Source organism: Pezoporus wallicus, unplaced genomic scaffold (assembly GCF_028554395.1).
Source record: "Pezoporus wallicus isolate ANWC-B61680 ecotype Strahan unplaced genomic scaffold, APGP_CSIRO_Pwel_v1 contig_608, whole genome shotgun sequence".
Taxonomy (NCBI): Eukaryota; Metazoa; Chordata; class Aves; order Psittaciformes; family Psittacidae; genus Pezoporus; species Pezoporus wallicus.
The window spans coordinates 840,704-1,081,075 of NW_026639059.1; the positions used below are offsets into that span (position 1 = coordinate 840,704).

Sequence of the window (240,372 nt, forward strand, 5' to 3'; positions counted from 1 at the left end):
GCTCTGCTTAGTAGAAGAGGTTTGAAAGGCTGCACCTTACATACACAAGGTTGATGTTCACAAGAGCAAGAGAATAACTATAGTGAAATTTTCTGATAAGTGAAGTGTGTGTGAGAACCAGTAAACATTTTTCCAGAGATAATGTATCTTATGTAGTTAATTGAATTAGTTGAATCCAAACATGTTGCCTGTTTAAGCTAATTCCAGGTACTACTCTGTTATACTTTGTGTGGGAGAGCATAAGGGCTGGTCCCAGTGGAAAGATGCTTACCTTGAGCAGCAGTCAGAAAGACTGTTGAATGTCTAATAAATATCACTAAAGAGTTAATGGACACTTACTGCATTAAGCCCAGGTTTCCGGTAGTAAGCTGGCATGTGCTTTGCACTAAGGCTGGCTATGTGGGTACAAAAGAGGAAAGCCTTTTGGAAAGGAAGTGGGGTTTGGTTTAGGAGGCTTTTTCAAATGAGAGTTGGGACCAATTTCCCTGGCAATTAGCATTTTTCTGTATACCAAACACCTACATAAGGGTAAGGATATTTGGATTAAAATCCTTCAATTTTATTGTGATTGTGAATGGAAAATCCATTTTACTTTGATGGGACAGCTGGAAGTGCCAGGCCCTGGATGCTTTGTGAAGATACTTGGACTACTTGTGTCTAAAATCAGTCTTACGCCACAGGGGCTTGGCATGGAGCTTGTGCAGGCAAAATTCACCACAAGGGAGCATCAGTAAGGAATGCTACAAACGAATTCAACCTTTTGTTGTTGTTATTGTTTGGGGTTTTTTTTTGTTTTTGTTATCAATTCTATGGGATAAAAGTGTTTTACAGTAGTTACCTCCCAGGAACACAGAGTCTCTGAAGAGTTTAATAAGTGATTGTTACCAATTACAGTGATCTTCAGGGCAAACCAGCCTTGCATAGTGTTTCACATCGTTCATTGAATAAGCTTCTTTCAAGAGTTCTCAGTTCATCTGTATTAATGCCTATCAATATTTCTCCAAGAAAAGGAGAGGTTCTGCCTCTATTCTTTCCCTAGGGAAAGAACAAAACTATGCTTGCAGGAAAGAAACCACACCTACGCAGTAAAGTCACCTTCCATTTTTAAGAAAGGCAATTTTAATAGGCATCTCTGTTCCTATTTTGTCTTTATTCAGCCCAGTGACAAAACTTTGCCAGCAGTAGAGACTGACATACACTACACTATGAGAATATTAGAAATGTGTTAAAACTAGCAGACAGATTATCTCAGTTAATCAACTGAGAATCACTTAAAAATGGGCTAAGGTGTCTAAATATTGCTTTCACTAAGGCAAAAGTGGTCCTGCATTTCATTTAGTTGTCTGGAGTACAGTCACAAAAAGCTGATTGCAGAAGCACACCCTTAAGTAACTGTCCTTCAACTCAACACCAGAGTAAGAACCTCGAAGAAAGAGTCAAAATGGTGACAGTTCTCCAAAGCAACTAGTTTGCAATATCCCAGCTAGTTCTCGAATTGCCAGCAACAATCCTGCCTCTTTCCCATAGAATCATAGAATCATAGAATTGTTAGGGTTGGAAAGGACCTTAAGATCATCAAGTTCCAACCTCCCTGCCATGGGCAGGGACACCTTACGCTAAATCATATCACCCAAGGCCTCGTCCAACCTGGCCTTGAACACTTCCAGGGTTGGAGCATTCACAACCTCCCTGGGCAACCCATTCCAGTGCCTCACCACCCTAACAGGAAAGAATTTCCTTCTTATATCCAACCTAAACTTCCTCTGTTTAAGTTTTAACCCATTACCCCTTGTCCTGTCACTACAGTCTCTAATGAAGAGTGCCTCTCCAGCATCCCTATAGGCCCCATACTGCTAGGCTAGCAGAAGCATCTTTTAACTCACACCTATTTCACTCGTCATCTGGTGCTGCTATAGTTACATGAAATGTTGGATGCTGCAGGATAGCAGTATTGTAGACTATAAAGTACGTATGCTCAAAGTTACACCTTTTATTTGTCAATACTGAAAAGCAAGCAGCAAATGCAATGGAGGCAGGTGTCCCCCTCTCTGCGAAGCAGACGTGCAAGGCTAGTGGCTGAAAACTGAAGGAATGATTGGTTTTGGGGCTGTAGAAAGAAGTTGTTCTATGGTAGTGACATTTTCACGGAATATGTTTTCTTGAATATTTTTATTAAACAGCTCCATGTTCCACCACACCTGTTTGCATAAACATGTGAGCACAATTTCCACATAGTTATTATATATAGAAAGGAACATTTGTGTATGCACTACTAATACCAAAAACAGTGGTTTGACACTTCCTTGTGAAGTTTTCCTTCCTAAAAGATGCTAAGTGTGTGCAGAGATCACCCAGCTTGAAGGTGCACACCATAAGGCTGATATGTAAATAATTTCTGTGAAAAAAGCACTGTTTAAAATTGCAGGGTACGTTCTGCTTCACCACCACTGCCACCTGATTTTTTGATTACTAAGTTCAATAAGCTAAAAATGGGGTCAGGTCAAACTATGACTGAATTTTGAGCTAAGAGTACAAACATCAAGACTACCTATTTTTAGTAGCAGCTAAGTTGTAATTTCAAAACACTAGGGCAGGGTAAAATTCTAACATCCCTGCACAGAGCATCTGTTGGTAAAGTTGACATTTTTGTTTCAGGAGCAGCTGGATTTCAAGTAGATAAGGTCCTTCTAGGCCACATCTGGTAATAGCAAGATCCTCAAGAATAGCCTAAAGGCTTGCCTCATGAATCCTGTTCATGATGCCAACAGCTAGTACAATATGCCCTTTCTGCTTTGGAGCTAAAAAAAACCCTGAAGTACAACTGAAGCTGGTTTATTTCTGCCACATAGCCACTATGCCTAGGCTGCTAGGGGTGTAGTCTGCAATGCCGCATTATGTAGCTTTCCCCAGGCTGCTGGCTTGTGGCATGAGCAGGTTTTGGGAAGAGGGTGTTCCCATACTGTCTTCCTTCTGCAGTAGAAGGGTGTCTGAACTCTTATAGTTAAAATAACTGCACACCAGTGCCGACTGCCTTCATCTAGAGAACCTCAAGTCTGCAGGAGACAGTTATGTTTTGGCAACACAAAACCCAGCCTCAGACAGGATCGATAGCTCCAGACTCTGCCTCATTCTGGCAGAGACATGTTTCTCTGTCGTTACTTAAATGATGACAGGCTTGGGCCGTTAGATGAGGGGACTCTTATGTGTGTATTCTCACTAAAAGATGCTTATATCTTTCACTGTTACAAAACATGAGCTGATTATACAGTGGCTACACTTATGAGGCTCCTGCTGAATTATATGCAGCACAAAGGATGTAAACTGAAAAGTGAGACCTCATCTCCAGATGTTTCTTATCCTGCTGTAGAGGGTTAGACCAACCAGGAATGTCTACTAAATGTCATTAGTTAAACAGATAGGGCTGCGTGCATTGCACAGCCAGGACATATATTGCAAAGAGATGACACTGGAGTTCCTTGAGAAGGACTGGGAGTACTGGAGACAACTATCCATCAGAACCTGGAAGTGCAGCCTCCAGCCCTGCTTCTTCCTGCTACTCAGAATACATGTGAAGTCATCCAGGTTGGGTAGGAGGAGCTGCCCTACTGTGATGCTGTTGCTGCTCCTGTGGCCTCCTCTTCCAGCAGCTACATTACCTGCTCAGCTCAAGAGCTAATTTACCTTCCTTCTTAGGCAGCACCTCAGACCAGAAAGTCTTCTGGTGAGTGGATGCTCATGTCTGTTCATTCTCGTGTTATTTTTGAATGCAGATGATCATCCTTCAATAACACACTCCTGCCCGGCCAGTCTAATTCCGTAAAGTGATTCCCCATAAGTTACACTGGTCAAGCATGCCGCATTCCAGCCTTCTAGTCACAAATTCCTTATGGAGACAAGCAGAAACATCATACCCACAGTGGGGCTCTTTGATTGATAACCTCTGGTCACTTCCTGAATTATTTTTTTTTTTCACAGTACTGTGAAGCAAATACTTGTCCTTGACAGGATTTCTCTTCCACTCACTATCCAGCACAGATGTGGTTTTCCATTTGATTTTACAGCTTTTGGGTTGTATTTTTTTTTAGAGCCCTCTCACATGACGCAAGTTTCAAGACACAGATTGGAAGAGTATGCTTAAAAAAACCTACTGCACACTTGAGCAGGTCTTTCTTATACATCTCAATTGCCTTTTGCCTCCTTAGACTTCACCACCACACTCTCCTTATCATGCCTTCCCTGTCAGCCACTATTACTGAAGGTAATCCCCTTTACAAAATGGATAGCTATTACATTCATAGCTAGGCTTTGCCCCTCTGTCCTCTCTTAACTATCTTCATGTCTCCACGTGCTTGGCTTTCCAGTGAAGATCTGGAGAATCTGTACACCCTTAGGAAAGCCACACTTAAACTGAAGCTGCATTTTAATTTTATTATGTGCATGTGTAGTTTCTGTACATAGTACAAATGCAAAAATGCTGAAGTCAGAGCTCCAGTGAGTATAATTATAACCAATATTTTAACTATGTTTAAAATGATTTCTCTGTATATCTCACTTTTTTTATTCCTAAATCACATACTGAGTTAACACTGCACCAAAAGTGCTTTCTGTGTTCACTCTTAATCCTACCTTTAGCTCACACATAAAGGATGAAAGCTGGAAGCAGCTAGAAATACCTAATATGCCAGACTATTACACTAAACTGACATTACTTGATTAAGTATGAAGAGTATGCTATTCAGAAAAATCTGACCACAGAATAAGGATCTTCTTCTAATTGTAACCTACAATAGGTATCTGGTACTCCTCCAAAGCAGTACAAAAGACTGAAAACTAATTTTGGGGAAAAAAGAAAATCAAGCCTCTCCTTTTCCATTTTTCGGTAGTAGTAACCTCCTACTCCTAAAGCACCATTAAAAAAGCCCACAGGACCCTACCTTCACAACTCTCAATTTATAGACATTAAAGGAGACTGCAAACAAAAAAACCAACCCCAAACTGTTCTTGAACCACAATGCATCAGGAAAAAAAATGTATTTTTATAAATAAGCTCTCCAAATCTAAATGAAAGAATTTTGTAGTATGGAGAAGGTAGATGGAAAATCTACTGTTCTTGTCTGAGGAGATCACCTGGAAAAGAACTCTTGATATAAGGAGCTTCTACTATGATTCTTTTTTTAATTTATGAAATGCATTGGCTGGCTGTGGAGCAAAACAAGATACAACAGTTGTATTCCTCAGCCAATGAAGTCATGAAGTTGAAAGTCCAGTGCAATATTCATAAGGCTATTTAAGCTGTACACTTGCTCCCCTTTTTGAATTGTTTGTAGCAGCAAGACAGGACAGTTACAGAATAGCCCTAGGATAGCTTTCAGTTTTGGCAGCTTCATTTTGGCAGCAACAAAGAATTAAAAGCTGAAACTCCTTATATTGAACACAGTCTGAAAGATCGTGTTTTTGCAGCAGCTATTCAAAACTTGGCTTCAAAGTCATGTATGCTCTTCTTCAGAAGTAACTTCTGAGTCAAACAGATTTTAATACAGCACTGCACTCGAAGGATAGTTCTTCACCTGCTTGGACTGAGTACCTCTACATTTTTGGCAAGCAGTAAGAGATGCTGATTAACAAGTGATTTTCTATTTTTCCCATTTCTTCTTTTTTTGTAGCTTCTCTGTATGAATAGCCTGTATGATCTGTGCTCTATTATCAGGTATTAGACTCTTCCATCTGCAAAGTTATTTCACTGGAATAGCATTGCTTTGGCAGAGAACAACAGTCAGTGCATGTATAGTCATTTTAAAGAATCACAGAATCATAGAAGCATAGATGGTTAGGCTTAGAAAGGACCTTAAGATCTAGTTCCAACCTCCAAAAGATTTCCCTTACAGCTGTACTTACTCTCCCTTATGTTTGCAGAATATGCAAACAAAAGAGTTTACACACTGATCACAAAAATTATTTCAAATGATAGAGTATGGGTTGGTCCCATTTGTTCTTATGAACTGGAATAGACTTGGGAACAATACCATGTTTTTTTCATACTATACCATGTGAGCATGAACGTCTGAATAACAATTCAAAGGCATGAGCTGGTAAATGTGATGGATAATCAATTATAATACCTACCCCTGCCCTACAGACTGGCAAGACAGTTTTTAGGACAACTGACCTTTGAAGGAAAACAGAACTATGAGTGTTTAGTAGAAAGTAGGATGCTGTCATCTAGAGCACCGAAACAATAAAAGTGTGCCTGAATGACACAGAAAAATATTTGAAAGAGTTGTAAAAGAGAGAGGAAAAAATAATTCCAGCCCAACTATTCCAGACTTATTTATAATGTAGGCAAAAGAGTCTCCTTCCAGTATTTCATATCATTTTATTTTATGAAGACAAAAATCATCAGACAGAAAAACCACAGTAAGCAATGTTTGCCTTTGCCAAATAAAGAGTTTACATAAACGTCTGCAACTAAAAAAAAAACAACCCCAAAAAGCTTACTTCAACCTCTAAATCTGATGCACACTACTGGTTTTTGTTTAATTTTGGGTGGTTTCACTGCTTCAAGATGAGATCTCATATACTGGAGGGACCAGAATATACTACCTCACTGTCATATAATTTAGGCTCAGTCATACCTCAGACAATATTTTTACAAGGTCACTTTGCAAAAGTATGTCTAGCCTATCCAAATGACAATATTATTTATGCCAAAGGTTTCACTTTAGGGATGGAAGTATTCCAACTACTGTTTAATAGGCTATATGGAGAGGCTAAGAAAACATCATTTGTTGCACACACAGAGCTTGTGTATATAATATAGAGCTGAAGAGTACAGACTGATCATTGGCAATTCGGCCTAAAACTGGCCTCAGTGAGAAAAGCCACAAAAGCAATGAGCTTTTGAGTTTTCCTCTCTGATATTATTTTTTGAATTCCTGAGCTTAACCAGAATATGAATGCATAAGTGAGAAATACATCCGAATTCAGTAGCAACCTGGATATTCAAAATGCAAAGGATAGTTGTCCCTGCCCATGGTAGGGAGAATGGAACTAGATAATCTTAAGGTCCTGTCCAGCCCTAACCATTCTATGAGAGTTTTTACAAGCAGGCATGACAGCATATTCTCAGCTACAGTTGTACAATGGAATGAACAGGAGAAGAGTGGCAGGAACTCTGATAAAAAGCTTTTTAGAAATACTAGGTAAACACAATACACTCTTCATAGCCAAAGTAATTAGCACCAGACAAAGTGTTTCAGAAGGTGATTAGAAGGTAAAGTAAAACAAGCACGTTTCTTTCTTCTCAAGCTTTGTTCTTAGGTGGCAGGCTTCCTCCATGGACTTTATTTCTAGTCAATATCTAACACTTTTTCGGGTGAATTTCTGCAGGGACTGAAACCTACACTGCAAATTCATCATTATTGACTCGAATTTTTATGAGAATGCAATATATATTTATAGCGTGAAATCTGTGTAGATACTAGTACTGTTTCTTGTAAAATGTGCTGTTTAAAAGGCTAATTTATCCAGAAAGCAATATGTTTTATTGCGATAACAGGAGATCTCATTGAATAGTTCACTGTTCATGAACTTCAGCACTCAAAAATTGGAAAAGGTGTTTGTTCCCATGTCTCTATCATTCTTACCAAGGACACTGGCATTATTCCTTAAAGAAAGCCTGTTGCCCACTGTCAGAATCTCTTCTGTGCATCAAGCAGGAAGCTGATTCTCGTGCTGAATGACTAAGATTACAAAATCAAGCAAACAAGTACTGTCATATGCACCAGAATATTACAGCATTTGAAAATCATCTGGCATCCAATTTCAGTGCAATGGATTCATTAGGATAGAGTAAGTAAAGTTTGAACACAGAAGCACAAGCAGAGACTCCACAGGCCGAGTGAGGAGCTGGAAAAATACTGCACTATATAAGGATCTTAGCCAGGGAACCGTGCTTCATGGGCATAGGAAATCCCAGTCTGTCATTTTGAGTAAAAGTTCATGGCATAAGAGGCTTCACAACACATAATACATTCACTGCATAATATTTTATGATACCTTTCTTTTCAATACAGAAAATTAAAGAGTTAATTTACAGAATGGCGATATTAAGTTCACACTTTCTGACAGCACCAAAATACGCAGAAATGTGGAGGGTTTTACCTTAAGAGAAAAACTACAGAAGGGTAAGCAGCTTTGTTTGTTTGGTTTTTCTGAATGCTTTTTGTGAAATGTTTGTTGAAGCAGCTACATTACTGAGACAGGCAGCAGAGAGTGGACTGTTGCTCTCCCGCATGTGACCATTCTAGTGTCTAGGTCTGATCTGTGTTTCGCAAATATCAGTTGGCCTTTCAGTTGCCCTATAGCAGGTTTAGTTCATATTCCAAACAGAAGGGAGAGAGGCCAGGAAAGAGCCTTCATAGTGACAAACTATTTGTTATTTCCACAATAATACCATGTGGCTTTTGGAGTAGTGGCCCCCTGTGTCCACAGAAAATCACAAGCATTCACATCTACTTGGCCAAGGCACTATAATGTCACACAGTTATGGACAGACAGCATGTGGCTCCGGGTCACCCTGCATGGAATGTAGTTTTAGAAGAAAAATACACTAAACCACTTTTCTGAAGGTCAAGTCCAAAGACATCTCACACAAAGATTCAGTGCATTGACTTATCAATTGATTTCCACCTTAAACATCTAAAGTACACCTTTTCTGAACAATATGATTGCATCTAAAAAAAAGAGACTTTTACGGTGATGGATTATACACCTCAGAAATATAGGCAATGTTAGCAAGGAAACAACAGGCAGCAACTCTTATCATGGAAAAGATGATATTGTACAATGGTCAAACCTGACTGAACAAAAGTTAAGTCTAGACTCATTTAACAGTGATGAATTAATCAAAAACCTTTAGTACCAGAGCTACAGTAATAGTGAGTGGGGCTTTGTAGGACAAATACTCCTGAAGATTCTCTCTTCATGCTTTCTTGGCTGTGCTTACATAGATTACCCTGTTTTCACTGAGTTTTTGAAATAACAACTACATAGCCACCAAACATGATTTCAGGTCAAAACAGACAAGACTTAAGCAAACATACCTACAAAATTGAAGAGATAGCTTCATCTAAGCTCTTGACCTCAGTACTACCTATTTCCCCAAACACATTTTCCAGTGCATGAGTATTCTTGTCTTCAGAAGCACTTCCCTAAAAACTTACCTAAATGTCCCTTGCTGTAGTTAAGCCTATAACTTCTCATACTACTGAATGAAGAACCTTTTCTTCCCTGTAACAAAATACTGTGTAATGGAAGATTTATCATATCTTCTCTCAACCCTTTCTTGTCTGGAATAAACAACCCAAAATTTTTAGTTAACAATCATGTTCTGTATATCTCTGAATTGTTTCTTCTTCTTGCTTTTCTCCCAGCTGGCCTGCATTCTTATTTACCTGTGGTACCTGAAGAAGGCTGGACACAGCTAAACCTTTACTCTAGTGCTAAGAAGAGAGAAATGAGTTTTAACTTACATTTCTATTCATCCAAGCATGGGCTTTGCTTCCCCCTTTTCCATTGACACATTTTTTTAAATGATGTTCAGCTTGTGAAAGTCCTTTGCTAGTAACTTACTGGTTAGCTGTTCATTTTTCTTTTAGCAACTGAGTATTCCCAGGAGTGGTAGGTTGTATTCACCTGTATTGAACTGTACCCTATTCTGGGGGTATGTTTTCTTCAGTTAGTTGCAGTCATTATGAATTCTAGTCTTATTCTCCAGCATGCTTGCCAGCGTTTCTAGCTGCAGTTTCACCTAGCAGTACTTCCTGGATTGCTTATCATAATGCCGTACAATACAGGTCAAACTATCTATTTAAACTATGTTTAAACTTAGGTTAGTTCTCTGCTATCTGCAATCCCTGTTAACATATATTAGAATGAAATTAGATAAACTAAGTACATTCATGATATCAAAGCTAAGTGCAATTTCACCATTTTCTGAAGAATAATAAAAAGTGAAAAAATTTATTCCTTGTAATGAAAGCATTTGCTGAAATGCAATTTATCCTTAATATGATTTAGTCTGTGTAAGGTAAAGAATGCTTTTTATAGTTCACTAAGTCCAGCAGCATGAACCAAGTTAACACAGAGTTGGGGCTTAAAGCCTGATCAGCCGTTCAGTCACGGGCCTTTCTTTTCCCCAGGTGTGTCGTGAACAGTACCAATACAATCTCTGACTGCAAACTGCAAGAATATGCAGCCCCAAACCACAAGTCCTTTTAACTGTCTGGATGAAAGTGTGAATCCAACTGAATAAAAATCCAGCTCTGAGTCTGAAAAGGTGATATGATGGAGATAAACGCTACTAAGCATTCTCAATCCTTCACGTTAGCAAGGGCACAGACACCCTTCTGAAAAAAAGGAAAATGTATAGGCTCATTCCTCGTGTTGACGTGGCAAATTTTGTCACCTAGACACAATAACTGAAACAATTTAATTTCCTATATGTCCTTATATGAATGGCTATAATTCTTCTTACAAAAAGAAAGGATGAAAAAGAAAAGAATTAAAGTGTCAGAACAACTGTTCTCATCTGTCATTTTAAAACTGATCTGCTATGTCTGCACAAAGGCATTTAAACACCTCCAGCATTTGTTTTAAACTGATTTCTACATGGTTCTGTACACTTTAGTCAAGTGTACTGCCGATGAGAGAAAGCCCACATGCTACAGAGAAGATAAGGGAGATGCTAAGTGTGTGAAATACTTAGTAGTGGCTGTGAATGTAAAACAGCATTTCACATTTGTGAAAGTCAACTGGACTTAGGGTGAGATAGCAGGATGTTCTCTAAGAAGACCCCCCAGACTTGCATGTGAAAACAGATCAGTCAGTGATCAGACTGAAGGTGAATCTCTTGTCTTTATCTTCTGAAACATTGGACACATAATCAGAATGCATCTTCTATTTGAATTGCTGTAATTAAGCAGGTCCAAATATATCTGTCCTGTGCAATGCAGTCTTTGCTATCATCTAACCCTTGATTCTGGCACATTGATTTTATTCTTCACATTAGCAAGACTACAGATACCTTGGTTTGGCTATCTTGTCAGGATCAAAATACTTATTTTTGTGAATAGGGCCTGGTAGTTCATTAAACAGAATCCAAGAAAAACAATACATATTGTCTTGATAAGTCTGTTGAACTGGGAAGCGATTGCCTTTTCTTGCTCCTGCTGGCATGTAAGTACAGTTTAGGGCAGTAGTGTTTCCATATACTGCTCTAACCTGGGGAATTAGTGGAGTGATACATGACAAGGTACATGTAAAAAAGTGTGACAGTTGTTTCCTGGGAAATGTTGGTAGAATGTGGTCATTTGTTGGTGTCAACATAGTCTTTAATGCTCTATTGATGCTTTTTGTAGGACTATTCCATCCCATGCCTGAAATTTTGAGCATTCTTAAATCAGACACTTCTTGAACAGAGTCATTGCTTTCCTCAGCCCTAAATACAATATCATCTGACTAAATGAACATTTCTATATTTCTTTAACTCCTTTTCAGTAGGCATTACCTAATAGAACAGATGTGGCTATTATAAGAGTAGTTTGTGCTTTAGGTCTCGAAACTTTTGTTCCCAGAACTGTAAGAAACAGCTGGTAGAAGAACAGACAGGGATGCATCCTCTAGAAAAGGCATACACAAGACTCATTTTTCTGAAATGAGAAGATTATTAACATGACAAGCAAGGCTGAAACACTCCACAGTAAGATCCACAGAAAATAACCTTTTTCACATCTAAAGATCTAAAAGAATGGTAGTAGTTCTGCATCAGGTTTGAATTGGAGTCAGACTGTACTACCAGTCTCTTGCCTCCCAAGTATAGCTTAGAACCTGCCCAGCAAAAAATGGCCATGACCAAGCACTTCAGTCTGGGCTGGGCTTCTGAAAAACCCATTACAGACTGTCTTAGCTGGAAACACTTTCATACTGCTTCAAACACAGTACTAACTTATCTACTGTGTCTCCTTGCACCTCATTTCTGCTTTGATTCTGTGCATTGAAAAAAGGAATTGTTTTCTTAGAGCAAAGCGCTAGGTGTCACAAATAAGGAGCTACTTCTTTATACACTGGTTGCACCAGAACAGTTGCTTCTTTTTTGCCCAATAAGATATTATTTTCTTTTAGTCAATATTAGAATTTATCATTACCAAGTAGCTACATTTGTTTTGGTGTTTCTTTTTCTGGCCAAAAACTGTCTTGGAGGAAGACCAAACAGAAGAGCATATTTTAAACCTTATTTGGTTTAAATACATCTTATTGATGGATTTGGTTTAAATACATCTTATTGAATGGATTTTACTAATGGGACGTTTTTCTCTTTCCAAGTGTTTTTTCCATAGCTCCTATACCAAACTTACTCTTAGGCTGCAGGGAAGCAGAAGATAGACAGGGACCGTGCTATTTGAAAGCAGTTCAACTCATGTCCAAATTAATGCAGCTGTAGTCTTAAAATACACTGGCCTATGCTCACGAAAAAAAAAATAAATTAAGTGCTTGAAGACAGCACTTCATTCACCTGGAATCCAAAGAAAACCTGTCCTTGCTCAGTACTTGGATCCTGGTTGTTTTTTCACACCCATGTAGAACTGTGGAAATGTTCAGGTGTTGACTACGGACCTGGTATTTCAAGGAAACCAGTTCTCAATCTCAGAGCTTCAATTTTACACATTTAGAGACATAAAAGACATTCTGAAGTGCTTGGTAGGTTCAAAACTGACAATCTTGAAAACTGTAAACATTAAACTTGACTTCTGTATCTTGAGAACAGAAAAAAATATATAATTATGCATTAGCATGATGTTTAGAGGGTTTCTTTCTGAATTACCTTTCAACAGAGCTCTGTGAAGATTTTTATGGGGCAAATTGATTTGATTAATAGAATGGATTTAATGCAAATGCCATAAAAATAGGTTTAGAAGGATTTGCTTGTTCATGAATGACTTGAAAATTATCATCAAACAGCAAGCATAGAGGTTGCTGAAGAAACAGTCACTGGGCAGATTACTGAAAGCTTTTTCTTCTTCTCCACAATCAACCTATCGAGGCAAGATCACAGAGTTAGTACTCAGTATTGCACGGAAATTAATTTTGAACTGCAAGGTATATGAATGTTTTTTCTCTGAAGTGAAATAAAAGCATATTTAATAAAATAAAAACAGTTTTAAAAGCTAATGGTAGAGAAAAATCCCACCAAGAGCTCACACAATGTGTCCTGTTGTAAATCAAACCTCCAGCTGTATTTGTACTAGAAAAAAAGATATTGCTCATGTAGAAAAAAAGTCATTCTCTCTATTGATCTTATTAGAAACTGTTGAGTGAAAAATCAGCTCCTCTCCGAGGAGTCACTGAAGGAAAAAACTTCATTCCTAGCCTTTAAACATAATTACTGCATGAAATTAAAAAATATATATATTAAATAAGCCTTTGTCAGTCTTTCAAAATAATTTTCATCATACTTTTAATACTTGAATTCTTGGCATCTTAACTGCCATCATGCAGAACGTACAGGATCACCAGGTGATCAGGCCCAGTCAGCATGGGTTTATGAAAGGCAGGTCCTGCTTGACCAACCTGATCTCCTTCTGTGACAAAGTGATGCACTTAATGGCTGAGGGAAAGGCTGTGGATGTTGTCTGCCTAGACTTTAGCAAAGCTTTTGACAGTTTCCTACAGCATTCTGCTGGAGAAACTGACTTCTCATGGGTTGGAGGGATTACATTTTTCTTGCTGGCTGGCCAGGCCTGATGAGTGGTGGTGAGTGGAGTTAAATCCAGTTGGCAGCCAGTCACAAGTGGTGTTGCCAGGGCTCAGTAATGGGGCCAGTGTCATACAGTATCTTCATTGATGATCTGGAAGAGGGGTTTGAGTGCACCCTCAGCAAGTTTGCGGACGACATCAAGTTGGGCAGGAGTGTTGATCTGCTTGAGGGTATGAAGGTTCTGCAGAGGGATCTGGACAGGCTGGATCGATGGGCCAAGGGCAGTGGTATGAGGTTCAACAAGCCAAAGTGCTGGGTCCTGCGCTTGAGCCACAACAACCCCAATCTAAACTTCCCCTGGCACACTTGAGTTTCTGTAGTAGCTGGTGGTCAGTAACCCATACCAAACACACCTAATTAAATGGAAGAGAGGCCATCCTACCACCACCACCACAGAATAATCTTAACACACAACCAGATCATCAACCCGACTAAGAGGAAACAGCCAGTGTCACCATCATCCATGCTAGCTGCAGTGGAAGGGCAGAGACATAGGTGTTCACTTTGAAATGCTTTCCTTCCCTCCCTATCAGATGACAAGGGATTTTTCTGTTAGTACCGTATTAACCAAAGAAGAAGCATCTGCATTATGTCTGTGCTACTAACAAGGTGTGTTATGAAGTGCCAGCAACACAACATGTGAGTAAGCTAGTGTAACCAGCACATGATGTACCCCAAACTGCATGCGGGTAGACTCACTACGCATATCCTGCTTGACAAGGCTTCATCCTTGCTCCATCCAAGCATGTAAGTGCTCTCACAGTGTCCTTTGTTGGGACAGGATAAACAGAAAGATTAAACCTCTGGGAGGCCATGTCAGTGGCCTCACAGGACAGTTCATGCGTCAAACTTCAGTCTCTCTTGAGGAAGAGGATTGGAATCTTAGGATGTCAGTCCAAACAAGAGTACAATTAAAAAAAATCCAATAAAGACTGAAAAAGTGAACTGTGAAAGGGTGCAGAATATACGTAGACGCTCATGAATGGGGATAAATTACTGAAAGTGGAAATTACATATTTTTTTTTCATCTGCAAGTAACAGATTACTATTCCTCATTTCCTTGAACATTTGCTGTCCAAGGCCAGGCCAGACAGAGCCTTGGGTGATATGGTTTAGTGGGAGGTGTCCCTGCCCATGGCAGGGGGGTTGGAAGTTGATGATCTTAAGGTCCTTTCCAACCCTAACCTATGATTCTATAATTTGATAGATCTCAGAGGGAAAGGGCAAGTATAACTAAATCTTCTACAATTCATGGTTTTACCTGTAGTTATTTTTCAAATGCCTAAGTCAAATCCGATCATTTAGACTTATTTTGCATTACTCAGTCTGCTGTGGGATTCATTTGCACTCAGCCAATTTTCATGCCATCCTCCTTCCCAGAACAGGTAATGTGCTACCATGCATGCAAAAAAAAAGCACCAAGGCCATTGTAAAATTAAAAAACAAGTGAAAAAAAACAAAACACCCTAAAACAAAATACACCACACACCAATTTTAAAGCATGCAATAAGAACTTTGAAAATTGCAAGAAATGCAATTGTCTTTTTGTTTGGATAGTGATAGGAACAGTAGGTATTTGGCTAAGCCCTAAAATTCTAGGCAATTAGTAAAAAGGGGCATTAGAACATAGCAACAATATCGACTTAGCAAGGAAATACATATTTAGAATTACTGAAATTGATACAAGTGACATTTCATAGATCTCCATTTAGTTGCATGAGGAGAAGTTGCCTTTATGATGCTATTTTGCAAGAAAACAGCAACAGTGAAACATAAAATTCCAGGGGAGAGGCAGAATCTGCAGGATGAGTAAGGATGAGTAAGGATGAAGAGGAGCAGCTTGTCAGAAATTCAGACTTTCCAGAGAAGGGAATTAATAAAGAGACACAGGACAAAACCAGAACAATTAAACATGTAGATAAAGACAGCTTCTAAAAGGAAAAACAACAGAGAAACAAGGCAGGGGGTGGGGAAGGCACAGCATGCTATCAAATCAAAAAGAAAAGATACAGGAGGAATCCCAGAGGATTAAAGAAGAAAACTAGTGATTCTAGTTTGAATCTAACATCTGTGAACTAGATGGTTAATATGCTGCAGGTCTAAATTACTTTTTCAGGACAGTACACACAAAAGGAAAGAAGATAACATCCTAGGGATTGAGGCATGTTTTCCTAGGCCTGAGGGAGTGAATCGTTGAAAGCCTTTACACTCATCATAAAACAGATAAGAAGGCAATTAGAACTACTGAAAGCCAACAAAGCCCTAGGCTCAGATGACTTAAATCCCCAGCAGAAGAAAAGGGAACTGAAACCAGTATAGAGACAGCTTGCTGAGAACAAGGTATTCTCAGTAAAGGCTGGAGAAAGAACTGATAGTTACAACATGTAATAGAGGAAAGAAGGAGCCAGGGAAAAAATCTGTTCAACCGTAGGAACAGATACAGGAAATACTCACTAGGAAAGAAAAAAAAAATTGCTTGAGGTTGAGCTGAGATATGGAAATAATTAGGAGAAAAGAAGGGCATGGAACACACATTTGCAAAACTCATTACTTTTTTTTTTTTTCCTTTGGATATCTGTTTGCCATTATTATTGATCACCTAACCCTAGGAAAGGACATATGTTGTAATTGTCATTTATCTGGGTTTGAGGCAAGAATGTAGTGCGCGGTCTCCCCCAGATCTGCATTCATGGCTGTTAGTCAAAGACAGCAGTTCTTCCTGATAAAGGATCCAGCAGGCATGCTGCATCAGTCAGTGGAACATAAACATGCTCACTCCAGTAGCAGACTCCAACCTCACAGAAGCAGAAGTTAATTGAATAACCTGGCTGACACATCTGACCACTTAAGAGCAATTTCAAAAGTGCCACAAGGCATGAAGATATGTAAATAATCCTTCAGAGGCTATAGAGCAGCAGCAGAACACCACTGAAAGACTTATGAGTCACAACTCAACACTGAAGGGACACTTTCAGCAGTGCCCTTAATAAGTGCAGACATGCAGTTTGAAATTATTTGCATGGTCAAGGCAAGATATAGAGAAAACATTAAAGAGATTGATTTTATTTCAGGTCAAAACAAAAAACAGGAAAGGGATGCTTGTAATCCCTTTCATTTCTTCCCCAAAACACTCTCAGAATTCATTCCTCTAAATTATGTTGTTAATTTACTCTGAACATTAATTTGTATGTTTAATTTGTATTTGCTATTTCTAAAGAGTTAATAGCTTCAGAAAAAACAAAACCTCTAGGATCAGAAGGTCAAAAATGCTTACATGCATCTTTCTATTTGTACACTCAGATTCTTCAGGATGAAATTAGAGCTGCCAAATTTAAAACTACTCCAAACACTAATTTTCTTACCATAATGTGATTTGGCACATGGAGCTGAGAGTCAGGTACTCAATTACCCCACTAACTCCTTTAAAGATCTTCACACATACCACTTCATATTACAAGTTGCGAAAAGTACTATACAATAAATACACTAAGAATATTTGTCAAACCCAAAGTATTTTCAACAAAATAAAGCTTATAAAAGCATAACATCAGTTATGGGAAAAGACAGAGCCAAGAGATAGCCTTTATACTTAAATAAATGTACAATCTTCAAAGGCCTTTGTCTTTCTTATCAGGAAGCCTGTGCACACACTTGTCCAGAGTTTGTCACACGATTTATCTTTTCTAAGGTGGGAAGGAGTTTCTGTGGGAAGTGCTGTTAAAAGTCTGGCACACCTCATTGGTGTGAAACAACTTGAAGAAATAATACAAAATTTAGTTTCAGTGAGATGTTTAGTTCATTAAGTGCCACTTCTAGCTGTCCTAATCACTATGTCTACCTGTTCTTATGGCCAGCATTTCTGATCATCAGAAAACTAGAATAAGCTTGCATTACAGAAATTTACAAAAAAACCAAGCAAACAAAAAAAAACCAACCAACCCCCCCCCCCCCCCCAAAAAAAAAAAAACAACACCAGCATTGGGCAAAGGATTAAATGCACCAAATTAGGGAAGTTGGGGCATGTGGATAAGAAGAATGTTGGAAGTTCAAAACCGCTAACTTTTAAATGTAAAGACTTTGAGAAGATAAAAAAATATAACTGTATTATCATCCCAAGTACTTTATAAGGACAGCTCCATTCTGAATAGCTATCTGTCATTTAATATCTGTATATTCACAACCACACAGTTACCCTTACTAGATGCTGAGAATATAAAAGCTGGCTCACTACTCTTTAGCCATACCATTTTCTCACTGCCTTTCAAAACATTGATTGGATGAAGAAACTAACAGAGATGCCATTAAAAGTGCTACACAACAATCAGGAGCACACTTGCTGGTTGTTTGCAATAAGATCAAAAACAAATTAGAGGTGTGATGGTTTTTGTCTCAAAGGTTAGCTGCTAATTCAACTTCTGACACACCTGTTTTTACCTGATATTTTGACTTTTCATTTTACAGGTCAGACCATATCAACTTGGACAGCCTCAGGGGCCTCTGAGCAATCAATGGCACAGAATACAAAAGTTGAAAAAGTGGCTGCAGGTGCAAACTCTGCTATCTCTGATCCCTTTTGGTGCACTGTAATCATCCATTGCTTAGGGCTTCGGAAACTCCAAAGCTGACCTTGTGCTTTATAAATCATGCTACTTTTACAGAATTATCCCCTTCAGCTATTAAATGAATTGTTTTGTATAAGCATGCATCAAAACTTATTGTTCCTTTCCAAGCTTCCAAAGCACATAGCTTAGCTTACCCCAGAGGGGAGAGAGGCTGAGAGAGATTTGGAATATCATAACAACAACAAAAAAAGGAAACAAAAGGAAAAAAACCTTGCTACTATATTCTGCTTATACTCAGGATTTATTCCTGTTAAAATGGTTTCTGGCATTACTGGAATGCTACTTAAGTTTCCCAAGAACATTCAGCTCTCCAACACAGTAAACCAGATTTTTTTTTTTTTCCATTCATGATCTCATTGAATTAGCATAAATACTGAAGGCTGACCTTCAGGCAAACAAACCAAAGTATTTTATGGCTACTATTAGTTCAGGGGAAGTCAGTATATTAGGCTCATACGGAAGCTCAAGACTTGCATCCATCTAGATGCCCATCAAAATGTAGTCCCTGAAACTCTCCACCTATGCCTTTCAATAAGTACTTAGCAGAGTTACTAAGAAACTACACTTAGTTTCAGGCACATACCTAAACGCATAACACTTAAGATGGAATAGGCAGAGAGGGGCTAAGTCATTCCTTTTTCATAGATGTTGACTCTCACTTGGGGGTGTATGTGCTCAGACCACATATATGTCCAAACAACATGTAAAGGAAATATTGTCATTAACTCCTATCTTGTGATTAAGACTATCCAGGATGCAGGAGACCTGGGTTCAATGCTCTTATCTGCTTTGGGGAGATTCCTCACCTATGTTTTTAATTTACCTTTTCTTGCCAATCACCAAGCTACATATTTTAAGCAAGTCATGAAGACATATGCCACTAAAGGGGGATATCCCATTACACTGACACACATCCTGTTGTGCATCTAGCAGTTACACACTCTTAGAAATTCCCGCCACAGCGTTTATTTACATGGCATTTTGCAGGCAGGCACATGAAAATTCCACCCAAACTGAGCCAGCAGGACATGTGCCAGCTCTGGCTGAAAAGCCATATTGTTGCATTTAGCACATCATTGAGCCTCAAATGATAAACTCCTCTCAGCAGTAAGCATCTTTAAATCCTGGCATTTCTTAACTTTTCAATGTTTAATTTTATTAAAACCAAAAATGCCTGCTTGCAATATATTAAGTAGCAGGATTAGGAGTATTCCTCTGTAGCACTTCCCTAGGACTTGAGCTAATTGTAGTAATAAGAGTCTGGCTTTCATTCTGTGGCCCTATCTGTAGGGGGAAAAGACACACACCTTACAGATTTGTTTTATAGCATTTTGCAAGATACTAATGCAATCTGAGATCTGGGAGGAGCAGCTCCACAGGCCGGTACTTACTGTGTCAGTTAAAATGACCTAGCTGCTTCTGAGGAAAATGTTAAAGGTTAAAAAATTTTGTGATATTAATGCAAATATTTATCATCTTTGACTTCCTTGTTCCCTTGCTAACAACAAGGTCTATGAAAACCACTGCTAAAATGTACAAGATTCACACAGAGGACAGAAACCTACTGTAGCTTCCAACACGTCAAAGGATTTGCTTTGATAGACCAAAGATATCAGTCTATTTAGAGCCAAAAAAGCACCTTAAAGGAAACAGCGCTAATTTTAAAATCAAGCCCTCAAGAGTAACAAAGAAAGGAAACTAAGACTGGTTATGCAACATTAATTCAACTACATGTGTTTAGGTCAGATCTAACAGGGAATGGACCTAAAAGTACACCAACCTTTTACAAATACACTTCGCAAAGCCAGGGCTAGTAATAGTCACTGCAGAATTACTATCATAGAGAAAATTACTTACAACAGTCCTGTATAGATTCAGTTAAGAAGTAGCAATTGTTTGTGCATGCTTTTGGAATTTTCAGTTTGCCTGCATGAAAAGTAGATTTTAGTGTGTAAAGAACTTACATGTGCACTGAGAGTCAGATCCCAAGCCACCAGCCCAACATTCCCCTCACAACAGGTTAACAATTTGTATATGTTTCAGCAGAAGGGCAGCCACTAAAAATTGCTGCTTACTGTTAGGATTTTGAGCCTTGCTCAAGGGTTCTACTAGTTTAAGGCAGGTAGGGGTTGTGAAAAATCTGCGTCAGAAATGTGAAGCCTAACATTAAATTCTGAATGTGCTTGTATTAGTAAGAGGCGGAGCTGAATCTGAACAAAACTTCATAAGTTAAATGTGACATTTATTATTTCATATCCAAGACAGATTTTGCAGGAGTATTAATCCTTAGTTCTGATGTGAAGTATGAAAGTCCTCACCAGATGAAAGAGGAAAAAGGCCTTCAGGGGTTCATCTAAGTTAACCTTGTAACTATGGAGTTAATACCAAGTTAATACTGAGGTTGGGTAAATAGCTATTTACTTACTTGTTTAACATTTTCTTGTGTAAATGTTGATTCCAGTCTAAGAGACCAAATACCACTGCATTCCTTTCCTGTGAACGTGGCAATTCCTAAAACTGAGGGAAGTGCAGCATTTCAGCAGGGAGAGCCTGAACCTCAGGACACTCCCAATGAGTCTGCAAAACTCCCTCACTCCCTTCATCTGTCCATGATGTTATATTGCATACTTTAATGATCACAAAGCTGTTTTTCTTGAATAACCTCTGCCCCATTCTGTATGTTCCAGACTTGAAGGGTGAATCAAGGCTGCATATGCAGTTAAAAAGGCTGTCTTCTGCAAGTATTCAGTTTGGCCAAAAAGCTGGAAGAAAGGTGTGAATGAAGCCAGAACTGGAGAAAGAAGAGTCTGGTTTCATAGTCAAGGCTGATAAGTGATAATATGGAGCATTTTCCTCTGTCCCTCCATAACACTTTTAATTTTAGTTAGTGTTGTACAATGGCAAGTGCATGGGGGAGGGGGAGAAAATAACCTAGGAAAAACATCATTCCGAGGCTTCTGAAGCTGGATACCCGAAGTGGGTTAAAGCATTGAATTGTATGATTAAATTCTAATCTATTAAATTGTAAAATATAGCATACTTTTAACCTACTAAAAGTGGTTTTAGATATTAGTCATACCTGACTAATATTTGAGAATGTTTACATACCATTGTCACATAAGAAACTATCAGAAGATTAATAGAACAGTTTACTTAGCATAGTTTTAAGAAGGCAGAGTAAAGAGGGACAAATTTAAATACTATTGCTTGTTATTTCATCATCAGTTAGGATATGCAGAAGTAGAACAGCAAATAAAGGCGGCATAATATATTTGGCCTAATATGCAAAATGCTACACATTTCATTAAGAACCTGTTTAAAAATCATGAGTTTTGTTAACAACAATTCAGAATTCTGAACTGTTGCCACAGTCGCTCTGGTTAGGCAGGATTAAATTGCAGACACCAGATCTGGGGAGGAAGTCCTTATTTTTTATACTGTCATTAGCAAAGTGTTAGAGGAAGATGAGAAAGAGCCCACTTCCTCTTATTCTGTCCAAAGCTTCTGAAACTCTAAGATCATCTAAGGTGACCTTTATCTTAAGCACAGAAAACTACATTTAAATTTTACAGGTTGTTCTAGAACTTCATTAATGAAGTTGCTCACCCTAAGAAAATACTACTTAGAGGCTTGTTTCTTTTCCAGCGACTCAACTGTCTTCAGCTGATACTGGTTTGACCACAGAACTTCAGGCCTCAACTGAATTAACTTGTGATTTTTCTCCTTTTCACAGAAAAACTGTGAGCTTCCTGTTGCTCATATTTTTATTTTCTTTTTTTAACTAGATCTGAGGGAAAGTTTTCCTCTCTAACACTAAACTCCAGGCTGCCCAAAATTCTGAAAATTCTCCCTAAAAATTTGAGAGAAATTGAAGTGTGTCTTGTTTGATTTTGTTACTATGCTTGCTAGTTAAAAAATGCCTAAGATGCGGAGAAGCTTCTTACTGAGTCTAGACTGAAGTACATCATAATTACTGTAACTGTATCAAGCAGTAAAAAAATCAAGCCCCCATGCAATTCTTCAAGAGGAACAATTTGGTACATTTAAGGTACATAAATTATTTTTTCGGGCGAATTGCTATGGCTTAGATTAAAAGTTCTTTTAGACTGCACATAATGGCATATATGTTACAAGGTTCACGCAATTATTTACTGTCTAGAGTATTTCTTCATTGCTCAGAACTTATTATATACTCAGAAGTCTTGAGCATATGCTTAAATAGGACATTTAGCATGATAGTATTTAACTGGAATATATCCATATTTCATACTTGAAAGTATCTTATTTGCCTTCTTTTGAAGATCTCAGGTTAGGTCTGACTTTCTAGGCAAATGATAATGCACACCATTATATATATATGCATTTTATTTTAATTCAAGAAAAATCCATTACTAATTCCATGTTACATATAAATTTGCTTTGAAAAAGTAAATCCATTGTGTTTGTACAGATAAACTATGCACAGATCTTTAATACTGTTCCATGCCGGCAAAAGTAGACATTTTAACCATAGCATGGAAATATTTTGCAGGTGCTGAAAATCAAGTATAATGGAATAGTTAAACTGTTGGGAAGATCCCATTAAAAATTCAATCAAATTAATATTAAGAAAAGTAACCTTCAGTCACATTTAAGATTTTGAACAACCCTTTTAGCTTTGTTCAAATGTGTTGCCAGGAGAGGATTCCTGACATTACACAAAAAGACATTATCAGCTTCTTCAAACTTCTTTCCATTTGCTGTGTAGCATGTATAGTCAGGAATTCAAGAAGGTAGCCTGTGTGGCATATTTTGACAGACATACCCTGAGGCTGCAATTCTACAAGTGATTAACAGGAAGGAAATAAACGTCTCATTGTCATCTATTGACTGAAGTAATCACCATCATGGATGTCAAAGAAAGCAGCAGAAGTTACTGAAAGGAAGAAATTAACATCTCTCTGGGCATGAAGTTTATAGTGCTAAGCTATTTCTCTGCAACATACAGAGTAATTCAAAGACAGATAATTTTTCAGAGCACAAATAACTGTAAAGAATAACTTTGCACACTAAAAGGACATTAATATTTTCCATAAAGTGTTATTTAATCATTTATTTTTTCTAAATAAACTGTTGAGGAGAGTCTATCATTAACTAGCAGGTGATCACACACATGTTCTTTTGTGAATGTTGACAATTGAAAGGAAATGCAATTTTTAATGTATTCATCAAAATATTGTCCTAGTTATTGCCATTGATCCCTTAAAAAATATTGAACAATCAAATGAAACAGCAAAAGAAAAACAGTCTGGAAGGGTTCACTTTGTGAAGGAAGATTAGAAGAGCTACAGATTGCAACCTCTCTTCCCACATCTCTCAGATAGATGAGCTGCAAGATGGGGACTGGGGAAGGAAAGTCACTCCACTCTGGTGAGACCCCACTTGCAGTACTGTGTCCAGCTCTGGAGTCCCCAGTGCAAGAAAGACATGGACCTGTTGGACCTGGTCCAGAGGAGGGCCACAAAAATGATCAGAGAAATAGGACATCTCCTCTGTGAGGAAAGGCTGAGAGAGTTGGGCTTGTTCAGCATAGAGAAGAGAAAGCTCTGGAGAGACCTTATAGCAGCCTGCTGCTACCTAAAGGGAGCTTATAAGAATGGTTAGGGCAGACTTTTTAGTTGGGTACGTTGTGATAGGGCAAGGTGGTTTTAAACTAAAGAGGATAGATTTAGATTCGATATAAGGAAGAACTTTTTTTCCTGATAAGGGTGGTGAAATATTAGAACAGAGAGATGGTGGATGTCCCATCCCTGGAAACAGTCAAGGTCATGTTAGACTGAGATCTGAGCAACCTGATCTAGTTGAATCATGGTATCCTAGAATCAACTAGGTTGGAGAGAATATCTGTTCCTGTTCATTGCAGGGGGTCTGGACTAGATGATCTTTAAAGACCCCTTTTAATCCAAACTATTCTATGATTCTATGTCCCAAGCAGCAGAGTCAAATCATTGTTAAAGAAAGAAAGACTGTAAATACTTCGTAATTATTTGTGGTACAAAATTATAACCATTTACTTTAGCTAGACCATAAGCATTCATATTCTTGCTTTTTCCTTCTTTCACATCCTTTTCTTCAGAAATCCTCACATGAGCATTTATCCAATATGGGTCCTAAATATCTGTATTAGTCTAGCCCCACAGCTTGGATAATGTAAATAGCTTCTGTATCAATGAAATCCCAATTAAATAGAATTATAGGAGTAACAAAACATAAAGGCTGGCCATGTTGCTTTAGGAGCTGGAAGGTCCTTCTTACAGATGTTAGTTCATAATCTTTGAGTTGTTGGGTACCTCCAGCCAAAATCAGGGAAGACTTTCATGGAGTATCAGTTGTAACCAAGATCTTTCAGGTCTTCACGGGATCTTTGGAGACTTTTTCCACATGATGGAATACAGTGAGATTTCTAAACATTCCACAGCAATAATGAATGTTTTTCTAACTTCCTGCCCCCAAGACTCTACATATCAAAGATTAGATACAAACCACAAGACGCAATTAAGTGGAACAGACAGGCTCACCAAATGGAGGAGGAACTGTAAGCGATCATCTGTTACTGTTTTACAACTATTTCCACTCCCACTCCTCCTTTCCAACTTTCTCAATTAATAGCTGAAGTAGAATAGGAAAAGTTTGTCATAAACTCAGTTATTTCCAGTGGCTTACACAGGACAGCATCTAGCAAACGAACAGGTAAACTTTTTTGCCTGTATCCTCAAGCTCTCTGAAGGTAATAATAAGAAAGTTTGTTCTTAACTTTCTCTTCTTTTTTATTTAGCTTAATTATTACCTAAATCCTCTTACTGAAAAGACATGACTATCTAATTATCTCAGAGGTGACACTAAGGGTCAAGCTGATATACCAATAAACAAATCTGGATTCAGGATTTTTTCTTCTTTTTAAAAATAGCAACTGATTGATTATTCAAATTAGACCTGGAATTCAGGTTTCATTTAAACAAAAGGTAAAATAAATTTTGTCTTTAAAATATGAAAGTTTGGCCACACAACTATAGCATCATTTGCTAATTCGGGAACAAGAGGGTAGATCTGTTAAAAAGTGAAAATTGATAAGTCTCAAAGTATGGAATACAGTTTGGATCTAGACTTTGAGCAAAAATAATAAATCAAATAGTAAGTTTGTTCTTGTTTTGAGCTGCTTACAGCTCAAATTTTGTGTAACCATTGAAAGTGCAACTTGATTCATGCTTAATGCACGTATTTCCAAAAATATCATTTTTATATGGCTCCACTTTACAGAGCTTTAAAAGCTGTTTAATTACAAAGACCCTTCCTGACTCACTGTAATCTCATTGACAGTCACAGAGTATTATTTTCTCTATTAGGCAAAACTTCAAATTGCAAGAATGTTTACATATGATCAAAAATATGTCAATAGGAAGTATATATTTCACCTGTGCCAAGCTAAGATGGAGGATGAAACGCACCTTGCAGTCTAGACTTCAGTGAGATGCTGAAAAGAGGACTCTGTGATAAAGCCCTTATTTTGAATAACAATAGAACCTTCTTGTGCTAGTCAATTTCTACCCATTAGCTTAATTTGAGATACCAAAGCCAGAGCAAAGAAAGATAAGAGATGGGTCAAGACTGTTTAAAGAGGAACAGAGGAATCTCCAGTGTTGTTTAATCAGACCAGGTGGGATATACGGAAGATTTTTAAGGTCATTCGGGAGAGGGAGAGGAGTGTTCTTGGCCATTTTAGGTGCTGGTATTTTTTTTCCACCAACAAGATGATTGAGGTTCTTTAGCTAGAGTACTGAATAGTTTCAGTAAAGAGCTAAATAAATGTAATATGCCTTGATTACACCTGAAGAGCTAAGAGCCATCTAATCTGCAATTCCAAATGCTTTCTAATCTGCATAGAGTTTAGAAGTAATTGGGTATTGATTTTTTTAGTCTTGATCTTTATATCAAAAGACAGGTAAAAACTGAGATGTTTTACTGGGATGGGCTTGGGTGCCCTAAGCCTCTGAGTTAAAGTACAGGTTAGTTCTTCAATTTTGGTGGTATCAGAAACTTGTACAAAGCATCCCTAAGACATGTCTTTTCATCTCTCAATTTTGCATTCTTTGGTAATCGGTTTTAATCACAGGACTGTGTTTTATCTGCAGATGTCACTTCATAGCATAGAGCTAAACATCTGGCTAATAAGGTTGTACTGGACTCCTTTTTTGTTCCCTCCCATTCCTCAGAACCTACGTATCTATGTTTGACAATGGGCTGCATCCCTTCCTCAAGGCATATGAAGGAAATACAGTAAACCAATACAAAAAAATCCAGGTAGCTAGTTCTGAACATAGAAAACTGTATTTCAGCAAATGCTCCTTAAATGTAAGCTTTCTCCATGTTGCAACAACAGCATTATCACTGCTTTAACTTACGGAGAACAGTTCAAAGATATATGTTAGACAAATCATTTATAGATGTTCAGTCCCAAAATTTGTCTTGATTTATAACACAGTGTAGTATGTTACAGAAGTATTCATCTTGGTCCAAGGAAAACAAGAAATATGAAAGAGGTGCAATAATTATCACCAGAGTATCTGCATATATTAATCACATGGTAAAGAGAAATAAAAATAATTTTGACTAGATTTTGGTCTCTCATTTAAAAGTGAAGTAATAATATTGCTACTTCATTGTCCTTTTTCTGGGCATATCTGCACAGCTTCTTTCTCCCAAAACTAGAAGTCAAATACCAAGAGACAATGCTAGACCTGGATTTACAGAGATTAAATCCCAGTTAAATTTTTGTGAAATATTTCTTACTGGCTAGGTGACTACCAAGGCCACAGCAGTTGATCAAAGGCTGTACAAGCACCAGGTACAGGCATCTAGATGGAACCCTTAAGCAGAACACTGGGTAGACATGTAGGCTTTTAGCTAGATGACAGATGAATCTACGACCAAGGATCATATTCAGACAGATCTCATATTTCAAGGTAGCCAACTTTTTTTTGAGACAGCTGCTGGAAGCACACCTTTATCTAATTTTCACAGATCTGAAAAAAAACCTTTCCCTCCAATTTAAAGCAATGTAAGAGAATTTCAGTTTAGCACAATCTGATTAAGAGTGCATATTTCCACTTCATCAGAAATAATCCAGTAAAGTCCTGTTTTTCTGCCTGCCATGTCTGAACATAGAAAGCTGTATCAAGCCAAACCACACTGTGAGACTATTCCTTACGTAGTTCTGGTCCTCGCCTTCCTCTTAATTATTTCCATTTTTTGGGAGGGGACCGGACAAGGTGGTCATTCCTCAGGAGTCCTAGATTTGGGCTCCTGCCTGTGATTGATTGTGTGTCACTGACCTCCTCTGCAGATTGGCCTTGAGTGAGCTACTGGCTCTTGTGATGGGCTTGGCAGGACAGTATTTGGCTTCTCCCTTGCGTTATTTTCTCTGTGAGCTCCTTTGTGATTCTTTTATCACATTACTGATCATTTAGATTTAAAAATAAAGAAATAGGCAAATAATTTGGGGAAAAAAAGAGAAAAAATATTTTTAAGGATTGTATTCAGAGTGATAAGACATCAAGAAAATGGTTATTTATGATTTAAGCTTTCCATTTATCCTTACAGTCTCAAGCGGTAATGACTGACAGTTACAAAGCACTGGTGGAACCAAAGCAAGTAAACTGGAGGAAAAGCAGTACTTAAAAACTAAAGTTGCATCTGGCTTTCTTTCTCTCTTTTTGTTTTTTTTTTTGGTCTCATCCATAGTTCTACCTTGCTCAGCAGATTTTAAAAGACATTTTCAACACACTCTGAGCTATATTTCTCATGAGTTTATCTTATGTTTAGCGTCATCTTTTCATAAAACTTCTGCCTCTTTCGAGACACTTTCATAGCAAGTGACGGATACATGGTGATAAGTACTAGTATTAGGTTGAATAAATACACATTCTGACTGCGGGTTTCAAATACTGCCATTGTGAAACCACACTTGGACATGAAGTGTCTGATTAGAGCCAATTGTTTAATTTTTTTTCTAGAGCTCACAAGTTCTGGCACAACCAACCAGGTACTCAGTTTCTTCTACTGCTTTTAGAATAAGACAGAGTTCAGTAACACAGCATAAATATAATATCAAAGAATTTTTGGCTTCATATAAATATGGAGGCCAATGTACAGAATAACAGGTAAGGAGGCCTAAGACGCCCTGAAATAGGGAAAAGATATAATAATTTCTTTTTTTTCCAACCAACAAAGCATAAGCTTGACTGGTACAATGCTTGTTATCAAGATTACTAGATTTTCTCGTTTATAAAATCCTGCTCCTCAAGCAATTAGCTACTCAGCAAGACCGCAGCTTTAAATACTTCTCAGTTTCTTTTTACCACCTGGACTTATAGCATCTATAATTCTTTGATCACTAGGGATTCAACAATTGAGATTAAATCTAGCAAAATTCAAGCTGCTGCAGTTTCAGTTTATTACCAGCTGCTGAAAACCCTCCCTCCCAATATAATATCTATGTGAAAGCAAATTTTTAATAGAGTTTCTTTCTATATATCCCTGCTAACAGGGCTCAAAATAGCTAATTGCATGAATGCAAGATCTCCTAGACTGTAAAAAATCTCAGTGATGATCATTTGAATTGCCTCTTAATGTGCACACATGCCAGAGCACTGCTTGATTTCAAAGCAAAAACAGTCAGATTGACACTCTATGTTCTGAAAGCAGGCATGCACCATCAGACCTCGTCAGTCAGGCCAAGAGATCAGATCTCTACTTATTCTTACCCTGCTAGTGTCTGTATGAGCTACAGCCTCTGAAAGGTACATTTACAAATTACCAGACACCAAATACTTGCTGCCTCTCACAACAGTGAAGTGACCTCCCTTGCTACCCTGCAAAGCAACATAGGTAAACCTGCACTGACTACCTGAGAAACAAAAGTATCTCAGCTCTAATCATTGTAGTGCCAAAGGAGTTGTTGGCTCCATTTAAGTGTCATCTGAACTGAAGGTCTTCTGACTGCTGGCAGGCATAGTCATGAGTTCCCAGTACTAGGGCATTATCAGAACAGACATGTTTTCCTACCTCTTTGTCCTAAACAGAGATCTAAGAAACAATTAACTTGCTAGGGAAAAGAGTGTTACTCTCCAACAGTGATAAAAAACCTTTTCTTCTAACCTTTGAAAGGGATTATAAACAGCAACTATCTCCTGTATCTTAACCTTTTACTAAATGCCCCACAGGGCATATATATATATACGTATGTGTAAATCATAGTTTATAAGAATCTGTGACACCATGGCCAGCCTGGCATCTGCCTATGTGCTTTCCTATTTGCCCTCATGCAACTTTATGAGTAAGACAGAGTGTCTAGAATTGATTAAACACGGTCACTTGCTCCACACAAATCCCCCCAGCTCCATAGATTTGCCGCTCTTCACAGTTCTAGATACCGGACATGCCTTGGGAAATCCAAACATCCCTATGGACCACTCTATCACTTCAAGAAATCAGCTGGTAAGAGCAGCGCCAAGACTTTCTAAATAAGGTTTGCAGCACAATTTCCTATTCACTAGAATTGTATGCTCCAGTCCTAAGTCACAGGAACACCATCAGTAACTTCAGCTTTCATTCAGACAGAATTGCCCTAGCAGCAATTCCAAAAACTCCATTCCAAACCATGAAGGAAGCATCAAAACCCCTACCAACAACCCTCCTTAACCTTCTCTTCAGAATCCTCCCAATGGGGATAGCCACCTAAAAGCAGTTTTGAGAGAAACTATAAGAGCCATGGATCAACTCACTTCACAGCCTGACAGCTACTTCTATCAGATTTAGAAAGTGCCTGTGGTTGCCTAGGACTAATGGTTTCTCAAAACTCTCAGCAAAAGGTCCACAGACAATTCCCAAACTCTATCAAACTTTTCTGTGTTTCCAGTGCCTATCTGGAGGACGAGTGATAATGAAGAAATCCGTTCCCTAATACACCCAAAGTAGCAGAAGTAGTCACCTACAGGACCTCAAGGGGAAGGAATTCTAACTTGCACAAGCATTTTGGAGTGTCGTATTTCCAAATGTACAAGTACTTGACTTTGTTTGTATATAGTCCAAGATCTATCTGTATATGGCATTTCTCACAGCTGCGATGACAGAACCAAACCAGACAGAGTAAAACATCAGAGAGACTATTTCAGTGCAACATTTTACGTGTTTGTAAATTAAACAAACACAGTACCGCATCTCACAAATATTATCCATTTACTTCCCATAAGCCTTTAGAGTTTGTCACACAGAATTACTGTCTCAGGTCTTTATGAAACAGGAAAAAGTTTTTTGTGCTGAAACCCCTCTGCTACAAGCCAATATAGAAAGTTCATTCTCTCCTTCTGTGGCAACACTGCCCCTTGTGTCTGCCTCTGCTGACTTCCATGCATAGGGAGCATGGCACAAATACGTGAGTTACGCCTCACAGGTTCTCCATAACGTTAATAGGTGAGTTGCTGTGGATTAGGAACAGGAAGGTAAGATCAGTATTGACAGAGACATTCTAAAGCTGCATCAGGAGTGGGATTTGTCTCTTTTGGGGAGAAGGGATGATCCAAAGTCGAACTTGAAAGCAGAAAGCAAACAACTCGCTGAATGTAAGAACAGGTAGTCAAGTGTGTTGACCCAGTCTGAACATATTTATTTGAGTACCTTGAGATACATTATGGGCATAAAGCCAAGAATAGGTAAAGGACTACCTTAAAATTAGCTCATTGTGTGACAAATGAGTTATCTTAGAAAATACTAGTAAAAAAAAATAAAATCACATTAAATAAAAAGCAATGTAAACACACCTTATGCCACTGTAGTGGTTCTTGCTAATAACCAGAAAACTTGTAACTACTCTGAAGAACAGAGAATGTTAAATAAATGTCATTATGTTTAAGGACAATGTAATCACAGCCTGGTTGATGCCTGGGAGAGGCACGCTTGGAGGAGCTATCCCCCGTGTCTCCCGGCGCCGCAATAAAGAATACCTGCTTGTCAACTTAAAACTTTGTTGGCAAGTTCCTGGAGTTTTCTCCAAATCAATAGCATGCAACTAATATAATTTGGCACTTGATTGCAGGTTCCAATGCGATAAAATATTTGTAAATTTTAAGGTTTAAATATGACTACTGGTAGCCAGTTTTCAAAAAGGTAGTGACAGGTAACTTCTGGCACAGTCATTTCCAAGCTTCTTTTCAAGAAATACTCCTTTAAAAGAAAAATATGCATGTGGCAAGGTAGCATAAGATAGAGCTGAAAATTCCTTGAAGTTGCTTATTACATGGATGTAATGCCTATGATATTATTAGTGAATAAATACCTTGGCATGTGGTTTTAAAATCACATGTAAATGTGATCTTGGTGAACTTTTTGAAGCATTAACTGATTTCTGTAAAATTCATCAAGCTCCACTAAAGAACAGAGCTAGCTAAGAGCAGAATCAGTCAAGGAGGAAAGAAGAGGGGACTGAGGAGAGATCTTACATAGATTTTACATTTTTTTTGTTGTCAGTAAACTGCAAGTGCATGTTAGTTATGCAAATATACGGGTCATGGTGAAAGTTTTTTATTTCAAATTGTTTCTCCAAACAATATTTTGTGATTTTTTTTTTTCCTCCCCAGTGCATGTATATATTTCTAAAGGAGGCTGCTAACAGCTTTTAAAGACTTACTTGTAATTTTAGCTCTGAGTCAGAAGTGTTGTTTGTAGTCCCTTTTTTGAAATTTAAATTCCAAGGCATTTGTCAAGTCTCCTTAGCCCCATCATTTCTTCAACAGCTGCCTATCAGAAAAGTATATTCACTCTGCAATCACATGGTAGGTTGTAAAAGAATCTTAAGCAGAAGAAAAAGGAAACAAAATAATCTGGGAAAGATCTCCACCAGTTTGTAACTGACAACAAAATAAAGGAAACTCTGTCATTTATCTAACACATTCACATGTAAGATGAAGAGTTCAATATGTTTATATTCGTTAAAAGTAAATAAGCTTTCTAAGCATTTGTAAATCATCCTGGATAAATCACAGGAGCACACAGATACCATCATACCAGCAGAGTCCTGTGTCAAATACTTACGTATGAAAATAGGTCAGACTATCCACCCAGAAAAATCATACTCTTCCTTGTATGTTTATTTCAACATTGTTATGTACTTATATGGAATTGTTAAAGTAATTGTATTTTTGCCAGAGTGGCTATAACATAATCCACCTACAACTGACCAACTACAGAACAAAAATTAAACAAACATTTTGCTGTTGTTAAACATTTTTTATGTGGGTTTGAGCTTCTGAAGCCAGAAGATCACTTGGATTATGTATACAATGTTGGTAATTGCATTCCTTAAACCTACAGAATGCCACGAAGCTCACTATTTTCCAAAATAGCTTTGCAAACAATGACAATTACTGCCCAGACATTTTCAAACACAGCAGGTTATTGGCTTAGGCAGTGATGGAAACCCTGAAAGGAAGATAAATATTTTGAAACTCATTGTAAATCAAATTCGTGCACTGAAGTAAGAATGGATTATCTGCCTCTAAACAGCAAAAGATGTTTTAGTTTGAGGGGCTTTTTCCATGCTTATTTACTAGGAATTATTTTAAATTTTCTTAGTGACTTTTTTTTATTTTCTCAAGAATTTTAGTCATTGCACTGTCATAAATACTCTACTATAATTAGTTATACATACTTTACTCATCACATTTTACTAATGTCCAAGAATTTACTGTTTCTCAATCTTTTAATAAAAAGTACATTTTTCAGATTAAAAATTCATAGGGAACAATGCTATGTTGGCTTCATGCTGATGTGCAAGTATTTATAGCAGATGTATCTACAGTCTCAGCTGGGCAAATTTCTACAATGTAATTAACTGAGCCCTTGACTAAAGATGTGATTAGGATTATTATATTGTGATGTTCTATATCCTGGTACTGTGGTACCAAGACAAAGGCAGCCATCTATTTCATCCTTTGTTTCAGAAAGTAAGTATCTGGAAAAGTTAAAAAGGCAGCCCAAAGAGGAATTCATACACTTGACTGTACAAGCAGCTTTGGCCAGAATCAACAGAGAGGCAATATCAGGACGCCAAAGGCACTGGTTTTATGTATGTGAACTCAAAGCTGGTTATGAATTACAAGGTTTCTGACTTAGCACCAGATTCACATTCTCTGGCAGATCAAGACTGTTGTAGGATGAAGACATTACCTTTGAACTCTCCAAGGAGTTCTTTGGCAGATCACAAGTTCTGGTTTACTGGGCAGCTTCATGAAAGAAGTAACATAAGTAAGACAGGATGTTGCTAGACTGTTGTTGAGGGTTTATTAATTAGTATAGAGCTGGTATTGCATTCTTCTATTTCTCAGCAGATCACAGATAGTAGAGACAAATTAAATGCGGGCAGAATATCCCTGGGCTCTGGCAGTTTCCAGCTGGAAGACGATACATTTAAATGACCCAGAAGGAAGCAGCATTTCACTAAGTCAGGTCATTATTTCTATAAAATGAGGATCAAAGTTTAAAATTTTCTAAAGCAGTTGCTTTCATTGTGAAAGTTAACTGATATTTTCTAAAAAGTGTAGTGAGTATACTTAATGAGAACGGGATATTTATGGCACTAGCCTTTGTAATTTTATAAGGTTTGCAAGTGTTTGTTGTTTTCCACTGGAAGACTCCTGCAATGATATGAGTCACCTGTTGAGTTTCCTACCCTTCCTCTCAATCTTAAAAATAATCTTCTAGCTTTCTGCAGCATAGAGAGGGGGAAAATTGTGAAACAAACCATAAAGCCTAAAGAAAGGGTAATAAGAGGACAGTAACTCACAACTTTGGAGTTGGTTTGATGTTTTTTTTCCCCTAAAGACAGTTTAATGATTTTTTTTCAAATCTTGACTCAAGATTTTTGAGCAGTAGAGCTAACTGTTTATCTGTGCATCCTTTTTGAAACTTCCAGAGATTAAGTTTAGGTAAGTATAGGCCATTAAAAACAACCTCAAAGAAGAGCATGAACTTGATTGAAATAAAAATAAGCATGTACTGTTGAATGATACACATAGGATAATAAAGAAAACACAAGCAAAACAGAGCTGACATTTTACATTTAACCACAGCACTCCATTGCACAATTCTGGACACCCTATGCAAGGTGACTGCTTTTGTAATCAAGTTGCTCAAGCCACAGAGGAATGATCAAAATTTCAGTCCAAAGGTTACCAAAACATGTTAGCACTCTCTTACCCTTTTATTTTGAAAGGCTATTCAAGGTTTATTGTTTTGAAGGATGTAAGTCTCAGACTGTTAACAAGCAACATACCTCTTGGCAGCTCTTCACTATCCTGATGACCAGCTGAGAGTCAACACACGCTGTAAGCATTTGCTCATTAGCTCAGCAAAATTACACAGGACTCAGCGAGCATCTGGCATTCAAGAACGCTGCTGTCTTTGTGGAAAGCAGATTTATGGGCATAATTTTTGCAACTGCTACTTTTCGTGATCATTTGCAGTTCACTCATGTGCTGAATGCAGCATAGCCAATTAAATCAGGCTATCCAAAGATGTATAGAGTTCAGCTCACTGCTGCGAGTCACTGAGAGTCGCGGCTTCTTTCTTTTTAGCGTATATATAGCATTTCAGGAGCTCACTGAAGGGACCAAAGGTCTCTCTATCTCCAAAGCCCTCCATGGGCCCAGCATTTTTCCTCCTGTGGACTGAACTTCTACAAGAACTGAACTTCCCTTTGACTTCTCTGACTCCAGGATTTTATACAAGTTTCTCATACCTTCTGCCTACCCACAGGAGCCACCATCTCTCTGCTGTAGGGGCACCTGTGGCTGGGACCTGTGATCTCCACCAGTTCTTCCAACCCTTGTCTTGGAATCCCCTTGCTAGCTAAGATTTCCTCAGCCCCTCATGTCCTCCCAGCCTTCCTATGCCATCTCATGGCCCATTTTTCCTCTACTCCCCCTGGACCCTCTGCAGCTTCCCCCAGCCCCACGGCATCTCTCCTCACTGAGCAGCTCTGCCCATGTGCTTGCCCCAGAGCCGTGGCCTCACTATGGCTCCCCAACCCCACCCTCAGGCTTCTTCTTCAGCTTCAGCCCTCCTGCTGTCATGCAATGACTTGTCTTTTTGGAGCTGCTCACTGTGGCATCCCCTTCACCTCTCCAGGTGGGGAGGGGGCTGCCATGAGCATGAGGCTGGGTGGTGGCTGCTGCTCAGCGTGGCTCAGGCAGCCACTGAAGGCCATGGGCGCTTCTCACCCATGGTGCTCCCCAGACCTGAAGTGAAGCCAACCCACACCCAGCTCTCGGCCTCGTTTCAGGTGCCAGGTGCCATTAGAGACTGGCAGCAGCTCAGAGCTCAGCAGCTCTCCACACCACACAAAAGTGACCAGGGCAACCCCCAGCCCCAGCCAGGCCTCAGCCAGGCCTCAGGCAGGCTTGCACACACACACCAGCACCTTGTCCTGGCCGGGGCTTTGAGCTGCCACAGGCTACAGCTGGGTTCCTGGAATGGGTGGAGGGACACCGGGTACTGGAGGCAGGGAGCTAAGAGGAGGCTGCTGGCCAGATGTGAAAGATGCCCGGAAAGAACAGGTTTCCCAAATGCAGCCTGTCCTCGCCATGTGTGCCAGGTGACTGAAAGACCATGTCCCACTGGAAACTGGTTTGATGCAAGGCACCACAGGGAGAGGCACCGGCAGTGTCTGAAACCACATCCACCCATTTTACTGAGTGTACCACTGCCGTGGTAATAGAATTCAGGTCATCTGCCTTCAGCTTTACAAATATTTTACCGAGGTTTGCAGTTAGCAACCGAAGCTGAGCCAACTTCTTAAAACCCACTGCAAAGCCTGAGATAGACAGAGTATTCCTCCCTTGCATCTTCCTTTTGCTTCTGGTGCAAAATGTAACTGAAATTATTTTGCCTCTTATTTAAATACACTGTTCTCTATTTCACAAGGATTTTGAGCAAGATACAGTTAATTGATATGTATAATTATAGCCGTCATACCTCCTTTTGTCCTAGAAACTCAGTTACCGGCCCTATCCTTGTCAAAATGCTTGTGAAGAATATTGTGGCAGAAGTGAAGTGTTATCTGCTAATTGACAGGATTGTTTCAACAGTGTAACCTTATCTTAGGTAAATAAACTTCTAAGGAAACTTTGAGCCAGAAAGGCTGAAAAAGAAGTTTGAGATCCCTTTTTGTTGCAGAAGGTCTTGTTTTGATACTGCATTTCAAAAGCAAAGGCTAAATGTGAAAGAGGATCTGAGAGACCAAAAGAGAGTCTCAGTTCACTCTGTTTATATTTGCTACCAAGTCAGTAGTTTTCCTAATACCAAAGAGCATCTTGAGGAGTCTTCAATGATTGTGGTAAAAAAAAAAAAAAAAGAAAAATTATGTTTATCTGGTATCTTATTTGAAAAAAAAAGAAATTATGTATCTCTAGCATGTTTTTAAAGTCTTATACAGATTTTATAAAGTTTTTACACTTCAATAAATAATTAAAAAAAACCCTAGAATTAGCATTTTTAACATGTAACAGTGTTAAGCTACAGATGTGAAAACTCTTAACAGTCACATTAAAACATTAGATCAAAGACAGCAGTACTATACACAAAGTAAATAGGAGATCCACAGATGCATCAAAGCAGTGAGAAAGAGAAGCAGTCACTCAGGGGAAGGAGCTCATGGAGGGCACTGAAATCCTGTCCCAGTGTGTGGATATTGAGGAATGAAAGTGAGAGTCCTGGAAATGACTGCAAACTTCCAACACACATTGCTTGCATATGCGAGACCCTAACTCTGTCTCTGATCAGCATTCAAAGATGTTAGAAGGCAGTGAACCTAATTAAGTGCACTGCACTCCTGTAAAATTATTTGCTTTATAAAAGCATAGCTGACCTCAGAACAAATGAGGCAATAACCTAAAATGCACTCAGAACTGAAGTTTGCCCTCAGAAATTCCAGTTAAATTGAGGGTCCGTGTCTTTCCATGAAGATATAACTGGAAGACATGCCCACATGTGCAGAACTGTTACCTCAGCTTTCTTGCACGCAAAGCTTTACTCAGCTGCTTCTAAGCTTTACCAAGCTGCTTCTAAGGGAAAAGAGATCTTGAATCCTCACAGAGGACTGATCTTCATTGCAAGACATAAATCATATTGGAAGATGGGCTTTCAAACAGTATGAATGATAATTTTGTTATGTTATAAACATTGCAAGAGCATGTACAGTTATGAAGACTTTGATGGGGGTGTGGGGAGAAGAGTAAACAAACACAGATTTTGATGTGCTTAGCATTGACAATATCTAATTTCCAAAAGCCATGGCTTATCCCTTATCAGTCAGGCCAAATCTGATCCCTCTGGGTGGTCATAACAACTAAAGCCTGGAACAATCTCTGGCTGAGCCTTCACTTCTAGCGTCCAAAACACTTCCTTTTCTATCTCAAGCTGTGATCCGATGAATTTGTTCCAAACAGGACTACTAAAGAAGTGAGATTATTTGTCTAGCGATCTTGCTAGGTCTTCTCTGAAAAGGCTTTTTTGTTTATTGGAATGGCATCCTCCCACTCTTAAAGCAGAAATACATACTTACATGCTTTCCAGGTCAGATTTCAGTCATTTTCTTGCTGGCAGCTATATGACCTCTGAGCTTAAACTATGTGTCCTGTAGACTGTCTAGCTCAATGAAAATGTCAGAAATAGAGGAAAACAAATGACATGTGGTGCTTAGGTGATATGCCAATTTAAGGGATGCAGTATCCTTAAATGCACACCATAATGTATTCTGAGTGGCTCGGTTTCCTAAACTGGGCATGAACTCCCCCTTTAGCTGGGCCAGATATACTTGGGAGACTACCAAGTTGCTAGTGCTGTAGTAAACCTTGTTCTGTGGCTGACTGAGCCCTTATAAATCTATTTGGGATTCCATCCTGGTTACTGCATGCAAATGTTTTTACACCATTCTGTCTAGGAGAAAGATTGGAGGGACCACACAGAAGCAATGATCCACCCCTTCCACCTAATTGTTGCTTGTGGTGAAGGGAAGACAGCCAGATAGGGTGTCACATCTCGCAGAATGATGGCCTCAGCTTAGTAATGGTCTTGTCTTAAGACTCTTAGATTGATGACTGGCTGACTCCAGATGAGGCTCACAGGACTCATGAAATAAACCTCCACAGAACAGTCCTGGATCTTAGTTCCTAGTAATAATAAATAACTGATAAAAAAGTCAGCAAAATAACCAAGGCCTATTCAACATTCTACAGAAGGTATTTAAAAATGCTACTTGTAGATCAGATAATTTCAGAGACAACAGGGAGTTTGCTGATGAAGGAGCAATTGTGGGGTATAGCAAGGCAAAACACAGAAAGGAAAACCAAGTATCTCGGGTTAAAATTTTTGTGGCCATTTCCTGAAGAAATAAACTGAAAAAGTGTAACAGAGAGTTGTAATAGCGGGGTTGGCTCCAGAAGGAAGTTCAGGTGCAGGCAGAGTGCATTTTAAGAAGACTGAAGGAAATTTCTGTGCCAAGAGATCTATAGTCAACACATACAGTATCAGGTTTAAGGTAGCAGGGGGAGGGAAACAGAGGGAAACAACACCACCCATTTCAGTTTACCTGATTTGTCATCATAATCTAAAACAGAAATGCTCCAGGGGGAAGAATAATACTTAAAACTGAACAATAGTGGGAAACTTATTGGGTAAAACCTGTAGTGTGAGTGTATGGGAGAAAAGTGAACACAGTTTTGAAATGACAGAGAAACTGTTATTAGAATGCATTATTTACTAAGACTACTCCATCTTTAGCTTCTGAGCTGTAGCGTAATAAAAGCCTGTGATAGAGTACAGGCAGAAACACCCATACCTTTAAAACAGGTACTTGCTTTTTGAATAATTTGTAAATAGAATGAGAATAACCATTTAAAAATATTTAAGGTTCTCTGTACTTTCCTTTGCATTTTACCACAATAATAGAATAATTATTTTAATTAAACCAGAACTGAGATTTTAACTGGGAAGCAAGAAAAAATTCATAGGACTTAATCAGAGATTTCCATACAAGATATTTTTATTATACCAGCTAAGAAAAGAAGCACTTTGGCTTGCAGCCCAGAAAGCCAATCGTATCCTGGGCTGCATTAAAAGGAGCGTGACCAGCAGGTCAAAGGAGGTGATCCTGCCCCTCTACTCCGCCCCAGTGAGAACCCACTTGGAGCACTGTGTACAGTTCTGGTGTCCTCAACATAAAAAGGACATGGAACTGTTGGAACAAGTCCAGAGGAGGGCCACGAGGATGATCGGGGCTTGAGCATGTCCTGTGTGAAGACAGGCTGAGAAAGTTGGGGCTGTTCAGCCTGGAGAAGAGGAGAGGAGAGGAGAGGAGAGAGGAGAGGAGAGGAGAGGAGAGGAGAGGAGAGGAGAGGAGAGGAGAGGAGAGGAGAGGAGAGGAGAGGAGAGGAGAGGAGAGGAGAGGAGAGGAGAGGAGAGGAGAGGAGAGGAGAGGAGAGAGAGGAGAAAAAAAGAGAAGAGAAGAGAAGAGAAGAGAAGAGAAGAGAAGAGAAGAGAAGAGAAGAGAAGAGAAGAGAAGAGAAGAGAAGAGAAGAGAGAAGAGATGAGATGAGATGAGAGGAGAGGAGAAGAGGAAGAGAAGAGAAGAGAAGAGAAGAGAAGAGAAGAGAAGAGAAGAGAAGAGAAGAGAAGAGAAGAGAAGAGAAGAGAAGAGAAGAGAAGAGAAGAAGAGAAGGGGCAATCCCAGGAACAGCTACAAGTTGGTTGGAGAAGTGATTCAGAGTAGCCCTGCGGAGAAGGACTTGGGGGTGTTGGTCAATGAGAAACTGGATATGATGATCTTACAGTCCTTTCCAACCCTGACCATTCTATGATTCCATAATGCTACGATTTTATCTCTTAGCAACAGTGACCTAAGCACCATATCTTCTGAAATTACTTTCCTCTTTATACATAAAACCATCATGGCTTCAGATGAACTTCAGATAAAACTTTAAGAGCTCAGTGCAAGAAGGACAATTTATTTTTATTATTGACTGGCTGTTAATGAAATCATTCCAAGAAGTACAGGATATTTTTGCTGTCATTAATTTCATTCTTGAGCTACATTACTGCTTAGGCTAAGATATTATCTAATAATGTACATGACCGTCTTCTTGACTTTTTTTTCTTATTGTTTTTCTTATATATGAGAAACATCACTGATACCAAGAAGTATTCTAGCATAACGTATAGATGTTACTTGAAAAAAAAAATCTTACATCTGTTTTGATGTATCTGATGAAGTGAATGTTAAGCATATAGAATTCTAGTAAGCAGGGAATAAACAATCGTACCATGGGTATCATTCTTAAAAGCTGCAGTTTTATTTTACTAAATTATCTATGTTAAAAACAAATCTGTGCCTGGTGTGGAATTTCACTGCATCATGTGTTACAATATTTTTGTTTTCATTACAAGCAGAAGAATGCATGTAGAACAAGTGTTAACAAACATGACAATAAATTAGAATATAATTTACAAAAGCAAAAATATAATAAAGTAACAGTGTACCACATTAATACTGAGTATAAAATAATAAGCAACTAATCACAATAATACAAAGGTAATTTCAGTCTGTATTATTAAGGATATCTATGTGACATTCACTCCATTACAAAGTTCCTAATGAAATGGACTATTTTTGGGTGAATATACCTTGACAGGTTAATCTCTAGATTTTTATTTCTGTTTCGATCTTCTTCAGCTGATAGTATTGCTCAGTGGAACTACTGGCACCAGATTGATTTCTGCATGTCATATTCTATTTGATTCTAGGCTTGTTATATTTATAGCCTATACAAATAGCCCTTTTGTCACTATTTAGGAATATAACATTATTTATCTTAGTTTACATAGATTGCTACAGTGTCGCAGCAGCAGTGAACTGTGCTGTCAAAACCAATTATTTTTCTTTGAATTAGGTTTAATTTTCCGGTCTTAGTCTGAAGCGTTGCTTAGTTTGTAAATCCACATACATTCTGTGTTTTGTTCCCTTTAACAATACAATTCAATGTTGCTCTAGGGAGTTCTTTAAATTCCAACCTCAGTGCTGTTATGTTGCAGAGTAAACATCAGACTCCCTAGTGTTCTAGCACCAGTAAGAGAGCAAAATGTGTCTTTGGAAACACTCCTTACAATTTTAATGTCCTAAGTGAGGTAAAAAAAAAAGGTTTACTTTGAATACATAGAAAAACCTTTTTCTTATTAGATGAAAAGACACACTAGCTGATAAACAAAATCATGCCCTGGAGAAAACTAGACTCTGATACAAAGAGGCCTCTTGCTTAGGGAATGCTGTAGCAACCCCTCTCCCTTTCATCGTATTTTTGACCTAGCCAGGGCATGCTAGCACCAAGGTGTTTTGTTAAAAGGACATAGCAAGTCAATTCACTTAACTGAAAAGGACTGCATAATCCCTATGTGCAACTCCCAAAGACCGGGGGGGTTTTATCTACTGGTGTCAGTTTTTAACAGGAATTGTTTACATGGTGATAAGAGCAGCAGAGAAGCATATGTGAATACACACAAGCCAACTGAAAATTAATTCCCCTGGTCACAGGCATACGGAAGTAGAAATACTGCAAGAGGTAGCAGATGACAGGAATTCAATGGTCATGACACGTGGGCTGCACAAAATCCCACAGATAGATTGTCAATATGTTGGGGGGGTCATAGTATGAGTTCTGTTAACAGTATGTATTGTTCCATGTTAATTCACATTAGGAAACTGTACAACACATTTTGTTTGTTATTGGTAAAATACACTGGTACGCTTCAAAACCATTGTATTTTGAAATTATTTTTCACTGAAAAGAGGTGGGTTTTTTTTTGAAAGTGCTATTTGAGCTAGAATTTGTAACACATTGTTCACTTAATTTTAATTGCAGTACAACAAAGGAGGCATAGTTGGACATAAAAGCACATTCATCAAGTACCTGTTGCAAAATGCAAGTGTTCAAGTACAATATATTAAAATAAACAAGTACCTATTTTCCTTATCTCCTTGTTGAGTCTCTTACTGAAAAGTGAAGGGCAACAGAAGCACAAAACAGTTAACTTCTTTACGGTAGATTCTTGAATGTGATTTGCCTAACTAGTTTGGTTTCACATTTGAAAATGGAAAGTATTTGGTGAATATTAAAAATATGGTCATATGAAATAAATGGAGTATGGCAGCAGCATAGTTAAGGCATCTAACTACTAACCTAGAGGCATGACTTTGTTCCAGTCTCATCCTGGAAGCTGCCCCTAGTTTTAAATATGGTCCAGCTTTAAATACGTACCTGCCCATTTAGGTGAAGGTAGCTAGACTTCATTCTATCCCCTTTTTTACAGTGTGCTTTACTCCTGATAGTCCAAGAGGCCTCTTGGCTCAAGCACACTTTTGACTTCTCATTTGAACAGAACCTAGATACCTCCATGAGCCATTTAATTCTTTGGTCGTAATCCTTGCCCACTCAGATGTGGTCTCCTGAACTGCACGTTCACATATTCTTTCTCATAAACAAATGCCCTTCTGCTATGGTATCAAAGAAGGGAACATCTGGAATCCATTTTAACTTCCAGCTTTGCAAAGGATTGTTGCTGTTACACAGTAGGCTTTCATTTTGCTCTGGAATTCCCTAGTTTTGGAGAATCCAAAGTAACATGTAAACCAGATCTAGATGCTCACAAAGTTGTTTCTTCTTTGTGGCTGGTGTTGTAAACGGAAGTGAGCTGGAGTCCACGTCTAAGTAACCTGTATGGTAGTAGTGAAGAAGCTGGTAATACAGTCTTCACCACTGTTGAGAGTCTGCCTCTTTCATGGGACTAAAATACGCTCCCTTTCAGTGGAAATCCCAGCCTCACTTGTACAATCATAAGATGGCTATAAACCTGCAACACAGATTGCATTTCATAGCACACTTGTATTTCATGCACCACTGCAATAACTATTGGACCTCTTAAAACCAAGTCCCTCATGGTTGTTCTCTTTAGTGTACCTTTATATATGGCTCACAGCAGTGCTCAGGAAATACAGATTACTCCAAAGGGAATTAGGTGGAATGAAGGAAAAGTACCTTTTTTTTTTTTTTTTTTTTTTTAATTTCTGATCCTTAAATAACATTTCCAAGCTCACTTTATAATTTAAATTGTGGTGCTGTGTCGTGAGATAAAATAGTTAACATTTTTAAGCTATGACTTCACGTTTTTTTGATTCTTCTTTACTTCCATTGTAGACCAAGTCATAACAGCTACATTTTAAACAGTTTTAAATACAAATGGATTCAGTGTCATTGCTAAGTCCATAATAAAAATTAATTTAATGGTCCAAGGAGGTAAACAGACTATTTGATTTAGTCAAAGGAACACAAATGTTCCACTGTAAGCTATTCTATATGTGTTGTGTGGATCTTTCCAATTTGGCATGCCCTCCTTATACTGTGTCCAGCACTTTGGATTAATAAATCCCACTTCACAGAAGTTAAAATAATATTGAAATCCTGTCAGCTGGGGCTGACCAGTGGTTACGTTTTCCACAGGGTAATGCATTAGCAAGGACGTCAATCTTATTCCGCTGTGTGGCGGCTCTCTTCGATGGACACTCTTCCACAATGATAATAACAAGGCACATTCTTGTGCTTTCTGTGGGTCAGTGTCCTTGGCAGGTCTTGCAGCACATCTGTCTGAAGTATGCTCGACTGCAGAACTTGAACTTCAGCACCAGTGGGCAATATGCCACTTTGTTCACATCTTTGCATTCTAATAATTAAGAGCATTGAAGAGAAAAAAATCAGAAATAAAAATCAAAGTACAAAGAAAATTCAACATTTAACATGCTTCTCTATCCATAACCTTGCCCTCTTTCTAACTACTCTTTTTAGTCCAGCCTAGTGCATACAATATATTTAAAAAGTCATAAAAATATTTGTAGGGCTTCTCTCCCAGACATTTAGAAGTGTGCCCACTTTGTCTTGGAAGAGTTATCATTTATTGGGATAAATGATCACTCTATACAGTTAGGAAATGTGAGTCATTTTTCTCACAACACTTTTATAGGTTCTTTCTCAGGAGTTATTTTATCCATCCATGAAAGGTTATCCAAAATCTAACACGATTCACACTATTTGGCACCATGCCTCTGTATTTGTAAGAATCCTTGAAATAGAATGTGCACTTCAACTAACAGGGATCTAGAAAACAATGGGTGTTATGAATAAAGGCACCAGCAGAAGGAGTTCACTGACTGGACTGAATGGTGGATCATATTATAGGCTTAGTTCCACACATCCACTTAGTTCCACAGTTTCTTTTATGCAGGAGGAAAAGCCAAATTTTATGCCTGTAGCAGACATGTAAGAGCTTTCTTTCCTAGTTCTCCCTATATGCTGGGCTTTGTGTCTCAGCAGCCCTTGTTGGCAGGTATCTCTCTCTGGAAGGGAGAACAAGAGCACTACCACATGGAGAAAGGATTTCTTCTCTTCCATCCCCCACAGGTTGCTTCTAAAATGACTGTGCGGGTACACTACAGGAGAACTGCTAGAATATGCTGTCGTAGAAAAAAAGTGGGAATAGGGAATGGAACACTTTGGTCCATGCCCAGTTCTTATTCTGATACAGTTCTGATACAGCTGTATCTGAGAACACACAGGTACACTCAGGTTCTAGATCTCAGATGTTGCTGCTGCAGATTTCCTTTGCATTGGAGTGAATACTGTGATACATGCCTGATAGAGGATTTGTAGTCAAAAGCATTTGCACAGTTCCTTCCAGACTGGTATTAAAATAGGACTTTGGCAAGGAGCTTTGATTCATGTGTAGGAAGATGGAAGAGATGTATACACAGAAAAAGTAAAACACACAAGATTGAAATACAAAAATTAAGTGATGAGAAGAATGAAACTAGATTTAATTTCTCAGAAAATTATTAGTCTCACAAGAATACTGTAAGTTTTTACTCTTTTAAGGTTGTATTTTAAGGCATATCTAGTGTGAGGTGTTGCTGCTCACAGCAGGGGAGTTGGCACTTTATGATCTTAAAGTCCTTTCCAACCCTAACCATTCTATGATTCTACAATTCTATGATTTGATACTGTCTTTCTCCTATAATCTTTCTCAAATTACAACAGCTAAAAAGAAAAAGTGAATTAAAAGGAGATGAACTAGCAGTACTTTGACTACTATCTTTTTTTTTGGTATTGATTTGGTATCTGTAAGTGGAGACAAGGCCAGGATGCTGCTGCTCCAAGGCCTGGCAGAACAACAGTCTTCCACTCTCAGCTGTCTGCAAGCCAAATATGAAAAGACAACAGACACACCAGTTAATAAAAAGTAATAGTGAAAAGAACATAAGCAGCATGTATGATCAATGAGCTACTCCTATTTGTCTTCCTTCTACATACAATCACCTAGTACATTATTTTTGATCAGGAACAGGTAATTATGGACAGTGCAGTCATGCTGCAAGCATAATGTAGTAGCAAGTTAAGTGCAGATGAGAATTTTTAGTATCCGAACCTAGGAACACATTAGCAAGGCTGAACTTCAGGATCTGTACTGAACAGGATCTCTGATAATGGCAGTATGCATGGTTTTAGCTAGATAAGTAGAGGTAATGAAATTAATAAAACTTTTATTAACATGGATAAAGTGCTTTCATTGTAATTTTTTATTCCATCTACCCAATGTTTTGTGTACTACTTTTCTAAATTTTTAATTCTCAAGTTGAAATAAAGTTGGATACCAGGAGAAAAGGCATTGGGGGTAGCTGGTTTAAACAGACATGTTTCTCTATCAGCAACCACACATGGTCACTGTGTCTTACTGAGTTTCAGAAACTCTTCCCAAAAGAGGTCAAATACCTTTCAGACATATTTCAGGTCTTTGTGAAGACTGGGAATATCGGAGAGACAGATGGTGAATTATAAATGAAGTGAGGAATAAGAAGGATCCCTTGATCTTGAGTAGAAGCAAAAAGTTCACTCAACCCCAAAAATAACCCTTATACACACTGCATTCAGTTAAATAAAGGTAAAAGCCACTAATTGCATTTTTGCTTAAAGTTGGATTTGAAATGACTGTATTTCATATTTCTTTACATTATTATTTCTCTTGACTAAAACTGGACCCTGTTCAGGCAATGCCATTTGGATAGCAGTGAGACAATATTCTGGAAGTTGCCCACAACTTCTGTTTTAAAAATCAGTTTTGAAACAGATATGGTGGCTGATGAAGTAACCTGTTCTTCACAGGACTGTGGCTGAATGGAAGAGGTTTAGCAGAGCCTTTTTTGTTCCTAGTAACTACTGTTAATAAGTTTCAGTAAGCTACATGTATCAAACTCTCCCTTCCTGAACTTTGTGGCTTAGACAATATTATTATATGAGACAATTGTTATTAGACAATATTATGTTATTAATTATCACCTTACAGTAATAAAATCACAGAATGTCACTGCGCCTTCAGCTGAAGACACTGCAAAGAAATATCTCACAAAACACAAGGAAAACTAAAATGACATAAAAATAGAATAGTTTTTCAGGTGAAATTTCAGATGGCCTTTAGCAGTCTAGATTCAGCAGACATACATATACTTAAGAGAATAAAATAATTCTGAATACATTTGAAATCATGTGGTACATGCTGCCTATAGTTCACGTCCAGGAAATGCAATGTTATCCTCATCAGAGGCAGCCCATCAAAACCCCATTTGCAATATTCTTAATCACCAATGAAGAGTTTAAAGAAAACAAAGACCTAGATGTCAAATGTGAGAAGATACATCAGAACTTTCTCCATACTTCAGCAACATGATCATTGTGCAGAAGTTGTTGAAAGGGTTCTATAGGTTGCTAGCACCGGAGCTGAACACATGAAGGCAGCTGGGAGGTTTGCTGGGATTTGAAATAGGAGAGGAATACCCTCAGCTAGACTCACTGTTGCTGATGCTGCTTTTGCCCCACAGTGGGGCCCAAAGCACAAGGCAATGTGAGCAGGCATCATGTGGGCAAAGTCTCCACATGAGAACAGGCATGCTCTGCTCCACACGTGCACTCTTAAGGTGTAGAACCCTCTCTGAGAAACCTGGTTCATTCACTTAAACCCAAACACTGATACACACTTCACATCCCACTGCACCTGGAAAGAGACAGAAGCAAGCGTACAGGCACAATATGCCCCTCTCACAAATACATTCACGAGGAAATACCAGAACACAAGTACTTCTTTCTCAGAAAGTATTACCTTTCCAAAAATAGTTGTGTTCTTTTAGGATTAGTTAGTTCTTGAAATCTGACAAGCTTTTTATCATCTATGGTATGCTTAAAAAGACAGGCCTCTGTTTAAAAGCCAACACTTTACTAACACATGAGATGCCAGCTCCTCTTGCATCTAATAAGATTTTAAGGCAGAAAATGTGCAATATATACACATTATTCTGCAAATCATCAGTCTGAGCTTCTTGTATTCAGTATTTAATAGCAGCTCTGAAATATGTATAAATTAGAGTATATATTTCAGAAATACCTGCAGAAGTATTGACAAAATACCCTGAAATAAAAATTTTTGTCTAATTTTGGAATAGTATTGCATGAACTGCAGCAAGATTCTTCTGAAAGGATGTAGGTATTTTAAATTGTTAAATGAACTTTGAGATTGCATTTACTTTTGAGCTGAGTCATTTAATCCCTTACAAGTAATTACGGGTTTCCAGTAAATACCTTCTATGTGGGACACAGGCAAAAATGGGACACTAAGTGTCAACATGTTGGGAACTGTTTCGATTGGAAGAGATTATGCTCCTTTTCTCCTCAATTCTTTCTAACGACACCAAGGAGGCTGCACAGCTGTCAGTAAGGCGCTGGCTCAGCCTAACCCACTTGGAGTGCAGGCCAAAGAGCTGATAGAATACTATCAAGTGATTTTCAACATTTTCTATTTGTGGATCCCAAAAATTCTCCAGTGAAAGTATAAGTTCCTGGAAAACACTATTACCAAACGGATTACTCTTCATAACTACTCTGCATGGTTATACCATAAGGAAGTCCATGGCCACCAAGTGTACACAGATGACACACATAGTATTCATTTATAGGAGATTAGCATATTTTTCTGATAATATTGAAGAATTACTAACGTAATGTGAATATAAAAAGCCAACATGACCACGTCATCTTGAAACTAAGAGGAACCTGGGACTAAATCATGCCTACTTTATTACCATCCCCACTTTTGGAGAAGTCAACATCTGTGTTTGCAAATAAAATATTTAAGCTTTAAAGGGCAGAATGTTTGCCAGATTCATAATCTTCACGTAAAGATACTTAAGAGCACTAAACATAAAAAATAAGAATTAAAATAACCAATAATAACCAAGGAAATTTGTATTATTAAGATGTTTTTCAAATGACAACATGGGATTATAAGCCTCTATTAAAAATTAACATTTCCAAGCCATAAATTATGGTGCTTGTACACTGAATCATTAGTGTACTTCTGGGATGATTTTAGTATGCTCCCAGTTTATCACAGACATCTCCATTTGATAGTTTTATGACAACTCTGAATCTCTGGTGAGGACCTGAATGGATACAGTAGATACTGAAGGAACACCAAATCTAGGTACACTGCAGCACAAATTAGCCTTCTGTTTTTTTGTTTGTTTTTTTTAAATTTTTTTTATTTAAAAACACAGTATTTGTTCACTATAAACAGGTTACTGAACTCCAGTGTAGTTTGGGGCACCTGTGTAAAAGACACTCCCATTATATACTGTGCAGATATTTGTTATGTTAAAAGGTGCACTGTTACTGACCTTGCGGTCAAGTACTCACAATTCAGAAAATAACTATTCCAAAAGAACTGCTGTGCAATCTTTCTTGTGTTTTGGACATGTGTGTTTGGTTAATTTTTTCTTTCTTTTCCTCTTCCACACAAAATCAAATGTACCCATCTGGTGAGAAACTATTCTAAATTTTCACAATCAACGAGGAAACTTTTTTGTTTTTACTGCCTGCCACTCCAATTCTACTTTGAAGACAGCATTTCCTAATAGGTTGGCTTTGACAATTTATGATATGGAGCATTTCATAAACATTAGTAAGCTTATATTGACATTATTATTTAATATATCCTCTAGCAAAAATATGTTATGATTAAGCTAACTAATAGTCTAACTGATTAGACTATTATGTAAAAATTTTGTTTCAAATGGGCATTATAAATCCAAGAAATTAAAAGTTAATTAGAAGAAGCTGATGAATAAATCAAAGTAGATTCACAAAAACAGGCCTGTAGCACTGTGTGGCATGAAGTCTGCGGTCCCAGACTTTCAATGAACTTGTAATCAATTATTTTTGCCACTACATTGTTATGTTAACCACTGATGGAAATGGTAGAAGGTCAGTGGATGAGAATTATATCATGCTGCCCCTACTATAATTGACTTTTCTATTGAACCACTAAAGAGACTGGAAAATAATGACACAAAACAATAGTATTTTGTCCATGACCTAGGCTATATATTTTTAAGGGTGGTTTTCTAAACAAAGAACCTGTATTTAGGTTTTTATTGACTTCACCTTTGAACTACAATGATTAATTAGAAAATAATTGTAAAAAAGTTGACAGTCTCAGAGATGATGTCATGTAGACTTTTAGCAATAAATTAATGCAATAATACTGGCCATATCACTTTAAGATGGCAAACTTACCTTCTGTATTGGTAATGGGAGAACTGTCACATTTACTTTCACACTGCTGCATGGATGGAGGTCTAAGTGTTTCTGAACACTCGCTGGATGCTTGTCCGGTGTATGAGAGGCACTGTACTGTTCTCATCTGTTGCCCAAGACCACACTGTGCAGAACACTAGAGATAAGGAAGATAGAAGGTAGAAAAACTCTGGATCCAATTTTTAAATATAAAACAAGGTAACAGGAAAGCAGTCAGGAGCAATACACATGAACAAATTCTAAGGACAACAGGCATCGGAAGATAACTGGTTAATAGAGAAAATATTTTTATAAAATAGTTTAGCACTTATCTTTCAAAGAAAACAAACCACAATGTAATGCTGGCTCCCTGCATAGTTCAGATTGGGGGTGTAAGAATATAATTTACACTATTTCATGTACCACGTCTGAGTGTAAATTCTTGTTTTTCAAGACAGAAATAATGACCTTAGAAATACAGAATAAAAAACTGTATTAATCTCTCAGATTCTAGAGAATTTGAATCTGCCAAAGTACCTTTTTTAAGGAAATAACAATCTTTCAAAAAAAAAAAAATCCCCAACTTCACTGTTTCAAAACACTTTTTAATTTCAAAAAATAAACCGTGATTTTAGTTCAACATCAATGTAAGATAAATGTGCATCTGAACAACTTCCATCAAAGAAAAGATTAGGCTGTAATACCACAAATGATTGTGCCCTGGTTGGTTAAACTAAAATGGTTTATTTTCATGAGTGGAAGATTACTCTGCAAACTTAAAAACTGAAACATCCATTTATTATTTTAAAAACAGGCCGTTGATCTTAACTGAGATCCAGAACAAAAAGAATGAAGAAATCTCAGTATATTTAAAACACTGCATAATGGCAGCACTATTCAGCCTGTCCTGTAACAGTTTACCTAGCCCTGTCTGGTAATTCAGTGTATTTTACATAAATTTATATAAATCTCAAAGGGGTTTTGGCATATATATATATAAAAATATTACTAAAATAAGAATTGGCTTTGTAGCTCCATTATGTTTCTCAAGGAATTTAAACATGTTTTAAACATACTAAACCTTGTAATGTTGTTGTATCCCAAAATGCCCTTCCAAAAAACCCGTAACAGGACACTTTTTTCCAAAATGCATACAGAAGCTCATCCAGTAGAAACTAGACTGCTGTCAGCAAACCCTTTCTAGCGCAGCAGACACTATGATTCAGAATTACATTTCAACCTGAGACAAATAGGGAAGAAGCTTTTGTTTCAGTCATGGGAACCCTCTCTTACCTATTTCCAGCCACGTCTTATTCTTGGAAGGATACCCTTATCTTTCCATATCCTTCTGAGGTGTAAGAGAATAACAGCAATAAATACCTGTATGAACTATCTCACCTGTCCCCAGTCTCCAGTAACCCAGCGAGGAGGAGGACATCGGCCTAAACTACAGCGTATGCGGACTGGTGGCTTGCTTTCTTCTTGGCACTGTGCAGCTGGAAAAGTTTTCAGAAGATCGCTGCTTTTGCACAGAACAATTCGGTGTCTAAATCCCGGGCCACACTTTGGTGTGCACTGAAAAAGTATTAATGTAAGTAATGAAAACCTCAGTGCAAAGCCAGTAAAATGTGTCACAAACGTTATTATGGAATTCAGGAGAATATATTTATGGTCTTATTACCATACAATTTTACCAAGATGAAACTGATAATTTTTTAAATGCTTAGAAACAAAACCAAGCTGACTGATGATTGCTGTATCAAGTTTTTGTAAGTTTTAATTTAATAAAAGTAGATTTGCTGCTTATATTTAGGACATGGTGTTACTATTTACTTTTATATATAACAGCTTTTAGGTTAGGTTTAAGAAAAGCCCTTTACTGAAAAGCAGAATCGTCTGCCACATGTACATTACCGTAAAACAAACTTGAGTGGGCATTTCAGAGATGAGAAGTAGAACTCTCTGTTCTTAATATGACCTTAGTACAGTCTTTCTCCACCTCACATACAGACTGCTGAGCTACAATAAACACATTTTTCCTGAACCAACAAGTGGAAGATAAATGCTTTACTGGACTCCATAGAAACCAGACTATTCAGATAGAAATATTGTACCCTTTCTCCTACAATGCATGCTTTTCTCTTGTTTCTTTTTGAATATAAATTGTTTTCACACAGTTCTTCTTTTTCCTCTTTTTATCACCCCTCTGCTCATTTTAACAGCAAGTAGCTAGTAAAACAGTAATTTGAAAAGAAGCTGGTCCAATGACCTCTACTTTTCCTTCTCTTTCTTTGCATTGGTTTCCCTCCCTTTCTCCTTCCTTTTTGCTACTGACAATTAACTGTCAGTTAATTAGTCTAACTGCAGAATGGGCAAGAGACAAGCGCTAACAAAATTAAAACTCAACACCTTCTTCAAATGAGTCCCTCCAACAGCTGACCAGGAGATTTTGCAAGTACAGTTTTAGAATTTAATATTCGCATATTAACCTTTATCCCACAAGTATATCTGCAGTATTTGGATTAGAATCAGTTTCTGATAGCATAAACCTTACATACAAATTACACTAAACCTGTCAACAGTGGAACTCCCTTTCATATGAAAGTAGCTGTAAAGACAAAATATTTTCTGGGAAATAATACTACGTGGAACTGAAGCAATATGTGATCACATACCAAAGGCTTTCTGTATATCCAGGATAGGTCAGCATAAAGCCCCTAGGATTCATTTAAAAAAAAAAAAAAAAAAAGACTGCAGCAATCCAAAGTACTGTCGTATGCTTAATTCAAAATCATCTCTTCCTAGCTTAAAGAAATTTTAAAGCAGTTCCACAGTGCTATGTATCAACATTCCCCATACACACATACATAAAGGTGTCTGTATATATATATATATATATATGTATATGTATATGACCTTCGACACTTGATTTTTCAAACATGACCTTTGAGAAAAATCTCTCAGCGGGAGCCACCTAAACTAGTCAATACAGAATGAAGTGGTTTAGATTTATGATCTTAAACCAGACTGCAAAGTCCATTTTTGGACTTCATAATCCAGAACTACAAAATGGGCATACAATCAATGCCTGTTTTAAAAATTTAACCTTTCTTTTCCTAACCTATTCTATCCTTTCTTATCAAGGTACTGCCTACTTACCTACAGTAGTTCAGTGTTAATTCTGATACATAGCTAGGTTCAATCAGCCTTATATTGAAGGGGCTTTAACCCCAAATCCTGTGCATCCTAAGTACCTGCCTACTAGAAAACCAGGAGAAGGAGAGAAGTAGGAGAAGAAAGATTTCTGTCTCTCTGGCTAAACTTCAAAAAGAGTATTAATGCTAAATGGAGATCAAAAAAGAATGAGAATGAATATGTGAGGTCTTCATCATCATGATCATGCTTGTCAGTTACGATCTAAATTCCATAGAATGTTGCGTGCATTTTCTGCCACAAATATTTCACATAAAATGCATGACTTTTAAGCAGGAACTAGAAGCAAGATCTCCTTCCTAGCTGAGTGCTTAAAAATCACTTGCACTCAATCTCTTCCTCCCAGTGACTGAGCATTCTGTCAAAAGCAAACAGAAAAGAGACAAGGCTGAAAGGATCTTGTAAAAAATGTAAAAATCCAGTGTATTTATGCTCTTTTGTAACCTCTAGATTGCATTAGCAAATAAGCAAAAGCTTGAGCATCAAAATCTGAGTTTAGGTAATTCCATTTTCTAGTCCTGCTTGAAGACATGTTCTTTCATCTAAGCTGCCATCAGAAAAAAAATTCTTTCTGCTACCAGTTCTGTGGAAGAATACACCACCACTTAACAAATAAAAACCACTTTTTTTTGAGTCACAGTCAAAATTCCATCAAATAAGATGAACTACACTGGTCCCCAGAAATGAAAGCAATGTAAGGAAATAGTTTGCCTACAATAACACTGAATCACCCAAACCAAAAAGCATCAGTAGAATTTAACAAAAAAATCTGTCTCCAAAGCAAATTCAGGACAAAATACCCAAACAAAACCAGGAAAAGGTGTCTTCCATTATTAAGTAATTCTAGAATTTCTGACTTGGTGGAAGTCATGACTAATGGTAATGTGAATGCAAAGTAAATATGCTTGTCTGATAATGCTCTTCTTAAGAAATCCTTAGGGCTTTTTTGCTGGTTTAGTATATTATCTGGATAAGTATAAAAGAAGTAATTTAGAGTGGGCAAAATAATTCAAAGCTCAACTACTGCTAGGAGTGCGTAATTTGATGGCAAAACTGATTTAACCTGAGCATGATTACATTATACTGTTAGTTTTAATTACTATTTTTAGTTTCAATTGCTATTTTATAAAAGCAGTTTACACTATCCTGAGGACTTTATTTAATGTTTACAAAATGTTTTTTTAATTCTCACCAAAAAGACACAGAATTTCTTGTTAATTATGACTGAGGACTAAAAAAATGTGTGTGCTCAACGAGTATATTAGAATAGAAAAGATTTGTATAATTAATTTGTATCACATATTGCAAGTTTTGAGTATGAAAAAACTTTAGTATTTGCATTCAGGAGAAAAGTAGCAAGATTTGCCACTGGTTTCAGTGGAAGCAGCATTCAACTCTTCACTTTTTGAGTTCATTCTTGTTTTCATTTTCATGCTTCTATTAGAAAATTTAAAAAAAATGAATATATATATGAAAATATATATTAAAATGTTTATATGTATATTACTATAGGATTTTAATACATTATATTTCTGGAAGCTCTGAACAGAAAAAAAAAAAAAAGCTATTTTTCTCATTATATTAAAACTGTATCTCATCAGTCAAGTCAGGTTGCCAAGCTACACCTGGCAAAATTCATTCCAGAACAAAGCTGTTGCTTTTCCATAATCCTGATTAAATACCATGACAAGCAGAAGCTTAGTCAAAGCTGAATCTTTAGATTAGAATGATTTTGCTCAAAATCACAATTCCTGCTGTACAAAAGGCTGATATGAAGGCCTTAAGAAATTGTTCAAGCTTCTTATGAGGGTAGCAGTGCCAATAGCTTTGATGATGTATTAGTGAGCAATTAGTCTTGAGGAGGTAGCTAGAGGGCAATAGTATATAGACAGCATACTTCTATGGCTCTGTAACTTGCCATATGGGTACTATTTGATAGTACTGAGATGATGCCTAGATATTCCAATAAAAAATAAAGAAATAAAGTACTGTGATAATGGATGCAAAGTGCTTACGAACTATCAATGCTACAGAAGTAGTATGGTAAGAGTCTTCAACTGAACATCCCCTCCCACTCATCCATTCTTTCCTTCTCACTCCTTTCTGTTTTAAGTTAGATCCATTTTGAAAGGGATGGAATACACTGTACTTTTTCAGGTAGGGACAAGGACAATTTAATGTCTTTTCTGCCTTGATTTTGGTGCCCTACTTCTTGTGTGAAATGCTAACTAACAGTGGGGTAAAAAATACTGTTCTCATGTAGAACAACAAAAGAACTGACAATAGAGAAGAAAAAAAAAGAAGAAAATGCTCAAATACTAAATCTATGAGGTTCTGAATTCCTTATTAATCCTTTACTTAGCACAAAGTGACAGAAAATGTACTAATGTTCAGCAGCCAGAGCTCTTGTCTCTGTTATTACCAATGAGCTGAAACAGCAAAATGTCCTTACTTCTGACCAGTCCAAAGCAACCCACTGTGGGGGACAGGACTGATTATTACAGGGTTCTTTTTCAATAGGCCGGTGTGTTAAACAGTTGGTATTGTCCAGTGTCTCCTCCTCAGAAGGTCCAATCTTTCTGATACAGAGAACTGTTCGTGAACGCATTCCTCCATCACAGGTCTTACTGCATTCTGACCAATCCCCTATAAACCATCTGGATAGAAAAAGTTAGGAGATTCAGTTAATGCATTTCAGAAACAGAGTAGATAACTGCACAGACCCAGAATCCAAACAGTCTAAATTACTAAATCTACATCATTGTTAACAACACATGCATTCATAGTGAAATAAAGTAGAAGTTAAGAGTCTTTTTACTGCAACCAAATATTCCAATAATAATACTATGTTATATTTTTCTAGAGCAGCAATTTCCAGCCTAGGCTACAGTAGTTAGAAAGGAGTGTTGAGGCTGACAAAACTGCAGCTATTTAAGTGGATTTGTACTGGAGTTGCCTGAAGTTATTTCTCTGGAAAGGGTTTGTAACTGGAAATACCTGGGAACCACTACTGTAGGGTACAGCACAAGCTAAAAGCCAAGATGGTTGCCTCCCTGGTAGAAGTCAGGAGTTGTACATTTTATTTAGATCACTTTGTATTGCCATAGAGATTACAGTAGCTGTTAACCTGTCTGTAATTATTTTTTTTTTTTTTTCTACTGATGAATGGTTAATGTAGCTAGAAATATTTCATCACACTGTTGAGCATATTTGGTCTTCAGAATTTCCTATGTTGATTTACGCATTAAAAACTTAAACAGGGGAGGTTTAGATTGGATATAAGGAAGAAATTCTTTCCTATTAGGGTGGTGAGGCACTGGAATGGGTTGCCCAGGGAGGTTGTGAATGCTCCATCCTTGGCAGCGTTCAAGGCCAGGTTGGACGAGGCCTTCGGTGGCATGGTTTAGTGTGAGGTGTCCCTGACCATGGCAGGGGGGTTGGACCTAGATGATCTTAAGGTCCTTTCCAGCCCTAACTATTCTATGATTCTATGATTAGATACATTTGCCTGAATTACCCTTGCAAAGGATGAAGGTGAATTCTAGTATGCTATCACATGTTGCCAAGATGCCAAAAATGCCAGGCATGTCAGTCACTGTGGATGCTCCTGGAGCTATGGTTGGAGCTGCCCCGTAAGATTTGTCATTTTCTGAAAGCTGTGTCAAAAAACCCACGTGTCCTGCTATCTTGTTTTGTGTTACAGAATGTGTCATGTATGTTAAAGACAAACTAGATCAATGCAGAGATGCAAACAAATATGCGATATTCTGTCATTAATTTCCCAGCAAAAGAGCATTAATTCATGATTCTTTGCCACCAAACACACGTTTTACCACAGCAGGGAGAATTAGATACTCTTAAGAGCTTTGGGGAAGCTGAAGTGTTACTTTTTAGTTGGTATTATAATTTGCTCATGTATATTCTCAGATACCTTTTATGTTTATACTGTACAACAAGACAGTACTATCAGAACTATGAGTTACCTGTATCAGTTCTTAAAACCTAGAACTTTAAGAGTTTTTAATAACAAACAAAATATTATGAACAAACAGGCTTTGCTGCGGCTCAGGGACATCAAGTGTAAGATAACATCAAGTGTAAATTAGAAAGAGTGACATTTTCATAACTTTTTGTATGTACACCAGAAGGAAACTAGAATTGTGTTAATTAAAAAGGGAAATATTTGGCTACTCTGTGTAAAGAGTAAATCTTACTGTGTAATAAATGCTCCAGCCAAAGGGGTCAAACTTCTCTGAGTAACTATCTGTTACTTGAACAGATTTCTTCTAGACTACTTAGAGGATCAGGAATCAAGAACCCTTCCTTAGGAGTTTGGCACCTGTATTCACCTTGTGGGGAACATCAGAATGGAGGCAGATGTGGACTGAACTGCTCTGACATACTCAAGCAGATGCTGATTAATACACACTATCCACTTTCTCTTATCTTGATGACTTGAATTACACCATGTTCATCAATGTCCCTGCTGAGTACTGGATGGAGAATCCAGAAGCATCCTGCTTTGCAGGTTGGATCCCATCACTCTGTGTTTTGGGGTTTATTTTTCATTATTACAGTTTGTTGTTTTGTTTTTGCTAAATAATGTCAGTGCAAAAAATAAAAATTAACTAGTTTGGAATAACTATGTTAATGCTACTTATTAGAGTGCTAATTTGTTCATAGTTAAGCTGCACAAATTAAAGGATAGGGATGCGCTTAGTAAAAACAAACAGACCAAACATGTCTCCCAAGTTCCCAGACAAACCACCTCCCAAGTTCTGCTCTCAAGTAATGGTGAAGAGTTTAGTTAGTGCACTTATACCCATACTAAACAGTGTTATCCAAACAGAATCCAAGTGCATACCCTTGCAAGGTAAACATGTATTTACAGACAGACTGTGGGGACAATGACTTAGACCTGTATGTGAGACAGCACATTCATTCAAACACACTCAAGGTATGAAGAGTGTAATGGCTTCACTTCTCTTTATGTCAGATGAGTATGGTACATGACACACAGGAGTAAGTATAGAAGATATTGCTCTGCCATTCTGCAACCAGTCATGACACCAGGGAAGCAGGTGATACTCTAGGCAGAAACTGGCTTTATGAAGATCTGCTGGGATTTTAATGCATTATAATCTTGTCTCATTTCTGCTGGTGTCCCTCGAGCTACAATTTTACAATTTCTAAGAGACATTTAAGAGACCTCAGTATTTCTTTGTTGTGCATTTAATCAGTATTTATGATTTTTTATGCCTAATTTGAATATAGCTACAAGTTAACACCAAAGCTAAACTAACTAGCGCTTGTGAATCAAGAAACGTTTTATCTCAAAATATAAGGACTGTTGTGCGCATGCTGAAATTATTTTCTAGTGCAGAACATCACAACTGTTTCTAAACAGCTTTTGTAGTAAGATTAAGTTATGCTATAGGTCCTTGCCAAATCTCATTTTTGTACAAATGAGCTGCTGTGGTTTTAATTAACTTTTCAATATATAGCATACAGCTATCTTTAAAAATAAAACTAAAGTAGACATCTAATCCTAAAGGCACACAGCATTACTGTGCAACACTAAGTATCCTGGAGATGAAGTTGTCTGACGAAACTATTACCAGTAAATGGCTTGGTCTACAAAGCAGTTTCCATGTTTACCATTTCTCATGTGAAAATTTAAACCCAAATTTTAACGTAATATACTTTAAAATATGGCAATCATTTAGCACATGCATGTAAATATTTATGGCACTGGATAACATTTACGTCATGCATGACATTCTTCAGTCACTGTTGCCTTAAGAATGGTCTCCAGTTCTACTCTGAGCAGTATTTACCTCATCTGACACTCAGACCTTAAAAAGCTGCTTTGCTAGTATGTTTTTACTTACAATATTTGAGCTGCTTTGTGTAGTTTAAAAACCACTGCTCCTCAGTCAAATCAGACCTCCTCTAGGTCAAAGTATTTATCTTCCACAACTGATTTCAGAGAAATAAGAAACCGTAACTGAAACCCAAAACCAAATAATACCCTGTCTGATAAGACAGGATCCTAATAGTCGGTTAAAATTTTATACACATTTGGTCAACAGGATTTATTATAGATTATCAAGATTTTTTTATCTATGCAAAACACATCCATCTTAATGATTAAGACTTACTCGGGTGGGCAAGGCTCAGTGTTGCAGGCTCTTTGGTTTTCTGGAGGCTTACTGTCAGGGTCGCAGTAACTGTTTTGTACAATGGAGTTGTCATCCAGCCTTTTACACACTACCTCTTGTTTCTGCACACCTTGGGATGAAATGAAACACCTTGAATTAATCATTCCTGTTCTTCTACTTGTGTAAACTCAAAAGCAGATTTTACCTATTGAATATTAACCCTACTATCCCACTTTAAGGGGCTGAATGCTGTAGGCATGTGAGTTCCAATTGCTTGAATTGCCCCCGACCACAATAAATCTTTCAGTTTCCTTCAATTTTAGGCCACCCCTAAGATAGAGGATTTAAAATTGCTGTTGTTTTCCAAAACAAAAGGAATATATTTATAGATTTACTAACAGATTGTTTTTATTTGTATATTGCACAAAATCAATTTTCTGCCTACCCTCCTCTCCTAGTAAAACACACTTAAATTTCTGAAGAAAACATCAACAAATAGAATGTGGTCACACTTCAATGCAGAATTATTGTTTATGTGCTCTGGTTTAAAATAACCCAGCAATACTGGGAAACAGTGTTGCATTTTTATACATGTTATTCTATAAACATTTTCTTCATTAAAATAGTAGAATTATTCATTCTGAAAGATACAGCTTGTTTCTGTGAACACTCATTTTGTCTGGCGCTCACAGCTCCTCTTTCACTGATATCCACCAACAGGGAAGTTCAGACCTGATTACTATTCCGAAAACATAACAACCTACCAATGCCAAGGCTACATCATAAGGTAGAACACTGAGCATTTTCTGATTTAAAAAAAAAAAGGATCTGAAAAAAGGCACTAAAGTGACACTGATATGACAACAGTGCAGCTCAGAGTACTGCTGTAAAGAGTAGTACATATGACCTCCTCCTCTCCTGTTTAAACAAGCTGTTTGCTAGCATAAAACCACTGTGGATGCACAGTTTGTATGCAGGTCTTATTGAACATGAGTAGTCATAATACTGAAGTAATAGAATCATTTGTATGATAAAAGTTGCAAAAATCCTTGATCCTTTCTTAAAAAGAGAAGCAATTATTTAACTTTTCCAACATGTGAAATGCATACAATTAAATAGGGATTAAAGCATTGTGGCTTCAAATATCTGCCAACTTTACTTTACAGCCTTCTTTTCATTTTAAGACAAGTTTTTTATAGGAGATAGCTGTGCAGTAATAAAAATAATTACATAAGTATGTTTTTCAGACACTAAATATTCCACTAAAAACATGAGATTTCTTTCATCAGGTATTTGTAGTACTTTTGCTCATTTTAAGCAACTTTAAGCAACTAAACAACTTACCTTGCAATTGCTTCTTTTACTATTCATTATGGACAAGAATAAAATCTCCTACTTTGGTTCCTAAAACATGATCTATATGAAATTCAGGTATTTAATTCCAACAGTGAGTCAAGCCCAAACTTGAGATCCCTGAAGTTTGGCCCACAAAGCATCCTGCTTGGCTATGAACAGAAGTCTCCCAGTCTATAAACAAATTAAATGTCTTCATGATGTAATGTATGAAGGACATTGTTCCCGATGGTCACGAATTTTGAGGATGGCATGCACTCCCCCAGGGGGCTGCAGATGCAAGAGTAGGTTGCTAATTATCGCTAAGGCGATTCCAAATTCCCATGAGCACATCATAACTTCTGAGACTTGGTGGTAATTTAGCTAAGGTGGCAAGACTGTGTTTTCTAGCCCACAGATTATTTCTAGATTTTTATTTGCTTAGAGCCTGATATAAAATTCCTAAACCACCCTGAAGACAAGGATGAAAATTTATACCTGCCTGTGCTAGACCAGTGTCTTATTTTCTGGTTGCAGATCAAACCCCTTGTCTTCCTGCCATGAGTTCCTCCTGAATCTTGCCCTGGCTGCACTGTCACCCAGAATGCATATTAAAAATACCTTCTCTTTCCCTGCCCTCTTAGACCTCTCAACTTTCTATGATACACAGTTAAGAGTACTACTCTTCTGGAGATGTACTTCCAGTAGAAACCTCTTCTCTCTGCAACAGCAAATTGCTACTGTCATGGCATCCCACAAAACATGTTTATTATCCCTCATATAAAAACAGTCTTATTAATTAAAATACTCTCAGGCAAACCCATCATTCTGGATTTTAAGCACATAAAAATGTTCCATGTACCCTCAACTCTAATGTTGACATTTCTGACAAGCAGGAGGGAAATTAGAGTCATCACTCAACACAACATTTCTTACAGGATGCCTGTTTAGCAGGTGGGAACTTTGTATCGGCCCTCAAAATCACCTGGCTCATCACCTCACTTCAAAATCATTAACAATGCTGAGACCAAAAATGCTTAATGCTGGAGTCTTCACTCTACTGCAGCACCTAAAGCCAACGTCTGAAGCTTTGCTCCTGGGATATGCGCTTTTTGATTACAGCTACATGCAACCTTCACAAAGTAAGCACTCTAAATCAAGTTGTAAATAATTTCACACATCTGATATCTTAGGTTAACCATAAACATCACAGTCATTTTAAAGTAAGTTTTAGTTATGAAAAAGATACTAATATGAGACACATTTTGCAGGTGAGCCAGGTAAACCAATCAGGTTCTTCTTTCTACAGGTATCAAACAGCAGAGAAGGCTACCAGAGTATTTTCCAAGTGTATCCTACATACCAAATCTACATGAACAAGATAAAAAAAACAACCATTTTTGAATGCTATTCAACCTCCATTTTTTTTAATTTATGTGCTTTACATGTTGGAAAAAAATAATTTTGCTAGATAGGCTCCGTCGGAATTCAGAAACAACTCAAATCATTATCATGGGGGACCCTCAAGGGCCTGAAGTACAAGCCTACACAGCTGTTGGTTGATTATGTTAACATACAGGTGTTCTCTTTCAGGTATTCATGTATCAGATATCAAAGACTTGAGAGCTTCACATCAAGACATTCAATTTATAGCATTCTCAGCACCTAATATTTCAATTACATGAACTGATAGAAAGCTGAAATTCAGTGAGATCTTGCACTGTAAGGGCAATTAAATAACCTTGGAACAAAGGAGTTTGGAATATACATATAGAAGCAATGCCCTTCTATTGTTGGGAGTCACTCTATGTAACCCCTTTCAAAAACTGATCAAGGTCCACTTCAATTCCAAATACATTTTTCTTTTCTGAACTTCTCATTTGTGACTACTAAAAGCATTCCAATTTCCATTCTAGATGTATTAACTGCCAAGTTAGGTCTTTTTTAATTAAAAACATTCTTTCAGATTAAGTAACTTTATTGTGTTAACCAGCTGAACTCTTGCAGTCTCTGTGCTGTTAGGTAGACCATTCCTTTGATCAGCCTCCTTTGATCAGCCTCACAACACTTCCACAAACCTGCTCACACCTGAGTTTACTACAGCCACAACAGAGTTCAGTTTAAGTAACTTTATTGTGTTAACCAACTAACTCTTGCAGTATCTGTGCTGTTTGGTAGACCACTGCTTTGATCATGATCAGCCTCACAACACTTCACAAACCTCCACACACCCGAGTTTACTACAGCTACAATAGAAACTGTGCCTAGTACTCCAACGTGATTTTACTAGTGACTTATGCAGTGTCATTTATACTTCTAAACAAATATATCCTAAAATCAAACCTGCCTTTGTCAGGGTTACAACATATCCCAGTCTTCCCTATGTCTTCTAGCACTGCACTGTCAGCAAATTTCTCGTTTTTATGCTGCCCTGTCTGTCACTTATTTTTACATCTTTATACTTCTTCAAAACTTCAAAATGGCTAGTAGTTTTCTCTCTCTAAATATATATACGTACACTGATATGCAGAGTGACAAGTTCTTTTCTTTGATTCTATACTCCTTTAGTACTGTTTTAGTAGAGAAAAGACATCAATTGCAGCATGAGAGAGAAAAATGCTGGGTTTATCTCTTGAAGCTTTAAACTCCATAATCTATGCAACCACTGCCAACAGATGAATATTATTAAAATTAGCTATGACAACCTTAGTAGGAGTATTTCTTCTGCAATTTTCTACTCAAACATCACTACGACAAGAAACAGTATTATAAAGGCCTAGCCAAACAGCCATGCTACTAACATGGCGCTGTTAGCTGACACAGAATTAATGTTCAGCTCAACTGCTGAATAATCATTTATCCTTTCTATCACAAGCTGCCTTAGTTCTCTTGGTGGCTGATGAAATAGGCTGAATCCTGCCTTCATAATGGTATTTCTGTCAAAAATAATTATTCAAAAATAATTTATACATATTTTAGAATAAAGTATTTTAATAATGCGTACTATTCTTGCAAAGACATTTATGGGATAGCACAGATAGTAATGTTTTGACTGAATTTCCTACTGGCATCAGACACATTTCCTTCTAGGCTTTGGCTAAAAATTGGCAGCCTCAGTAAATTCATTTCTGAGGTGCTATGTAGTAAGAAAGTATTCTGAAGTACTACAAACACAAAGCATCATTGTGCTCATTTTTTAAAAAAATGTAAGCCAGATGTGTTATTTATTGAATCTGTCAGGTAGCATAACATCCATAAGACAGTATTCACCACTAATCACTCACACACTGAAGAACTTTTAATCCATGCTAGGAGACATATTCATACTGTTTTAAAATATTCTTCAGCATCTTCCCAGACAGTATGTATACTTTGCATCTTTCCATACTAATTGCAGTGTTATATAAAATAAAATCTCAAAAACAAAATTCATATTCTAACTTAGACAAGAAAAAGCAATGGAAAAAACTAGAAGTTCAGCTTTTACCCACACAACAGCTCTAACATGGTTAAGCCCCCTGGACCTTGAGAAAACTTTTTTAAGTAACCAACTCTTCCCTGACTATATGGTCGCTCTTAAAATAACCTAAAAAGCACCACTAAACAAATTCATTTAAACTCTTGGGGGACTAATTACAAGCAGCTAGACAAAAACATTCTCCTTTCAAATCTACAGATTTATAGTTTATGATAAAATGTCCTCATGACTGGTCAATGCAATTCCAATAGAAAACAAAACTCCAGTGGTTTAGTGACCATAATCTCCAGAGAACTGAGATGTTTTGCAGATTTCAATTCACAAATAGTCTGTATAACTTTCAGCAGCCAACTTTTAAATTACATGAAACACATTTTATTCTTAAATTAAAACTGCAGGCATGTAAATGTTGTATCTATTTTTAAAACCAATCCCAAAAATTGTGGTTTGCTATTGCAATAGTTAATTATAAAGATGCCAATACCAATACATGGTGAATCCTGTATCACTAAAACTAGTGCATGCTGGTTAACCCAGACATACTTTCTGAGCTCACTCATCGGATCACAAGATGTTCATCACAGAGCCAAACTTACATTTTTTTCTTGACGAGGACAAGTATGTTTTATTTGTCTAAAGACAGTTTCACAATTCATTTAAGGACATGAAGAAAAACATAGTAGACACAAAAGTGATGAGCAACAAAGAAAACTGAATGGCAATCAATTTACTTATAATAGTGTACTGACTATGTCATAAACCCCAATGAATATCTAAGACATTTAACTCATCTGGAGATGAACTCTAATAGGACAAATGATCAAAACCAATGCTTAGGATACCTGGTAAATTCCAGATTAACAAATGCTGTCATTTGTTCCCATTTACTGCTAGAATTATTAAGCATGGAAGAAATTTAGAAAAGGGGGGCATGCACTTATTGGAGTTATTTTTAAATGTATACAGAAGTAAAAACACAGAGAAGGATTTTTTTCTTTCAGTGGATTTTTTTTTTTTTTTGTACAATAGCACCAGCAGTCACTTCCTTATTAAGCATATTTATGGATACACTTGCTAGAAGATAACATATACAGCCAGACAGGCATGACAGTAAATAAACTACAACTCTATTACCTGTAAGCAATATACATCACCCTTTCCTATTTTAGTACTTCCTTCTTCTCTTTCCAGCCATCATTTTATTACTTCATATGCTGTTTCTATGTATTCTACTTTTCCCTTTCTCAGACTTTCTCATTAAATAATAGTCAGCTTCTTAAGGAAAATATGTTGTAATTATTTTTTCTGAATTCCAGTGAACTGTTCTACTGTTCCCACCTATCCATCCATTCATCCATCCATCCAACCATCCATCCATCCATCCATCCATCCATCCATCCATCCATCCATCCATCCATCCATCCATCCATCCATCCATCCTGTGCCTGCCCCATCCCTGGCAGTCTTCAAGACCAGGCTGGCCAGGGCTTTGAGCAACCCGCTTTAGTGGAAGGTGACTCTGACAACGGCAGGACAGTGAGGGCTGGAACCAGATGATCTTTAAGGGTCCTTCCAACTCAAACCATTCCATGACTCTAAGATTCTGAATAACCTGTTCTCTCCTCCGGCTGTATATTCTGGTGTTCTCTGGAATAGTTTTCCTGTAGTTTCTAAGTCTGACATACCTATAAAGACCTATATAAGATAGTAACAAATTTCCTTCTGAAAACTCTTGACTCAGAGTAGAACAGTTATCAGTAAACTTTCAGGAAAAAGGGAATTAATATTGAGAACACATGTAGCTCAGTTTTATGTAACGTTCCCAGACAGGAAGAACTAGCTCAGATACTCTAAATTTGTATTTTAAAGAAATGTTTTTCAACATGGAAAATACTGGTTCTAGCATCCAAAAAGAAGAGCTGCAGTTCTAGATTTCCAAGCCTATGAACAGACACTAAGACATGCTAAAATTGAATGAAATTGTATTCTCATCCTATATATGAGTACATGAATACAAAAAAAAAAAGTTGTCTGTTACCAGGCAAACTTATTTAACTACCCAGAAAATCTGAAAAACCTATTTTTAGAAAAACATAAGAAAATACCAAAGTAAACCTCAGACTTTAGAGACTTGATTCTGCTTGGTTCACTGTACAGAAGGTGACGTTCACTGGCAGAGAAAACTATGGAATATTTTGTTCTTTTCCCCTTTAACTTGAATGACACTACGAAATACACAGTTTACAATCTCTCATGAAAGAAATTCTAACTTCCTTCTGCTTTTTAGAGGCAATCTAAATATGTAACTGTTTCACAAACTTTATCTCCTAGACCACTTTATGAATACTACAGGGGAAGAGGAGGCACAATGTCTGCAGTGGAAAGAGTCCACCAATTTCACGAGCTTGGCTGAGTTTTCAGAATACTTTGCTTTATTCGCAGTTCATGCAGTGATGAACGATGAACTGATAATTAACAAGTAAGACTGTAATGTATGCTTTGAATTGCTCAGTATCACATGAGAACCACAGACGGGAGGCAGAAATAGAATCCAGAGCTCTGACACTGTTGTAATCAGGAAACCCTCCTTCTCCTCCCTACCATTCCATTTACCATGCTCTTTCTATTCTGCAAAACTGAGACAAGCATAGGTCCTGTTTGAAAAGTTAAAGCAGTTTTACTGTTCAGATGTGACTTGTCAGGACAGCAGAGATGAACAAAATAGAGAAGTCCAGTGCAAAAGGCAGCATGTTATCATCTAATGAAAGATTGTAGGCTGTTCTTAGCTTGCTGTTAGCTTGCTTCTTGGCTCCTGACAGCTCTAGAACCCTCTCCAAGACAAGGCCTACAAGCAACTCTAGGAACAGCTGAATGCAGTGAATTGCCCTCAAAATACTATGAAGAGACTGCACAAAATTGGACACTTCTGCAACATCAAATACTCCAAAACCACTTAAACTTTGCACTGTCAAAATACTGCTCTTGCTTTTATGCTCTGCTTCGGGACGTTCAGCACACACCCTCAAGTTCACAATACAGAAATATCAACTTGGTGGGCTGTAAAGCAGTTCTTACTATTTTTTAGATTCCTTGAATTAAAAAACATACATCAATTATGCTTTAAGCATCACAGACTTAGTCAAATAGTATGTAATGCAGACGCAGTCAGCTCAATTTAGAGAGCATTAGACTGGAGAAGTGAAAAGTGTATGTGAACTAGGCCTGTGACACAGCCTCAGAGAATGGTCCCTGCTCAACTGGATTCTGTTTCACGAACAGCCAGAACCTCAAAAAACATAACTGTCATTTCCTGGCTTCTAGATACTTGCTATTTTTATGTTCTTTTAAGGCACCTTTTGAAGTGTTACATATACCTACAATTGTGACATAATGTTAAAATACAGGCGTGTTCAGAGATAAACAAAAAAATGTGTTGACTAGAACTTAGGTCTGTCTACAACCTTGATATGAAGGCATATCTGGCTCTACATCATCTAGAGCTTTTGGATCAAGATATGATCAAGATATATCAGAAACCAGAGCCGATGGGGGTGAGTTATTAATGAACAAATTCCTGAGACATGCAGGAGGTATAGAAATAGGTGTGATGTTCCCACCAAGAGCATTGGATGTGATGGGGTAAATGTCAAAACAGTCTCCTTCAAAAAGAACAGCTACTCCATTGACTTCCGACCCCAAAACCCATGGTTTTGATCCCAAGAAATGGGCAGAAGAAATTACAAAAGCCAAAGTATAGGGTCAGATCATATGATCAGCCTTGATCAGTGTACGCCCTACAGGGAGCTACATCAACTACAATAACAGGCAGGAAGATGTTGATGCCCTAACTTGTTTACAGTTTGTCCCAAAGTCACTATATTTTTTAACTTCATGAGTAAAAAATAATTTCCATACTAATATTCCCTGCCTACTGTATTTTTTTTTTTCTACTTTCAGTCAGAAATCTTTTAACTGTTTAATATTTTGCTCTCCTCTGATACAGAGCGAAATGTCTCTCCTAAAGATAAGAGTTCAAAAAACCAGAACTTCAGTAACAGACTTGATAATGAACCTACATAAATAACCAAAGCTATGCAGTGGTTTCAATTCTAAGTTTTCTCAACACTCCCTATTTATATTAGCCAAATTTTTCAGTTATGGTCCCTGTCTCTATCACCTTTGTCTCCTTTTTCTTTTTCCCTGACTCAGTTCCTTTTTAGAATTTTGTCTTCTTTTGGCACATGGAGAAAGGTGTTTCATAAACTGCAGGGAATAGCAAGTACTCATATGGAGAAAGCAGATACAATTTTTAACAAGAATTACAGCTACAATGAAATACTTATTCCCTGAGCACAGATCTCAGTGAAAATACGTGACCATAGTATATATCCTCATACTAAGAGGAAGGAAAGACAAGCGCCTTACGGTTTATCCATTATAAGTTGCTGAAAATAATAAACCCCCCAACAAAATTTGAAATTAATAAACATATACAGTTTTCAGGGATGCACAGATCTTCCATTAAAAGTTAGTCAAAACATTTTGACCTAGAGAAGTGTCGCTTCCTTCAGAGCCAATTATTTGTTCCCATTGTATACTGTCAAATCTGTGAAATGACAATGACCTACATGACAGAAGACCCATGGCTAAAATTCTCTATCTAAACCAATGGGAGCTCTCCCATTTACTTCAAAAAGATCATTAACTCACTGCTATCATAGAAAAGTGATTTGGCAGTACTTGTAAGGTTCTGTTACTTGGAACTGTATTTTGCTATGAGCTAGGCACTTCCCATCTTTACACTACATCTTTAAAATGTTCCTTTGCCTACCAGGCTCACCATCACTAGAATAGTAGTTAAAAAAGCAATCTGTCAACCAGGATTCTGCAAATGAACAATAAAAAATATAGGAGAAAGTTAGTACCTTCCTCTATTTTGTTTTGAGACTTTCTCTAGTGGCACAGAAAATAATTAGTGATGTCCTCTGTGTATTACATACGGCAAAGCAAACAGCTGTATTTAAAAAAGTGAACAACTAGTAACAGCCACAGCTGGTTCCAGCAGAAAAAAAGTCACGATGGTTCCAAACACAAATACCTCCAGTAGCCACAAAAAAAAAAACAAGAAAAGGACAAATATGTGGTCCAAGGGTTCTTTAAAAAAACATGGTGCTTTTCTCTTGCTATGGGCAGTGAACAGTACAGCAGAAAAATGAAATTCTGAGGTGGACTTAGAGCACTCTCCCACATCTTCTGAATCAGAGTTATGCTGGGGAGATGATGCATTCAGTCTCCAGACAGAAGAAAGATACTATTCACACAGCACTTCTACTCACTAGCCCATGCAGCAGCAACGGTGCTGGCTTTGAAGGAAGCCAACTGTCCTGCTTTCCCACAGATAAAGAATTGCATTCGTGGCCACTAGAGGGAGGATTAGGAATACAGTAAATTGAGGGTAAAAGGCACCCATGATGAACCACATGGGACAATCTACAAATCCCCCCACCGCTGCCAAAGGGCAACAATTCTTAAGACACTGCTATGGGCTGGGAAGTATTATCCCATTGTTATCATCTGCTACAGGGGACCTGCCAGTATACATCCTAAACTTTGGTGGCTGGAGGATAGAGGGCTGACTAGGATCATGTGAAGCAATACCTACAAACACACAAAGACACAACCCTTTATTTACAGGTGCCTTATTTGCCTTCTGGTTTTCAATATCCTTACTTAAAACTTCTGATGTCCTTTATCAAGAGAGCTCCTGCTAAAAGCAAACACACCAGCTTCAAGACAAACTCAGAAGAAACATCACCAGAAAACCACACTGTGCCAAGATACTGTATTTAACAAAAAAATCTGAACATATTAGAAGTACTTGAAACCAACAAAAACCCACTGTGATAAAATAAATGTTCTTACACTAAATTCAGGTTTGAGGCATGTCTGAAAGAAATGTTTTCAACTAGTTACCTAGATAATTATGCAGTAAACTGTACCTTGCAATTCACTTTACCATGTAGCTCGACTGACTAGTGTCTTACCTCCAGCACAAGTAGCAGAACATTCTGACCAAGGCAGATGATTCCATGCAAAGCCAACTTCATTGTCTCCACTGCCAGTGCGAGAGATGGGAACATTGAATTTATACCTTATACCCAAATTTTGTTCCTGTAGCAGAATCTGTAGTTGAAAACAACTGGTTATACCATTAAAACAGGCAAGCAGAGGGCAACTACAGTGACATTTAATCTAGGTTTGTGTTATGTTCTAAGGAAGCGAAAAAAGTTATAAAGGAAGCCATAGGAGTTCTTTAACATATTCCCAAAAGAACCTGGACTAACTTGAAACATATACAAAAGTATTATTGTCTAAGGTGAGTTTTGTCTTTTTTCCTCCTTAACAACTTAGTAACTTCTGTTAGTTCTTTATTCTGAACATAATTGTTCTAAAAAAACCCCCAGTTTTCATTAAATTAATGTCTTAATGGAAATTGACAGCTGAATAATTATGTGAGGTCAAAGCTGGTTAAGGACATTACTGTGCAAACATACAGCAGTCCTCACTGAAATACTGGGAGGAGCTACTCACACAGCAGTTATGAACCTAGCTCTGCCCTTGTTTGCACTTCCACTGACTACAGTTAATAGTAAAAATAGTAACAGCAGCAGGCTGTGGCCGAGGTCATTGTTTTCCCCTAATTCAACAGCCAACAGCATTAGCTTGGTGGAATCACACCTTTTGAGTCCTTCAAAGGAGTATCAAAACTCTCACTGCAGCTGTATCACTGCAGGTGATACAGATGGAAGTGCAACAGTCGCTGTGAGTTTTCGGCTACCCTCACTGTTGACTATCCTCCGCATACCACGCATCCAAGACTAGTCTTTGACTTTATCAAACTTTTTCTTCTTTCTGTTGCTAGAAATATGTATCATGTTAGATGCAGAAATCTGATACTTTTTATCCCCTACTACCTCATTCATGTCTATCTTCTGTGATACTTTGCAGTCACATTTGGGCAAAAAAAAAAACAGAGAACTTTCAGTAAGAAAGTCAGTGGCACTGACTGAATGAGAAATGCATTATAATCATTGCATAACTCATTCTATATAGACTCTCTAGCTGATCCACACCTGCTGAAGAAGAAACAGGATTCATGTGTTTGAAAATGCTGCCTAAACTGTGAATATCCAGCCAACAATCATTCTATACAAGAAAATATCCTATATGGCTCAAGCAATCCCTGAACTGCACGTCTGGCAGACGACAGAATATACTGGGCAAGAGTCACCTTGTTCTTCTGCTTCTCGCCAATGTATAATGCAACAGTAGGCTAACTACTGCCTCCTGTCAGAGACAAGGTATCAGGATCCTGGTCACATCTGTTACTTTCTTGTATTTTGTACCATCTGTTCAGAACAATGTATGTCACAGCAACATAAACGGGATAAACGACAATACTCTTGCTGTGGTCAGACTACACCTCACACTCAGGCCAGGCTTAAAACCACTGACATCTACAGAAGTGTCAAGAACTGTCATGCTGTATCTCAACACTTACATGTATCAGCAATGTAGATATGTAGAGATGCAATATATGTCCCATTTAGAATTTCCAACTACCATTATTCTGAACTGCATTTAAAAGAGATGAGACATTTTCTGTGAGATTTCCTTAGGGTACAACCTATTTTGATTTTCTTCATGGCCTTGTCTTTTCTCAGAACACAAATACATTTTTTAGATTTCATAAATACATTGATTACAACTTTACCATGACTATGAGATTTTCTGAAGTAGGGCCTAGTGCTTCCAAAGACTCTGGTTCATCTGTTGGCCTCTTGTAATGGAAAGCTGTTCCAGCAACATCAAATTTTCTTGGCCAGTCAATAGTCCAGGCACCATTAATATAGTAGTCATCCTCTTCAGATTTTAAAGCTTAAAAAAAAATACAAGCCACCTAAAAATTGGAAGCAGCATTTATAATGGAGAAGCCATTTCAAATTTATCTACTAATCTGCTAAATTTGCTAGAAGCTTTTTTATTTTTAAAGCAATATAAAGCCATTGCTTTCACCCTGTCAAAACAATATTGCCTCTGCAATAATCTTCAGTTTGAAGGTATACTTTGCAGATTTCAACATGCACACGCTATATGGAACAAAACAGAATTCCTATTGCACCTTGCAATGTATCTTCAACTCTAAAACTGAACCTGTGTGCAATGCATGCAGTTTTATGTAAGATATATGTAGGTCTCAAATGTATCATCAATTACCAATCTCATCTTTAGGTTAAGAGGCTGGGGCACGGAATAGGTATTTCATGCAGTGTGCAGAGGAAAAAAAGAGAAATAGCATTGAGTCTGATGTATGGTGTCAATCAGCTCTTGTTTTGTTGCCTCTGTTCACTATGGGTTTTTTTCCCCATATCCAAATCCAAGATATTTCTATTACAAACCCAACTACTAGCTATTTAATCAGATAAAATACTTTATTATTCCTAATTTAAAACCTTAAACCATAAAAGTAATACAGATACAACATAAATTTTTTAGCTAAGCAACCAATTAGGCTGGACAAATGTATTATTCAGGAATTTGTACTTTATGTTTTATTAATAAAAATTAGGTTAAGTTTCTAAATATGAAACTGACTTTGTATCTTGAGGTGAATATTCTGTTAAGTAGATACTGACTTCTTGACTTAAGGTCATTTCCAAGTTATTCAGCATTCATATTTACTTTAAATAAAACATGTTCTTAAAGGCAAAATGATGGTTGGAAATACATGAACAAAAAGGCATGTCATTTTTCGTTGAGACTAGTAAGCGACTTCACTAGATAGAGGACAAAATCACATCACAATCATAAGGAATAGGACAGCTTATGATCCAGTTTTACAGACAGTTTACCTGAAACAGTTAGGGAAAATGTCTCAGTGATGCTTTGAGTAAAGAAACTAGCTCTGACATACTTATCCAAGATTCTCAAAATAATTCAGATGCCTTATTGTTTATACAGGCTTTGTAGCACAAGAAGGAAATGGTTAAAAGAAGCAAGTATAAGAATAAAAATGCAAGCAGTACTGTACTTAAAGAAAGGAACAATATTCACTATTTCACTTGCTATATGAAATAACTGTTACAGCTGAACATCAGTATTTTATCAGTAGCTCTATTTTTACACAGTCAAAATTTCTATCCATCCCACTTTTATAAAATGTAGCTTAATCAAAAGAAGAATCAATATGTATGCTGTATAGATTTAATGTATATCCAGATGCAAAGCAGTTCATTTTTTACCTGTCTTACTGCCAATGAAACATTCATTTGCATTCTGTAAATAGATTTACCCAATGTCAGTTGTTACACATATGTGAAGGCCACACAGTTGTGAATAGCATTCCAGTAACATAATTACATGACAATGATGACACGGTGGCATATTGCTATTAGCATATGAGATAGAAGGAACAAGTTAATATTATCAAATCATTTATGAGAACTTGAGAATGCAGAAAGCCCACAGAAAATTAGCACACAAGACCCTGTTGCATAAGAGGAATATAAGGGAAGACACCACCTTGGATCAAGCCATTTAAGGGAAGATAACTCCATTACTAAAACAACATTTTTGCATCAGCTCTGAAATCAGGCAGTTTTGTTGTTGCTGGGTTATTTGTTCAACAGATCAGTTTAAAATATTGAACTCTTTATGCAACTGTAGAAAAATGTTTTTGCTGTTACATCAGGCGCAATATCAGTGCAGAAATGATCAGGAGAGCAGGAAGAGAACTGATTAGAGAAGGGTGAGGACAGGTGCTGACTGAGCTAACTGAGCTCCCAAATGTCCAACTGTAGCCTAAATTTGAGGCCATGGCTAGCAAAAGAACTGGATCTTAAGTTAAGGAACCATGGGATGTTTGTTAGTTAAGTTTGAAAGCCTGCTAGCTGAAATGAACAAAGAAGAAACTTTGAAGCCAGCATGACAGCTACAGAGGAAGCGTTTAACTTTTTCCTTTTTTTGCATACTTCCAAATGAATAAATTGATTTCTTAGACTGTGGTCTTGTATTTGGCAGCAGTGCACATAAAAGAAAACACAGGAATACCCATTAATGGTTATTTACATCTGAGTCAGTTTTCTAATCTGGTCCACGATATGGCCACACAAACAGCTGTCATGCAACAACAGAGGGAACTCCATAAAGACAGGGAAGTAGCTGTGAAGTTGCCAATGTCATTAAAGAAATATCCCTACAACAATACCCTTGAGATATGTATTTTAACAGAATAAACCCATTTTTAACTACCTTTGTGCTCTCACAGTTCTTTTAAGGGAGCAGACAGATTTAAAACCTTCCTATCCCCAGAAATTTGTCTTCCTAAAATAGTGGTCTGGTTCACACTCACAGATCAAAACATCCCATCACTAAATGAAATGGCCCCTGAGACCTTGATTATCTTTCACTAGGGTATAATGGCAGTTTTTAAAGTTGGAAATACAAGAAACTAGTGTAGGAGAGGAATCCCCTATGTGTGCAGTCAGGGCTCAGGAAACCCCTTGAAATTGTGACAAGGACATAAAAAAGTGTTTATGTAATACCTTATGTTTTTAGATCTGTGGCCAGATTAAATGCCAATTAAGTTGTGTTTTTTTAATTTAAACGAAGAAAAAATACATTTTTGTTTCATTTTAGACAGATAGTGCCACGAATTGAAATGCTTTTCCAGGTCACCTTCCTCTGCTTATAAAACAGCAGAATTACAAGCTGAATTGTACTAGCTATGAGTTATCCTCTTTGTTCGGTTTTTCACCTCTCCATGAAATAGCTCTTAGCTGTATATGACCATGACCGGCAGTGTGCGCTCACAGCCCAGAAAGCCAACCATATCCTGGGCTGCGTCAAAAGGAGCGTGACCAGCAGGTTGAAGGAGGTGATCCTGCCACTCTACTCTGCTCTTGTGAGACCTCACCTGGAGTATTGTGTGCAGTTCTGGTGTCCTCAACATAAAAAGGATATGGAACTGTTGGAACAAGTCCAGAGAAGGGCCACGAGGATGATCAGGGGACTGGAGCACCTCCCGTATGAAGACAGGCTGAGAAAGTTGGGGCTGTTCAGCCTGGAGAAGAGAAGGCTGCGTGGAGACCTCATAGCAGCCTTCCAGTATTTGAAGGGGGCCTATAGGGATGCTGGAGAGGCACTCTTCATTAGAGACTGTAGTGACAGGACAAGGGGTAACGGGTTAAAACTTAAACAGGGGAAGTTTAGGTTGGATATAAGAAGGAAATTCTTTCCTGTTAGGGTGGTGAGGCACTGGAATAGGTTGCCCAGGGAGGTTGTGAATGCTCCATCCCTGGCAGTGTTCAAGACCAGGTTGGACGAGGCCTTGGGTGATATGATTTAGCGTAAGGTGTCCCTGCCCAAGGCAGGGAGGTTGGAACTAGATGATCTTAAGGTCCTTTCCAACCCTAATGATTCTACGATTCTACGACAGGATGCATGGTATACCTCTCCCTAGCCACCTCTGTTTGAATGTTGGTACAGGACATATGAACAACCTTACCCACGGTATATTCTGACATCGGGGAAGGGCCATGGGCAGTATGATGCTGGAAAGATAATAATTAGCACTGTACTGCTGGAGTACTGCTGTTATTACTGCTGCAGAATGGAGGGAGGTTGATTATCTGCTGCATAACAGAAGGAGGGAGGCAGGCAGAAAGAAACTCAGGCATCCAACAGTAAAAGGTACCATCATTATCAATAAATCAATTTAGGAATTCATGTACCTAAGGAGGATAACTGCCCTTACAACTCACACTTTAAGGCATCATAATCCTTTCCAACATGTTAGTGTTATACACAACAACTACATGGAGTGCAGATTGACAAAAGCGGCCTCTGACGTATTACCTGTAAATTGCTGTTTAGTCTAACATGTAATAACTTCGGGTTGTGTTAATCTGTTAGTCTGCTGTATAACTGATCAGCTCTCTAATCTATTCTTGACTAATAGGTATTCTTGCACTACTGTGAATGGACTGCCATGTAAATCAGGGTACAGAGAGTTTCAGAAATGTGTGCTGTTTTGAGTCTGATGAAGCCAGATTTGTATGTATCAGTATTAAAAAAAACAGAAAGCAAATTTAACACAGCCTTTAAAGAATTTAATAACAATTAGGGAATATGAATTTAATTCTATGCTTTACAACAGACTTCCTGAATTATCTCAAGCAAGCACCTAGTTTTTCTGCACCTCATTTTCCTTATCTATAAAACAGGGATGGCATCTACACAATACAGCACCTCAGTAACACTGTATAATTGATACTTTAAATTCCCTTAAGATAGAGAGACAGTATTGTTAGCATTTAAGTAACTACTGCTGTTGATGAGTAATCATTGCAAGAATAAAACCATGTTTTAAACCAGTTTAATCCCACAAGATCAGAGACTTCCCTGATGGAAGAAACTACCTCAGTGTGGGACAGTACATCATTTGGATACTCTTTGTGCACTTCAGCTGGAGTCTGACACTATAACTATAGTGAATTGATGTGATTTCGCTCCGAGTGGACAAGGAGGAATCACTCAATGTAACTCATTAGTTCCATTCAAGAAAATACATCCTAACCAACTTCTGCAACTGCCCGATCACAACCTAATATTAACAGCTAATAATTCCCTCTGCTGCTTCTGCTACGCCTATGGTTTAGCCAAACCAGAAAATGTACCTTCAATTCACAACATTAACTGACCTAATAACAGCCTGCCATTTAAACCATGTTCTTACCAATGTAGTTCTTTGACATTGCCACTTCTCTTACTTCAATGTGCACAGAACCTCTTGGAATTCGAATCACTTCCATATAGCCTGTAATACAAAGGTAAACTTTACTTATTTACACTAATCAACATTAGTCATGAAATCAACCATTATGAATTATTTACTACTAAAAATTAGTATGATATGGATTCAAATGTACTTGAAGATTTTTATTTCATGTGATAAAAAGGAAAACACTTTAAATGCAATACAAAAATTTGACAGTGATAGCAAGAACTTACCATGTAGTCAGGAACTCCTTTTTGTAAGTGCTAATAAAGTATTTTTAACAGTGTATTATGAATAACCAACATATAAAATGACCTTAGGATCACACAATAATTCAGTTTGGAGAGGACTTCAGCAATTCAGCCCAACTTTCTCCCATAAGCAGGGTCTGCTAGGAGATCAGACCAAGTTACTCAGTGCTTTATCCTGCAGGGTTGTGGAAAATCCCCAGTGATGGAACTATACAACCTTTCTGGACAACCTGATCTGCTGCTGGACTGTCTTCCTGGGGAAGAATTTTTTTCCTTACATTCAGTCAGTACCTCTCTTGTTTTAATTTATAGCCATTGTCTCCTCTCTCAGCAGGTACCCACCACTGTGAAAAGCCTAGCTCTGCCTTATTCATAACCTCTTCTTAGGTATCAGAAGGGTGACAGTGGGTCCCCACAAACCTCCTCTTCTCCAGGCTAAATAAACTCAGTTGTCTCAGCCTTTCCCAAAGACGGGCAAGGGCCCCAGAGCCCAATAATCTTAGTGGGCCCTCACTGAACGGAATGCACCCCAGTGCACCAATCCTTTTCCTGTATTTGGGAGGTCAAAACTGATAACACTGAGATTGCCACCCTATAACTGTCTTTTTTGAGTTAAGCTTTAAACTAATTGCCCATATATATTTTCTGAGTTCTAATAAGATAAACTTAAAGAGACATTTCTGGATTCTTCCCATTCTAAAATTTCATGTATGATTAAATATCAGATTCTACCATACACATGAAAATCATACACATTAGTCTTACTATACCACCTAACTAGGTAACAATTAAAAAAAAATAATAAAAAACCCACCCACTTTTTTTTAAGTGCATTGAAGACCATGAGAACTAAGTATTCAGTAATGAAACGTATGTGGCGTAAATCTAAACTAATACAGAAAAAGGCAACAACAAAGCAAAAGGAGTCAAAGGAAATGACTATCAGCAGTGCCATTCTGGAAATGAATGCAGCACTGTTATTTGCTAAAAGGACACCTAAATGCATTGTGCAATAGAATGGGCATATACGTACATACCTCCTCTTGGCAGTGAATCATTGAAGAAACCTTCAATGGCTTCACATGTACTGCCATCTCCGCCACAAACACGGCATCTATCTTCTTTAGCATCAGACCCCAAAATATTATCACAACCTACATGCTGAGAACAGATAAGAATAAATATTTTAACAGGATGATGGTCTTACACCACCATCTTCTTTCTGAAGTGTTTGTCTCAAGTTTGAGATACTCAGCTCTTCTTTTTATCTACCCTGTTTTTGATAGCTACTGTAAGTGGGTTTTCACTTACCAGGGAAAGAAAATAGACACATTTGGGTTGTTACCAAATCTTGATTAACAAGTACTTTGCACTTCTATGGTGACTTTCAGGAAGAGATCTCACAATGTTTTACAAACAATTTAATTATTACAGTTATCAATAAATTATTAGCTATATTTTTACTTCAACAGTTAACTGTGTTCCATCTATATTGCTTTGTTAAGGCAAACATTTGCTGTGTTCTTTAAACATTTATATAGCATAAAAATTAATCACAAAGGCATTTACAGCTTCATAAACCACATTTCCATATTATCCAGGCAAAACTTACGATTGTTTTTGTAATTTTGAATGTAAAGTGTAAATTACTGTAAGAATGAATGCAGAATGAAACTTAGTGAAAGGCTGAATTAAAAGCTGTATTAGATAGCATTAAACAGCCTTTGAAAAAAGAGGTGTCTATAACTGATCATAAAAAATAAATTACATTTCTGATTATCTACTTGAGAAATATAGTGAACAATGATTAACTCCTTACAACTTATTGATTCAATCCTATTACAAAGCAGATGAAAATAGAGACAGCTGGATCCTTAAAACACAACAAAAAGGAGAATGAACAAGTAGGATGTAAACAGAATGAACACAGAAGCTGCCAATTTTTTTGGGGATTTATACAAAAAAAGAAGCAGCTACACAACGTTGTTTACTGTCTAGCAATATCATCTTGTATCCCATAAATATGTAATTCATAGGCCATAAGAGAAATTAGACCACTTTAAATAACTGACAAAATGGTATTATTCTAGCCATTTACATTTCAACTTTCTGATTCACCAAGAAGACAGAGACCCGACTTTGTTACACAGCTCATTCTCAACTTGAAATTTTGTTTTAAAAGACTTTTTCAAAATTATCAAAATCTGCACAAAGAACACCAGAATTCCACACGTTATTTCTTAGGTCTTTTTTGATATCATCCTGCTATTCAATAAACATACATCTTCAGCCCTCAATTTAGCAAAGAATTTTAGCATTGGGTTAAGCTTTAGTTATGTTGGTAGTTTCCGTGAAATCAAATACTTTTTAGAGTCACCAGCACAGTTGAGATGTTTAGACTTAAGTACAGAATTAAACACTTTGCTAAACTGAAGCAGCGGTGGGATGTACATAACCAACAATACAGCACAGACCTTCAATTCTATTCAAATTTATGTAATGCAATTCTATAGGAATCTTACACGATAGAAATCAAGAGTTTCAGTAAATGGAAAATAATTTCATCATTATACACTTTTTCCTAGAGCTACAGAGCAATAATGACAACTTTGTTTCAATGATATTAATAGCAGAATTGTTTGCAACAGGATGAACTAGTTAAACAAATTAATATGTTCACATTTATTGTTTTTCAGTCAGAGTGGTGTTCTAATTGGAATGATGGAACAGGCCTTGGAACAGGGCAAGTATTCTGTTCATCTCCTGTTGCCCTTTCCACCAATTCTTCAACAGAAAACATAAAGCAAGAGAAAAAAAAGACAAAATGAAGGATTCTATGAATGTCTATAAGCAGCTACTGAAATTTAAGTGATTTGTTTAGTTTATGCAATACTTTTTTAATCTTTTTGTCTCAATCTTACTTTCTCATTAACAATTTGACCTGTCAACACTCACGTTCCATAAAAGTAAGTACCATAATTAAATGTAGGAGAGAGTAGACACAACAAATTAGTCCTTAAGTACTTTATAAAACATTTGTAACCTTGCATTCTCCATTGATACAGATATCCAGTGAATCAGCATTGCACTGAGTCCCATCTATTACTGCAGGAGCACGTTCAGTGTAAAAATTATAACCTTCAGCCAAGCAGTTTAATGCACATGGTTTAACCCCACCTGGACAACAAAAATGAATGAAAAAAAAAAAAACAACCAAACAGAAGTCTTGAAAAGTTAACAGCTGGTTAAAGGTATATATGCATAAACATCTGAAATTTATAATCTTATCTCATACCTGACACATATAATGTATACACTTTATTTAACTTCCCTTTATTGATTTCTCTACTTGACTCTTCTTTCTTGCAAAAAAGATTATTTCGCATAGTAAGATATGGCAAGGTTGGCTGGCTCCATAACGATTCCATTATGTTAATACAACCCTAATGATTATTGAACAATTTAAAACAATAAGGATACCACTTCACCATTTGAAAAACAAGAATAAGAAAAAGAATGTAGTGCTAGAAGTATATCAATGTAAATTTCAAAGCAAAGATCAGACTATTTTAGTTAAGAATTTAGTCCTACAGAATTACATTATAGCTCAGACTACATGATCACAATGATCCTTTTTAGGCATTTTATCTAAAAAACTAAGAGTAAAACTATCCACATCAGTAAAATACAAAAACACAAGCGGAAACACAGACTTGTTCCCTATAGAATTAGAACAGGAAAAACCAAAATAATACAAGGACAACCTACAAACTTAGAATGACAGAAACATAAACTTGATTAAACTGTCCCAAAAAGGGATTATATCCCTCTTCCCTGCAAAAGATCCTTTTATTGCACAATGCAATTATTTATAATTAAGTTACTGGATTAGTAATTGAATTAGAGAGTTTTATAAATTCTTTTTCCTTTTCCTATTACTCCTATCTTAAGAAAGGAAGAAAAACTGTGAGATTTTTTTACACTGAACTCATCACTGTGGCATAAAATACACTTACAGATCATCTATAGAATCTCTAATATATTACAACTGCAAGTGGAGAAGGGCTCCATATTTTTTAATTGGAGTCACTCTCTTTCATAGCAGAAACAAAACTGTATCAGAATAGAAATGGCTCTTCTGCAATATCTTCAGCAACTGACAAAAGTACTAGTAAACAGCTCATATTTTAATCAAAATAGTCTATTTACAAACATTACTCTTTGTATAACATTCATATAATTTTAAGACTTCACATACGGAAACATTTTTGTGAAGATGACCATTACCTCCAGTGTAGGGTTTCCAGTTATAATACTTTCCCCGGAAAGGCATATTGTCAAAATCTGCACATTGCTTTTCTCGAAAATCACGGGCCCCTGAAGGACATGGCTAAAATGATAAAGACAAAAAAAAGGTTAATTTCTTCCAAATATCAACATAAAAGGAAACACTCATGAGCTTACATTGCAAACCTAATCAGTCAAGAGACTAGGAGGTGGTTCCCTGCTTTGTCTTGGGGCTCTGCTTCTGGAACTTGCTTTATTGTCTTACAGCATTTATTTTGTAACCATAGCCTGGCATGAAGTAACTGAAGTAATTTAAGCAAAGGTACTGGTATATAACAGTTTCCATAAAAAAGGACAATCAGAATCACATCAAACTATGCCATCAGCTACCTCCTTATAAACAGCTGAAAAAAATTAAACCAAAATAATCTGGTAAGAGCTGGAGGCTCAGTTACACTGTACTGAGCAGCTCTACTGAGAAATGCTACTAAGAAAGACATCAAGAAAAAAAGACCCAAACACTTTCCAGAGTTGTATCACCTCTTGTTACTTGTAACCTTGACAAAAGCACTGTGTTAAGGCTGAGAACAGATACCATGTTTGGCTCTGATTTTTACCAGTCTCCAAGTGATGAAATAAAAACTGCTTTCATTTGAACTTTCATTACTTCACATTACCAATAACAAAACTGTAAAGTAGCCTTCTTACATGGAATAAGGGTAGATATAAGTGAAATTTATCTTAGAAAGAATTATGGGAGAGAGAATTCTTTGCTGTTTCTCACATTTTTCATCAGCAGGTTCACAATAATAATCATGACTAATCTTGGATACACCCAGAATTTAGATTTAAATAACAATTAAACATTGTTATCAATGTTTAAGTACCTGCTGAAAATGCAAGTTTCATCAAAGTATTTGAAATACAGGTTAAAATAACTTTTAGACTGAAAAAGAATTTGACAGAAAACAGAGGTGTCAATAAATATTATTATTTTATGAGCAACAGAAGTGTGCATTTTATGACTGTTTTACTTGTCTTCCTATGTATCTGAGTCACTAGCACAGTTCAGGAACGTGAAATGCACTGAAGTGAAAGGGTTTCTATAAACTCAGATGATAAAAATTTGCTGCACAATGCAAATATTAATAAAATAATTAAGATTCTCAGTATACATGAATCAAGCTCTTTTAACAGCCAGTCCATTGCAGTATAATTCAGAAGCTAGAATATGTTTTTGCAATTTTGAAGCTGTTGCCATATAAATTAAAATGCATTAGACAGTATGTAATATTTTTTCCCTATAAATCACTATTATCTCCCTCCACATAAAAGTTCATTTTTGAATATAATACATTTACTGATAAAAAAAAACAACTAAGGTGACTTACTTAAATTCAGTACTTCTTCAGATGATAACACTGAGAATAAAACATAGCTATGTGAATAAAGTAACAAGTTTTTTTAATGGCAACACAAATTCAATTTGCCTTTTTTGCCATGTTCTCCAACCAGTAGAGGGATCAGTCTTGACCAACCTCAAAGCTTGAGTCTAAATCCTTCTGATACTTACCTGGCAGGAGACACCATAATCAAGCAGCTGGTTTTCCCAGGGCGAGGCTCATACCTTGCACTCAGGGAGTGCTATTTTCTTTTTTTTCTAAAGAGCAGACCTTGGCCTCTTCAGGAACCTGCTCAGTAAGGTTCCATGGGATACAGCCCTAGAGAGCAGGGGGACCCAAGACTGTTGGTTGATATTCAAGGATCACCTGCTACAAGCTCAGGAGTGTTGCATCCCAACCAGAAGGAAGTGCAGCAGGAGGGCCAGGAGACCTCCTTGGATGGATAAGGAGCTGCCGAGGAAACTTAGAGGGAAAAAAGAGGCTTATAAAAGGTGAAAGCAAGGACAGGTGCCCTGGGAAGAATACACCCATGCTGTCCGGGAAGCTAGGGACCAGGTTAGGAAAGCGAAGGCCCAGTTAGAGTTAAACTTGGCTAGGGATGTGAAAGATAACAGGAAGGGATTCTATAGGTACGTAGCGAATAAAAGACAAGCTAGGGGACAATGTAGGCCCCCTCCAGAAGCTATCAGGAGAACTGGCTACCCCGCATTTGGAGAAGGCTGAGGTTCTGAATGACTTCTTTGCCTTGGTCTTCACTGGCAAAGGCCCTGACCACACCACGCAAACCTTGGAAGGCAGATGCAGGGACTGTGAGAATGAAGACCTTGGGCCCACTGTAGGAGAGGAACTGGTTCGAGACCATCTTAAATTTAGCTGGCGAATGAAGTTGCTAAGCCACTGTCCATCGTATTTGAAAAACCATGGCAGTCAGGTGAAGTTCCCGATGACTGGAAAAAGGGAAATATAACCCCCATTTTCAAGAAGGGGAAAATGGATGACCCAGGGAGCTACAGACCAGTCAGTCTCACCTCTCTGCCTGGCCAGAAGGGTTTATACATATGTATCAATCAGAAGAGGAAATTCAAAGAAACCATGCACCCCCGATGAGCAAGACTGGTAAACTGCTAACAACAGACAAAAACACTGAGGTACTCAACAACTTTCCTGCCTCAGTTTTCACTGGCAGGCTCTCTCCCCACATCTCTCAAGTGGATGAACTGCAAGTCATGAACTGGGGAAGCAAAGTCTCTCCCACTGTAAGTGAAGATCATTTGCAGAACCTGAACACAAATCTATGGGACATGACAAGGTACATCCCAGAGTCGAGAGGAACTGGCTGATGTAGCTGCCAAGCCACTCTCTGTAATACTGGACAAGTCCTGGCAGTCCAGTGAAGTTCCTGGTGAGTGGGAAAAAGGGAAACACTGCACCTAATTTTAAAAAGTTTAGAAAGGAGGATCCTGGGAACTACCAACCTTTCAGCCTCCCCTCTGTGCCTGGGGAGACCATGGAATAGATCCTCCTAGAAGCAATGACAAGACAAATGGTGGGCAGGGGGGTGATTCAAAACAATCAGCATAGCTTCACCAAGGGAAGGACTAGTCCTGCCTGACCAGCCTAGTGGCCTTCCATGATGAGGTGAGTACATCAGTGGACAAGGGAAGAACTACAGATGTCATCTGTCTGAGCTTCTGTAAGGCCTTTGCCACGGTCCCGCACAATATCCTTCTCTCTATAACAGAGAGACACATTAGATGGATGGCTTGTTCAGCAGATAATGAACTGACTGGATGGTCGCATCCAGACAGTAGTGGTCAATGGTTCAATGGTCTGGATGGAGATCTGTGGTGAGTGATGTCCCTCAGGGGTCCATATTGGACCCAGCGCTGTTTAATGTCTCTATCAATGGCATAGACAGTGGGATTGAGTGCGCTGTCAGCAAGTTTGCAGATAACATCAAGCTGAGTGGTGCAGTTGATATGCCTGAGGGATGGGATGCCATCCAGAGAAACTTGCACAGCTCAAAAAGTGGACCCATGTGAACCTCAGAAGGTTCAACAGGGCCAAGTGCAAGGTCCTGCCTGTTGATACCAGCAACCCTGGTATTAACACAGCCTGGGGGATGAGGGATTGAGAGTACCCCTGAGGTGATGGACTTGGAGGTACAGGTGGATCAAAGATTGAACATGAGCTGGCAGTGTGCACTTGCAGCCCAGAAGGCCAATCGTATCTTGGGCTGCATCCAAAGGAGCGTAGCCAGCAGGCAACTGGCACAAGTGGAAACACAGGTTCCATTTGAACATCATGAAACATTTTTACTGTGAGGGTGACCGAGCACTTGCACGTTTCCCAAAGAGGTGGTGGAATCTCCCTCCTTTGAGATATTCAAAAGCCATCTGGACACAGTCCTGGGTAACCTGTTTGAGGTTTTGAGCAAGAGGGGCCATACAAGATGATGTGCAGAAGTCCCCTTGTATGAGAAGTCTTTCTTTTACCTATTAAATACTAATTTAGTTTTTGCCAGTTTAAATTGTTAAAATCACTATCTGTATCCTCCTCTTGAACACAGCTCTTGGCAGTTCAACAGGAAACCAGCTACACGCAGCCTGTAATCTCACTGATAACAGGAGCAGCAGACAAGGCTGGGAATATCCAGAAGCTGCTAAAGGAACTGTATGAGCAAAGCATACAATGGTCCTACTCTCTTGCTATTTTATCTGGTATGGTAGTCACAGAATTTTAGAATGGTTTGGGTTTGAAGGAACCTTAAAGATCATCTAGTTCCAATCATCCTGCCATAGGCAGGGACATTTTCCACTAGACCAGGCTGCTCTAGACTCCCTCAAACCTGACCTTTTACGTTTCCAGAGATGGGGCATCCACAGCTTCTCTGGGCAACCTTCCCAGTGTCTTACCAAACTCCCAGCAAGGAAACTCTTCCCAATACCTAATCTAAATCTACCCTCTTCTAGTTTAAAACCATTACCCTTTATTCTATCCCCATATGCCTTTGTAAAAAGTTCCTCTCCAGCTTTCTTGTAGACCACCCATTAGACACTGGAAGTCTACTACAAGGTCTTCCCAGAGCCTTCTCTTCTCCAGGTTGAACAAGCCCCACTCTTTCAACCTTTCCTCACATGGCTGGCTTCTGAGGGCTTATGTGGGACCTTATCACAATGTTCCAGTATTTCAAGGGTGGCTACAAAGACGGATACAGATACTCAGGTTTTACAAGGAGTCACATGGAAAAGACATGGGGTAATGGGTACAAGTTATTGCAAGGGAAATTCCTGTGACTGGACACAGGAAAAATGTTTTTCACAATGAGAACAATCAGCCATTGTTAATAATCTTCCCAGGGAAGTGACGGATTCTCCAACATTGGGCATTTTTTTAAGATTCAACTGAAAATAGTGCTGAGAAGTCTAGTCTAGACCATGCTTTTATCAAGAAAGGTTAGACCAGATGATCCTCAAGGTCCTTTCCAACATGGTATTTTATGACTCTATGAAAATCATAGGTATAGAAATGCAAAAATATTACTGCAAAGTAAGTTATTATATGCATTTATAAAATGCCAGCTCTTTGGCACTGTCTCCTTGTTTTATACTATTTTCCCAAAGTAAATGTGCAGTCAGTCTTCTCTTTATTGTGTAAAATATTTCCTGTTTTTCATGGAGTTATAGTACATGGATAACTTTTGTCAAGCAACAGGCTTCTTGTGTTTTCAAACAGTGTTTCAGGAGACTGCAAATCATGAGGTAAGAATCTAATGAAGGTGTAAGAATTCTAAGACAGGTCTGACAAAGTCTTGATAAGAAAATGATGAAATAATTAAACTTTGGAGTTGAAAAAAGCATTGACTTTGATGAGAACATAAAAAAAATTAAGACTGAATAAAAAATAATTTGTCTAAAAAGTGCTGAAAAATCATTGAACCAACACAGACAAAACACCAAGCCTTTTATCTCACAGAAATGTGTTTATCTTGGAGCTTAAAGTCAGGCAGACTTCAGTAACTGAACTCCCTATATTTCCTGTTAAAAAAGGACTATAGTACACCTCACAGAAGATGCAAAACACAGCCTGGAGGGTGACAGTTAAAACTCAGGTACTGTTCCATGATTCCATGATGTAGCTCCTCTAATGAATGTGTTTTAGAAAAAAATTGGCTTAAAAATATTAAAATTATGAAAGCAATGAACAGTATCTGTGAATGTATGCACAAAGGAACCAACAAAATCCACTTCCTACATTCTAGTAAGAGCCTGAAGAATCTTTTAAAGGTATGTATGCACACTTACTTTCATATAGATAAACCCTTCACAGAACTCGTAAGCAAAATGAGTTTCTTAATGTATATAAAAAATTAGAAGGCTTTTACAGTTTTATATGTATACCAAATTACATTTCACATCCTATACTTATTTTAAATCAGAAAATGAGTTATTTTAACTGAGAAATTATGTGCCTTGCAAGTCTATCAGCCTTTTTTTTGGTTTGGTTTTTTATTAAAAGTACTTTGGTTGGAAAAAGACACTTTTAACTAGAAGTACTGTGGTTGGTGGTAGAAAATAAGTTTCTGATGAGTGTGTTTCTTTCTACCATCCTTTTGTTTCCAGAATTCATTAGCTAATGTTCTTTGCTGCTGATCTCAATGTTTCCATTAGCAGATGCTTTTTGAATTAAGAAGTCATATATGGCTTTAGAAATGTTTGATGAGAAACAAACCTACTAAGTGTGTGTGCTGTTTCCAAAGAATTAAAATAATTAACATGGTGAAAAGAAAGGGCAACTTTCTCATCTCTGACAGAAAAATGAATTCAAAAATAGTAGGAGCTTTAGCAAGTGCTACATCAAAAATTACAGATGGGCAATAAAGGTTGACATTGCAAGATAAACTTGAACAGAAAAGAGGTACAAACAACACATTTTTCATAAAAACTATGACAGAATTGCATGCTCTCAACTCTTACATTAATCAAATATTAAAAATGTCAGGCACTAAGGACTGTGATAAATCTTGAAACAAAATCTACTAATCTCAGCAATTATTAGTTATGTAGAACCCTAAATATTACTATAAATGAAATAGACTACAATCATCAAAACCATTAAGGCAGTAAATTTAAGCTTCTGTAAGTACCAAATGTTTATGCACTGGAAAACCATACCCTAAAAATACACTAAAAAAACTGTTTACAGTCACACTGTAAGAATGGCATTTCAAAATTGCCTGGCCTGAGTCTGCAACTGTTCAAGAATTCTTTTTAAGACCTAGACAACAAAATACAGTTTCCCTTCTAGTATCTTGTTTAAATTATTGACTGAAATATGAATATAGGTAGGGAATGAAAATTTTGGAATAGAGTTTTATAATTTTAAAAGATTTGACAAATTGGAGCAGTGGTTTAAAATAAAGCAATGGATGCAAATTACTACTTTTAAGTAGGAACAATCAACTGTGAAGGCACAATTTGAGGAATGACTTCATAAAGAGCAGCTTTTAGGAAAGGAATTTGGGCATTACACATCAACACAGACTAAATAAATATTGTCACTCCTGTAAGAAAAATAAACACAATACTCAAATGAATAAACAGAACCCCATCACTAAGATGAAAAGCTAAGTTACACTTGCGATACTAAGTTATCTTAGTATTCCTTATGACTGAGAGGTTTTAGCTAGAATCCTATGCAGAGGTTTGGGCACCATCTATCTAGGGTAAAGAAGACCAAAAAGAGACATGATATTAATCTGCAAAAACAGGAGGAATGATATCAGCTGTCTTCTTACTGGGAAAAGAGTAAGGGTCTTAAAGGATGGGAAAACATACACTGTAATTTATGAAAACTGTCCTGACTGTAAGGATATCGAAGAATCCTAATGGTATCTCCACGACAGAAGGCATTTCAAGACAGGTCAGCTGCCTTACCACCAGAGAAGAATGGCTTAATGGTTTAAATGACAGTTGATTTTGCCTTCAAGCCAGGGAATAGCCTGAATGGCCACCTCAGATACCTCCTAGATGCTCCTTCTGTGACCCTATAAGCTTCCTCTCAGTTATAATCAAAGAAAGAAAGAATAAAGGAAGCAAAATCAACTAAGACTAAAATGGCCTGAAAAGTGCCTGATAATAAGAAATAAAATATTATAAAACCACAACAAATCCTAGCAACATTTCAATGATATTACTAGGTAGCTGTAATTCTTAGTAATTAAAAAAGCATTTAGAAATTGTGTATTTCTGTGGCAGAATTACATAAATTACATAAACTTTCTTGCATACGAGTTATTGTGGCAGATGCTAAATAACATCTATTGGCGAAAAATATTTTTAATAAGAAGACCTGGAAAATTATCTCACAAAAGCCCTTAAAGAGTTAATGGAGGAAGGCTCCAGTGTGCTAATGTGAATTTATTAACATATCTTCGATTGTTTGTACAAACTGAAACAGGTCACTATTTGAAATAGACAAATAGAATATTTTAGTTACAGCTTGCCTGATACCAATCCCAAAGAAACAGAAAAGCTGGCAGAGACTTGACTGATACAGTTTTCAAGGAAAGGTAAATACAAATCATACAAATCAGCATTTTGCATAAGTTTTATCAACTAAAACCTTTTATAATCCCTGGCTAAATTAAAACAATAATAGAACATGTTTAGATTTTTATAAGGGACTTAACTTAGTAGCACACAACATCCTGACTGGAAAGAAACAAACAGATATTCATTCAGCAAAGAACAGAGAGTATGCTTTGGCCTCTTCAGGAACCTGCTTAGTAAGGTTTCATGGGATGAAGCCCTAGAGGACAGGGGGGCCCAAGACTGTTGGTTGATATTCAAGGATCACCTGCTACAAGCTCAGGAGTGTTGCATCCCAACCAGAAGGAAGTGCAGCAGCAGGAGGGCCAGGAGACCTCCTTGGATGGATAAGGAGCTGCTGAGGAAACTTAAGAGGGACAAAAGGAAGCAAGGACAGGCGGCCTGGGAAGAGTACACCCATGCTGTCTGGGAAGCTAGGGACCAGGTTAGGAAAGCTAAGGCCCAGTTAGAATTAAACTTGGCTAGGGATGTGAAAGATAACAGGAAGGGATTCTATAGGTACACTGCAAATACATGGGGGACAACACGGGCCCTTTCCGGAAGATATTGGGAGAACTGGCTACCCTGGATTTGGAGAAGGCTGAGGTTCTGAATGACTTCTTTGCCTCGGTCTTTACTGAGAAAGGCTCTGACCACACCACCCAAATCTTGGAAGACAGATGCAGGGACTGTGAGAATGAAGACCTTGGGCCCACTGTAACAGGGGAACTGATGGACAGGGGTAGAGCAGTTGATGCCGTCTGCCTGGACTTGTGCAAAGCATTTGACACTGACCCACAAGACAGTGGGTCACACAATTCAGTGTGCGCTCGCAGCCCAAAAAGCCAACTGTACCCTGGGCTGTATCAAAAGGAGCACGACCAGCAGGTCAAAGGAGGTGATCCTGCCCCTCTACTCTGCTCTGGTGAGACCTCACCTGGAGTATTGTGCGCAGTTCTGGTGTCCTCAACATAAAGGAACTGTTGGAACTTTCTTGATTTAAGAAGAAAATTAAGACAAATTTGAGGTTGAAATAATATGAAAGCCTGTTTACGTTTTATAGTGCTACTGACTTGGAAACTGACTACTGAAATTTCTCATTGGCAGGTACTCTATTTCTAGTTCAACTGTTAACTCAACTGAATTTGTAATTTAGTTTTACAATTTGATTTTATACCTTTAGCCTATACCCCATCCTCTCTATGGGGTTCATTACTTCATTAGCTCAGCTCTAAAATAAAACTACACGATCATTCTACTAATACAAGAAGCAGAAGATCTGAGTTTTAAATCAGCAGATAGGTGTGTTTTAAACCTTCAGTTTTGTCAAATAGCTTAAAACACAAAATATATTTTCACAGATTGTGTAAGATGATTTTGTAGCACATTGGCATGGGAAGTCATAAGGGTATAAAAAGAGTAAGAGGACATCTACCACTAAACCAGGTTGCTCAAAGCCCATCCTATCTGGCTTTGAATATTGCCAGGGATGGGGCATCCACAGCTTCTCTGGGCAATTTGTTCCAGTGTCTCACCACTCTGATAGTGAAGAATATTTTCCTAGTATCTAATCTAAATCTGCCCTCTTTCAGTTTAAAGCCACTCCCCCTTTTCCTACCCATTATTTGTGGCAGTTAATATAGTTCAGACACGATGTGGAACTCAAGAATTATATTTAGAGACACCCAGAGTTACTGGCCACTGCTGGGGGACAAGACACTGGGCTAGAGAGACGTTAGCTCTGACATGGAAGGCTCATTGTTGACTTTAAACATTGAGCCAAGGATCCTAACATTTAGCAGAACCCATAGGGTGCCTGCAATATGAAAGTGCCCTACAGGACTCTCTGCCAATAAAATGCAGAATTCAAGGCTTTTCTGAAGTGAAAGAAAGAATCCATTACTGCTAAAACGTAAAGCAAACAAGTTAATTATACTTTTACAGTGGAATAAAATTTACTTACATCAGTATTACAAGAGCGATACCGCTTCCTTTCCCCAAGACAGTATTTGCCTCCACCTGAAGGCCTGAAAAACACGTTTATGTGTTAGTATACACATTATTAGTCTAGACACAAGTCTAAGAGATATATATTAAATAAAAAAATTAATAGGACATGGAATTTTTAAAGTGAGATTCTGAAATATTTTATTTAATAAGAATTGTAGAATTGACTTGAATTGGAGCAGATAAAAAACAATAGTGGGTATTTGAAAATCATAACTTACATAATGACGATTCATCTGGTTTGCATATATGGTTTAACTGTATTTTGAACATACTAAAAAGGTATTGTTTATAAATTATTTGATTGCTTTGTAAAACTGAGAAATATGTAAAAAAGCCATATGAGAAGCATTTTTTTTTTAATCTTCTTATATTACACCTGAAAATATTACAAAATGAAGAGACACTGTCTGCTAAATACTGGAGCTAGAAAAGACTGTATTTTCTAGTTCAAAACTCTGATTCTTTGAATTAAGCAGTATTAAGGTTGAGGAAACTCCAGGGTAAGCAGGTTTCTATTAGTGTGAATAACATACTGGCTCTTAAATTCCCAAACTGTTCAAAAACCTCATCTATCTTTCAAAGATAAATTTGACACAGGTCAAATAATCAATTTACATTGACTTAAATGTAAGACTAATCAGACATCAGCTCTTTGGCTCATAAGTTGAAAGCAGAAATGAAAAAACTGTGTCTGTTTTATAATAAAGAAAAGGAAGAATTTACAATCAACTAGAAAAAAAAATCAATACTGCTTTTCACATTACACCTATTTAACCAAGCAACACTATCCTTGAACCAAAAGGAATTTTTTTCCTAATACAGACATCCTCCCCACCCATCACAAATGCATTTGCTTGATGTACTGTTAAACATTTAAAATTTAATCACCTTTCAACATACCAACCTATATACATGGTAACAGGAGTAGTTAAAATATCTTAGGAAATTACTTATGCTCAGAACAAATATTCCACTGGCATTTTTACATGCTGCTTTGAAAAATAATTAATTTATTATTATCTCAGTAACATAGTCTGACATGTTATCAATGCATATGGATAATTTTTGCCATTGAATTCATTCAGTAAGTAGTGCTATTTGCCAGATTTGATAGTTATCGCTAATGACAGGAGCTGAACAGAATACCTGAAGCAGTAGTAATATGACATTACAGCACCTTGGTGTCTTGCAGAGTGCACTGGAAAACTTATGTGCAGCCTGGCTTGCAAAACGTGGGTACAAGCAACAAAGAACTTAGGTGTACAGAGAGGAGATGATATGGAAGAAGTGATACATGCCACAGAATGCATTTCTATTAAAGAAGCACAAAACCTTAATGTCTTCAAGAAAAAGTGGTCTTAAAAATTAATGATGATGATGGAAATAGTGATTATGGGACATTATAAGAACAAAGTACAGAGTAATAAAACTATCCTTCTGCAAAGACCTATAGCTGTCATGAGGTAAGCAGAATAGAAAAAGCAGCAAAAGAAAAGAGCAATGATTCATTTAGCAAAGAACTGCAATGGAAACAAGCAAGCACTCCTCATTTGAGAAAGTAGTGACAGAGAGAGGAGCAGTTACCTGACAGACTATGGAACAGTGGTCAGGACACTGGAAAGCAGACAGATGACAGGACAAGTACAGATACACACAACAGATCAAACTATAGTAGAGAAGCTGGCCCCTCTGGAGAGAGAGTAGATGGACCAACTGGGAGTAGTGGCAGGGAGTGAAGCTGATGAATTAAGAGTCAGTGGGAAGTCACAACTAGGTGCTGGACATGACAGCATATAAATGTATTGTATGTAACCTAATATTACTAAGTATGGTTTATATGTAAGCAGTTGTATGCAAAAGCATGGAAATACTTTGTTGTGATTTTAATATGTAACTGGCAATAGTTATTTTTTATCCTAGGCAATCATTAGAGGTTGCATGCTTTAAGAAAGAAATCTATCTAAGACATAATTTAAATATATTCTTCATGAACAGCAAGATGCAGAAAGAAAACCATTCTGGTTATTGCTCAATAAAAATCCAACTATCTTTACAGTAGAAAAGATAGATTAAAAATGTTAAAAGTATGTCTAGGGAACTTCTCCTGTTTAAGTATTTCTGTCTGCAGTTTTGAAGACAAATGCTGGCAAACTAGCAAAACATTTTTACAGATAACATGTGAAACCACAGTTTTGAATAATTTCCAAATGTGTCTTTTTGTTGGCTTCGGCTTACTTTAGCTACTTACGCTGGACTGTCACAGTGTCTTATAGATGAGGAGACTCCTCCCCCGCAGGTCCTGCTGCACTCTCCCCATATTGACCACGGACCCCAACCCCCATCTATGCTCTGGGGCCAAGTGCCAAAAAGTACGCACTCTCCCTGATAACACCACTGAAAGATTTCACAAAAAAAAAAACACAGAATTAGCTTCCAGGCTGACAGAGTTATCAGGACAGAAAAATATAAGGGTCAAGCAATGACCAGTTATAGGCATTAGCATTCTCTGTATAGATAACATGAGTAATATTTTACTTTTTCTAGCCATGTTTAGACATTGGTGAGGGTGTGTGTGATTTGTTAATTGTCTTCACCAAGTCCTGAATTATAGGTTCCTATCACACACCAGAAGTTAAAGCAAGCTTAAAATCTTTTTTTTTCTTCATACATCCTCCTTAGTGTTTCTTACTAAAGGAACTGCAAGTTGCTTACCAAATTGCTTACATTCCTTTAAACAGTAAGATACATCTCCAAGATTAGTTTTGTAAAACACCCTCCGCTTAGGATTCATGCAGAGGCTCCATTATGCAAATGAAAAATTCCCCCCCCCCCCCAACAGTATTTTTAAGAAAGTATTTAGTTACATTTTAAAAAAGAAAACCTGGATGAGGTTACAATGGAAGAAGAATTTGTTGCAGTACTTCATTTACACTAGCCCTAGACATAACAAAAGTAGTGCCAAAGTATTAGACATAGTACAGAAAATTATTATATTATAGTGAGTGGCCACTTGTTCAGTGACAGAATGAACATGTGCACCTCACTCATGCAAAAACTTAAAACTTTGCAATATTGTCACTGGACGTATAAAAAGACACACAATTCACACAAATGGCTCATTGTTAAAATAAGTCTGTAATTCCCTTAGTCAGAAACCTTTTTTAAACCATTCAGAAACAACCCTGGAGCCTCTAGTTTGATCCACATTCTGGTGCATCACTGAGAATCTGGAGTAGCTCAGTTAGATAACCCTTTCCCACCACTACAGGCTTAGGTGAGAGAGTAAATTACAGGTTTACTGTGACCTGAATCTGCACATCTCATTTTCAAAGGTGCTGTTCAACTCCCTTGAATTTCCCAAACAGACACAATACTGACCCTTTCCAAAAAGAAACCCAGGTAATTTCTGCATCCAAAATCAGTCACGTGAATTTGACAAAAAGCACTGAGACTTGAACAGAAGACATGGACAGACACATTTCCCTGTCTATGGACTACTGGAAGACTCAGTGTCGACTTTATACATTACACCTATACAAGTGTATAACAAGCAAAGCGAAGTTTTCTCTTCTAAGTCCTAAGGCTCACCTAAAACCTCAGTCCCAGCAACGTGGGACATATACAAACAAGTAAATACAGCCATCTACAATGACCTGATTTACTCTAGATTTTTCTGAAGGAAAACGAAAAGAGAATTTAACCTACTGTCATTAGACAGGAAAAAAAAAAAACAAACAAAAAAACAAACCAAAACTAAAATCTGATGTGAACAAAGATTGTACAGAGTGTTAAATAAATAAAAAAATCCTTTTTTCATCAGAAATTCCATTTTTAATAAAAGGTACTTCTAGACTGTCAAACGTGTTAATGTTTAGCTCTTCGTGTACATTAAATGTACACATTAAAATGACAGGTTACTGTTAAAATCTGTAGCTTATCATAAGCAGACACACCTAGATACAACATTTCCGCATAGATATGAACACGTTACCATTTAATATAGTATTTCCTTGTTACACTATTTCCTTGTTATTTCCACATTAATAAATGAAAACTGTAGCATTATTCTTCCAGCCACATTCATTTTTGTTCCTTCTCCCAAAACACGTTTTATCCTTCATGACCTCTTTTTTCTCTGTATGTGCTGTACATGTTTTAAAACACACCTTTTACAATCCAGCACATTTCTGTTTCTAAACCTCTCCCTCTTATCAGTTAGAGAAACAAACAAACAAACAAACAAAATGCATTCCTGTGTCTATAGAAAAGGCATAATATTTTTAATCTCAAGTTCAACATACATTGCCTTTTCTACCATGTATGGCCAGGGCAGAGTCTTCCTCAGAGCAACCAGTACGGTTCTGTGTTTTTGGTTTGTGACCAGTGTGGATGACACACTGATGTCTTAGCTATTTCTCAACAATGATTGCATGCCATGAAGACTCTCCTGGTTTCTCAACCTGCCCCTCAGGTGAGTAGACTAGGAGTAGACAAGAGGTTAGGAGGGAACACAGCAGGGGCAGCTGATCCCAAATGACCACAGGGATATCATACCCCATAAAAATCAAACTCAGCAGTAAAACAGGCAGTTGGGATGCTTTCAAAGTAGCTGCTGCTCAGACTAGCTGGGCAACAGGCTCCTGGTGGGAGGTAGTGAGCAACTGCCTTTGATCTCCTGTTTGCTTTTTCTTTCACTTATGTCTATCTCAGCCCATTCATTTTCCTCACTTTTTCCCTCCTTATTCTCTCCTCCATCCCTGGGGGCAGTAGGCAAGCAACTGGGTGGACTTAGCTGCTGGATAGGGTCAACTCATCACAACCTTCTTCAGACAAAAAACCCAAAGACACAGAGTTTCATGGATTTGTACTGAGGAAAGAAGGGTTTAATCTAAATTTGCAAATCAGAGGTTTATGACAATGAGTAGGCATCCATCAGAAGAATGTACCTTTCATATAGAGCTTGTCTTCAATCCAGACTATCACTGCATGTCTGCATTAACACACAATGCAGTCCTGTAGTGAACCCACATTTTTAGCTACTATAGATAAATCCATTCAGCAGTGTTTTACAAAGCCTCTAATAGTGCCATTATGATGAAGAATGAAGTATTTATGTGAGCTACACAGAATTCAAAAGCTAAAAATTTAAATGCTTCTAAGAGTAAAAATGGCAGAATCGCAGAACAGGGCTGGAAAGGACTTTAAGATCATCTAGTTCCAAAACCCCTGCCATGGGCAGGGACACCTCACACTAAACCACGTCACCCAAGGCTCTGTCCAAATGTTATGTAAAAATTTATGTAAAAAAATGTATAATCCAGTTTAAAATACTTTTTATTTATGTTTATTAAATAAACATGTCAAAATCAGTTATGAAAGACACTTAAATCACAAGAATATCACCTATGTCAAGCAACATGCAAACCATCCTAACTGCACACTGTTAGGGCTGTATGTAAGTGGCAGGTGCATTCTACTCGTTTTATTTCTCCAAAGCTGTGTAAAATCACTATACCCTGCAATTTTCTTGGTCATGCAACATTGTCTTACACATTCCATATTTCCCTGCAGAAACTGCTTAAATGCTGTATTTCCTACTCTATCAAAGTTAAATCTGAGGACTCACTGCTCATTTTGATGTCTTTTCCTTGTTTTCTAGTGAAAATTATCTTTCACCAGAAACCAGGGATGGATAGAATCTCTGACAGAGTAATTAAAAATTACCAAAATCTTCATTATTTCTAATGGGACTATGGAAATATGCTTCCTCCACAAACTATAGCAACCTCATCTGTTATAGTGAGGTAATGAGTGCTGAGTAAATAAACATTCCAATCAATTTTGTCTTACTGTTTTATATGCACCATTTCCTCATCAGAGTATATTTTTTAAAATCTATCAGTTACTTTACCTTTACAAACACATCTCTGTGTATACTGGAGAGAAACTTCATGTATACTTAGAATTATTATTTCAAATTAGGAAAAAGTGTACCTTTTTGAACCCAGCCAATACATAAAACCCTTCACCAAAGCATGAACTATTAAAGCTTCGAAACAGATGTACAAGTTCCATCAGTAGCAAGAAACCACTCTATTCTCTTTCCCTGTACGCAGAAAACAGCTGAGTAACTTTCATGGAAAACATTCTAAAATCCTTCAGGAGTAGGCAGACATCTACTGTGGAAAATTTCAACCCAGACAGTTAAAATGTTTGGCAGGTTTATATAAGCAACTGAAAGAAGGTTTTATAATAGTGTGTTAGGCCATTTTAATTGTAGAAATCCCTCCCAACTCTGCCAATAAGATATTAGTGCACATTGCCTCATACTTGTTTTGAGTTGACAGTTACATGGTATTTACATTAGTGTAACTAAAAGCAGAAATTGACCCTTCAAATACGATCAAGTACTCTGAGATCTTGCTAGGTCTTTACAGAAGGGTACATCATTTATTATATATTTGGATAGAGCCCAGCAAAGTAGGGCCTAATTTGGTTGCGGCTTTTAGGCATGACTGCAATATAAATGTAGTAATAATAAAAATAATAATAATTGCACCCTGTTATTTTCTCCTTAGCACATGGCAAAGAGAACTAAGTATTTGGAAAAACCTTGTGTATTATGGGGTTTTTTTGCTATCAGGAATGATTAATTTAAGGGAATCTTTGCAGTTTACAGATACAATTCTCTGCTAACAGACATGAACAGTTTACCGCTGTAAAAAAATACGGATTCTCTCATTTCCCTCTTGGAAGGACCACGATACTGATGACTGGAAAAAGATGGTTTGTAGAGAGCAAATTGATTAAAGCCTCAGGCAAGTGGACAAGGCAACAGCATCATAAAGCATCTCAACTTGTTCAGTGTTGTATCATAGTTTAAAAATATAAACTGAGGTAAATTGCTCCTTGTCATTGACAAGGAGCGATGGTTCCAAAATAAACCTAGACTGTTGATTTAAGAGTAGGGCTTCCACTTTTTTCTATTACTCTTATAAAAGGTAACATTTTTGGTAGAATGTAAAGGTGTCTCTGTTTTCACTGGCTAACTCTAAGCAGTCTGGTTTTTAAAATGACTTCTTCAATGAATTTATTTAACATGGTTTACCAATATTTCCAAAATCAGCATGGAAAAGCCATCAAAAATGATGCTAGGTCATATGGCCTGAATGAAGCCATCAACTGGCATTAATAAACTGTGACAGCTGCTCAAAAGCTTTCATTCTTTTTGTTTAAACATCAGATTACAATCAAAATGCAGTGTAATCTTTGTTGAAACTAGTTGTGCTAGCGTGGTGAAAGTCAGAACAAGAATGGATTTTTTCCTAAAAATGACTACTGACACCTAATCTGGAGGAGTACTAGATCTTCTGGACAGATGCAGCAACTCTAAGACAGTACTGGAAATTATATAATCAGCATTCTTCACTTTGTACAAACTTCCATAAAATGTATTATCTTGAAAAAAGAAGCTTATGGAATTCATTTTTTCCCCCAGTATATGTCCTATAAATCAATAATTAAAATATTTTTCTCCCCTCTTTAAAATCTGTACAGATTTGGCTTTGCAATTGAGAAACTTTTTCTTACTATTAAGTTTCAGAACTTTCTCTGAAACTACTGATATACCAACATTATTTTAAAATAAAAATTCACATGTTCAGACAGACACAATAGAATTAGACTTCCTGTACTTTTCTGTTAGGTAGAAGAGTTTATTAAACTCCACATTGAAGGCCTTTAAAGCAAAACAGTTATGTAAGTGTAACTGAATACCAAAAGAATAATTCAAAGTCAAACCAGAAAGGTCACTTTGAAATACAAGCTTTTAGAAAACCCTTTTATTAAGGCAAGATTTTTCTTCTATATGCTTGTATGATTCAGCTGAAGGAATAAAGGTAACAACGCAGAGTTCAGGCTCTAAATCTGTGTTACGCATATCCAAAGTCTATGCCAGACCTAGAGTTGTAAGAGTCCTTTATGGAAGAGTGCTATAAATTTAATGAAGATTAAACTAAAGAGTTTTTACAAAAATTACACAAAAACCGATAGAGACTATCTAACAGGTTGGGGGTTTTTTTGATCCATGCTATAGAATTTTATAGTGAGGATAGATCTTTTATTAAATTACATGTATAAATAATTGGGAAATAATTTGCAATTTATAATTGAAACTTCCATTACAATTCAAATGTATTCTGAAATAATAATTTGTTTACATCTTATATTAGCATGTAAGTACTTTAATTTACTAGTTACTTCTTCCTGTGACAATAAATTGCTTTTTCAAACAATAGATTAATTGTACTCACCCCCTTTTCAATGCTCCCTGTTTGGCAAAGAGTACCTTCTGCTGCTGGAATGCTGTTGGTAACACAGCGATTACTTTTGCTGAGGCACCAGAGCTCTCTACACACTTCCTAGGAAAGAAGGTAGAAGTTGATCAGAATGGAAGCCTCAAATTGCTTTCACTCCTCCTACACAAACATATACACAAATTTGTTTTGAATAGAGACTATTAAGAAATGGACTGGAGAGATAAATCTACATTGGGATTGGGTTGGAGAATTTTCTGGAGCAATTCCAAAGCCACTGTATTTTACCTAAGAATATTCTGCCAGAAAGTATCTGGAAGAATGTGTAGCCCAGAAGAATGTGGTTTTCACACCTGCCATTCAAATGATGTTCTATAGTTGCTTTTTTCTTGATCAGTGCTAATACTGGGCTTAGTATATTTTAGCATGGCTGTAAAAGCGGTTTTCAGATGTGCTCTAGCATTTCCATTACTGTCATTATCTGGCTTAAAATTACACAGTAAAAGGATACTACTAACTCTGAAATATGAAACAAAACCAATTATTTTTGTTTTCTTCAGTTAAAACCAAAGTTTCCGAGCTCAGACTACTTGCACTACTCTTCTGTAACACTTGCTAAAACAGCGCATGTGTGTCTAGCACTGAGCTATACATTAAATTAATTCCTTTAGGCTTTTTAAGATTTGCAGCTGATGTTTCATAACTGATTTAGCCTATATTGTCAGTGTTAAACAAACACAGGTTTTCAAATCCTATTTTTTCCTACCATATTTTCTCATTTGTTTTTGCCCATTTACTCATTTAAATTAAGCTAGTTTTGTTGATATTGATATTCATTGTTAAAACTATCTAAGGGTTGAAATTCATAACGTGGGCATGACCAAAAGTTGGCTGAATACTCAAAATCTTAAAAGTTGCCTCAGTTGCCCTTGGATTACGTATGCATGTAGAAAGGAATCAGAAGTGTTTTGCTTTTACAGCAGATGACTTACATGATAATCTGATAATCTTTGTAGTAGTACTTTGAGATCCTTGAAAGAGTTCACAACCTATTTATAGATATGTCCTATTTTTTGGTATTTTTTTAAATTTAAAAGACAGTAGAATCTTTAAAATTATTTTATGATAGCCATTACTATTTAATTTTATTTAACTGCATCTTGAAATTATATACAACAAATAGCCCTTGTATAGATTCTGTGACTGAACCTAAGTACAAAGAGCAAAAAGGAAAAGACAGTATGAGTAAATTAAAGTTAACAGGTGGCCCCCCTGAAAATTCATTCTTTCTCAAAAGAAATGAATAAGTATCTTGCCCCAGGCTATCTTTTCTATACACACTAAAAGGAACAAACTTCCAGTTTTACCCTAAGATTCATGTTTCTCACATTGGACTGCATATATAAATTGATTTATTTATATATTATTCACTAGCAGCTGCATTAACAGTTCAAAAGTACAAGCTTTTCTTGAATAATGAAAAATTCTTTTGCAAGTTTAAAATCAGTTGGTGCCATTCTTTCAGGATTAATACAGTGTATTTTGTCTCATGCTTGGTAGAAACAAGGTATCTTTTTAGAAATCCATTAACAAAATACCAAATTAGGATGGTCTGAAATGATGAGGAATGAGTACAGATGATTGCTGGAGCTTCCATCCAATTTTTGAAAATTAGGCCTAAGCTATTGTGTCTTATTTGGTGAGTTGCTCTATGAAAACTTTAATAAATTGATGAGCCTCATTTTAGGAGAAATACTGACACATGTAAAAGCATACCTGTAGCCAACATAGAACTATCTTCATTTTCAGATTCAAATTTTTTGTTGAAGAAATGCAAACGGTATAAATATTTACTTACTTATATCTCTGAATAAACACTCGCTTTTGCCACTCATCTGATAACATTTTCAGATTAAGATATACACAAATAAATACACAGTTTAAAAAGATCAAACAGAACAGGGTAAGAATAGAAGATACACAACAAAGATTCTTGAAAAATATAACTAGATTACAAATTTCCCAGTCACTAAGGTGCCAAAATAAAGCATTAAATAAAATTCACATCTAAATCAACCATGCATCCAAACGTCAATACAGCATGGATTTTGAAAGTGAAAGCCTAAAATTGGTTCCTTACAGACACAGCATAGGGTGCTTCTACCATAATCCTGCCTTTTATACTTTTACAGTTATTTACTTCCTCATTTTGTTGAGCAGAATTGATGTATACACTTGTTCATGTTTCATGTGTGGTTTACATTATCAAATCATGATTAAAAGTGTTAGACTGTGATGATTCTACTTATGACCTGGTGTTTATTTTGCATCGGATTTAATTCAAACATTTAAATTAACAGCTGTACTGTAATTTGGTTCAATTTGGCTGAAAAACCAAAAACTCAATTGCATTAAGAAACAAAGACTTCAACCATTCCAATCTAGACAGAAAAAAAAAAAAAAAAAAAGAAAAAAAAAAAGGAAAGAAATCAGATCTGAGTAACACTCTGGAATTTGGAAACATCTATATTTCAGGGTAATTTGAACCCAGAATTCTGCTTTGTGCTCCAGAGTTTAGATGCTCAATTTCACTTCTGATAGGCCTACACAGGTATACCGTCTATATATTAACATATAGGGGGATGTAGTAATTAAAATGTGTATTTCGTTGCCAGGCTAACATATCCACAAATGAGAGTATTTAATAATTTGCTTCTAGTAAGATTCTTTCTGTATACTAAGGCTTCTTTATGGCACTAGACTCCTCCGAATTCACTGAACTAAGATCATCCAAATAATCAGCTGAACTATGTGAATTAATGGATACAGGACTCCAAAACTATTTTAGTCATTCACCTGTTTGCAGAATAATTCTAAGCATGTCAGCTCACATCCTTACTTCACAAAATGAGAAAAAAAAATTTCATTCTTCCTAAGCTGCTTTGGAAGATAGAAAGAAAAGCACTGTATCCAAACTAGGCATTATTACTGACATAGTCTTATTCAGACCTTAATTTCAGCAGGAGTTTGCCTCAGTAAATCCCTAAAGACAAAATCAAAGTAATGTAAAATTACTATAGGCTGTACCATACCATTAATGTTTGAACAAAAATCTCTGCTTAAATCAGAAAGGAGTTCTGTTTGACACAGACCTACAATATCCCCAAATCAACATAGTATTTCCTTATGGAAAACTAAGTGAAACACAGAGGATTTATTAATTAAAATAATACAATGTATCAATCTGTAAAAGTAATTTACATAAAACCTGTGAAATTATAAAGTATGTTGGCAATTTCTTTTAAAGACAGCCCAAACCTATTTAAGAAGATGTTTGCCTTCTGCTGTTCTGCATTTTAAAGAAAAAGTAGAATCTGAAGTACATTCTTCACCACCCTGTACATGAAATGAAAAATAACATTAACAGTAATTTGAAAACAAATAATATGCCTAGAAATGGAAATTGAAAATCCGTATGTGCTGTTATTTCATTAAACAAAACCAGAATTATACCAGGTACCATAATGGCTACGTCTTCTTTATTTTCAATTGATTTTGGAAAGTTAACAGTGAAATTCTGACTACGATGCAGAAAGCTTTCTGTTCTCCAGCTCAACCCTAATCCTGTTACTACCGTAGTTTCATAGTTATTTGAGCTATTTCTTTACTACCACCATCCTATCTGTAGTATCTCTAAGCAACTGATTTTAATAATCCAGCCTTAAAAACGTGCAAGGAACTGCCCTGGAAAGGACAGGCACAAATTCCCTAGTAGAAAGTACATTTTTTTTTCACACACTAGCACACACACACACACACACACACACACACACACAGAGCATAACATGACCCTTTAGGGGAGCCTTTTCTTCAGTGGCGGACACAGGATCACACTAATATATCTTTTGCCAACACTAAATTTGTGTGAGTAATTTACTGAAACTAAGAGAAAGAAGCATAATCTGAAATGTAATCAGTGACCTCAAAGCCTTCTAAAATGTGTGGATTTAGTAACTACTGATTTGTAAAGCAAACATGGGAAAATGTTTTAAGAATTCAGGAAACATAAACTGAAGCTGACGCCTTTCACAAGATCAAGACACGATAGATGACAACCTGCAACAGTGTATATGGGGGCTCCATGACTTTAGTTTGGATGCTTGTATTTGCAGTAAATTAAACAAAGCTGAACCCATCTAGAGAAAAACAGCAAATCTAATTTTCTTTCTTTTGCCTACGTGTTATCAATGATGGAGCTTCCTTCTGTTGTGTCATGCAGAGTTACATATAGCATTTCAAATTACGTAACATCTAAACATCCTATATCATAAATAGTAACAATTCAGCACAATGAAAACTCAGCAATATGAGTAAAGATCATATTGCTGTGCTGTTCTTAACATTTTCAACACTACTGAAAGCCTCCAATGAATATTAGCAATTTGGCCTATAATATTTAAAAAATTAAATGGGAAATACTAAACTATGATGATTTGGGAATTTCAATATTCGTTCATAGAAGTTTAAAATGTTTATTAGGACTTTATCTTACTTTAGCTTGCTTAATCTATAATATGCGGAAACTCTTGATGAGCATTTGATAAAATAAAGCATATACATAATTAACTTGAATTGTAACTTACAATTCAGACCTGAAAAGCATCAACCTAGAGTACTTTCAGCCTCACTGCTGAAATACTGCTGCAACAGAGTTAAAACTTGAAGACAGCAATTTTGGGTGAACTTCAGAAGGTTCACTGTTTAGTTCAAATAACCACCCAAAAGTTACCATTTTAGCGCTCTGCTACCAAATGCTCATTAAGTGGTGCACCATGCTATGAATAAAAACATGTGGAAAGAATGTGGAATAGAATCTGAACCCTTAAGTTGTACATTTGTATTATGTTACCAGCATCCTTCCCTAAACATTGGGTGCTTATGTGAACAGTATAGAAGCTACAGAAGCCCCAGAAGGTCAATCACCTCTAAATAGCATCTTCCCCTTCAAATCCATGTAACCTACCCGTTCCTTATTCAATTCACATTCTAGTATTTGGAATCTCATTATTGCTTCTACTACCATCTAATGCACTTCTGCTTTGATCACTAGCTTCTTCCCCTTTTCACTTTTTAAACAGCTCTTGTAAGATCCAGACACATTTATGTTAAGTTTGTGTTTCTTGTGAAAGAGAAAATGAAAGAGAGAGCTGAGGAGAGAGAGAAAAGGGGGTTGGTGACAAGATAGTCCTAGGAAAGAATAAAGGGGTCTATGGGAACTTGTTAGAAAAAGATTAAACGGATGTAAATCTACTTTAGGATTCAGAAAGGGGAAAACTTCTGGGATTTCCTGTAGCTACACACATCCTAATCTTAAAAAAAAAAAAGAGAACAAAATTTAAGTAGAAAGCCAAAGGTGTTTCAAATGTTCTTAATTAGAGCACAATCCTGCAAGTCCTTACACAAGAAAAGCTCGAAAGTTTAATTTTCTAAACACAAAAGGCCAGCACAATAGTGATGACAGGTTTCACACTTGATCAGCAAGACCTTGAATAATGTAAAGTTTGATAAAGACATAGTATAACACCAATACCTTCAGTTATTCTCTTTGCCTACACATACTTTGAACACCAGTTTGTGAGCAACATAATGTAAAAACATCTGATTGAATTACTTGTGCTCTGCTAACAAACGCAAAGTATAAAGTGACTTAGCCATGGTACAACATATGAAGCTGGGGAGAAAAAAAGTCACATTTCAGTGAGTTACTAACTACTGTGTATAATTCAACTGAATGCACAATCATAGTATCAACAGGTGAGGGAACTAAAGGGAACTGGTACTTGCAGTGCAGTGATACATAAATTGCTTCTCTGCCTTTCCTTCTGATAAAATAGCTTCCAGAACCTGCTTCCACATACATCAAATTTAATACCTCTCTTTATTAATTTGGAGTAAATAATATCCCTGTTTAATGAAAGAAGTGACAGTTTAATTCTCTAACATTACAGTTTGTATCACCTGACTACAAAGGTCAATTGTAATTCAGGCTATTTTAGAACCACTGTGTATAGCAATTTGTTTACTCTCCTGGATTTGAAATGATGTTTTGTTTTGGTCATTACTAATTCAGTTAAACTATTTTGCCTCTAAACTGGTATGTGGGAAACTAGGAAGCAGTGAAGGTATGATAACTGTGTCCTGTATTTCTGTATTCAAGCCTTTTCAGCAAACTTCCATCAACAGTAATTAACTTTATGGCCGCTCCCCATAACTCACTAAGACTTCCTCCCTTCCTAACACAAGGGAGCTCTGGGAGGCAGAAGGAGGTCTCCTTATTCTGAGAATATATCTTCATCCTGTTTACAAGCAGTAAGTTCCTAGCTTGAACTCTCTCTGTCCTCCAAAATGCACTAACAAAACGTGAATAAAAACTGGTATTTGAGTTCAAAGCTATTTTCATTGGCAAACTAACTGGAGAACTTAATTGCAAGCATAAGACCATGACAAAGAAAAGAGCTACCTGTCATCAGCTAAAATACATTACCCAATGTGTTAAACTCTAGTGTGAAGTAAGAAGAACGGTCTTGCTGTTTTCAGTGAAGCCATGTATGCAAAGGACAGGAGAGTCTGCCCCCCTATCCTCCTACTCAAAATATTTACTGAAACCAATGATGGTGGAAAAGCATCATATAAAAAAAATATTAAAAAAATTGTAAAACACTGTCTCTGAAACCCATGCTAGCAGCCAACAGCTTTGCAGATCATAAAATGCACCACATCAATATCAACCATATGTATAAAGTATTAACTGCTATTAAAATGCCTGAGGTTTTAGCCTCTGTCCTAAAAATGTAGAGACCAGCTCTAAAGCAAAGCATTATTTTGAACCACGAAATCCGTAAGTTACTGTTAGGCATATTCCAGGTATTATTTAAAGTCATAAAACAGAGAAATTCAAAGTCAAGAGTGGAATTCTTTTCTGAGTTTACCCAGAGACAGCCAACAGCCAACTGTAATTAGGCAGATGCTCAGAGGTTAAGGAGATACTGAGTCAATGAAAAAAGTTCTCCTTATACTCACCTAACAAAGGGACTGAAAAATGTTATGAACTGGCATACAGCCACAGCAAAGAACTGAGACACACTTGACAATCAGCAGAAGAGAATTCACACTGCATCACCATAGAAGATGTAGCATATACAGGAACTACACAAATTAACGGAAACTGCCTTGTTCCTAGTAACCTCAAGATCTTCCACGGCACTGAACCCAGTAAGATACCTGGAAGCATGTACTGCCTTTAGGGAAAAGCTATGCAGCAGTATTATATGGTGAAATTTCCACCATTACAATTTGACTCACTGTAAGTAATAAATTTAACATTCTCCTGAATCTGAACGTTTATGCTAAAAATGAAGTATTTTAAGTAGCTTGAGACATTGCCTCTCAATTCTTTATTCAAAGTATCTATTTCTTCACTTAAATTCTCTAAAATTGCCCTGGTGTCAGAAATGGTGGAAAGTATAGTAAGAACAACAATGCATACGTAACACAGAAAAATCACTGTCTACTTGCTAATCTGTAGGGTTTACTTGAACTCGAAGAGCTAAAGCACCGGGGAGGTTGTGAATGCTCCACCCCTGGCAGTGTTCAAGGCCAGGTTGGATGAGGCCTTGGGTGATATGATTTAGCGTAAGGTGTCCCTGCCCACGGCAGGGGGGTTGGAAGTAGATGATCTTAAGGTCCTTTCCAACCCTAACGATTCTATGATTCTATGAATTCTTGGATGACAATGTGCTGAACAATACAGGGAAATCTGACCAATAGCCACAAGGCTTTTGCTGAAACAGTTGTGTCTGTAAGTGACTAAACAGTTTAATTAGGTCTAGTACTTAAAATAGTATCAAAACAACTACCAAAGAACTCCTTTTAAGGTCAAACTGTCTTCTTGTCAGTAAACACACACACAGAAAGGCAGAAACTTGCAGCCCCTGATGCCTTAATTGTTCAAATACCTGGCCATGTATTTAACTTCAAATCTGTAAGCGAGAAAGGCTTCATGCACATAAATGTGCAACATTCTTTGCAGGATTAGAATGTGATCTATGATCAAAAGCAATAAACAGTTTAAAATATACATGCAAAGGGATGGTATGAGGTAATATGGGAGAAAAGACAATGAACACAGAGTAACATTAAAGCTAAAAGGATGAAGAAGGTATTTTTCTTAAATGTTAACAAGACATTACTAGATGATTCCAAAGCTGAAATAACATGAAGATTTTCCAAATTCCTTTAAAAGACAGATGCATCAGACCCCTTAGAATTTTTTGGCAACTTGATTTGAGACTTTCACTGTTTTGTCATGTCTTCCTATTACAATTCAGTAAAGAACATGAGCAAGAGAAAATAGCAAGCCACTTTCTTTAAGATTTTAAATTTGTTTAGAATTTATTTGTTTCTGGGTCACTGAACTCCATGTTGGAAAACCTGCTCTACTCCCTTTTTACCAGGCACTTCAAATAAAAATGGCTAAAAGAAGTGCTAGAAAGAAATCATGTGTAAACTAGGTCTACTTTTAATTAAGGATTTTCACTATGCTTTTCTGTCTGCAGTTGCACACGTCCGTTAGAATAAAATCAATGAAATGTTCATGGCATATTCATGGGAATAATACACCAACCAGAAACATTCAAAGCACTGACTGTTTACTTTTGATATGGAACAATTTGACCAGAGTACTCAGCTTTTTCTGGTATTTAGATATAATTCCACTACTCAGTTCTAGAAATCCTTTCATAAATGAATAGGTCCTTCTTCTGTGAATATTTTCCACCTGCACTTCCAAAGACTTTTTACCTTTCAAAATTATCACTCGAAATCTGCACAATCATAGTAACCATGATCACATTTTCAGAGCATTATGGCCATTACAGATAATACTCTGAAATGTAGATGCTATTTTAAATGCTAGTCTTTTCTTACAGCGGATTTTACCAGACTTCTACGATAACCTGTTATATTAATATTTGCAGTTTGAAGCCTATTACTAAAAATAGAGTTTTTTTCCTGAGACATTTATGCTTCTGAGACACTTATGCTCATATTGATGGCACACAATGCTCTGTATCAGTTCAGAGGATTGGTAATGTCACATGAAGACGTTCTTTTAACTACTGCCTCGCTTAAGTATCAACCTTTTTTTATAACTAAAAGGAATCAAACAAAAAGCTTTAAAATCAAAAGGAGAAGGCAGAAAGCCAAGATTACCTACACATCTTCACTATTTTCAATTGCTTGTGGTTTAGAAACTGGTTTAAGAAAAAAAAGTGTACCATGCAGCATGACCATCATAGCAATGATTACATAGTTTAATAGTTTGGAAAAAGAAAAAAAAAATACATGTGGAAAAGCCAGGTTTTGCACATCATTAACTTTCCAGTTTAATTTAAAATGCAATATATCTCCAAAGGCTGTGCTATAAATCATAGATTAAATACCTGTAGATTTCCTTAGTCTGAAAATAAAGAAGTGTGTGTGGTAACAATTTGTAAGAAAAAAGAAAAAAAAAAAGATATGACTTATACGTAGTGACAGGAAATGGGGCCCTTCAATAACAGTGGTGGGAAGTGAGAACTTAAAGAGGAACAATAAAGGCCAAAAGAGGTTTGATGAGGGATCAGCACTAGAAGACCCAGTGAGCTAGCCAGCCAGCTACATACAGCTTTTAAATCCTTTGCACTATGTGATCTGTCAAAGAGGCATCCCAAGAATAATATTGTATTTATCCCACCAGGGATATTAAAAATGGAGTTTCTTTGCAGCTAGCCTTTAGAGTGATTACATTGTTTTATCTGAATAATCTAAAAACTAAAATATTATTAAAATTATTGACTTTTAAACCACTATATACATTTTCAAGGTATATTTAATTTAGTCTCAGCTGATTATTTGATAACAAGCACAACAGAATGCATCCTTTTGCTACATAATTTGGGCTGCAAGATTTTATGTAAATATTTATAAATTTATTGCATGGCATAGTGGCCTAAGTGTGCAGGTTTTTATTTCTACTTTGAATTTATTTACCTTAATTATTATATACTGGTACTTGCAGCCAAAGCTTTGCTAGCACTTAGCTATTCAGTATTCTATTTAGCTATGTAGCTTCATGCTCCTCTCTTCCCAAAACCGTAAGTCATCTTTCCAAAAAGAGATCTGAAAAATGTGAGAAACAATAAACTCAATGTTGGGGAAGGGAGGAGGGAAGAGGGAAGCAAACCAGACCTGGCAATACAATGAATATAACATGAAACTGGTTTTACATAACCAAAATCAGGGAAAATTCTGTTGTGCACTTTCGAAGGAGCAAGGAACAAGTGTTCTAGGCTCCTTTTTTTCCCCCCTAAAATTAAAGAATGCTTTTCCCAGCTCATTGTTACCCACATATTTTGGTGTACAGAACCCACAATTGAGACGAGATGCAGCATAAGGACTAAAATGTACCCTTTGCCTACATATGATGGCAACAGACATGCTACTGGAAATCTGTAGTCCACTGCTGCATCTAACTAAAGATTTATGTTACAAAGGTCTATATACAAATGACTAAGCAGAACACTCAGCATAAGGATTAAGACTTCTTACCCCATATTTACATTGGCGGGATGTTGCTCCATACTGGAAGCGACACTGTTCATCAGCATCATACACCTGACCTGGGGCCACAGCTGGATAAAGAAAGTCACGCTTGGGAGGCTCATTATCAAGGCAAGTACCACGGCCCGAACTGTTCAACATAAAGGACCAAATCAATTAGGAATTCTCCTGACTGTAAATCACAGTAATGATATCATGTACCTAGTTCTTACTTTTAACAGCACTGGGTGTGAAACAAATATAACTGCAATAAACAAACAGTAAGATGGTACACCCATAGTAAAAAGAAAAAATAGAGGGAATTAAGATTTTAATATAATTTTTCATCATTATTATTAACAAAACTACTTATTTCAGATCGTGAAATGGATTTCATAAATCATTGTTTTTAAAAGTGTGATAATTTCTGAGCCACACAAGACTGATTTTCATTTTTGTTTTAAGATTCTTATTTGTTTTCACTGAAGAATAGCTATATTTGGTCATAGAATGGAAAATAAACAAATTAAGCAAATAAAGGAAATTCAGTTTGCAATTCTTAGTGACCCTTCTCATCCTTCAAAGAGCTAAGTGCAACTTTATAGATATAAGCAGCTTGACAGACAAAAGTAGAACACATTTAAATGTCAATATGACTAAATGTTTATTGGATTAGGATCTTAATATGCATGCTTTTCTTCCATTTGAGTGAACAAAACAGTTACTGTGGTAAAGGTTTTGAAGGATCTTCAAATTTATCTAATTTGTATGGATAAAACATATTTTTATTGTATTAATAATATTTAGTCTTAAAAAAATCATGTTAGAAAGAAGTTCACCTTCTTTGAAAATTGCAATATTTTCTTCTTTTATATTCACTCTTTTGGTTGGGGATTGGTGTTTTCTTTCCAAAATATGTCCATATTCAACCACAATATTTTAGTGTAGTGGAATAAATAACAAAGAAAGCCAAATGCAGACAGAACTCAGCTTAAAAAACTTTGTACTTTGCTAAATATAATTATTCAGTTTTATTAGTCAGGGCGCATAAAAGAGGACAGATGCTTTTTAACTTTCATTTCACATGTGAATAAGTGAGGATTTTTAAAGAAATCTTATGCCAATGCTCTAAATATTTTTCCAGCATTCCTACAAATTTTGCCAGCACTTATGGGTTTTTTTCTCAAATCTTTTCCATGCACCTTGCCAAAGGAACATAATTTCAGAAATGAATGTACTACACTGTGTTTTGGAGACCTCCAATTTTCTATACTTTTCATCTGCAGATTAAAAAAAAAGAGCAAACCCCCCCCCTTCAACTACACATTTTATGTTCTCATTTTAACACTATTCTATTCAATCCTTTGAAATACTGCAATAAACATTTTGGAAAAAACAAGCAACAAACAACAGAGGAAGGCAAACAGTAGCTAATGCAATAACCAGGTAAATATATGGAAAAAAAAAAAGATATTTGATTACTAATCCAAATTAATTTACTGTGATTTAACTACACAACACCACCTCAGCTGAAATCTGCCTTTAAAATACCAACTGGCATAAGAAATAATGCAGTTACCTGTTTTATTCCAGTTTACATTATTGCAAGCATATACATTTTCTAATAACAGAAGTTGGAAACTATCCTACATACTTTTGAAATATTTCGGTGTTGTATTCAGTGTATAAGGAGTACATGTTAATAATTTCAAGATGAAAATAACTCAAATACAATCTGATTTTTCTGCATTGTCTGGACAAAATTCCACATAAGAATGTTGCTAAAACAAGCAGTGGGAAGTTTAGCATTTTACATCAGCTTGAGCTAGTATTGTATATAATGGGAACATTTCCATAGATTTGGTAAACTGTAGTCCTGTAAAAAGACAGCCATGGGCACAGCATTTAAAAACCTTTAAAACCTTTGGTGACCCTTTCTGTGGGCATATGTATCCCTTCATGGATTAAAGAATCAGATCTAAATTTTTAAATTCACTGAACCTGAAAATTAGAGCACACTTACTCTACAGACACAGAGTTGCAGAAAGTCAAAATCCTTGTAGTAAATAGAAAAATATGCCTCTTCTGCTCTAATGCCAGAATATCCACCATAATGAAATAGTTGTAGCAAAAAAGCAAGAAAATGACTAAGCAGTCATTCACTTACTAGCTGCATTACATCACCACCTCTCGGACTGAAAATACCTGTCTTTGTTTCCTTCTGCTTCAGTTCTCTTATTTCTGTCAAGCGTTAAAGAAAATTGACATATTATACAAACTTCGTGTGAGAACCTGATACTGTATTCTTTAAACTGAAACGTTTAGGAAAAGAAATAGCATGTGTTGTAAAACACTCTGATAAAACAAGGGACTTTCCATTGGTAATGAAAGGTCTCACCAAAGCTCTGCAAGTGATGAATATAGGCTGGGGACCATGTATGCTTTTCACATAACTTCCACTGGACTCAGGAATGGTAATACTCTTGAGTCTATGTCCTTGTTCTCTCTCTTTGCTCCACCAAAATAAAAAACTCAACACACTTGAGAAAAGTAATCTGATAAATCTAGAGAAATAAACTAAACGGGTGCAAGAACAATGGCTTCAGAGCACTTTATAAACAGAGATCTTAGTTATTATCAATCTGGCCTATAAAGTGAAAACAGCCCTTTGTGTAGATGTGAGAAAAGATAATAGGATGGAAAAGAATGCTCAAATACCTTCATCTCTGCCATTTTAGAACATTACTACTCACAACCACTTTTGAGCTTTGTGATTTTATCTTCTATAAGAAACATATACAAAGTCAAAAAAACCTACAGAGCATTTACATTTTTGAACAGGTAGTGGATAAACCTTTAGTGTCTACAATAGAAATAAGATGATCTCAAACTCATCTTTTCATCTATTTACTCCACAAGATACTACTAGCACTCAAAAGACTTTCTGATTTTCTTAATTTTAGGCTGATTTCATGAGGTTTTGTGTAACATAGTGGGAGTGGTTTAAGTTATAAAATAGCTAAGCTTGATGTCATTCATTCAGTATTACAGTGTAGGGGCCAAGAGACTGTTGTAATGTAATTTAAACATTATTGTATATTTCAATATCACAGGATAGCAAATTAATCCTCTGTCTGGAAGAATACCAAGGGTTCTAGAGCACTCTGAAAGCCTAAGATCTCAGACATGCTATCACTGCTAATGGTTTGATCTAAATAACAAGAAGCAGGGATTCAATGATAAAAACTTTACAAACTGAACAATGCAAAACTGAGGATCATCATTTCTAGATAGCCATCACTACTGTATCCAAAGCCAATAAAGACAAAAAGAAAAAACCATGGATGTTGACCTTTCAGGATATATGCTCCTATTATAGTATCTATTCCAAAATATCTCAGCAATATACACAGTACAACACAACTCCTTCAATGTTGAAGAAAAGATCCCCAAACACTGGCACTGAAAGTAGGTTTTGAATGTTGGCTTATGGATAATAATGATGTAGACTATAATGCAAACTATGATTATCCATCATAAATTAAATGTATCATAAATATTTCATTATCTATGATAAACAATCACATACATAAATGTATCGATAGTATTTATTTATAATAGTTTAATCAACTCTGTTACCATATTATATGAGGAATATATTTTATTCACAATATAGTGAAAAAAGTAAAATTTACTAACTATCAACACGGTGCATTTTATACACATACATATAAACCCAAGAATTATTTATACGTCTACATATAACATTCGGCGCCTAACAGAATCCTTACTTCATATCTTAACATATGTTTTAGAGAGCACTGGAATGTATTTCTGTACAGGTTACAAAAACTGCTTAAATTGACATTAATGAATAAACTCTGCAAACTCAAGCTCAAGAGTCTATAGATACTAGCATAAATATTTGCAGAATCAGGGCATAAGTAATGGAAGTGTGATTTGGAGTGGTATGTTTAAAATGAACCAGAGCAGGATTACTAAATGAAAATATTCTTGAATGATAGGGAAATTAATATATTGATGTCAATTTATCAATCACTCTCATAACAAATTCTACTACTTGCCAATCTTTTATGCAAGGCTGAATCTATGTCTTATTATATATTTCATATGAAAGACTAATTTTGCACAATCTTTTCATAATACTTGATTTTTCTTTTGTTTGGTAGTAAAAAATTTGCAATTTCCTTAATGTATACTTTATTTCACAATATGGTCTGTGTTCAAAGTGTTCCTCTATTCATCTGAGTAATTACCAAGCTGCCATACCAGAAAAAAATCTACTGGTCCATCTATCAAAATCATCCACCTGCCAAAATCTATCTGGCCTTGAAAGTGTGGGATTATAGAATCACAGAATCATAGAATCGTTAGGGCTGGAAATGACCTTAAGATCATCTACTTCCAACACCCCTGCCATGGGCAGGGACACTTCATACTAAATCGTATCACCCAAGGCCTCGTCCAACCTGGCCTTGAACACTGCCAGGGATGGAGCATTCACAACCTCCCTGGGCAACCTATTCCAGTGCCACACCACCCTAACAGGAAAGAATTTCCTCCTTATATCCAATCTAAACTTCCCCTGTTTAAGTTCTAACCCATTAGCCCTTGTCCTATCACTACAGTCCTTAATGAAGAGTCCCTCCCCAGCATCAGTATAGGCCCCCCCTATAGTTCAGTTATACTGAACTACAAAATATAGGCCAATTTATTGTCCTGTATTTATTTCATCAAACAGTTAATGAGAATCTGCTGTTGATTTTGCCCTTCACAATTTCTTTAAATATTGTCTACCTGGATGTGCTTCGGCCAAGGTTCTTTTGGCTCCTTTCCAGAGTTAGAAAGGTGTAGTCTCAGACATAAATCCTGCTGCATGGCAATCTTAAAGACTCTCCCAAGAATTTCCTGTGATATGTATGACTTATTCAAATAGTCTGAAGACTCTTGGTTCTTCTCCAGTCATCTTCTAAAAACAATCCTGCCTTTGAAAGACAAAAGTTGGCCATCTGGCTTCTTCTAACAACTTCTCATATCTGATCCTGACATAATTAACAAACAACAATTCCAGAAAGCACCAGATTTTGTCATTACAAAGCATAAGAATAACTGAGTAAAAAATTCTAAGCAAAAAGTTCTCTTCTTTGTATCTCCATGGCTCTACAGACAACTGTACAAAACACGTCAGATAAAATGCAACTTGCACGTTATATAAATATTATATATATACGTATGTACACATGCTGCACAGAACGAAATTTATACTATTTGCTTGCCAGTCACAAACAGTATTTTTAGGCTTATTTTTTCTCCTATAAACAGACATTAAGGGCTTCTATTCCTCTCACAAGGGTATCTGTTTTCAGACACTGCTCTCAAACCCTTCAATCCTCTGTGAGTATTTTTACATTTAATTCCATAAAAGGTTAGTGAAATTTAAAGCCATTGTAAAGCACTTATGAACGACTCAGTTGATATACCAAATTCAGTCAATCTTTCACTCTAATATAAAGCTTAAGACAACAGCTATTATGTGCTAGAAGGAATGTTCACCCCAGAACAAAATTATTTTCTTTGGCCATTTCAGAACCTGGCTGGCCATCCTTCTTGAGGTCCTAATAGATCTATTTGCAATATATAGCTTTGCTTTGTCTCACTGTCATCCTTTGAGTCATATTTATCCTCTGCCCACAACTCTGCAAAATAAATTGCTTTCCCAACCAGTGCCTGACTGAACTGATACCTTGCAAGTGATCCTTAATGGCTATTCCTCAGTAGCCTCAGTCTGGAATATTTGTTTCTGGGTGTAGATATAAGAACGTTGTCAGGAAGAGAAGGATGAAGGTGAGGCTCTACTTTGACTGTCACCAGGATGACTTCTGCTTCAAAATACTTTTGTCTCATCATAAAGGACAAAGGGGTATCTACACTATAAAATGGCACACAGTGCAAAGCAGCTGTAACAAGTGGTGACCTAAACTGGTTAACTGGTAAATAATCCACATTAATCCACCTTACCATGTAACACTGTGAACATGCGATTTCTAGTGAAATTCATTCCAGCTGCATTATCCTCATGCCATGACAGCCCTGCCCAAACCTGTATCCAGACCCTAGCTGATAAACCTTGGTGTTGTGGAACGTCACACAGACTCACAGACTCAGTTTCCTGCTGTCATATCTGCATTTCATACCCTCATGTTCTTTATTGTTAGACACAGCTAAATGTATCCTAAACTAGCCATACTCATACAGCACAGAATAAAACCCCCGAACAAACAAAAAAACAAACACTTTTTCTTGTTTGTAGTCTATAGGGTCCTGTCCAAGCCGTTTTCCCATTCTTGAGGTAAAACAGAAAGAAAGGCAGAAGAGTCTAATCTATCTGGAGACACAGATGACAACATCTTGAGGCTTCGCCTCTACCGCATTTTCCTCATCTGTTACTAAGTTATGAAGAACCATTAAAAAAAATCTGAATCATTTTTCCTGCCTGCATGCAGACTGTTCTGTTTTTATAGGAGCAGTCAGGGAATTGCTACCACATGAAACTTGCGATTTTAATTTGCTTCTTCCTCACTGATAATTACCTGCAACAGAAAAGTATCTGCTCTTACAGCTGTTCTGCCTTGAGGAAAGGTGTGAATGAGCAAAGAGAAGTGATAAAGGCCTCTGACAGTTGTCCTGCAGGTACATGTGTAACTATCTCAACAGCTTCCTGCTGTCATTGAGGAGATGACACGAAAAGCTAGGGAGAAAACTAGAAACTGGAGAAAAAACCTACAATTTTACAGGCTACTCTACGAAATAATAAAAAAATCATTTTAAGGAAAAAATATCAACTCATTTATAGATTATTAAAACCATAGCATAGACTCATAATTGATACATCATGTTTGAGAAATTTGACATTTTAAAAAACAGATTACAAAGTAAGTAGATGAAGACATTATCTCTGGCTCTTAGTTATTTGACACAATATCCTATACAATGTGAAAAGATAATCTTAATTGCAATACATAAAATAATGTTTAGCCAAAGTGGCTTTGAAAAAAATAACATCTACAGCCAAGTTAAAAATATATAACTAAAATATTATAAAGAATTTATTATTGATGCTGCCACGTGTAATCATTGAGGCTGAAACTGTGCGGGAACTTTATGTACAAATATTCAGTTCTATTTTATCTGCAGCATAACACAAGCCACAGAATTTTACTGTTTCCTTCTCTAAACCCATAAATAAGAAATGACTTCTTAACTATCTGTTGAATTATGTCTTTATCAATAGACAACTTATTATGAGTACAATTATGAGATCAAAATGGACCTCAAAGGAAAGCAACAAATAGAAGTAAATGAGACAGAGAATGACAGAACTGTAACAGTAAGAAACAAACCCCCAAATGTTACAAGAAAATACCTGAACTGTTATATTACAGTCAGAACTACAAAGCTGTGAAATAATCTCTCAGAAGTGAAGTGAAAACCATATTCTTTGTCATAGTTAAAAACAGGCTACATGATATATTAGAAATACTACTAATGGGAAGTGTTGAATTAACACAGATAACTGGAAATCCCTGATGAATGATTGTGGTGAAAAGATAAAACAAAACTACCCTATCTTTATAATGGTAGTCTTTTAAATATATATATATATTTTTTATATATATATATATAAAAAATTATTGAATTAATACATATATAGACCTCCAGAGAAAATACATTTATATAGTGAGAAATGTGTATCATACATATATATAAGTATGACTTTACCCAGTATGCTTTATTTTATTCAACCCTCATTTTAAAACACTTTGATACAAAAACTGTGTGAGTGCACAGTTCAGCAGGGTGATATAAAATGCCTTTACCTGACACAGTAACTGAAGAGATGCTTTTTTCTCTCTGAACAGCACCAACATCAAACATTTGCCTCTGCCCACTGACTCTACAGGAGCTCCAACACCTCTTCAGAACAATTCAGAGACCCTCTGTATTGCATGGGAAACTACATTTGAACCAACCTAAAGAAAATGTATTGGTCTGGATGGCTCCATTTAGGTAAGATTCAGAATACAGCACCTTATTGTGAGGTTATATCCCTTAAAGAGAAAGAGAAACTAATTTTGCTCTTAGTAATCTCATAGTTAGACAACTTCAGTGATTTAAGTCCATCCCCTAAAACAGTTATGTGTCTTCATTAATGAGCAACCTTTATTTCTTGAAGGAATTATTACATTGATGACACTGAACCTACGAACCAACTGACATTTGCTCCCACAAAGCATGTATTACGCCATTTAAAAAAATCCTGTTATTAATCTGTTCTCAATGAACTCAGTTCTGTGTTTGTCTTCCACAAGTGAAAATACATATAAAGGCTTCCTTATGCATCATATATACCAATGCATACATTGGTATGAGCATGGTGTCAAGACCAACATATTTTGACTGTTTTTTTTCATACAGAAGTAAAATTACAGGTAGTAATGTACTTGATACAAATCGCCACAGAAGTATAGGTTAGCATAATTTTGAGGTATTAATATCAAGATCTATGACATCCTCCCATATAATCTTTTTATAGTCTCACTGATGGTACCAAAGGACATTGACAGATAAAACCCCACAAGACTGCATGAAAAAAATCTGGAGAATGAAATGTACAAGTAACAGGGCAACAGGGCTATGGCTCTGCTACCTTCTTTAGATTGCTTCACATTTGCATATTTAAAAACAATGCCCATCATTCACAGACAAATTCCACCTTCCTCTATTTCTCACCCTCGGATTAATGAAGTAATGGGATACAATCAGCACTTCAAAACGTTTTGCACAGATTAATAATGAGAACTGCAAAGTGGGAATGGAGCAGAAACTTTTGCCGTTACATAGAAAAGGTGGCTTACAGAATAAAAATCTCAAGTGACTTGCTGTATTTATGTGATTTCATTCTATAAATGTAAAACATAAGAACAGGTCACTGAATCTCAACTATTTATTCTGAAAAGTGTCAATTTTTTGAAAACTCAAGATTTTTCTTGAGAGATTACTTACTCTAAAAAGCTGGTAATGTAATCCCGACTACAGGTTGACCAAGAGAAAGGGTTGGTGTTTGCTGTAATATGAGCTGCCATTAGCTTTGCTGCTTCATGACCTTTCGTCCCACAGGAATTTCCAATTCCATCATGATTCATACCAAAACTGCCCAAAAGAAGAGAGAAATAACTTGTTACTTTTCTGTAGCCTCAGACACCTCTTAAAACTTAGTCACCTTTACAGAAACCACTTTAGATCAAAAAGAACACATTTAGTACAGGGGATGTCTTTAGCAGAGAATCAGAATCGGTTAAGTTCTGTTTAGTTTATTCAAATCTCAGAACACTGCACAATTACATAACTTCCGTTTTCCCACAGAGTTTTGGAAGCATTTTCCTTATTTTATAAAGCTTTTAAAGAAAATTAACAATATTCTTGCAAGATAAATACAGAGCACTCAGTCCTTATTTGGTATTGCACCTAGATAAGGAGTATACATTGTGGCACTGGCACACGGATTGGTAAACAAGCACAAATACAGAATAGGTGATATTGCTCTAACAGTACAGTATAGGCACACAGCAGCCAATGGTAATTCAAGCAGAACATGAGGTTTGCAATTTCCAGTGCCATGCCGTATGTGCACTCCCTCTCTGTATCCACTCACACAGTGACTTGGAGCACTTCTATTAGAGTTCCGCTTTGGCACGGTACATTGGAAACAAGATGACTAAAAATCAGCAAAAAAATACAGTTAGAAACCTCTGGGTGGCATTTGGCCAACAGAGATTTCCAGGCAACAAATTAGTTAACCTTCAGCAAAGATGATATGACTCCAGAAAATGACATAGGGTGAAAGAATCCTCACGTTAGAAATCCTGCGCTACTTATATACTTGGATATATAAACTACTTATATACTTACATACTTATATACTGCACTACTATATACATGGAGCTACAGCTTTAATAATATTTATTATTAGCTATTAGCTTTAATTACTCTTTAATTTGATCATCAACCACAAAATTAAAACTAGAAGTCACAGAGCATTTTCTTGGAAAGACTTTCACTACAGAGACTATCTTTACTTAAATTACTACTTTTATTCCTAAAAAAAAAACAACATATGCCTGATTAGTCTGACATAAACCAAGCAAATGAACGGAGTATTTCTTAATAGCATACACAGCCCTAAAAATCCACTTTCTTAGTCTGCCTTTTATTTCCATTCAACCACTTGCGGGGAAAAAACAGTGGGATTGAGTGCCCCCTCAGCAAGTTTGCCAATGACACCAAGCTGTGTGGTTCACTCACTACTCTGGAGGGAAGGAATGCCATCCAAAGGGGCCTTCACAGGCCCAAGAGGTGGCCAATGCCAACCTCATGAAGTTCATTCAACAATGTGAAGTGCAAGGTTCTGCAATCCCAGGCACAGTTACAGGTTGGGCAAAGAAGTAATTCGGAGCAGCCCTGCCTTCAGAAGGACTTGGGGGTCCAAGAAACTGAGCATGAGACAGCAGTGTGTGCTTACAGCCCAGAAACCAACCATATCCTGGGCTGTATCAAAAAGAGCGTGACCAGCAAGTCAAAGGAGGTGATCCTGTCCCCCTACTCTGATCTCATGAGACCTCATTTGGAGTATTGTGTACAGTTCTGGTGTCCTCAACATAAAAAGGACATGGAACTGTTGGAACAAGCCCAAAGGAGGGCACGAGGATGATCAGGGGACTGGAGCACCTCCTGTATGAAGATAGGCTGAGAAAGTTGGGGCTGTTCAGCCTGGAGAAGAGAAGGCTGCGTGGAGACGTCATAGCAGCCTTCCAGTATCTGAAGGGGGCCTATAGAGATGCTGGAGAGGGACTCTTCATTAGAGACTGTAGGGATAGGACAAGGGGCAATGGTTTAAACTCAAACAGGGGAAGATCAGGTTAGATATAAGGAAGAAGTTCTTTGCTGTGAGGGTGGTGAGTCCCTGGAACAGGTTGCCCAGGGAAGTTGTGAATGCTCCATCCCTGTCAGTGTTCAAGGCCAGGCTGGACAGAGCCTTGCATGACACGATCTAGTGTGAAGCACTCCTGCCCACGGCAGGGGTGTTGGAACTAGCTGATCTTAAGGTCCTTTCCAACCCAAACCATTCTTTAATTTTTTAATTATCAAAAAGGCACCATTTCATTGTGGGATATCTCACTATGGAATACCTAGTATGTAGCAAAGCCTGCATGTACCTAGCTCAACATACAATATTTCATAAATGCAGAAAGCCATATGCTACATTAGAGACACGGAAGGTCTGACTGAAACCTTGGATTATTATACAAAGTATTTTTTAATATCACATATAAAAATACAGCTTCACAGTATGCTAGAGATTGGAAGGGACCTCAAAAGATCATCTAGTCTGATCCCCCTGCCGGAGCAGGAACACCTAGATAAGGTTACACAGGAATGTGTCCAGGCGGGTTTTGAATGTCTCCAGGGAAGGAGACTCCACAACCTCCCTGGGCAGCCTGTTCCAGTGTTCCGTCACCCTCACTGAGAAGAGGTTTCTTCTCAAGTTTAAGTGGAACCTCTTGTGTTCCAGTTTGTACCCATTACCCCTTGTCCTATCATTGTTTGCCACTGAGTAGAGCCTGGCTCCATCCTCGTGACACTCCCCCTTTATACATTTATATACACTAATAAGGTCCCCCCTCAGTCTCCTCTTCTCCAAACTATAGAGACCCAGCTCCCTCAGTCTTTCCTCATAAGGGAGATGCTCCACTCCCTTAATCATCTTCGTTGCCCTGCGCTGGACTCTCTCCAGCAGCTCCCTGTCCTTCTTGAACTGAGGGGCCCAGAACTGGACACAATATTCCAGATGGGGTCTCACCAGGGCAGAGTAGAGGGGAAGGAGAACCTCTCTCGACCTACTAACCACCCACCTTCTAATGCACCCCAGGATGCCATTGGCCTTCTTGGCCACAAGGGCACAGTGTTGGCTCATGGTCATCCTGTCGTCCACTAGGACCCCCCAGGTCCCTCTCACCTACACTGCTCTCTAACAGGTCGTTCCCCAACCTATACTGGAACCTGGGGTTGTTCCTGCCCAGATGCAGGACTCTACACTTTCCCTTGTTATATTTCAAGTTATTCCCTGCCCAACTCTCCAGCCTGTCCAGGTCTCGCTGGATGGCAGCACAGCCTTCTGGCGTGTCAGCCACTCCTCCCAGCTTAGTGTCATCAGCAAACTTGCTGATAGTACACTCAATTCCCTCATCTAAATCGTTGATGAATATATTAAATAATACTGGTCCCAGTACTGACCCTTGAGGCACTCCACTAGTTACAGGCCTCCAACTAGACTCAGCCCCGTAGACTGCAACTCTCTGCCTTCTCTCCTTCAGCCAGTTCACAGTCCACCTCACTACCCGATCATCCAGATCACACTTCCTCAATTTAGCTGTGAGGATGCTGTGGGAGACTGTGTCAAATGCTTTGCTGAAGTCAAGGTAGACCACATCCACCGCTCTGCCATCATCCATCCACCGTGTTATTTCCTCATAAAAGGCTAAGAGATTGGTCAAGCATGATTTCCCCTTGGTGAAGCCATGTTGACTGCCCCTCATAACCCTCTTATCCTTGATATGCCTTAAGATGGCACCAAGGATAAGGTGTTCCATCACTTTCCCAGGGATGGAGGTGAGGCTGACCGGTCTATAGTTACCCGGGTCCTCCTTCTTGCCCTTTTTGAAGACTGGAGTGACATTTGCTTTCCTCCAGTCCCCAGGCACCTCTCCTGTTTCCCAAGACTTGGTAAAGATGATGGAGAGTGGTCTAGCAATGACTTCCACCAGTTCCCTCAGCACCCGCGGGTGCATCCCATCTGGACCCATGGATTTATGGATGTCCAGATTGCTCAACCGGTCTCTAACCCATTCCTCATCGACTAAGGCAAACCGCTCCGTTGACCTGACTTCATCTGAGGTCTCAGGGGTACAGGACTCTTCAGGACTGCCTGCAGCAGAGTAGACAGAGACAAAGAAGGCATTCAGTAACTCTGCCATCTCTGTATCTTCTGTCACCAGGGCACCCATCCCGTTCATCAGTGGGCCTACATTGCCTCTGGTGTTAGTTTTGTCTGCCATGTATTTGAAAAAGCTCTTTTTGCTGTCCTTGACCCTTCTCGCCGGGTTTAATTCTTAGGAGGCCTTAGTCATCCTAGCTGCCTTCCTACATCCTCTAGCAGGCATGTTTATGAAGCAAAGCAGCTTCATAAACAATGTCTAAGTAATGTATGAATTATAATGAAACATTCAGACCACTGTTAATTATTATGATCAGTGTTCAATATTGATAGATATTTTGGCAGTGAAGAACTTAGATGTGCAATGCAACAAACTAAAACAGAATTTTGTAGTGAAAGATACACTTTACCGACCTAGTTCTCAACTGCCATAAGTTCATAGAATTAGGGATATTTCAGATACAAACAGTTCTTTTAATTTCCTCTGTCCAATTTCTTAAAATAGAAACCCTTGGTTTTTTATAATATCTATTAATAACGCCTTTATAGAAATGGGCATTTGGGTATGTGGGAAAGAGGTGAATTGGGTCATTCTTTCTATATCTGATATCCAGGTTATCCCTAGTTAGTTCATTTGTCAAAGCAATGACTGACTTCAACTGTTTGGGAACTAAAATTTTTGCGTTTGGGGACTAAAAAAAGGGGGAAAAAGGAATAAATTTTGTAGTCAATAGATTTCCTTCTTCCACCAGTTCTCCTTGTGAAAAGGCTGATGTTGCTGATGGTGGCAGCAGTATACATGATACAAAGCATGTCAGTGCATACAAGCTGCAATTCCTGATGCACTCAGGAACTCAATGTCTTTTCATGAGCTGATGGTATTCTTATTTTTTAATGAATATTCATTCATCTAAATCATCTGTCCCTTTCCAAGAAGGTTCTTCTACTTGCCCCTGCTTCTGAATTAGGAGGAAACTGACCATTAGGTGCAGGTAATCCTTTTCTGATGCTTGAAAACAGATTTTGCAATTACTGTCATCTATTTCCAAAGACAGTAGTGGCAGCATGCCATTACGGCCCAGTAATTTGCACTCCTATGGCCAGGACTGCAGATGAAAATACATTTTTGTCCAAAGTATCAGTTTTATTTCCATCACAGCATGTTGGTTATATTTGGCATTCATTATATTAAAGCTATGTCTTTTATGAAAGCATGTTTGCAATTAGATTGGTATGGGAAGACAAGGAAAACAGGAAGAAACATAAAATACTTTTTGTGGAGCCACTCTTATAATTTACTTAATTTACTTTTTCAAACTCATTAAACAGATGCAGACTGTATTTCTTTCACTGGCTTAAAAAGCTTGTTAAAAGTTACCAGTATAATTTTGTCTCAGCCAGATTAGTGAAGGGAAAGTAAGAAGTCTTGACAGGTGACGCAACAGTTTTACTATGAAGTTACCTTTCCACATACTGTCTCAAAGAGAGATGTTTAACCCAGCAGCTCTTTTTTCCAACCACTATGGCTCCTCACTTCCCAAGAGAGCACCTACATTAAAGAACTGTGCAAACAGCAACACAAACAACTTTAAAATCATAACTGAAAATGTCCTGCAATTTCTTTCTAGTCTGTATACTTTTAAAAAAATAGTAAGAAGGCAGCACATCTGACTAGTTCTATGTGCCTGATTCATTTACTAACATCTGTAACGGAACAGATTCTTTTCTTCTTGGAAATCTGTTTTTCCTTATATCTGAAAAAAAACCAACCCAAAAACTATCTGATGGAATTATTTGTAATACACATCCAACTTCAGATTTGACCTCAAAAACGACAGAGGAGATAACTCGTTTCAGCTGCACTGAATAAAACACAATAGATAACCAGAAAATAGATAAGCATGGGAATCTAAACTTCTAGTCTGCCCTTCCTTTCTCTTGCAATAGGACAATACTGGAGGTCTCTACAATTTCATTTGTATTTAAGATGAGTTTACTGATTTGTTGGGTGGTTCTGAACTATGATGTTTATGGTTGCCAGAACACTTCTTGTTGATGTTTCTGAAATGTCACCTTATTTTTGTGAAACACCCAGGATGGCCCCATCCTGATTTATTTCACAAACACTTAAGGTGCAGAGAAGACAGAACCAAAACAATCTGAATGCTCTCAAGCACTGTTCTCCAAAGTTTATTTTGTAGATCATGTACTTTCACAGCACTGAAGTTACCTCAAATGTGCTACTCAAGGGAACTGCTTTTTCTCAGTAAGTCAGTTATCTCTGCTTTCCAGCTGTAGTCCAACAATTTCCTAGCTTTGCTAGGGTTTAGAACCTTCAGAACTACAGAGAATGCTAATGTTTCCTTTCTCTAAATACAACGGGGTATATGTTTAGTAACTTGCTGATTCATGAATTTTATGAATTTGACTTGATTCTTTTAAAACAGTGGCTCCTATTTGTTCTGCACTTGTTTAAACAGCATTAAGGAAGAAGCAGAGAATCTTGAGCCAGGTGAGGCAACAAAGTTACAGAACACCAGCAAGAAAAACACTGTAAATCAAGACTTGATCATCTTGTCCATCATCTAAGGCTGACTTACAGCTGCATAACTACTTGTAATTCTTTAGGAAAAAGAAACCTTTTTAAGAGAGAAAAGAAACTTTAACCTTAAGAAGTATTATTATACTAATTGTTTGTACTAGGAGAGACAGAATAAACACACATACCAGGAGTGAAATGGATGATTTTCAAGCTAAGTATCTTTGACCAAGGTTCATTGCTAGAATTTCCTCCAGCGCCTCAGTGTGTTGATTAGACACACTGCTCTCATAACATTTATGGAGAATGAAACAAAGGGCAGAGAAGAGTCATAAAGTGCACCAGAGAAATATACATTAAAAATGTCTAACAATAAATCCTTACTGCAGTGATGGAAGATGGAAGGCATGCTTGAACAAGTATTCTTGTATTAGAAGATTGTCATGGTTTAAGCACTGCACCAGCTACTAAGAAGGAGAAAAATGACTGCTACAGCTGAACCCAAAACAAAGACCTAAAGGGTGAATTATAATTTCCTTGTAAAACCTGACAGTTTATTAGATACCAGCTTTTTCATAAACTTTGTGTTATTTTTGTAGTATTTTGTACTTAAAATTATTAAAAATGTGTAAATTGTTATATGTATTTCATATAGTTTGAAATATCTGCTTACAGCCTGTTTTTCTTATTTATTGAAAATATTGAAAAAGTAAGAAAATTGTCAGCTTCTCTGTATCTGTAAATGTTACTATAGTTTTAAATTGCCTTTTCTTAGTGATACTGGAATGCATACAAGGAGTTAAGGCAGAAAATTATAATGTCTTAGCATTATTTTGTTCAACCAAAGTGAATACTATTTGAATACTTTTTGAATACTATTCAAAAGATTTGGTTTTTTCCTCTACAATATCAGAGCTATGAGCTACATGTAAAAAAGTGTCATTTCTGGTGGGCACAGGAATTTTCTTAATTATTCTCCCATCTACTAGCAATGAAATATTTGTCACTTTATATGATTTTATGGTGAATTTTTCAAGAAGATACAATCTTCATATTTTACTGTTTTACAGTGATAGAAGGTGGGCAACTTTTTCTGTACTTTTTTAAGCATATCCCCTGTACCACACCATAAGAGAAAACTCTCTTTCTATGTAGCCCTCCAAATATTTCTAAGCCAATGTTAAGAAAAAGTACTGGGTATAGCTTCACAACAGCAGGTAAATTGCAACTCACCCTTAAATGACATTAAAAATAAAAGATAATGCAGAATTTAAAACTTTGAACATACTACTTTCTGAAACTTGGGAAACAAATCAATCAAGTAATTGGAGCTTTAGAACAAGCGTATCTGCCATGAAATTAAATACAAGTCTTAGCATACTTTTATCATAACATTTTTCCTATTTAATTCCTAAGTATCAATCTTCTCCGAGTTACAGGTGATGAACAAACATCCTATTACATACAGTTTTTATGTATCAGCATAATTTTGTATTAAATAACACATGAAACTCTTACAAGCACAGCAATTTACTAAATAAAACACAGCCTATTGAGAAACCTGAACTTTCTTATGGGGAAATGACAGGCTTCTATGGGAATATTAGAAAACTTATCCTTCTGGCTTACACTACCATAGCTAGCCAGCTTTAATGCCACAAGAGTAACATCAAGTAAGGTTTGTGTGCTACACTAAGCCAGAGTATGAATGCATCAAGTATCTACACCATAACAGAAATGGGAAAATACTGGCTCTATACTAAGGAAGCCAACTTCTCAGCTCAGATTTCCTTTGGAAATTCACGATGCCCTGAAGGTTATGATAAACTTCCTATTCACCCCCATTTATTCTACTTACACTTCTGTTAAGATCTGTGAAGTGTTAGTACATTCTTTTTCCTTGATTAGAATGCTTTAATATTAGATAAATTATTTTAGTATTGTACACTCTAAACTTCAAACAGTATTTTATAGATATTTAGACATAAGCCTTTTTCATATTGTAAATATGTCACAGAAACCAGAACTGTTTTACTAGGCTTACGTTTACAACATTTCATTTTATATGCACAAAACACCATTAAACTTGAAGTCCCAAAGAAGACACTTTAATAGAATTTGCAAGCTTTTATACCTGTAATATTACAAAGGCAAACATAAAAGTGTTCCTTTAACATAGAAGACCAGAGCAGGAGGCAAGAATACGGTTTTGCAAGAGAGGAAGAATATGATCTTCCATGGCTTGTCCCGCCCAAAAACTGGACACATTTTGTTCTGTTTTAATTTTTTTTAACTAAAAAAAGTTACTCAAATTGCACCTAAAAATTGCAGGTGTTGCTCTCAATCCTAGGCATCTAGCAGGGACAAATTTTAACTTGTTCTGGCTCCTGCTGAGGTGATCATACACTGTAGATTGGAGACAGTCTGACAGCCCTGCTATAGTTCAGAATGGAACATGTCATCATCATAAACAATGCTGAGAGCATCAACTGGAGATCTGTTCATGGGAGAGCTGACAGGAAGAGGTGTGAGTACTATTCATCCTAGCTGTGCTTCAACTATTTTTGAAAGCTTAAGTTTTAAGTATCTGTCCCTATTACCTCAGATTGGAGTATTTTTCTTCCAGTTGTACAACACGTACATTCCTTCAGACACGTCTTCTAGAAAACATCTGCTCAAACTCAGGTCCTATAATGCAGATGAGGTCTGACTGATCGTAGTGGGTTGACCTGGCTGGACACCAGCTGTCTACCAAAGCTGCTCTATCACTCCTCCTCTTCAGGTAGACAGGGGAGAGAAAATATAACAAAAGGATTGTGGTCTAGATAAGGACAGGGACAGATCACTCACCAATTAGTGAGGCAAAACAGACTTGACCTGGGGAAATTATTACCAATCAAATCAGAGTAGGGTAATAAGAAATAAAGCCAAACCTTGAAATACCTTTTCCCCGCACCTCCCTTCTTCCTGGGCTCAACTTCACTCCCAATTTTCTTTACCTCCTCCCACCAAGCAGGGGAACAGGAAATGGGGGTTGTGGTCAGTTCATCACACATTGTCTCCGCTGCTCCCTCCTCCTCAGGGGAAGACTTCTCACACTCTTCCCCTGATACATGGTGGGATCCCTCCCACAGGAGATAATCCTCCATAAACCTCTGCATTGTGAGTCCTTCACGCAGACTGCAGTTCTTAATGAACTGCTTCAGTGTGGTCCCTTCCGTGGGTTGCAGCCCTTCAGAAACAGGCTGCTCCAGTGTGGGTCCCTTACATGGGGTGCAGCCCTTCAGGAACAGGCTGCTCCAGTCAGGTCACAAGTGTGGTCACAAGTCCTGCACCAAAACTGCTCCAGCATGCCCTCCTCCATAGGCTGCAGGTGGACATCTGCTCCTCCATGAACCTCCATGGGCTGCAGGAGCACAGCTGCCTCACCATGCTCTGCACCCACGGGCTGCAGGGGAATGTCTGCTCCTGTGCCTGGAGCATGCCCTCACTTCCTTCTGGCCCTGGGTTCTGCAGAACTTTTTTTCTTGGGTAGCCTTATTCCTCTCTTCAGCTGCAGTTGTTGTTGCACAGTCTTTATTCCTCTTCATAAATGTGCTCTTTCAGAGGCACTACCACCTTCATTGACAGGTGGTAGCGCCTTGGCCAACAGTGGGTCCATCTTAGAGCCAGCTGGCATTGGCTCTATTGGACACATGGGAAGCTTCTCACAGAAGCCACCCCTGTAGCTTCCCTGTACCCTTCCTCCCACTACCGAAACCTTGCCACACAAACCCAATACACTAGTCAAACACAAAGGTCAGTGATCACTGAGGAATGAGGAAAAAAGCTCCTGAAAGTAGCCCTAGGATTTTGTAGATTAGAAATTCATATTCCAGCACGGAAGACCAACTTTCTCATGTGGAGGAGAGGTATTTAAACTATTTTTTTTTATTTTGCATAGAGACTAAAAAAAAAAAAAAAAAACTTCAAAAAAAGTTCTAGAATTGCAGGCACATTTTAACTGACAACTAAGTATGTGTTTGAAAATACTGTGGTTCTTCAACTTGAAGCCAATTTACTCCGATAGTCTATAATCTTTTTATCATGTCTTACACCTTTTTTCCACCAAGATACAACTTCCAAACTCCTCTGAATTTCAAGTCATTACATCTTGTATAAGTCATGACAATTTTGACTTCAGCCACCAGCCCTTCTTCCTGCTCCTCATGTACAGCCCTCAAGAGCTGTCTCTCACTAGCAAACTCTTTTCTTACTCCAAGTTTTATGGGCAGCTCTCTGTCCAAAGCCTAGACCACTATCATAATTTCTTCTTTTCTACTTTGTTATTTAGTTTCTGGATCTCAACTAACTCCATCGGACTGCAATAATGAATGGCACAACACCTTCCTTTTAGGGATATACACCTTTCAATGGAACCTGGAATTCTCTGTCAGTTCCACTAAGCATCCTGTACAGCATGCATGTATTTTAGAAAGTATCCAAATGATAGATTTTAGAAAGTATCCAAATTAAAAATCACAGGGCAGAAAGCAACCCAACCCAGCTGATAGGGAAAGAGAAAATGGGGCTGGATCTTACATTTTACTTGTCTAAGAAAACCAGCATATTCAAGACTGCAAATGGTTTCTTTATTCACTAAGAAAAAGTCAAACTTTTCTTGACAATGCAGGGCAAACACATTCAATTCTCACTCCTGCCATGACAGATCACTGGCTGTGATTTTTGCTTACCAGAAACCGGAAGCATTTTTTGGTGTGAAATATGTAACAGTAGGAAAGTAAGCATTCTGTAACTCCAGCATCACAAATCAAATTTGCAGAAACACTATTCTGAAAGCTAAAGGACCCACTCTGAATTTTATCTGGTTCACAGAAGTATTAAGAGTAATACAAAGCTGTCCTCAGAACTGTAAGTCTAGCACAGTTCTTTATAAACCCAATAAAGAAACAAATGTATTATCGTCTTCAGTAAAAAACACTCGCTATGAGTCTTAACTGCACATGCCTTATCTGCATCAAAACTGGGTTATACACATAGAAAAATGATAAGTGGTACGGAATAGAAGCAAAAAAAGTTTGTTTTTTTTTAAATACTTACAAATATTTAAGAAAAATTATGACTGACCATAATAATCACACTCATGCTCCCTTTACATCTTCAGGACCAAATGCTTTCCTGGATAATATTCTTCAACCAAATGGAAGTTACTTGGATCAAAACAAGATTAAATGAACTAAATTTAATACACTATGATATACAGAAAGTCAAATTGAGTGATCTAATGATTTTTCATCACTCTAATTTAATAAATTACTAGAACCTAACTATAAGTTGAGCCATGCTTCCATCAGGGAATTTTACAAATCCAATTTTAGAGAAAATGTGAATAATCTATCAAAATATAGGCATTATAATTACCGTTCTCATTACTCACAAGAGAATCTTATTCCTCAGTTCAATATTTATTAAAAAAAAAAAATAGTATTCCATGGCAACTACATAATTAATAAAAACATGGTCTTTCAAAGTACAATCCTTCCATTCTAATTTAATTGAGAGGTTTTGGGGTTTTTCTGTGGTATGTTATATATTCAGTGTACACATATCCCTTAAATGCTTCTATTTTTCATTTGACAATTTCCTATTTCACATGTATGTCTGAAAAGAAAAGCAATCATCACAGTACAGACAGAGGAAAGAAGTCTAAAAGGCTCTCTGAAACTATTTTACTCACACATCTAAGTACTTCTAGTAGGTATACGAGGAAGCAAGAAGTTTAAGAGTAAATAACTTCTTTGACTTAGTTGTAGAAGTATTCAGTCACAGCTTGGGTGAATGGGAGGTGACAGCACGAAACATTATAAACTTCGAAGACTTTTTTGCCCGCTTTTGTCCAGCTCTTCCTAAAGTTAACTACATAGCACGCTTTTAGTGCAACTCTAGTGACTGTGCATTGGATAGAAGCTAAAGTATTATTGTTTCTATTTCCTTTTTCAAACCAGCATTTGACATATCATGCCAGCTATAAGATAAGGTGAAAGCCCCAAAGAGCTGAGATTTCAGAATTTTAAAAGGCCTTACATATAAGAAGCCAGAAGATATGGAATGCAGAAAACACATATGGTTTAAAAAAAAATCCTGCGATCACAGACTATATGCTATTGCTATATTGTTTTTCTTGGATTCTAACCGAAGTCTAAGCTCTTCAAATCAATTTTTGTCATTGTGCCAGCTTCGCATGATAAAATGACTGCATATATTTGAATTATTTTCATTGTCTATGGAATAACCTGCATAAAATACATAGTTGAATGACATACGGATTAGAATGAAGATGTGGTATTGGAAGATTGCTTTTCTTATTAAACGTGATGAATTCACAGCAAGGTCACCTATTACTGTATGAGATGTTATTAAAAAGAATGTCAAAATTTCTTGTTAGCCTGAAATATCTTCTTGTTTCAGAAAACAAACTATTTGTAGTAGGTCTTTCTTCAACAGTGGAAAGATATTTTCCTCCACCCTACCTTTTTCAAATCATGCAGGTAAGGAAGGAATAGAAGGAGAGAAATTACGAGGAGAATTGCATGTATTTTACTTTTGTTCAGATCCTATACAATTGCCTTTGGATTCTAAAATTCATCTACTTCAGTACAATTGAAGTGGGTTATGTGTTTTTCCACACATAATATAAATGAGATCATACTTGCCCAACGATTTATCTCTCACGATAGGTGGGCTGGAAATAATCACTTACTTCCAACTCCTTTTTTTGACCAGCAGATTGATAGCTTCCATTGCTGTCTGCATTGGAACTTTTAGTTGTATCAGCTAATGATTTGAAAAACACACTGTCCATAACTTAGTCTTGGTCAACCCATGTAAACAAAGAAGGAAACCTCTTGATACCAGAAGATGCCTAGTCTTCTGAGTCATCACAATGCACTAACAATGCTGTCTTTTGAAAGAAGACCTGAAATGTTTCCAGACCAAACTCAACTAAGATTTTACCAGTCTCATAACATCGTGCATTTTAAAACGATATGCTGATGCTTAAAATGTAACAAGTGATTCTATGATTCGTCTATGGCTGTTTGGTATACTTCATGCTTGAGTGACAGATTACTATTCAGCATATGAATATGGACAACTGAATCAGTATGTTTTAATAATATTTTGAATTATATATAAGACAAAATAACAACACAATATTTAAGAATACAAAACAGTACAAAGGTTGTAAGCCATATCTGCAAAGGAACAGATTTAACTGGAATCTGCAATCAAAGTATAAACCGTGAGTCTTCAGCTCTAAATTTAAAGCCCTTGGTAACATCCACTAAATTGCATATACTGCCATTCATGAATACTATATACACAAACATGGAGCACCAGAATAGAGATGGTACAGCCATGCATGGGAAAAAAAAAAAATCTATTATTAATCTAATATTAAAAAGGTGATACATTAAAACATATTCTTTTTTTAAACTCACTCACTTGTGACCAATCTCATGTGCAATGGTAAAAGCTGAACCTAGGCCAATGTCTTCATTAATGCTGCAGCTCCTTTCAGGCTCACACATTCCAGCCACAGAGGCCAAGCCTGAATAAACAGAAGGAGACACAAAGGGTCATGCCAAGGTGTTTCAGTCTTAAAAGTGCTAGTTATAAATGCCTGGATTCTTTTTAATAACCTCTATGCACAGAAGGAGCAGTTGGCAAAAGGTTAACTTTCTAGTCATTTGCAAAATCACTGGGGGGAATTTCACTTTGCCGGCTAGACATTAATATTTTTTGAACTGCAGTCAGTGCTGGAAAATGTCTAGACTAGGGGTTAGATTTATAAATTTTACTTCTGGTAACTTGGGACCACCTAGTAACTTGAGCCAGGAGAGGGAATTTAAGAAAGCATTTCTATTTTAACATTCTTGAGCCTGAAGAAAGCAAAATGTATCCACATTATTTTTCTAAAGAAATCTGTTTAAGTTTAGTGGGTTCATAAAAACATACAAGCAACTTTTTCAGCTACAAAAAGTCCCACACGGTAGGTTAAAAAAATTAAAGAAACAAAACTGAATGCATCAATGAAGAGAGAAGAGACATGTTAATAACAAGCATTCATTCGACCATGCAAGTCTTTTCTATTTATCACCCATCATCTTCTGGAATTAAAACCTTACTGTATTACATGTGCTTTTAAAAACTTTACTTAGCAAGAGAAACCCACTGGCATTTACAGAATATGGTTCTTCTGATCTTACATGTTCTTCAGCAACAGATGCTGAAGAATCATACAAACACACTGCAGTCATAACCCAGTGCCACTAGAGAAGGCTCTAAACATCAGATTTATTTAATTTATTTCTCCCTTGAGTTTCTTATCTGAAAGAAGCAGTAATCCTTTCTTCAAAGAAATTACATGCCTAGCTAACTACACTGTAATAAAAATTACCAGTAAAAGTGTAAGTTTGGTTGAGGGGTAGAGGGAATGGAGCAGAGAGAGTGGAAGAGATAAATCATACTCTTTATATGAGCTGGCACTTTAAATTATTCTGTTTGGATTAACAGTAAGCCAGTAGTAAAATGACAATTGGTTCCTGACTGTGTCCACATTAACAAATAATTTGGAGCCATAGGAGAGTGTCAGCTGAGCAAAGAACTGATACTGAGGCTCCTCACATATGTTTGTTATGTAGGTTGAACACTGTCCTCTGGTCTAGTCTACTCTCAGAGGGTAAACATATCCACTACACATGTCATTTAAAGCTTCTAAAAAGAAAAAATGTTACAGAATGTCATGAGAATACAGGCCTTGTGGTGATTTATATAGAGCATCTGGGAAATATGCATTCTGACTTAGTTTTCTCTGTAACAAAACTAGTTTGCACACACTAAAACTACTCTGATAACAAAAGTGACATGGGCAAAGGGTGACAATGTAGAAGCTGCATCAAAACAGCATATTACTGCTATAAAAACCCACAAAACATCAATGTAGACACACCCCTGAGGACAGGCTACAATATCAGAAGAAGACTACCCATAGAGAAAAATCTATGCATTTTTTGCAGCATGCAACTTGCAGAAAATACAGTAATAGCAGTTCACCTATGCTACTGTAATTGAGTAGGTCATTCTGGAAACACGATGGTAATACTAACATGCCAACTGCCATGTTCCCCTGGAAAGACCACCACATCTGAGCGATGAAGTAATCTCCACCTTCAGATCATACAACTGAGCACTTGCTTCAGTAACTAACAGGACCAGATTAACATAATTCTATACTATGCTTGCAGAAAGTGACAGATATCGAGTCAAGAACTCAATCTGTGGCTTTAAAAAAGAAGTTGTCCTTCACGGGAGCCACAGATGTGCTGCAAAAAAACATCCATCTTTTCTAAAGAGTTCCATGAAAGATTCTCTGGTTTAGAAACTGGAATAGTATCAAGCCTTCTCTGAGACTTCTCTTCATAGACTCCTTAAATATATACGTAACTTCAGTTACTAGAGGTCAGTGGGACCTAAGCATATTAAATGCCTAGCAAAAGAGGGCCACAGAGCCTTGTCTCTTCCCCAGTTCAATGCCTATAAGCAAAAAGAAATATCATGGTGGTGCTGCCAAGGGTTCTGTAACACCGAGTTGGAGCTGACAACACACGTGATTTTTATTTTGAAATAAAATAAAAATCAAGCCTTTTGTTTAACAGAACATCTGCCAAAGTCAGTTCTCTGTTATGCTGGATTCAAGTGAAGCAGAATTTGCCTTTATGCCAAAAGTCTGATACAGTAAGAAATAGTACACTAATGATCTGCGTTAAAAATATCACACAAAAATATCAAATAGTGCATGCGTGAATGTACGCTCTTCCAAATTTTACTCCTTTAACACCTGCAAAGACAACTGTATGACATGAATATGGGCAGCCTCTTCAGCATTGTCTCCTCCACACAGATGTTAAAGGAAATCAGTTACATTTAAAAATTCATCAGCATCATCTGTCTTACTAAAACATGCTGTGGATAGTGTTTATATTTACAGCAGGCAAAATTCTAGTACCTTTCTCTAACTACATCCCTGTGCCAGATGCACTGCGCTGACTTAAGCAGGACTTGTGGAAAAATTAACATGAGTTAAGGCTATCAAAGCATACCTAATAATACACAGAAAGACAAAGCAAGTTATGAGCTCTGAGAAAAGTATTAATAATCTGAACTAGTCAAATTAGAATTCTGTCTTCTGAGAAAGAGCCTTCTGCAAGGATGTGAATTGAAAAAAAATGGGTATGAATGTTACATTATTCTTTGAACAATGTTTCTTTCATGTATCAAAGCACTATCAAAGATAGTAACCATAGTATAGTAAATAACTTCTGGCGACAAATTAAGGTACGGAGAGAACGATAGCTCTCCATCCTGCACCTAAGGTTGCTATGTGATTCTTCATTGTCAAAGTATTGTTTTAAGGAGTTTCAATGTTACTGTAATTTGTATCACTGTAATTTATACATCATGGTATTTTTCTCTTAAGTCTGTGAAAGGAACAATCTGAAGATGTACTCCCTGTGTACAACAGAGCGATAGTGTAAACCTCTAAGACTGTTTCTTTTGTAAGGCTTTTTTTTCATTATTTGTTTGGTGTTTGAATTTTCTGAAGCCTTTTACCTGTATTTTTAACTAGTTTACAGAGAAAGGTCAAATGAAATAAACAGCAAGTTCTCTTCTGTAAGAAGTAAGTTTGAGTCATTTGCTATGTTTTACCAGAACTACAGCTGCCACAGAAGCAGCTTACTTAATTTAAAAATCCAGCAACATATCAAAGACCCACCTAGGTTACTTATCATTGTTCATATTTATACATCTGCAAAATTTTGAAAGCATGAATTTTAAAATATCTGATCAGTCAATAAACCAATAGCTGACTAAAAAGCAAGGAAACAGCAAATAGAAGCTGCAATTTCTCTTTATAATCTTACCCAGCGTTCCACAAGGCTTGTTTTTGTAAGTGCAGATATCGTATCTGTTAAGGAAAAAAAAAGTAGATAAAATATGTCAGAGAATCAAATTTTTAAGATATTTTGTATACTTATCACATATCTGTATCATAGTTCAAGTTGTCAGACCGCAATCAGCTTAATTTTGTGCAGGCAGCTGGTGTCGGCATTTTCTACACTCTGGTGTAAACCGCAAGTTGCAGTATACTCACAGCCGCTGGCCTCAGGCCAGTGGGACACCTGCCAGTAAGAAAAAAATGGTTAAAGTGGATCTTTGTAATCACCAGCTCCATAACGCAGTCTACCATGCTATTACAAAGTCACAGCAGCATCTGTATAGACTTCTAGTGATTCAAAACACTTCTACTGTGTGAACATAACTGGAATCACAGTCTCAGACTTACCAAGTAAACAATATTAATTGTAAGTCCTACTGCTTAAACTTTGATTCTAGTTAAAAACTGCAACTGTGAATTGTTACACCAACAATTAGATATTTAAAAAAATCATGTTAGGAAATGCCATTATATTTTCCTTCTCATTTTTTGTAATGATTATTTGAGTCTTAAAGAGTATACTATAGCAATCTAAAATGAAAAAAAAACTTTTGCCAAAAGATAAATACCGTCTTCAAAGGACAATTTTCATAATTTTAGATACAATCCTTCAAATGCAGAAGCTCAATGAGTTTGTGTGCAGTTAACAAACAAGTATCTGAAACTGAAAATGGAATTAAAATGTTTTTAACAAGGAAGTATCTGAAACTGAAAATGGAACTAAAATGTTTTCTGCAGCATAGCTAATACTAACAGCAATGGTCATGCAGCAGCCAATTCATTAATTACATCATCGTATTTTGAATGTACAATCTTGTGACAGGGCTAGTGATATGACAACATTCTTACAGCAACTTTGATTTTCAAAAACTTAATACTAATTTCCTTGCTCTGTATTTCAGAATAATTTCTACTCTTTTCAGAATATTTCCATTCTTTTGAATGGTGAGTGGAAACAAAGATGAAAAGATATTATCTTTACTCTTTAATTTTTTAACCCAAATAGTTACTAATTTCAGGCCACCAGACAGTTCTGCTAAAATGATCTAGGGATTGTTATCACATCAGAGTCTGATCACAAGACATGTATCTTTCAGTCCTAAAAGAGTTAAGGTCTGTCTGTAAGCCAAATCCATGGACAAAAAAGCAAAGCTTAAAACTTGGAACAAACTCAGCAAACTCTCTCTATGCATGTAGACCACTGTGACCACATGGAATTCCTGTGATTTTTAAAGGTTTTGAGTGTGGAGCAGTTTGTGGGATTCAGCTCCAGTTTTGAACTGAGTGTTCACATGCACTGATCTCATCAAGGTGGATCAAACTCTGCCATCCTATCTGTACATAAAGCTCTCAATTTCCATTTGCTGTTTGGAGAGGGGAGGTGATCAAACTAGCAAGTTTTGCATGTCATAAACAGATACAGACAGGCAGAAAGATTTTACTATTTCCCGCCTTTGACATATTTAAAAAAGCTAACTTATTTCTGCATTTAGGAAGAAGTGTGAATCTAAACCTACTGAAGTTCATGTAAAATTATCCCCCCAAAAAAGCAGACAGGGCTCAGGCTTATTTAGTGAGAAAATACAAAATAGGTCGAATTCTTTAAAATGTGGTTTAGAACTGAACACAAGGAAGTCTGTGCAGTATACAGGAAGTACTGGTTTTCTAATGTTTTTCAATATCCAGTGGGAATGGGAAGAAAACAATTGAAGGCACAGATCCTTACACAAAATGGATCTTTAAGAAGAAAGCCAGCTCCACTAAACTCAAGTAAAATGCTGTCATCGATTTAAGCAGAGCTGAAAAGCTGCCCTTATGTCCTCAACATGCTTACCCTTACACAGGTATGAACCTGAAGTCACTTCTCAGCTTCAGTTAATGAAAAAGATTTTAAGAAACAAAAGACATAATCACAGGAAACTGCTGAGAAAAAGCCTACAAAGATGGCTGGAATATAAATGTAAAATGTACATGAAGTAAGAAATTGGGGCTAGACAAAACCAACAGAAAGGTATGACTAGACATAAAGCTCTTCATATGTAGGAAATACTACAGGATTTGACAACTGACCTGCTTGAAAAGGTTGTCAGAAAACAAAATAAAGCCTAAAGAACTGGTTCTAGCCTATGAGGGAACACAGCTAACTAGTACGAATTATTAAGAGTTCATTTTTAAGGAACATTTCCAAATGTGTTACCTCTGAAATTAAGGTTTTATTTTTCATTTGCTGTAAACCAAATTATACTTTTTGACATTTACTTTTTATTACTGTAGGTTTCAACCATAACCTATTCAAATAAGGACTGTTCATTTCTTATACCCTTGCTCAACAATAAACACAACAGGTCCATTAGAATTTGATCTTTTTTATTTTCAATTCTTCATGCTATGCAACATGATTTACCTACATACCCCATCATGTATTTCATATTTGAAGAAGTATTAACAGACTAGGAAAAAATCCCAAAACAAATAAAACAGAAAAAAAAACAAAACAAAACCCCCCACTAAATAAATAATAAATAAAAATAAGTTAACTTAGTTGCAACACCTAGAACTATGAAGTACTGCTGAATTAAACTGAAACCTTTTAAAGGGATCAAAAACCTCAAGCTATCTGACAATTCCAACTCCTATTTTTAAGTCATGGAAAATAAAAATTAATTAAAAGAAATTAAAAAAACCCAAACAGTTAGTAGATTATAGTTTCATCCTATTCTTTTGCACGCATATACTTGGCTATGAGTAAAAGGAGGCTGTTCTGCAAGTGCAGACAATGCTGCTAATGCTAGAGAACCGTGTGGAAAGGTAAGTCATAAATGCCGACTTTAGGCCTGTTTTTATAAAAAGCTTTGTATCACAATTCTTTAACAGTTCACCATTCTTAAGACAATTTGCTAATTGATTAGATTTGCACAGGTTGCAAACGGCAATACTCTTTGTAACACAATAAATACCTGTTGATGTCTTTCTAAAAGCTTTACTGCAGTATATCCTTAGCCTTAGAGAAAGTGGTATACCACAACAGCATTCTGCCTTAAAATACAAGTCTTATTTAGTTTCTTCCTCAAAAACCACAAACCAAAAAGACTTATTCAAACCAAGGAAGTAAAAGAATAATATACATGTTACACATCACTCAACAGAAATAACTTTTTTCTATTATTATTAGTTTTCCATGTCTTTGAAACTGCCATAGACAACCAAAGTCTGGTTCTACTGGACTTTCTTCTGATACTTAGCTTGGGTAGATAAAATGAAATTCTGAGTTTCAGCTAGAAAAACTGTAGTGCTCTAAGTTCTACTTCTCCTCATTTATATGAAAAGATGTATTTTTAATAACTGCACTGTAGATAAAATATCTCCATACTACTTTTTCTAAACTGCAAATGTAGTCATGAAAGTGAAAATAAACTCCATTCTGAAACAGATTTTTTAATGCTGTCATTTGCCTTCATCAATTTTGGCAATGTTAACATTGGAATAGCAGTTGCAAATTTACTATGATCAGCAGTATTATCGGTGTACTTAGGACAGATATAAAAAGCTGTTTTTGAGATTATGATTTAATAAAAGATTCCCTCAATGTAAATTGCACTCCTCAAGTGTCTAAATGAATTCTTACTTATTAATAAAAAAAAACGTATCAACAGAGAGGTTTCTCTTCAACACCACTGATGTGTCATACAAGCATATAGCAGAGGTATTGCAAAAGATACTAATTACATGAAAATGGAACACTTCATAAGTGAGTTTGTAAACAAAAATATTTCTAAAGACAAGATGAGGACCCAGAGATGGTTCTCAGCTTGAGCGATACCCTACACCATTTCAAATCACGGGTAAAAAGTCATCAAAAATCAGAGAACTTTAAATTCTTATTATTTTGAAGAAATAATACATTCAGGTTTTTTAGTCATCTTCTGCTTTCTAAGCCTAGCTGTATCGATATACATGTTTGGTGCTTTTCAGGGTTTATTCTACAGCCACCCACACTAACAGCTTCCTTTTCCAGTGTTAGCCATGATCCTCACATACAAATATGTCCTTACCACCTACAGCAACGAGAAGACAATAAAGTAAGTACACAATAATAAGTGCTACAAACTGTTAGATCACAACCTAGTTTTCAGCCAGACACTTATAGAAACTTAAAAACACTAGTCAGTACTCTGCTAGTGTTAAAACAAAAACAAAAACAAAAAACCACCAAAAAAGCCACCAAACCAAAATCCAAACATCTCCCTCCCCACAAAAAAACCAAACCCAACACAACTCGAACAGCATCAATACTGTTGACTGACTCAGGTATTACAGCTATTGTAAAGCAATCTTTGCTCCTTTGAAAGTACTATTCAGTGGATTAAGATCAGCATAAACATAGAGGTAATTACTTGCTGTCTGCTGACATATCGGTAACATCATCTAGATAATCTGGAAAAGACAAAATACTTCCCTTCCCCACATTCTTCTAATCAGAATCTTCCTGTAGGTCATACATTACTATACAAATTAAGAAATTATCAGCTCAATCACAATATTGTGACATCAAATTAACATTGTACAAACTCATTAGACTATTTTAGTTGCCCAAGTAGACTCTAGAGCTACTCTGGAGACAGCTTTATAAGCAAATCCAGCACTGAAGAAACAGCCAGGAACTTGCAGGCCTTGGACTAGCAACATCACGCTCTGCTCTGCCTTGATTTCTCCACCATTAGACCTTTTCTCTTCCTTTTTCCTTTTTTGTGTCCAACATGTACAGGCTTGCTGCTCTATCTCATTCATCCCTTCTCCTTGTATTTTATTTTGTGATCTGCAGTCAACACAGGCTGCAGCAGAGTTCCCTCTCTACAGCATTAAGATTACCAGAGATCAACTGATGGCTCAAGCTGCTGTCAAGTAGTAAATAGGCTAATCCTGCTATAAACATAATTTTGAGGGATATCCTGATGGCAGTCATAGCAGCACCAATAGGCTCAGCCTAGGGCTGCTACTCAAAGCTCCATCTTGTTTCTTTCCATTTTATACCCTGCACCAAGTTCTGTGCTTCTGCATTTAACATCAGCATCCAAGCTCAAGAGGTTTGACAGTCTTCAGTATTTTGCTATCACTTTACTGACAACAGTACAGACAGCATAAGCCATCATACAAAAGGTGCTCCAGACCTTCTAGCAGTTATAGCCCAAAATTAAATGAATCCATACTTCTTCTCCAGAATATGTTAATTCAATTTCACACCAGGCTTTAGGTCCCCTTCAATACTGAGACTCTTCAACCAGGCATTTTTCAACAGAATCATTAAAAAAAAACAATTATCTGGATAAACCATATTTAGATTTCAAAACTGTATAAATTTGAAAATCAGTTATGATAGGCACAAAGTTTGCAAGCTGAAGACTGTGAACCCATTAAAAAAAAAAAAGGGTTTAAATCTAGCAGAACTACAAGAAGTGTTTCTAAACTTTTCTGTGGTGTATCTAATTTTCTTTCCATGGGACTCCTCCTGATCCATAGTAAAGGTTTTTATTCTAGTGCCCCAGAAATGTAGAGCTACCTATCTGGGCAATTGTGACTTCCTTACCAGAAACAACTGAGATTCAGCATTTTCATTATCACCAGAATGTAGGGTAATACTTAACTTGCACTATTCATTCCTCACAAGGGATTCCACAGTTTTACTGCATTGTCAGTACTGAGCCAAAATTTAGACACAGTTACATGGATGTGATTAGCTAAAACTGGCCTAGAGAACAGAACAGCAATTTCTGCATATCTACTCCAAGCACAATGCTAGTAATTTTTCTATCAGTGCATTTGGGAAAAGTCTGGCAACTAACACATAAAGCTTTTGTTCAAAGCACATCAACTCAGAGCAGCTCAAGCAGCTTGCAGGGCCATGCTTTTTAGAGCTTGCTACTGCAACAATGTCTTGGAAAAAGGAAGACTAGCAAAACTAATTACACAGGCGCGGTTGGGGGCATCCTGCCACACAGCAGAAAATATTATGCTAAACCATTTATAGGAAGCCACTAGTCTAGACCTTTGGCAGAAGGGAAACACAGCTAGCAGCTATGATTACTAACCAAATTTTAGTTCTGTACAACGTACAGAAATAAATGAGATAAATTATAGCAATAACATATTGAAGATATATTTATAAGCTTTTGCCTACCCTCCTTTTCTAACTTTCTGAATATTGTAAATGATTAGTTTACAAGTTCCTCTGAAGATGACATGTCTTTATACACAGAATGTCCACTATATCTGCCCTTACACTGTATTGTATGAGTACAAGATGAGTACTTGAGCAGCAGTTCGTTAGGGTACAAGGTATACAGACCACACCTGCTACAAAGATAATACAAGAATTGCAACATGGGCCAGACCAAAGATTCCACTATCCTGATATCCTGCCTACATGATGGTCTACAAGAATGTCGCAGAAAGAATAACACCAGGGCAAGTATAAAATGGCATCTACCCCAATACTCCCCCATCTTCAACTATTTTCAGCTCCAATTTTTTGAGACACACGTGCTTCTGGATATTAGTAACTCTCAATGGATTTTTCTTCTGTAAACTTTCCTAGGCAACCTTTCAACCTATGCATGTACCCAGCTTCCACAAAGTGACTTGCCAAGGAGTTTTAACATCAGCTAACTCTTGCACAAAGGGTTGCCTCCCTTCTTGTTTTAAGCCTTTCTTCTGCTAGGTTAACTGGTCAGCCTCTAGTTCTTGCACTGAAAGACACAATGAATAGTGTTCCTTGTTTATGCACTTCATACAATCTGTAACTTTGTAGATCACTGGAATAATCTCTCAAATTCTACTTTTCCAAAATTTGATTCCTCCAAGGAATCCTCAACTTAAGTCATTCCTTGTAAAGAAATTTCTGCATTTTTTTATCATCCTTCTCTCTTCCAATCCTCCTAAAACTTTTTGAGATTAGAAGGCCAGAATGACATGAACTATTCAAGACATAGGCATATCATGCCCAGTTTACACAATAGCATAATAAGGTTCTTTATTCTTTTTCCAAACAATTGTTAATACTTATTTTTCTGGATTAACAATGTATATTTTACAAGTAGCCCAAATCTTCTCTGCAAAATTGTATTATCAAATAATAGAATCAAAAGAGGAAAGACCACCAGTGATTCCCACCACACGCCCCCCAACTTCTGGTTGATACTTTTTACAAAATTTCTCTAAAAGGATTGAAACTCTTAAGCATATATTATTATGACTTGTTTTTCATGAACATGATGAGAACAATAAGCCCTGTTCCTGGGCCCAAATAAACAATCACAAGGAATTTGGGTAATGACAGAGTTGTGTTTACACAGAGAGCTAAATTTCAGTAGCTTAGTGCAGTAATTAAAAGCTTCAGTGAATGGAATAAAATCTATTTGCTGACTTCTTAAGGTCAGAAAGAAAGACAATGACTCCATTCAGATATTTAACTCTGACTAGCATCAAAAGAAATTTTTGTTCTAATGGCAAACTCAAAACAATCTATTGCAGAAGTTTAGTGTTTGTTTCTGTAAAACAATACAGGATTCTTGCTCATCAAGAAATGACAGCAACTAATTTGATTGCCAGTACTTAAAGAATAAAAAATCAATCAAGTGCTTGACATCTGTGACAGTTCTCCAGATTGCATGCGTAAATACCACCAAATAGGCTGCTGCTGAGTTCTACAGCTAACAAATTTTGAAGACTGCCTGTGAACTGAGAGAAATGCACAATGACAGAATGGTAGCAGAAGTAATGACTGTTTTACAAAGGTAAGTTTAAAAGAAGTGAACAAAGAATAGGTCTACAGTAATAATAACATGACTGAGAAACTGTCAAAGTTTGTGAGAAAGTATCTTTCCAAAGGGTAACCAAAAGTCGTATTAAAACCAAAAGGAACTTAATTTGGGTTGGATTTTTTTTTTTCCAGGGGTGGAAGGGAGAGGATGTTGTTTGGGGTGTTTTTTTTAATGTGCTGATAAATGGAAATTATGCACCTGAGACTGATCTCTGAAATCTTTCTGTATCAAAAAGATGAATCCATGCATCCTGTCCAGAACTTCATGTAAATCTTTGATTCATCTTCTTCTCCAAACTACACACAGCAGGAAGAAATACTTCTTCCAGTCAAGACAAAAGAAATCTGAGTTGCATATCTGCAACATATATCTGCAACTTCTCATTTTCTGTCTAGCTTATTTTTTACAAATCATTTCAATGACAACAGCAACTAACCATTGCAAATGAATGGCGGAGTACCATGAGAACAGTAACTTACTTTACAACAGTGGCTCTTCACAAAGAATGTTATTCTTACTGCATAAAAGTTGTGATCAGTCTACAGTGTCTATCAAGACATACATACATATCATACATACTTAGTGCCCCATACCTTAAAGAACGTAAGAGTGAAGCAGGTGCAATGTATTTTAGTACTTCTACCAATAAGGAATGACAAAAGGCTCAGTACTAAGCTAAGAAAGAAAATGGGCTGCAGCAACAGTGATCCATCTTGTAACGGGATGCACCTGGCAGATTCCTTTCCCTGTGTATAAATTCTTCAAACCAAGCTTCCATATTCAAACTACCAGTTGTCAAAAGGAATTCCTCACCAGTTCTTTAATTTTAACTTTTCGTACATTATTCAAGTCTTACGTTTGCAAACTAGACTTCCTAAGCTAACCTATCTTGAAGTGGAAAAATAAATACTTCTTCAGTAATTTTATTAAGCCCACTAAGCATTTACACACAAACCTCTTTTTTTTTTCTTTTGCACAAACACTTGCAGTTGTATTTCCGAAATTAGTTTAGTTTCCTCTACAGATGTCATTAAAAGAATAATCGATCTCATAGCTCACCCTGCTTAGAGGAAGACATTGGAGCAAAGACCTTCAAAAGTCCCTTCCAACCTGAATCCCACAGAATCAAAATAGCTGCTATCTGAAAATCTTTGAAATGTTTATTTAATAATTATGGAATAGTAAAAGTTACAAGTCTTCAGAATATTCATTGAAAATGAAAGCCAATTACATACTCAAAATGGAAATTTCTTTACAGCCATAGTCACTGTAGTTTAAATATTTTACTAACACAGAAAATGGGAAGGAGGAGGAAGTCAGTCTCCCTCCCATTCCACTTTGAGTTGGAACAATCCTACATCTTACTAACAACTACATATGAAACCCCTTGAACCACAGTCCCCCAATTAATTGACTGTTTTAAGCACCTGACATTGTCCTGTAAGACACTCTTCTGCAAACACAACTGCATAAAACACTAACTATAAGAAATCCAAGAAGTTCAAGCTGAAAGAAGATAAATATGCTTTACCTTTTCCAACTCAGTAACTTTTTTTCAATTAATGTAGTTAACCCATTATAAACAGATGCAAATAAGTACCATAAGGTCTGCAAACAAGAAAAGTTAATATCCAATGAAGTATTTATCTCCATTGTGGCTGAAAAATATGGAGAATTTCACTGTTTCAAAATGACAAAATTATCTTATCACTTTGATTTACATAAAATTAGTGAATTGAAACACTTCTATCCAAATTATACAAGAAATAAGGTTCAACACATAAGTTTAATAAATTAAGGATGCTGGGAAAGAGGTTGGATAACATGCAGAAAATACCAGTTTGTTTTGGGGTTTTTTTATTTATATTTATTTATATTACATATTAACTGTAATTTCTGGTGCACAAAATAGCCTTGTTCTTAATTTGTTAAGTCTTAATTACTTTAGTGTTGCTATTAACGTTAAGGGTGGCTTTACTCGAGAAATACAAGTCATTCATGAATATAAGTATTTTAATCAAAATTCCTACTTTTTCTTTGAAGAACTTATAATTGCCTAAACCAAAACATATGAAATAAATGTTATTAAAAATTTAAAAATTTAGAGATGAATAAATGTATTTAAGTTCTAAAGCTACTTAAAAGAATGTACAAAAGTAGTTTCAAAACCAGTCTTGATCAAAGACATATAAACACTTCCATGGCTTAACAGATTGCATTTTGCACATCCAAAGAATTCCTTCATTTTGCTAGTGTCTGGAGTACAATTTTTCTTTAGTGTTTCCAAACATCCTGTTCAGCATTGCATAGTGTATTCCACTCCACTTTGGCAGGTGGTTGAAAGAGCTCATAGGATAGACATGTCTTCCGAAAGAATCTGGACAATGAGTATTTGTCAGCACTACTTATGACCTTGCAAATTTTAAGCAGAACTAACTGTCCTAAAATTACAGTGTAAGCAAATACCTTTCATTACAGCTAAATTAATGTGCAAGCAAAGGAACTACTTGTACCTCTTCCTCCCTATTTATCCAATCACTTTAGCACTCCCTTTCTCAAGCTGCCGAGAATAATAAGTGAGAGATTTGCCATGGGTCTGGCTAAGGCAGTGTGAAGGCCATCCAAACGCAACTTCAGTGCTATCCAAAGAACCATCTGAAGAGGTCTGGAAAACAATCATGCTCATCTGGAAGCTGAATGCAATCAGCTCTATGAAACACCAAGTTCCACAGTTTTCAGAACACAACCTGAACAAAATGTTCAGAAATAACGAAAATAATGATAATACTAGATTTAATAATAAAAACCTGATGCCCTAACACAGTATTACAAATACTTACAACAAAGACTTTACTCCAGCAGCAGCACAGGATAGTCCATTAATCAGCCCTTGAGCAACTCAGTACAAAGCTAATTTTAAATTAGATTTGTAAGTGGCCATATGGGAAAGAAAGAATTAATTTTGGAAGTTTCTATCCTTCTAGTTCTGACATTAAAGCATTTTTTCCTTCAATATCATAACTCTAAGCTGATTGATAATGGAAGATTAACTGAGTGAGCTTAGTGTGTGACAAAATATAACTAAGCTAACTTCCTGTATTTCGTTGGTACTTTGTTGTAAGTTGCTCATACGTCTAAACTATTACACAGTCTCTCACATGTCCCTGGTATCAGTGTTACTTTATGTAGGTTAAGGTCTTTCCACAAAAATCAGTTAGGTCAACATTTCTTAAAACACCAAAACTTACCAACTGTAGGTCATTTAAGAACTACATCTCAACTTTGGAAAAAATCAAATCAATTAAACAGATGAAAAAATACTTTAGTTACATGACCCAAGTATTTTTCCTTCACTAACGCCATGATCTGACACTCCAGTTAGTGTTATACAGAATCTAAAGCCATTACCTACGAAGCTCTTAAGTCTCATCATTTTTGAGTAACTAGCAAGGTTCCAGACTACCAAAATTCCACTTCATTGTGAAACAGAAAACCTTACTGCCAAAGTTCTGGAACTAATTAAAGTGGCAACAGATCAGAATTTATTCCAATTTTTTGCAAATCACTTCTTGCTGCTTTTTTTTCAGAATTAAAAAAGAGGAGGAAAAAAATCAAAGAAGTATTTGATTTGAAACAATGTATTTTGGTTTCTACATTTTTAAGTTTTCTTAATGAATCAATTATTCATAAGAACTAATCAGAACCTGGTTTTACAGGGGAAAAAAGTCTCCCCATTTAAACACAGTCCAGTTTCAGTACTTTAATGCCAGAGCAAGTGTTTTCTTAACACCCCTCCAAAACTGGTATAAGACTTGGGTATCAAAGATCATTATGCCTGTTCAGCATAAACTACCATGCATTCCTGCGCTGAGGACGCCCTCACTAAACATTGTAAAATGCCTAAGATGGACTTCCCTGCTTTTTCTGTCTTCTCAAACGAAAAAGAAAATACTACTTAGGATGTGTCCAATAACACCACTTCAAATCTGTATCGCAAAATGGTATGAGATCCATGAGGGGCAAAAAGGACAGATTTCAAAACAGCAGGTAAGTCATGGCAGGAGATCCTGTTTTGATAATATGAGTGCAGAGTATCGGCATAATTACACACCTCACAGGTAACTGATGTTTTACACTGGGAATTTTCATTTTAGTATGAAAACAACTCTACTGAAGTCATAAGACATAGTTATGGGAGGAAAGATTTGATAACCAGGCTCTGTTAAGCTCAAGTTGGGAAGTGGGGGCTGGAGGAATCTATGTATTGGGGTGTGCTAAAACTACTTTAACATAATTTTAACACACAGCAGTTCAGAGAGAAAAAAAAAGGAAGCTATCCTGCAGCAACACTAATGAAGATTGAGACAAGCAAGAATGTAGTAATTAAACAGAAATTTTGTCATAATATGACAACTGATATTCTTGTTTTAATGAGCAGAAGTAGTCGGGATCAAGTCTATACTGTATTTAAAAAAGGAAACCTTGAATACAGATGACCTAGGCACCTTAGTGACTCAGAGGGAAGAGTGCCATCTACTGAGTCAATAACTTTATTATAATAAAACCAACAAATCATGTATTTTGTCATGAAACAGAAAAGGAAGTTTTAAGTGATATTTAAAGTTTTCTGCTCCTAACAAGAATTTCTTATTTTAGATATCTTTAAATAAAATTTGATAAATTTTGATTTCTTTTAGAATTCAATAAGTAAAAAAATTTGATTTTTTATTTTGAAATGTTACCTCAATTTATATGATAGTGATTCTCTTTCTATACACGTCAGCTACTGGTTTAGCCACATTAGTACTTACACCTGAAATACTTTGAAAGGCTTCTGATGCCTCTATTTATAAGTAATTTAAGAGTGTTAGCTTCCAAAGGGAAGATGTCACTTTCTGAATATTCTGTCTCTTTAAAATCCCTTACAGCTGAACACAGAAACATGATGATGATGAAAATCACACATCAAATTATATTTGGAAAAGTAGGCTTACCTTTTTTTCTTTTTCTTTTTAAAAGATTCTAGCATACAGGTTTAACTATGTTGGAGCACAAAATATTGAATAATATGAAGAATCTATTACAGAAGATATTCTTAATATATTTGACCTTTGGAATAACAAACTTATTGAGAATCAACCTGCAACATATGAAAGCATACTTCTGCAGAAAAATGAACTACTTCAAGAAGTATTACAGTTGTCAAAGAATGTACTCATTAACTGTGTTCCGTGTCTCACTCTTTGCCAAGTATAGAAAAACCTTTTTTATCTACAGATTCCAAATCCTTTAATTTAAATTGCAGAACACAAGTTATTAGTTCTGGATGTCTGTGAACCAACTCCTGCTGTGGCCTTTACGCATGTGCACAGTGTACAACATATAGCTGAAATCTAGTCAGTAAAAATTATTAGAAAAGGAGCATAACCTGCATTGCCAGAACCTTTCTGAAAGGCACAGGTAGAGCTTAAATTTTGTTTTCAATTTACCCTGAGAAATTACCTCCTCTTCAAAAAAAATACCTGTTTATACCCTACCACAGAAGCTCTAAATAAAGAACATCTCCATGATGTTTGTAAAGGCAATATATACAAAGAGTGAATCGATACTATGGTTCCTATTCTGAAATATTTAAGAGTATATACAGAAAATGTGATTTTGTCACTAAGTGCCCTAAGCTGCTATACTACACAAAAATCAAACTTTTATTTCCACCCAATACTCAGCAGTTAACAAGCAATACAAGGGGAAAAAAAACAAACAAACCCACACTACAAACTCATTCATAATTTAGATTCTGCAAGCTTCTAGACATTAAGAAATAGCTTTCATATGGACAGTCCTTCCTTGTAGACAGTTTGCCTTCCACAAAGAACTCACATTACAGTAACTGGAAGATCTGATCAATCAGCTGGGTATGGAGCTCTGATAACAGTACCTCTGCCAAAATCTTCTGTCAGATTTGACAATTTTAACTACTGCATATTTGACAGAATCTCAATCTTACTTATTTGCCAATAGTTTTTCTGAGAATAAGAACTCTTAAAACAAGAAAATTTTCCACACTGGAAATTTAAAAAGCAGAAGTAGTCTTCAAAAGCGTTAGCCCTAAGGGGCTTTTTCATCAAGTTCAATGGAGGTAGAAACATTGAAAAACTTTACAAAACAGCATGGTATAAAGATACTTTATTATTAAAAGCTCAGCAAGAAATTTTCATGTATTTACTACAAATACAGCATAGTAAAACAATAGGAAACTGCCTTACTGGAACCCCTGCAGAACCTAAAGGCTGTGCAAAGACTGTTACAGTACTTGCACCGTGTTTCCTTTACTGTCTTAGTAACTAAACACATTCAAATACATACAGATGACAGTTTACTGAAGTATAATCAAGGGCAGGTTTAACATAGGTATTTAAAAAAAAAGGCGGGAAAAAAAAAGAAAAAAAAACAGAAAAAAAAAGGAAAAAGAAAATCAGCTTTGTTTCCAAAGCTTCATCTGCGGAAAGCAAAACTTCAGACACCTCTGACCTCGTTTCTAAAGTTTGCTCCACAAAGCTCTACGTGAAAATATATAGCAATCATGAGCTGGCAGTCTTGGATTTGACCTCACCACATGTAACAGGAAATTACTTGGTAACTGTTTGGCAAAAATAGATGTGTGGAGTAGAAGACCATCAAGATTTTGAGAGCAACTATAAAATTATGTCTCATGTAGCATTAAGGGAGTCTGTACTATTGAAAAACCAGGGTCTTTCAGGCTTGGTTTCAGCATATAAACTGAAATAATCCCTAAGAACAATACATCCTGCGACAGCTTTAAAGGCAAAATGACAGTGAGAAAAGAGTAAGGAATTTTGGTTGATTGTACAAATGAAATTACTTGCCGACAGATTACATTCTCCAAGATACATTGCCCAAATGTACCTTTTCATAAAAATCATACAACCAAAACAATTATTGACATACAACCATTCTCCCTCTTCCTGCTCTGCACTGACATGTAATGATTTCCGCCCCACTCCAAACATACACACTCATACTGACCCACACCATTTTCTCATCTTCAAAACCCAGAGTATACGTACTGAAGAAGCAGAAAGAAGACTGGGAAAACACAGCACGTCAGTATGATGCCCAGTAGATAGCAGCAGTCATTTTGCTTCTGATTTGTAGTGCTGTCAATACACACCACCTTCAGCACTAACTTGCTGAAGACTGATCCTGGGATCCAGAGGAACAGTGATAGCATCCAGGGACGCATTCGTTCAATCTCACACAATCATCCAGTGCTCACTGTGAACGCTGATAACTGTCCTAAAGATGCCAAGCATGGAAATATTTTTCAACAAAGCTGCCACAGCAAGCATGGTAGAATTGGCTCTGAAGATTAAGGCAAGGCCTGCCTTCGCAGGCCATTATATTTTTGGTAATTTTTTACTAAACTGCTGCTACTTCACAGCTTTCAGCTATAAAGGCAAGTATCAGTGAAGCAGTTTGTTTTTAATGAGTTTAGTCATATGCAAGTGAAACTCTTTACACCGATTAAGTGAAGAAGGTTGTAAGAAAACAGGTAGCACACTAGAAGGAGAGAGGTTTGGCCTAGTGGAAGAAGGAAATGGTCCATCTCAACCTGTGGTAATTAAGGAGAAAGGAGAGCCTGTGTTCATGAATGGGGAGGTCTTAGTCATACAATACCGATACACCTAGGGCAAGACATCTTTAATTAGAGTCCTTAAGGTATCTATATGTTATGTAAACATGCACAGGCTAGAATAATTACCTAGGCCTGCCACTTTCAAATTATACTACTCTAGGAGCTGGTTACAGCAAATCAAGCACTCCTACTCGATAATAATTAAATCAGGAAAAGGCAGATTGTTCAAAATTTTCAAAGACACTTGGGTCATGATGACCTGGAGCTTTCTATGTTAACAGCATAGAAATCCGTATGAAACTAGAACCACTCTGTGCCAAGAAAGAGAACTGAAAAAAACCTTACATATTTTAGAATACTGTATTAGTACAATATTCAACAGAAAAGCAAAAGTGAACATATCCCAGACAAGTGATTTAAGAAGCATTCTCTCGTTAAGCATGTATACATGCTTAACAGCTGAGAAAAAACCTCACAAACACAGCATCTGTAAACTATAGTTTATATAAGCATTTCCACTGATGTCAAGGTTTCAATCCCATTTTCCTCCTGATTTTGCAGAGTTGCACCAGCCTTCACTGTACGAGACAGAAATGGCCTTTGCTCTGTTATGACTTCATAATCCCTTTTTCCTCCAATTACATTAAACTGCCACCTCACATACGCAAGAATCTTTGGTATTGTGGTATCAGACACAAAACAGTGGGGTTTTTTCCACTGTACTCTTTTCCTTAGCTTGTATCCAGTTTTTAATCTGGCATGTTACAAGGTACTTCATCTACAAAAATCACAGTATTTGTTACACTAGAAACACTAATTCCAGAAAGAAAGTATTTTGCTGTGAGTTAGAAGAAACTACACACTGACACAGTAATGCTAAAAGACAACTTGGGGATATAGCTCATCTGAACCTATTATCTAAAAATACTCAGAGATGAATTCTACCATATGCTTGCCATAAATATAGTACTGTGCGTAAAATACAAAATACGATGTACATATATAAAGAAGGTTTATGAGGACTGACTGTACATTGCCTTTCTATGTATGAAAGTGTTTTTCCTCTGAGCTTCTCAACCAACTTTACAGACTGCACACTTTCTAACTACATCCAATCAAGGGACACCAGCATTTCCAAAGGTGAAGACAATGGTCTAGAAACACAAAGGCTGGATTTCCTTAATGAAATACTCCATGGGGATGGAAAGAATTTTGAATGAGAAAAATCCTTAACAGTGGAGCACAAGTCCCCACTGCCAAGTCTTCCACAACACTAGAGTAGCACAGGAACTAAAGTCTCAGCCAAAGGGCCTGGATGAACTGTCAGCATTGTTAGCTTGATATATAAGTAAAGTAAGAGATATCTTTGGAATTAATTCAAGTAGTATTTATTATATAACTATTGTCTTAGAATTTAAAAAATAAAAGTTTCCAAAGTACACATTTATTTTACACTGATATCAGTCTGTTTAACAATGGAGCATTCTATTTCTACAGGCTAAGTGATTTTCGAAATAGGATACTAAAACACATCTGTATTACCAGTCGCACAAAACATTGTTCTAGACCACCTTACAGAAAATACTTTCATACAGCTGCACCAGACATTTGGGGAAGAAGTGATTCAAGACCTATAGAGAAGAAGAATCTCTTTAACATTCAACAGGGGAGCAGGGATAATGGAATAGCTTATGGCACACGTGATTTGCAACATAAATATATCAGCAACAGTGATCTTTACCAGCTCAAAGTTAGATCACTGAACTAGCAAAAATAATTTTGCAGGCTTAAGGAAAATGCAATTATCATTCTTACTTTTCTTCCTACTTTTACAAAGTTATATTACTTAAACCAAAGTCACAACATCAGCAAGGCAGGAAAAAACAGCAACTAGAGTCAGAAGAAATGCCTTTAAAAGAAAAAACCATAATGACATTGCAAAATAAATCCCAGGCAGGCACAAAAGTTTTAGAGTGACACTATGATGTTTCAATCACTGAGGAATCCACTGAGGTTGGTTTGTTTGTTTGTTTGCTTGCTTGCTTGCTTGCTTACTTTTAAGTGGGGATAGTAAAAGAGGTTTGGGTGTTGTTCCCCACTTACACATGCACACACACACAATGGTCTCTTGTTCCTTCCTCTCCCCCTCATACATTAAATCTAGTTGTTATCATCTGTAAGCAACAATAAGAAAGTACTTTGCCCTATGTATGGCCTAAATTCCTCAATATGATATACTCATGCAGAGTTAGGTTTTTTAATATATGTAATTGTGCATAGCCAAGTTAATATTTAAGGCACTTGGCACAGGCATGAGAGCTCGACTTATAGATCAAAATGCAGAACTGCAGCCACAGTAAATCCTCTTCCTGATAACTCACTAAGCAGAACCACTTCAAAAGAAATACAAAGGTCACAGACAAAGATAAAATTAGATGTTATTCTGATGGCAGAATGGTCTTTTGGATGAGGCGGAGGAAGATGAGAATTTTACAGCCAATGAAGCCCACTGTATAATACGTCTTATAACTAAAAGCTAACTGTTCTTAGATTTTGTTTTGGATTTTTTTCTAATGGTCAGAAGAGTAGTAACTTTTCCATTACACACAAAGAATCATCTAATTTATTGAAACGAAACTGCTTTATGGGGACCGGATTTGCAGGGCCAGGTCTACTGGAGGCTGGTGGAGCTGATCTAAAGGGGAAGAGCTGTTTAGGTAGGAGGCTTGCTAGGCTCATCAAGAAAGCTTTAAACTAGATGTGCTGGGGGAGGGGGGCATCCTTCCATCCCAACACACCCAGTCAGTTGCCAGCACCTATAATAAATGCTCAGAGCAATGTAGAGATATTCCACTTGCTCCAGCCAATGAGCTGGCTTCATTTGGAGCTCGGCTCAGATGCCTCTATACAAACACCCATTGTATGTGGAACAAACACAAGGAACTACAGATGTGTGCACGTCTACAGGGGTATGATATAACAGGCGTCACAGAAACATGGTGGGATGGCTCCTATGACTGGAGTGTTGGAATGGAAGATTACAGGCTCTTTAGGAAGGAGAGGCCTGGCAGGCAGGGAGGGGGAAGTTGCCCTTTATGTTAGGGATAGGCTGGAGAGTATGGAACTCTGTCTGGGACAGGTGAGCAGTCAACAGAGAGTTTGTGGGTCAGGGTTAAAGGGAATATAGCTATGGGGGACATTGCTGTGGGGATCTGTTACAGACCGCCTGATCAAGGAGAAACTGCAGATGAAGCAGTCTATAGACAGATAGGAAAAGCCTCATGCTCGCAGGCCCTTGTTCTCATGGGTGACTTCAACCACCCTGACATCTGTTGGAAGGACGGTACGGCCCGGCACAAGCAATCCAGGAGGTTCCTCAATTGTGTAGAAGACAACTTCCTTCTGCAAGTAATAGAGGAGCTGACAAGGAGAGGTGCCATGCTTGACCTCCTGCTCACCAACAGGGAAGGGCTCGTTGCAAATGTGATGCTCCAGGGCAGCCTTGGATGCAGCGATCATGAGATGGTCGAATTTGAGATCCTCAGGACAGTGAGAAGAGCGTGCAGCAAGCTCACTGCCCTGGACTTCAAAAGAGCAGACTTTGGCCTCTTCAGGAACCTGCTTAGTAAGGTTCCATGGGATACAGCCCTAGAGGGCAGGGGGGCCCAAGACTGTTGGTTGATATTCAAGGATCACCTGCTACAAGCTCAGGAGTGTTGCATCCCAGCTAGAAGGAAGTGCAGCAGGAGGGACTTCCTTGGATGGATAAGGAGCTGCTGAGGAGACTTAGGGGAAAAAAGGTGAAAGCAAGGACAGGCGGCCTGGGAAGAATACAGGGATGTTATCTGGGAAGCCAGGGACCAGGTTAGGAAAGCTAAGGCTCAGTTAGAATTAAACTTGGTAGGGATGTGAAAGATAACAGGAAGGGATTCTACAGGTACACTGCAAATAATAGACAGACTAGGGTCAACATGGGCCCTCCCTGGAAGCTCTCAGGAGAACTGGCTACACCGGATTTGGAGAAGGCTGAGGTTCTGAATGACTTCTTTGCCTCAGTCTTCACTGGCAAAGGCTCTGACCACACCACCCAAACCTTGGAAGGCAGATGCAGGGACTGTGAGAATGAAGACTTCAAGCCCACCATAGGAGGGCATGTGGATCTAGATCATCTTAAGAACCTGAACGTACACAAGTCCACGGGACCTGATGAAATCCATCCGTGGGTCCTGAAGGAGCTGGCAAATGAAGTTGCTAAGCCACTGGCCATCATATTCGAAAAATCATGGCAGTCAGGTGAAGTTCCCAATGACTGCAAAAAGGGAAATATAACCCCCATTTTTGAGAAGGGGAAAATGGATGACCCAGGGAGCTACAGACCAGTCAGTCTCACCTCTGGGCCTGGCAAAATCTTGGGAGCACATTCTCCCGGAAGGCATGCTAAGGCACATGAAAATCAACAAGGTGCTTGGTGACAGCCAGCATGGCTTCACTAAGGGGAAATCCTGCCTGACCAATTTGGTGGCCTTCTATTATGGGGCTACAGAACTGATGGACAGGGGTAGAGCAGTTGATGTCATCTACCTGGATTTGTGCAAAGCATTCAACACTGTCCCACATGACATCCTTGTCTCTAAACTGGGGAGACTTCAATTTGATAGGTGGACCACTCGGTGGATAAAGAACTGGCTGGATGGCCGCACATAAAGAGCTGTCGTCAATGGCTCAATGTCCGGCTGGAGGCCAGTAATGAGTGGTCCCTCAGGGACTAGTGTTGGGACCAGTCTTGTTCCACATCTTTGTTGGTGACATGGACAGTGGGATTGAGTGCACCCTCAGCAAGTTTGCCGATGACACCAAGCTGTGTGGTTCAGTGGATACCCTGGAGGGAAGGAATGCCATCCAGAGGGACCTTGACACGCTTGTGAGGTGGGTGATGCCAACCTTATGAAGTTTAACCATGCCAAGTGCAAGGTCCGACACCTAGGTTGGAGCAATCCCAGGCACAGATACAGGTTGGGCAGAGAAGAGATTCAGAGCAGCCCTGTAGAGAGGGACCTGGGAGTGTTGGTCGATGAGAAACTGAACATGAGCCATCTTCAATGTGTGCTCGCAGCCCAGAAATCAATCATATCCTGGGCTACATCAAAAGGAGCATGACCAGCAGGTGGAAGGAGGTGATCCTGCCCCTCTACTCTGCTCTTGTGAGATCTCACTTGGAGTATTGTGTGCAGTTCTGGTGTCCTCAACATAAAAAGGACATGGAACTGTTGGAACAAGCCCAGAGGAGACCATGAGGATGATCAGGGGACTGGAGCGCCTCCTGTATGAAGACAGGCTGAGAAAGTTGGGGCTGTTCAGCCTGGAGAAGAGAAGGCTGCGTGGAGACGTCATAGCAGCCTTCCAGTATCTGAAGGGGGCCTATAGGGATGCTGGAGAGGGACTCTTCATTAGAGACTGTAGCAATAGGACAAGGGGTAACAGCTTAAAACTTAAACAGACAAGTTTAGATTGGATATAAGGAAGAAGTTCTTCACTGTTAGGGTGGTGAGGCACTGGAATGGGTTGCCCAATGGGTTGTGAATGCTCTATCCCTGTCAGTGTTCAAGGCCAGGCTGGACAGAGCCTTTGGTGACATGGTTTAGTGTGAGGTGTCCCTGCCCATGATGATCTTAAGGTCCTTTCCAGCCCTAATGATTCTACGATTCTATGATTCTATATGTAACAAATAATGACTTTGCTGCAATTGTAATGCAGCATTGTGCTACCACTAAAAAAAAAAAAAAAAGAAGTCATACTGTGGTATAAATAGTATTAATGGAAATCTTGATTTTCAGGAAGCCAAGTGCATACTGAAAAATAATACTTCCCTCTCTAAAAGAATGCAGGTTCACAACTACATACTTCTATCTTAAAACACTTGGTATATTCAGTGCTTGCCTGGGCAAACTGTTTAAAGTTAAAGCTTCTATAAACCATTAATAATAGAGTATTTCAGTTGGAAGGGACCTACAATAATCATCTAGTCTAAAACAGAGAAGAAATAGAGAAGGAGGTAAAAAGAGGAGGTACAGAGGGACTTCTGGTCCAATTTAAAGAACACTTTCACCATGGACAATGAAAAGTAGATGAGAAGAGACAGATGAAAAGGTGACTGAAAAAAAAGGAAAAAGTTCTGTGGTTTTAGCTAGTTAGGAGTGGTCTTCGTAGGAGATCACCTGCTTTCTATACAAAACTACAGCATACCTGAGGACTTACTCTGAGGTTACAAGTCGGGTACTTAAAACATATAAAATAATTTTTAATCATGATTTTCAGCTTTCTTCCATTAAACAGACAAAAACAACCCTGAGATAAGATTATATTACAAAAATTCACTATTGTAACGTGTTCAAAACTTAGGGACTGCTGGTATGACTTTGCAAGTCAAATTATCAGCAACAGAATATGTGGCAGTGTGAGCTGACACCACCTAATAGCCCCTCTCACTGGGTCCAGTATTTTCTGTTGCTAATGTCATACTGCTAGAATTTACCACCCTATCTGTATATGATAATACACGTTAAAATAAAAGATCCATGGCCCTACGCATTTTCCAATTCATTGCACTTACATAAAACTACATGTTTATATGTAATATGCAAACCCTAAACATAAAAATTCATCTTTAACATATAAATATTTTTTACACAGAAAAATATTTTTCTGATTTTGATAAATAGATGAAACTGGTCTTGACCATTTGTCCAATTGAGTTCCACAGCATTTATAATTGAAAGTCATTTTTTTCTTGCTATATAACAGTTACAAAATGCAAGGGAGGAAGAGCATGTGAAATATTCAGTACGAAGAATCTACACACTGTAGTGCGCCAAATCATCAAACACTACAATACCTACCACTGTTGACAAACTAACAAATTGACTCACTGAATGATACAAAATTGCTTGAGCAAGAGTACTGCTTATTAAAGACACAACCAGCCATTACTCAAACTAAGACAACTGCAAATAAATTCGGGAGAGGAGAGGGAGAGGAAATCTTTATTACATTTATTAGCTTGAGGTACCACTACTGCTTGCATTCCATGGTGGTATGCCCTAGCCATGCACACACAACAGCTTTCGGCTATGTTCATGGGCTACTTTGGTATAGTCTGGAAATACTACAAAAAGTGGTATGTGTATCAAAGAGTTTAAACTAGGAGTGTCTAGGAATTCACGTAGTGCCTGTGTGGACAATTAAAGACCAGTGATCCAAGAGATATTTATTATGCAGTATTAGAAGAGATTATTTTTTTAATTTGCACTGTTACTGTTGTAATTGCTGGCTGTATTAACTTGGCCAGTAGAAATACAGCTAGTACAGGTGAAATCATTAGAAGTATGAAAAGTTTCAAGCATGGAAATAAGTACAAGATAAAGCATAAAAAAGTAGAAATTGTTACATTTGCTAAGTATATTCCCATTAGCAGTATTTCCACGTGCTACAGTTTTCACCTGCTAATTAACAGTTCAGCGTGACAGCAGAGAACAGAAACAAACAATAGTACAAAACTGCATATAAAAGAGCAAATTTACACAAGACTTGCTAGCTGAACTAGTTTTCAATTTCATGTTAAATTCTTTACAGTTGTTCAAACCACTGCTCCTTCATATGCTGTTGTGATACATGGTTTGACCAGAATTTCAGTTAGTTCTCAGTGTTACCTCCATGTTTGTATTTCAGCAACAGTATTTTCCAGTGTTTACTTCATAAAATAAGGACTGTGAAACACATCTTCAAAGAAGTAAAAGTGCTAGTTAAGAAAATAATTAAGAATACAACAGGGGTGGTAATCTGAATATGCCATATGTAAACCAATGTGATTTCTTAATTTTCTTCACCAAATTTCTTACGCTTCACAAAGTTTTCATTTTAGTTGAAAGCAAAGAGATTTATTTCATTTGAATTTAAATCAAAATTTTATCTGTTTAGCAGATCCAATTTCAAAATCAACTTTAGTACAAATTAACCAAGCACACGAGACCAAGCCAGCATGGCAACTACAAAACATTTAGGTACAGTGTTTTTAACTTGGGATTTTTACTTTACCTCCCTTCATCCAGTTCTGTCAGAATTTTAACAACCTTTTAAGCTACATTTCATCACATATTATGAAAGTGAAACTGAACAGCTACAGCTGCAGACATAAACTACAACATACTTTTTTTACTTGGGACAACTCTGTAACACTCTCTGCTCCTGCCTATTCACCTATTCACACCTGCTCTTTGACTGGAAGATTTCCAGAGAGTTCCTCTCAAGTGTCACATATTCGCTGTAAATTCACTAACAAAGCACAAAAGAAAAAAAAACTAAACAAAACCAAATCACTAACTTTAAGTGCTAATTACTTTGGAAAGTACTTTCAACATGCTGAATACGGTAAAAATTAGTTAGGAAGACATCTCTATGCAAAGTGGCTGTTTATAAAAGCAGTAAAATGAATACAGAAATAGGTACAAGTTCAGAGAAAATACCATCTCCAATTTCAAAAAGGTTAAGATTCTTGTGCACCTAACTTCATTAATCCGCATTTCAAAGCGGCAAGGTATTTCAAGAAGTTATTAAGCAGCATAGAACCAACAGTGCTCACTTTAGGTTTCACATAACTATTTGCATAATTAAAATGAACAAGCTATGAACTCAAATTTAAATATTCCCTAGATCCTACTGAAATAATGGGCATACTACCCTTGATCTCCAAGCATAAACAATCACGCCTTTCATTAGGACAGATTGGCAGAAACTGAAGAATACCGAATACTAAAATTAAACAGACATGACGCTGCACCACAAAAAAATTAATTTACAACCTATGTCCTAATTAAAAGCACATTTCATACATTCTTATATATAAGCAATCTAATAAAATATAACCATGAAGTTGAGCTAGTAGTCCAGATGGAAGTTTAAAATACGAAGAAAACATGAAAATGTAGTACATACTCATGTGTGGTGAGAGACAGAATTTACGTAACAGATCACAGACAAAACTCCAAATCCAAAATTGGTGAAAATCCAAGCTAAAAATCGGCCTAATATGCTTTTCTGGATTGTTAAGCATGAGGAGCACTGCTACTCCTTTGCATATGTATTATTCTGTTGGTCACTGCAGGTTGTGAAAGTAACAACAGCCCTGATACCATACTTAAACGGGGGGGGGGGGGGGGGGGGGGGCGCGATTCTACTCAGACTACTAAGAAAAACAGAAAAACAGAAAAAAATTAGAAATGAGAGATTTTTAAACAACTCTATGTTCTTTATAAAAAAGCCCTTCCTCAGATATCTGGCCAAGCAGTAACTGAGTGTTCTAACAGATATCCAAAAGTATTACCACCAAACATTTCCTGGAAAAACTATCATTTGAATGGTTTTATGACCCTTTGTGCTACTCAGAAGGTAAATGCTTGGAGAGTTAAAAAAATTAAAAAAAAAAAGTAGAAAAAAACAGAGCATACAGGAGTATTTTTCATCGATATATTTTTCTTCTCTAGTAAGTCTAGTGTGCAAAAGGAAGTGTCTTATTTGTAAACTATATGCATTAATATACCATTACTATCAACAGCAAATGTAGTTTTATATTTTATGGATTTATTAAAATGTATTTTTAATTACCGAAGGTTTCATTCTCCCATTTAAAGGAAACCTTTAACTGGGGCAGTAAGGAGTTGCACAGCCCACATTGTGTCCTGGTAGATTTAAGTTTTCCAGTCCAGGAAATCATTAGGTGGGTAACCAGTGAGCACATTTTAAGAGATGTTTCTGAGATTACCCTAAAAATTTCTGTGTTCAATTGAGACAGGAGAATGTTATTTGTCTTTTTACTCAGTATCAAGTACTTCAATCAATCTACAAAAAAATTAAAAAAAAAAAGAAAACAGCTTTCAGACTTGAAGTCTCTAGTCAGACCATGAAAATCTCAGCTTTAGTGCATGACATTGGTCACTCTTCTGGATTTGGTATTATATAAAACATTTCAAACACATTTTGTGCATCTGGAATGGATTAGTAACTCTGGGTATACCTTATACCTTTTCCACCCTTCCACTCTCACAGACTCCAGTTTTATAAACTGAATCAGAATACATATCTTCTAACCAACCAACTGTAAAATGAGAGTCAACTAATGGCATCAGAAAATTAAAATAACAGCCTTTTTACTGATTAGAAAATATTCCACTCACACAGTGTGCTTGTTAATTAGCTGCAAATCACCTGCTGGTTGACATTTGCCATGCAATAAGCAGTTTTTCAGATTCACATTCTAGCTACTTTACTGTTCCATGTGAGTTCCCTCAAATCCCACAGAGTCTATTTGATTCCTTTCAGCTACAAAATCTAGGTATAAATTTTAAAGATATAATTGACACTAACCACTTCCCCCCAGAACCCCAGAAAATTCACAGCCAAGAGTGGAAACCTGAACATTACTCTGTTAATGTGGAGTGGAGGAACAAAAAAACCCATCCAACCAGTAAGCGTCTGTCACATAACGGGGAATTATGCAATGTATCAACCGATTTTATATTTTTCTCTACTGGCTGTGTTATCTAATTTGATATTCCTACCAGCATTTCACAACTTACAGCCTGTCACCTCACAGAAAGACACACAGAAAATCAGTGAGGGAGAATCCTCCACTGAAGTCTTTGTATATGTTTTCCCCACCCCAAACATGCAGCGTTTGCAATCTCTGAACACAGCTCTATACTCATATGTACCCAAAACAAATCATCTACACAGAGACCCTCTACTGCTGTAATGGCTCACAGTTGTTACACTGAATTTCTCAGGCACGTCTTCTATCAGTCTTATTTCTCAGGCACAGCTTCTCTTTTATCAGTCTTAAGGCTGTCATTCCAAAGAATATACCTTAGGATAGTGAACACCCACAAACTGTTTTTGACACAACAGTAGCAATTGTGGTACCTGTGCCATATCTAGCAACATACGGATTTTGTCAGTGGTCTCTAAAAAGGAGTGTAAGGAACATGACATATAAAGGAACCCTGATGCAAACATCCCTATTATGCAAAGCACTGTGCAAAAATATTAAATACCTTACTTTCCTCAACCTGCTGAGGCAGAGTCCTAGTACATTTCAAGTTTTTTTGTTTGGGGTTTTTTCCACATACCTCCTTTTGGATATGCAGACAGATTTTTCACATATACCCCTTAAATTCCCTGAAAACAAAGAGCCATGGGGAATTTAGTGCTACTATTTGCTTAGGGGGTTCCTTGAATTTTATGTATCTGCAGAGACTGCAGAGAGTGTCTGCAGAGATTAAGAGCAACATATATATATCTCATCTTTTCAGCGCACCCTCTCAGAGAAGATATCCTATACATGGTCTCCAGAACAATAAGTCAATGGACAATCTTGCAATTTCTGCACAAAAATCAACTAAGGAAAACCAGCCTCCTGACAGGGGCTTAAATTCACTGCAAAGAACTCCAGCAGAAGAAGTTGAAGGGCTGTGTAAAAAAACACGGGTGAAAACTGCTTAAATGACTGAATATCAAGGAAGTAAGGAGCAAACAGATACAACTGGCATTGGAATTACTTCTTGAAATCAGAGCCCTTCTTATTAGGGAAAAAACACAGGATGAGGCTCAAAGACAGGGTTTTATGGGAATAGAAATGCTCTGGATGTCCAGATTTATTGGACAAGGCTGAAAATTGTCCTGACAGAGCAGCATTAGAGTGGCTTGTATAGAAAAGTAATCTTTGCAACAAGTTAAGAAGCCCAGAAAAAAGTGGAAAAGTGCCTCAAGAGAAGAGACATAACAATCTTGGAGCTGCAAGAGGAAAGGAATGTGCAGAGCTCTGGCTGGCCCTACCTCACTACCAAATGCCTTAACTACTACAGAACCTAATGGGCACTTGTTACTAGAGTAAGACTGTATTACTACACTATGACAGTATCACACAGTATCACAGTATGCTAGAGATTGGAAGGGACCTCGAAAGATCATCTAGTCCAATCCCCCTGCCAGAGCAGGAACACCTACATAAGGTTACACAAGAATGTGTCCAGGCGGGTTTTGAATGTCTTCAGGGAAGGAGACTCCACAACCTCCCTGGGCAGCCTGTTCCAGTGTTCCGTCACCCTCACTGAGAAGAGGTTTCTTCTCAAGTTTAAGTGGAACCTCTTGTGTTCCAGTTTGTACCCATTACCCCTTGTCCTATCATTGTTTGCCACTGAGTAGAGCCTGGCTCCATCCTCGTGACACTCCCCCTTTATATATTTATATACACTAATAAGGTCACCCCTCAGTCTCCTCTTCTCTAAACTATAGAGACCCAGCTCCCTCAGTCTTTCCTCATAAGGGAGATGCTTCACTCCCTTAATCATCTTCGTTGCCCTGCGCTGGACTCTCTCCAGCAGCTCCCTGTCCTTCTTGAACTGAGGGGCCCAGAACTGGACACAATATTCCAGATACGGTCTCACCAGGGCAGAGTAGAGGGGAAGGAGGACCTCTCTCGACCTACTAACCACCCCCCTTCTAATACACCCCAGGATGCCATTGGCCTTCTTGGCCACAAGGGCACAGTGTTGGCTCATGGTCATCCTGTCGTCCACTAGGACCCCCAGGACCCTCTCCCCTACACTGCTCTCTATCAGGTCATTCCCCAACCTATACTGGAACCTGGGGTTGTTCCTGCCCAGATGCAGGACTCTACACTTTCCCTTGTTATATTTCATCAAGTTACTCCCTGCCCAACTCTACAGCCTGTCCAGGTCTCGCTGGATGGCAGCACAGCCTTCTGGCGTGTCAGCCACTCCTCCCAGCTTAGTGTCATCAGCAAATTTGCTGATAGTACACTCAATTCCCTCATCTAAATCGTTGATGAATATATTAAATAATACTGGTCCCAGTACTGACCCTTGAGGCACTCCACTAGTTACAGGCCTCCAACTAGACTCAGCCCCGTAGACTGCAACTCTCTGCCTTCTCTCCTTCAGCCAGTTCACAGTCCACCTCACTACCCGATCATCCAGATCACACTTCCTCAATTTAGCTGTGAGGATGCTGTGGGAGACTGTGTCAAATGCTTTGCTGAAGTCAAGGTAGACCACATCCACCGCTCTGCCATCATCCATCCACCGTGTTATTTCCTCATAAAAGGCTAAGAGATTGGTCAAGCATGATTTCCCCTTGGTGAAGCCATGTTGACTGCCCCTCATAACCCTCTTATCCTTGATATGCCTTAAGATGGCACCAAGGATAAGGTGTTCCATCACTTTCCCAGGGATGGAGGTGAGGCTGACCGGTCTATAGTTACCCGGGTCCTCCTCCTTGCCCTTTTTGAAGACTGGAGTGACATTTGCTTTCCTCCAGTCCTCAGGCACCTCTCCCGTTTCCCAAGACTTGGTAAAGATGATGGAGAGTGGTCTAGCAATGACTTCCGCCAGTTCCCTCAGCACCCGCGGGTGCATCCCATCTGGACCCATGGATTTATGGATGTCCAGATTGCTCAACCGGTCTCTAACCCATTCCTCATCGACTAAGGCAAACCGCTCCATTGACCTGACTTCATCTGAGGTCTCAGGGGTACAGGACTCTTCAGGACTGCCTGCAGCAGAGTAGACAGAGACAAAGAAGGCATTCAGTAACTCTGCCATCTCTGTATCTTCTGTCACCAGGGCACCCATCCCGTTCATCAGTGGGCCTACATTGCCTCTGGTGTTACTTTTATCTGCCATGTATTTGAAAAAGCTCTTTCTGCTGTCCTTGACCCTTCTCGCCAGGTTTAATTCTAAGGAGGCCTTAGTCATCCTAGCTGCCTTCCTACATCCTCTAGCAGCAGCCTTATAGTCCTCCCAAGTGGCCAGCCCCTCCTTCCATGACCTGTAAACTCTCCTCTTCCACTTGAGCATACCCAGCAATTCCCTATTTAGCCACGCAGGTCTCCTGGCCCTCTTCCTTGACTTCCTACGTGTCGGGATGCTCTGATCTTGAGCTTGGAAAAAGCAACCCTTGAATGCCAACCAACTATCTTGGGACCCTTTACCTTCAAACAGCCTTGTCCATGGGATTTCCCCTAGCAATTGCTTGAAAAGGCCAAAGTTTGCCCTGCTAAAGTCCAGGGTTGCAATTCTACTTGCTATTCTACTGGTCCTACCACACAAGATCCTGAAGTCCCACCATCTCGTGGTCGCTGCAACCAAGGCAGCCCTCAACCCTTACTGCTTCGACCAGATCCTCCTTGTTAGTGAGGATGAGATCCAGCAGCGCTCCTCTCCTGGTTGGCTCATCCACCATTTGCATGAGGAAGTTATCATCCATACACTGGAGGAACCTCCTGGACTGTGGCTGGGTTGCTGAGTGGTCCTTCCAGCAAACATCAGGGAAGTTAAAATCCCCCACGACGACCACAGCCTGTGACTGTGAGGCCACTCTCAGCTGCCTGTAGAAGGCCTCGTCAACTTCCTCACCCTGATCTGGAGGTCTGTAACAGACACCCACAGCAGTATCACCCCTGCCAGCCTGCCCCTTAATTCTCACCCACAGACTCTCAACTCGCTCGTCATCTGTTCCTGGACAGAACTCAGTGCATTGTAGTTGCTCCCGTACATAGAGAGCACCCCCACCACCCCGCCTGGCTGGCCTGTCTTCCCTGAAAAGGACATAGCCCTCCATGACTATATTCCAGTCATGTGAGCTGTCCCACCACGTCTCTGTAATTGCCACCAGATCATAGTCTCCTGACTTAACACAGGTTTCTAACTCCTCCTGCTTATTTCCCATGCTGCGCGCATCGGTGTACAGACATTCCAGGGAGCGAGCTGAGCACACCGATTTCACCCTAGGATTATAGGAGGCCTCCCAGTCTTCACCAGTTCTGGAGTGCTGCCCCACTGGGGCAAGCCCAGCTACAACCCCATCCCCCTTCGAATCTAGTTTAAAGCTCTCCAAATGAGCCCTGCTAATTCGCAACTTACACAAAATAAGTAACTTACACAAAAAAGGGCAACTATGTCCAAAAAATATATTTCCTTTTAATACTGCTATCGGGACCATGCAACTACCAAATCATCCCTGGCTGCCTAAAACCCCCTTGTGTTATAAAAAAATGGAAGGCATGATTGCGGTCAGCTCTACACAGGTATGTAAAATGAAACAAGAAACTCTTTGCCCCTCTCAAGTATCTACAGCAATGCCAGAAACATTGCAGTTCTTTAGATTGCAAACCACAAGACTTACAGGAGTTTAGGATTGGTGCTACATACATATACCTTCTGCCCCCTTAGAAAAACTGGAGTACTGCCCTGCATAGGGGATACACACCTCACAGATACATGAAAGAGAGTATACCTTGCCCATGAGGGCACACATATGAGGAAAGGACTAACCAAAGTATTGTGAAGTTAATCTTGCATATATACAGTAAACACAAAGGACTTCTGTAAAATTTCTCTCCTTGAAAGATTTGAAAAATCCACCAATTTTGTAATAATGCTAATGCCTCCCATATGGGCTTCAGCAGTGTTGCTACAGATACGCTGCATACTAAGACCAGGGTTAATGCTAACAACAGCCATACCACACTGCTTAGCAATACACTTACTGAATTACAAGTATGGTGGTACCTGGCAAAAGTACAAGAGCCTGTATTAAGACAGAGCTCATTCACTGTCTCACAAAATTTAGTATGTACAAGCACATTTAAAACCCAGAGAAACAGCAATATAGTATCATCTGAGGTACTGAACATTTTTACTGACACCAGTCTAACCTACCAATAAAGGCTTAATTAGTAAAAACATCTTACAGTCCTGATTCTTTATTCAAGCACATAAAGACTCTTCCATAGTACATTAGTTCAGTGGGGCTGTGGAATAAATAGTTGCTAAAGCAGTAAAGCACTCATAAACTAGCTCAAGCAGTCTCCAATCCAAGTGGAACATCTTCAAATACAAGTATCTTTTAATTTCAGCTAATTTCAGAACTGGTATCTAAGTAAGTGCATCTCTAACAGTATACCAGGGGGAAAAGGGGTTACAGCCTCAAACCCAAAACTTAAGCTTTTTTGCCATATATTCCTAAAAAAGCACTGTAGATGCATCAAAGAGATCTTAATGTTTTCGACAAACATAGTGAATTTGATTTTGTTTTTTAAAAAAAAACAAAACTCTTGGTATATGACGCTACCAACCAGAGAGAACATTTCATACAACGACTTCTGAGAAATATTGTCTCTTTAAGTGAGAAAGGTTTCAAATGTTTCTCTGTTTAAAACATTTGGATCTCAGAGACAAAGTTCTGCCCCATTAGAAATACATACACACACACACACACACACACACATATATATATATATATATATATATAGGCATCTCAACTTCTCCCTGAAGCTTTACCCTTCATGAGCTGTCTGGTACGCCTTTTGCTTCACCTACTGACACACCAGGAAGCAAATTAATAGCTCTGGATCCTCCCTCCCAGCACGAAAAGACAGCTACTGCAAAGCCTAGTGATTCAGTCACGTCATTTGGAAAAACAACTACTTAGTACCTGAAAAAAAAATCAAAATTCTGGAGCTATAAAAAAAATACAGTACTAGAGAGCACTTAGGGTGTAAAACATAAAGAAAACAAAGGGGGGGGGGGCTTTTTTCCTTTTTTTATTTTCTCATTTTCTCCACCCCGATACAAAGTAAAAACAAGAATGTAACCCTCAGGCCCTTACCACCCTGTGTGGGTGCACAGGGCAAGGAATAGTTTTGTTCATAGTGTATATGCTTCCAAATTAACCAAAGTATTGCTGAGGAATTCTGTAATTCCTACTTTATGATTCATAAGATCAAGAGAAGGAAACAAATGATCGAAATGGAAGGGAAGCTTCAAAAATAAGCATTGATACCACAGTGTACGTTGTGACATCCGAAGTTTTGTATTTTTAAGGTGAACTATGAAGACTTTCTTAAGGAGTTTCTGAAGAAACAAAAAGAGGGAAGCAGGGTACCAATAAAGGTTAAACAAGCAAACAAGGAAATAAACTGGATGTGTGATTCACAAGGAAGAATATACAGAGACTCTCAAAATTTACACGGAGTTAAAACAAAAAATCTGAGAATCTGACCTTAGATTATCACATAACAGATAAAGGAATATAGGAACCAAAAGCAAAGACTACTTTCCGTCTACAAAAAGACTTGAGATAAGAGAATCATTGAAATTTTTAATCCTACTTTTATTAATTTGTAATATGAAAGAATTTTAAGGATCCACTTGAAGAAGACACTCCCTTATCAGCATTACAATATTAATCAACTTCATAACGAAAACCTGTGTGCTTAGTATTTTATTTTCACCTGCCCCCAAGACCTCAATTTAGACAATTACAGGATAAAATATTAAAATCTGAGACTTAAATATAGTCTCAAACAGAAAAACTCTAAGTGAAATTTCACAGAGCAAGCACTAAACTAAAAAAAAATAAAGTCTCATTGTTTTAGAACATTCAGTCACAGCTTTATCTTGAAATAACATTAAGCACTTAAGACTCAGAAAATACAAACAAAAGTTCCATAAATGAATAAAAGGAGGCAAAACACAGCAACACACATAAAAGTATTATCAGTGTCCTGGTAACTGCTGATGGTATTTTATTTTTTTTACACAAAGCCACCAAATATCCCAAGACTCTTTAATAAGTCCTCTGTATAATGCCTATTACCTACCCTTGGGTTCGCATTACCAGCAGCTCCCCAGTGAAACCAAAGGAAGATGCTTCTGCTGACAACAGTACCAGGAAATGTTTCTGCTAATTATAATTTTTATGCCTTCAGCATAAGTCTGGCAGCATTAAAGCTAAACCAGTCACAATGCTCACCATTGTGAGTTGAGTATCAACATTATTTTTGTTACCATGTGTCGAAGTAATACCCTATTTCTATCACCACAATTTTGCTCTTCTGACTGGGAATAGGGCTCTTACTTGGACCACTCTCTTACCTGCCTTAATTATTTTTATCAGCAAATAGGTTTTCTGCAATCTCCTACACACTTAGTAAAATAAGCACTCTGCAGGGTGCCTGCAGGGCCACAACAGAGAAGCCCGCACACCAGGCACTCTGAACACAGGCAGGCTCTTGTCCAAAGACCAGTAGCTTAGCAGGCATACCAATGTCTCCCCAGGACTTAGTAGATTAGCCTGGCACACCTCCATGTCAGGGAGGCTACTCAGTTTTAGCATACAACTAGTTTAGGGTACAGAAGTCATTACTTCCTGAAAAATATGGTTTTAATCAACACAGAACTACTCAAAGTGTTGAACTGAAACTTTTCTACTTTCCCCTAATACCCACAATGATCAAAAATGGTTTCGGTGTCAAATTCAATGAAAATGTAATTACCACACACACCATAGAGCAGCATCACTGGGACTGATACAGGAGACTGCTTTCAAAAAAATATTACAGTGGCTAAGAAATAACTTAATATTTGGTAGTACAGGTTCAAATTCCTTCAAGAAGAGGTTACTGAAGACCTCTCCAACATGCTGGAAGTTTATAGCACTGTAGCTACACCCTTCTTTTTCACATATAATGCATTAACTCTGGTTCATCCGGTGAGACATAAAAAACAGAAAGAAAACAAGCATGTTTACACTTCAGTAATTTATTCATAATTATTTAAAAAAAAAAATTCTTCACATATGCTGATATATTTTGTTAGTAAGAGCCACGATAGCTAGCAGTTTCAGTAAAAGCCTGATTGACTGATTCAAACTGATTATTTTAGCATTTTGAATTATTACTAGACATTACAATTATTATAGTAAATAAATGAATGCAATCACTCTATTGTGAAAGCATATATAACTAAACAAGTATGCAGTGATGCTTTATAAAGGTAGTATTACTAGCCTGCAGATACTAGACTTTTTATTGACTTCAAATATAGGTAAATACTTAGAAGTGTAAAGTTCTTAAAAGTAAACTTTGAACTTATCTTTATAATAGATATGTCCTTTATAATTATGTCCTTTTTAAAAGATAGCACAGAATCACAGAATGTTTTGGGCTGGAGAGGACCTTAAGATCATCTGATTCCAACACCCCTGTCATGGGCAGGGACACCTCACACTAGACCATGCTGCCCAAGGCCTTACACAAGTCTTAAAAAAACTGCAGCATACTTAAATGATTACTAGACATACAGAAGAATAATTCCTTAATATTTACTACTTCTTGCTGAAAAAAAAATAAAAATCTTAATTTTCAATGGGTATTATTCATATTCTCTGAAAACTTGCTCCTTTTGCAGTTTAAGGCCTGCAAGTTAGCACTGACTTAAGCCTTTGTCTAGAACACTGAACTGTTTATAACTATGCTGGGAACATCCTACCAGAACAGGGAAGCCAGTACAGAATATACAGTAATAAAACATATTAAAGCACAACAGTGAAAGAAAATAAACAACTGTACTTTGCAGTGGCAGAATAACACTAACAAAACGTCAGGTTATTCAGCCATAACAGTAAAATATAGTGTTGCCAACACAGTTTGCACATATATATTGGGGGGCTTCAACTGCCACATGCCAACATACCACCTATGGATTACGCTTTTTCACTGACTGCCTAAATTATGAAAGTGAGAGCTTGATGTGTATGTAGCACAGCTGTAAAGAAGTATTTAATTTCACGTGTGAGCAGCCCCAGCGAAGAAATTCCTTGTATGCAAAAAATGAAGCATAAATGAAGGTCTTTCTGAAAAAAATCAAGATCTTTGGATAGAACCATATTTTATTTTGAATTTCATTCTATTTGTTTCTATTAGAAACTTCAATATTATTTTCTAAAAATTCTTGGACTGTAACTTCTCTCTATATCACTCTCGCATTTCATTATTTTAACTGGTACTATGTAGTATTAATGACCACATATAACAACTATATTTGAAATATGCATGCAAAAATACATACAAGTAATTACCTTTTTGTTCCTCTCAAAATTAATTGCCTTTATTTTCCTTTTTTCAAAGCAAAACCACAAAAAAACACCCATCCCCCCCCAAAGAAAAAAAATTTAAAAAGCCACTTTTAGAGCTTTTGCACAAAATTCCAGAAAAGATCCATTATTCTAATCACTATTTAAAACTTTCTGCAGTGAACACAATGTTTCCACAAAAGGGTCACATTGTCCTGGAAAGCAGAAACTATTCTAAAAAGATGCTAATTTAAATATGCAGTGCTGCACCTGCTATTTAAACAAAACAGAAAAGAATAAATAGTATCCTTAAACAATGGGAAGCTGATCTCCTAATAAAGTATAGTTGCCTACCCATATCTGCAAAGGACAAACAGGAACACATTTATCAAGATTACGAGATTACAGTGCAAACTTTGCTGAACTGATCCCAGTAACAGTGGAATAGAAGCAGAAAAATGGGGATACATGCAGGCTTTGCAACTACCTGTTAAAACTGTCAGTTCTCATCTTAATTAAGCATTATAAATCAAAACAGCTACAATGCAGACTCTCACATTGCCTGAATCTGCAAGAACCTGTTTTTCAGCAGGAATACTGTTACAGCAGTTGAGGCTCTGGCTTGAAATTCTTACAAAAAGCATTACCTGTGGTTAACAAAACGTATTCCATGCTGTTTTGTTCTCCATAATCTTATGAATTCTTTTTAATTATGGAAGTATAAAATGTTCAATAGGATCCATCTGTTCTACTGGAATACTCTGCATTGGCAATTATGAATAATGAAACTTACTTTCCAAACTCTTTATCTACAGTTTAATAATCTGATATAGTTAAGACAAGCCACCTATTAGTTTTCCTCCTCTTAAGATTACCTACGAATTATATTATTTTACAACTAGCCTAGAGATACAGATAGATAGATAGATAGATAGATATGAGCTAAGAACAAGAAAGCTAGAGAAATAAAATAGAATAAAATAAACACAATACTTTAATGACCATACCTAGTAATAAGAACCGCATTATCATGGTGGGCAATCCCATTTTCTGGAATGGTGTTTCCATCACTTTGGTGAGAGAGAATGGATTTCTGCCACTTACAGAAGCTATCGAGGGACTTGTCTGCATGGTGGTTTATCTCCAAGTTTGGCTGCAATACAACATGCATACCAGAAATGTTCCAAACAAATTACTAAGGTCAGTTGTTAAGCCTTTTGAAAACTAAAATGGGACTATAATTAGAAGCAGTGGTTTCTCGGAATAAACTCTTCTTGCCAAATTTTATCTCTGTAAAATATGACCCCAAGTTCAGCTGTGTATTACCGAACAGTCATTGCTTCTGCTCCAATTTTAATGACTATGTCCATACAAAAAGAAAAAAAAAAATAAAAATAAAAAAATGGCATCCCCAAAAGTGTATTAATATTCACCTGAAGTAGAACAGATATCTGAGATGATACATGAAGAATACCCCTTCAAACTGTTTCATCTTGATTAAAGTAGTGAAAGATTACAAGATAGATTTTGTACTCCGATGCAGCCGTTTCAAGAAATAATTAAATGAAATCTATATTAAACAATAATGTAACTTTTATTTTAGGGATATAAAGCTTAATGGAACATCTCTTACCTGATCTTCAGTGAGGACAATTAAACGTGTCACTATAATATTCACAACGTTTCCTAGACTGGAATCACGATAAAGTTTGGCAACCTGACCTCCAGAAAATAAGAAAAGGCACAAAGTCAGACAAGAAACACTACTTGTTTCCTAAATAGTTAAAAATTAACCTATTTTCTCACTCAATGTAATTTCATAATGTTAATTATCAGCTGCATAATTTTGGACCAAAAAAAAGACCATTCACTGAAACAAACTTACTGGGTTACACTTTTCAATCGGAACTGTTTATACCTTGTTTCATAATTCATCCAGCACAAAGATCACCTAGACTTTTGACTTAAACAGAATATAAATGTATAATCTAAATGTAATCATATGAATCTAAAATTGAAGACAATAATTTAAAAATTATCAGTGTACTTCTTGACAGAAACAGTAGTGCATTTTTCCCACACTGCTAACATTTGCCATATTTAACTATTAATTCCTGAAAGCTGATATATTTGAAAGAATTATTCATGCCAATATACAAGTACCCTGCAGTTGCTTTATCATTTCAGTACATGCCTATTCATATGAACACACAGCGGGATGAAACTTACAATATTCATTACACTCAAAATGTAGTGTTCAATATCTTTGCGACCATGGTATCCCACCATCATTTTGTCTGCTACTACCAGCGTTTCCACAAACCGTTCAAGGCTTACTGATCTCTTCTGTCGACTATGACTACTTAACGTGTCGTTGACTGGAAGTGAAGTTGGAAAAGCAGATGCATCATTCATCCACCATGGTTTACCACTTCTTGTCAGGTCTTCTAGGAACCAAAATAATTAGACACCTCAGAGGGTCTCTAGTAAAACTCACTCAAATGCAGCTCATTTACATTGAGATTTCAATCTTCATGCTTCTAAAGAAATACTTCTTGAGGCAAAGCAAAATTAATTACTTTTTTTTTACTGTAAAATACTTTAGGTAATAGAAAACCAACTTTGAGTTCTAATGTTCTCAGCTCTCCTTAACTTGACTTAGTATACTAAATTATCAATCTTCTAAAGGATCTGATTCTACATATCTATGTTAATACTAAAGATTAGTTGTAATTAACCACAAGCACACTTCAGAATTTTAAGGCTAAGAACAAGACAGCTATAACATTTGGAAAAAAAAACAAAAACAAAAACAAAAACAAACCATACTGGAAAACAAAAACTCAAGATCAAGGTAGAAAAAGTATCAAAACATACTAAGGAATTAAACACACAACACACTGATAAGACACTAAAAAAAAAAAAAAAGCTTTTTCTCTCCTCTGAAACTCTGCAATTATTAGGCAATTATGCTTACCTGCCTAATAGTTTTCAGGCCAAATCATTTTCTCTTCAGAAAGCTATCAGGCTATGTTTTATCTACCTTGTGAATTAACTATAATGGGAAGTTTAAAATGGCCTGACATGAGATAATTACTACAGTTATTTTTAATGCTCATTTTGATACAAACATGTTGATTCTTGTACTTGTTTCACATATATATATATATACAGAAAAAATACTTCTTGCACTCAAGAGCCCGATTATTGAAAATCCAAAACAAACACTACAAACTTACTGTGAATCTGAATTCTTGTCATCAGGACAAAATTGAACCCACCTTTCCTTGCAAAACTGGCATTTTTCTGTGTATTAAATATCCCTTTTCCACAAAGACCCACATAGATCTAAATCTTAATTTTATTAAAGTATATTATTAGTCTGCTTTTACCTAAGTAGAGTTTCAAAATATCTGAGGAATTCTTGCTAGCTATGGATGAACATGAGAATGTTAACAGATCCATTTATAATTGTCTGAACTGTACTACTCAAGTGAGCAACTTCTGTGATGCAGCCTTACCTCTACTAAAACAGATTCAGCTAAGGATGAGTTAAGATAATACCAGTACCTTCCATGAAAAAGCAAGGCTTTCTGCAATTCAACCAAGCACGCTATTTTCAAAGAGCAATAACTACACATCAAAGAACATATGTTCAGGTCAAACCCAGGAATACAAAGCTTCAGCATTCCCACTGTTACAGCGTTTTGTAATTTCTGAGGACAGTGTTGCCTTTAAAAAGGTGCGCAATTTAGAAAAATAAAAAAATTAAAATAAACCTAGTAGTTGAAAACATACTGGTAACAAAATTGTTCTTATTCTGCAAGTATAATCCATTCTGCAGGTATGGCCTATTCTAAAAAAAAAGCATCAGCTATTAAAGCCTTGTTAAGGCTTCTAAAATGAATACTAAGCTTTTTTCCTAGTTTTCATGTCTATTGCAGGAAATTTGAAGTTGTTTTAATTGCCTAAAGATTTTTCATCTCACTTAAGCAAAAATAAACTATGTACTGCCAGAGGGCAGCTAGAGGTTTGCTACAACTGCATTTTAAAACACAAAATTGGACTGCTCAAAACTTTCAAAACCAGTCAAATGCCCTGAAGATTGCTGTAAACCTAGCTTGGGTCCTAGAGTCTGAAAGCTGTGAAACTGAAAATTGAGATTCGATTTTACTTTTTGGATGTTCTAGGGATGCTTTGGATGCAATGTCACTTCGGAATAAAGATGCACCAGTGCTCAGAAAACAAGTTTAAAAGGTTTTGGTACCCAGGAGGAGAACATTAAAATGACACATCATCTGGAAAATAAAACCTTGTCGTTTTGGAAAGAGCAAATTTTTTCAGAAATTTTCATGGAGTGAAAGTAGCATACAGGAACAAAAGGTAAAGGAATAACTGAGATGAACAAGCAAGATAGTAGGCCCAGAGCTGTAAAAAGTAGTGCTTTAGTATTTGAATAATTAAGTAATTCAGGATGTGACATATAAAAAACCTCAGGAAATGCACAGGAGCTTCCAAGAACAAAGGCAGCATCAAATAGTCAAAGAACTAAATGCTAAAGATTTCTGTACACTTCACAAAAAATGCACACAAGATGCATAGCTCCAATCAACCTATGATCCATACAACAGATGGAACAAGCACCAGAATGACTGAATGCAACCTGACCAAACCAGCTGACAGCACTTCATCATCACTTGAGGTAAGATGACTTCCTAAACACTGATCTTGAAGATGACATCTAACAGATGCAAACAGCCTTTTTTTTGCTGGAGAAATAATAATGCTAAAAATTACATCATCCCATGTTTCATAATCCCTCCACTTATTTCAAGAGTCTTAAGTGACAGCTTTCCCTACAATATGAACATACTTTAGTACTCTCACTTTACAACTGATTAGCAGACAGTAATAATTAGACTAGTTCTGCAATATCAGAAGTAGTAGATGGAATAATGTTTCCAAACTAAAACAAAAGTTACATACATAAAATCTGACATTCCCTAAACACAATTAACTGGAACACTCAGGAAAAAACTGTCTCCCAAGCATGGGCCTTTGTAGACTGTAAATTTAGTCAACTGGTGCTATTAAAAGTTACAACCTCCAAAAGAAGCTGAAGTAAGTTACATAAATGGACAGTGATACTATTTTATTGTAAAATTAGTATTTGTCAGCCTACATTGTGCACTGAATCTCATGGAATACAACTGTCCGTGACTGATCTTCTAAGAACAAGCTATTTTTGAAATATAAATAAATTAGAAGGTTAGAACATTTTTCTACTATTCAAAAAAGCATTATTTTAATGCTCTAAAATAACTTGTCAGATTTACTCCATGCTGCCTTCAAGAAATTAGCATTCAGCTTCACTTTAATCAAGTGAAAACTGTGTCAAACAGTACATGAAAAGTGTATTTGTTGAAGTTAAAACTGCTTCACAAGGAAAATACTTCTCAGTCAAAACTTTACAATCCTCCCTATAAGGCACCTGTAAATGGGATACCTGACTATTATGGAATCACGCTAACCCACTGAACCAAAAGCCATTATCAAAACACTGTAAGCCTCCATAAAAACTAAAGTTCCCATGTATTACTAATCAGAATACTAACACATTTACTGCATGTCCAGTTTTCTCAAATGAGAGAGAACACTTACTAAGCATTCAGCTGTAATACACAGTCAACCAATTACACTTTCTAGTTGTGCAAAAAGGTGTATTTATAGCACATTTTGAGGAAGCCTGTGCGCTGCTCATTACTACCATAGTACACAACACAGGCGTAAAACAAGGCTTCTTCCGCTATCTCAGTTTTCGAAAGCCACTCTACTCTAGATCTGAATAAAAAAAAAAAAAAGGGCAAACTCACGTTTCAGCAGGGCACACTGCATCACCCAAAACGAGGATTCCCATTGCTACATTCTCCACTGTGTCTTACATGTAAACCAAACAAGATTTTAAAATACATTTTAAGTTATAATTTTTTAAATGAATGACACTAATATTCATTTACCTGAGACTCCACAATGACTGTGATCATAGAGATGCTGCTGGTGCACGGTAGATTTTTTGTATATAACATGAAGATGACCATTCTCATAATTAAAGTTACTAGAATCTTCTGTTACATTCCTCAAAGGCTCAATAAAATACTCTTCATCTTCTGTAGCAATCACTCCATGCTTAAAGAAGAAAATAAACACTTGAAAGACAGTACAGAACTCCTACTGAAAGCTTAACTTTAAAAAACATTTGACAATCATCTATCTCTGAAGAAATCCAGAACTGTAAGCCAACACAGAAATCAATGCATTCTCACTGATTTTAGTGGGAACACAATTAAGCACCTATAAGCAACACGATCAGAAAAGAATAAAAATATCATTGCCTGATTTCTGCAGTTCTTTCCCATCATTTTTGGTGGATGCTGTAAAAAAGCAAGGGATATTCTTGGTAAACGACAAATAATTTCTTCAGAGATGTTCCAAAACTACTATTCATATCCATTAAAATGCCAAGCCAAAATGGCCTTGCTCAAATGGCAAGACCAATTTCCCTCTATGACGCACGGGTCAATGCTTAAAGCCACATACTGCATCAAAGCAAAACTGCACAAAGGATTAATTTTAGAACATATACTCAAGGAAACCATTCAGCATTTTACATCCAAATGTTTAATTCCCAAAACGCGCTAGTTATTAAAATCAAATTTATTAATACTAACCCAGGATACGCTGTCTACGAAGCACTTATTCCTTCAAAAGTCTTGCCACAAATCTGGCAAATCCAAGTTGCTGCAGACTGTGCACTAGACCTCATTCTCCATAACAAATGAAGATTTTTTTCCTCATATTGCAGTTCAGAATAGTAGATACTCTATTCTCATAACTTCCACATTTGTGAACTCAGCTTCTTCCAAACAGGAAGTGGTTTATGGAAGAAAGAGGAGATTTCAGGCCAACTATGCAATTTCCTGAAACTTCAGCAATTAAAACAGAACTTCAGCAGAAAATCCAGTTTGGAGATGCTTGTGGATATAGAAAGACTGTGGAATAAGCACTGACAGACTTCTACACCCATATTTGTTGAATAAAAAGTTCTGGTACCTATACCTAGAAAATTCTGAATGTATGAACTTTCTACAATGCAAGAGCTACTCATCAGGTAGGAGAGTGGAAGCGGGAACTTCTGCATTCACACCCTGGTTTGATGAATCACATATTTCTACCACACCTTTGATCTATAAAGTACTATGCATGAACCTTTTTTAAAGGGCTTTTTTCCTCCAATGAGACTCCTATGATCAGCCATAAGGCCACTTGCTACATTATCTGCCCTCAAAATCCTAAAGCTGCTTCCAAGATGAGGGCTTGCCAGCGTACTTGTAGTCAAAGCTCTTGTTCCTGCTGCTGTTTTGTACATCAAATGCCTCCTGTTCTTCACTCCAGGAATAACCGGGTTTCAGTAACAACATCTAACTTAACACAAAGAATACTGTATAACACATCAGAAAGAACAGTGTTTTCCAAATATAACCCTATTACCAGTTTCAAAAATATGTGTATGAACACCCTGCAGCTTTCAATTACGCATTCCTTGCATAGACTATGTATAGTGACTATAACAGTAATTGTTCCTCTTCAGTGGCATTTTTCATTATGAACTCAATTATTTTCTCAAGCAGGTAACATCAGCACCTATATTAATCTGGAAGATGCTGGTATCAAATTCCTCTCACAATGTCTTTTTGTTACTTAAAGTCTTAGATTTTACTAGAAAATAAATCATTTACTAGCACACTGCTGCTTAAATAATATTGAAAATATAAACCAAATTGTAGCTTGGTTTGCCAGATGTGCAGAAAGAACCTTGACAGTCTGGACTGCATCCAGTCTGGATGTCAGACATCTGGGTTCAAGCGAATCCTGAGCCATTATAAGCTCTGTTATGTTCCCATAGGAAAAGAGTCCCGCAGAGTGGTTCTGGCCAACACCATCAGGCTGTCTGCTTTATGCCAAGCCTGAGAGGCCAGAGGTACCATCCAACCTGTGGCTCTGTCTCTGCAACAGGGTAGGTCTGAAACTAAAGCTGACTACTCTGAAGCATACATTCTTCATGTCTGTATTCAAGTCCAGCAAGGTTAACAAGTCTAAGCATGAATGAGATTTATATCAGAAACTGATAGCTTTATGCAGCGAGATGACCTCAGTGGGAGTCAGTTCAGATGCCATAAATGACACTTAATTGCAGCATTAATCCTCTATGCAAATCGTGCATTTGCAAGAGCAAATACACAAAAAACTATTATTAATGTCTGCAAACTATGATCCTTCATTCAGGTACTGGCAGTGAAAAAGGTTAGAAGAGTATCACTAATTTTCCCTATGCCTAGTTGACATCTGATCTCATCTGCCCAAGCGCTATGGTGGTTTGTGATTTTAATAACGTTTAGCTAAGAACAGCAAATAAATTTTCCTTTACACCTACCACCAGGTATTCAGAACATGTATGAAGACAGTTGCTGCAGCTAGCCAAATGGTTTGATAAATGTTGGAAATGAACTTGCTCTGCATATGCCCTTCATATAAACCAGGTTTAAAATGGTATACATGTACCAAACATACTAATTTTGCTTGCAAACAAAAACATTCTTCCTGCATTAACCTGATGCAAGTGGTCTTGTTGGATTGCAGCAACTAATTTTTAAGAAGCACTCCTAATCCTGTACATAAAAAGTATCTATGTCAGTGACAACCAGCACTTATTCTAACTACAAATTTAGAAAATTCATTTGGCTAGAGATACTTCAATTGTATATGCATTCAGCAATGCCTAATCAATAGTGGGAATTATGCTATTATATCCAAAACAACATTATAAACACCATTTTTAGCTTATAATCTACCAGAGCAGTATAGAATTTCAGTTGAAACAGATGACTGAAATAATGCCCTTTTAGAGCATTAAAAGGATTTTTTCTTTTTTACTTTTGTTACTAGTTTTGGACAGTTTGTAAATTAAACTTCTGCTCCAAAACATAAGAAATACCATTAAAACAGAAGAATGACCAGCAAAAGGTTTTTACAAAATGCCATGAATTTAAGAAACAAACTGAATGCCCCAAGTTGCTACAAGTAACATTCCCAAGATTATTATCTAAAACAGATTGTTTGAGGTCCTGTGTTATCCAATCCCACTATAGTCTGCCAACTCCTGCTAACATATATAAGGTCTGGTTCCAGCAGTTTGACATGCTTAGGCAAATCTGTGAATCCACACGGAGTTCCCCTGAATTTGTGAAAAGGAATCTTTTTCTGTTAGGCTGTCCAGATGGGGCCTTAACCTTCTTCAGATGGGGAATGTCCATCAGTTGCAGAAGCAAAGTGCATTATGAAGGACAAGTAAATGTGTGTCTTTTCCAGACAGCACTACTGTTTCACAATTTCTCCATGCCTTAAACATTTCTAGACTTTATGCTTTACCCATTGTTAATATAAAGGAGTAGTAATGGAAACATCTGAAAACATGTCTATGTTGTTCAGCATGTCTACAGCTGGCTATACACTGCCAGCTGAGGAAAAAGACTGCATTAGGTTACTGCGCTCTTGAAGACAAAAAAAAAAAAAAAAAAAATAATCAATAATCAATAATCTGGCCTGAGACAGTGTATCATGGAATCTAATGAGACACCTTAAACTAGAACAGTGACAGTTTATATATAATTTTCTGAATACTATGTCTACACTGCAAATACATCCTAGTACCAGAGAGCTCCAAATACCCTGATCGAGAACACCAAATCTTTACAAAGACTAGAAATTTCAACATAATTTCTAATTTTTATAAATTACTGTACATATGACTCAAAAATGCCATATTATATTCAATTTATAATCTATGAAAGGAGATGAAGTTGGACCAGATGCTGGGGAGGGACTCGTCATAGGGACTGTAGTTATACAAGGAATAATGGGTTAAAACTTAAACGGGAAGTTTAGATTGGATATAAGGAAGAAGTTCTTTACTGTAAGGCTGGTGAGGCACTGGAATGGGTTGCCCAAGGAAGCTGTGAATACTCCATCCCTGGCCAGGCTGGGCAGCACCTTGGGTGACATGGTTTAGTGCAAGGTGTCTCTGCCCATGGCAGGGGGGTTGGAACTGGATGATCTTAAGGTCCTTTCCAACCCTAACTATTCTACGATTCTAATTCCTGTTCAGATGATCCCTGAGGTCCCCTCCACCCTCATGCTCAATGAATCTATTACTTCTTCATGGTAGAATGAGCTCTCAAGTATGCTAATTTAAGAAGAATATGAGTAATTTATACATAAATAAATTTAAGAAAACGTGAAACAAATGTAAATCTTCCAGTAAAGTAATTCCTCCCTTAACCAAGTACAGTCATGCTTTTTGCCATATCCTACTTCTTGTGCTTTATCGTTTCTGTTTGGATAGACATCTGTGCTACCCACCATGAATGTTATTTAGTGTATGGAATTTCACATGCCATGGAAATACCTAGGTTTTTCCATTATCCTTGGAATCATAGTAACCTCAAAATGTGATTTAAATTCTCACACACCTTCCTAGTAATCATCGCTTTCTGCACATTTTAAACTATTTCTCACTGCTGGGCTTTTCAGCTCAAAATGAGAACAGCCACTACCGCAGAAAACTTGTTTAAGCACTCACTTAAGAGCTTTGACACTAGGCAAAGGACAGAGGTGGGTCAGAATGCAAAAAAGTTTGATTTCTGGTCAATTCCACTACTATGAGCTCCAAAGCTTTTCTTCTTCAAGACTTGGTATCCTCAGAATTAGACAGTCTTCTCTCCCTTGAGGTGAAGCTCTCTCTTCAGCTAGTCTAATACCATTTCTTCTGTCCTTTCCTTCAGGATGACATAATCAGCTTCAGCAATGCCTCAGGCTTGCTGCTTTGCACCCAACATCCAAAGGCCCTAAATGCTGCTCATTGCAGGCTCTTTCATGAGAAGGCCAAACCTGCAATCCATCCACAAACGTAACATACACTAAATACGAGTTTAGAAGCCAGCAAGCCTGCCGGACAAGACCTTCAATTTCCTCACATGACTGCTCACTGGATTACAGAGCTTTCCTCAGAACTTCAGACAATTTATAGCATAATCAGGGCCCCGCAGATGGAAATTGCTGGAATGAAACTTCAGTAAGCAGCAGCCTGTAATTCTGGGGCACTTGGTAATGAGAAACATAGAGGGAGAGGCTGAAGCAGAAAACAGTGAAGTGAAATGACTGCTTATCACTTTAATTATAACTCCACTGACAGAAAGCCCTCCTTGCACTGGAACTCACCTCAGATACAAGTATTCTTCAAAGTCATACTATTTACATTAATTAGAACATGGTCTCACCTGACCACCCTGAATAACTAAATAGAGTTAACACAAAACATTGACTGTGGGGAAGAAATCTGACTCATTTGGTAATCCTGAAGTCTAACAAGACAACAGGAACAAATGGAATGCTTAAATTGGGCTTGTGAGCAACACTCACTGTTAAACATTACTCCATGGTTTAAACTTAAAATCACTTGCTTTGAGACAGATGTCAATCAAGGACTATACAGAATGCGACTGGCAGTTTCTTACAGACCAATACTCAGTCTGGAAAATACAACAAATGCCTTAAGCATGACATCTTCTGAACTATCACCAATTCTAAAACAAATAATATTGTCTCCGATATTTACTGCTAATTGTTTTATTAAATATGTTCTAACCCGCAGCTCTATAACAAAATATTTCTCAGTGGGAATCATCATTTAAAAATAACTGTAATGGATTTATCTGAATGGAGTGGTAACTCCCACACTCAGTTACCAAGAAGGCCCTGCCAACACTGGGTGACAGAGGTGTTTCTATACGGTAGGGGATGACACTAAGTCGAGCCTACCATTGCACCCCTTTGCAGGCGTTCTTGGCTCACTCCCCAGCCAGCGTCAGAGGGGAACTGAAAGGGGAGCACCATGGCAGGTGCATGACTGTAGGCTACAAGGGAGTCAACCACTCTGTGCCTCAGCAGGCAGAAACTCTGGAGATTAAAAGATGCTGCATGCATCTGTGTAAGAAGCTAGTCCTGAAAGCAGGGATTTGGTCTCCATAGCACATTTAGCTGCAATAAGCCCAAAAGCAAAATGACTGAATCTATTACTTTAAGAGCTTAAATAACTGTGACAAAGAGTTGTTATATGTGAACTGCAAAACCAAAGTGAAATTGCACTAAATTTAGACTTGCATATCTGCATTAACGAAACTCTCATACCGCACTCAGTGGAACATCATTTTAACTACATTTCTCAGAAAGTGTTCACTCAACCCTGGAAATCCCCATTAAATCCTTTTTCCTCGAGAGTACTCCAAATGTTAACTGGACTGAATCAGGGATACCACAAGTAGCTGGATGTAACGCAACCTATCTAGGTTTGAAGCAGCTGGCTTTTATGTGTAAATAACATACCAAGATACACTACCCAATAGCATTTCCAAGGATAAACAGGAATTAGTATAGCAAGTCTACGAAATCTTTATTTTTTTCCTTAGCAATTAGTTAGATCTGACTATTCCTAATGAAAGGATTGACCAGTGCTCTACTATAATTAAAACAGAATGAATAACTGTTATACATACATTTTTTACTAGAGAAATTACTGGCTCTTGATTTAGTATTTCCTAGTCATGCTCTTCTATTTCAATACTTTGTTACCCAATATTTTAAAGTTTTTTGCATTTGATTTCTAATTTCTGTTGGGAATAAACAGAGTTTTACTCCCTGCAAGACCCCATGATCCAGAGATGAACAGTGAAACAAGAATGAAAGAGATGAGAATTTCTAGTCCCAGTTTTAAATACAACTGCTTACAATTTGTAAACAAAGTATTTCTAAAGAAGGTAAATAATTACTTTCCGATGCTAGTACTTGCAAAGTACCTACTCTCTTCTTCACTCCTTGAATTTATAGCAATGACAACTTCCACCGCAAGCAATTTCTCTTCTCTGTTATTTACTCTAGGTCTCTCAAAGACAACAAGCAGGTGTTTAGTTCAATCAATGTCTTTGCAGAGAGATTTGGCATCCTAAAGGATACACTATTTCCTCCTTCCCACCCTTTGATCTTGCAACACTTTTATAACCTGTAAGGATCCCAGCACAGACCTTATGTCACAGCCCTAGTGCAGACACTGTAACACTGAAAACTTTGACTGTTAAAGGACTACAGAATTGGGTCTTAGTACCTAAAATTAAGCTTGAAAAACTGATGGCTACTTTTCCCCAGGACCCAGATAAGGTTTTAGAGGATTTCTGCATCCTTCTGTCTGCTTCTTGCAGGGACTCGGAAAACTGAAAAATATGCCAAGTAAGTTGTTATTCTGTAACTTGAAAGGGACAAACACACTATTATATAGAACATGTAATGTGCACTTACCAGACCATTGCAGTTGCTTAAGGCCACTTTAGTTGTACTGTGTTGGTCTTGCAAATATCCTGTGTAGTAACAGTGGTCTAAAAAATCGTGCTTCCATTGCGGTCCATCTTTCCCCCAGTATTCTACTGTAAAATGTCTGGACACCAAATCTGTGTTGAGAGTCAGGTTTAAATGAAAGTGCTTCCCATAGGCAGAAAGTTTAAAAAATAATTTAGATGCTGCCAGTTCTTGGTCATAAGGGTCTGTACTCCTCCTCCTTCTTGAGGGTTTATCATTTTTCACAGTAAAGCTGAGGAAGGCTCCATCCTGATCAACCCTTATTGGGACTGTTAGTTGGTAATGTTCAAGGTAAGACAGGAATTCCTCTTTGTAATCACAAGGTAAGACAGTCCAAGGAGTGGGCATAGAAGAGAAGAAAATATAACAGTGGTATCATAAGCATAAGCCATACTTGGTTATATCTTATCATCCTCACGAGTAAAAGTAATTTTTGTCATTCTTTTAAATGCAAGATGCAGCATTTTACTAAATAAATATTTTTTTTTCTTTTTAAGTCAAGAAAATGTGTTCAGTTTCCTATTTATTTGATATCACTGGAAATAACATGAGTTCTTAACTAAATATCTTTTCCTATTTACCCAAAATACATAAATATTTGGGCCTAAATTCTAACCTAAAAACATGTAAAAACATGTAAACAGCTCTTCATTTTATTAAAAAACTACACATGCTAATGGATCAACATAATACTAGATCCTCACTTAATAGTTTAAAAATATGTTAGTATTATGGCAAGTCTCTAAACTACTATCAAGTACAACATTTTACTGGATTTAATTTGCAAGGCTTTCCTACAGTTAAAACCAGAAAGAAATTAAAATTAAAAATTTAATCAGATTTGCTGCATATAAAATTCCATGATAAACCTAAGAGCAGAGCCCATATGATCTCATGAATGATATAAACATGGTTTAGAAAATACTACCCACATGCAATGCAAGAACAGATGCTTCTTATGAACTAGAGGTTGAACCCTACCTTGAGAACTATATGAAAGCTTGTTGTCACTGTGAAATTCCGATGAAACCATGACTAGGCTCAAAATCCATGTCCACATCTTCCAAAAGATTTCCATAATTTAGGAAAAAAAAAAAACAAAAACAGAAAGCACCTTTTTTTATTTTTTTTTTTTTTCTCTTCAGGGAGCTACCCACGTGCTACAGAGTTAACTCCACTCCAGAATCACACCATAACAGGTCAGGTACATTTATCTTATATTACTTCAAATTAATTATTGGATATTCCACCTTTTGACAGGTATCCTTTTCCAACAACCTGTACTTTCTTCTATATCTGCAGTCATTTTCTCAATTCAGAATAAGTATTTGTAAGATTCCTTAAGATATCAAACTGGACAGTTAATGAACTTGTTCCATTTCTTTTCCTGAAAAAAAAAAAAAAAAGAAAAAAAAAAGGAAAGGAAGAAAGAAAGAAAATTACTCAAATAAGTCAAGGCAAATTCTTTTTACTAAAACAGATCTATATTACAAAACACAAAGCCATTACAGTGAACAGGCAAGGCACTATTTTGAAACAACAGTCAATCATTATTACTCATGGTCCAAGGTCACAATCTTACAAAAACTATGAATTACTATTAACCTTGAGCAGCAGAGCTATTCCGCTTAAGGTGTACACATTGACTTTGTATTAAATAGGCATAAGGAGTCATAAAATTAAGGTTTCTTGCTGCTGAAATGCTGTGTTCAGACTTGTTCCAGGTATAATCAATGCTGTGCACTCATTGATTTCAGCGGTGAATAACTATACCATATACACTGGTTGACAAAGTAAGAACCTGGGAAAGAATCCAGAGTACAGTTATCTGATCTTTCTGCAGCATGTATTTTGTTATTACTTGGGCCTGGGTTCTGCTTATGCAGGCAAAATTCTCATTCTCTTAAATGGAAATGCTGCACATTCTAATACCAAAGATCACATTTCAGTATCTGAAGCTATCCATCACACACATTCTAATTTTTCACGTATTTGTTGTCAAAAAAGTTTTGTGAATATCTTACAAATTTTGAAGAGACATAATCAACCCTATACTCTTCGGCTACAGTAGTACACTACATAACATGCCTTACTCCTAATTTGCAAATGTCCAGTTTCAAATTCCCGTCACTGAATCTTGCTTTACCCCAGCTGCTAACGAGCTGCTTTCTTCTCCTTGCATGGGTAGTGATAATCTGATATAAGCACCTCTGTACACTTCTTGATACGCAGCTCAAAGTATTGGGTTTACCTCACTCTGTTCAATCCAGTTTCCAGATGTCTAAATACTTCTGCAGTTATTTTCTGAATCCTTTCCAATTAATCAGCATCCCTTTCCATGCACAGACACCAGAACTGGACACTGCAGACCAGTAATGACTGGTTACTGCCAGATATAGAGGTAACATTGTCCCATAGCTTTTACTTCACCGAAAAAAATCATAACATGGAGCTCGCGTTCAGCCTAACAGGCTGATAATAAGTTATTCTAACATTAAGATCTCCCAAAACTGTAGTACCTAAAGAGCCAGGTAGCTCAGAATACCAGATGTGAATTAGTGTCCATTATTCCGACACCCAATGCCCACATGGTGGGTGTTGGTCAACAGTGTCCAACAGTCACCCTCTGTCTACTGTTGTTGCAGATGTCTGTCTGAAATGGTGTCCCACATTCCAAGCTTCTCACAAGAAAAAACTCTTTTAATCTTAGGCTTTCTGGAAACTTTAGCAAAGGTTTTAACCTCCTTTCCAAAAGTATTATAGCCAACTTGAGCAGTGATACAGGCAGACTACACATAGCTACACTAATGCTCTGAATTAAGGAGCAGTCAGAGACATGAAGAATGAAACACTCAGGCAACTCCAGAAACAGTACTTCTAGTGTGAAGTTTGAGGTAAGCACATATTCAGTATTCCACTTTTAATTGTTGAAAAAATGGCACATTCGGTCATCATCAAGGTTACAGTAAAAAACCTTTCCTCCATCTCATGGCTGAACTACACATTCACCAACCTGTCAGGGCAGGTGTGGCTCCATGTCCTGAACCATCATCTAAAACCACAAATGCTGCCTAACTATAAATCACAAGCAGCAAAGAAGAAGCATAAGATGCTTTTTGGAATCTAGGGTGCCGATGACAAAGCCGTGTGGTACTGCCATTTCTGTGGAGGCACTGACAAGATTGGCAGTCCTGTCACCAGTACCAGGAGCTTCCCACCCACTGAAACTCAGCGAGTAGAAAAAGGGCATAAACACATACCAGGAGACTTTGGGGCAGAGACCGGGCTATGAGGAGGTGACTTCCCAAACTGCTCAGACCAAGTCACCTCTGGGTTGCATGGGGAGCCTCCATCCACCCAAAGGCACCTTTGGGCAGCTAAAGCACCTCTTAAACTGAAATAGCTCAAGTTGTAGGACAGGCAAGCTATCAGGAGACCATTAATCCAAGAGCATCCCCACACGTGCCTACAGTGCCACACACCCATGGGGACTGCCATGGCTCCGAGGTCTACACATCCGGGTCGCTCACCACAGAACCGTCAGGCTCCAGCGCGCTTCGAGGCGGCAGCAGCAGGGAGGTCTCCCGGTCGCAGGCGAACTGCCGAAATAACGCGACACCACCGCGCCGGATGGCAGAGACCAACCGGGGGTGACGCTTCGCGGCGGAATGGAAGGGTCGAACTAGGCGGCGAGGGGGAAACAGCCCCGCTCCCGGCGGGCGAAGGGCGGCGAGGTCACCACGCCTCCACCGGCTGTTTTCCCCGCCGTCGCCCTGAGGTGCCCGCCGCCCTCCCGCCCTCTCCAGCCCCGGCGGGCGGCGGGGACCGCCGCGGTGAGGGGAGGCGCGGCCAGGGCCGGCCGTCCCGCCGCGCCGGCAGTACGAGTGGTTGCTACGGAAATGATGAGGGAGGGCGGGAGGGGACGGGGCGGGGGGCGGGCGGCATCAATCACACAAATTCAATTACAGGTATCGGGACTGGCCCTGAAAAGCGTCGCAGGGCTTCAAAAGCCGGGGATTAGCCGTGCCCCCGGGAGCTCCCTAGGCGAAAACAGCGGCCCGCACCGTGAACAGCTTGGTGAGAAGAGACGGGGGCCGGGGGCCGGCGCGGAGCGGGACACGTACAAAGGGGACGGACACATCCTTCCTCCCCGGGAATGAGCCAGAAGCCCAGGCGTGAGGAGCAGAACTGCCGCTGTGCAAGCCCTGATGTGCAGCGGGGCCGGCCGGCTGGCCCCTGGGGCAATGGGGTCGCGAACGGCACACCCCGCCCCACTGACTCCTGCTGTCGAGGAGTGAGGAGAGTATGCAAAGAAAGCACACACACACACACACACACACACCCCCCCCAAAAAAAGTCGACAGACTGGAAAATATACACGGCTACACACACAGCCCAACACGTATACAGACGCGTACTACACGCGTCTGCACGCACATGAAGTAAAACAAACTAACAAACTAGTATTAAATCAAGTTGGAGGTCCCCAGACACATTATTCCTCAAAGAAAATCCAGAAGGAAAAAAAAAGAAAAAGCCCTCCTCCCTAGGGAGGCTGAAGGGAAGAGTCTGGTTGCTGCGGTGGAGTTGATCCTAGTTAACTTTCAGCAGCCCATTTCCAGACAGCAGCGCTGAATCTATTTGGATAAAACGCGTGTGACCCAGACACTTGGCGTTTGGCCCAAACGCGTTGCACCGGCAGCCCAAATAAAAACAAGAGTCTGACTCTCCCTCCCTCCCTCCTCTCTCTTCTCTCTTGTACAACAATGAAAGAAAATCCCGAAGACAAAACCCGCACACGCATTGCCAGGGAGCGAAAGCCCACTTACCTCCTACCACCAGACAAAGTCCCTATGAGCCCCGGGCCGCGGCGCAGACAGGCACACACGGACAAACGCGCCTCCGCGGGATTGGAAGTCTGGCAAATCCTAAGCGGCTCGAAGTAAATCAAAACCACACGCTTCCATCTTCCTGACGAGCCCGGCGAGAGCCCGGCATCCCCGCCGGCACCGGGCTGCGGGACGGCAGCGGCGGCGCCGCCCCCACCACCACCACCACCACCCCCCCCCCCCCCGCCCCGGCACGGAACGTGCACTTGTCTGACCACTGCAGAGGACGGCGGGACCGAGCGCGGAGACACCCCAAGCAGCGGCGGCGAGTCGTCCTCGGGGCTTGGGGGCTCCTCTGGGGTTCATCTGTTGCTTGGTTCTCGGTTGGGATCCCCCCGTCCGCCCCCTCTACCAACAGCTCAGTATCAAAAGTGTGAAAAAAAAAAAAAATATGTAAAAAAGTTGCACTGAGACCGTTCTCATAAATCACTGCTCGTTACGGGTGAAAATCCTTGCACCCGCTTCCCCCATCAGAGACTTCTCTCTGAAATTACTCCAAATGCACCTCACCTAATACTATATAAATCTCCCCCCGCTCCCTAAAGCCCTGCACGCACCATCGCTCAGGACACAAGAAAAGCAAAAAGTTTCATTGAATATCGTGAAATCTTCCTTACCGTTTTCATCTTCAATTTCAGATAAAAAGTAAGTTTCAAACAATGGGGATTGCACAGGACGGTTCCCGTATTCCTCTCTGCTTTTCCCCCTCTGTGCAAGCAACCATCAGGGCTTTATTCTCCAACTGAGTAAGATTCGCTAGCCTTCCTTCCTAAAAGGGTTTTAGAAAACGGGCTGGCTTGGCAAGAGGAAGGATGCCATCAATTCACCCAACCTATCACCCTGCATATTTTGTCTTTCCAACAAAAAAAAAGGGGGGGGGGGGGAAGAAAGGAAGGAAAAACAGGCTTATATTGGGGTGGGGGTGGGTGCCCTCCTCTTCAGCAGCCTCCTCTGTGCAAAATACCATGTGAATATCATCTGAGTTACGGGGGGAGAGGGGGGAGCGAGAGACAGAGCGGGGGGGGGGGGGGAGAGTAGGGTGGGTAGAGGAGGAGAGAGGAGGCAGACAGAGCAGGGAGGGCTCAGGAAGGTTTGGTTGAAGTAGCCTCAGACCTCCTCCAGCTGAGGCCGCCGGCCAAGCTAAGCGCGGCAGCAGCAGGGAGCTTGGCAGCCTCGCCCGGGGGACGGCGCGGAGAACGCTGACGTCAGCCGCAGATGTGCCCCGGGACGGCGGCACAGCCGCTGCGCATGCGCGCCATGTCACGTGGCGGCGAGGGTGGGGGACAGGGGTACAGCCGGGGTAACGAGAACCGGCCGGGGGTGGGAGGTGGGGAGTGGGGTTACGGCCTTGGTGCAGCCGCTTTGCCCGGTGCATGCTGGAGGGGAGTCCAGCCTGGCCGTGGAGAGCTGACGGGGCGGCCTTGCCGCCGCAGCAGCGGCCTCACCTCAAGTGTGCAGGCAGCGGCCGGCGGGCCCGGGCGGTCTCTCCCCTCCAATACCGGTGCCCCTTCCCTCCCCGCCGGCAGGTCCCTTCTCGCTCCCCGGAAAGGGCCTTGATTAAAGAAGTAATGCCGCTTCAGCTGAGGGGAGGTGGGGGTTGCGGCCCGTCATCAGAGCCCTGACGGGGTCGGACTGTGCCCGCGCAAGGCGCTTTCGCTTTGCTTTGGGGCGGGGCGGGGGTCGGAGCAGCAGGGCCCCGCTGGGCAGCAGGAGGACGGCGGGCGCGGGGCATGGCCGAGGGACCGCATCTGCTCCGCGGAGCCAGCGGTGGCGGAGGATGGTAACCCGAGACCTGCCCTCCTGCCCGCCAAGTTAATTCCTATAGCCAGGAAAAAAAGGAGGAAAAAATAAAAAAAAATCCTTCATAAATCCAGGTTCTAAGGTTTCAAGCTTCTGCTAACATTATTTCCCGAATGGTGCTGGTGCGCGCCCCCATCCCGAGCCGGAGGTAGTAGGTGTAATTTTTCTGGTGAATCCACAATAGCTGGCTGGGCTGTGGAATGATTCGCGAGGAAAGGCACAGCCACTCGGGGACTCCTCCGAGGGTCGAAAGAACAGGACCGGCTCGCACGATCAGCCGTGAGGCTGCCTTACTAGCGAGGGTGGTGAGTAACCCTTGGCGCTGACCCTGGTCACGCCGGGACGACTGTGTGCCCTGCGAGATGGGCAAGTCAGAGCTGTGCTTGGCGCTCCACGCTTCAAATAAACTCTGCACACCCACCTTTGAAAGTGAAGCACTGCGATAGCGGGGTTACACTCTGCACAGAAGCATGTGAAATCTCTGTTAACAGCAGCGTTAGCAAAATAAGCATATACGCCTAAAAGGTACTCGCAGTTTTCATCATTCACACGGAACTCCGCACTGAATACAGTAGATACTGATTTGTGAGACCCTGTTACAATTCTTGGGCAAATTAATGTTGCAGTGTTCCGAGTAGTAGCAGAGTACCAGCGCATGGAAAAGCGGAGCTGTGAAAGCATTGCTCCCTCGGAACAGGGGCATTCAGAGAGAGAAATGCTCCCATGCGGGAGGTGCGCCGCCAGCCTGCGCCCCGCGTATTAATTGCTCATACCGAGGGCGCCATCCTGCGTCCGACCTTCCTTTTCCTCGCCCTCTACCTGCCTAGGCAGCTACTGCTGTAATGGGTACGGCTGGGTAATTGAAACAGGTGTCTCTAACGTTGAAATGGGTATTTTTTGTTAATATTTCAAAGTTCACGTTTCTGCAACAAACTAATACATAAGATGATCAACTTGGATAAATCACGCTCACCTCGGAAGCCCTGCAGCAGAATGCAGCTAGGTGTACCTTAGCCACATCACCTGTCTCCACTGACAGGCATAGTGACAGGTTCTGCTCAGCCTTCTCTGCAAATGGAGCCGTACACATGGAGAACAGGGAGAGTCTGTTCTTCTGAAAGGACAGATTCTAAAGAGAGAGTTTTTCACCCATTCTTCATCAGAACCAAAAATAACCTTTTGAACAGACAGACATGTATCATGGCCAATTGCCTCATGCTTATGGTATCCTCATGGGATTTGAGAGACCTGCTTTCAAAATGAGACCCTTCCCGAATCAGACTCAGGAATGCTCACGTTGCCGTCTGACGGCTAGGCTGAGGACTATTCTGGTGTGGAAGACTGGTCTCTCCGTGGCTGGAGCTGCTCCACTGTGTATAACTGATTAAATACTCATCAAGCTAAAAAGAAAGACAGCTTATCACTGTCTGGTTAGGGCCCTCACATGGGTTCAACTCCCCTGCTCTAAATCAAGCAAAGCAAAGATATATGAACTCTGCAAAACCCAGCTGCTTGCTCAGACCAACAAGTTATTTATTCCCTGTCCCAGACAATCACATTTTCTTGCCTACAGCCACTAGTGTATGTATACCAGTCAAAACCGGTATATACCAGGAAAAGCTTTGGCTGCAGTAAAAAAATTCCTACCGTCTGTGATTAGAATTTCTGACAGAATTCCCAGTACAGACTGACTTACCTGTTTTGCTTTGTTGCATAAAATAATTTTTCAGAGTGAAACCTTATTCAGATAAAAATAGTGATCTTATTTGATTATTTTATTTTTGTTTCATCAGCCCAAATAGCATCTATATACATTTTTTTTATGATCTGTGATTTTTTTAGAAAAGAAACATGCATAGGAAGTAATATACAGATTGATAGCATAAATTTTTCTTCACTGCGAGTAGAAGGCTTTATAGCAGGAACAGGAATTCTACTGTGAATTCTGGTAATATGTATAAAACATTTGGCCAAATGTGTCTCAGAAGCTCTGGACAGGATTACACATTTGTTGAGCACAGAATATATTACCCTATGTCTTAACCAGTTTGTTAGCTTTTGCTGCCCATGGAAGTAGTTAGCTACAGTGCTCTTGACTTCAGGCCTTTGAAACCTTTAGTATGTCAGTCAACAACTGATAAGATTGGCAAGCACGGTTTTTTTATTTAAATATTTATATTAAATTTCAATTTAACACTGCTAGGTATATCAGAGATATTTGGAGTGGTACCAAGAATCTTGCTTTTGGGTGAAATAAATACAGAAGAGAAACCTACAAGTCTTTGGTGAGCAGTGTGTTTATGTAAGATGAGGGTGTTGTTACTTGTACGTTTGGATGGACATGCTTAACATGCGGGGCTTTTTTTCCAAGGTGTCAATGAAGACCTGAGGATAATAACCTATCATCTTTAGAAATACACTAGCAGTGTTTGGGGATTAAAAATACATATCTAAAGTTTTAAATTAAATAAATATTCTTGCTAGAATACTTCAGTTGACCATATAGTCGAAAAAAAAAAAAACAACAGTATAACCTTGCATTTAGATGTGCTATAGGTTCAGTGCTTTATTTGTGCATATAAGGAGAAAAATTCCTGATGTGCATATGGACTTCATTTTTAGTCCTCCAAACTAAAAGATTCTAGTGGTGCTTGAATGTAATAGTGCTGCTGAGATGCAGTATCTGAATCATTGACGTTTCCTTACATATATCCTGAATTCAGATGGCTTCTAAATCTCATCTTCCCTACAGGGAGAGATCTAAAAACGTTTCTAGAAACTACCCTGAGCCATGTATTCAGCCTAATACCGACTACTTGCCATCAGGAGTAGAATCTATTGTGCCTGGCACATTGTATTTCAGCGAAAGAATGCATATGAAGGTGTACTTTCCATTGGAAAAGGCACCCCTTTCAAGCTGTCATTGATGGCCCACTCCAACAAACCTCACAGCTATGCATTTAGCTTCAAGTATGGCTTTGAGGCTACTTCTGCCCAGCAATGTGGGTATTGCCAAGAATGCCTTAATTTAAATATGAAGAACCTTTGCCAAGTCAGGATGGGAGACCATCCTTTCCTAGGATGCTCCCTGTAACCAGCTGTGTGTGTTGAGCTGATGCAGGCCTTATTGTCACCCAAGCCTCATTGTTTCTGCAATACCCTGTGAACCTGCCCAACCCAATTATTTTAGTATAAGATTTGGAAATAAAACTGGAAAAGTTCGTGTAAGCTTGACCCAACATATCCTGGCCAGATTCCTTCCTGGTGGAACACAGATGAGGCAGCGCAGAGAGAGTTATCAGAGAATGTGAATGTGGTGAGAATAACACTGAAAACATGGTAGGGGTGAAATGAAGTATCTCTCTAGTAAACCTGAAATGAGGAATCTTAAGACTACTCAAGATGATTAGGGGGCCCCTATAGCAGAATGGATGTTGGTCTCAAATTTTGCAGGCAAATAAGATGGAACTGATCCTATCCTCATTAAGATAAAAAGAGAAAGTATAGTAAAAACAATACAGTTCCATACAAGAATAGGAATAGTAGTAAGCATTAAAAAGAGAGACAATTCAGATGAGGGAGTTTTTTTATTTCGAAGGCAGAATATTTTTTCCTGCTTTGTCTGTTTCCAGCTTTCCAAGTCAAGAGGTAGATACCAAGAAAGAAGATTAGGTCAGTAAGCATAACAGTTTGTTTAAAGGGAGCATTTTCCATTGTATGTATTATAGTTTTTCTGTATGTTCTTGTTTTGTTGTTTTCCTCTTTGAGGAGATAGTTGTTCGTAAGACCTGAACAATCTGTAAGACTTATGGAGAACAAAACTGAGACAAATTGTACCGTATGTGGAAAATGTGTACGGAAAATCTCTATGGAAAAAATTGGCAAATGGTATTCCTCAAAAGATTAGTGTACACAGAAACATATGAAAGCTATGCAGAAAATCTTAGCAAATACAGAAGAATTCAGTTATTTTGATTTTAGAATGAAAAATCTGGAATTAAGTCACAGGAAGACTTGGCTATTGCCATGCAGAGCACTGCAGTGTTTTGCAGTCTGGCTCTCAGCTCTAGGAATGGAGCTCCTAGGGCAGAATTAGGCACCTCGGTCTCAAGTGCCTGGGTGACTTTTTTAGTTTCTGAATTGAAGGAGAATTGCAGTTGTCATACTGACGAGCATTACAGACTGTTCATTTGCATCTGTTCAGCTATGTGGTGATTCCCGTTTTCTTGGTATGCTTTATATAAAAGCATGAACACATACACTAATGTCAGAGATTGTAAAATTGGATTGTGAAATGAGCACAGATTTATTTTGAATGGAAAGAATTGGACTTTCCATATTCCTGGACTGTATATCTGGAAAAGATTTATTAAAGACTCTAGAGCATACAGTGCATACTGCTTTGGACACAGATTACAACTTTGTGTAATTTAGATGGTTTTCTGGCATTCTTTCTACCACACTGTGTTGCAACAGCTTATAAATAGAACTATAATAAAAGCTGTTAAGCCACTGGTTTGAAGAAGAATTGGGGGAAAGAAAAAAACTAAAACCAACAAAAAAAAACAAAAAAATCACAATGCTCACCTCTGACCTGTGAAGTTTTGCCTATCCCTCCAAAGTGTAAAGGTTTAGTGTGAATTGCAGTAAGGTGTTATGTGAATGTGGTTAGTACATACATTCCTTCCCTCTTATCTAACAAGTAATCTAATTGTTAATTTTCTTACAGGATTATCACAGCACTAACGGCTCCTGGTTTAGGGAAGACAGCATTCTGCTTTGAACGGGCTTATTAAGGCCCCTTTAAAAAGCCCAACGTTTCCCTTTTCCACTTACTTAGGACTGTCTGGTTTTGCGTGAAGATGTTTGTGCAGCAGTAAGGTCTCTGACCATCACACATGTCTCTCACCTGGAACTGGTTATACACCGGAGAGATGAAAGGGGAACTGCTGTGTCTACTTGCCCTATTCTTCACCCAGTTAACCCTAGTTACTCTCTTGTGGCATCCCTTGGAGAAAAAAATACAGGGCCAGATGAATCTTTTGGTATGACCCAGCAGCTGTTTTTATGTAAAGAGCAGTCTTCAACTTCTGTTCAAGTTGTAAGGGGCTTAATTTACAAGCACTTCACACTTCACACTGTTTTCCACTGTAATCCGCTGGCAATCACAGGCATCCACGAAAGTCAACAACACTGCTGGATTTCACACCGAGGCAGCTCAGGAGCATCCATATATTGCATTTAGGTGCTCTGCTGTAAGATCAGTGGTCCCCCATGAAAGAAGAGAAATGAAAAGAAATCCCAAGAAAGAAGTTACTGTTCCCCTAGTAATGACCGCAGCTATTTCTCAAGTGAGCCTCTTAAAGCCCTCTGCCACTTACACAAAGCCTGGGAACAGGAGCAAATACCATGACAGTTGAAATTTATATAACCTTTTCTCAGGACTTGATCCTGTGAATCTTCTGTTATTCCACTAAATATTCTTGAAACGCATTCAGTCTTGCATATATTTTTGTTTGTTACATTAAAAGGATACCTTTAAAGAAAAAACTAAAATAAAAGACTTTCAATCAAAGACCAAAGGCCACAACACAGCAGCCTTATAGCAGCCTGCCAGTACCTAAAGGGGCCTACAAGAAATCTGGAGAGGGGCTTTTTACAAGTGATAGTGATAGGAAAAGGGGAAATGGCTTTGAAGTGAAAGAAGGTAGATTCAGATTAGCTACTAGGAAGAAGTTCCTAACAGCTAATTCCTAATAGCAGAGGGGTTGGAACGCAATAATCTTTAAGGTCCCTTCCAACCTAAATCATTCTATGAGTCTATGAACAGAAGTTTTCCAACATCAAAAATGTCTTTTTCACATTTTGCTGAAACTCAGCTGTGCATTAAAATCACAAACAACTTTTTGTTTCTAAGGAGTCAGAACATTACATTTCTTAGTTATGGGTTTATATTCTGGCCACAATCTGTGAACTGAAATATGAACTGGGTTTAGCGTACTTCTGTTCCTGCTATAGCCATTAAGTAATTATTTGCATCAACATGCGAGTTATACTGGAAAAGGATAAGACTCAGTTTTTCTCAAAAACTTGCAGGATGCTTAATACTGTGGTTCAACAGACTTGTGCAGTATATGCTAGCAGTTTTTCATTCTGACATGAAATAACCGTAAAACCATCCAGGGATATGAAGGTGATGGTGTGTTGCTATTCGCAGATGTTTGAGGGCAACTTGTTCCTGTGTTTGTACTTACATGATGAGCCAAGATCAAAAGAGGCCTCATCCTTTGTGTGGTCATCACTGGAAACTCTGTTATGATTCAAGCTGATTTTAGCAATCTTTTGAAGTTCTGAAAGTCTAGCTTCAAATAAATAACTTCAGTTTTCTGGTGATTGGTTGGTTGGTTTCCTTGGTTGGTTGGCTTTTTAACCCACCCACTCTCTGTATTCCCACCATGCCTGAAACTCAGTTAGTGGTAATAACTTTTATATATAGTTTTTGTAAACTCTGTAATTAATAACATACCAAGAGATTTGTCAGCCAAAATAAAAGTATTCAAAGCAAGTGGAGTAACAGCTAAGGAAATTACATGCTTGCAGCAAATGCTGGACGTTTTTTTTTAGCTCATTGCATCCACAGTTCCAGCCATCTAGAAATCTACCCAATTTCATCCACAGATTAGGTTATCTGGCAATAAATAAAGCCCCATGTAAATTATTGCGTGAACAGAGCTGTCCCAGTACTGCCAGTCTGTATAGTTTGGCTAACAATAAGTACCTACAGCCGTCTTAATTTAACAGTGTATTTACAAAGGCAATCAGGTACACGAAGAGTACAAACACAGATGGACATATCCCACCTGCAAGTATGTACCTACAGTGATTTTTTTTCTGCTGTCTTTAAAAGAAGAACTTAAAGGTTTGCTTGCCAGTTAATGCTCATCCTGAGGAGTCCAGAAGTTGAAATTTTAGTTTTGCATTTTACCAGATCTGGTTGGTATTTGCTAAGAGATCAAATGGGACTACAAAGGACCTAGTGTCATTAAACATTAATTCATAATTTAAGGATCTGCATTACTCATATAATTTAAATTTGTGTCACATCAGACCTTCAGTTCAGCTGGTAAAAATTATAAATGAAGCTGATGTACATTTTAGTAATTATAAAAATCAGGTATTTTACAGATACTTCCTCCACTGAAAGACTGCTTTTTCCCCTAGCATAGGCTTATAGCTCTTCTAAAGTGTAATTAGTATTATGCATCACCTTTGGGCATAGCCTGTCATTTCTGTTCGAAGTATAAACATGGAACACTTTCATTTCTCATTTTCTAATAGCTGTCCCCGGGCCATTCTCTTTCTCTGTCCCAAGACACAATGTCTGACTTTCAGAGGTGAGAAACAAATTGAGATTCTCTCTTGAATAGGCTTGGGGAGGGTGCCAGGGTAACCTTTGCTCTTGTTCTGCCGCGGATACTCTGCTTTGCACATGAATGGATACTCTTCTATTAGGGTCTTTCTTTTGGGGGATGAAACAAAGTAACTGCAAAAGAATACGTAGGAGTTCACTTTGTTCACTATCTCTGCAAAGTTTCTTTCTGAGACTCCATGGAAAAAAAGAAATTCAGAAGTTTGAAATACTGGATACAAAACTTTCAGAATAGACAGGGCAATCCAGCGTTCCTCAGGCTCTGGTCTGCAGTAAAACTACACACAAATCTCTGAACAGCTGCCAAAGATGGACCATAAAATACATTACTGTAATTCTTCTGAAGTCAACTGTAGTTTTGAAGATAAAAGGTTTTATGCTTCTTTGTTTAATCATTGCTCTCTAAGAAGGACAGAGACCAGGTGAGTTTGGTTTTTTGTTGTTTTGGTTGTTTGTTTCTTGTGTTTTTTTTTTTAATTTTGTTCCAGTTCAGAAATCTGGAGAATTTGATGAAATATGATGTGCAGAAAAGAATTTTTTCATCCTGAGAACTGAACTCTGAGTGACAAAATGCCCATATTTTCTATAAAGTATGATTAGATATTACGATACCATTTCTCAAAAAAAACCACCCTCATTATGCTTGTCCTATTAAACCTGACAAATGTTGTAGTAAATGTGCCTGGGTGAACACATTGCTGCCAAAGTGTGTTCTGCTCCTTTCTAACATCTAGGCCTTTAAGTATCTCAGAAGTTTTTCTAGTTCTTTCACATATGTTTTTTACATGGAATACAGGAATTAAGCTTGCATATCTCAATATGAAATAGCTGTTGGAAAAGATGATCATCCCTACTTTTCCTGTTTTCTCAGTTATGAAGCACTGTAAGTATGCAGTATTCACTTACTGAACTTTACAGTGTTATCATGTGAGACAATGGCACCATGATCAACAATAATGAATGCTGTGGTTTCTCCAACAGCAAACTACCATCAGCATTGGGATCAACTGTGTATCAGGGCTATCCTAATTCTGTCTCTGTCACTGATCCTGTTGAGGGAGAACATGAATTCTCCCCCGACCGCCGAGATGCACAATGAATATTAACAGTAAGTATGTGCAATATTAATGGTGTGTGCAATCCAGTGGTCATTACCTCTTAGCTTCTCACAAGTGAGAAACAGTTTGCTGTAGATTAGTTGGCAAGGTCACACCTGGGGCGTAGTGCCTTCATTGTACAATGAAAAATTTAAACAATTTTATTCAGGCCTGTTTATATAGATCTGTATACATAATTGTTACATAAAACAGTATGTATAAAAATATACATACAAGCATATACTGGTATTGAGAGGGGGGACAGGGCTACTATTTAAATTAATAATTTCTGTGAAACAACGCTTTGCTATTAAAAAAACAAAATTGATCCTGTCTTAATGGTTAGAGTATTGTGTTTAAACCCAGATCCTTAGCTTTTTTTCATCTTTGGTTTTGAATAGGCATTTTCTGAAACATTCAGATGATTTGATAGTAGCAAAAGTATAAGCACTGTAGATTCACAGTTAAGAAGTTCTTAGAGATGAGAATGGGGAAAAGGCTTTACTATTGCTGGTTATCTGGTTGAGATTCAGCATTTCGGACAGGTGTACAGGCCCTCACAGCAAGTAGTTCTGCTTTTGAGGCTGAATTAAAACGCTCTAGATCATAGAATCATAGAATGATTTGGGGCTGGAAAGGAACTTAGGGATCATCTAGTTCCACACCCCCTGCCATGAGCAGGGACACCTCGCACTAGACCAGGTTGCTCAAAACAACATCCAAGCTGGCCTTGAAGACTGTCAGACCCAACTTCTCTAAGCAACCTGTTCCAATGTCTCACCACCCACATGGTAAAGAACTTCTTCCTAATATCTAATCTAAATCTCCCCTCTTTCATCTTAAATCCATTCCCCCTTGTTCCATCCGTACATGCCCTTGTGAAAAGTTCCTCTCCAGATTTCTTGTAGGCCCTCTTTAGGTACCGGAAGCTGCTCTAAGATTTCCCTTTAGCCTTCTCTTCTCCAGGCTGAACAGGATCACTCAAATGATTTCTTTTAACTCAAAATCAACTTGGACTAATTAACTGTGTAAGTTAGAAGGTAATTCACATGATTAACAAACACGGCTTTTTACCCCTTTAGAAAAAATGAAATAAAAGGAAACTCCTTTTAAAACACAGATTATGTTGGATATACTTCTTATCCATCTTTCCTCCTATTATTCTACAAAAATGAACATACTTAACTACTTTTTTATAATACTGGTAACAAGATCAGAATCTCCCTACAAATATTACAGCTACATTGGAGTAGGTAGTTTGTATTTCCTAACTTCACACTTGGTCATCAGGAAATCATCCCACATCAGGCAGCATAATGCTTTAAACCCCTGAGCTATAGAGTCATAGTCTGGCCAGCTGGAATCAAAATAGGTTTCCCCTTACCCATTGCCAGTGTGCTGGACTCAACCAATTCCCTGAAGAAGAATGACTATATACTTGGCACACAGCAGCTACTAAATTTAAATTCCTCCTGCCCCTATATACTAAGCTTTCTATCTGGTTCAGCACTGAACTCCTATGATTTGGCCAGCTTGGATTCAGAAAGGGATCTTAGCCATCAATACATTTACTGAAAATGATGCTTTGCTTTCCTTTCCTTTATAGTACTAAAAGGAAGTTTAAGTGAGATGGAAAAAGTGGCAGATACAGCCAACCTAACGTGCCATCAACAATCATTTTGGCTCTGTTACCTGTGCCACTCCACATCTGATTGCACTGCTTCCTTTCTCTCATGAATTACTCTCATCTGTAGCAATGTGCATGTTTAACTGATTTTCTAGGAATGGAATAGAAAAATAGTCTGAACAGTCACTTTCACTTAATGAAAACAGATTTTAATTAGGGTTCTCAACTATTCCTGCGGCTACATAAGATTCATCCAGCACTGTATGGAAGAATCATTGTGCCCTTCTCTCGTGATTGTTTTAAGTGCCACTAAAAAACAGACATTGGCTGTGTGACTTGGCAGACTTTCATTTAACCCACGTTTATGAGTTCTCCATTGTCCATTTATTGAGGCAAAACTTAACTGCAGAATTAGTATCTTTATCTCAAACTAGATTATGTTGCAAACTAGCCTTATGCATTGTAAGCCTGATACTTATAGGAGATGAATACTGGATAGGAGATACATAAATATCTCTAGCATTGGCTTAAGAGATCAGTACTAAAATGCAACTTTTACAGAAGCAGAAGCATGATTCTCTGGTTCTGTAAACAATTAACTCAAGGTAATTTCCGTTTGAGATAGGATTGGCTTCTTTATTTTTACTGATCTAATTTTGACACAGAGCCCTGTAACTTGTCTCCAGTTGCGTTATTCCTACTAACCCTTTTTATGTTGAAGCAAGATGGAATGACCCAATAAAACATCTTATAGACAGCCTCAGTATGTATACTAACATTGAGACGAATGTATACTAATGACAGCGTAAGAAAATTATTGTCCAATGTTCGTAATCTTTATGTGTATACCTGAAATTAAATAGAAAATCAAGAGATTTTTTTTATGCTGCTTTTAGACCAAGAACTTGGGATTTTTTCTATGTGACGTTCATATTTTAATGTCTTATGCATATTAAATCAGAGTCAATACACTTCACAAATTTTCTTGAATTTTCTTTAATTTCTTCTAGCTAATGGTTGAACAGAAAAGATCTTTACCCAAGCCAAATGTTTTTCAATTTGCACTGCCTTCACTGCTCTTTCATTCATCTCCCATTTGTGTTTGAGGCCATAAAGACTCCTCAGATTTGTGCTTATCCACCAGTGATTAGTCTCTTACAATGGTCACAGTTTTCATCTCCTTTCTTTGGGTTTAAGAGTTTAGGAATAGTGACACTGAAGTTGAGAAGGAAGTGGTTTATGCTGTTGAACAAATTCATGCATGTTCCCATTTAACAATGAGACAAAATATAATCTTCTGTTAAACTGTACATCCAGAGCACTTAGCTGACATGTGAGGGACCCAGTTTCATGACCCTGCTTCAAACAAGTCAGTATTATTTAGAGTAACTGGAATTGATTTAACTTGAAACTGGGGAGAGGTCTACTACTTGACTGGCAAATTGATTTGTTGTCCTGGCATATAATAACACAAACCAAGGTTCTCACCTTTGGTATCTCCCAAGGTTTTACATATCCTACCTAGGGACCCTTATTGATAGACAGGGGGAATCATTCTTTCTCTGTAGTCTGTGACCTGGATTTTAACTTCCATAAAAATTAAAAAAAAAAAAAAAGAAAAAAAGAAAAAAAAAAATCCGTATTGGTTCCACCTACAGTTGCAAGGAGAGAAAAAAGTCGGTTAAATGGCGCACCTGACACTGAAAGATTTCCAACTATTCCATCTCTACATTTACAGAAACTTGTTCTAAATTCAACTTTTTGAAAAGTTGCTCTTTTCCACTTTCTTACTTTTCATAAAGCTTAAGACAGGGAGTACAATTTGGACTATGCTCCTACAAATTGATCTGCCAGGACTGAAGAATGCCAGCAAGAAGCAAGCAAAGTAGAAAAACTTTGTAAAATAAAGGTATTCCCTTTCAAGCTCAAATAAAGATATTCCCTTTCAAACTCTTACTGGCAAGAGTTATTTTAAAAATAAGTAAGGATAGATAAAAGTAATAAATAAACAGCAAACAGAAATGTAATATCTAGCATGTGTTTGATTTTGATCCATAATTTCCAGGTATACAAAGTGTAATGGAAGCTGTAGACATTCAACATGCTAAAAAATCTGGTCACTTTGGCTAGAGACTACATACAGAACTTAGTGCACAGCACCAACTTATAAACCCCGTTGGTCAACCTCCTTCAACAAAATGTTACTTCATTTTGCAACTGCAATTATTTTTTCCACCTTCCCAGTTTTGTGTGTGGTACTTTGCCTCATACCAAAATCTGTTGTTGAGGAAATTACACCCTTTTCTGACAGAAATAAATTCTTACACTCTGGGAACGAAGAACTTGAAGGCCCAATAAACGTTGTGACCTGGATCCCTGTGGCCTGTTTGCACGATCTTTTATTGAAATACTTTTATCAGTGGGCTGGCATCAAGCAGTAGACTAGTAGGAAGGAAAGCATAACAGTGTCTGAAGCCACCTAGAAGAGAGGTCCACAGCTTTCCTCTGTGTGAGTAATTTTTGTAGTATTTTAGCATTTTCCAGCCAGACCTGGCATGCAGGTTTACTCACATTTTCAGACTTCCCCCATAGGGTCAAGATTCCTGACACTGTGATTACCAGGGTCAGTTGTCCGTCATATTTTATTATGTTGATACAGGAACCCAAGGCAGACTTTTGTGTAATACTAAATATCTTTTCTTCAGAGAAGGTTGTGCCCAAAGAAAGCAATTGGATAGAGCCTCAGAGCCAAAGATAGGTCTGTTTTGTGTTACAATAGGGTTAGGGAACACTTCTTTGTGAATACAGCTTGACCTAGAAGGTACTGATTTTGGAAGGAGAAATGGGAGATGAAATAAAAAACACAAAAGAGAAAGTCAATAACAAAATAAGAAGACAGAAAACTTAAAATGTGTGTGAAGGAGGATAGAAAAAGACACAGACACAGAACAACTCAATAAAATCTATTGTACAATCTTTTTTAATAATATGAAGTGGCATGAACATGATAGAAGCACTTTTCCAAAATAAAAGGTTAATTCTTACTCTAGAATTACTCTATGTGCATCACATTGGCTGAGATTTTAACATCATAGCATGCAACTTAACAACTTTTGTTTATTTTACTTTAGGCTACTAAAGGATACGTAAGTGCTTAGTGTATTGAGTAGTACATAAAAATAGTACGTACTACATTATGTACTACTATGCTAAAATGGGAAAACAACTTTCTAGAACTGATCACGTCTTGTTTTATCCTTTAATTATCAAGTATTTTGAAAGAAATACTGATTAGAAACAAACAAACAAAAAATTTTAATATCAAGGTGCCACATAGAGTATTAATAAAGCATTACTTACCGCGCAAATTTAGTTGATATATACTGTCAATGAACAATGAAATTTTGAACAGTATTACTGTTGTCAGTAATTTTATGCAAACAATTTCCTTAACCATCCAAAAAGCCATAGATCCCTGAAATAAAACATTTTCATGGGAAAATTTCACACTAATTAATATACTAAAAATACTCCATTTGGTCTGATTCAGACTGATTTGTTGGTTACGGACAATTGTGTACTTTGCTAATAATTTGCTGAATATCCATATCTGATAATGTTTTTTCACATAAGCCTGATCCCTGCCATACATATGCCTGTTTATTGGAAAACCCTATACTAGTGTTACTTCAATACTATTTTCTTCTTAAATTGAGTTCTGAACTGCATCAGATTAGATTTTTGAAAATGAAACACATCAACTTCAGTTTGATTATTTCAGTCTCTAATTTTCTCTAGGTACTTCTGCTTTTTAAAATCAGCACTGGGTTCATGTCCTCGCAGAATTATGTGCACATTGACTACCTTCTAGGTTGCATTTTTTAATAATAGCAGCTTGAAAAGAGCCTTGCTGAAATGTTGTAAAGATAACTTTGCTCAAAAATCAAGATAATGCTTCTTTGTAAACACCAATGCTGTGGCAATCTAGTGGGACAGTTTCATCCCTGGTGCAGCTCCATGGACAATCTTAACTCTAGTGGAAAAGAACTGCAGGAATTAATTTGGCTAAAATAACTCTTTTGATATAAGGTGAAGGTTTACATCTAACTCCTGTTAGTTATATATAGAGTTAGCTGATTTGCTTCTGGATGTTTCTGGCATGATATGAGATCTCTCATTTTAATTACTATTCCTATCATACATCCTACTGGGGCTCTGTCTGTCCTCTCCCAGTTTCATTCGGTTTACATGACTCTTGGCTCTCTAAAAAGTGCTGCTTCTCTTACAGTAATTCACAGTTGATTTAGAGATGTAGTATTTCACAAAATTTGTATCTGTGTTACATTATAAAATTTGAATGCTTTTGCAGCTACAGTTTTCTTGATGTAGAACAGTCACTGTTTGACTAACTCAGTCAAGACACAGTTGTTATTTGCAGCTTCAGTGTTCCTGGACTGTAACCCATATGTGAGAGCTTGCTTTCTGAGTTAATCATCTCATAGTTAGCAGCCCAGAGACTCACAAATGTTTCTGAAATTCAGCTTTGTTGTTACTGCCCATATCAGCCTGAGCTGTAGGAGGAAATTTACTTTTGAATTCGTGTGTTGCTCTTAGCAGAAGTCTGCTGAGATCCTCACATATGCGGTTACGGTACTATTTTTATACCTGTGACAGTTCTTCAATATTTCATCTTCCTAAATAATAGACTATGTTCAATGTTGCCAGGTTTCCATCATGTACAAGGGACTTTCATCAGATTACACTATTTTTGTCAAGCTTACATACAGTTAAAGAATGTATTGACTGTGCAGCCTTAGCCTTCATATGTGAAGAGCATAAAAACTAAGCTCCTGTTTGCAGTCAGTGGTTGTCCTGCAAATTTAGGGCCATCTGGGAACTACTTGATAAAGTCTAGTTGAATTTCTAATTTGCAAAACAGGCAGGAGCATTATTCTGAACAGACTGACTAACTTTAAATTCAGTTCAGTTGAACAGTTTCACCTTTCCATGATGAAACACAGATCTGCTCCCTTTATATTAAGCAACTTGGTTCACATTGACCTCAGCTCTTGGATTCTTCTCTTAAATACAAAAATTAATTACCTGATTTTCCAGGGTTGCAGTTCAGTGTTGCAGGACTATAAGCCTATAAGCAATACATTCCTAGATCTAATTAAGATACAACTTTCAGTGCAGTGACTTTCACAAAACAAAACCCTCTAACAGTGAAAGAGACACAAGTCCAAAAAGGAACGATACTGAAATACCAACATGCTGCAAATTCAAACAAAAACCTGCATCAGGTTGTGCATACACAGCAATGTTGTAAGCTAACACTTGCTCTTTGGCAGCATTTATTAATATAAATCAATAATTTAACCATTTAAAGCTTTAAACTCAGTGCAAGTAGACTTAAAATTAAGCAGTTCTCTTAAATAAAATCAAAAAAAGTACTAAAGATGAACTATTATTAGAGATACTGATTTTAAGTGCTGTAATTTGTTTCTGTGGCTACTTTAATGTTTTGGCAAAGATGTCTCTAGACCATGACACCAAGAATAAGACTTGTCTTGTCACCAATCAAAATCCAGCAGTGTTCTATTAAATGGAAAAAAAAAACCACCACGTTATAATCTTAAGGAAATTTGAGCAACAGATTGTCACAGAAATTATTTATTATAAATAGTAAAGGACCGGTTATTTACCAAGTAAATGGCAACATTAATCTAGTTTGATTCTATGAATTCTTATGATTCTATGATTCTAATTTGTATTTTAAGTCTTTCTGCCTGAAGCAGTGTCCAGCAACTCATTAAATGCAACCTAAATTACAATTAGAATAGGAATACCACCAAAATTACATTTGTCTTGGCTAACTATAATTCATAAGCTCATTTGGAAGCACCTGCAAGCAGCATTTGTTGCCAAATAGAGAAGGCAAGATTATGTTTCGTTTGACACGATAAATTTCCTAAAGTACAGAATTCAAAACGTTTGCAGAACAAAGAACTGCTTGTAACCATGGCTGATTATAATTATGAGTAGTTCGGCACTGCTGAGGTACCTTGGAGTACTCATTGTTTAACCTGGAAACAATCTGAATTAAAGTATACTGTTAGTATTGCCTGAGAATATGCATGAAATAGAGAGTCTCCCTGGTTTAATCACTAGAATGTCACCTTTGGGAATAAGTGAAAGTGTTGTGATCAGAAAGTTGTTATGCTAAAACAATTTGAAGGTAAATAAATAAATAAGCAAATAAAATAAAACCTAACAACAAAAGCAAAAAAAAAACCAAACTAAACCAAAACACCTCACGGTAGACTAAATCAAGCAAACCAAACCAAAACACTGAAAAAAAAAAAAAGCAGTTTCTCTCAAAACTCATGAAAGATGAATTTCAGATTTTAAGTAAACAGATGCAACATGGAGATACCTTCCCAGACTGTTTTATATGCTGGTTATTGAACTTTTTTTTTTTTCCTTATAGCTTCAAATACATTATAAAATACAGAAAATCTGGTGTCATTTTACCAAAATACTAAAGCATATTCAAGGTTTCAAGACAGACTTATTTTCCCAAGGTTATATGCCTGTAACTAACCATAGCAGCCTTCATTAGCATTACCCAATCTCTCACAAAAACACAAAGAAAAAGCACATGTGTTTTTCTGGCAAAACTTTGCATCCATAAACTCTTATTACGCCAGTCTTTCAATACCGCAGTTCTTTGATCTGCAGCAAAATCCAGGTGAACACAACAGTTAATTTCAATGCCATCTTCAAAACTCATAAAACTATTTGCAGAAGTGTTCAGTTAATTTGCTAGGAAAAGGCAGTAATTTTTTACCAATCTCAGTCTTTTGTGGAGTTGAGTTTGTGATGGCAGCTGTGGTCTGCTCTTCCTTGTAACCTTCTAATGCTGCCTGTGACAAGGTGTTCATGTTGCTAGATCGATTTGCTCACAACATGATGTTTGCTCTACCTATGTATTCTGAAAATGGAGAAGTCTCAGGGGCTCGGTACTGTACGCATAGCCTAGAAGTGTCGCTACTGTCATTTTCCCTCTTCACATATGTGCCAGTTTGGATCTCATTGTATCTGAATGTGTCCTGGGTTCAGCAGTAGCAGTCAATTTTTCTCCTTCTTGGTAGCTAGTGAGCACTGTGTTTCGACTTTCAGCCTGGGAACAGTGCTGATAACACCAATGTTTTCAGTTGTTGCTAAGTAATGATTACCCTGACCAAGGACTTTCTGAGCCTCATGCTCTGCCAGGGAGGAGGGGAAGCCGTGAGGAAGCAGAGACAGGACACCTGACCCAAGCTAGCCAGGGAGGTATTCCATACCACAGCACGTCATGCTGGGGGGGGTAACTGGGAGTTACCCAGAAGGACACGGGGTCTTCCGGGTCGTACTCGTTTCTCAGCGGGTGGTATCGTATTCTCTTCCCTTGTTATTTTCTCTTATCATTGCTGTCATTGGTGGTAGCGGTGGTGATCTGTGTTGTACATTGGTTGCTGGACTGTTCTTGTCTCAACCCGTGCGAGTTGCATTCTTTCGATTCTGCTCCCCATCCCTCCGGGAGTGGGGAAGGGGAGAGCCCCCAGGGGAGGGGGTGGGGAGCAGGCCTTGACTGCTTCCAACCCGGCACCACTCAGTGGGAGTGAGAGAACGAGCTGTCTGTCTAGGTTTAAACCACAGCAGAATGGCAAGTAGCACTCCATCAGATTGAGATTTTCTACCGAGTCAGTCGCAACCGAAAGCACCATTATCCCAGACTTGACCTGATTCTGCAGGTTATAGTTTATCCATGAATTATGCCACGCATGGTGACAGGCTTGCGACTGACACCTTTTTCTTGACTGTATTAAAGCTCAATACTGGGGGAACATGATGGAAAAGCCTCCTGCTTATCTGATGTGCAGCAATGTCAGAACTGTGAAGGGCTTTAAGCTGCACCGGTACTCCACAGATATGGGCCTAATCAAATAAACCCAGCCAAGTACAATATTACTTTATTTAGTAACAGTCAAAATCAAAGAAATCTGTCCTTACTGATAGTTGCTGTCATGGCATTTATTTTAATCACCACTGGTTATTATAGAAAACACAAAGACTAATTGAAGTTTACCAAGAAGCCTGATTGACACTGCTCAAGGTTGTCATGTTCCGATTAACCAATTGTCTGTATATGAATTGATAAGGTTTTAATTAAGATCTTGGAGTCCAAGGGCAGTTTTGCATTTTAGTAAGGTTGGCTCAGCTATGAATCTTAGGTACGCTTCTCAAAGCTCATAGAGATAGCAACATGATGTAAACAATCTCTGATTCTAATACATGACTGAAGTGATAGAAAGGAGTAATAACATTCAGAAGCCACAGTAACATAGGGAATGTTCAGTCTCTTCTGATCTAGGATATTATGAAGTTTCCTGTTCTTCAGAAAAAGGAAGTAAGAATGTGAGCTTACGCTTCTGCCTGATCTCTTCTACAACTCCAAAGCACATCAAAGCAACCACTTCTTTTTAGAAAAATTACTGAATAGTGGGGTGCAAAAATTGCCATGCAAGCATAAAGTATTTGCCATTGCTGACAATGTCTGCAGTTCAGCTGTCAGCTGTAGACTCTGATCATGTCCAGTGGAACTGGAGTTCCCAAAACTCAGCTCCAGGATGGTTATCTGATTCATGCTCAGGTCACGAAACTGAAGACTAGGCTATCAGTTCTTTGAAGAACAGACAGATGAGATTCTGTCATCAGCTAGAACCACAGACACCTTTAAATAGGTGTCTGAATTGTGACTCCTGCAGCCGCGGATGAAGCATGCTAAAAACACTTTCATTACACAAACAATCCACATGAACACTAAAGAGCTGATGATTAAGATATGAATAACCTGGGTACATCGTTTTGGATTACTGTTGTATTAATTTTAAGCTCAAAATTATTTGTAACAGCTGCTTTTAAAGGATCTAGACGTTATCAGCAGCCTGACAAACTGTATTTCCTAAAATGATGGGAAGGAATTTCTTTTCTCCTGCATTTCTCTCCCACAAGAAATTCTTCTAAATACAATAAAAAATATCTGAATAATCATCACCTGTAGGTGGTGGGAAACATGTTTTGCTGGTTTGGGTGGTTGGATTTTTGGGCGAGGGTTGGTTTGATGTGTCCCACCCCCAGGCTGTGTGTCAGAGCTTCAGTTCAGGACATTTTAAAAGCAAAATCTCAAGGATGTCAACAGTTACAGCAGTCCACAGTTTGCCATCACTCATGTGCTGGGCTTCACTATAGGATGCTTTCTGGATTTTAGCTTTTTAATTACTATTGCTATATCTGATTTGTCAAGATGGACAGTGTTTTCAAAGGCATACTCTGTACCAGGAAGAATTTGCTTGTCTAGGCTGACATGGTTTCAGCAGTGACCATTTTTGTTACAATCCCAGCCTTTTGTTATTGCTCCACAATGTTTTGATGAATTGGCTTTGCTTGACTCTTCATTAGAAGTTGGTTACATTTGTACTGGTTTATAAATATAGCACTGAGCATGTGAAACTGAATATGTGATCACTTGGTTACAGATCTGATGCTGATGAAATAAATGTCAAAGTCATAGACTCCAAAGTGCAGCTAATTATAAACGTGCTGGTATCAACAGTCACAATGCTTTTTATAATTCTTCCATTTGGAATTACAGGTGTCTTATTTTGAAGCAAGGGTAACTATTAAAGCTTCTTAAATTTTGGCTGAAGGACTGTAACAGATAAGAAGAGCTCAAGTTCTGTATCTGAGTATTCAGGTGTGAGAGCCTGAGCAGTGGCTGTAGCATTTTTCAGGGATGTGTATTCTTTTGGGGCAGAAGATATACTTTTTGATTAATAATGTGAAACCATTATAACAGACTAATTTGCATCATTATCAATAGCCAAAGGCAGGAGTGAGGGGAATATCTGTGTCTCTGCTGGGTGATTTCTCACTTAGAAGCATAGAATCATAGAATAATTAGGGTTGGAAAGGACCTTAAAATCATCAATTTCCAGCCCCCCTGCTGTGAGCAGGGACACCTCACACTACGCCATGTCACCAAAGACTCTGTTTAACCTGGCCTTGAACACCGCCAGGGATGGAGCATTCACAACTTCCCTGGGCAACCTATTCCAGTGCCTCACCACCCTCACAGTAAAGAACTTCTGCCTTATATCTAACCTGAACTTCCCCTGTTTAAATTTTATCCCGTTACCCCTTGTCCTACCACTGCAGTCCCTAATGAAGAGTCCCTCCTCAGCATCCCTATAGGCCCCCTTCAGATACTGGAAGGCTGCTATGAGGTCTCCACACAGCCTTCTCTTCTCCAGGCTGAACAGCCCCAACTTCCTCAGCCTATCTTCATACAGGAGGTGCTCCAGTCCCCTGATCATCCTCATGACCCTCCTCTGGACTTGTTCCAACAGTTCCATGTCCTTTTCATGTTGAGGACACCAAAACTGCACACAATACTCCAAGTGAGGTCTCACGAAAGCAGAGTAGAGGGGCAGGATCACCTCCTTCGACCTGCTGGTCACGCTCCTTTTAATGCAGCCCAGGATACGGTTGGCTTTCTGGGCTGTGAGTGCACACTGAAGCTGGCTCATGTTCATTTTCTCACCAATCAACACCTCCAAGTCCTTCTCCTCAGGGCTGCTCTAAACCTCTTCTCTGCCCAACCTGTAGGTTAGGAGAGCAAGGCTGTATCATACCCAGAAAAGAAATGTTTTCTGAAAGAAACATTACTTTTTCATTCAAAGACAGGATTTGAACTTATACTGATCCAGACTGCTACTTCTTGCCATAAGCAGTAAGAGTGAAAGTTTCAATGCCTCCTGACCTTTCCCTTGCGCTATTGTACAAGGTATGCATACATAGCGCTAAGAAAAAGCTATTCAAGAGTTTATGAACTTGTGTACTTAAAGTACAAGCTATGTACAATGGAATCTACACCAAACCACATCCAAAATAGAATTTTTTTTCCATGAAACATGCTCAAGTGACAGATTTAATACTCAGTATTAGATTTAAACCCACTGTCCATGTCTTCTCCTTTCTACTGTTGTTTCTCATCATCAAGACAATTTATCCTAAATAGCAAGAAATGAGAAAAGAAGCCTGGATAACACTGAGTAGGGAGGAGAAGGGTACACAGCGTTCGTTATCAGCGGTATAAGGCAGGAACAAATGAACAAAATGCACCCTAAAGCAGATTTACTGTGTAGACCTCTATAGTGCAAGGTGTCCAATGTAATTAATCTCTGTGAAAATATGTCCTAACAGAAAATGTCTGCTGATATCATCCAGAACAGGTCAGTATCATGTCTGGTAAAAACTGGGTATTCTAATTTGCCCTGTTACAGGACATTTTGGATATTAAAAGAAGTACTTGGATTCCAAAAGGGAATATATGGGAATTTCACTTAATGACTTCACACTGGTGGGTATGAAATGACTCTGCTCTCTTCCTGGCCCATGCAGCTGAAATGGTACACAAGCTCATTTTGAAAATAACGCACTGGATGTTAAGCACCTGCTAAGTTGTTCTAGTGCCATAGCTTTATCATGAGCAGAAAGCTCACCTCTTCCTCTGATCCTTTGTGGCTTTTTCACGACAAAGTGTTTCATAACTACTTATTAATGTACCTTGTGTATGGTAATCCTGCTCAGTTCAGGGACGATGGAAACCTCCTGTGGAGCAGAAGGGCAAAAGCTCGCTTGATCTTGATTTTCAGTCCAAATACAGATCATGAAAGTGGGGCCTCACGATCCTTCTGGCTTTTTAGATTTTAAGCAGGAGGTGTCAGAAAAGTTACCACAGGGATAACTGGCTTGTGGCGGCCAAGCGTTCATAGCGACGTTGCTTTTTGATCCTTTGATGTCGGCTCTTCCTATCACTGTGAAGCAGAATTCACCAAGTGTTGGATTGTTCACTCACTAATAGGGAACATGAGCTGGGTTTAGGTTGTCGTGAGACAGGTTAATTTTACCCCACCGATGATGTGTTGTTGCAATAGTAATCCTGCTCAGTACAAGAGGAACCACAGGTCCAGATCCCTGGTGCGTGTGCTTGGCTGAGGAGCCACTGGTGCGAGGCTACCATCTGCGGGCTTATGACAGAACGCCTCTAAGTCAGAATCCTGCCTAGACACTTGATGTTGCGCTGTTGGGTCATCGGTCGATAGAGATTGACCCAGGAAATGGCAGTCTAGATCAGAATGTGTGGGTAAAGCTCTTCCCGAATCTTCGTTAGCGAAGACAGGCCTTCCTCATAGGAGAAGGAAAACTCCTGTCTTCAAACCCGGGCTGATGGAGCTCGTCTGGCCTTGTAAGGTCTCCCATCAAAGAGAAGGACACTCTTACAAGACCTACGACCTGCGGACTTTGCCGTCACCATCCTAGCTAGCTAGGCTGTGGCAGTTAAACCTCAGGTGTAAACGGTGGAGCCAGTTCTGCACACGCTGTGCCTCACCTAAAAAGTCCACTGCGCAGGCTGGAAGGGCTCACTCTCACTTGTCTGTATGGACAGGTGAGGGTCTAAACGGCAGGTGACAAGGGGCATGGGAAGCTGCAGATCCAACCTTGCATGCAGGCGGACCAGCACATGGGTGGCTTGAGATCGCTCAGGAGATGACAGTCCTGGTCAGACACTTCCTGATTGCCTAAGCAGCCTTTTTTCCAACCGGATTTGTGTATCCCACATGCCCTTGGTCATCGTGCTTGTAGTAAGCGCGGTTAAAGCCCTTCCCAAATCTTAGCTTGTGAAGCCAAGCCATCAATGTAGCAAATGTACTTTATGGACTTAGCTAAACAAAGTAAATGCAGGTTGTTCATTTTTGGCCCTTGACTTGGGACCAGTGAAGTGACAGAAGGGTCCACCTGGTTGGAAGTAGTCCTGCCAGTATCTCTCCTCCAAGAAAGGTTGTAACTATCCATGCCTACACTATCTGCTATAGAGTGACTGTGGGTTAGATCAGATTTTCATCTTACTCAGACTGGTAGCTCTGAGTGTTCTTTCCCGTATGTTTTTAATGTTAGCTTTGTAGAGCTAAAATTTGACATTAAGCTAAACAAATCCTTATTTCATAGCATGCACATAGGTAGAGTCCCGATATTAGCTTTTATGGATGTGTTAATTCCAATTAAACAACTCTCATTTAGACATGTACGGAGAAGAACCCAACTCTGTCTTTAGACGTACTGCCCAACCTCCCTAATTGTTGAGAACTTACTCCCTTCACTTGCCAGGATTTTTCTAGGAGCTACAGCTTCCACTTAGCTCTATTTCAGTCTGAACCTGTTTCCTTTAAAAACCGATAAGGCATTTTAGGCCATGAGAGAAAATTTATTTCCTCTTTCTACAGCCTTTCTTTTGCTGTGGTGTGTGGCTTAACTGAGAAGGAAAAAGTTCTATATTCAAGTTTGGGCTCCTGAGCGTGTTCCAAGCCTAAGCCAAAAGGCTTTAGGGAATGCCGTAGGACACTGGAGCTGCAGGAAGGTATCAAGGGTATCTATGTATATCTCCTCAGGGTCCAGTGATTAGCAGCATAGGGTTTTCTGACTGTCAGTTTTCTTTAATAACAACTTGTGAATCTAAATTCTGCAAACTTGCATTTTTTAAAAATTTCTACTTAACCTTTACAACACATTTTATGGTGGTGAATCTGATAATTTAATATAAAGCTTTATATGAAGTGTTTTCTTTTAAATCTATTCTGATAATTTACTTGGATGAGATTTGATTTTGTGTTACGGAAATTAATATTGCATCTTCTGTACAGCACCCATTTATAGACTATCCTAACTTTTTCTCAGTGATTTGGGTTTTTTTGGGGGGATGGTGGTGTAAGTTGTTGGGTTTTTTTTTCCTTATAGAACTAGAAAAGCTACTTAATGTTAACATTTTTTTTTCAACTTAACAATGTCACCACAGAAGGAGGCATCCAGGGTCAGTGAAGTATTTGAGCTTCATAATATTAGTAATAAAGTGAAAGGATTGCAGTATACAAAGTATTTATGAACAGATGAAGGAAAAAGATCTAATGGGACAATGACAAGAGAGCAAAGACAAGAAAGTTAACTATTTGAATAGTTAAAAATACTGTAAGGTAAATGCGCATAGTTTAGTCAAACATTAGAGCTAGACTGAATAACAGAGGGCAGTTGAGCAAGCAGTGTGAAATAAAAGGTCAATGTTCATGCACAACAGTGCACACTGGGACCTGTACTTACATCTAATAAGCAATTATGTGGGTAAAATGAACAGCATTCACTCAAAACCACACAAAACTTAATGATTTTATTTTTCTTGGCTAAAAAAAAGACAATTTTCCTAGAATTTATATTAGTTTGGTTCTGTCTTCTTCCCCCATGCAACCTTGTATCATCTCATAAAATCATCATGTGAAATACTTTCAGTTCAGGACTTCCATCATAATTTTTAGTAGCTGTAAGACTTAACTGCAAAAAAATAGCCCAATTTCAGTCATCACACTTAGTTTCTTCATCTAAGAAGCTGAGGACAACTTCCTAGTACAGGAGATGGAGAGCCTAACCAGAGGAGAGGCACTGCTGGACCTGTTGCTCACTAATGCAGAACTTACTGGAGAAGTCAAGATTGGAGGTAGCCTGGGCTGCAGTGATCATGTCCTGGTGAATTTCTCTGTCTTGAGGGGTACAGCATGAGCAAAAAGTAAAGGATCCCAAACCTCAGAAAAACAACCCTTTGGCTGTTTAGAGCACTAGTTTTGAGACCATTTAAGGAACCTGAATGTGCTTAAGTCCATGGCACCTGTTGAGATGTGTATTTGGTTTGCTTGGTGAGGTTTTGGTAGCTACCAGAAGCTTCCCCTCTATCCGATAGAACCAAAGCCAGCCAGCTCCAGGATGGACTCACTGCTCACCAAGGCTGAGCCCATCAGCAGTGGTGGTAGTGGCTCTGATATAGCACAGTTAAGGAAGGAGAAAAGAGCTGCTGCAAAGCAGCAGCCAAAAACAGGAGTGAGAATATGTGAGAGCAACAGCTCTGCAGACACCAAGGCCAATGCAGAAGGAGGAGAGGAGGTGCTCCAGTGCTGGAGCAGAGATTTCACCTGCAGCCCATGGTGCAGCCCATGGTGAGGCAGCTGTGCCCCTGCAACCCATGGAGGTCCATGAAGGAGCAGATCTCCACCTGCAGCCCATGCAGGACCCCATGCCTGAGCAGGGGGATGCCCAAAGGAGGCTGTGACCCTGTGGGAACACTGTGCTGGAGCAGGCTTCTGGCAGGAGCTGTGGCTGCTTGGAGAGAGGAGCCCAAACTGGAGCAGGTTTGCTGCAGGAATTGACCCTGTCGGGACCCACACTGGAGCAGTCTGTTCCTGAAGGACTGCACCCATGGAAGGGACCCACGCTGGAGCAGTCTGCTCCAGAAGGACTGTACCCATGGAAGAGACCCCACGCTGGAGCAGGGGAAGAGTGTCAGAAGTCCTCCCTTGAGGAGGAAGGGCCAGCAAAGACAACTTGTGATGAACTGACCACAACCCCCATTCTCTGTTCCCCTGCTTGGCGGAAGGAGGTTGACAAATCGGGATTGAAGCTGAGCCCAGGAAGAAGGGAGGTGTGGGGAGAAGGTATTTTAAGATTTGGTTTCCTTTCTCGTTTCCTGCTCTAATTTCATTAGCTATAAATCACTTTCTTTAGTCCAAGTTTGCCCATAATGGTAATTAACAAATGATCTCTCCATACCCTTACCTACATCCACAATCCTTTTGTTGTATTTTCTCTCCCCTGTTCAGCTGAGAAGGGGGAGTGACAGAGTAGCATTGGTGGGCACCTGGAATCCAGCCAGGGTCAGCCCAGTGCAGATGCATCTGTGGGTCCTGAGGAAACTGGCAGGTAAAGTGGCTCAGCCACTATCCATTGTATTTCTGAAGCTGTGGCAGTGAAGTTCCCCAAGACTGGAAAGGGGAAATATAATCCCCATTTCTAAAAGGAAAAAAAGGAAGACCCAAGGAACTACAGATCAGTCAGTCTCACCTCAGTGCCTGGCAGTGGAGTGGGTCCTTCTGGAAACTATGCTAAGGCACATGGAAAATAAGGTGACTGCTGACAGGCAGCGTGGCTTCATAGAGGGCAAATCATGCCTGACCGCTTTGGTGGATTTCTATGATGGGGACACAACACTGGACGACATGGGAAGAGCAACCGACTTATTCTACCTGGACTTGTGCAAAGTGTTCAACACTGTCCCACACGACATCCTTGTCTCTAAATTGGACATCAATTTGATGGATGGACCACTCAAAGAACTGTCTGGATGGCTGCATGCAAAGAGTTGTGGTCAATGGCTCAATGTCCAACAGGGTACCAGTGACAAATGGTGTCCCTCAGGGGTTGGTGTTGGGATGGATCCTGTTCAACATCTTTGCCACTGACATGGACAGTGGGACTGAGTGCGCCCTCAGCAAGTTTGCTGATGACACCAAGCTGTGTGGTTCGGTTTATACCCTGGAGGGAAGGAATGCCATCCAGAGGGACCTTGACACGCTTGTGAGGTGGGCTGATGCCAACCTTATGAAGTTTAACCATGACAAGTGCAAGGTCCTACACCTGGGTCAGAGCAATCCCAGGCACAGCTACAGGCTGGGCAGAGGAGAGATTCAGAGCAGCCCTGCGGAGAAGGACTTGGGGGTGTTGATGAGAAGCTCAGCATGACCCAGCAGTTTGTGCCTGCAGCCCAGAAAGCAAACCTTGTGGTGGGCTGCACCAAAAGGACTGTGATCAGCAGGTCAAGGGGGGTTATTCTTCCCCTATACTCTGCTCTCGTGAGGCCCCAGCCTGCAGTAATGGGTCCAGCTCTGGGGCCCCAACACAAGAAGGACATGGATCTGCTTGAGGAGGTCCACAAAAACAATTAGGGATGCACCACCCCCTGTATGAGGAAAGGCTGAGATAGTTGGGCTTGTTCAGCCTGCAGAAGAGAAGGCTCCAGACTTCTCTAATATACAGAGAACCTATAGCAGCCTGCCAGTACTGTAAAGAGGACCTACAGGAAATATGAGGAGGAACTCTTTATCAGAAAGTTCAGTGATAGGACAACGGTAACAGTTTTAAACTGGAAGAGAGTAGATTTAAATTAGATATTAGTAAGAAATTCTTTACTGTGATGGTGGAGAGGCATTGGAACAGGTTGTCCCTGGCAGTGTTCAAGGCCACGCTGGATGGGGCTTGGAGCAATCTGGTCTTATGGAAGGTGGGGGATGTTGGGGGGGTGGAATTGGATGGTCTTTAAGAGCTGTTCCACTGGAAACCAGTTTATGATTTTATTAAACCCTTTCTTTTTCCATGAACTGAGAAATCACTGAAGTTACTATATCAATAAATCTGATTAACAAAAAGCATATTTTATTATCCAAGGTTAAACATTATTAATTCAAATCAGGAAAATTTTGTGCAGCCATGGACTACAAGGAGAGCTATAGAAAAGCAGGTTAGGATTAATTCGTAAGGTAACTGTTACTGATATTTAAAAGATTCGTCATAGAATGTAAGTATGTCAGCCTCCAAGTAAGAGCAGTTTCATTTAAAAATAATGACTACTCATGAAAGGCTTCTAGACGCATTCTGCCTGGATTTTCTGGATGTCTCTGAACAATTCCATGTCGCAGCAGCAACTCAAGATAAGGTGGCCAAAATGAGTCATCGATTGTTACATAGGGTTCATGCGGTGTGCTCAGTAATTTGTCTACAAGAATCTAGAAGAGCAAAAGAAGACAACTTAGGAAATGAACAGAACAGCTATATTTTTATCTCCTTAACTGAATTTATACAAGTTATTGTAGTAAAGATACTTACATAGGCAACATAAGAAATACAAGACTGCAGAATTCTCCTTTACCCAGACCAATTTTTCCACTGTCAAAAATTATCAGAGGGTAATTTACAGAGGTATAACTGTAAATGCCTAAAATACCTGAACATGAAGGTGGCAAATCCTTACATAATTAATCCTTAAATCAGTGCCCATTAATTTAAGATTAAAAGCATTAAATAAGAGGGAAAACTAGATTTCATCACTTGCCTCAAAACCATAATGACTTCCTGTCAATAAATGGTATTTCTCCATGATCCTTTTGTATGTTAGCAGAGAAGAATGTTGTATAATTTTTCTAAATTTCACTATAAAGTTAAAAGTCATTTTAGACTGGGAAAAATTCTTTTTCCTGTATTTTGTGCCCTTCTGTGTGTAGTGTTAGAAAGAAATACGTTTGCAGTTGTGAAGTTAAACATCATAGTCCTAGCTTAACTTCTTCATATTTGCACATTAAATCTTCCTCCTCGTTTCATAAATGGATTATCCAAATTCATAATATCACTACTTTTTAGGGCAGGACAAGCACTTTACAATTCACCTCCTCCTGACCCTTCTTTACTCCATTGTTCCTATCTAAATATAGCATTAGTTAATGAAGTTAAAAACAAAGAAGAGTTTTGACTTTTTTTTTTTTTCTGTTCCTAGAGACCACGTTTATGCCCTCCTAATATTGCTCATGGGGAATACTGCACACATTAGATTAAATAACCTTACTCATCCCACAGTGCTCTCTCTATTCATCCCATTAATTTAATCTTTCTACTCAGAGCTTCCAAGTGTTATAGCTTTCCCAATTTCAGTATGTACAAAATATTCAGTCTGCCCCTACTCTAAAGAAAAACTCCTCACTATCGGACTTAACTTTTTATTTTTTTACTCATTACTATTAAACAAGAAAAATACTGTTCTTCTTTTTCAGAAGATTCTAAAGTATTATAACTTGACATATGTTTGTATTGCAAACTGTTTTTCAAATCTTAAACTAGTTCACTAAATTCTCAACCAGAAAGGAATACTCCTCAAACTGTTTAAAAGAACAGCTCATTACTGGAATAAAAAGTAGTATAACAAAAATTCTGAAGTTTGCATGAGAAAAGAGGTTACTGCTTGCTTACTACTTACACTAACTTAATGAAGTAAGCACTGATACACCTAAATAATATAAATGTATATACTGAGCTTGTCAAAACAGATTTATTAAAAATGTACACTTTTATTATTTAACAAACACACACATGGAGATTGAGGAGACATGGTTAGGAACGCATGCACTAATTAGAATGCTGTGAATGAATTATGGCTGTACAACAGCAAATCCTAAATCTGTAATTATAATGCAAAGGTGAATTTGTATTTGTCTCTTTAAGAAAGCATTATCTATATCTAACATGACACTTTTGAAATTTAACAGGGACTTGAAGCTAAAACCAAGTTGCTCAACAGAAAAAAGAACAACCTCCCATAAAGCAAAGATAAGGGACATTGATAGATTACACCAAGACAGTTAAAATAAGTCAGAATTTTTGGAACTATGTTTTTCTAAATGTAAATCTGACATTACTTGGGTGTGCTCACATTTTGAGGAGATTAACAATATCAGAAAAATATGAAGGGCAATTTTAAAGCATTAGAAGAGCTTTAAATGTTCAATTCCATAGGGAACGTGGCTATTTTAAATTCTGTTTGCAAACTATACCTAATTTGGAATTAACAGACATGCTGAGATACTTGAAGCATGTAAAACTATTTTGATGATGTAAGTCCAAAGTCAGGACTTTAAAGTAAAACAATGTCATAGTGACCAGATCATAGCATCTTAATACCAGAACACTGTTATTAATCAAGTTTTCCATCAGGCGGGTGGAAGGGAGAAAACAAAACAATTTCCCCCAGGGAGGTCTCACATATAGGTGCTTACAACTGCCTGAAGAATTAGGATGGGGGACGAACAGGAAAATTCACTTCAAATGACACACTTAAATCAAGAAGGAGCAAGGTTAGTGAAATGATTATTAATGCTCCTTCAAAATTATGCTTTGGAGTTCAAATTAATTTTAATGAATTTGCAATGTGATTAAAATGTGCGATGTGATTAAAAATACTAAGCAATTCTGGCATACATACATGCCAACATATATGGCATACATGTAAGGCATATATATAAAACCAATTAGAAATGGATGAATCCAATTGATTTCCTCACTTGAGAATTCAGTTTATACACACAATTACACATTAAATAGTCCTTTTGTAACTATTATCCAATGACTAGAAAAAGGGAAATATAACCCCCATTTTTAAAAAGAGGAAAGTGGAAGACCCAGGGAAATACAGACCAGTCAGTCTCACCTTAGTGCTTCACAAGATCATGGAACAGATTCTCCTAGAAACCAAGCTAGGACACATGAAAAACAACAAAGTGACTGGTGACACCCAACTTGGCTTCATGAAGGGCAAATCATGCCTGACCAATTTGGTGGACTTCTATGATGGGGACACAGCACTTGTCTATAAGGGAAGAGCAACTGATACAGACTTGTGCAAGGCACTTGAAACCATCCTGCACAATATCCTTGTCTCTAAACAAGAGAATGTCTATGGAGAAACATAAATTTGCTGGATGGATCACTTGGGGGATAAAGAATTGGCTGCACCCAGAGAGTAGTAGTGGTCTACGGCTAAACGTCCAGCTGGAGACCACTAATGAGTGGTGTCCCTTAGAGGTTGGTGTTGGGATTGGTCTGTCTTTGTCAGCAACATGGACAGTGGGCTTGAGTGCACCCTCAGCCAGTTTGCCAATGACACCAAGCTGTGTGGTTCATCTGATATGCTGGAGGAAAGGGATTACATCCAGAGGGACCTTGCATGCCTTGACATGCTTGAGAGGTGGCCAGTGCCAACCTCATAAAGTCCAACAAAGCGAAGTTCAAGCTCCTGCACCTGGGTCAGAGCAATCCCAGGCACAGCTACAGGTTGGGCAGAGAAGAGATTCAGAGCAGCCCTGAGGAGAAGGACTTGGGGGTGCTGGTCGATGAGAAACTTAACATAAGCTGGCTGCAGTGTGCACTCGCAGCCCAGAAAGCCAACCGTATCCTGGGCTGCATCAAAAGGAGTGTGACCAGCAGGTCGAAGGAGGTGATCCTGCCCCTCTACTCTGCTCTCATGAGACCTTACTTGGAGTACTGTGTACAGTTCTGGTGTCCTCAACATAAAAAGGACATGGAACTGTTGGAACAAGCCCAGAGGAGGGCCACAAGGATGATCAGGGGACTGGAGCACCTCCTGTATGAAGACAGGCTGAGAAAGTTGGGGCTGTTCAGCCTGGACAAGAGAGGGCTGCGTGGAGACCTCATAGCAGCCTTCCAGTGTCTGAATGGGGCCCACAAGGATGCTGGAGAGGGACTCATTAGAGACTGTAGTGGGTAATGGGTAAATGGGCTAAATGTAAATGGTAATGGGCTTATACTAAAACAGGGGAAGTTCAGGTTAGGTATAAGGCAGAAGTTCTTTACTGTGAGGGTGGTGAGGCACTGGAACAGGTTGCCCAGAGAAGTTGAGGATGCCCCATCCCTGGCAGTGTTCAAGGCCAGGTGGACAGGGCCTTGAGTAATCTGGTCTAATGGGAAATGTCCCTGCACATGGCATGGTAGGTTGAAACTACATGATTTTTAAGGTCCTTTAGAACCCTAAACATTTTATGATTTTTTTTTTCTGAAAAACTATTTTGCCATACAATTTATACTGAATCAGTAAGCATAGCACTTCTTTCCCTTAATATGAGCCAGTAGGGCTCATAAAACTCCTTGAAATAATTACTATAAAATTAAGAAATGAGGGATAATCATGCTCTGCAGTAAACTGAAGATTTAGTTACCTAAACTATTACTGCACATTTTTTTTAAATGGGAGTTTAATTTAATAGGAATTAAAACAGAAATCTGATATAACATTCTTAAACATTCTACTTTTCAATTAAATACCTTAACTGTATGTCGTATGATGTTATTTATCTTATTACCATATTATGGTCAGATCTGAGTATTGGAAAATCCCCTGAATCTCTATATAACAAAGCCATCTCACCTCTAATATATCTTGCAGCGGTTTCAGTTCTACAACTGGCTCTTCTTGAGAGTTCTGCAACGATAACCACCCCCCAGATGAATTAACAAAACCCAAACCTAAAGTCAGGAAAAATATTAACTGACAAATAAAAATAATCACACAATTATTTGATTGCATATTACCCAACAGATGAAGAATTTTACTTAGGTTTAGTTGTGACAGAAATAACAAGGTAGTATTTAAATCTACCAGTTCAATATAATACACTTTAAATATAACAATTTTTTAATTAATTATTAAAGAGATTAACCTTAAATGATCAATGTATATCTATCTGGGTTTATGTTTAAATAGAACCAAGTACATTATATTCATAATGTACAGTGCAAAACATTCATGTGACCTGTTAGGAAAAAATGGCTTTTTGTGAACTTTAGGAAAATGTTTATAATACACATTTTGACACAGCTCAAGACTTCACTTTATAGTGCCTAAATATATTTCATTATTTGCTTACATTTGTTTAGTCTGATTTCAATTTTGGGAGAAAAAAAGTCTGTAATAAAATATCATTAGAAAATTACTTGTTTTAACAGCAAGCAAATCAATTAATTTCCCTATGAACTGATAAGGATTCCTTAGGCAGCAACACCAAGAAAACTGGTTATGCTGCTGCATGGTGAACCTGATTCTTTTATTTTTCTATTTTATCCTTCCCCACCCCCATCCACATCACATTCAACAAAATAAAAGAGATAATACAGCACTGGCAGGGCAGGGCTGCTCACTCAGCTGTGAGAGACTGGTCTGAAATCAGACTCCACTGTCCATTGTCTCAAAAACTGCTGAGAAAGAAGCTGAGATGGGATTCCACAGACCATTCTCTGAGAGATTGGTGTGAGGAGCTGAAATGGGACTCCACTGACCATTGTCTCAGAGATGGGTGGGGAGGAGCTGAGGTAAGACTCCAGGGTCCATTGCCTGAGAGAAGGGTGTGAGGAACTGAAATGGGACTCCATCATCCATTGCCTCAGAGATGAGTGGGAAGAACTAAGAGTCTTCTCTCCATTACCTCAAGGTCTGGTGTGAGGAATTGCTGCCCATTATCCCAAGAACTGCTGCAAAACTGGTCCACCAGGAACTTGTAATATGTGACATTAGGAACACAGGTACTCCCTCCAACCCATAAAAGGGGGAAAAGGTAATCACCAAAAAAACCCAAACAAAAAAAAAAACAAAAAAACATCACCATGAAGGCAAATCCACAAAAGCACACCTTCAGAAGGACTACTCCAGAAGGACACTCCACGAGGACACCCACTTGACAGCTACTTCCAACAGCTATTACAGACTCTTGGGGACACTCTGCTCAGATACTGACTATGAACCCTAAAAGACTCGCACCGCTTCCGATACCAACTACAGACCCTGGAGGGCTCCCACTACTTCCTATACCGACTACGGACCCTGGAGGACTCCCACCACCTCCAACGATGCAAAGGATGTCCAGGACACAACTGGATCCACAGTGGTGACTACCTATCTCTCTCTCTGCACCCCAAATTCTTCCTTCATGTCTATCTTTTTTCCCATTTTTTTAAGCAGGAAGCTCAGAATTTATTTAACTTAAGAGGCACCTTCTCCATTCCAAGGAGATTCTTGACATATTCTTCTTGACATAAAGAATATTTGTTAACATACAACTTTTCATACATCTTAACTTAAAAAAAAAAAAAAAAAGGCTTTTTATCTGAGATTTAAAATGCACGACAATTCTTACTGCAACCACTACCTATAGTAAAAGTGTTGGGCCACAGCAACAGAAGCTAACCTGGGCTGCTGTGGTTCAATCTTCCTTCCCACTCCCAAACCTCGATGCAGGTGCCTGGTGAAAGGAGGGTGGAACCAGAACAGCAGTATAAGCAAAATATAATACTCTTGTTTGAAAGTGATTGAAAACGACTTTGAAAATGGACATCATGCCTTGAAGGCTCCATGTGATATTTTTCATGCAATATATATACTTCTGTGCAAATCTAAGATTTAATTTAACAATGATAGCAATAAAAAGCTCAGGGTTCATCAGTTGAGATTAATAGGAAGAAAAAAACAGGAGTGTAATTAGCTGCTTTTGTGATGACTCTAAACTAGCAGGTTTTTTGTTTTATAATATTGGTTTTCACCAGGTTCCAAAAAAGATGACTCCAAGTGTAAGCAAATACAGAAAACTGGTCTTACTACGATAACCCAGGGGAAAAAATAAAAAAATTACCTAACAGAAGAAGAATAAAAGAGCTTTTCTAGTTCAATTCACAAAACAAAGAAGCAGGGTGTACAAGATTGCTGTGTGTAAATATACAGGAGAAGTAAACACAAGAAAGAGCTATTCTAAGGACAATACTGCATGAGAATATATGGATGTGTTAGACACTAATAAATTTAGACTGGAAGTTTGGAGACTGTTTCTAAGGTACTAGAATAAACCCCAGTAGAAGCAGCAGTAATAAAAATAATTAGTTTTAAAATAGAGCACAATTATATTAAAGAAATTATATTATGTGGTTGTCTGAAATAGTAGGGAAGTGGAATGAAGAAAAGCTTTCTATTTCTGTATTACATGTCTGAAAATCAAAAATTGACCCCTGCTTTTTTCCTAGCTTTTGTAGCTAATCTTTCAAATAGTAATGGTAAAGGTCTATTTTTACTGCAGATTTTAAATTTATTATGCAAAATACTCCCTATTTTCCCTACAGTTTTAAGGTAATTTTTGGTCCAGTTTGCCTGAACAGAAATTGGCGGTTAACATTCCAAACTGCACTGTAATTATAAACACTTGTCCTTATTATTGTTCCAAAAACATTGTTAGACAATTAAAATTTACTTTGCCAATGAAAACATGAATCCACTTGCCTAGTCCAGTAAAATAAAATGGAACAATTTGGAGTGAACCCCTCACCAATTCCAAATTTGGCACAGCTTGCAGTTCAGTAAGAAATACAATACATTGCTATGCATCAAACTGGGTAAAGTATATATGCATTAAAAGGAAAATACTCAGCTGGGAACAGCCTTAAATAATATAAATCAACCTGAAGAATATTAATATCAAACCTAGAAAATATAAAATATCAAACCTAAAGGATCAGGTGTAAGAACTATACTTACTTCAAAATAGAACTGCAGATTCTATGCTAGTGACTTAAAAAAGATCTTGCATCTAATTGAACATTCAAAATTTAACAGCTCTTGAGAAAATCTTACCTTCTTTCCAGCACTTCCACCTTTCTCTGGAGGAGGAAAATGTTCTTCCAGGAATTCCTCCAGAGCAGTCAGTAGTTTTTTCTTATATACCTTTAGTTCCAAGATTTTCTTTCTCTGTTCATGAAATGCTCTAGAAATAGAAACATAGCAGTACAATATGAAATTTAATAAAATAAATAAGAAGTTCTTAACCAAAATAAAATAAATAACCAAAGTTCTTAACCAAAAGAATCTCTTGCTTTCTATTGTTATAAGTTCAACACTTTGAATCACAGGATATTAGCAGATAATAGCAACATTTTGTGTTTCAAATATGGATTATTGAGTTATTTTTGATCTATTTAACAAAAGAAGAATATTTAAGTTTGTTTGCTCATTTGCTCTTGTTGATATTTAAATTTTTCAATATAAAAAAATGTGGAAATACCTTTTCTTGGAAACTTGTTCAACTTGTCTTTTTGTCTCTTCTCGAGTTCTACTAAGAGAATCTACTAACTGCTTCTGTTCTTCGTACCACTGCTGTTCTCTTTGAAACATGAAAAGTAGGAAATGTTGCAACAAACAAAACAGTTTCCCTGGACAGTCAAAAAAAGTAATGCGCCATAACAAAGTTTACAGCATTCATAAATTCAAATTATTATATTACCTTTTCAGGTCTTCTTCCAGGCTTTTATTCTTTACCTGAACTGTTGACAGCACATTTTCAAGATCATCTTTTACTTTCTCCAACTATAAGAAAGTACAAGCAAACCTATGGTTTGCAGGTAGCCCAGTCTGTAATATTTTTTCTAGGTAAACTTACTTCCGTAAACCTCCTAGAGAGGTAAAATTATCTGTAATTTCTTAAATACAGCTATAGAGTGACACACTACTTTTAAATCCAGTTGAACTATTTAAAATTATACTGCCACCAGCTGCTCATTTGTGTCTTGAAGCTCTGACCTGAAGCAGATTACGGAGCACACACATGAACTGCTCAGCTGATGAAAGACTGAGGAGAAGATCTGCAGTACCAGGCCTGTGTTGTCTCAGTGCAGCTGCTTACAAGAATAAATCCATGCTAATTGCACCAACATAAAATATATAGCACTCAAAAAACAAAGATACTACAAAGACTAACTGCATCCATGAATTAAATGGTCCTCAGTGATATGGACATTCCTGGGAGACACAAAAGGGAAAAATAAAACTACTTCAGCCAGAAGCTGTATGCGCTGCTAAAGATAGGGAAGAAAGGACTCACAGTGGACTGAGTTTTTCATTAGTGCATCATATTCTACAAAGCAGTATTTCTAATAGTTTATGTGTTTTGTTTAATATATGATTTGGATATATTCTGCCTCTTTCCACAGGAGGAACTTTCATATTTATCTCAAAGAAATAAAAATTTTGAGAATATTCTACAGAAGCAAATATGCTCCATCTATGCAACATCTGAAAAAAAAATTGGAATCCTAAATACAGCACAAAATGTAATATTAAATCAAATATTCCATAGCAATACAGTCAAATGAAAGTGTGTAAGCAAAGAACTTCTTAATAATGACTCTGAACTGTGGTTGAGTTTCCTATTATGACTGACACTGGAGAAAGGAAAGCAGCTAGGAAGGAGAAAACCAAAAACTAGCGGTGTGGGGTTTGGGTCTTTTTCTTGGGGGAGAGGGGATTTTTTTTTTTTTGTTAATCCATAGCCACATCAATATTCTCAGGTCACGCTACATACCAATGTGCGGTCAATATAGTGTAACGATAACCCTAAGACATTCTTGATTTGCTCTTTCTTCCAAGGCTGGAAGAACTCAATAAGTTATTTGCAAATTATTGCCACAGAAATCTAAATCTAAGAATACTGACTTCTGTGTAATACATAATGTTACACTATTTTATATCAAGTATGAAATGCAATATATAAAAACCTTTTGTTAAAAATATTCACTACAACTAGGAAATTGTTGTAGTCATAATACAGGGGAGAAAAATATTATAACAATGCCTGAAGAAACATACACTGTATCCTAGCAGTAGTGCACCACAGGAATAGTTATAGGAAAATGCAGCAACTGCACATAACTTTTTCCAAAGAAAAAAAGTTACTATGTTTTGACAAACAAAAAGACTTACCTCTTTTTTTCCTAATGACAACAGTATATCTGGATTGGTAGAAATCACTGAAAAAAAAAAAGATTTTTTTATTTTATTTTATGCATTAGATGATGCAGACTTGTTTATACTGAAAAGCAGTCTGGCTGGAGAAAATCTTGGGTAGCCCCTAAAGAACCAGTTTGGCTGTAAACAGCAGTTTAACAACATTTTGTGGTGTCCTGCTGGGCTAACCTACTGTCACTTTTCAGCAACTTAAATTAGACTGAAAAAAGTGTGGTGTTAATGCTTCCATATTATTTTTTACACCTGAACTAGCTCAGGTATATAGGTACATAATATTGAATGCGAACTACAGTCACACTTCAGGATAAGTATGCCTATTTTTTTCAGTGGAAGGGATTCTATCAACATTACCAATGTGGGCAATTAAATCCTTCCAGTCTTTCAATTCCTTGTTAAACAACTTCCTGAAGGCTTTACAGTCCTGATTAAGTACATCATGTTTAAAGAACAAGAATTTCACCATCAATACTGTTCAAAAAAACAGCCATAGGTAGGGAGATGAAAGCCCCATCAAGGTAATATCTCAACTCCAACCCTGAGCAACAGCAGTATTTAATGGAAAGTACTGCACTATTGATGGATTTGGCAATGTTTCCCCAGAATACTTCTGCAAAACACAGCTATTTATGGCTCTTGAATTTTCTGAATACTGAATTTTAATTGATAGCCTTCAATGGACTTCAATCAATTCTCAGTTCCATGCCAACTTGCAGCATCTCCATAATCACAGGACTTTTGAAAAAGTGAAGCATTTGAATCTCTTAACAGTAGAAATGAAACCTACAGTAACAGAATGAAATCTTAATATGACAGTAATATTTTTTTGTCCAGGCTTGGGCTCCAAATCTCTCATCTTAAAAATAATTACTCAAATCAAAGCTTTTCCTTTAACAAAAAGGAAAACCTTTAAGCCTCCCATAAAATCATAGAATAGTTAGGGTTAGAAAGGACCTTAAGATCATCTAGTTCCAACTCCTGCCATGGGCAGGGACACCTCACACTAAAACATCTCACCCAAGACTTTGTTCAGCCTGGTCTTGAACACTGCCAGGGATGGAGCATTCACAACTTCCCTGGACAACACATTCCAGTGCCTCACCACCCTCACAGTAAAGGACTTCTTCCTTATATCCAATCTAAACTTCCCCTGTTTAAGTTTTAACCTGTTACGCCTTGTCCTATCAGTACAGTTCCTAATGAAGAGTCCCTCCCCAGCATCCTTATAGGTCCCCTTCAGATACTGCAAGGCTGCTATGAGGTGTCCACGCAGCCCTCTCTTGTCCAGGCTGAACAGCCCCAACTTTCTCAGCCTGTCTTCATACAGGAGGTGCTCCAGTCCCCTGATCAGCCTCGTGGCCCTCCTCTGGACTTGCTCCAACAGCTTCAGGTCCTTTTTATGTTGAGGACACCAAAACTGCACACAATACTCCAAGTGAGGTCACGAGAGCAGAGGGTCAGGATCACCTCCTTCTCCCTGCTGGCCACACTCCTTTTGAAGCATTAAACATCTACCAAATACAACACAGCTGATTTCATAAGCTTATAGAAGCACATTTTCAGGTAATTTTATAGCTTTTATCTCCACAAACTTTGAGAAGACTTAGATCAGTAGTTTTAAAAGCAGTGTTTGTTCCTAGATGAAAATTAGCAGAACTACTGAATGTCACAATAAACCCCCTTTTACCTGGACAATTACTGTCACTAAATCTTGACACAAAAATTTGAGCACAATGGTCCCAAATTAAGCTTATGTTTAAGAGCTGTTGGAGGTAATGTTTTGTGCTATTATTAGGGCAAGATTTCTTTAATGAAATGAATACCCTACATACATGTGATAAAATTCACTGGTGTGCTTTTATTCACATTCACTGGCGTATTTGAATGTAGCCATATAACTCCCCCTAGCTCCAATTATAGTGAGCCCTCACTACCTGGAATTATCAATTTCTACTATTGGTTTCTAACCCTTCTTTTAAAACTTTTTAAAAACCCCACTATCTTTAGATACCTAATCCCAAGTATGTGGTTCCCATTCAATATTCATATTGTTCAAGTATCATAATAGAAGGCCATATCTTCCTAGGAAAGAAATTGGTAACCCTAACTTAGTGAAGGAACAGTAGAGACCTAACACACTGGGACAACGTATTTATGGCAGAAAGAACACTGGTTGCTTTATCTATTATCAGGTAAAGCTTTTTCAATTATGAATCACTATATTTGCAAAAATTAAAGGTCAAAAAGAATTGCCTAGTGATACACAGTACAATTACTAAGCAAAACACTAGCAGATGCTACGAAATTAAAAGCAACTACCATGCACGTTTATACAAAAACTCCTATTAAAATAAAAGGAATTTGGCATAATACTAACATTTTGTAGAGAAAAATAGAAATTATGCAGACACCACAACTGTTTTATATAGTTTAAAATATGGTTGATTCCACTTTGCAAAGGTACAAGTTAAAGTCTATTTTCATAAGCCACATGCTTGTTAAAAAGTTTCAATTCAGCTGATTTTGCAGCTCTAGAACTACATAAATAGTACCAGAAATTTAGGAAGAGACTAAAGTAAAAGCTTTGAACAAAAAATTTGCATTGTGGATTCAAGTCTGTGTGCCAATATTGTGCCCAGAGAAGTGTAGAACTGCCAAGTTATAACCTCTGAAAATAAGGTTTAAAATTGAAATGCTGACAGGCCTTCATTTACAAGAAATGACCTGGCCATTACTAAAGGAGAAACCAAATCAGGCAACCGGCCATTCATGCTCTATTAGTAAATTATATGAAATTAGTATTTCTGCTATTCCTAGTTGAAAACACTATATTTATCTAAATAAGTAATTCTTCCTTCAAAACAAAGAGTAGAAAGAAGCCAAGATGGACAGAGAAGATGTAAATATAGAGTCTCCTCATTTTCACACAAGCATTGTAACTCTATATGAATTCTTAGCAGCTTCTTTTTCCTCCCATCAGAAAGTTAGCCAAAAAGCCAAAACTTTGGCTGCAAAATATTATTTGCATTATAATGTGCATACATCATTTCTCTAGCACAAAATTAAGATTTCTAATAATAAATCTTATCACCTGGGAACAAGAATGATTGAGCAAAGCAAGTCAGCAAGCCAATAAAAACAGGTCAAGCCCCAAGAATATTTTTAAGCAAATGGCTTAAAATTTAAATTTATTCCATATTTAAATAAGAAACCCTAACATCTCCAGGTACTCTACCCAGATAAAAAACTGTAAGTGCTTCCAATTAATTCGCTTTAAGCTACCAGCTTATTCATAAGCAGCGGCCAAGAAGCAGTATTTCCCAAATTCAATGTCATACGTTTGGTCTACTGAACTTCAAAAGAAGCTGGAGACATTACTTTAATGGTCATCTGAAAATGCATTCTCATTTGGACAAATAACAAAGATACTGGAAATCACCATCTGCTGTCTAAAACACATTCCTGTCATTTTCTAAACACTAAAAAACCGAAGCCTCTTCTGTCATAATAAATAGGCAAATGAGTCAACGTGTCCACTTAAAAATTAACTAGTAAGTTTTACTAAGATGAGTTGAAAGATGTTAACAAGTCCTTGACAGGAGACATAAGACTGAGTGCTACCAAAATACTAATGAGAGTCTAGTGTGAACTGTTTCTGAAGTCTCAAAATGGGACATCTGAAAAAACAGACTTCACTCATACTCAGATTCTGAATTGGTTTGTTTTCAGTGTCTGGCCACATCAGCCTTGCAACAGAATGAAATCAGTCAGCACTGATGCTTATGCACAAAAAATATTTTGAAGAACTGAGGAATGTATATCTGATAATGCCTAACAAACTTAAGAGCTACTACTTACTTGTCTCAGTGATTTTTCCTTCTCAGGATCAGTAAGTAATCTGGATTCTTATGTTAAAATAAACTGAAATGTCTTTTACCATCTTTTCTTGACTCAAGATCTCTGACCTTTGTTAAATCCAAGATAAGACATTTTGTTACTATGTAACGGCCTTACCACTAAAGGCTTACTTCAAAGTTTCAGCTAGTACATCATAACAAGACATACTTTTTTTAAGTATTAAAACAAAAATAAAAAATCAAATATGTTATGGTTAAAAAATGTATGGGCAAATTATTGTTTATTAGCAATACTTGCAAAGATAAAAAATTTGTCCACTTCTTAAAAGACAGAATGAACGCAATTATTTGCCGAAGTAGTTCTCTCCTAAAACAAAAATACAAATGAAAGAAAGAAAATCAAAGAAAGGAGAAACCTGCTGGAGGGTAACAGTATAATGGACTTCTGTGATTTTGTTAGGAGGTCTAACAGTTATTTTTTCCATTTGACTAATGAATGATGATATAAATCATGTATTTATTTGTCCAGAAATATGAGATTAAGTTATAGTAGAATTCAAAGTGAATTCTAAGTTCACTTAGAACTGAAGTGCAAAACAAGTATAAAAATAAAACATACATGCTAATGTGGGAAGAATTTAAGTTAGTTATAGTATGAAAATACAGTAGTTAGTATAGTATGAAAATACAATCAGCAGATATTCAATACACAGTTTAAGATGCCTAGATGAAAGAGACTTCTCAGATGTTTATGAGTATACCTTACATGGAAGCTATTACTTACTTTCAGGACTCCTTTTTTGCCACTGATTATATTCTGCTGTCAAAGCTTTCATGTGCATGACAGACAAGGAAAACTGTATAAGAAGAAAAGAAGCACCTCTTGAAGTGTGTCGAGTTACACTGGAGTAAAATGAGATAGTGTACAAATTCCATTATTAAGTTTATACAACAGAGGACACCAAACAAGCACCCCCAGATCCCTGGGGCTGCTCTCCAGCCACTACCCTCTGAGTTTATATTTGTGCCTGGAGTTACTCTGTCCCATGTGCAAATCTGACATTTGTTCATTAAATGCCATGCCACTGATGACTGCCCAATGCTGCAACCTATCTAGATCTCTCTACCAAGCCTCTTGCCCTTGAAAGAGTCAACAGCATTTCCCTGTTTGGTATCATCAGCAAACTTGCTAACAGTGCATTAAACTCTGGCATCCAGATTGCTGATAAAAATATTGAACAGAAGAACCAAACCCTGAGGAACACTGGCGGTGACTGGTTGCCAACTAGACACATCCCCATTCAATACAACCATCTGAGCCCTGCCTTTCAGCTGGTTCTTTGTCCAGTGTTCATTGTACCTGTTCATCCCACAGTTGGGACAATTGTCCAGAAAGATGCTGTGATGGACATTATCAAAGGCCTTACTGAAATCCAGAAAAACTACAATCACCACCTTCCCTTTGCCCACTAAACAGATGAGCTTATCCTGGAAGGATATCGAATTAGTTAAACAGGACTTTTCCCCCTGTGAACCCATGTTGACTGCACCTGATGATTGCATTCTTCTTTAATTGCCTTTCAATAGCACCCAGTGTGATCTTCTCCATAATTTTTAAAGGTACTGAAGTCAGACTAACAGATCTGTAGATTCCTGGGTTCAATACAAGTGCCTACATTGGCAAGGACTGCAGTAAGATTTGATGAAAGTTGCTGACAAAGGATATATCATGACCTTTTCCTCTCCTCCCTATTTTCTATCATGACACATAATGTTAATTTCATCTTTATTTTTGCGACTCCATTTAATCATTGTCTTAAGAAAAAGCCTATCAAGAAAAACTTTTCAAGAAAAGCCTCTCAGAAGTTTAAGTGTTAATTACAAGGGTGCGCTGTGCTTCAGTAAAGTTACAAAGAAACAAAAACCTCACTCTATACCCAATTAAAATTGCACAAAATTTATTTCTACAGATAGGATTTTATCTGAAATAATAAAGAAAATAATTGTATTTTATGTATTTAAATATGAATCATTTATTTATTCTTATTAAAGAGTTTAGAACATAGTTTATTACAAACAAGAGATTAATGTTAGTAATTACATAATAATTACAGATCTGATGTAGTCAACGGATAGCGGAACAGTTCTTTTTGTTAATTATTCAGCCAAGTGTATTGAATTTGATTCTGAATTCTCTTACTGAAATCATATAAGATGGAGATTTATAAGGCCTGCATATTTCATACTTTCCAAATTTGGAGTCCTCATATAAATTCTATTTTAAAGGTTCCTATTTAGAATTTAAAAATAAACTGTGAGCCAGCATTGCCTTTTTGCATGCTCCCCAAAAGTTGTGAGCTACAGGAGCTCATGTTCATGCTTTTAGCATCACACAGTTTGATTCCAATTCAAGCACATCAGTTTCCTAATGATATCCACAAGCAGAGAACAACTACAATTTGCAGATACAAAGTTGTTCCAGAGTAAAACTGAAGGGATGCATATAGTTTCACAAATTACATATGCAATGATTAGGAAATAGTCCAAATGGGTATTGACATTACACAGCCCTCCATTTTGCTGCCTATGTTAGTCATTTATCAGTAGCGTGTCAGGACTGCATACAACCTTTTTGCTATGCATAAATGCAACTTTTCAGTATTTGCTAGACACATACTTCAGAATACAGTTTCAAAGTTAGTAACGATAAAGTTGTCATATTCAAAGGGTAAGTGAAAACACTTTAATTTCCTTCTTTAGGATACACAGCACCTCTTTACAGAAAACTAAGTATTTTGTGAAGCATATAAAAACAATACTGTCTTACCTTGGCATTTGATTTTGGCAGTGTTGCTGTTTCTAGAAACTTTAGCTTGCTCTGACACTTGGTAGAAAAAAAGAACAAAAAACAATGTTTATTTACGCTTCCCTTTTGTAAGAAAGGGACATGATGCTTGCAAATTATAAAATTTGTTTAATATTGGAATAAAAGTTTTGAGTTGGCTCCCACATCCCCCAGAGCCTGACCCAGAACAGCAAAGGAAGAAATATTTTGAAATCAAACCACAGTAAATTTTCTGAAAATTTTGAATAAAGTTCATATTCTCCGAAGTGCTGTCAAACAAAACTTGTTGATAATTTCCTACAGTACTTCATAAACCTAGACACAGGATTCCCTGCCACTTTTTCAATATTAAGACAAGTTTACATGTAAAAACAAATTAAAAAAAATGGCATTAGTCTTTAGACCTAATTCTGTCAAATCATATTTTTACAAAATCTGTGAAAAAAAAACCCTGCACTGTGGGTTGTCTATGGTTTGTGCTATTGTAAATTTGGAAGTATTTTTATTTCAGCTTTAGATAATTTTATTGCTTTGAGTCTACAATTCAGAACTTGCACAACTAGCATATAAAAACCACATAAAATTGTGTGAAACAATTAAGACTCTCAAAACACAAATTTATAACTTGAGTCTTCATCAGACTCAGCAGAATCTTATAGGATGCACAGCATTCCCTCAGACCTGTTTAAAGTTTATCTTTCCTGGTATTCCTGTAAATAAAAATAACTAGCCTTACAAAGTTTTATTAACATAGTGAACCATATATCGAGTGAGATAAATTTTATTCTCAAGGATGTGAGTTTGCATGAGCATATGCTAACAACATAATCCTTCAAAGCCTCTTTATCATCCCTTTCTCTCTCTCCCTTAAGATCCAAATAACTTGTGAACAGCTGTTCAATCTCATCTTGCATGAGGAGAAAGAGAGAAGGATCACAAGTCTCAATGTGCTGGTAGTACCAGAAATAGTACATTGTTTAGTTTTTCCTAGTTTTAACATATACTCCCACTGTAACTAAATCAAAGTATCAGCACACTCAGCATTCTTCATCCCTGCCAGTACTTCTGCCTTTGGCCTGCCTGAAAATCTGTTCTTCTCCCTGCACACCCACCCACCTCCTCCTCGCCCCCTTCTTCTTTACTGGTTTTGTTTCTTTGCAGGGGTGAGGATGGGGAGATGAACATAAAACACTGAGGAAGGTTTACAATCTAGTCTATCAGTTGTGATTTGCATACCTCTTCCATCTGCTTCCAAATACTCTCACATTCCTCCAAGATTTCTTCCTTGGCATCTGCATAACAAACTGAGTCATCAGGGATTTCTTGTAAATTTTCGGCCTAATTGGCAAGCAAACAGAACAATTACCATGTGGCTCTACAATAATAATTAACAGGTTACTGAATCATATGTATTTGACCTGAAATAGCAGGTAACAGAGCAATCCCTCTAGATAAAAAACTTTCAGTTAACTCCCCTGTATTTCTAGATAGCACCCAATCATTCAGTAAACCTGGCTAACTATATTACTATAGGAAAATCTGAAGGTCCTATTCATGATTTTAAAACTGAATCACAAAGACCTAAATATTCAAAATTGCTTTTGTTATTGTAATGGCAGTTTTTATTTTCTGACAACTTTATTAAAGAAGCAATAAGAGAATCTCACATCTATAAAGCCATGCTTTTCTTTCATAAATCTGCAAAGTTCTTAAACATAGTTATTTCTGCTCTGTCTGCCAGTAAATGACCTAATATAGTTCTCCTTGTAACAACTTAAATTCAGAGTATTTTTGACGCACAAAAGTGAAGTGTCCTGCAGGTTACTCAAAAAAAACCCAAACAAAAGAACCTGAAAGAGATGCAGAAAATCAATGAAAGAGGGCACAAGGACAACCAAGAAAAAAAATCAACCTAAGTTAAATTAAAAAGTTTGCAAAACTGTTGGGTCAAAGAGAAACATATACACGTTCAGGAATTTAATCCTAGTTCAATCTATAAAGAGATACCAGAATGAAAACAGCAATTAAGAGGGAAAATCAAGAAGGGCGAAAATGGTATTCAAAGGAAAAATTTCTGTAAGGTAGAACTACGAACAGGAATTTCCTAAATGTACAAGATGCAGGAAGCCTTTAAAGATATTTAAATGTCTTGCTAAAACTACCAAACACTTTGAGATTAGGAAGAGACATTAACAAAAGATAAATATATAAAGAAGAAATAAACATTTCCGCCGTCTTAATGATGCACAAATTCCTGATTCAAACTTGGTAATTTTCAGGAAAAAAAAGCAGCAAATTATGTTGAAAACCCAAATAACTTAAAATGAGTGAAATGTTCAACTAGTACCTCCAAATATGCCACAGCAGAATGGCTAAGAAAAAAAACAGAATGTCTCAGTGAACACTGGAAGCATTCTAGAGAAATGAGAAGGAGCAATACTTAGCCTTCCTGGCAAGTTTGTGCATCAATAATTAAAAACAGAGCACTAGAAAATCTGGATTGCCATGATCTGATAAGGTCTAACATGCAGAGATTTTGCAAAGAAAAATCATTATCGTCTTAAGTCTTGAAATGTCTCCATAACATCACAAAGAACTAGTTCACGTTATTTATTAAGACTTCTGAAATGCCTCCAGTAAAGTTCCCCACAGGGGGCTAATAAAGAAACTAAGCTGTCATGAGATGCAACATACTTTTCTTCTCAGACCAAATACTACCAAGGATACAAATAAACAATAAGCCCTGAAAAGATAATTTTCAGCACAGCAAAAAGGCTCATCAGCAGAGCCAAGAAGGTGTGAACGAAACAAAAAAAAAGAAGAGGAAAAAAAATGGTGGGGGGAAAGGGGAAAAAAAAGGGGGGGAAAGGGGAAAAAAGGGGGGGGAAAGGGGAAAAAAGGGGGGGGAAAGGGGAAAAAAGGGGGGGGAAAGGGGAAAAAAAGGGGGGGGAAAGGGGAAAAAAAGGGGGGGGAAAGGGGAAAAAAAGGGGGGGGAAAGGGGAAAAAAAGGGGGGGGAAAGGGGAAAAAAAGGGGGGGAAAGGGGAAAAAAAGGGGAAAAAAAG

The 240,372-nt window shown here is 37.8% G+C and overlaps 2 protein-coding genes across 4 annotated transcripts; both read right to left on the reverse strand.

Moving 5' to 3' along the window:
- Positions 1-41,963: 41,963 nt before the first annotated feature.
- On the reverse strand, positions 41,964-192,524 carry ADAMTS6 (ADAM metallopeptidase with thrombospondin type 1 motif 6). 3 transcript variants are annotated; one of them, XM_057413572.1, is made up of 25 exons: positions 191,905-192,524; positions 187,380-187,785; positions 186,342-186,706; positions 178,895-179,063; positions 175,107-175,324; positions 174,511-174,594; positions 173,885-174,030; positions 137,347-137,390; positions 133,868-133,973; positions 119,838-119,984; positions 110,763-110,904; positions 100,113-100,220; positions 94,049-94,194; positions 91,754-91,817; positions 81,798-81,900; positions 80,554-80,687; positions 78,548-78,671; positions 77,218-77,298; positions 72,196-72,359; positions 70,466-70,604; positions 59,612-59,741; positions 55,903-56,107; positions 51,636-51,812; positions 50,238-50,394; positions 41,964-44,289 (listed from the first exon to the last, which is right to left on the reverse strand). In XM_057413572.1, the coding sequence occupies exons 2-25, from the start codon at positions 187,474-187,476 to the stop codon at positions 44,180-44,182; spliced, it is 3,360 nt and encodes a 1,119-aa protein (XP_057269555.1). In that variant the 5' UTR covers positions 187,477-187,785; positions 191,905-192,524; the 3' UTR covers positions 41,964-44,179. The 3 variants fall into 3 exon arrangements, with proteins under 3 accessions (XP_057269555.1, XP_057269556.1, XP_057269554.1); XM_057413573.1 differs by lacking the exon at positions 191,905-192,524 and adding an exon at positions 191,228-191,424 and having other exon boundaries at positions 175,107-175,321; XM_057413571.1 differs by lacking the exon at positions 191,905-192,524 and adding an exon at positions 191,228-191,424.
- A 28,316-nt stretch (positions 192,525-220,840) lies between these two features.
- Positions 220,841-238,647, reverse strand: CENPK (centromere protein K; the record flags this gene model as incomplete). The annotated part of the gene is made up of 9 exons (XM_057413570.1): positions 220,841-220,999; positions 225,202-225,255; positions 228,445-228,574; positions 228,872-228,970; positions 229,091-229,173; positions 230,566-230,612; positions 235,249-235,321; positions 237,292-237,348; positions 238,546-238,647. Coding segments are annotated over 9 exons (804 nt in total), but the record flags the coding sequence as incomplete, so codon positions are not given.
- Between the last annotated feature and the right edge of the window lie 1,725 nt (positions 238,648-240,372).

Bases quoted from the DNA above. Each gene is read 5' to 3' on its own strand.
- ADAMTS6 (XM_057413572.1), bottom strand. From the start codon at position 187,476: ATGGAAATCTTTTGGAAGATGTGGACATGGATTTTGAGCCTAGTCATG. The intron at 174,031-174,510 runs GTAAGAGATGTT...GTTGTATTGCAG, and splicing joins TTGTCCTCACTGAAGATCAG to CCAAACTTGGAGATAAACCA. The intron at 110,905-119,837 runs GTAAGTAATCTC...TATGTTGAACAG, and splicing joins TACATTACCAGCTTTTTAGA to TTCGGGCCGTGGTACTTGCC.